The sequence below is a fragment of the Schistocerca americana genome, chromosome 3, assembly GCF_021461395.2.
Source record: "Schistocerca americana isolate TAMUIC-IGC-003095 chromosome 3, iqSchAmer2.1, whole genome shotgun sequence".
Taxonomy (NCBI): Eukaryota; Metazoa; Arthropoda; class Insecta; order Orthoptera; family Acrididae; genus Schistocerca; species Schistocerca americana.
In genome coordinates this window covers 432878015-433166372 of record NC_060121.1, presented here as the reverse complement: position 1 = coordinate 433166372, position 288358 = coordinate 432878015, and the positions used below count along the sequence as shown (strand labels likewise).

The 288358-nt window shown below is 40.6% G+C and overlaps 3 protein-coding genes and 1 non-coding gene across 5 annotated transcripts in view; 2 read left to right on the top strand and 2 right to left on the bottom strand.

The window, feature by feature from the left end:
• Positions 1-24413: 24413 nt before the first annotated feature.
• Positions 24414-48896, top strand: LOC124605479 (enolase-like). 2 transcript variants are annotated; one of them, XM_047137198.1, is made up of 7 exons: positions 24414-24485; positions 33461-33548; positions 35722-35898; positions 36409-36563; positions 44591-44953; positions 47827-48247; positions 48325-48896. In XM_047137198.1, the coding sequence occupies exons 2-7, from the start codon at positions 33486-33488 to the stop codon at positions 48445-48447; spliced, it is 1302 nt and encodes a 433-aa protein (XP_046993154.1). In that variant the 5' UTR covers positions 24414-24485; positions 33461-33485; the 3' UTR covers positions 48448-48896. The 2 variants fall into 2 exon arrangements, with proteins under 2 accessions (XP_046993154.1, XP_046993153.1); XM_047137197.1 differs by lacking the exon at positions 24414-24485 and adding an exon at positions 30566-30627.
• An 8395-nt stretch (positions 48897-57291) lies between these two features.
• Trnat-ugu lies at positions 57292-57366 on the bottom strand. Its single transcript has one exon. It is a non-coding gene; the product is annotated as a tRNA-Thr (tRNA).
• A 70601-nt stretch (positions 57367-127967) lies between these two features.
• LOC124607296 (enolase-like) lies at positions 127968-255744 on the top strand. The gene is made up of 6 exons (XM_047139588.1): positions 127968-128030; positions 128175-128351; positions 175876-176030; positions 182970-183332; positions 199227-199647; positions 255622-255744. Exons 1-6 carry the CDS (start codon positions 127968-127970, stop codon positions 255742-255744), a joined length of 1302 nt encoding a protein of 433 aa, XP_046995544.1.
• A 30242-nt stretch (positions 255745-285986) lies between these two features.
• The window catches only part of LOC124606183 (abasic site processing protein HMCES-like), a 94187-nt gene continuing 91815 nt past the window's right edge, over positions 285987-288358 (bottom strand). The window contains exon 9 of the mRNA XM_047138149.1: positions 285987-286315. Coding sequence (XP_046994105.1) covers positions 286252-286315 — 64 coding nt within the window. The 3' untranslated portion in view covers positions 285987-286251. The remainder of the gene's footprint in view (positions 286316-288358) is intronic.

Here is a 288358-nt window from a genome sequence, read left to right as displayed (position 1 = left end):
TTATTATCCTGAAGAGCCTGGAACTGAACTCAATTTTTGTATATATAGCCACTCCCCCTTTCTTCTTACTGGCCCTACAGTAGTATGGTATTAGTTTATATCCATCCGGCTGAATCTGCTATCCGCTATGCACAAGATAGCTTTGTTTACCAGAATCATGGTAAATAACAACACAATAATCAAAACTGACGAGGATATCATAAAGGCCCACGCACATTTCCTTTAACTTCTTGATGAAATGAGCTGAATTTTTAATATGACTGTCCATCCTACCAACATAAGGTTGCAGCAATGAGGCAAGGTGTCTAGCTAACTCGTGTGTTGGTCCACCTATAGCACTGACAATTGGCCTCGATGGAATCTTAGGTTTATGCACTTTGGGTAAGCCATAAAGTCTCGGCGGGTACGCTTCTGTGTTACAAAGCAGCTTCTTATCGTTGGAAGTGAATGAAGACCCTTTCACCAGTCAATTGGTCATTCTTAAAATCTTCATAGTCGGATCTTTCTGGAGTTCTTTGTAACTGGAGGGAATCAAAATGTCATTGATTTTTCCATGATAGTCCTCACTGTTCAGTATGATGGTGGCATTACCCATATCTGCATTAATAACAATAATTTATATCCCTCAGTGCCTTCCTTTGTGCCTGTGACAAATTACTGTTAGGTGGCTTACATGTACATAAAATCCTATTCGTTTCCATCCTAATTACGTCAGCAGACTGCAGTGGAAGCTGATGGATACCTGCCTCAATATTTGCTACAATATCCTCTGTGGGTACATTTTGGGGCGTCACAGCAAAATTGCCTCCTTTCACTAGTACAGAAATTTCAACGTTTGACAAATCTTTATCAGACAGATTAATAACAGTTCGAGAATTGTCCTCAACTGAACCTCCCAAAATGTTCTGTAAGTTACTGAACTTCTTCTTTTGTCTATTTGCTGATATTTCTGTACTAAATTCCATAGTTTTGAATGTTAGACCATCAATCTTATTCCAATCACCGCACTGCATAGTATTACTAACAACCAAGTGGAGACAAAAAAGCTTACTGCTGGTTTTCGCCAGTGCTCGCCGCATCTGATGAATCCTCTCACGTAGCATTTCAGATTCCATACGGTTGTTATTACGATGAGCCTGAGCTGAGCGAAACATCCTCTTTACCTTCAGAAATTTCAGAACCATCAAAGTGTCCCTGCAGCATAATAGGAAGATGATGGTACACAGTTGTGCTTCCTTCTTGCGCATTCCTTCAAATCGTCGAATCAATGCTGGCATATCCCCCCGAAAAGGCGTTTGATCATACAATGTAGGCTTTCATGGCCGGTATTGTCTTCACTTAAAACTTCCGGGCTGATAGGCCATGGTCAAAGTACAAAACTCTCCCCTGACCTTTCGTCTCCGACTGTAGGAGACATCCTTGGTCTGACTACAGGAGACATCCTTGGAGGTACAACAGCGAACTGTGAAGAGAACTCAAGGAAATGCTGATTATATAGGCAGTACAGAGGATGCCACTGTCGATCACGTGGCGTCAGCTATGAGATTGTCTCTGATAATGCCAACATTCTCGATTGAAAGTAATCAATCATCACGCTTGCAGTGCAATGCTGACATCCAAATTTTATCCAGTTTAACACCTTCATCTTTTCTGTTAAAATTATTACAGTGTTTATCAATCACGATAGCCTCTCTATAAATGCGTGCATAATAATGCAAGGTTTTTTCCAATTTAAACTGGATAGCTGATGTCACATGATCGACAGTGGTGCCGTCTGTACTGCCTATATAATCAGCACTTCCTCGAGTTCTCTTTGCAGTTCGCCGCTGTACCTCCAAGGATGTCTCCTGCAATCGGAGCCAAAAGGTCAGGAGAGAGTTTTATACTTTGACCACAGCCTATCAGCCCGGAAGTTTTAAGTGAAGACAATACCGACCGTGAAAGCCTACATTGTATGATCAAATACCTTTACAGGGAGGATATGTCAGCATTGGTTCAACGATTTGAAGGAATGCACAAGAAGGAAGCACAACAACTGTGTACCACCGCCTTCCTGTTACACTGCAGGGACACATTGACAGTTCTGAAATTTCTGAAGGTGAAGAGAACGTTTTGCTCAGCTCAGGCTCATCGTATTTACAATCATATGGAATCTGAAATGCTACGTGAGAGGATTCATCAGACGTGGCGAGCACGTACATGTAAGCCACCTAACAGTAATTTGTCACAGGCACAAAGGAAGGCACTGAGGGATATAAGTTACTGTTATTAATGCAGGTATGGGTAATGCCACCACCATACTGAACAGTGAGGACTATCATGGAAAAATCAATGATATTTTGGTTCCCTCCAATTACAAAGAACTCCAGAAAGATCCGACTATGAAGATTTTAAGAATGACAAATCGACTGGTGAAAGTGTCCTCATTTGCCTCCGACAATAAGAAGCTGCTTTGTAAATCATAAGCGTACCCACCGAGACTTTATGGCTTACCCAAAGTGCATAAACCTGAGATTCCGTTGAGGCCAATTGTCAGCGTTATAGGCGGACCAACATACGAGTTAGCTAGACACCTTGCCTCATTGCTGCAACCTTATGTTGGTAGGATGGACAGTCATATTAAAAATTCAGCTCATTTCATTGACAAGTTAAAGGAAATGAGTGTGGGCCCAGATGATATCCTCGTCAGTTTTGATATTGTGTTGTTATTTACCATGATTCCAGTAAACGAAGCTATCTTATGCATAGCGGATATTTTTCCTACCTATATTGTGGCATTATTCTGACACTGCCTCACCACAACCTACTTTCAATACACTAATAACTTTTATGAACAGATTGAAGGGGTGGCTATGGGCAGTCCTCTTAGTCCTGCTGTGGCTAACTTATTTATGGAGACTTTTGAACAACAGGCGTTGTAGGTTGTCAGTAAGAGGCCAGCCGGATGGTATCGCTATGTCAATGACACATTCGTAGTAAGGAAACATGGAGCAGAGGAGTTTGATGCTGACCTGACACATTTAAACAGCATTAAACCGAAAATCCAATTTACTATGGAGACGGAAAGAAATGGACAATTGAATTTCCTGGATGTGTCTGTGATTAAACGACAGGATGGAATGTTGGGCCATAAGGTGTATAGAAAGGCCACACATACTGATCATTTTCTGCGTAAAGATTCAAACCACCACCCTAGACAAAAAAGAGGCGTAATGAAAACCTTGGTAGACAGGGCGTACAAAATTTGTGAACCTGTTTATTTAAAAGATGAGATTGAACATCAACGGTCAACTTTCATGAAGAATGGCTATTCTAGCAAGGACATAGATTGAGCAATTCGCTCTAGGCAGAGAATCAGGAGCAATGATGAACAACAGTCACCCAAGGGCAAAGTTTTTCCTCCATTCATTAGTAAGGTCACAGATCGCATTGGGAAAGTTTTAAGCAAGTATGGGGTAGAAACTATTTTCAGACCTACCAGGAATAGAAAAGAATATTTAATATTGCTAAAAGATGTATGACACCCTTTGGCTACACCGGTGGTATATAAAATTCCTTGTAGTTGTGGACAGTTTTATATCGGTACCACAAAGAGAAGATTGAAAACCCATCTTGTTGAACATAAGAGGAATTGCTGCCTGAGTCACACAGATAAATCGGCCATAGCAAAACATGTTTACCAGGAAGGTGATCATGAAATAAAATTCAGCGAGGCGAGCATCATATCAAAAACCTCGCATTATTATGCACGCATGTATAGAGAGGCTATCGAGATCGATAAACAGCTTAATAATTTTAACAGGAAAGACAAAGGTGTTAAACTGGATAAAATTTGGATGTCAGCATTGCACCGCAAGCATAATGATCGATTACTTTCAATTGAGAATGTTGGCATTACCAGAGACAATCTCATAGCCGACGCCACATGATTGACAGTGGCGCCCTCTGTACTGCCTACATAATCAGCGCTTCCTCGAGTTCTCTCCGCAGTCCGCCGCTATACTCCGAGGATGTCTCCTGCAGTCAGAGACGAAATGTTAGGGGAGAGTTTTATACTTTGACCATGGCCTGTCAGCCCAGAAGTTTTAAGTGAAGACAATACCCGCTGTGAAAGCTTACATTGTATGATCTTGCATATTTTTCTTCACAGGTCTTGGAGTTCTTACACTCACTTACCAGTAAATTTACTTGTGAACAATATTTGTTCCTGTCAACAAAAAACAATTTTAACTCACCTCTAATTTACACCACAGAAACATAGTGTAGAGAAATGGCCTTTCTTCTTGTCTAGGGTCACAGCAAGTTTATCTTATTCTATTATTTTCTGTTTTCATGGGTCCACAGTCCTATGGTACTTAAGATATGACATGTTCTGCCCAGATAGTTACTGAGTTCAGTTATCTTACAATAGTGATTTTGGTGTTTCTCTCTCTTCATGTCATTCAAAAATGGCACACATGCCAAAATCACAATTGTGAGTTAAACAGATATAGTATCAATCCAGAAGAAAATGTTTTCCTTCTCTTATTCCAATGTGATTACCTTTATTTTTATTTATTTATTTATTATCGAGTTCCATGGATCCTTGACGCGAACATATCACTAGGCTGTAGAACATGTCTGGTTATTACAGTAATAGCCCCATGTAGATGATCATGAGGCAACCAATTTAGCATATATAAGCAGATACATGAAAAAGGACATTCACATGTCAAATTATTACACACACAGAAATTCAGATAACAACACAGATAATAGTACAGTAATTACAGATGATTGCATAAATAATAGTGCAGTAATGACATAGATGATTATATAAACAAAGTTAAAGTAATTCATCTAAAAAATATTCTGCCAACAAGTGATATGCTAATCTACGTAATCAGTTCTATTAGAAATGCATGAAATTAAACACAAATTCAAGAAGTATTACACGTTATCAAAGAATTCCTGTAAAGAATGGAAATAATTATCCAAAAGATAAAGTTTTAGCTCTGTTTTGAATTTAGTAAGATCCCCAATGACTGATTTGATATGGACAGGAGGTTTATTGAATGCTTTTATACTTGAAGCTGGACTTAGACAGGATTTGAAAGGACCTATAAGTTCAAAAAAATGCTATAAACATACATGACTAGCCTCTATTAAAAATTATTCTGAGAGTGATGAATCCTGTTAACAGTACATCAAGCAGCCAGGATCACATTGCTCATGCATCTAACCTCATGGTTCATAGATAATTGTTGTTCTGAGGCCAAGTAAGTAGGTATTAAGTTAGTAATGGAATATAACAGCAGCCATCTGAGGAAGCAGCAGCTTTTCCCAAAGTAATGGTATTCTTGTCAGTTCTATCATGTCAAATTTAGCTGCTGTAACCCAGACAGGTTACAGCAGTATAGCAATAGTTAAATGTTGGTGCAGATTCTTATAGTTGTTTCCTGTGTTAATGTAAAACTGCCTCAAAAATTCTGCAGAACAGCAAGGACTTTGAGATTAGGTCCACTGTAAAAGGCAGTGCCAAATTCAGAAATGTTATAGAAGATGTCAATAAGTTTAACACTAATCTCTGTAATAAAGCCAATGTTGTTATTATTGCTGGTTTAAATTATATTTAGTGCAATGAATCATGTAATGTGGTTACTCAGGTGAGTGAAATTGAAACTGTTATGAAACTCAAAAGCAGTTGTTGCAAACTTCCCCCTGACTGGTCATGTACAAATGTATGTCAGGTATAAATGTACAAATTGGATAAGCTATTTTGAGGCTCTTCAATCTTTGTAGGAAGTACAGTACAATAATGACTGTGTATTAGATATTAGTGGTTATGACAGAGACTTCGTCATTGTTCAAGGTATGCGTATGAACAGACTGGGTAAACAGAAATTTATCAGTGGTCTCATAAACATATTAATCTCTAAAGCAGTAGGAAACACTGCAGGCACAAAATGCTTCCACAGCCAGATCAGGGAAATGTGCAAAGGGCCCATACAATTTATATATTGTGTCCACCTAATTTACAAAGTACTGGGTCTAGCTTGAGATGTGAAACGAAATACCCCAAAGCTATCAAGATAATTGTGAAAGCAGACATATTGAGCAGCTACTATGTAATGGAAAATATGGATTAGGTTTACCTGAGATAAATATCAAATTCAGTCAGTATGAAATAATATGTCTGAATTGGAACTGTTTTTAGAAGAGTTACGTAATAATGTTCTGTGTCTCAAAGAACGCTAGCTCACATAAATGAAAGTTAGTTGCACACTCCTGTTGTGTAATGACCCATGTAGATGCCCTATCTGCGATGTGGGTGTCCAGTTGCATGGTGCGCCATGGAAGCCAGAAGATGCTAGCACTGACACAGGCTGCCACTCTTGGATGTTTGTGTAGCCTCTCCGCAGTGTGTTCTACTGGCCAGCCAATGGCCTATAGAGTCAGGGCCAGCCAGCCTTGCTCTCAGTCATATGTTGACATTCGGCCTGTTTATTGGACTAGTAGTGCAGCCACCCCATGGCAAGTGTCTTCTTGTAGAAGTATTCTAAATGTCGTAAAGCGTTGTGTCTCTTATTATCTGTGTGTTCTAGTGGTCAGAACATACTGGTGATGAGTAGGGTCTTTTTTGTATATTTTCTTGCATAGTTGCTTTTTGATTCTTGTGGAGAAATGAAGTTTCTGCTTTAAAAATTGGTGCAATAACAGATGGAACTTATTATGGTCATGTGACAGGCTGTGCCAGCATTGCTCTCTTCCTCTTTGTCTTTGGCTATGTTTCCTCCTCCATTCCCACCATCTGACAAAGTGGCAGAAGACTGGGAAGTGCATGAATACCACCTATGTCAACATTTCCACACCATCCACATCACGGATGTGGAGGTAAGTCATGCACTGTTTTTGTCATTGATTTCTCCCACCTTGTATCTGATGTTGCGGCAGTTGGCCCTGTTGCAGGAACCTTCCTCATTGCTGTCTGACAATTTATGCTCATTGTTGTCTCCCTATTGTCACTGTTGCACACACATCATGGCTGTTAGGGTTGAATTCTGCCAATGCAAGAACCAGCCCCATCAGTCTTGTTGTGCATGGGCTGCAGTCTTAATTACAAGTGCTATTTTGTCATGGCCAGGTCAAAGGAGTCATACATGTATGTCAATGTTCACAATGTATCATCTGCTTCACCCCAGATAAGGAAAGACAGCAGTGGCCCTTCATAAGAAAACCTCTCCCTCACTGAGGTTTCATACATTGCCCAATCGTTTGAGATCTCACATGCCACTGGAAGTGTGGTGTAGTGTCACAGCGGTACAGGGTGGCCCCACTGCATCCTGGGAGGATGACGTCATGGTTGTACAAGCCAGTGAATCCAGTGGCTTCTGCACAGCTTCTAAACAGCATTCCAGCTGCTGCTCCCTGTTGCCACTGTGTGCATCTTGTTATTCTCATGTTGACAGATCAGTGCGTCCCCAGTCTTGGGCTGTCTGTTGTCAGTGTAGAAAAGAAGGCCACATTTCGGTAGTCTGCCATAGAAATGCACATAATGCAGCATCAGAGAACATGGATATGGATATCCAGGAAGTGTCATCATTAGGGCTGGTTCTCAATCAGGATTCCAACAAACTTTTTGTTGATGTTTTGGTTCTCTTGCAACAGCTATACCTGCAGGTAGACACTGGCATTGCAGTTTCCCTCTTAATGCTCAAGCATATTCAGACCTTAGATCTCCACCACTGTTGCAAATAAACAGATGCCTGTGGAGATATGGTAAACAGCAAATCCCCTTGCTTGGCCAATTCTCTGCTGATGTTACCTATAGATCAGTGAGTTGGGCTTTTACCTTGTTAGTCATCCATGATGCTAGTTCAGCAAACCTGTTCAGGTTTGAGGCCATTCAGGCATTTGGTTTTTCAGTCACACACTGCATAAAGTTTGTACCTGCCAAAGTCCCCTATCAATCACTGGACTCTCTTTGCTCAGAATTTCAGGATATCTCTGCAGATGGCCTAGGGTGCCCCACAGACTTTCAAGCCCTTATAACCTTTAAGCAATCAGCTAGTCATAGATTTTTTCATGCTAGGCAGATTCCTGTAGCCGTACTCTCCCAAGCCAAGGCGGACCTTGATCAACTTACATCTCTCAGGGTTGTGGTTCCTGTTTCCTCTAATAAATGGGCCATGCCCCTTGACATCGTGGGGAAATCCTCTGATAAATTGTGACTTTAAGGTCACTAGGAATTCACAGTCTGTGGTTGACAGACACCCATTGCCACATCAAGATGAGCTGTTCACACTCTTATCAGGGGCCAATTCTTCTCTAAACTTGATCTTTCTGAAGCATACAACCAGTTACCCTTGGATAAGGAGTCTAAGAGTATAATGGTTCTCAATACACATTTCGGGCTATATCAATACCAATGGTTGATGTTTGGGGTGACAGGTGGCCCTGCAATTTTTCAGCTCTATCTGGAACAGTTCACATCCACAATTTTTCATTGTTTCAACTACCTGGATAACATTGTCATTACTGGATATACTGTGAGTGACCTGCACAGTCTTCAGGCCTTGTCTCAAAATCTCTGGGCCATGCGTCTGCATTGCAATCTGCAGAAGCCCAAATTTTTCCATCCATCTCTTGAATATATGGGCTACACCATATCACAGCAAGACATCCAACCCCTGACGAGTGTTGTTAGGGCCATTATAGACCTGCCATGTCCCTCGTTGTGACAAAAAACTGCAAGCTTTCCTGTGCAAAACTGCCTATTACCACTGGTTTATTCCCAGGTTGTCAATCACTGTTCACCCTCTCTACCTCAAATTTCACATTCTCTTGTATGGAACCAAATTCCAATTCATTAAAGACCACAAGCCATTAGTTTCATAATTTTGTCTGCTGCCCAGGTTCCCAATAAGGCAGCCCACAGGCTGTAGAAGAGGGCCTTGTTCCTCTACAAATACCACTACAAAGTCCTTTTTCAGCCCACTGGGTGCCATTCCAATGCAGACACCTTATCCTGACTCCCATTGGCCCAGACCCAGAGTCTGATCAAGAGATGTTTGTGCGTTTTCGTTTCGATATCACCCCCTGCCAAGTGGTAGACAGATTCCCAATCACTAGTAACTGGTTTGCCAAGGCCACATCATCTGACCGTGTCCTCAACAGATCATCCACCTTATCCAACACATTTGGACACCTTGTTGTCCAAGCCTTGCTTCTGATCCAATTCATAACTACTTTGTCTTGTGCCATTGTCTCTCGGTCTTAGACAGCGTCTTCCTCCTCTCCACAGATGACGCAGCTCCCACAGTGGTTATTCCCAGGAATTTGCAGCATGATGTCTTACAGCTGTTACATGAGGGTCACTGGGGTGTTTTGTGCACCAAGGCCTTTGCTAGCAGACAAGTGTATGCATTGATAAGAAGGTGGAGCATTTGGTTGCTGCATGTCTCCAGTGCAGTAGTCAACAAGCAGCTTCATTCATCCCATGTCCTGCAGCAACCCAGCCCTGGGAACACATCTATGTGGATTTTGTGGGTCCATTTCTGAATGTATTCTGGCTGATTCTCATTGACATGTTTTCACATTTTCCACACATGGTCCAGTGCTCCTTGGCCACTATCGAAGTCACTAGTCAGGCTTTCACAAAAAAAAAATTCTGCTGGAGGTCTCCCAGTTACTCTCATCTCTGACAACCGACCTCAGTACCTGTCCCAGACATTTCTTGATATCTGTGTGTGGTCAGGCATTCGCAATTTTCACTCCCCTCCCTTTCACTCCAAATTTAACAGGTAGGTCAAGCACTTGGTTCGCTCTTTTAAGATCTGTATAAAAAAATATCTGCAAGACTTTCCCACAAAGGAGACATTGCAGTTGTTTATGGTGGCCTACCAGATGACCCATATTGGTTCCCATTACCCTGCTGAGCTTCTCCACAGGCATCAGCCACAGATGCTGCTCTGCCTCCTCCATCTGGTTTCTCACCCATCATTGTGTTCCGCTGTACCAAGTCTCCTGCCAGGGATGGCAGTCTGGATGTGTGGATTTGGTGAGTGCCTCCACTACTTGCCAGCAATCATCATGTGTTAGAATGGCCATCATGTCTACATCTCCAGACTAGAGGCCGGGAGGTCCAGCACCATCAAAGTCAACTCCAGGTCCAGGTGAGCGACCAGCCCCCATCCCAACCACATCACCACCTCCACCATGCCCCAGTTGCTGGGTGCCACCTATCCACCAGTGTTTCAGTCTCCTCTTCTGCCTGTGCCAGCACTTCCACCTGATGAGCCTGTGACTTCACAGCCTCTGGTAGTGGCTCCTGTGGCCCTCCAGTTGGAAAGTTAAACAATAGTGCACTGGCCATATAAATGTGTATATGGGGAGTTTATGAAAAGTGAAAGTAAAAGAGAGTGAAATGCAACTGTGCCCTGTCAGCTACATTATTTACAGTAGTCAGTGTCCAAATTACAAACCCCATTTTTTAGCCAGTGTAGCAATGTGGTATGTCGGCAACGAGGACAGCAAACAAAATAAATAAAGCAGGCAGAACTGCTACAGAGTCCATAATCAAACTTCAGATACAAAATTACTTTGAAAACAATAAACTCTTCCAGAATGCACAGCATAGTTTTCACAAAGGAAAGTCAACAGTTACAGCAATATTGGACTTAATCATGAAGATAAGGGAGGGGTGTGAAGATATAAGAGATTGCCAAGCCTTGTGCCAAGAAAAGCAGTTGTGAGTGCAGATGACACTATTTTCATCACATCCCATATACATAAAAAAGTTGCAGTTCAAATGAATGACATCTTGATGAAAGGGGCAACTCATTAGTTCACTAATAACAGATTAAAGTTAAATGATAATAAAAGAGAACACATACTTTTCTCACACAAGAATCTTGATAATGAGCTGCACAATTTTAAGGAAAAGGCAGTGAAATTGTTAAACATTCATGTGAATGATAAGTTATGTTGGAGTATCCAAACAGAAAAAGTTTGAAATAAATTATTAAGAATGGTGTACCTGATAAGAAAATTACAAAGTTGTGTCAATCAAGACCTTTTCCGTATGGCGTATTGTGCATTTTTCCATACACATTTGAACTATGGACTAATATACTGGGGAAACTCTGCTAGTGGTAAGAATGTCTTCCTCTGACAGAAGAAAGTAATTAGGTGCATTTTAGGTCTACAAAACATGAATTCCTACAAGAAATATTGTATTTCTGTGAATAAACAATACTTACTGTTCCCAGCTTCCACATATTTGAAGTTCTTGTCTACACCAAAGAGAATGCCAATATATATAAAACTAGGGCTAGTGTCCATTCTTACAAAACCTGAAACAGAAATTTGATGAATTTCCCCTGAACTAGACTATCCAAGATCAAAAACAATTTTGCACACATTGGCAAGGTGTTTCTGAAAAGTACTACAAATTGTTAAGGAACTTCCACATAATTAATTTAAATGGTTAAGAAGAATCGCCTTCTACAATGTTGAGGAATTCATACATAATGCTGTAAATGATTTAATAATTCAATTATTATGTGACTAAGTGCTTCACAACATAAGCTGTGTAATATTCAAGTGTAAATTGATATGTATGTAAGTTAAATACCTAACATTATACTCTGTAAAGGCATAACCTGTAGTTGACAATGTCTCATGCAACAGCAGTGTTGTATTCAGGCAAATAACAGGATTGGAATTTGATGTATCTTGACTATTTTACCCCAGGGATCTATCATAGGTCCTCTCCTGTTCCTTATCTATGTCAGTAATATAGGTTGTATCTATAACATTCTCCCTTGGCAGCAGATGTACTCTTTGAAAGCATTAAAGAGTGGTTCATTGAAAATAAAATGAAAATGAATCAAGAAAAAACACAACATATGATATGCAGTTTTGGCAACGTTGGCTGCCAGAATAACATGGAGGCTGTCAAACTACTAGGCTTCATTTTTCAACCAACTTACAGGTATTCAGCCACATAATATTTTCAGCGACCACCAATAGTTTGGTGAGCTTACATCCCACCATTTCCAAGGCAAACTGCAATGGATAGGCAATGTACAGGCAAATTTAAAACTTTGGTTCTTAGACTGATGCAGGAAAGATAACACACACTGAATGCTAGTGCCACCAAAGTCAGAGATACTGATAGTGAGACTTTGAACTAGCAGGTGAGGTAACATTGATTCTATCCCTCTGATTTTTGACAGAGAAAGCAGGATTCCAAACACAGTTTAAACAAAAACCTCCATCCCTGTTTACAAGGTTGCTCGCTAATTTAATCTCAACCGCCTCCTTAATAACACTGTCCCAATAGCTGGATGTGCATACCAATATCTTGGTGTTGTTATATAGCATGGGGTGACCAGTATCCAAGCAATGTTCAGCAATAGCAGATCTACTTGGCTCCTGTAAGCGTGTGTGCCATTTATGCTCAGTACATTGGTCCTCCACTGTCCTGATAGTCTTACCAGTATGTGCCATGTCACAGCTACAAGGAGTGTGATATACACCTGTCTTATGCAAACCAAGATCATCCTTAACAGAATCCAAAAGCACTTTAATTTTAGTTGGACATTGGAGAACACATTTCACATTGTATTTCCATAAAATACAATCAATCTTGTTGGAAGTGCTTCCTACATAACGCAAAAAGGCAGCAGACTTTGGTGTTGACTCATAATTATCATCAGTCACCCTGTGCACAGTTGGTTGATAGCGCAACACAGTTCAGTCTGTCTATCACTATAACCATTTTGATGAAATGTAACGTCAAGATGGGACAGCTCAGCTGGCAAAGTCTCTGCGTCGGAAACGACATATGCCCTGTATATCAAGGTACGAAGCACCTCTTCACACTGATCCAGATGGTGACAATTATTAGCCTGTAAATACAATTTGGTGTATGTTTCCTCTAAACTGCATGTCCCAATGATCCATTATCCTTCCTCCTAACCAAAACGTCAAGAAAGGGAAGTTGTTTGAAAATTGTATACGCCAGGAGAAACTCAGGTCTTACTGGCTTCATGATAGACAGCAAACTGATAGTGAACAAGTACACAGAGTATGTGTGTTCCAAGATCTCTCATGTTATATACCTGCTAAGAAAAATAAAAAGTGTATTAACTGACCAGTACCTATTAACAGTTTATTATGCACTCTTTCATAGCCATATTAACAATAGTCTGCTCTTGTGGGGCACTCTGCAGGTTGTAACAAGGTGCTGATACTCCAAAAAAAGCTTTCAGGACCATCACATCAAGCAAAAAACAGGAGCACTGCACATGCATGCACGCCTGTCTATTGTTGACAAAGGCCTTAATGACTGAAAGTTATAGTTGTGAGAGTCTTTTTGATGTGGCTATCTGCGACTCAACATCTCTGCTATATGGTAAGTAGCGACTTTCCTTCTCATAATATTGTTACATTCCGCCCTGGATTTTCTATTATTTGATTATTTTTGGTGATATTAATATGGATGTGAGTGTGCATAATTCTAAAACTAGTCTCCTGGTACACTTTGAAATTGACAAGACATAAAGCATGTCTACATAATGTTAGCTCAGATGTCTGCAGAAAGAATATTGTCTTGGATGTTATAAAAGCCATGCTGTCTGACCATGATAGCACATTTCTCAAACTAACTGGTTTCAGTAAAGGCCTTGAGCAAACAAAAGAATCTGTGGCACTGAGAGAACTAAATGATGCAAACATAATAAATATTACACACAGAATTATGGCTGTAGACTGGTGTACCACTGTGATGCAAATTGTCTCATTTACTGGGGCATCTGAGTATTTCCCACATACAATTATTAACATCTTTGATGAGTGCTTCCCAATCAAAACAAAATCAAATTTGTTACATACTAAGAAGCAGAAGAAAGGCTCCATTAACTGGTTTGTAATGTACCTCCATAAATTAAAGATCCTACCAAGAGTATATTTTGAAAAATTCTGCAGAGATATTCGCTCTAAACCTGCTCACAGCAAACTAAAACAGATGTACAGAGAAGATCTCTGTGTTGCTAAGAAAAAGGCCAATGGTGATTACTTTCTCAGGTCTGAAATCATATTTAGCTAACAGAAAAAACTGGTGATCACAAATACAAGCAAAAAATCTGATTTTCTAGATGTAGGGCATTGAGCCCTATAAGGTTTTGAGCCATTGCCTCCTCTGTTTGTTATACATGCAAATGACTTGCCAAGCCTTGTGCCAAGTAAAGCAGTTATGTGTGCAGATGACACTATTTTCATCACATTTCACATAGATGAAAAAATTGTGGTTCAAATGGATGACATCTTGATGAAAGGGGCAACTCATTAGTTCACTAATAACAGATTAAAGCTAAATGTTAATAAAAGTGGATACATACTTTTCTCACACATGAATCTTGATAACGAGCTGCACAATTTTATGGAAAAGTCAGTGAAATTGTTAAACATTCATGTGAATGATAAGTTATGTTGGAATACCCAGACAGAAAAAGTTTGCAATAAATTATCAAGAATAGTGTACCTGATAAGAAAATTAGAAAGTTTGGTCAATCAAGACCTTTTCATTATGGCGTACTGTGCATTTTTCCATACACATTTGAACTATGGACTACTGTTGTTGTTGTTGTGGTCTTCAGTCCTGAGACTGGTTTGATGCAGCTCTCCATGCTACTCTATCCTGTGCAAGGTTTTTCATCTCCCAGTACCTACTGCAACCTACATCCTTCTGAATCTGCTTAGTGTATTCATCTCTTGGTCTCCCTCTACGATTTTTACCCTCCACACTGCCCTCCAATACTAAATTGGTGATCCCTTGATGCCTCAGAACATGTCCTACCAACCGATCCCTTCTTCTGGTCAAGTTGTGCCACAAACTTCTCTTCTCCCCAATCCTATTCAATACTTCCTCATTAGTTATGTGATCTACCCATCTAATCTTCAGCATTCTTCTGTAGCACCACATTTCGAAAGCTTCTATTCTCTTCTTGTCCAAACTATTTATCGTCCATGTTTCACTTCCATACATGGCTACACTCCATACAAATACTTTCAGAAATGACTTGCTGACACTTAAATCTATACTCGATGTTAACAAATTTCTCTTCTTCAGAAACGCTTTCCTTGCCATTGCCAGTCTACATTTTATGTCCTCTCTACTTCGACCATCATCTGTTATTTTGCTCCCTAAATAGCAAAACTCCTTTACTACTTTAAGTGTCTCATTTCCTAATCTAATTCCCTCAGCATCACCTGACTTAATTAGATTACATTCCATTATCCTTGTTTTGCTTTTGTTGATGTTCATCTTATATCCCCTTTCAAGACACTGTCCATTCCATTCAACTGCTCTTCCAAGTCCTTTGCTGTCTCTGACAGAATTACAATGTCATCGGCGAACCTCAAAGTTTTTATTTATTCTCCATGAATTTTAATACCTACTCCAAATTTTTCTTTTGTTTCCTTTACTGCTTGCTCAATATACAGATTGAACAACATCGGGGAGACGCTACAACCCTGTCTTACTCCCTTCCCAACCACTGTTTCCCTTTCATGTCCCTCGACTCTTATAACTGCCATCTGGTTTCTGTGCAAATTGTAAATAGCCTTTCGCTCCCTGTATTTTACCCCTGCCACCTTTAGAATTTGAAAGAGAGTATTCCAGTCAACATTGTCAAAAGCTTTCTCTAAGTCTACAAACACTAGAAACGTAGGTTTGCCTTTCCTTAATCTTTCTTCTAAGATTAGTCGTAAGGTGAGTATTGCCTCACGTGTTCCAGTGTTTCTACGGAATCCAAACTGATCTTCCCCGAGGTCGGCTTCTACTAGTTTTTCCATTTGTCTGTAAAGAATTCGTGTTAGGATTTTGCAGCTGTGACTTATTAAACTGATAGTTTGGTAATTTTCACATCTGTCAACACCTGCTTTCTTTGGGATTGGAATTATTATATTCTTCTTGAAGTCTGAGGGTATTTCGCCTGTTTCACGCATCTTGTTAACCAGATGGTAGAGTTTTGTCAGGACTGGCTCTCCCAAGACCGTCAGTAGTTCCAACGGAATGTTGTCTACTCCGGGGGCCTTGTTTCGACTCAGGTCTTTCAGTGCTCTGTCAAACTCTTCACGCGGTATCATATTTCCCATTTCATCTTCATCTACATCCTCTTCCATTTCCATAATATTGTCCTCAAGTACATCGCCCTTCTATAGACCCTCTATATACTCCTTCCACCTTTCTGCTTTCCGTTCTTTGCTTAGAACTGGGTTTCCATCTGAGCTCTTGATATTCATACAAGTCGTTCTCTTATCTCCAAAGGTCTCTCTAATTTTCCTGTAGGCAGTATCTATCTTACCCCTAGTGAGATAGGCCTCTACATCCTTACATTTGTTCTCTAGCCATCCCTGCTTAGCCATTTTGCACTTCCTGTCGATCTCATTTTTGAGACGTTTGTATTCCGTTTTGCCTGCTTCATTTACTGCATTTTTATATTTTCTCCTTTCATCAATTAAATTCATTATTTCTTCTGTTACCCAAGGATTTCTACTAGCCCTCGTCTTTTTACCTACTTGATCCTCTGCTGCCTTCGCTACTTCATCCCTCAAAGCTACCCATTCTTCTTCTACTGTATTTCTTTCCCCCATTCCTGTCAGGTGTTCCCTTATGCTCTCCCTGAAACTCTGTACAACCTCTGGTTCTTTCAGTTTATCCAGGTCCCGTCTCCTTAAATTCCCACCTTTTTGCAGTTTCTTCAGTTTTAATCTACAGGTCATAACCAATAGGTTGTGGTCAGAGTCCACATCTGCCCCTGGAAATGTCTTACAATTTAAAACCTGGTTCCTAAATCTCTGTCTTACCATTATATAATCTATCTGATACCTCCTAGTATTCTACCAGACGGCTTCCTCTTTCATTTCTCTCCCCCCAATCCACATTCACCCACTATGTTTCCTTCTCTCCCTTTTCCTACACTCGAATTCCAGTCACCCATGACTATTAAATTTTCGTCTCCCTTCACTACCTGAATAGTTTCTTTTATCTCATCATACATTTCATCAATTTCTTCATCATCTGCAGAGCTAGTTGGCATATAAACTTGTACTACTGTAGTAGGCATGGGCTTCATGTCTATCTTGGCCACAATAATGCATTCACTATGCTGTTGGTAGTAGCTTACCCGCACTCCTATTTTTTTATTCATTATTAAACCTAGTCCTGCATTACCCCTATTTGATTTTGTATTTATAACCCTGTATTCACCTGACCAAAAGTCTTGTTCCGCCTGCCACCGAACTTCACTAATTCCCACTATATCTAACTTCAACCTATCCATTTCCCTTTTTAAATTTTCTAACCTACCTGCCCTATTAAGGGATCAGACATTCCACGCTCCGATCCGTAGAACGCCAGTTTTCTTTCTCCTGATAACGACGTCCTCCTGAGTAGTCCCCGCCCAGAGATCCGAATGGGGGACTATTTTACCTCCGGAATATTTTACCCAAGAGGACGCCATCATCATTTAACCATACAGTAAAGCTGCATGCCCTTGGGAAAAATTACGGCTGTAGTTTCCCCTTGCTTTCAGCCGTTCGCAGTACCACAACAGCAAGGCTGTTTTGGTTAATGTTACAAGGCCAGATCAGTCAATCATCCAGACTGTTGCCCCTGCAACTACTGAAAAGGCTGCTGCCCCTCTTCAGGAACCACACATTTGTCTAGCCTCTCGACAGATACCCCTCCATTGTGGTTGCACCTACGGTACGGCCATCTGTATCGCTGAGGCATGCAAGCCTCCCCACCAACGGCAAGGTCCATGGTTCATGGGGTAGGAAAACTGATATTATGTAAGTTAAATACCTAACATTATGTTCTGTAAAGGCATAACCTGTAGTTGACAATGTCTCATGCAACAGCAATGTTGTCTTCAGGCAAATAAAAGGATTTGAATTTGATGTATCTTGACTATTTTCATATCCCTGAATTTTTCCCTCATGATGAATTAACCCAGCATTGCTTCTGGTGGGTCTCCCAGACCCTGACTTGTGTGAGTGATTCATTGTTGGTAGGTTCACAACACCCCACATGACCAGCATTCCTTGTAGTTTCCTACCTGACACAGCTGTGCCATTTACTCATCAAGCGATGGTGGAAGTCCACTGTCTAGGAGTGCTTGTAGTCTGTTTGCGTCTGCCAGACCAACCATAGCAACTAGGCAAGTACTTGGTGGGGCTAGAGGACCCAGAGCAGCAATGATGGTATCATTTGTCCCAACACAAATACGTTTGTAGCACACATTCAAATTGCTGAATCAGCCTATTTATTTCAGACAGGAGCTATAATGGATGTACCAGAAGATCCGTGTAACAATCCACTGTGAAATGAAATCGTTAGTGATGAATCAGGTGACGAAGGTGTAGACATAGATGTCAAACTATATAGTGAACATGATACGGAAAGTGACAAAAGTCCAGATGACAGTGATAGATATCAGAACAATAAGAAATATTTTGTTGGTAAGGACAAGCGTATGGATGAAACACATACCTACTCCTCGTATCAGAATGAGGTCACATAATATTGTGTCACATATTCCTAGTGTGAGGGGAATGGCAAAGAATAAAAGGGCACATGTAGAAATATGGCAGCTGTTTGTCATGGATGGAATAATGGATGAAGTAGTGATACATACCAACCAACGTATCAAATCTGCTAAGTCGAGATACTCTTCGTCTCAGATCTTCATTCATGAGACAGATAAAGGTGAAATTGAAGCATTTTTTGGTCTGTTGTATTTGGGTGGAATCTACAAGGTTCGCAGGGTTTGTGGCACCTCTGATGCGAAGTGACATTTCTTTGTTTATGTTCTTTGGTTTAGTCTTTGGTCTTCGCTCGAACCATGTTTGACATCCATTTCTGTATTTGCTCTGTTCGGTGCCGAAATAAATGTTAATTCTTACTCTAAAAGTGTGTTGTTATGGTTCTATGCCACGTAATATCCACAGTGGTGAAACCTATTTCAACGTTGTGCATGCAGGAATTATTTTGTGCTTATTTTCATCATTAATGAACTTTGTGTGCCAGTCCACATTGGAACAATGGATCTACCAGCGCCGTTTTGTGCTAGTGCCACTTAATCGTTGCCAGCCCAACACAGTCACCATCAAATACTACTACGCAGCAAGGCCCGCCGCTCAGACAGTGCACCCCGTTCACCAACATTGTGAATGATAATATCGTATGAAGGACGTTGTGTTTCACTCTCTGGTTAAGCAGTCGTCTTCCGGTAGGTTTGATGTACAGACGCAGTTTGAGAACTGTACTTTGAATGATCACATGCACAGAGTTGCACATTCTTATGTGCCCCCCCCCCCCCCCCCTACCCTGCATGCTGTCTCGGTGACACCAGTCGTCTCTGCCACGCTGCTCTCCGCTACCATTGCTCCGTGGCCACACCACGATTGCCTTCTACCCGCCCCCATAGAGGTACTGGCCATTTCTTCTGTGCCAGCTTCCACATCACTCCCCCCCCCCCCCCCCACCCTTGGCTGCTCCGCAATTGCCTTTCACCTGCTGTTGCAATGGCACCGGCTGTTACACCCGTGCCGTACCCACCTCTGGGCCTGCAATTGGAACCCATTGTGCCGTCAGTTACGCTGGCTCACTCCACATCATGTGCTGCTTGAGGCCAGCCCCCCACACAGACCTCGGGCGATGCACTGTTCACCGCAACTGCACTCCTGGTGTCAGGGCTCCCTCCACTGCTGACACAGATCTTTGCCTATCAGTGCTACATCAACATGTGTTACCCGGCAGATTTCCTAAGCTGCCTGTGTTGCAAAAGGACAACCCCAGGACATGGTTCACACTGGTGAGCCGTCTACTGGATATCCATGGAATTTTGGACGACGACACACGTTTCATCTGCCTAGTGAGCCACCTCCACGCCCTTTCAGAACTCATCAGTGATCTGCTACTCTCGCCACCTGCCTCATCCAAGTGTTTAACCACAAAAACATTACTTATCAAATGCCTTTCTCTCTCTCCAGCAGAGGTTATCCAACATATCATCCATGACGAGCACCTTGACGACCCCACACCTTCACAGCTTTGGCAGCACATTCGTGCGTTAGTTGATGATCAAACACTACCAGCTGTGACGTTTTGGACTTTGTAGTTGGCCAAACTACCATTTGACCTGCAACTTCGCCTGTTATCTCAGGTCACCGATCCTCTCGAGGTTCACTTACAAATGGCCGATTGGTCAAACACAATCATTCATCACCAACATTGACTGTCACAGATGATATCCCAGTCACCATCAGCTGGCTTCCTTGCACCATTGGTTGTGCACTCTGCTGACAGAGACCAGCACGCTCACCTCAGCACCCTATCTGCCTGTCAGGAGCTGCCACCTAGCAGCCTGCAGGAGGTACTGCCTGTGGTCCCGCGACAGCTGCCGACCTCAACCGAGCAGCAACCTGATTGGCTTCCTGCCCCGACGAGTCAGCTGCAATGTGCTAGTTCCACGCTACTTATGGGGATGCCACCCGCAACTGTTGCATGCCTTGAGCCTTTCCCAATGAAGACCGGTGGGCACGCTTAGGCACCACTTCCTGCCATGATTCTTCATGGCACCTACCATCCGATGCTGCACCACTTGCTCCAGTGGCACGACACCTCTACGTCATTGACTTGTCATCGGGCACTCACTTTCTCATCAACACCAGCGCTGATGTCAGTGTTATCCCGGCCAAGCACATGGGCAATATGCTTTCTCCTGCTAACCTCAATTTGATCGCTGCAAATCACTCTCCTATCGTGGTCCTCAGCTCCATCAAGATGCTTGATGTATCATCGAGCGCGATGTTTCCTTGGACCTTCCACATCATCGACGTGGATGAACCTGTGCTTGGGTTACACTTTCTACACCATTATGAACTTTCGCCAGACCTGCAGACCGCTACGCTCCACCAAGCGTCTCGTTCTACCGTTGCATGCTTGAACGAACTAGACACGTCTATACTCTCTGCCTCCTTGGCAATTCTTTCCACATGTGCAACTCTGCTCAAAGGTATTACGGCATGTCTCTCTGATTTACCGGAAATCTGCAAACAGATCAATGGGCTCCGCACACATAAAGTTGAGTTACACTCCCGCATTGCTACCGCCTCCGTTGAATTGGCTCAAGCACAGAGTACCTTATGCAGCCTCTCTGCACAGCTGCTTCTTTTGACGCCACCTCCCTCTCCTACTGTGTCTTCACTCTGCTTCGCTCCTTTGTCGAGCTGCACTTTCACTGATGCCGGTTCCAAGCTGATGCAGTTAGATTGGCAGGCTGTTCCTGTTCTCACTTCACAGGACCCTTTGCATAACGTGGCCACCACACCACACCCTCTGTCGTCGTCTGCTGCCAATGCCCTACCTACTTCACTCAGGCCTGGCACGGATGATTATGTTCTCGCTTCGTGGGATCCCTCACATTTTGTGGCTACCGCGCCGCATCCTCAGTCATCGCCTGGTGCCGACACTCTGTACACGCAATCCCGGCATGCCAAGGACAGTCAACCACCACCCATTTGCGGGTCTTGCCAGTCAGCAATAGCACTGGTCACCGTATCTGCACCACAGGTAGCCTGCCTGTACATCACAAAGCTCAATGTCTTAACGCTTCAACATTGCTACAAGTGAGTATAGTTTCTGTTCAACGAGTAAAGCCTGTGTGGTTCCTCCCAGAGCCACTCCCTGCTGCTGCCTGCCTCTGCTGACCACTGACACCTCGCACGCCGACGCCAACAACGGGCCACCTGTGCAGCTGTCCGATGCACGGGACCCTGACTACGACGAGCTGAGGCGCACACTTCATGTGCCTGATGCCTCCCCCACCTGCCAAGCTGGCATTAGGATTTTGTTGTGGACGCTAGCTCCGCCCCGCCGTGCTCCGCACTGCCAGAGGGGGGGGGGATGTCTGTGGCATCTCTGATGCGAAGCAACATTTCTTTGATTATGTTCTTTGGTTTAGTCTTTGATCTTTATTAACCTGCACCATGTTCGACATCCATTTCTTTATTCACTCTGTTCAGTGCCGAAATAAATGTTAATTCTTACTCTAAAAATGCGTTATTATGGTACTACACCACGTAATACCCACAGGTTAATTTAGAAGAACTCTGGGAGAGAGATGGAATAGGATCGGAATTATTCTACTCTGCAATGACCATACAGAGATTCACGTTTCTGGCACAGTGTCTGAGATTTGACGATAAGTCAGAAAGGTTTGACAGACAAAAAGAGTATAAATTGGCTCCTATATGAAATATATTTGTTTTGTTCACCAAAAACTGCATAGCACACTATTCTCTTGGAGAATATGCCACTGTAGATGAAATGCTTGTCAAATTTCGAGGACGATGTAATTTTTGAATGTAAATTCCTTCCAAACCTGGAAAATACGGAATAAAAGTGTTCAATCTAACCGATGCAAGAATGACGTACACATCAAATTTGTAAGTTTATTTAGGTGAGCAGCCAGATGGGCCGTGTAAGTTGAGTAATTGTGCACCTGATGTCATCAAAAGGTTGTGTAATGATATTTCCAAAACATCAAGGAACATAATGATGGATAACTGGTTTACGAGCTATGAACTGGCCCTGACACTTTTGAAAGACCATAAATTAACACTTTTGGGAACAATAAGGAAGAACAAGACCAAAATTCCCCCAGAATTCGTGAACACAAGAGGTAGAATTGCTTTCACAAGTATCTTTGGCTTTCAGAAAATGTGTACATTAGTGAGTTATGTACCAAAGGAAAACAGGTGCCTACTTCTAATGAGTACTATGCACTGTGACAACAAAATAAATGCAACAACTGGAGAGGAAACGAAGCCGGAAATGATAACTCTGTATAATGCTCCTAAGGGTGAGGTAGATTTAGTAGATCAGATGTGTGCCACCTATGATGTAGCAAGAACAAGTAGAAGTGCATACTGAATGTAGCAGGCATAAATAGTCTCGTCATCTTCAGAGCTAAAAACCAGGGGAGACCAAGAGGAGAGTCTTTCTGAAATCGGTTGGGAAGGCTCTTGTCAGAGGCCAATTACTATACGGGACTGGCAGTAAGCATATCAACTGACCTCTCATAAGATCTGTCAACAGACTGGCAGGGGTCGAACAGCAAGACAATGGGAGTGTGAACCAGAGCACTGTGCCTAAGAGAGGACGGTGCTATGGGTATGAAGATAGTAAAGCACAATATATTTATTACAAATGCTCTAAGGTTGTTTGTCTCAAAAAACAATCAAGTTTAATTTGTAAAGACTGTACGTAGTGGCATGGTATGGTAAAACTATATGTGGAAACAGTACGTTCAAAAGACATTGTGGAGACTCTCCATTTGCTTACAACGTCTTTGTACTTGTTTTCTACTGATCTGTTCATACCTGAGTTTGGTTTTCGTAGCTTTCATTGTTCTATTTTGTGTGTTATGACACACGACAGTCACATCGTTCAACCATTTTTGTCCTGTACGTTATGTAAATGTTAGAATCGCTGTCAAATTTGCTTACGTAGTAATAAAGGACAACAATTTACTCAAACCCAAAGAAAACGCGTTTGTTTACTTCATCTAGACAACGTACATGAATGCGAAGCCCTTTTGTGCTCCCTATTCGTAACAAATCAGACTGATACGCAGGTCGGGTCTGAGAAACCCCTCGTAGCAACGGTGGTACAAACGAACAGAGTAGCGGCTCAGGGTTAATGCATTATTTTAGAAATGAATAAACTGGTACTGATGACTTCATTTTGTGATTTAAATACTATGATAGTTGTATCTACCAACTGGTACAAAGTAATACGGTATGTAAGACAGTGTGCCTGTTGACATTGGCCTTGGGATTTTATGGGAGAAATAAAAGATCAGAGATTTTTCTGCTGAAGTACGATGAATATATGTGCATCTTGTGAATACTTTCTATATTTTTGAAAAACTTGTTAAACACAATTTTCGGCATTTTTCTTGCGGCAAATCAGAGGGATATTGTATTAAATTTTTAAGATTATAATGAATAAATCTCATGGCATCATATAATCTGTCCTATTTCCCTACCCATCAATGCTTCAAAACTGGGTCAGATTTTTGACTAATAGCTCTAGTACTACGTAATAATTGCAATAGCCAGCCGTTAGCTTGCATTATTTTGAATTTCGCGGGTAACGGAAATTCAATTGAGCCGCGTTGGATATTGCGAGTTGATTTTAGAATTTCTGTTTCCGTCTAAAGCTTTCGATACTACGAGAAAATGCTATCAAAAACTCCTATCTGTAATATTATTTCAGTGTTTCACATTTATAATGTATATTGCAGTTTGTAAGTAATGGGCTGCATTTTGACGTTTCAGTCTAGGTGGTATTCCGCCCTTTCCTGAAGGTCAATTCAGTAGGAGATTGGAGTTCGAGTCGGAGAGTCGCTATACTGCTGTGCTGTAAGGTGAGCTTGGTTCGAAAGTGTAGGTGGACAAGTTTCATGCTAAAAGTCGTTTTTTACATGCAGGATATATGTACTACAGAATATTTTTGTGCTTATGTCAATAATTTAGTCCTTTTTTTCTCCAGTTCCTCTCAGTGGCAAATACAGTCACCTTCGATGCCCTTGAGTTTAAGCCGGTCTTCATATAGTATTCGATTTCTATTAGAGGAGTGGCACACAAGTAGTAAATTTGGCCTTCCATCCTAAATTTATTTTCTTATAATCTTAAACCCATTACATATAAATTATATAACTAACAAGTTCAAAATGAACGTCACGCTCCGGAAACAGGTGGGAAAGCCGTACCGGTAACATGACAAGGTTAACTAAAACATAACTTGTTCAGTTTCGTCATTTAAACGCGGTCACGTCAATTTATGTGGCGTGGTTAGTTTTTGTTGCGGAAGTAGTCGGAAAGAGTTAATGTCATAGCTGTCATAACTAAGCATCGACAGAGCATGCATTGACACCATTCGCCCTAATCCAGAGTTAATATAAAAGTCCGGTGATTCGAAAACGTTATTCTTTTTTTTATCCTGTGGCTAATTGTGTTATAAAACTGATTGTAGATTCGTCATTAAACTTTTTCACTGCTGTGGAATGTAATATTCCTGGCTTTACACGTAATAAAATGGTGTCTATGAAAGATGAAACCGTAGGCTTACATCATACGACATACACTTACTGTACAGGGAGCATTGTACGTACAGAATAATTGACGATAACCTCTAATCGTGACCGATTGGCTGGCAACGAGACCAGGTTGCAGAATATAACTCGTGTAAATCGGATCACGAATGCACGAAAACCTTATGTGCTCACTTCAGCAGTGGTTTTCCTATTTAAGATACGAAGTGTAAATGAAGACTACAGACGATAGCCGAAGCTTGAAAACTACCTGTAAACCCTCCCCCCCTTCCACTCTCTCTCTCTCTCTCTCTCTCTCTCTCTCTCTCTCTCTCTCTCTTCTTTCCCACCCTCCCACTACCAGTACTTTTTCCAACGCCCCTTAAATCTTGTTCTCTGAACATTAGATTTTTCTCATGGTCTCACTGCTTTTGGCCTTCAATGCCACATTGCAACTCAGACTGAACTACTTTGATGTTCTATGTGACACTTGAGAAGAACACTCCACTTTCGGTTAAAAATGCCACTGTTATACAAAAGCTAACTTATTTCTTTTCCATTATTAAAACTTGATACAAGATGCAGCTATGCTCATAGTTACCCTTAGCTTTCCATCTTCGTATGTAAAGCAGTCCATTGACATTATTCAAATTTATTCCCTGTCTTATGAATCTTATTTATTTTGTGTTGGCTGCTGTTAATAACGGTCTTTAGTAGTGTTCTTGTCAGGCTCAGTATGCTGTGATTTCATTATGCTTTTCATTTTCTTATTTTGTGTAAACGAAATCTTATGTTGCTTTAATAACCTCCAGTGTTACTGGTCCTCTGTAATATCTTCTGAAATACATCCCCTCACTGCAGTCAGAATGTACTTAATGTGTTCAATTCCCTTGTTCAGTTATCAGTTGTAGTGTGTGGTAATGCAGAGGCTAAAAAGCTTCTCCCTAGGTTAAGTTTTGACTCTTGCTATTCATCATACAAAAACAATGAAGTGAATGAAACAGAGTTGCCAGACAGTAGCTGTTGACGTGACATGGTGGTATCATTGGCCACTGAATTAAATTTTGTTTTGTGACAATTGTTGCATATTTTGCGTGTAGTAACAACGCGCCAAATACAGAGGAGTTATTTACTCCCAGAAGTACTGAGCACACCACTTTTTGTTGTTTGTTTGAAAAACTAACAACCAAGATGTCAGAGAAATCATATTCCAAACAAACAGTTTTGGCCGGATATCCTTGTTTTTAGCAGAATACTAAAGTTTGGTAGAACTGCTCTTGAGCTACTTTTGTAATCTACCTACGGAAAGATCGATTTTCTGACAAACCTATACAGGAGAAACAATATATATAGGTTAAGCAGAGCACTTATAGATCCATTTTAGGGTTAGACATAAAACACTGTTGGCTCACCTTTCTGAGCCAAAATTAAGTGCTTATAACTTTAGTGTTTGCAGAGGGCTTTCCAGTAGTAAAACCACGTTACCTCACAAATTAAGTGTTGGTTGAGTTAAAAAAGAAAAACTGTTCTGTTGGGGTGTTGGTTGACCTTGCCAAGACCTTCAATTGCGTGGACCATCAAATTCTAGTCAGTAAACTAGAATATTATGGCATTAATGGCACCTTTTTTGCATGGATGCAGTCGTAGAAACATCTCCATTCTGTTTTCTTATTTTTCTTTTTGTAATATTTGGGCATATTTATGTTCAGATGAAATAATTCTAGATTAGCACAGACTTTAGATCCCTATGCATGTAACCTTATTATAGTGTATGCAAGTCTGCTAGCTATAGCTTGTAAATTTCCATTTGGGTGCTTCAAATATATTAAAAATTTGAAAATCTCAAACCACTGTGCAAAAATAGCCTTTAATCAGGAATGTAAATGATTAAGTATGTACGACAGAGAAATTATATTGTTGCAACACATTTATTGACTTTGCCAACTAAGTCACCTTGCAATTTACCTAGCCTTGAGCTATGCTACAGTTAAGGCTGTCACCACAACTACAACTTCAAAAGAAAGCATGTGTATAAATGTGACTGGTCAAAGCAAGTAGACAGTATCTCAGTCTTAAATACTCATCATCTCCACTAGACAAACAGCATTTACAGATAAAAAGCACTGAGGATATAGTCCATGCAACAATCACACTTCAGGGTAAACACTGCTGGCTCGTATTCACTAGACCCTTCCGATTGTGTTGACCTTGTCAAGGGCTTTGTATGTTGAACCATATCTATCGAGGAAACTGAAGTATTGTGGTAATAACCACATTCATCTACAGAACCAGAGTATTATATTGACGGACTTCGGTGAATAGATAGGGACTCAGAATGGAAGACTGCAAATTACGGAATCCAACAGGACATTGTACTGTGTCCAATACTGTTCTTGATCTAGTTAAATTAATTTCCAATGACTTTACAGAATCTTTAAAAAATCTGTAATGTTTGCCGATAACAAACTTACTAGTTAAATGGCACAACTCATCTGTAGCCTGCTGAACACTTGATATGATGACCTGTCAAATTGCAACAGGTCTGTATCAAGTACTTTAATTCCTAATCCCATAGATTCACAACTTGCAATTTCAAGCAAGTAACGACATGACGGTGGCAGGAATATAGTCACGTTAAATGAAACACCATGTAAAATACCATTGAGACCATTAATAAAGATCCTTAATTTAGCGTGTGTTGCACTGAAGTCTCTCTCTCGTGCTGCCTTTAACAAAAGCAGCAATTTATGTTGCATACTCCCAGTGTCTTTTCACTTTTGGCTTTATAATATGTGAAAATGAAACTAAATTAAACATACTAGAAAAATGTATTCCAAAGTAATAGCAATTTACAAAGTGAAAACTGTATATCATTTGATTACAGCCCTCTCCAAAATCATATGAAGTTATATGGCACAATGGTAAGACAGTTAGCAGTTCAAATTGTATCCTGGTTTGTTTCCTGTGATTTCACCTAAATTTCTTAAAGTGAATAACGGGATAGTTCCTTTGAAAGGGCAGGAATGACTTCCCTAAGCAATCAGTGTGTGCGCTCTGTCTCCAATTACTTTCTTACTTTTGGTATGTTAAACCCTAATTGTCCTTTGTTCTTAAAGCATCTTGATATTCATACATTCATTTCTCATTGCACCTGTTCATTAGTGATATTTATTGAAAATAATGATAATAATTCAATGATATTTGAGTTATACTGCCACAGCTAAAGGCAAAAATAATTTCCATGTAGACATTTTTGTTGTGTAGGGTGAGAGTTTGTTCTGCAATATCTCCAACTTCAAAGGAGAATTAAAAGTCCAGCTTCTGTAACCACTACTTCTAAAATTTGAGTATCTGTTTGCAGTTTGAAGAGCCCTGTTAGCTGCATGACTAGTTGAAATATTCATTGTAATTAGGTGGGTTCTTTTATTGCAGTGCCTAATTAACTGTTATTTTTATAAATGTCAGTGTAGTAAATATGAACTAGGTAGTAGATAATAATTTAAAAAACTATAACTGAGGAGTTTGTAGGATCCTTTCAAAACAGTGATGTTGCTTGCTAATTTTGTTGTTTTGATTTTAAACTGGGTGTGCAATAAGTAAAACTGTTCACAATACAATGGTTTGACTATTGCAGTGTTTTACTAGACATGATCCTGTTAAAGGCTTTGTCTATCTCTGATGTTTGAACTTGATTACCTAGCCAATTATAGGAGGAACTACAGTTTGTGTGGACCTCAAACAACAGTGCAATTTGGCATTTTTCACGTCAAATCAGCTGAAAGGAGGATAGGTAACAGAAAAAGCCCTATGACCGAGTGCAAATAGAACTCCAGACCTTTGGATTTGTAGTCTGTTGCCCTCTGAGCTACTGAGCTACACCAGTACACCATACTGCTGTAGTGATAGGTTTTGTTAATTTTAACAGCTGAGCTACACCACTACGTCATACTATTGTAGTGATAGTTTGTGCTGACTTTAAACATATGTCAAAATTTCTTTGTAGATTCTTTCCCTACATTTTATCTTTAATATATACAAAGGCCCCAGAGAAACTTCCAAAACTGTTTACAGTTTTCTCGTAAAAGATGTTTACCTATAGTTCACTTTGAAAGTGTCTGCTCCCAACAATTCCTCTGCAACCATTTCTTGACAAATGCCTGTTCAATCTGTTGGAAAACTATGCTTATATAGTCATTGTATGTTAGTCTGTACTATAGCTATAGCTACTGTAAAAGAGCCACAGTTTTCATGATAATGCTCTTAGATTCAGGTGAGAGTTCCTCATACCATAATAAAAAAGTACCTTAACGTTGCTCCCATCAGTTTCCAAATAACTCTTATTACTTAGTTTCTCTCAGGGTGTCTTAGCTGTTTTATATTTCTTACTTGCTTTAACTATTTCCCTCTTGTTCCTTCCCTCACCCATACAACCAATATTAACACAGGCCAAATTTATGGTACAAATGGGCAATGTTAACAATTGTGTCTGTATCCTTGGTTACTGGTTGCATTAATTAATGGATGTGGACCCCCACTTAAATCTTCGGCGACATAACTTCAACAGTGAGCTTTCATTTGACAACACTTGATTGTATATTACCCTTTCTCAGTTAAACCACCTCCTTTATCCCATTTTGTTGACATTGAACATGCTGTCAACAGGACCAAGTTACTAATCCCAGTGTGGACATCCAGAGTAAGGTTTTCAGTGGCCTCTTTAAATGATGCAAGGCAGATGTCAGGAATTTCCTTTCCCAACCCAAATGTGTACTATGTCACTAATGACCTCAATGTTGACATAATTTTACCTCCTGATCTTAATCTTATCTTCCCTTAACAACACTGCAATTGCTTTGCTGTTCCACACACATTCCTTACATCTCTCTCTCTCTCTCTCTCTCTCTCTCTCTCTCTCTCCCTCCCCCCCCCTCCCCCCCTCCCCCCCCTCCCCCCCCCCCCCCCCCCCCCCCCCTCCACCATGTTTGAGTTTATTGATGTGGTATCAGCATTTATTTGAGTTTATGGATATAGTACCAGCATTTAAATAAAATATGTTGGTCAGTAGATGGGGTGATTACTCTTATTAAATGGTATTTCTGTTTCTCTTTTACTGTGTTACAATTTAAAAAAATTCAGTATTGTGTCAAATGACATGCCATTTTGTCTTTTAGATACTGTGTAGCAAGCAGTCTTTCTTACTGTGCTGGCAAATGAACTAAGTACATTCTTGAGTGTACTCAGCTCGTAGCAGTTTTGAATTATGACTACTGATTTATATGTTGTAATGTTATGTGGCAGTTAATAAAGATGGAAAATGTAATTACAGGAAGTTATGGTGAAGGTTGTCACAAACCAAATAATGAATCAGTTCTTTTGGAACAGGATTTAATCTTTAAGAATACAAAAAGATGTTGTGTAGAAGTATTAAAATGAACAAATGTGTTCTGAGAACATTAGTGAAATTCTCAGTAAGGTGGTAAGCACAAATTTCACAAGTAGATTTTGTATATTAACACTATATGATTTTCATTTTGTATTTGGTAATAAAATAATGTATAAACAAACAGAAGTTTACTCACTCTATAAAGAGAGTTGGACTTTTCTTTATAGCAGTTTATAATTTGAACTTCAAATCATATTCCATACAACTGATGTAATTGGTATGCTGCTTATATTTCAAAAATATTTGTACTTTCACAGCATAGGGCATTTGGGCTATAGTGAAATTCATTATAGCTTAACATAACTACCATGAAAAGTAATTCCAAAACAGTATATGTGATCTGGTGTTTTCACAGCAGATTTCTAGCTTGTAGAATTATCGGGTGTCCGTCTGGATAACATCACAATTACTCCACATTATATCAGCACACTGACTTGTTGCCATCTTCAGGTGGTTGCTGATGAAAGGTGCTCCCCTCCTCTCTGCATCCTATATATGCTGACTGTTCCTGTTTGGTGAGGTCGGGCTCAGACTGTGATAGCACGGGCCGCTGGAGACCAGAGTTTGGAGCTGGGTGCCACTACCCTCACAACTGCCACTGTCCACCATAGCAGCAGCATGGATAGCAATAGATTGGAGTGTGGAGGGGATAATAGCCAGCATATATAGGGCACCGACAGGAAGGGAGCAACATTCATCAGGGACCACCAAAGGTGGCTACATGTTCTTTGCTGAAATATCATGGAGTAATTATGATATGACCTACTTGGACACCTGAGAATTCTACAAACCAGAACAGTTTACTTTTAATTTTTTCTGTTTGAACTGTATAAAAATAGTGCAGTCACTTGAAATGAGAAAAAAATTGTGAATTAGTAACTCATCAGTTTACTGGCATTGGTCATTCTTAAGTACAGTATAAATTGTGTGCTAACTCAGTATTTGCAACATTGCTTGCTAAATACAAGGTTAAGTTTTAAACTGCCATGAAATTTTGTGACACCATATTCCTCACTTCAGGATGAAAGATTCATGCTGATACCAGTTAACAGAACACATTGTTTGGGAAAGCAAATAAGTGTCATTAATGAATGTCTTCATTGTCAGCTCCAAGCATTCACCGTGGGATACAAAGATATTGAGCATCTTTGGTCGGAATTTAAAGGTATTGTCCACCATGTGCTAGAGAAATACGTGCCTAGCAAAAAATATAGGGAAGGGAAAGGATCCACTTCGGTTCAACAAGCATATTAGGAAGTTGCTGAGTCGTTTTAAACGTAGTCACTGCGCTGCTGACAAACAGAAATTATGCGAAATGAAAGCAGCTGTCAAAAGGTCAATGAGAGATTCTTTTAACGAATTTGACAGCAATATTTTACCTACAGATTCTAAAAATAGCCCCAAGAAATTTTGGTCATATGTAAAATCTATGAACGCTACAAATAATTTAATACCTTCTCTTGCTAACAGTATGGGTAATGTAACAGATGGTGATAAACAGAAGGCCAAAATTCTAAACCTAGTGTTCAAAAACTCGTTTACAGTAGAGGACTGCAGCACCATTCCCCTTTTCAATTATCGAACAAATGCAAGGATGGCTGGCATAGTGTTTAGTGTATCAGGGATTGTAAAACAGTTAAGATCCTCAGACGCCAGAAAGACATCTGGCCCAGACGGTATCCCTGTAAGATTTTATGTTGACTATGCTACGAATATAGCACCATTCTTATCCATCATCTATCAGATCATTGGTACAGCGCAAAGTTCCACAGGACTGAAAGAAGGCCCAGGTCATAGCAATCTATAAAAAGAGTAGAAAATTAGATGTTCCTCATTATCGGCCAGTTTCACTGACATCAATTTGTTGTAGAATCGTGGAACATATTTTGTGTTTGGACATACTGGCATTTCTAAACTTTGAGAAGTTCATCTGCAGACACCAGCACAGTTTTAAGAAACAGCTGTCATGCGAGACACAGCTGGCCCTCTTTGTGCATGATATACAACAGGCTCTAGATACCGCTCCCAGGTTGATGCCATATTCCTCGACTTTCGAAAGGCATTTGACTTAGTTCCGCACTGTCGCTTGCTCCAAAAAGTGCACGCTTACAGTCTATCTGATGACATATGCAGTTGGATAGAAAGTTTTCTGAGAGACAGAGAGGAGTATGTTGGCCTAAATGAGGAGACTTCAACAGAAACAAGCATAACATCAGGTGTGCCCCAGGGCAGCGTAGTAGGTCCACTTCTTTCTAAGATTTACATAAATGATCTGGTTGATGGTATTGATAGTGGCATTAGACTGTTTGCCGATGATGCTGTAGTTTACAGGAAAGTAGTGTCACGAAAGTTTTGAACAAATGAATGAGGATTTGCAGAAAATAAATGTGTGTTGTAATGAGTGGCAGTTCCCTCTCAATATTAGTAAATGTAATCTACTGCATATAACAAAATGAAAATCCCCAATATGTAAGAGTACAAAATAAATGCCCAGTCTTTGGAAGCAGTAACATCTGTCGAGTATCTGGGTGTGACTATTCGAAATGATCTAATATGGAACTATCAAATTACACAAGTAACAGGTAAGGCAAACTCTAGATTGCAGTTTATTGGTAGACTCCTGAAGCGATGCAGTCCTTCAACACTGCTTGGTGGGTAGTGGATTATATATATAGATGTAGTTAAATCACTCCCATCAGTTTTTTACCAATATATCAATTAATTGGTTCTAAAGCTGATGTTGGGATAGAAAAGCCATTTTACATTTGCTAATGTAACACGTGATATAAGTGTATATGGGTCATACATTAGTATAAAATATCCCTTTGATTGTAATCTAGAATATGATCTTTTGATTTCCTTTCAGTTGTCATCGGAATTTTTCTCTCAAAATGCCACTTAAGAGCTGCCATGCACGCCAGATCTTTGACTCCAGAGGAAACCCTACTGTGGAGGTATTTAAAAAGTTTCTTATTTGGTTTTTAAGTATTTATGTGAATTTTTTTTTCAAGCTTTGAAACAATGGAAATATGCTAATCTCTTTAGATTGTACCAGTATTGTGTTCTACAAATTTAGCACTGAAACAATTTTCTACATTATATTACAAACAGAAAATGTCAGGAGCTTCTAAATGTAGGTGACAAACTTGGAGCAGAATGTAATGAAAATGTGACAAATCAGGCTGGTTTATAATGGTGATAAATTCAGAGACACTGCAGAAATAATAATAGCAAAACAAGCCCAATTATAAAATATATCAGTCTGTGACCATATTTGTAAATTTATGTATGGCTTTTTTATCCTGCACTAATCAGAACATGTCTGGAGACCACAGGTTACTTGTTGATATATAAAGATGCAACTACCGTATTTACTCGAATCTAAGCTGCACTTTTTTCCGGTTTCTGTAATCCAAAAAACCACCTGCAGCTTAGAATAAAGTGCAACGTAGGCGGAAGTTCTGAAAAAATGTTTGTAGGTGCCGCCACAACTAACATCTGCCGTCAAATATATGTAGCGATATACAGGCATGCTTTGCAGGCACAAAGATAAATACTGGCGCCAAAACCTCTGCATCAGTTAATAAATAAATAAATTTAAAAAAGTTGAAGACGAGCATTTTCTCTGCCCTGAGTTTTGACCACTGCATTTTTCATACATTATCCAACAAAGTAAATACAAATTACGTATTGTTCATCTTCGAATGTAGAAGCATTTCAATGTACTACGAAAATCTGACTGGAAAGACTGTTTGGAATGTTTATCAATATGGCCAACTCTACGTTCTGAATGTTTTCCTACCTGTGAGAAGAGATGGTTGCTAATAGGAATTTTATGAATTGTGAATCACATGCAGTATTCTCTTCACCATAAGAATAATACGAATATAAACATTTAGCCATGTATTCTTTTGTGTTTGCTGCTTTCTCATTTAAATCCTGTCTGCCTAATAAACTATGAAACTAGAGTGAGACAACAGCAAGCATGGAAGAATATACATATCATGTCATGTTTATATTCGTATTATTCTTATGCCTAATAGTGATAGTCAGAAATGAAGCACGGCAATTGACTAGATTTTTAAATCTATGATGAGTCTAATTTCTGTGCCGAATGTAATGTACTAAAGAGGCGTCTGCAAAGATTTTCAAACGGAGAAAAATTTTCGCTAAATTCTCGTTCCGAACATCTTTTATCATACGCATTCTATTATTTGGTTCTTGTTGATCATTGTCAAAGAAAGCAGCAGTGTAAGTAACAACAAATAGCAGCCTCTTGCCATTGTTTCACTAATGAGACGATTCCTCTTTTTTTTTAATTGTAAGCCGCAGTAAAGCTCACAACAGCTAGCCATGCCGCGAGCGGCAACAGGCCGTAAACACTCATTAACAGAATGTGACAAACAGTGCATGACACAGTGCAATAATACATTTTCAGCTTAGTGACCTAAACACCTATAACATAGATAACGGCACTTATCAGATCAAAGAAAAATAAGCAATCAATTGAAACCAGACGAAGCATGTTGAAAAAGGAAGGGTATCCATATACCCGTATAGATACGGACGGAGCGCCTGACGCATAGCAGTGGCTACCTGGTAAAGCTTAACTGCTGAGCTTACGACTCGAACCAAACTACTGTAGCTGTATTGTCATTCATTTGACCTGAATTGTGTCTCGTATTACAATGGACCAACTTTGTTTTGATTTGGAGGTGCGGCCTAAAACTTTTCTCTCCCCTTGAATTTAGAGTATCATTTTTCAGGTGCGGCTTAGATTCAAGTGTGGCTTACGGTACTCAGAATCCAGTGTTGTCCATTTTTTGTTAGTTAATACATGGCTTTGAATGCACTTATTTACCTTGATTTGTCTTTGTATAATTAAGAAAAATCGGGCCGAAATATTTCATTAGTTTTGCTAAAATTACATTTGAAGAGAAATTTTCAAAATACAATAGTTCCAACTTACTCTGTGGTTGTGTTGCTCAGTTGTTATTTCAAGTGTTAATTTTGGGCATATACATTCATGTGTGATCACCAGCACGTTCTTTCCCAGTTACTTACCTGCCGTGAGCTCCTGTTCAGGATGTGATGTTGATACTTATTGAATTTGGTTCTTCTTCACAGGTAGACTTGGTAACAGATGAGGGACTTTTCCGTGCTGCTGTCCCGTCAGGAGCTAGCACAGGTGTCCATGAAGCACTGGAACTTAGAGATGGTGAAAAAAATAACTACATGGGCAAGGGAGTGAAAAAAGCTGTTGATAACATCAATAAGATCATATGGCCGGAGCTTTCAAAACAGGTAATGCAAAATAAAATCTGTACTTTGTGTGCTAGAGAGCATCAGTTTGATTAAAATGAACATCTTTAACACACTGTAATGTTTTCCATTGTAACTGTGATAAAATAGTTTCAGAAGAAATAAATTTACTGTGGAAAAGGGCTTGTAACTTACCATTAATTTTTAATTGTATGTAATGCTGCTTTGTAGTGACAGTGTGCTTAAACTATTGGACATAATTCCATTAAAAATCAAATTCTGATTTGAATTACAGTGGAAGCTGTAAATAATTTTTTGTTTAACACAGTAATTCAGTAAATTGGATATATTATTCTTTACTACAAAATTTTTCATCTCTGAAAATCTCCAGCTAAACTGTTAGTTTTCCTGAAGTTGATATTACAAATGTTGGCGGGAAAGGAAATGTTGATTTAGGTGGTTTGTGACGAGATAGATACTTGCTAATGCCAAAAATCATAGTGATACCATCTTTTTTATACATGTATTAATTTGTAAATTGTTTTTTCTCAGAATTTTGAAGCAACCCAGCAGAAAGAAATTGATGAATTTATGCTGAAGTTAGATGGAACAGATAAAAAGGATAAATTGGGAGCTAATGCTATCCTGGGTGTTTCACTTGCAGTATGCAAAGCAGGAGCAGCAAAGAAGGGCGTTCCTCTCTACAGGTACAAATTGTTCACGTTCTCCTAACTTTTTTCCACCAAAAATCTTTCCACAGGTGAATTTTGACACTATTTGATAAAAATTGTCAAACACCTTTACTTATTCATTCTACTCATTGGTGAGAGAATTATATTGCCTTGGTCTTACCATTTCCACTGTTCCTCAGTTCTTTAACATTCTGTTGGTGCTATGTAATATATCGGTCCAGTGTACTTGTAGATATGGCAGTTAGGGTAGGGAACTTCTTTGGGATGCAGCCTACTATTGTACTAAAAAAGCACAGTGAATCAGTGAGTAGTAAAATTTGTATGCAATATCTTTCTTCATTACTTTTTCCACCTTTTTAAACCAGAGAGCAAACCAGTATTTGCTGTAGGGAAAATTGTTTGTAAAGAAAAACAATTATTGTGGTAAGAAGAAACATTTTTGATTTGTACATAAGGTATTAACAGGGGAATCTATCAGTTATTGATAAAATTGTTTAATTGTATAGATAAGAAATCTACGCACCAAGTGACGGCAGAACACACATAATACTGTTGTGATTGGCAAGCTTTCGGAGCAAGTGGCCCCTTCAGGCAGAAGTGTTGAAGGGGAAGGAAGAACGGTGAAGGGAAAGAACTGGAGAGGTCTAGGAAAAGGGATAGATATCGGGAAAGTTGCTCAGAACCGCAATCAGGGGATACTTCCTTCTCATTCCATATGGTAAGTCTCCCCTGACATGCGGTTCTGGGTAACTTTCCCAATATATATGTCTTTTTCCCAGACCTCTCCAGTCCTTTCCCTCCACCCTTCTTCCTTCCCCTTCAACCCTTCTACCTGAAGGAACCACTGGCTGCAAAAGCTTGCCAATCACTACTGTCTTTTATGTGTGTTCAGCTGCCACTTGGTGAGTAGACTTTTTATCTGTCCAATTAAATATTAGGGGAATCTGGTGGTGATAGTGCTCAATTTGTGTTTTTGAGACATTGTCACACATTTTGATATTTCGTTTGGTTTTCAATTCCACTACATAACTACTTGCAATATCACTTGTTGTTACACCCATTGTAAGATGACTGTGGCAATTAGCCACATTAAAAAAAAAGGTGATTAATCTTCTTAGTTGTTTGTCATGGAACAATAGCAGATAGTTGGAATATTGTATGTAGCATGCTGTCCTACTTCCACATTAAAATTTAATATGTTAATCAAATATCAAGCATCCATTTTAAAATTTCACGACTGTTTGAAAATATGCTTGGCATATGAAACCAGTTGTTAATATATTAGGCAGTGAAACAAATTTCCATTAAGAGTCAGATCATGAAGATTATTTTATGAATAAAACCTTCTAGATCACTAAGTAAAATTTATTTATTTATTACAATGTTTTGACTGCTACCATCATCAGATATTTGGAAATACGATGAAATAAACATAAAGAGTGACAGGTGTTTCTTAGACCAGTACACCATTAAGCTCCAAAAAATGAAAAAGGTGAATATTTTTAAAAAGTTCACTGACAAAAAAACTTAAAGCCTGCAAGCCAGTATTAAAGACCATACGTATAGTGCATGCAAAATGTCGTGGCCACTATATATGCAGTCGGCTGGGGAAACATGGGGAGAGCTGCAGTGGTGAAGGGTTGCTCATAGTGCTGTAGGGCAAGTGCAGAGCACTGGAGAACAAGTGGCGTTCTAAACTGAAGCATGCATTCACGTTTTGGTAAATATTAAATGGGGCCCCTCCATGCCCACACTTGCATGGTGGCCATTCAGAAACATCTGTCAGCTTTTCTTTGGTTAGTATCTAAAAAGAATTCCACCAAAAATGAAGTGATTTGTTTTCACCCGTTTTGTTAAATATTTGTAACTTTCAGAGAAGAGTCACAAGTGAGGAATTGCCATATTAAAATTTGCTTCTTTTGCCAAATCATAGTGGAGTTTACACAGCCTCACTTCACTAACATGTTATACAAAGGCAGTTGTGAAATAATTCGGAAAAAGCACATCCTTGGTACAAATAAATGTGTTGGTTGGTTGGTTTGTGGGGGTTGAAGGGACCAGACAGTAAATGTGCAAGGACTTCAATTACGTTTTTCCAATTCTCATTTGACCAGTTATTGATGGCCCTGAAAAATTACATTCTTCAATCGGAAAATCTGTAGCTAGTGGAATAACACAGTGGATAATTAAGTTTTGCATAATAACCATGCGACAAAACTCTCCTCTTTGTGTGCTTTCATTTGCCAGATCTCATTTTGATATCTCAAACCATTTATGAAATATGAGAAAACCATTTATGAAATATGAGAAAAACATTTAATGTTATAGTCATTTCACTCTGGCTTTATCACTGGCACAATGTGATGGCAAATTAGTGTGCTATGTCCAATCAATATTCCTGAGAATGGTGATAGATACAACTAAATTTCATATGCTGGAATGTATTATGTAATATGCACCAAATACAAAATCATAATGACCCCTATTTTTCATTGGGAGCTTTCTCAAATTTCTCGCAGTGTCTTACTTCAATGTAAATATCCCAATAACTATGACCACTAACAGAATGATGGGCACCTCATAATGAACCTGAGATATAAAGCTACAAGTAAAGCAAAAATGAATTTATTTTTACTGAATAGTTTCTGTAAAATCGTTTGAGAAAGATCTCAAGTCATGCACTTTGATTCTGTCATCGCCGAAAGGTGGCAAACGTTTGGCGGCCTTCCTTTCTGAACAAACAAATGAACTCGCCCAGCTATTTGGACGAAAACTGGTCACTGTGCATCAGCCACCGTATCCTGCACGACCTATAATCTGTGAATCAACTAACAACTGGTTCAAAAATTTTACAAAAATATGTTAGAGCTCACAGGTGCCGTTAACATGATGGACATTGCCTTAAAGATTTTATGTCTAACTTTTTCTTTTTTTCTTTTTTTTTTTTTTTTCCCACTTATATTTATGAAACACCTGCATAGCAAATAACTTGCCCTGGGAACCAAGTTGCTGTCTCTTCTACAAGGTGGAGGTGCCTTCCAAAATACTTACATTTAATAATCAAATTATTTTATTGTATTTATTTTTGGTAATATACGAGATGTGATTGGAAAGTTTTAAGAATGGGCTTGTAATTGTACAGTTGTGGCACTTACATGCTACTGCGATGCATCTCCTTCAAAATAGTCCCCTTTTGACTGAACACAACAACTGCAATGGTGTTTTCACTCTTGGTAACATTCCTGGAAATTTTTTTCATGAAGTGTGTTAAGGACACACTCCGTATGTGCCTGGATGTCCTCAATAGTCAAATCGCTTCCCTTTTAAGTGAAAATGTCAGTCTAGGAAACAAGTAGAAGTCTGCAGGGGCCAAATCAGGGGAATATGGCAGTTGTGGAAGCACAGGAATTTTTAATTTCGTCAAAAATTCAATGATGGAGGAGGCATGATGAGCCGCAGCATTGTCATGGTGTAGCGCTCAACTCCTGTCTTCTACATCCATACTCCGCAAGCCACCTCACGGTGTGTAGCAAGGGTACATTGAGTACCTCTATCGGTTCTCCCTTCTATTCCAGTCTCGTATTGTTCATGGAAAGAAAGATTGTCGATATGCCTCTGTGTGGGCTCTAATCTCTCTGATTCTATCCTCATGGTCTCTTCGCGAGATATACATAGGAGGGAGCAATATACTGCTTGACTCCTCGGTGAAGGTATGTTCTCGAAACTCCAACAAAAGCCCGTACCGAGCTACTGAGCGTCTCTCCTGCAAAGTCTTCCACTGGAGTTTATCTATCATCTCTGTAACGCTTTCGCGATTTCTAAATGATCCTGTAACGAAGAACGCTGCTCTCCGTTGGATCTTCTTTCTCTCTCTCTTCTATCAACCCTATCTGGTACGGATCCCACACTGTTGATCAATATTCAAGCAGTGGGCGAACAAGTGTACTGTAACCTACTTCCTTTGTTTTCAGATTGCATTTCCTTAGGATTCTTCCAATGAATCTGTCTGGCATGTGCTTTACCGACGATCAGCTTTATATGGTTATTCCATTTTAAATCACTCCTAACGCGTACTCCCAGATAATTTATGGAATGAAGTGCTTCCAGTTGCTGACCTGCTGTATTGTAGCTAAATGATAAAGGATCTTTCTTTCTATGTATTCGGAGCACATTACACTTGTCTACATTGAGATTCAATTGCCACAGTGCAGGCGTTTTCTTCCGCACCTTTTGCTCAAATGCTCAAGGGTGCATTTGTAGTATTCCTGGTTAATTGTCTGTCCTCCAGGGGTAAATTCATAATGCACAATACCAGCATAAGTGAAAAAAATTACCAAAATTGTCTTCGCCTTCGACCGACTTTGCCGTGCTTTTTTTTCAGTCATGGTGAACCAGTCTTCCATTGCAGATTGTTATTTGGTTTCACGATCATATCTATATACCCACAATTTGTCACCTGTAATTGCCGTATTTAACAAATCTGGGTCATTTTTAGTCCGATTAATCAGTTCTTGGCACACTTCAAGTTGGTATTGTATCTGGTCACTTGACAACACTTTTGGAATGAATTTTGCGGACACTAGACACATGTTCAGGTCTTCAGTTAAAATTGACTAAACTGCACAGAAATGTAAATTAAGTTCATCATCCATCTCCCCAATTGTAAGTCTACGATCAGATCACACTAACTCACGAACTTTCATAACATTTTCATTCGTTTTTGAGGTGGAAGGATGGCCGGACTGTGGTTCATTTTCAAACTTATTGGATAAAAGTATTTACATTTCAGAGCTATATTTGGCAGTAATACTTTTGTGCTATGTTTCTATGTGAAATTATGAAGCTATTTTTGTTTTATTAATTTTTCAGTGGGTTTCACCCATAGTTTTTCTAAAATAAGTTTTACTCTTAAAACATTGCAGTAACTATTTTGATATAATTTGAGGTGAAGTACCCTGTGCAATTAGCCAAATATGAAGTTTCTTATTATATTTACCTTCAACTCGGTCCCATACTTAAACTGGTAATTTAGTCCCTCTCCCCTTTTTTGCAACTCTATGTGCAAATATGTGAAACACTTCTGTGGCGGAAGAGTAAATTGATTTCAGTTTCCTTTTCTTTGTTACTACCAACAACTGACTTGGGACACTGCTAAATTTTGTTATGGCTGTATACTTTCTCCCTTACTGAAATGAGGTAAGGTGAAGCTGTGAATAATGAAGGATATTTTTATTACTAGTATAATTGCTACCATTGCTTTCATATTGAGAATACCGTATTTACTCAAATTTAAGCCGCACTCGAATCTAAGCCGCACCTGAAAAATGACTCGAAATCAAGGCAAAAAAATTTTCCCGAATCTAAGCCGCACCTGAAATCTGAGACTCGAAATTCAAGGGGAGAGAAAAGTTTTAGGCCGCACCTCCAAATCGAAACAAAGTTGGTCCATTGTAATATGAGACACGATTTAGGTCGAATGAATGACTATACAGCTATAGTAGTTTGGTTCGAGTCGTAAGCTTAGCAGTTAAGCTTTACCAGGTAGCCATTGCTATGCGTCAGGCGCTCCGTCCGTATCTATACGGGTACCCTTCCTTTTTCACGTGCTTCGTCTGGTTTGAATTGATTGCTTATTTTTCTTTGATCTGATAAGTGCCGTTCTCTTTGTTATAGGTGTTTACGTCACCCAAAGCTGAAAATGAATTACTGTACTGTGTCATGCATTGTTTGTCGCATTCTGATAATGAGTGTTTATGGCCTGTCGCCACTCGCGGCATAGCTTACTTTTGTGCACGCTACCGCCGCTTAAAATTTAAAAAGAAAGAGAGGAATCATCTCACTTGCAAAACAATGGCAAGAGACTGCTTTGTTGCTACTTACATTGTTGCTTTCTTTGATAATGATCAACAAGAACCAAATAATAGACTGCGTATGATAAAAGATGTTCGGAACGAGAGTTTAGCGAAAAATTTTCTCCGTTTGAAAATCTTTGCAGACGCCTCTTCAGTACATTACATTCTGCACTGAAATTAGTCATCTTAGATTTAAAAATCTAGTCAATTGCCGTGCTTCATTTCTGACTATCACTATTCGGCATAAGAATAATGCGAATATAAACATGACATGATATGTATGTTCTTCCGTGTTTGCTGTTGTCTCACTCTAGTTTCATAGTTTATTAGGCAGACAGGATTTAAATGAGATAGCAGCAAACATGAAATAATACGTGGCAAAATGTTTATATTCGTATTATTATGGTGGAGAGAATACTGAATGTGATTCACAATTCATAAAAGTTCCTATTAGCAACAATCTCTTCTCACAGGTAGGAAAAAATTCAGAACGCAGAGTTGGCCATATTGTCAAACATCCGAAACAGTCTTGCCAGTCGGATTTTCGTAGTGCATTGAAATGCTGCTACATTCGAAGATGAACAATACGGAATTTGAATTTACTTTGTTGGATAATGTATGAAAATGCAGTGGCCAAAACTCGGGGCGGAGGAAAAAAAAGCTCGTCTTCCACCTCTCCTTTTTTTTTTTTTTACTGATGCAGAGGTTTTGGTGCTAGTATTTATCTTTGTGTCTGCAAAACGCTACATATATTCGACGACACAAGTTAGTTGTGGCGGCACCTACCAACATTTTTCACAACTTCTGCTTTGCACTCGATTCTATGCCGCAGGCGGTTTTTTGGGTTACAAAAACCGGAAAAAAAGTGCGGCTTAGATTCGAGTAAATACGGTAGTTAACTTAATAAGAGAGCAAGGGAATTATGAAATTCTTGGTATTATTGTTTACTAGCTTATAGTTGCTTATTAATTGTTCAAGGATGTGTACTACATGTTCTTATTGCATTCAGTTATATGAGGAATATTTTTTTGCAGAATTTAACCAAAATATTGTTCAATGACATCAGTAATCTGTGTCATCCTAAAGTAACTGTTTACATTGGGAATATCAATGTGCCTTTAACTCCATTGCAAAAGGCAAAGAAAAGAGTTTTGTTAATCTAATGATCATGTGCCATTAAGGAATTTCAGCCTGAAAGCACATTAACAGCTTTCTGTATTGCTGAGTACATAACCATACTGCCTTGATAAATTACATTGGTATGCACGGTCACATGACAACCCATGAATACTGTGGTACAGAAACGGACTAGCTGGAATTATTCATGCTTTGGTCGCCACGTGAGCTTTCCAGGTGCCAAGTTCTTGCTGTCTCCCCCAAACCAATAAGCTTATTATAAACTTTGAATGTTGAATTTGTAAAAGATAATTTATCCATTCAAACCTTACCTCAATGGTGCTTAAATAACCTCTTGGTAAGTTTGGTCTAAAACCTCTAGTTTCAAAGTTATGTACAAAACTTGAACAACTTTTAAATTATCTCAGTAGGTTTACTGACTCTATATTAGTTCAGGTAGACCTTGTGCTAATTAATGTGTAGGTAATGGTCTGACTTTTCCACCAACAATAATTTAAAAAAAAAAAAAAACCTCATGAATAAGAAACAGTTGCTGAATTTCAGGGTTAAAGACTGCTTACAGTATGATTTTTACACCAGAAGTTTGTATTTACATACACATTAGGAAACTTTGACTTCTCAACTGCAATATTACATTTTATTGGGTGCTCTGCATTTATTGAGAGTTAAAACATTCCATAGAGTTGTTATCTATTTCCTTCTTAGTTTAAATGATATGCTACTTGTAGAAAACAAAACAAAGTAAATATACCACTTACTGCCTGCTTTGTCTCATAATGAGTCATGCTTGCAGGATCAGTTGACTCTAGAAGTCATATTAATGAGTCACTTTTTAGTTATGTGGCCTATCTGTGTATTTTGCATATGCTCTATGGAACCTGTAACTAAATTCATCTGTTATGTAAATAAAATCTTGGCTTCAAGGGAAGAACAGTAAGTGCATGCTGTGAACTCTCAATTTTTTTTTTAATGAGATGTGATGAAAATTACAGTTTGCTTTTTCTAGAAAAAAATCTGTAAACTGAGATACTAATTTTTGTCTTACTATTTTAGGCACATTGCGGACCTTGCAGGCTACCCTGATGTCTTGCTGCCTGTGCCAGCTTTCAATGTCATTAATGGTGGGAGCCATGCTGGCAACAAGTTAGCTATGCAAGAATTTATGATATTACCAACAGGTGCAAAGAGTTTCACAGAGGCCATGAAAATTGGTACTGAAGTGTATCACAACCTGAAGAGTGTCATCAAGAGCCGTTTCGGTCTCGATGCTACAGCTGTAGGAGATGAAGGTGGTTTTGCACCTAATATTCTGAACAATAAGGATGCCCTTGCTCTTATTTCAGAAGCTATTGAGAAAGCAGGCTATACTGGTCTTGTAGAGATTGGGATGGATGTTGCAGCATCAGAATTTTACAAGTAAGATTTTTTGCTCGAACACTGAGCCCTGATCTGTAACACTGAAACTTACATTGGAAAATCTCTCTTAGAAAGTCTATAATATATTAGTATTTACATTAATAAAAAATTCAGACTTTCTAATTTAAAGTGGTGTGTTATACTTTTGAATCAACATTTACTTCCATAATGTTATTTTTCTGTAATTTTGTTTTTTGAAAAGAAGAGAATTGATAAACTGTACATTAACACAATCTTTTCAGGAACCAACATGCTTCTTTTAAAGCTAATATTTAATAATGGATCATAAAGCTTGTCTTGTGTATTGTAGTCATATTTGAGGACCTGTGAAACTTTTTCCTGCTTTGTATGATAAACTTTCAAGCAGTGTTAGTAACATAGTCGAACTTTCCACTCACTATACTGGTTGCTTGGTATTGACTTTCCCAGTCACCATATTGCTACTCTTAAGAGCACACTAATCATTTCATTGAGAGCAACTCCCTTCCACTTTGATAGTGTAACTTGCTTCTTCAGTGTGCTCTCATCATCCAGCAATCAATTCTTGATCTACAGTACCTACTGAAGAGCCCCATCAGACAGGTAATAAGAATATGCAGACAGCAGAACAGTGATAAAGTGCACTCATTGAATTATGGTGGCCGTCTATCGGGCATGCTAACCATCCTTGTATTTTTGCAGGTGTCGACTGCAAAGTGTTAATAACTAAAAAAATGGGGCTGGCTTCAGCTTCATATGGGTTGCACAAGATATCTACTGTCAGACAACTGGTCTGGCAATAGGATAATAAATTTATATACATAACCTTCCTCATATGTCAGGTTGTCTGTTAGTGAAAAAGTATCAAAATCCCTACAAACAGTTCCAGAGATTAGCCTTTACAAACATGCATACAGAAAAACAAGTCAGGGGAGACTTTAATTTAGTAGTGTGTGTAGATTCTGTCTCCTTTTTCCTTTTCACTTAGTTATTTTCATTAGAACTATTTGAGTTGACATGGACACTAACTTTGCTACTTTCAAAAAGCATGTGGTTTATGATGTTTCTTCTAGTTTTTAACTTCTTTTTCCTCCTCCTCCCCCCCTCCCCCATTTCAATGACTTCATCATGAGAGAAAAGTTATTTTGTTCAAATAATCATGTAAAATTTATTCATTGGAGACTTAGCTTTTATTTAGTATCTTTTTCAAATTGTAAACATTTTAACAATATCCAAATTAGCTGGCTCTTTCTTTTAAATAATATTTACTAGAAAATATATGAGCAATATAATCAATTTTTGAAGATATAATTGGATAGGTAAACTGTCTGCCCACCAGGCAGTAGGAGAGAACATTGAATAGTTATGGAATTGTGCAAGCTTTTGAAACCAGTGGTTCCTTCTGGTGGAAGGGTTGAAGAGGATGTAAAAGGGATGAAGGAAAAAAACTAGTGAGGTTTAAGAAATGGGTAGTGTTGCAGAATAGTCACCCAGAACATAGAGGAGGGAGAGACTTACTGGATGGGATGAGACAGAAAGACTAATGGCTATGGACAGCACTGGAGGGGAGATGAAAACCTGAGAGCTTAAAGGTGGAAAATGGGTAATAACCAAGATGGAGATTACTAGCAAAACATCATGCAAGAGTTAATCAGAATAGAAAACTAAGTACATTACTCATGGTAGATCAGTGAGCTAGGGTGTGGGGAAAAAATCAGATAATGAAAAGATATAGAAAACTAAAAGGGAGTGAAGAAAAGGTATAATTACTGAAAAGAAATGCTGTAGCCAAGGAAATTAATGTAAATTAAGAATAGGTGGGTGGTGGAACCAAGAACATGTTGTAACGCCAGATCCCTTCTGCACACATTTCCTACCCTGTGACTCCTACCCCTGTCTGCCCCACTGTAAGACTTGCCCTATGCATCCTCCTACCACCACCTATACCAACTATGTAGCTGGCAAAGCACATACTATAAAAGGGAGAGCCACCTGGTAAATAAAACATTGTGCCCAATGGGCATAGACAGAGGGTGTATACTAGCAACACACAATATCCTGTTGCAGAGCATCCTCTACAATATGACAGTCATGAACCTTGGTGCCTGTTTCACCACACGTACCATCTGGATTCTCCCTCCTGACAGCAGTTTCTAAGAACTGCAGGTGGGAACTGGTATTACAAAATGTCCATGGTTCTCATCATGTACCTAGCCTAATTTACATTGATTTCATCAGTCTCGCAATTTTTTTTTTTTTTTTTTTTTTTTTTTTTTTCCCCATAACTTTTCATCTTAGTTTCTATATCTTATTTTCTGACTTGTCTTTTTCTCTTCCCTCCCCCTCCTCCCCCACAACTCATCTATATATCATGTATAATGCACGTAGCTTTCCACTTTTATCAACTCCTGCATGTTGTTTTGTCAGTCATCTCTCTCTCTCTCGTTTATTACCTGATCTTCCACCTTTAAGCTATCAGGTTTTCAAATATCATGCAGTACTGGTACTGCCCGCAACAGTCAGTCTTTCCTTCTCATCCCATTTGGTAAGTCTCCCCTGCTCAAGGGTTCTGAGTGACTTTCTGTAACTCTCCATTTCCTAAACATCAACAGTCCTAAATGTTGACTATGTAGAGGAACAGTGCAATCCCTCAGCAACAGAGCTGGTCTCTTGTATTACATTAATTTCCTGTTAAATAAATTAAACACAGAGTACTTAAAAGTGGCAAGAGTGCAAAGTAAATTTATTTTCTCGTAACTTTATAATTTAATATCCTTCGCAAAGTAAAAAGAACGTCCAGGAATGATATTCTGTAATAACAAATACTGCTGTTTCATGCCTGATTTTACAAGGCAGTACCATTTTATGATGTCTGTATGAATTTTGTTTTGCAGGGATGGCTCTTACGACCTGGATTTCAAGAACCCTAACTCTGATAAAAGCCAGTGGCTGAGCATGGAAAAGCTTGCAGCATTGTATACTGAATTTATCAAGGAATACCCAATTGTATCTATTGAGGATCCATTTGATCAGGATCATTTTGAAGCTTGGACCCATTTTACATCACAAGTCAAGATTCAAATTGTTGGAGATGATCTAACAGTTACTAACCCAAAACGTATTGCCCTGGCTGCAGAAAAGAAAGCTTGCAACTGCTTGTTACTGAAAGTAAACCAAATTGGTACTGTGACAGAAAGTATACAAGCACACCTTTTGGCAAAGTCCAATGGTTGGGGCACAATGGTCTCTCATAGATCTGGAGAGACAGAAGATACATTCATAGCTGACCTTGTTGTAGGTCTCTGCACAGGACAGGTATGTGTACAGTCTGAGAGCACATTTGTGATATAATTAAAAATATCAGAGAGCTATACATTTCTGTTTCATTACAGATTAAAACAGGTGCTCCATGTCGTTCGGAGCGGTTGGCCAAATACAATCAGTTGCTGCGCATTGAAGAAGAGCTGGGATCTGCTGCAAAGTATGCCGGCAAGAATTTTCGCAATCCTGTCTAAAGGTTTCCTTATGCCTGTTCGAGCAATTTGATGTGTTGGCTTTCAGGAAATGTACTGCCCTATTTATTGAATCACTAAAACTTGAGGTGTTAGCAATAGTTGTATGGGGAAAACTGTTAACTGAACAGTATGTTTAGAGTGAGAATTATCAGATCTGTAGGGGAATGTAAAACATTTTCTGTTGACATTTCCAAAGTCAGATGTTCGAACATTTTGTTGCAATATGGTGTTCATTCCTGTACAACTAGTTTTCTGTTGTAAAGTGAGCAGATTAATATACTATCTTGAATGTCATCAGTGAGAAGTGTATAACTGAATGTAAGAAGTTGATAAATGTTTATTATTTGTAGTGGCAATATTTATAACACCTCAGTGTTCCTTTGTACACTCCCTTAAGAAACTAAAGTGTATGTGAATGTGAAATTCTGACAATAAAAGATAAAACTATTTATGATTTCTTATTCATAAATAACAGCTATCACAGATATGCAGATCAGTAGTTGAGAAACACTGCATCCATTGAAAGTCATTACTGTGACATTGTGGAATGTTAAAGATAAACCAATAAACTGAGACAGCATGAGGCAGCAGCTGTCGGACACATAAGTGATGTGCTACCTACCTTTCAGAATTGAGTTCCTTCCTCAAGGAGAGGATTGGTTGAGTTCAGAAAGGAAGGGCAGGGCACCTGACCCACCAGTTGGGGAGGGGCACATTACCCACCTATAGTGAGGACAGGGGGGAGCTGTTACGGCCCACATAAAAGGAGCTGTGAACTCGGTAGTCACAATAATAAATGTAGTACTATTCACATTACTCAGAAAATTCAGATGCACCAATATAACTTGTCATGACCTAGTATTTGTCCAGCCACCTGATCTTAAAACTTTTCTGGACTAGGGTCCAAATCTGTATTTTACAGGCTACAGTCTTTATGTTACTCAAAATCCGTCTTGATTGCAAATTTTTTTTATTCATATGACCGGTTTCGGTTCATTCAGAACCATCTTCAGATCTGATATTTCAGTTACAGGAATAACCTGTCCAAATCCAGCAACTTTCACATGCTACGTCACATAAAAAAAATATTTTTGTGACGTAGCATGTGAAAGTTGCTGGATTTGGACGGGTTACTCCTGTAACTGAAATATCAGATCTGAAGATGGTTCTGAATGAACCGAAACCGGTCATATGAATAAAAAAAAATAATTTTGCAATCAAGATGGATTTTAAGTAACATTATAAAATCACTGATTGCTGTTATCCCATAAGACATTGTCTGTTTTTGTACAGTCTTTATCTAAGCAAGCCTCATGGCTATACTCCAACATTAGCCTGCCAATCCCCGGCATGATTCATATTGGAAGAGAGAGATACAATGGATAGATGAGTATAATTACAGATATGTTTGGTCATAATCCAAGATATTTGCTTTCTGCTGCAAAAACTTGTGGTAGGCAATGAAAATATTTCCTGATTTCAATCTACATGTAAATGAACATAACAAAAAAAGTTGTCAAAATATTGTATTGTTCAGAATCGAAGTCAGAGGCTTGTTGGACTGTGGACAACAAAGAATCGATAATGTTCAGGTGGCACCTGAACACAAATAACATTGTCAGATAGTTGTGATTTCTGAAGGGTTCTGATATTAAAGCATTATTTGCACATATAGTGAGACTGTACTTAGTTAGATAATAAATTACAAGCTGCAGGTAGTTTCTGTGATTTTCTAAAGGCAACTGACTGCAAATACCATCCTTTAGCATAAATTAGAAAACTAAGATTTCACTGGCTATGATGCAAAATAGTCAATCATGTCTCAAAAGTAAGAAACAGATGGCGTCGGTGAATTAAGCTGTGTGTCATCAGTTTAGGAGGTAATTACATGTAGTGTCCCACAGTTGTCCATCTTAATGCCATTGCTTTCTCTTGCATGCTTTGGTGATTTCTGATGAGTTGCATCGCCAGATGGAGATTTTGTTTTATTTGCAGATGATAGAAGTATTGCAATAAATAGCCCAAATCTTTCATGTTTTGACACTGTTGTACCAGGTATTTAAATTTAGTGATGTGTACTAGGAATGGGTTTGAGGATATCCCCTGGTAATTTGTTCTACTCTGCCAACATAAGAGCATTTATGTGCTTTGTTGTTCCATGATGGCACATTTATTTTGTACTGATGGTCTTTCCTTGTGTTACATGCCTCACTAGTAAACAATCTTTGTTCTGTATCTTCCCATGCCCCTTCACCCACATATGCTTGTTAAATTCCCACAAGCCTAAGTCTTGATCTTCTTTGTGTGATACCTGCCCATTTCAATTAATACTACTTGTTCTATTGTTATGTATCTGGCTGACCTACATTACACTCCTTTTATCTGATTTTATAGGTATCTTTGCCGGGAATTACATATCCTTGCAGCATACTCCAACTGGGTTCTTAAGAGACATGTTGGCTCTCCTCCTGCTTTGGACTCTAGCTTGCTCCCTTCACAATCCTCATACACTTATACAGAGATTTATGTGCCTCATTTACTGTCTCTCCTTTTGTAGTCACCAACATAATTTCTCAGACTGACAGGTATTGGCATTATTGGCCTACTGAGATGATGTCAGATATTGGCTTGTACTTGTATCTTATACCACTCTTGCTATATCAGAATCTAATGAGAGAATTCATCCCCACATTTGCCAACAACCCATTTCTCTGGGCCCAGGTTCATATGGCTTATAGATCTTTCTCCAGAATCTGTCTTCAAAGTTGTTTACTTTCTTTTAAATTAGTTTGTCACCAAGAGCCGTCTTAGTTCTGAGTTTACCTGTTCTTCAATATCATTGGCATAAACCTGGAGTAAAATGGGAAGAAGACATGGATTTCTGGTCAGGTGAGTATAGGGTAATATCAACAGCAGGAGAAAACTGTGTAGCTGGAGTAGGATTCATTATGAATTGGAAGTTAAGGCAGAGAGTTGGTTACTGTGAACAGTTCGGTGATAAGGTTAGCCTCATCAGAATCGACAACAAACATCGACAATGATAGTTCAGGTATACATGCCTACGTTGCAAGTTGAAGATCGACAGATAAAGTACCATGAGGATACTGAATGAGTAATTCAGTATGTAAAGAAGAAAACCTAATAGTCATGGAGGAATGGAATGCAGTTGTAGGGGAAGGAGTAGAAGATAGGGTTGGTTCAAATGGCTCTGAGCACTATGGGACTTAACATCTTAGGTCATCAGTCCCCTAGAACCTAGAACTACTTAAACCTAACTAACCTAAGGACATCACACACATCCATGCCCGAGGCAGGATTCGAACCTGCGACCGTAGCAGTCTCGTGGTTCCGGACTGCAGCACCTAGAACCGCACGGCCACCGCGGCCGGCTCGTAGAAGATACGGTTATGGCAGACTATGGGCTAGACAAAAGGAATGAGATAGGAGAAAGACTTGAGTTCTACGATACATTTCAGCTAGTAATAGTGAATACACTGTGCAAGAACCATAAGAGGAGGAGATCTACTTGATAAGGCCAGGAAGTACAGGAATGTTCCGGTTTGATTACATAATGGTTACACAGAGATTCGAAAATCAGATATTGGATTGTAACTCGTACCCAGGAGCAGATGTAGAATTGGATCACAATGTAGTAATGATGAAAAGAACACTGAACTCAAAGAGACTAGGCAGGAAGAATCAATGCCCAAAGAAGTGGGATGTGGAAGTACTAAGGAATGGAGAGATATGGCTGAAGTTCTCTGGGGCTTAGATACTGTGATAATGAATAGCCCAGTTGGCAGTTCAGTTGAAGGGTCACATCCAAAATGGGTAGTCACAGAATTTGGAAAGAAAAAGTAGATACAAATAGGGAAGAAACTGGGTAACAGAACAAATACACAGTTGATCAATGAAAGAAGGAAATACAAAAATGTTCATGAACACAGAAATAAGTAAGTCGCTTACAAATGAAATAAATAGGAAGTGCAAGGTAGCTCAGATTAAATGGCTGCATAAAAAATGTGAAGATGTGATTGTCGGAAGAACTGACTCAACATATAGAAAAGTCAAAACAGAGTGCAAAGGGAAATCCTCTCTTAAATGTAGAGGAGAGAGTGAATAGGTGGAAATAGTATATTGAAGGCCTATATGAGGGAGAAGACTTGTTTGATGATGTGATGGAAGAAGAAGAAGAAGAAGAAGAAGAAGCAGGAGTCGGTATAGAAGAGATGGGAGCTCAAGTATTAGAATCAGAATTTAAGAGCTTTGGAATACCATCTGAAAATGGAAAATCCAGGATGGAATAATGACCATATTACGAAAAGGGTATATTGCTACTTATCAGGTAGCAGAGATATTGACATGCAGATAGGCACAATAAAACGACTGTCAAAGAAGTAAGCTTTTGGCCAAAAAGACCTTCATTGGAATGTATATAAGAACCAACCATTTCCTCCACTGATTCTTCACAGTTCCTGTTCCTTTACGACACAATGCCCTGCTCATCTCTATTGACGCCACTTCCTTTTACACTAATATCCCCAGTGCCCATGGCCTTCCCACTATTTAACGGTATCTTTGCCAATATCCGACAGATCCCAAACCTACAACCTCCTTCCTAGTTCCCATGACCAGTTCCATCCTCACCCACAATTATTTCTCTTTTGAAGGCATCACCTACAAACAAATCTGGGGTACAGCAATGGGCATCCGCACGGCACCATCTCATGCCAATCTATTCATGGGCCATTTAGAAGAAACCTTTTAGTCATCCAGTATACCAAACTCCTCACCTGGTTCAGATTCATTGGTGACATCTTCATGATCTGAATTGAGGGTGAGGAAACCCTATCCATGTTCCTCCAGAACCTCAAGGCCTTGACATCCATTCACTTCACCCGGTCCTCCCCAACCTAACAAGCTGTATTCCTCCATGTTGACCTCAGCCCAGAAGATGGCTACGTCGTTATATCTGTCCATATCAAACCTACCAACCTCCACTTTGACAGCTGCCACCCATTCCATATCAAGAAGACCCTTCCATACAGCCACCCATGACCATTGCATCTGTAGTGATGAGCATTCCCTCTTGAAATACACGAAGGGTCTCACTGAGGCCTCTAGAGACCATAATTACCCTCCCGACCTTGTACAGAAAAAGATGTCCTGCACCCTCTCTCTCCAGTCACCACTCACCTCCCAGAGACCTGCCATCTGCCCACAGAAGTGCATCCCCTTGTGACTCAGTACCACCCAGAACTGGAGCAAATGAATTGCATTCTCCGCTAGGGTTCTGCCTGCCTCTCATTGTGCCCAGAAATGTCCAACCCACTATCCTTCCCACCCTGTACACTGTGGTATTCTGTTGCCCACTGAACCTACACAATATATATATACACACACACACTTGTCCATTCCCACACAACCCCTGCTCCCAACCCTGTACCTCATGGCTCATGTCCCTGTAACAGATGTAGATGCAAAGTGCTCAGGCTTGGTAATTTTTGAATTATGTCGTACTGCCATAGTCTGTTAAATATTGTGCTTGACAGTGACGGTGTGTCGGAACAGCAATGACAATAAATAACATTTAACAACCTAAAGTGGTATGACTTCATTCAAAAACTCAGCATGAAGCTCATACTCTCAAAAAATATACGAGAAAATCTGCTACTTGTCATTCCTAGGATTTCAGGTTGGAAGAGGCACTTGAAACTGTGAGGTGGAGTCAAAGACTGAATAACAGTAAGCAATACCTGAATATCACAGCATTTGGCGCAGTGACTTCGGTTTATAGTAATGTACTGGACCAACCTCATATTTTTCAGTATGATGCCGACGTGAACATCAGGCTGCGCTATCGGTCAGTTTGTTACCACAATCAGTTTCTGCTTTCAAATCAGTTGGCTTCGCCAGCTCTTAACAGAATTATCACCTTCCAACATAACCTAGATCTCCAGTGGCACTACAGATCAGTCTGTCATCACCACAACAATGACTTCACGGGGAGGAGGGACGGGAGGTTGTCAAAGATATAAATTTGGTCTTGACTTCGAAGTCCCGCAGCACAGTCAACAGACCAATAAGCAACTTGTATATAAGACAGTGGCATTGATATGGAGTGCGAGGCCAGCATGTTCAATGTCCCACCCTGCCTGAATTCAGACGTGGAGCCTGTGAAATGCACCACATGAGGAGGCTGCCGCACGGCAGAGAGACAAGGTGGGTAGCTCGCTACCCCGACACAGGCGGCCTACACATTGACTTCATACGGTCGTTGAGATTCTGCCTACCAAACACTGCCCGAAACCCAGCTTTAAATATGGGTTCTTGTGTCATCAAAGGTTGTCTTACTTCACACCCACCGACATTTTATTTACAATGACTCTGGCAGTGCTTGTGGATTTTGTCTTTGGACACATTTGCGGAGGGTTGTATATTCAGCTTTGAACTGAGACTTGGCATGATATGGTATGAAATGCACTGTGTAATCATGTCTCTGTACTCAGTAATTAATTCATTTGCTCCTGAGAACTCTGCATGTTATAACAGTGCCATTAGTGATACCCTTACCAACTTTCAAAAAAGCAGCTCACTTCCTGCGGCTGTGACATCGTTGGTCTGTGAGAATGTTTGCACAATAGCACTCCACGTCAACAGCTGGGATTTCGTCTGTTAACAACAGTGTACAACACTACTACTACTAGTCTTCCTTCAACATCGGTAATTATTAATATCCGATTATATCGATACTATTTCTTAAAACGATTGATATATCGATAAACCATCGGCTGTTTTGAGCAGGTGTTTCAAATGAAAAACAGCTTCTCTAGCTTTTCCCCAGGCTTTCTTTTTCAGTAGTCCCTTAAATAAGTCGTATTCCCTGAATTTTTATATTCTTTGTTGCCCAAGGCACATTTCACAAAATGGCTATTATCGTCCATTTTCTTGAAAAAAAAAAAATCCACACCAATGGTTGATTTTTAACAACGTATTTTCAGAACAATAATAAAACCCGGATTTTCAGCTTCTGTCGTCGTCTGCCCATCTAAGCATGTGATAAAATTTCACAGTGTTTTCATTTTACAGTTTTTTTACATTACTGTGCAATGTCTTTGACTCGCCCGATATCTGTCAATGCTGAGTGGATAGTTATATACAGAGAGTGGACAAAAATACGGTAATACCAAAAACACAACACATTACTGTGCCTAATATGGTGAAGGAAAACTGTTGGCATTCAAGCTGGCATTCAGTTGTCTCCGAATCGATAAATATTGTTCCGCTAAAGAAAAAAAATCTGTTCTTCAACCGTACAATACCTATCCTTTCCTGACTAAAATGGTAATTATTAACAAATATGTAAAGCTTTACAATGACATGTCGTTTGACTAATAGTTGGGTGAGCCCCGCCACCAAATCCCTCCAACTGAATGCAGCTTCTAGCTTCACGTTTCTTCACATTATTATTACGCCTCTGCCTGAAGTTTTCGCACGTCCTAATTTAAGCTTTGGCAATCTCGCCACTCTATCCGGCATTAGTGTTCCTTCTCACTGTCATTCTTGGTAATGAACAAGAGTAAAACGGCTCTCTTTCTCTCTGCCTTCAGTGCTGCCAGACGATTATTCTATAAATTCCTTCCTCCTAATGCTGAGTTCAGCAACCACCATCGTAAAAGACGCTGCAATGTGGAGCCACAATCTCGCTCGAACTGCAGGCTGCGGTTAGCAATGGGGGAGGAGGTACTATACTCTGATCATCATAAGGAAAAACCTTATGTAAACAAACACAAACGCAATGATTGGTCAGAAGATGTAGCACACACACACAGTGGTATTGTTATGCTCTTGGAAGTAGGTCCTACTTCCGTATTAGATATACAGTACTGGAAAGTGGAAGAAGAACACCATGAATTCGTCGACTCAGCAGATGGAAATTTTGTTGACACACTCTTGAGGACATATACAACAAACAATCACAACGACAGCCCCATAAACGTCTCAGCGCATTGGACAGGGCGTGTAAAATTTCGGCGCTGGTAGCCTCTAGATCCTCATTTTGCAGCAATGCAAGCTGTAGTTCTCCCATGGACACGATCGTGCACGTGACGAAAGTAGTCTTGCGGAATGGCCTGCATTACAGTTTCCATCTGGTGTCTCAATTAGGCCAGATACCCGGCGATATTGCAGACTGTGCAAGATGACATGACATCCACACTCAAACATGCTCTGTGGGGGACAGATATGGGGATCGTGCTGGCTAGGGTAATTGACCTACACCTCGGAGAGCAAGTTGGGTGGCACAGGTTACATGTGGCTGTGAATTGTCATGTTGGAAAACCACAACACCTTGTTGGTGCATGAACGGTAGCACATCCGTTGAATACTGTTTTGGATGAATCGTACACTGAACAGTGTTTCCTCTACAATTACCACAATAGAATGGCCGTTGTATGATATGGCTCTGCACATTATGTGTTGTCCCTGTATGCCACTCTCATATACACTACAGAGGTTGGAACTCACCTGCATGATGTCACACATGCAAATGATCATCATTGACACCAAGGCAGAAGTGACTCCCATTTGAAGATAAGTCTTTTTTCGCCCTTCCATAAGCGCCTATCGCGACACAACTGGAGACGGGCTGCACGATGTTGGGTTGTGAGTGGAAGACGCCTTAAGGCATGCAGGATCGTAGCCCTACTTCACGGAGATGGTTGTGAATGGTCCTCGGTGATACACCCGGAGCGACGGTGTGTCTAATACGAAATTAGAATTACATTAATACCTTCAGCTGCAAATGGACATTGATATATATCAACGGGGACAGGTGAAAATATGTGCCCTGACCGGGACTCAAACCCGGGATCTCCTGCTTACATGGCAGACGCTCTATCCATCTGAGCCACCGAGGGCACAGAGGATAGAGCGACTGCAGGGACTATCTCGCTCACGCCTCCCGCGAGACCCACATTCTCACCTTGTATGTCCACAAACTACATTCGTAGTGTCTCAATCCAGCACACTCATTACTCGTGGAAGACATTCTTACCAAATCCCGTAAGTGTTCGGGGAATATGTGTGCATCCGCACAGAAGAAGAAGGACATGGTCGGTGTTGCCAGATCTATATACTTATATGGATATGGTGTATGTCCTTTCGGACATGTCCGAAAGAACAGACACCACTGATGACCTGCAGCCGTCTAGAACGACCTCTCGCCGCACGTGTAGTGCAATTCTGTGGTATAACCACCCAGCATCCCTCAGACCGCACCAGTTCCAGCTCCGTCAATTGCACAAATGGTTCACGTCCACGCCGTCGTGGGATGCTAACAGTGTTACAGTCAGAGACAATTGGCTGCTACTGGCTTTAGAGATGAACAACTGCTGCGAAGCTTGATTATTCCACAACTGATAACGCGGCTCTTGGTTTGTAAGCAGCGTTGTGCATTTGATCATCGCGTTAACTGCCCTTTCGTAGTGTCCTGTGCAAGTATGACATTCTTTAGTCACTTGCGTCAAAGTGTTCTTTTTTCATTTTCCACAAGTGTTTTATTACTAAGTTACGTTAAATACAACTTTAAGATATTCAAATGTATTAACAGCAACCAACATTTTTCTTAATCACACTTTAGCTACATAGTTTTTATTTCAAAAATTATTTTCATTCATGGCCTCTGCACTTTTGTGATCTGATTGTCGCGCTGTTAACAGGCAGTATGAAAATGGCTGAGGCACCTTCCTGTACCGTAGTAAAACACGGTTAAAACGTGCCGATAAATAGTTTGTTCATAACATTTTTCACAAATTTCCGGAGATAATCAGTTTTGAAGTTTTCCGAGGGACTGTATAGCTACACTTGAGACATAAATACACATTGGATGTATAGCGCAATTGGTAGCGTAGTAGATTGACAACTTACTGCAGTTCAGGGTTCGTTGGTTCAAACCCAACCAATACAGAGATCGTAAGGCAAGGATGCCGCCCTCTCGATGAGTTTGTCCACCATCGCACTGGGCCTTGTGCTAAGAAAAATGGACGACACCACAGCAGGAATCACGTCGCACTATGCTAAAATGGAATGTTTACACTGACGACGACGGTTTCCTTATGGGAGACAAAGATGACCTCAACAAAACAAACTACTTCCTTCAGCCATTCGGACAATCAGCAGGAGCCAAAATAAAGAAGAACAAAAATTTGATTAACTCTTCTCCGATGATTAGCCGAGTGGTGGCGTTGCCATGTCGCAACATTTCGGTGAGTTTTGTAACCATCATTCTCGTTTGAGAATGATGGGTGCGAAACTCACCGAAACGTTGCGACAAGACGACACCACCACTCGGCTGATCACCTGAGAAGAGTCCGTCAATGGACCACGCCGAGAAAGCCAGCAATAGCATTTAAAAACGAGACTGCCCTATTACCGATTGGCAGCGAAAAGCTACACGAGAGAAGTACCTGGTACAAAGTTGTCGAAATGCATAAGGGCCTAGGACTGAAACTACACTCGTGCCTGACGAAAATGATGGCACAAAATTGGAGGGAAGTGTTGCAAACAATTAGAGGTCTCGCCAGAACGAATGACCACAGAGAGCTGGACCTATTCCAGAAGGCGATTCTCATTAACGAGCAACTTCTGTCTAAAGTATGGGTCCTCTCGCAGGTGCCCCACCCCTCAAAGGAAATAGCAAGATCCACTGAAGTAGCAATACATTACCTCCTCTGGCGTCGGAAAATATTCAAAGTGCAGCGCTCCACGTGCACGGTACGCAACCACGACGTCGAGAGAAAATACGCTGCACTGCTGATACACCGCTTGAACACCATAGCAGGGAACAACCAAAACAGCCTGACAGCCGCTCTGATAAATACGTACCGGCCAGCCTCAGAGAAAGCACCAGTGAACATAACCATACCCTACAAACTAAAACAACTGAGAGAATACTTTGTACAAAAAGGTTGAGTATTAGACACAGCAGAAGATCCAAGAACGAGAACGACCAAGAAGCTGTTTGCAGAATTGAGAGGAGAGGAGCAACGGGACAAGATAGAATTAAAGAAACCCGAGCACTATTGGAGACAAGTATAGCTCAATCTACACTAAGGTGCACTCAGTACGAATGCCAGATCAACAACACTGTACCTACAAATGAAAGTTTAACAGCAATTCACCTCATACTATCACGAAAATGTCACATTTGTAATCCAAACGACACCTGGGAACATGGTTTCCAATGTGGAAAAAGTAAACAAATATTAGAGGTGTGCAAAACTATGTTGGCACAGAAAAACAGAAGTACACCAGAACCGATAAACATCGAATTATTAACCGTCTCAGACATAAAATCATTCCCCAGATCAAAGAAACAAACCACCACATGGATTTGGGCCAAACAGTGTATGCAGTAATAGAACAGAACCAAAAAGACGTTATCGGATACCTCTCGCACTTATGGGAGGCAAACAATAAAGCCATGAGATCCAAAAAGCACAAAACAGAATTTTCGTAATCGCCCTATGCAGCGTTTCAGAGAGCCCTGACGTCACCGCCTGCCCGACCACCGTGGACGGAGCCCAGCTTGAGGGAGGACGGCGGCCCAAGGCAACGCCCCCCCCCCCCCCCCCCACCGCTGCAGCCTCCCCCCCACCTCTGCAGCCCCCCCTCCCCCCCGCCCACCAGCCGTCCCAGCAAAACCGACAAAGTGCATCAGTGAAGTTTTCCTTCAGTGTTGAGTGCCGTGTTGTTTGTGTTCAGTGTTTTATCAATGCCCTCGCCACTGGATTAGTTAATAACAAGTGAAATCAAAGAGCAAGCATTTCCCCCATTCCGCCGAAAAATACGAGCTCATTCACCAGATGCACACAAACAACACAAATACTACCCTTTTTTAACTTGAAAAAAAAAAGTCAATTACAAGTCCATAATCAAATCTGCGTTTTCTAATACACACACATCAAAAAAAGTTTTGCATCACCTCTGTTCCGAGAGTTCCGGAATCTGTACAGAAAATTAGAATAGAGATCAACAAACATCATTTTCGACCTTTTTATCGGTCATGACAACCACACATTGCGTGTTGTACCACCATACAGCGAGACATTCAGAGGTGGTGGTCGAGATTACTGTACACACCGGTACCTCTAATACGCAGCAGGACGTCCTCTTGCACTGATGCATGGCTGTATTCGTCATAGCATACTATTCACAAGTTCATCAAGGCACAGTTGGTCCAGATTGTCCCACTCCTCAACAGCGATTCGGCGTAGATCACTCAGAGTGTTTGGTGGGCCACATCGTCCATAAACAGCCCTTTTCAATCTATTCAAGGCACGATCGATAGGGTTCGTGTCTGGAGAACATGCTGGCCACTCTAGTCGAGCGATGTCATTATCCTGAAGGAAGTCATTCACAAGATGTGCACTATGGGGGCGCGAATTGTCGTCCATGAAGACACATGCCTCGGCAATAAGCTGCCCATATGGTTGCACTATCGGTCGGAGGGTGGCATTCACGTACAGTCATTATGGCGCCTTCCATGACCATCAGTGGCGTACATCGGCCCCACATAATGCCACCCCAACACAACAGGGAACCTCCACCTTGCTGCACTCGCTGGAAAGTGTGTCTGAGCCGTTCAGCCTGACCGAGTTGCCTCCAAAGACGTCTCCAACGATTGTCTGGTTGAAGGCATATGCTGCACTCAGTGGTGAAGAGAATGTGATGCCAATTCTGAACGGTCCAATCAGCATGTTGTTGGGCCCATCTACACCTACATGGTGTCGTGGTTGCAAAGACAGACCTCACCATGGACGTCGGGAATGAAGTAGCGCATCATGCAGTCTATTAGGCACAGTTTTAGTTGTAACACGACGTCCTGCGGCTGCACGAAAAGCATTATTCAACATGGTGGCATTGCTGTCAGGGCTCCACCAAGCCATAATCCGTAGGTAGCGGTCATCCACTGCAGTAGTAACCCTTGGGCGGCCTGAGCGAGGAATGTCATCGACAGTTCCTGTCTCTTTGTATCTCCTCCATGCCCGAATAACATCGCTTTGGTTCACTCCGAGACGCCTGGGCACTTCCCGTGTTGAGAGCCCTTCCTGGCACAAAATAACAAGGCGGACGCGATCGAACCGCGGTATTGACAGTCTAGGTATGGTTGAACTACAGACAACACGAGCCGTGTACCTCTTTCCTGGTGGAATGACTGGAACTCATCGGCTGTCGGACTCCCTCCGTCTAATTGGGGCTGCTCATGCATGGTTGTTTACATCTTTGGGCGGGTTTAGCGACATCTCTGAACAGTCAAAGGGACTACGTCTGTGATACAATATCCACAGTCAACAATCTTCAGAAGTTCTGGGAACTGAGATGACGCAAGCTTTTTTTGATGTGTGTAGTAGAAAATTTGTTCACATTTATCATTGCCCAGAAAAAGCTCATTTAAAAGTAAAAATGGTCAAGTCAACCATCATGGCAAATGCATAAAAACAAAGACTACTTCTATTAAAAGTTAAATGAAAAGAGGACAATGTCCTAGAAATGAAAAAAACTAACTCTATACACAATGATGACTTTGAAACAAAAACTGTGTAAAAGGGAAATTGAAAACGAAATGTAATGGAATTCAAAAACGTACCTTATACTTATTTTATAAATAATGAAATAAAAAAGTTTACGTATTGTTATAAAAAAGTGTTGCCTGAGTCATTTTTTTTCTCATTCAATCTGAAATATCTACATCTTGTATTTGTAAAATTCATCATTATTTCTCACAAATAATGCAAGTCTTCTTTTTTTCTTATTATATATAGCACGCAAAATTCATGTTTTCATTTCAAATATAAATCCTTACTTATCGATATTTTATAAAAGACTGTTAATAAAGATTGCTTAAATTAATAAAACAACAATTTAATTTCTGAAGGAAATACAAATGTAGATAGGTGTCGTAGAAATATGAAAAACAATCATTTTGACAGCCTCGAATACAGCATACGCTGCATTTTTACGTTTGCCACTGTACCATTATGATATGAACCAAACGAAACTGATCTGGAGCCAAGATGAGGGATTTGGCTCGAGAAATAACAAGACTGTTTGTTTCACTGCCAGAGGTACGGGAACGAACGCACACAGCTTTTTCACACGTCACTGCCGAACGCTGGAGGGATATAGATAGGTACGTCATAAAAGAAGAGAAGAAAATGCGGCGCCTGGTTGGCTTCGTGGACTCCGTTGTTGACAGACTCGTTATCAACGTACCAGATGACAATTCCACAACTGAAATGTAGGGCCTATTCCTCGGATTCGGATAAGAAGGAGCTAAGAGATTATCAAACATTTAACTGTAATCAATACCTTCAGTATTAAACAGTACAGAGATTTCAATCCCTGCAGTATGCTTTTTCATTGCACGTAGTTCACTCTGAAAAATTACTCTGTGTTTAACTGAGGAATTTTCATGACTCTTGTTTGTAATTAGAATACTACGTCAGGTGAGAACGAGAGCGTTTTATGCTTTCAATCTGGTCATTTAAGAAGCGCGCGGTAGTCTGGAGTTTTGCTGAATATTATTTCATTCTCTTTAAGAATTAAATGACATTCGAAGCTGTATTGTTTCTTTGCTCGTCTCGTTTTACGTCGGAACTGCAACTGCTCACATCATTGCATGTTAGTTGGATCGCCGGCTGGCCAGTACCGTCCAAGTTTAATGCTCCGGTAAAGTTGTTGTCCCGCATTATCACGCAATGTGCGTGCAATACAGCATATAACGTATCCTTATGATCGTACTTAACTGTACTGATCACAGCTTGGCTTCCGCTCCACGTGAGACGAAATCCAATGAGATTCAAGCAAACGCAGAAGGATGCTTGATGTAATGTTTACTTCATGTTTATTCTTATGATCAGAGTATAATGTCCACAACAGACGACCTCGACGCGCAAGTCGCCGGAGTAGCGTCAAATCGAAAGACATGCACCTAGTCACACGACATTTACATTTACATTTAACAGACGACCATGACCAATATTCTGTACTCTCGATTACATCACAAAGCTCGTCCTATGGTGTCAACAACGTGACTCTATACATAACGATCCACCCACGGATTGGGACTTTGAAGTGTTGGTGTTATGCAAGATGCGTATGCTCTGTGCAAGAACTGAGTTCCACCTTGCCCCCTTCTTTTGTTTACATGATTATCAAAAACAACACAAACACAACACTACACTGCACAGACATTCATCCCCTAAAACACATATACGGGCATGATACATTACTCTGAGGAAAAGAGTGATATTACAAGACTGTCACAAACACTCATGAAAATGGGTCATCCAACATACGGGGCTGGAACTGACTGCACAGGTAGACCGAACAGCCCGAGAACATCTTCCTCAGTGTCGTGGTCACCCCACTTTCGTGATATGGTGATGTAACTTTGAGGAAGCCCTCGAAATGTGGGTGCTTCTACAGATCCAATTTCTTATAGCGGCAAAAAATTTCGTAGAAAACTTGGAGAAAGATACGCGTAAATTTCCTGGTCAAGCTACGGTAATAAGAGAGATTTCAGCTTACCAGCTGCAGTCTGGGAGATTCAAGTGATCTGGGAGAGTGGTATGGAAAGGGATTCATGAGATGAATTGGTCTAAATGCCTTATCCGAAAATTACCTTAAACAGTCACAAAATGTTCTCGATAGGGTAACGTCTTAAATCTCCCGGTCACAAACAGGATCGCGCTTTTCCATTCAGTTTACGCAGAACTTCGAATCACTGAGCATCCGACCATTAGAGCACCACTGACTAAGGCTGCCAGTAGGCACGTAAAAAAAAGATGGGAGGCTATTTCTGCTTAGTGAACACAACAAGAAATAGATCTCAGATTAAATGAGCAGTCAACATCAAACATTCATAGAGACCGAAGATTTGGAAAGTAAACGAACACCACGCCCGGGTTCCCGGGTTCGATTCCCGGCGGGGTCAGGGATTTTCTCTGCCTCGTGATGGCTGGGTGTTGTGTGCTGTCCTTAGGTTAGTTAGGTTTAAGTAGTTCTAGGGGACTGATGACCATAGATGTTAAGTCCCATAGTGCTCAGAGCCATTTTTAAACGAACAAAATTCAGGAGTATCACACAAACTTGTTTACAAGGTACATCCTTAACAAAGTTGTGCTGGATGGAAAAGACGCCTCGTGGTTCCGCTGTCACGTTATAGAGTACTCCGGAAGCATAGGGTAAAAACTTTAAACGTAGTCAAAGCCTAGTAGACAAACAAAACAAAACGAAGCCACAAAGAGCCGAGGGATATACACTACTGGCCATTAAAATTGCTACACCACGAAAATGACGTGCTACAGACGCGAAATTTAACCTACAGGAAGAAGACGCTATGATACGCAAATGATTAGCTTTCCAAAGTTTTCACACAAGGTTGGCGCCGGAGGCGACACCTACAACGTGCTGACACGAGGAAAGTTTCCAACCGGTTTCTCATACACAAACAGGAGTTGGCCGGCGTTGACTGGTGAAACGTTGTTGTGATGCTTCGTGTAAGGAGAAGAAATGCGTACCATCACGTTTCCGACTTTGATAAAGGTCGGATTGTAGCCTATCGCGATTGCGGTTTATCGTATCGCGACATTGCTGCTCGCGTTGGTCGAGATCCAATGACTGTTAGCAGAATATGGATTCGGTGGGTTCAGGAGGGTAATACGGAACGCCGTGCTGGATCCCAATGGCCTCGTATCACTAGCAGTCGAGATGACAGGCATCTTATCCGTATGACTGTAACGGATAGTGCAGCCACATCTCGATCCCTGAGTCAACAGATGGGGACGTTTGGAAGACAACAACCATCTGCACGAATAGTTCGACGACGTTTGCAGCAGCATGGACTATCAGCTCGGAGACCATGGCTGCGGTTACCCCTGACGCTGCATCACAAACAGGAGCGCCTGCGATGGTGTACTCAACGACGAACCTGGGTACACGAATGGCAAAACGTCATTTTTTCGGATGAATCCAGGTTCTGTTTACAGCATCATGATGGTCGCATCCGTGTTTGGCGACATCGCGGTGAACACACATTGGAAGCGTGTATTCGTCATTGCCATACTGGTGTATCACCCGGCGTGATGGTTGGTTACACGTCCTGGTCACCTCTTGTTCGCATTGACGGCACTTTGAAAAGTGGACGTTACATTTCAGATGTGTTACGACCCGTGGCTCTACCCTTCATTCGATCCCTGTGAAACCCTACATTTCAGCAGGATAATGCACGACCGCATGTTGCAGGTCCTGTACGGTCCTTTCTGGATACAGAAAATGTTCGACTGCTGCCCTGGCCAGCACATTCTCCAGATCTCTCACCAATTGAAAACGTCTGGTCAGTGGTGGCCCAGCAACTGGCTCCTCACAATACGCCAGTCACTACTCTTGATGAACTGTGGTATCGTGTTGAAGCTGCATGGGCAGCTGTACCTGTACACGCTATCCAAGCTCTGTTTGACTCAATGGTCAGGCGTATCAAGGCCGTTATTACGACCAGAGGTGGTTGTTCTGGGTTCTGATTTCTCAAAATCTGTGCACCCAAACTGCGTGAAAATGTAATCACATGTCAGTTCTAGTATAATATATTTGTCCAATGAATACCCGTTTACCATCTGCATTTATTCTTGGTGTAGCAATTTTAATGGCCAGTAGTGTACATGTGTGAAGCGTTCAACGAATTCTGAAGTAAAATTATGTCCGTTCATCTGACTGAAAATCTAAGAAATTTGGTCCTACATGACGTCAGTAAACGGTTCAAATACACTCCTGGAAATTGAAATAAGAACACCGTGAATTCATTGTCCCAGGAAGGGGAAACTTTATTGACACATTCATGGGGTCAGATACATCACATGATCACACTGACAGAACCACAGGCACATAGACACAAGCAACAGAGCATGCACAATGTCGGCACTAGTACAGTGTATATCCACCTTTCGCAGCAATGCAGGCTGCTATTCTCCCATGGAGACGATCGTAGAGATGCTGGATGTAGTCCTGTGGAACGGCTTGCCATGCCATTTCCACCTGGCGCCTCAGTTGGACCAGCGTTCGTGCTGGACGTGCAGACCGCGTGAGACGACGCTTCATCCAGTCCCAAACATGCTCAATGGGGGACAGATCCGGAGATCTTGCTGGCCAGGGTAGTTTACTTACACCTTCTAGAGCACGTTGGGTGGCACGGGATACATGCGGACGTGCATTGTCCTGTTGGAACAGCAAGTTCCCTTGCCGGTCTAGGAATGGTAGAACGATGGGTTCGATGACGGTTTGGATGTACCGTGCACTATTCAGTGTCCCCTCGACGATCACCAGTGGTGTACGGCCAGTGTAGGAGATCGCTCCCCACACCATGATGCCGGGTGTTGGCCCTGTGTGCCTCGGTCGTATGCAGTCCTGATTGTGGCGCTCACCTGCACGGCGCCAAACACGCATACGACCATCATTGGCACCAAGGCAGAAGCGACTCTCATCGCTGAAGACGACACGTCTCCATTCGTCCCTCCATTCACGCCTGTCGCGACACCACTGGAGGCGGGCTGCACGATGTTGGGGCGTGAGCGGAAGACGGCCTAACGGTGTGCGGGACCGTAGCCCAGCTTCATGGAGACGGTTGCGAATGGTCCTCGCCGATACCCCAGGAGCAACAGTGTCCCTAATTTGCTGGGAAGTGGCGGTGCGGTCCCCTACGGCACTGCGTAGGATCCTACGGTCTTGGCGTGCATCCGTGCGTCGCTGCGGTCTGGTCCCAGGTCGACGGGCACGTGCACCTTCCGCCGACCACTGGCGACAACATCGATGTACTGTGGAGACCTCACGCCCCACGTGTTGAGCCATTCGGCGGTACGTCCACCCTGCCTCCCGCATGCCCACTATACGCCCTCGCTCAAAGTCCGTCAACTGCACATACGGTTCACGTCCACGCTGTCGCGGCATGCTACCAGTGTTAAAGACTGCGATGGAGCTCCGTATGCCACGGCAAACTGGCTGACACTGACGGCGGCGGTGCACAAATGCTGCGCAGCTAGCACCATTCGACGGCCAACACCGCGGTTCCTGGTGTGTCCGCTGTGCCGTGCGTGTGATCATTGCTTGTACAGCCCTCTCGCAGTGTCCGGAGCAAGTATGGTGGGTCTGACACACCGGTGTCAATGTGTTCTTTTTTCCATTTCCAGGAGTGTATGTACAGTCACTCAGTGACCATATGACACCGGAAACTAGGTTGACAGAGAGGAGCCCGAAATACTAATTTGCGTTTTCAGAAATTGTGTCACTGGGGAAAATCTAGCTTGCACGAATACTGAAATATCTTATATCGAGGTAAGACAAAAAAGGTGAGACAAAAAATCGACTACAATCGTTCAACAAAGGAGAGGCGACTGGACTTGGTTTGATAGCTTTACTACTCTATACTACTCTATTGTAAATAACATATCAGAAATAATTTACTCCTCTTCAAGCAGCACTCTATCGGAGATCGTCGGAGCAATGATGCATTCCAAGTGATTGGAAAAATGCACAGGTCATTCCTGTTTTCCAGAAGACTCGTTGATCAGATGCACACAGCTATAGACCTATATCGCTGACGTAAGTATGTTGCACCTTTTTTGCTGGCATATTATGATCTTTCTGGTGACAAAAAGAATCTCCTTGAAGAAATCAATATGAAGTCCATCGACAAAGTTGCTGTGAAACTCAGCTCGCTATATTCGTCCATAAACATAGAAGGCAGCGGATATCGGCTCCCAGGTTGATGTAATGTTCCTTGAATTTCGGAAGGCATTTGATATAGTTCCACACCGGCGCCTAACGAACAAAATACCATCTTAGGGACTATCAGATCAGCTCTGTGACTGAATTGTAGAGTTATCAAGTAGAACACAGCATGTCGCTCTAAAAGGAGAGAAATCTTCAGACGTAAAAGTAGCTTCTGTAATGCCCGAAAAAGTATTACAGACCATTGTACAGGATGGTGAGGAACAGCCTGAGAAGCTTGTAAGGGTGGTGCAGGTTCTGCTGAGAAATAACTGTTAAGAAAAAAAAAAATCGATACGTTGCGTTGTTTCCAAGTTAATAACATTGAAGTTAGCAAATTAGCCCGTTGCCTGTGCAAAGACAAGCGGCCTGCCACAGACGATGTCCCTGAACGTATTCTTCGTTTGGTTTCCTAAAACCGAACAAGGGAGCGATACAAGAATTGGAAATGGGTCGGTAGTGAGGATCGAACCCGGGCCACAGGCTGAGCAGTCCCGTGCGCCACAGGCTACCACTCGGTTATAGATAACACACAAACGGGGCAACTCACTTCACAAATGCTTTTAATGTGTAACGTGCAGCAAATGTTGGAAGTGCCCGTCGCAAGGTATGTCAGAAATGCGAGATGCTCTGTTCACAGCTAATTTTAAGTAACAAGTGAATAAACTGCGGCGGGAGACGCGTTTTGTAGCCCTGAATTCAAATACATGTCCTAAACTAACGATAACTTCGTGATGTGTAATGTACCTGAGAAAGCCGTGATCAACAATCTGCATCAGAACTAAAATCACAATCATTTTGTTCACAGTTATTAAAGTTAATCTCTATGAGCAAACTCAAGACAGAACAAGTTAAATTCAGCGTTAAAAGCAAACCGTAATTTCTTGCTATCGTTGGTTACCTGAAACCATCCTCTCACCGGCTACATGAGCTGCCGCGTTACTAGCTGATGAGCAGTCCTCGTTGGCACTTGGATGCAGATGATAAACGACACAGGCAGATTCCAGACGAAAAAAGAATAAAAAAGTCAATACGATGGTGAAAATAACTTCGCAAAAGAATTGGAAATAAAAAATTGCATTTAAACCACTTAATTGAATAAAAATGATAATCAAACTCATTCGAAACTTATTCGAACCTACAACCTTCAACATGGGACGTTAACTACGTTAACCATTGCGCTAAGGTACTACAACCAGTCAAGTTGTTAGATTTTTCCCTACGATCATCCAGTCAAAAAGACGGTTTCACGCAATGTCGTACGAATTTTTATCTAATGTAAGCCGATATGTGTGATTATGATACCCGCATATGTGACTCTGAATCGCATCTTGTGTGGAAGTGTCGAGTAGTGTTTAGTTAGTGCTGTTATGAAACGTGTGCGTTTCATTAACATCCTTATGTGTGTAAGTTGTTTTTGATGCGGTTATTATGTGTGATGATATACGAAATGAAAGTGCCAGAGCCATGATTCGGGATTCAGACACATCAAGAAAAAATGCCGGGCAAGGAATTTGAAATAAAATGACCAATTTTTGTAGCAGTTTGGCAACAATGAACGGTTCGGGCATGACGTTTAGCTCTCTGATTGGAAGAAACCAGCCCCAATGCTTGAAGTGTCAACCACCAAGTAATTCTGATCAGACTATAAAAGACAGTGTAATATAGTTGATTGCCTTTTTTAAAAGTTGCAGTCAGTCTGAAATAATACTGCCACCAGAAACCTTATTATTTCGTTTTTCAAATCTGCTGGGCAAGTGTTTAATCAGCATTGAGGTTACCAGTACTAGAATCTGGTTATCTGATTATACTGCCAGTATTTTTTTTAGAATACTGTGAACTGCTGTGAAACCACAGAACGCCTTTCAATAATTTAACAATACTTGCTTACACACACACAAATATTATTCATACGTCAAATAATAGAAGGTCATATACTGTCGCCACATAAATCAATCATTTGTGATATGTCAAAACCTTAATACACCAAAATCATACATATTATCATGGTATCATTATAAGCCATATTCAAAACAATGCACTTAGGAGAGATCTTTAATCCAGTGCATCACGAAACTACATATTTTCGTAAAATACAAGCATAAATATGAAAACGATCAAATATGGCATGTTAGCTTTGTGGCTGTAAATTGCATTCTTGAAAAGCAGGCTTGCGCAAGCGTGATCGCCCATGCATGCTTGAGACTGCGTAGAATAAATGTGTGCAAGCGGCAGGACTGTACAAGCAGCTGGGTGCTTGATCGAATTTCGATTATGCTTGCTTGTGCAAGCGTTCAAGCGTGCGTATGCTTGAGCGAGTGTACCAAGAATAGGGAGGCTTGTGCAAGCATTTGTCAGTGATTTGACTTGAATTTATTTTCATTTGGTTCTGTCAAATTTTTCCCGAGGGCATGCAGCTTTACTGTATGGCTAAATGATGATGGCGTCCTCTTGGGTAAAATATTCCGGATCTCCGGGCGGGGACTAAGGAGGACGTCGTTATCAGCAGAAAGAAAACTGGCGTTCTACGGATCGGAGCGTGGAATGTCAGATCCCTTAATCGGGCAGGTAGGTTAGAAAATTTAAAAAGGGAAATGGATAGGTTAAAGTTAGATATAGCAGGAATTAGTGAAGTTCGGTGGCAGGAGAAACAAGACTTTTGGGCCGGCGAATACAGGGTTATAAATACAAAATCAAATAGGGGCAATGCAGGAGTCGGTTTAACAATGAATAAAAAAATAGTAGTGCGGGTAGGCTACTACAAACAGCATAGTGAACGCCTTATTGTGACCAAGATAGACACAAAGCCCACGCCTACTACAGTAGCACAAGTTTATATACCAACTAGCTCTGCAGATGACGAAGAAACTGAAGAAATGTATGAGGAAATAAAAGAAATTATTCAGATAGTGAAGGGAGACGAAAATTTAATAATCATGGGTGACTGGAATTCGGTAGTAGGAAAAGGGAGAGAAGGAAACATAGTAGGTGATTATGGATTGGGGCTAAGAAATGAAAGAGGAAGCCGCCTGGTAGAATTTTGCACATAGCACAACTTAATCATAGCTAACACTTGGTTCAAGAATCATAAAAGAAGGATGTATACATGGAAGAAGCCTGGAGATACCGACAGGTTTCAGATAGATTATATAATGGTAAGACAGAGATTTAGGAACCAGGCTTAAAATTGTAAGACGTTTCCAGGGGCAGATGTGGACTCTGACCACAATCTATTGGTTATGAACTGTAGATTAAAACTGAAGAAACTCTAAAAAGGTGGGAATTTAAGGAGATGGGACCTGGATAAACTGAAAGAACCAGAGGTTGTACAGAGTTTCAGGGAGAGCATAAAGGAACAATAGACAGGAATGGGGGAAAGAAATACAGTAGAAGATGAATGGGTAGCTTTGAGAGATATTGAATTTAATTGATGAAAGGAGAAAATATAAAAATGCAGTAAATGAAGCAGGCAAAACGCAATACAAACGTCTCAAAAATGAGATCGACAGGACGTGCAAAATGGTTAAGCAGGGATGGCTAGAGGACAAATGTAAGGATGTAGAGGCTTATCTCACTAGGGGTAAGATAGATACTGCCTACAGGAAAATTAAAGAGACCTTTGGAGAAAAGAGAACCACGTGTATGAATATCAAGAGCTCAGATGGAAACCCAGTTCTAAGCAAAGAACGGAAAGCAGAAAGATAGAAGGAGTAAATAGAGGGTCTATACAAGGGCGATGTACTTGAGGACAATGTTATGGAAATGGAAAAGGATGTAGATGAAGATGAAATGGGAGATACGATACTGCGTGAAGAGTTTGACAGAGCACTGAAAGACCTGAGTCGAAACAAGGCCCCGGGAGTAGACAACATTCCATTAGAACTACTGACGGCCTTGGGAGAGCCAGTCCCGACAAAACTCTACCATCTGGTGAGCAAGATGTATGAGACAGGCGAAATACCCTCAGACGTCAAGAAGAATATAATAATTTCAATCCCAAAGAAAGCAGGTGTTGACAGATGTGAAAATTACCGAACTATCAGTTTAATAAGTCACAGCTGCAAAATACTAACGCGAATTCTTTACAGACGAATGGAAAAACTGGTAGAAGCCAACCTCGGGGAAGATCAGTTTGGATTCCGTAGAAATATTGGAACATGTGAGGCAATACTGATCCTACGACTTATCTTAGAAGCTAGATTAAGGAAAGGCAAACCTACGTTACTAGCATTTGTAGACTTAGAGAACGCTTTTGACAATGTTGACTGGAATACTCTCTTTCAAATTCTGAAGGTGGCAGGGGTAAAATACAGGGAGCAAAAGGCTATTTACAATTTGTACAGAAACCAGATGGCAGTTATGAGAGTCGAGGGGCCTGAAAGGGAAGCAGTGGTTGGGAAGGGAGTGAAACAGGGTTGTAGCCTCTCCCCAATGTTATTCGATCTGTATATTGAGCAAGCAGTGAAGGAAACAAAGGAAAAATTCGGAGTAGGTATTAAAATCCATGGGGAAGAAATAAAAACTTTGAGGTTCGCCGATGACATTGTAATTCTGTCAGAGACAGCAAAGGACTTGCAAGAGCAGTTGAACGGAACGGATAGTGTCTTGAAAGGAGGATATAAGATGAACATCAACAAAAGCAAAACGAGGATAATGGAATGTAGTCGAATTAAGTCAGGTGATGCTGAGGGAATTAGATTAGAAAATGAGACACTTAAAGTAGTAAAGGAGTTTTGCTATTTGGGGAGCAAAATAACTGATGATGGTCGAAGTAGAGAGGATATAAAATGTAGACTGGCAATGGCAAGGAAAGCGTTTCTGAAGAAGGGAAATTTGTTAACATCGAGTACAGATTTAAGTGTCAAGAAGTCGTTTCTGAAAGTACACTCCTGGAAATGGTAAAAAGAACACATTGTCACCGGTGTGTCAGACCCACCATACTTGCTCCGTACACTGCGAGAGGGCTGTACAAGCAATGATCACACGCACGGCACAGCGGACACACCAGGAGCCGCGGTGTTGGCCGTCGAATGGCGCTAGCTGCGCAGCATTTCTGCACCGCCGCCGTCAGTGTCAGCCAGTTTGCCGTGGCATACGGAGCTCCATCGCAGTCTTTAACACTGGTAGCATGCCGCGACAGCGTGGACGTGAACCGTATGTGCAGTTGACGGACTTTGAGCGAGGGTGTATAGTGGGCATGCGGGAGGCCAGGTGGACGTACCGCCGAATTGCTCAACACGTGAGGCGTGAGGTCTCCACAGTACATCGATGTTGTCGCCAGTGGTCGGCGGAAGGTGCACGTGCCCGTCGACCTGGGACCGGACCGCAGCGACGCACGGATGCACGCCAAGACCGTAGGATCCTACGCAGTGCCGTAGGGGACCGCACCGCCACTTCCCAGCAAATTAGGGACACTGTTGCTCCTGGGGTATCGGCGAGGACCATTCGCAACCGTCTCCATGAAGCTGGGCTACGGTCCCGCACACCGTTAGGCCGTCTTCCGCTCACGCCCCAACATCGTGCAGCCCGCCTCCAGTGGTGTCGCGACAGGCGTGAATGGAGGGACGAATGGAGACGTGTCGTCTTCAGCGATGAGTGTCGCTTCTGCCTTGGTGCCAATGATGGTCGTATGCGTGTTTGGCGCCGTGCAGGTGAGCGCCACAATCAGGACTGCATACGACCGAGGCACACAGGGCCAACACCCGGCATCATGGTGTGGGGAGCGATCTACACTGGCCGTACACCACTGGTGATCGTCGAGGGGACACTGAATAGTGCACGGTACATCCAAACCGTCATCGAACCCATCGTTCTACCATTCCTAGACCGGCAAGGGAACTTGCTGTTCCAACAGGACAATGCACGTCCGCATGTATCCCGTGCCACCCAACGTGTTCTAGAAGGTGTAAGTCAACTACCTTGGCCAGCAAGATCTCCGGATCTGTCCCCCATTGAGCATGTTTGGGACTGGATGAAGCGTCGTCTCACGCGGTCTGCACGTCCAGCACAAACGCTGGTCCAACTGAGGCGCCAGGTGGAAATCGCATGGCAAGCCGTTCCACAGGACTACATCCAGCATCTCTACGATCGTCTCCATGGGAGAATAGCAGCCTGCATTGCTGCGAAAGGTGGATATACACTGTACTAGTGCCGACATTGTGCATGCTCTGTTGCCTGTGTCTATGTGCCTGTGGTTCTGTCAGTGTGATCATGTGATGTATCTGACCCCAGGAATGTGTCAATAAAGTTTCCCCTTCCTGGGACAATGAATTCACGGTGTTCTTAATTCAATTTCCAGGAGTGTATTTGTATGGAGTGTAGCCTTGTATGGAAGTGAAACATGGACGATAACTAGTTTGGACAAGAAGAGAATAGAAGCTATCGAAATGTGGTGCTACAGAAGAATGCAGAAGATTAGATGGGTAGATCATATAACTAATGAGGAGGTATTGAATAGGATTGGGGACAAGAGAATTTTGTGGCACAACTTGACTAGAAGAAGGAATCGGTTGGTAGGACATGTTCTGAGGCATCAAGTGATCACCAATTTAGTATTGGAGGGCAGCGTGGAGGGTAAAAACCGTAGAGGGAGACCAAGAGATGAATACACTAAACAGATACAGAAGGATGTAGGTTGCAGTAGGTACTGGGAGATGAAGAAGCTTGCACAGGATAGAGTAGGACGGAGAGCTGCATCAAACCAGTCTCAGGACTGAAGACCACAACAACAACAACCGTCAAATTACATTCTGTAGAAACAATGTACTGTACTGTAGGTCAAGTCAAAGAACACAACACATATTCCACGTAGGTACAGAGAAGAAAATCAATAGTACTGTGAGACAGTTTCCATAGCGTGTCTACCACGTATCGTTAATATGGGAATAATGTTTTCGTTCGTTTAACAATCTTTTCTCGACATATCACAATCTATCTTTTTTTTTAACACAACCATAAAGGTTACCAATACCAGCGCACCGTCGTCTGAACACGACATTTTCTGATAAACAAACTAATGTTTGTACAAGAGTGTACGTGAACCATGTAAAGGGCCAGGAATTTGTGGAAGCTTACTCAAGTAAGTTTGCGCAAGCGTGCTTGTCAAGCATACAGTTACTTGTATGGCCGCCGTAAGGGACACAGTGAAATGTCAGATCTGTAAAAATTGTAGGTGCATATTGGAGTAAATAGTACATTTCATTTTTCCATGGGAGTAAATAGTCTTTTGCGTATAGTTTTCACTGAACTATTATTAAGAAAGATATATTATGTGTGCATTCTTGGCAGTTTCCACTGTTCAGTGAGAAATAAATAACTAATTTTACTAGAAGCCACAACTGGTGACCCCAGTGTGATAGTACACAAGAATCACTGCAACCATTATTTCAATTTTTACTGCAGCAATTTAATGCGTTTTTTATGGTAAACTCATCATTGAACGGTACTGGTATGTAAATACCGCATGGGCAGCGAAAATACCACCTTTCTGGCGGAAAAATCTAAAGATATGGTTTTTGCTTGTGGAGCGCTTATTTATTACTGCAAATACTAGCAACGAGATGACAAAGTATCATTGATTATTGGGATCGCCTGATAGTGAAGTTGCTGAGCTGATTTCAGATTTCATGTCCAAACCATTACAACAGATTGAACTAGGAGACAAAAAGCCACCTTCTTTACTCCGAGAGATGCAACCTCTTGCCGGAACGCAAGAAACCACTGTTTTTAAGAACTGTATTTGTTCAAAGACTACCGACCATTGCACGTTCTGAACTAGGAGCAAGTCAAGATTTAAATGTCGTAGCAAAGGGTTATACGGCCGACAAAATCGTAGGGATTATGACGCCCAGTCACTCTGTATATAGTACAGAAACTATTCCAGCTTCATCTCAAGATGACAGACGTTTCGATCTGAAAGCCAGCTTTCGGAACTAACGCCACATATTCAGAAACTACGAACTGGGAGAAGATCGATAAGCAGATAGGGAAGCAGATTGAGATCACTGCGGTGTGCGTAGGAACATTTCGTATGCTGGTATCACAATGAATCAAAACATAATAGAGCTGAAATGCACAGCGTTTTCTCATTAATTTCTCAACAGTCCGCGAACACTCAGACCAAAAACTACTGCGCTACTCACTTGACACGGCACAGAGTGAGGAGGCTGAGTTCAAATGGATCAAATGGCTCTGAGCACTATGGGACTTAACATGTGAAGTCATCAGTGCCACCGGCCGGAGTGGCCGAGCGGTTCTAGGCGCTACAGTCTGGAACCGCGTGACCGCTACGGTCGCAGGTTCGAATCCTGCCTCGGGCATGGCTGTGTGTGATGTCCTTAGGTTAGTTAGGTTTAAGTAGTTCTAAGTTCTAGGGGACTGATGACCACAGCAGTTAAGTCCCATAGTGCTCAGAGCCATTTGAATTTTCATCAGTCCCTTAGACTTAGAACTACTTAAACCTAACTAACCTAAGGACATCACACACATCCATGCCCGAGGCAGGATTCGAACCTGCGACCGAAGCAGCAGCGCGGTTCCTGACTGAAGCGCCTAGAACCGCTCGGTCGCAACCGACGGCAGGAGGCTGAGTCATCTTGCTGCCTGTTCGTAACGGATCGCAACTGACATATTCGATTTTTAGTCGATTCCGGAGCAGATGTTTCCACATTGCCAGCAACAGAACTAGATCGCAAAAATTTTCGGAAACGGCATCTCAGCGCTGCAAACAATTCCAGCAGTATGCGGACGGGGGGTCAATTCTAGTGTCCGATACCACCCGTCGGCTTTGACAATGACGTAATGTGTGACGTTATTTTGCTTGTGCCGCAGATTGCTGTCGATGAACGTTAAATGATTTCTCTGGATTTCCTCGTTACGCGCGTATATTAAAAATTCGATGTAGGTTGTTTTGTTTTCATCTCGTAATTTGTTTTCGGTATCTTTTGTTAATGAAAGTAGTCGTGATTTATAAGTAGTCGTGATTTATAAGGTCTTGATTTCTCACGCTGTTTGTTATGGATGAGTCAGTTGTTTTTACTGCGAAGATTTTGCTTCAGAAAATGAGTGACAGTAAATCAACTACAAAATTTTTGCAATCATTGGGCGTCATTGCTGAATTTTGCAAGTGCAGTGTCTGTGGAAAGAAATTATATGGTTTTGACGAAGGTTACGTTATCACGAACTTCTGACGAATACATGTGGAGGTGCAGAAAAAATAACATATTGAGATCCATACGCAGGGGGACGTGGTTCCAAAGATCGGGGTTGAATTTAGAAGTAATTGTCATGCTAACCTACTATTTTTGCTATGATTATTCTTGCAAATCTGTCATGCATGAAGCTGGAGTTTCGTGTGGCACTGTAGTCGACTGGATATCGTTTTTTAGAGGTGTCTGCGGGGAATTTATAAGTATAGTGGGTCATTGGGGGAGGGAAGGGGGCAGGGGTTATAGTTGAAGTAGATGAGTCACATAGAGAAAGTACGAAAGGGGGCACGTGGTTGTTGGACTTTGGTGGAGTAGTAGTTTCTGGAGGAGATTGTGCTGATGTTGTATTTAGGGTTGTACCAAATCGGACAAAGGAAGTCTTGACATCTTTAATAGAAGATTATTTGGAAGAAGGTTCTGTAGTCATGTCGGATGGGTTTGCTTCGTACAAGGGGTTGGGTGAAAGGGGTTATCATCATATGGTCGTGATTCACAATATTCAGTTTAAAGATTATAAGATGGGGGCATGAACTAATACTATGGAGGGGTATTGGGGGGGGGGGGGGGATGCAAAATCTGTCGGGCGGGGAAAGAGAAGGATTTCAGTGTTTTAATGCCATTTAGATGAATACTGTTGGAGAAAGAGTATTCCTAAAGGTTATTGTTTATTTCTTGCATTTATGAAAGTAGTCAGCAAAATGTACAAGCCTCGTTTTGTTAGCTAGGTGTTGGTGGGTCTGAAACTTTTTTCTTGTTTTACGTTGCGTTTTTTTTATGTTACTGTATTGTGCGAGTGCACAAGTGGTTTCTCTGGAGATAGGTTTCTCTGTCATTTTAATATTTTCTGGTTACAATGGTGGGCCAAGGGGTATTGCTGTGTTTTTGCTGGAGGGTTTATGTGATTGAGTCATGGTTTCATTTTTTTTATTATTTTAAAATTTTGCTTCCGATTGAGGGCGGGTGGTAGGGAAGAACTGATTTGAATGGTACCTCATTCGTACCTGGCAGTTTGTGATTCTTATTATTTTTTTCAATAGTTATTCTGGATTTTGCCTCTTTCGTTACAGTTTGACGTTCAAGCATTATTATTTCTTGGTATGCCCTTATTTCGCTCTTGTCAGTCTCGATCTTTGACTCCTTTGGAAGTTCATATGCGGTAAGTTTCTTCTTATCTAGCCACTTTTATGTTTTCGTTTTCGATGTTTCTGCTACACTTGTCTTATTTTTACTGTCACTCCTGGTATATCGATTTTAGTGAGTGTTATTTCCAGCTACTGTAGATAGTGTGACTTTCGGGTAGTATAATTATCGGTTGCAAGGTTTGCTCTTTTTTGCGTTTTATTTCTTTGCGTGTACACTAATGCGTGTAAAGGTTTTCATTTTTTGAAAGTCTAGTCGTATTCTGTAGTTCACTAACAAGATCATTTTTTAAGCACGTTTCTGATATGTTATAAGATTTTTGCGGAAGAAACAGTAACATTGGAATCGATAACTAGAAATGACCTCCTACATAGGTCGCTTCTAGTTACCGATTCCAACTATTCGACGGTTCATTACTTACATCGGTTTTGCAGTACGTGTGGAAAACGTAATATAATATATGCACTCGTAATTGCTCTCGTGTTCTGATTTATTTCAGTCATCTGCAACTCGATTAAATGAAATTCGCGCGTAAATAATAGTCGCGTTAAACGTATTATTTTATGGCATGCTACATTCGTTTGTTTACAAGTATAATCGGTTTCGTTCATAAATTGTCCATTGCAGCATCTTTGCCTTACGTATGACATCATTGGTCAAAGCCGACGGATGGTATGGGACACTATAATTTATCCCGGACGGGCATTGTAATGCAACAACACAACTCCTGACAGCAATCCTCGGCGTTTGCTTCGAATTGCAGGCCTTACCCTGGCAGTAAGCATCTCACTGTAACGTACACTGTTTATTGTTGTGCCCCTTTCCCCACAATCTTCCAGTACTGGACCTTGTGCATCCCAAAAAAAACCGCAAGCATCAGTTTTCCTGCGGACGGCTGGGTCTTGTACTTTTTCTTGCTCGGCGAATTTGGATGTTTCCATTCCATACTCTGCCGTTTACCCTCCGGCTCGTAATGATTGATCCATGTTTCGTCACCATTAATGATCCTCTCTAAGAAGTTGTCCCCTTCGTTACCATAGCGATCGAAATGTTTTCTGCAGATGTCCAAGCGCGTTTGTTTATGCAACTGTGTGAGTTGTTTTGGGACCCATCTTGCACAAACTTTATGAAACCCAAGTCTGTTGTGGATGATTTCGAAGGCAGAACCGTGACTAATTTGCAGACGATGTGCCACTTCGTCAACAGTTAATCGTCTGTCTAAGAGAATCATTTCACGTGAACGCTCAATGGTTTCATCATTTGTGGCGGTAAACGGTCGTCCGGCTCCTCCATCGCATATAGCACTTGTGCGACCATTTCGGAATTTTTCAATCCATTCATAGACACTCCGTTGTGGCAAAACACTGTTCATGCAGTGTATGGGAAGTCTTCGATGAATTTCGGCCCCTGATACGCCTTCCGACCACAAAAAACGTATCACTGAATGTTGCTCTTCTTTGGTGCAAATAGACAGCGGAGCAGCCTTGATTACCAGCACGACAGCGATAACGAAACTAACCAGGCAGCTTGAAAATTGCAATGATGCAACAACAAATAAACAAAGCTTGCGTCAACAACGTAAAACGACAGTACTACCAATATAAACAAAAATAGAACTAAATTGCTGATAATAATTGACTTACCCTCATAGATGACGATTTCTTGAGCCATTGTGGTCTATTACTCGTAAGGTAAGTCGAAAAAGTTACCCGATCGAGAAATAAAATAATCGCTAGTATTGAGTCTGTAGACGTACGTACTGACATTGTTTTTGATCAGCCCACAGCATAAATGTAGAGACTTGCTAAATAAGTGTCCTAGAAACTTAATAACGATCTTCCTGAAATTAAAGTGCAAAACACAACCACAAAAATAGGACCTCTACTGCATGCACGAACCAGACACTTGCACCAGGAAAATTAGCGCAAGCAAAACGTGAGTTTCAGCAGATGAACACAATCAAAACAAATTTTCATAATATGTAATTATTTTTGGCGCGCCGAAGACATATTAAAATTTTTATATGATACAAACTATCGACACATGGACAGATTTTTGCACTGAGATTGCTATGTAATCGTGACTTATTTAGTTTCATAATCGAAGGAAGGTCTTTCAAGCACATATGTCGATCGAAATATTGTAGCACTTTTGCAATCTCTTTTTGGAAACGAGGAAACCGTCTCTCTCTCTCTCTCTCTCTCTCTCTCTCTCTCTCTCTCTCTCTCTCTCTCTTCCAAGCATTTATCCCGACTGGCGGGGTCTGCTGTTACGGTTAACCGGAATTCGCGTGTTAATTTTAAGGGGTTGCTGGATGCCCTTCCTGTCGCCTGTTCAAGAAGTTGAAATAAGAATTGGCTAATGCAAATCAGCTTGCTCATACCTCAATAGGTCTTGCCATAATTTTGATGGTTGATGCTTCAGACTACGCTACGGGTGATTCTTTACACCAATTGTGTTAAGATACACCTGAACCACTTGCATTTTTGTGAAAGTCTCTCATCAACACACAATGTCATTCTAGTGCGTACGATTGCGGATTATTGGCAGCATATTTGGCAGTCAAGTATTTTCGTTATCTTTTGGAAAGCAGAATATTTACAATACCGACAGACCACAAGACATTTAAGATTTGCCTTAAAAAAATAGATAAAAGCAACACCCAGCCAACTGCCCCATCTGGCATTTCTCAGTCAATTCACTATAATTATTCTAAACCTTCCTGGAGGAGAGAACATACCTGCTGATCCATGTTCCAGAGTTGCCGTTATCATGTTACCACCCAGCATTTCATAAGAAGCATTTCAAATGCACACAGCAATGACCCAGAATTGGCAAAAGTGAAGAGTTCCTATTCCTTAGTATTTGTAACAATGTTGTTACTTGATGAAGAACAGCTACTTTTTGATAATTCTACAAGTAAACTCTGACCTTATGTTCCTCCATCCTTCTGACAAGTCTTCCACGCATTATATGACTTGGTTCACTCTGGTATCTAAGACGTAGTAGACTTGCCTCATTTGGCATTCACTGAAACAGGATGCAAAGCTATGGACAAAAACATGTGTTCGCTCTCAATGAGTAAAAATTTCAGAACATACAACCAGTGCTTTTGGAGCTTCCAGTGAAGTTAACAGTCGCTTCTCACATAAACGTGTTGATCTACTGGGACCATTATCTTATTCTCAAGGCTTCACCTATCTCTTAGCATTGATCGATAGTTTTACGTGTTGGCCAGAGGCAGTTCCACTAAAGGAATTCTCTGCAGAAAGTGTTCGCAGCATTCTCTTAGTACCACTGACAGAGGACGGCAATTTGAGTCTCAGTTGTTCAGTCGTTCAGCACCTCACAAAGACCCTGGATATACATCACATCAAAACCAATGTTTATCAACCAGAGTAGAATGGCAAAGCTGAGCATTGGTGTCACAACATCAAGACAGCATTAAGATCATGGCTTTCAAATGCCTGTGTGATTCCAGAATATAACACCCCTGGCGCAGAAATGACTTACTTCATGACAACTAGACTTCTAGCCCATTACTTTGTTCCTATACCAGGTGTACATGACGTTCCAACTTCCATTTTGAGCTTGAGACAGCGCATGGCATCACTTAAGGCAATTAATGCTCGACATCATGCTACAATACCTGGCTTCATCCATCCTGTACGCATAGCCTCTTCATGTCTATTCATCAGGTACGACGCACAGGGAAAACCTCTGCAACCTATCTATGATGACCCATATCTGGTACATTCACACTCCGAAATACACTCCGTTATTGAAACACATCATGGTCAGAAGACCATCTCCATTAACTACTCAAGCCAGCCTTCCTGCTGAAGAATACGGGTTCCAGAAGCCTACGTCAGAGCCATGTAAACAACCAGCTCCAGTCACCAAAATTCCAGTGTGTCATCAGCAAACTCAATGAGCTTCATGTTCTGGACATACAATGCACTTCCCAAAGAAATACCTCGGCATTGTCACTGGCGCGGGAGAAAGATGTTGCTGTAAGGGACACGGTGAAATGTAAACTCTGTAAAAATTATAGATACATATTGAAGTAATTAGTCTTTTGTTTATCTGTTTATCGTTTCCATTGCAACTGTTATTAAAACGATGTATTCTGTGCACATTCTCGGTAGTTTCCTTTGTGTGATCCGAAATAAATGTTTTTACTAGAACCTGCAGCTTCAAACATGGCCCTTTCTAATGCTAATCGGTGGTGATAGAAGGAAAGTAGCGTCACAAAGTTACAGCGTTTTTACCTTTTGAGGCATGGCTGAACGTTACATCATTCGAGTGATGCCAATGGAATTCGGGTTTTTCCACAGGTAACTTCGGCAATGCCATTCGAGTGGCGGCCAAGTGGAGTCATACATGTCGCATGTGGAGACAGGGCTTCCATTGCCATTTTCAGAAACTTTGGTCAGAGTATCCTTATTCACAACTAACAGTTCTCAAACTCCATTATATATTTACGTGAGAAGGATTATTTTTGAGAAGTTTTGGACGCTTGCAATGATTTTACGTAAATCGCCAGTGTTTTGTATGACCTATTTCGTAATAAATCGGTGGTTGAATATACAGTTACTGTAAATAAGTAACATATCGTATTATATTAGTTCTCACTTTTCACAGGACTGTATATTGTCTGTACATTCCATAAATTAACACTACTCCGAATTTTCTTAGGGACCACAATGTTAAAAACGCTTTAGAGAATCAGTACAGTAAAACTTGTACCAAGTTTCTTGATGCCGTAGTAAATATCTCGCATTTGGCTATAAATTGCTTTAGTGTCGAAAAGCTACTGGAAATACTTGTAGCAATCAGACTCATATATGTCTGCCATATATGTCTTTAAAACATTGCACCAGGCATAAGTTATTTGTTTACTGTTCATTATAATATTGCACCGAGCATAATGCAGCCCCACTGTGTTTACTGTTCGCAGGTAGAGGACGTGTTGGTTGCCATTCGTAATAAGCTGAAAATCGCCCTGACTACTGTCAAGCGATTAGAGGCTGCTGCAAAATGTATGTTGGAATGGCGACCAAGAGTTCTCTTGTGGATACTGTCTCTCCTGCAGGAAATACAGGACCCGCCTTACTTATGTGCTTGACTGATAATGATAGGTCTTGGTCCTATACAGGGGAGATGGAGATCAGGAAGAACTCACGATGTTGCATCCATCCAACTAACCAACAACTTCGATATGCTATATTCCACTGAAACAGAAACTGGGCCAATGAGAACAACTTCACATTTTGGGAAACCTTCTGTGACCTGTGACAGGCGGCAGCGAACGCAAAGGGGCAGGGATATATTAATTGCCGGCAGTTTAAACGTGTGGCGAAAAATGATACCTCTAAGGGAAATGATAGCACGGGATCGGAAGCAACACCAGGTACACTTAATGTGTAACCATGAGGGCCTCATTCAGAATGTTGAATGGCTATTCTAGCAGCCCTTGGGGAACAGGATTTAACCAACTGCAGATTGTAGTGCACGTTGGAATAACTTATGCCTGTCATCTGGACTCTGAGGTCTTACTTAGATCATTCCAGCGACTAGTAGAGGAGAATGAGAATACCATTCTTACTCACAGAGTTTCAACAAAGCTCATGGTCTGTAGCATTATCCTGAGAATGGATCATGGCTCCATGATGCTAAGCCGAACAGAAGGCTTGAACGAGGGGCTGCAAAGGTTCTATGACAAGCTAGGCTGTGATTTCCTAGACTTGCGCGTAGGATTGATTGTTGTGGGGTCCCACTAAATTGATCAGCTGTGCACTACACATCAGAGGCAGCTAACTAGGTAGCTGTCTGTGTGTGGAGTGCACATAAGGATTTTTTAGATTAGGCAAGCTCTCCATCCAATCCAGATAACGAAACCTGTAAGAAACCAATAAATATCAATGTGAGATCCAAAGAAAAGCCCCTCATAGGTGAGAGTATTGAAATCCTATTGGTTAACTGCTGAAGCATTGGTAAAAAACTGCCCGTTTTTTGATTACCCCCAAAAAGCACTGAAGCTCACATAATGCTACGCACAGAAAGCTGGTTAAAACTTGAAGCTGACAGTAGTGAGGTCTTTGGGGAAAATTTAAGTTTTTAGGGAAATGGGATACAGAGATGATGTATTTGACATGGTAGACAATAAATTCAAATCCACCAAGATATAAACTGAAGTTGCATGTGATATTGTTTGGGCAAGACTCAGTATGAAGGATGGGCTTAAAATTATAACAGGATCCTTCTATCAAGCACCAGGCTCACTGCCTGATGGAACCGAAAATTTTAGAGAAAACCTTATTGAGAGGTGTGACAAGACATCCTGTGAAAAATTATTAAATGCATTCTCTGAAAACTACCTAGAACAGATAGTTCAGAACCTCACCCATGTTGGAAATACATGGGGTATGAAAAAGAATCATCCGATTTGGCACGTCTATATTTATGAAACTAATAAACACATGCAATGAATTTCCTTTTTGTTGAACTGGAAACTCAAAAAGGTTTTTTCATACATTTTCATATGTGTTCAATATGCCTCACCCATGTTGGAAATACATGGGGTATCAAAAACAATCATCCGATTTGGCACGTCTGTATTTCTGAAACTAATAAACACATACAATGAATTTCCTTTTTGTTGAACTGGAAATTCAAAAAGGTTTTTTCATACATTTTCATATGTGTTCAATATGCCCCCACTGAGATGTATGGTGTCTGTCAAAGTGGTATTCAAATTATTCCCACACTGCAGCGAGCATGTCTTGAGTTACAGCTTCCACAGCTGCCGTTATGCGATGTCTCAGTTCATTCATTGTTGTTGGTAATGGAGGCACATAAACAGAGTCTTTTGTAAACCTATACAAGAAATAATAACATACAGTCAGGTCCTGTGACCTTGGAGGCCAGCAATGTAAGGCTGAATCATTTGGCCAATTTTGACCGAGCCATCGTTCAGTAATCCTTTGATTTAAAAATTCCCGCACTTCCAGATGCCAGTGTGGCGGTGCCCCATCCGGTTGGTAAATGAAGGCGTTCGTATCAGTCTCCAACCGTTATCAAGCATATCGAGATATGTGGTCCTGTAACAGTGTTGTTGGCAAAGAAAAATGGACCATACACCTTTTCCTGTGAAACTACACAAAATACATTAAATTTTGGAGTGTCCCTCTCATGTTGTATAACTTCATGTGGTTATTCTGTACCCCATGGTCTCACATTATGAAGGTTCACCTTTCCATGGAATGTTTCCTCGTCACTAAACGCTAAGCGTGAAAGAAAACTGTCATCCTCCATGTTACCAAGAACGAAATTACGGAGATCCACACGTTGTTGGTTGTCACCTTCACGAAGAATTTTAGAACATGTTTTTTGCTCGAGTATCATGTCGTTTTTGGAAACCCAGAATCTACTATGTAGGAATCAACATGGATTCCGGAAACAGCGATCGTGTGAGACCCAACTCGCTTTATTTGTTCATGAGACCCAGAAAATATTAGATACAGGCTCCCAGGTAGATGCTATTTTTCTTGACTTCCGGAAGGCGTTCGATACAGTTCCGCACTGTCGCCTGATAAACAAAGTAAGAGCCTACGGAATATCAGACCAGCTGTGTGGCTGGATTGAAGAGTTTTTAGCAAACAGAACACAGCATGTTGTTCTCAATGGAGAGACGTCTACAGACGTTAAAGTAACCTCTGGCGTGCCACAGGGGAGTGTTATGGGACCATTGATTTTCACAATATATATAAATGACCTGGTAGATAGTGTCGGAAGTTCCATGCGGCTTTTCGCGGATGATGCTGTAGTATACAGAGAAGTTGCAGCATTAGAAAATTGTAGCGAAATGCAGGAAGATCTGCAGCGGATAGGCACTTGGTGCAGGGAGTGGCAACTGACCCTTAACATAGACAAATGTAATGTATTGCGAATACATAGAAAGAAGGATCCTTTATTGTATGGTTATATGATAGCGGAACAAACACTGGTAGCAGTTACTTCTGTAAAATATCTGGGAGTATGCGTGCGGAACGATTTGAAGTGGAATGATCACATAAAATTAATTGTTGGTAAGGCGGGTACCAGGTTGAGATTCATTGGGAGAGTGCTTAGAAAATGTAGTCCATCAACAAAGGAGGTGGCTTACAAAACACTCGTTCGACCTATACTTGAGTATTGCTCATCAGTGTGGGATCCGTACCAGATCGGTTTGACGGAGGAGATAGAGAAGATCCAAAGAAGAGAGGCGCGTTTCGTCACAGGGTTATTTGGTAACCGTGATAGCGTTACGGAGATGTTTAATAAACTGAAGTGGCAGACTCTGCAAGAGAGGCGCTCTGCATCGCGGTGTAGCTTGCTCGCCAGGTTTCGAGAGGGTGCGTTTCTGGATGAGGTATCGAATATATTGCTTCCCCCTACTTATACCTCCCGAGGAGATCACGAATGTAAAATTAGAGAGATCAGAGCGCGCACGGAGGCTTTCAGACAGTCGTTCTTCCCGCGAACCATACGCGACTGGAACAGGAAAGGGAGGTAATGACAGTGGCACGTAAAGTGCCCTCCGCCACACACCGTTGGGTGGCTTGCGGAGTATAAATGTAGATGTAGATGTAGAAGAGCTTGCAGTAGCTGAATTTTGTATAGTTTCATGTGTAAACGTCGACGCAGTACACACCAGACGGACATCGGGCGCATATTGAGCTGTCGAGCTGCACGGCGAACGGATTTCTGCGGACATCTTGTGAAACTGGCAGATGATTTCGGTGACTGTGTCAGATACTCGGGGACGGCCCGGCGATTTGCCTTTACACAGACAACCTGTTTCTTGAAATTGTTCATGCTATCGTCTAATGCTCTAAGCTGTAGGAGGATCCACACCATGCCTAGTACGAAAGTCGCACTAACAGTTATTACTGGCCCGCACTGCGCAAAACGTAGAACACAACGCCTTCTTTTGTCCCGACACCATTTTTACTAGAACTGAAGCGGGCGCACATTCTTGATACATAGCGGGAACCATGTAGAACTCGAGAGTTTGTTCTTTCCAACAGTACGTTGCGCAAGCACTTATCTCAAATAACATAATAGTTATGATTTTTTAAAACTCGGATGATTCTTTTTGATACATATTGTGTATTACATATAACGGTAACAGACAGACCTGAACTCTTTGAGGATGCCCCCATCGAAACTGGTATCAGTGAGCATGAGACAGTTACAGCAACAATGAATACCAAAGTACAAAGATCAACGAAAACAGGTAGAAAGATTTATATGAATGTGTTCAGTAAACTAGACAAAGAAGCAGTAGTGTTGTATCTCAATTAGCAATTCAAATCTTGTAGCAGAGGACAGGAACATGTGGTCGAATTATGACTCAACTTTAAAAAAATGGTTCAAATGGCTCTGAGCACTATGGGACTTAACATCGGAGGTCATCAGTCCCCTAGAACTTAAAACTACTTAAACCTAACTAACCTAAGGACATCACACACATCCATGCCCGAGGCAGGATTCGAACCTGCGACCGTAGCGGTCGCGCGGTTTCAGACTGAAGCGCCTAGAACCGCTCGGCCACCGCGGCCGGCCAAGTTTAAAAGAACAGGTGACCATGTACTGGATAGATATGTACACAGTAGAACAGTTCATGATTGGAGAGAGCCCCCATGGCATACAGACACTGCAAAGAAACTTCTAACGGGAAAGAGGCTACTCCATAATAGATATAAAACAGTGCACAAGGCTATAAATAGACAGACGCTGAATGAACCACGTTTGGCAGTCACTACAGCAATGTGTGAAGCCTTCAGTGACTTATGTAGGAGAATGTTGTCGAAAGATCTTTCACAAAACACAGAGAAATTCTGGTCGTATGTAAAGGCTTTTCAAATGTTCCATTACAAAGGAAAACTCAGGAATATTGCTTCAATTTAATCTTCGTGCCACTGAAAAGAGGAGTGAAGTATATATTAGTGCCAATGGCATTGAGAAACAGCTGAAATCGTTAAAATTAAACAAAGCCTCAGAGCTCGATGGAATTCCTATCAGGTTCTATACCCAATTATATGCGCCTGAGGTAGCCTCTCTGCTAACTATAATTTAATGTAGATTCCTCAGACCAAAAATTGTGCCCAGTAAATGGAAAAAGCACAGGTCACAAAGCACAGGTCACATCTGTCCACTGGAGGGTAGCAGTAGTGAGCCAAAAAACTATTGTCCAGTATCCTTGACAACCATTTGTTGTACAGTCTTAGAACATACTCCAAGTTCAATCATAATGAGGTATCTCAAATAGAACGACTTCCTCCCCAACACCCGTAATGGATTTCGAAAACATAGATCACGTGGAACCCAACTCCCACCTTGATAAGCTGAAAACCATAGAAGAAGCCAGTATTCAGCATTTCTCGATTTCTGAAATGCATTTGACTCAGTACTGCACCTATTCTAATTAAGAAGAGAACGATCATGTTGGGTATCACGCACAGTTTGTGACTTGACTGAGAGTATCTTGTTAGGGATAGCGCAGCATGTTATATTGGATGGAGAGTCATCGACAGATGTAAAAGTAACTTCGAGTGTACCCCAGGGAAGTGTACTGGGTGTTGGGTCTCTTGCTGCTCATGTTGTATGTAATGTGAATGAAACTTCCAAATATCCAGTCAGACCTTATGAGATTTCAAAGTGGTGCAAAGATTGTCAATTTGCTTTAAATGTCCAAAAACGTAAAACTGTGCACTTCACAAAATGAAAAAAAAGCATACTATCCTAGGAATTTATTATCAGTGAGCCACAGTGCGAATCAGCACCACAACTCACAGAAATACGGTACCTGGGTGTTACGCTTAATAGGGACATGAACTAAAACGATCACATTGGCCCATTTGTGGGTAAAACAGATAGCAAACATCGGTTATTTAGAGAACTAGCTGCGCCCTGCGTTGTTACCTGCGTTAAACAGTTACGTATAAATAACTTCCTGGCAAATTAAAACTGTGTGCCCGACCGAGACTCGAACTCGGGACCTTTGCCTTTCGCGGGCAAGTGCTCTACCATCTGAGCTACCGAAGCACGACTCAGGGCCGCTCCTCACAGCTTTACTTCTCCCAGTATCTCGTCTCCTACCTTCCAAACTTTACAGAAGCTCTCCTGCGAACCTTGCAGAACTAGCACTTCTGAAAGAAAGGATACTGCGGAGATATGGCTTAGCCACAGCCTGGGGGATGTTTCCAGAATGAGATTTTCACTCTGCAGCGGAGCGTGCGCTGATATGAAACTTCCTGGCAGATTAAAACTGTGTGCCCGACGAGATACTGGCAGAGGTAAAGCTGTGAGGACCGGCCGTGAGTCGTGCTTCGGTAGCTCAGATGGCAGGCTGCCTTCGGCAGGGCAACAGAGCGGACACGTACGTGTTGACTTCGTGCGCCGCGCGAGCTCACCTTGTTTACTTTCTGACGGCCGTTGCTTAAGTGCCGGCTTACCTTGTACGATCCATGGCGAACCGTTACCGTAAATCAACACTCCGATTTACTTTCTGCAACGATTATGACCGACCCAAAGCACTCGAGGTGGAGCGTTTTCTGCGAGAGGAAGTGAAAATCCCGGCGACCGATATTATCGGCATACATTTGTCCATCGTGAGCAGCACGGTCTATGTGAAAATCATTAACGACACGGCGTGCGAACGCATACTACGTGAGACCAAACAGGGGCTCCGCTTCTGTCACGCTGATGGCAATGTGGGGGAGGTAACCGTCGACCACGCAGGCTTAGGTATGCGAACGATACGCATTTTCGAATTGCCATTCGAACTTCCAGCTGAGGAAGTCGTCGCGGCACTACGCCCATACGGCACAGTCCACGGCCACACTGCGGAGAAGTGGACACAGTTTCGGACGTATCCTGTCCTAAACGGGGTCCGACAGGTCACCACAGATCTCCGAAGCCACGTCCCGTCCTACTTACAGATCGGCGGATGCCGTGCCATAATTATATACGATGGCCAGCCTCGGACCTGTTCCGGGTGCGGCAAAGACGGTCACCTTAGATCCGAATGCCTACAACGGCGTATTACGCAACTTCCAGCTGCCGAAGAACCACCCACGTCGCAACCTGCAGTGCTACCGGTGACCTATGCCGCTGCTCTGGCTTCTCCTACCACTTTGCAACGTCACCCGGTCACCACAAACGACGCCACCAACGAGCCCGACCAGACACCGACGGAGAGCGCCTCGGACGACCCGCCGCCTCGGCCGGCCATTGGCGCCGCTCCGAAGATGCCGGCGCAACCAGACGCTGACCCGGATCTCGGAAACACGATGGAGATCGACTAGCTCATCGTTCCTACAGCGACCTTTCTGCCAGAACGACGCGACTCCCTTCCGTCGTCGGACACGGAGGGTCGCACAAGGAAACAACGTTCCCCGAAACGTCGCAAGCGAAGACGTCGCACCGTTTCCGGCCAAGAGGAGACGTTACAAGTCGAGGAGGACGTGACCGTCGACCAGCACGAGGCCTCAGAACCCGCTACTGCTGACGAAGACGTAATGAGCGCGGAGACATCTATCGGTGTGCCTGCGCCCCGTGCTGACGCTGAACTAAATCATGAACGTATCACAGGCGACACTACACCACGCACAATTACAACATCTGCAGACAAAATGGACGATACACCAGTTTCTGCTTCCACGGCGTGGCACGAGGAGGAGGTCACGGAGCAGGAGCCGTTACGGGACCCTGCGCCGTCACGGCCGCACCACTAATCCTACTCTCCCCAGACTACCCTGCGGGCCAGCGGGATAACGTTCCGCTGCGACGCCCACACCCTTGCGCGGACGGCGGAGTGGACCAGCCTGCAGCAATCCGACACCAGGCCTACCGGATAGCAACCATCAACACCAACAACATCCGTTCCAGGGTGAAAATCCACCTTATGCAGGAGATGTTCTGGGCTTCGGATATTGATTTCGCCCTTCTGCAGGAAGTTCACTTGGCTAGTCTCCCGGATATCAATGGCTATACCGCCCACGCCTCCGCGAGTGATCCTATGGGCCCTGGGGTGGCCATCTACGTCCGCCACGGGATTTCTGTGACCGATGTCGCCTTCCTTCCATCAGCTCGGGGCATGGCACTCACTGCCGTGGGGACACGCATCATTAATGTCTACGCTCCCTCAGGCACCGACCGGCGGCATGAAAGAGCCCAGTTTTATTCCGAGGAAATCGCTCCCCCGTTTTTAGGGCGTTATGACCATTGCCTGCTAGGAGGTGATTTTAACTGCGTTCTGCATCCTAAAGATCAGATTCCCCACTATACTACATGCCAGGAGCTACGTATAGTAGTGCGAGACCTCCTGCTTCACGATACCTGGGAAGTACAACATGGCGACCTTTCTGGCCATACCTTTCTTACAAGTCATTCCGCAAGCCGACTAGATAGGATATATGTCCCACCAACTTTTAGATCTGCGATACGGGGCGCCGAACGCTGGCCGCTGGCCTTTTCCGACCATTGCGCTTACATCTGTACGGTCCTCCTTCCGCCGCAATCAGTATGGCGCAGCCGTGCGCCATGGAAACTCAATACTTCACACTTGCATGACCTGGCGTGTCGCCAACAAGTCACTGAAACGTGGACAGCCTGCGAACGACGCCTTCCCCGCTACCACTCGATATTGACATGGTGGTTGGACTGCGCCAAGCCGGCGATCCGGAGGACACTGATGAGATGCGGGAAGGACATGGCCGACTGGCATCGCACCACTGTTGACTTCTATTACGCGATTCTCCGAGATCTGGATGCTCAACCGCCAACCCCGGACAATCAGTTGGAACGGCAAAGAACTAAGGCGAAGATAATTGCGCTGGCACGCCGGAAACTGCAAGGGGTCGTGATACGGACGCGGCGCCACGATCACGCGGATTTAGAAATTCCATCCATGCATGATATAGTGTCCGACAAACGAAGGCGTCGTCGGCAGATCATCAGCACTCTGACCACGCCTCATGGAACGCAGGTGACCACTCAGAATGACGTCGTCCGCGCATTCGTCGAGCACTACCGTCGTACTTATAGTGATGACGACGCTGAAACTGCAGCAGACGACTCCATTTTGCATTACGTCACGCGCACCCTCCCCCAAACGGAGGCGGATGCTTTGACAGTGGCGGTCACGCTAGACGAAGTCAACAACGCAATCGCCAAGGGTGCAGTCAACAGATCGCCCGGCATTGACGGCTTACCGATTGAGTTTTACCGTACCTTTCAGGACCTCAGGGCCCCACGGTGGACGACTATGTATCAAGAACTGATAACATCTGACCAAGCAATCCCACCCGCCTATGCTGAGGGCATCATTATACCAGTCCACAAACCAGCCCGTGGTTCGATGGTCACGAGTTACAGACCGCTCACCCTCCTCGATGCCGATTACAAGATTTTCGCGCGCTTACTGGCAATGCGGCTCCGGACTACACTACCTCATATCCTCTCGCCAGAGCAAACGACGCCTGGCGGACAGATTAACATCCAGACTGCCACAGGGGAATGCCGCGACTTAATTGCGATAGCGGCGGCCTGCAGGCTCCGGGCAGCGGTCGTCGCTATAGACTTCGACAGCGCCTTCGATAAAGTGCGTCGTCGTTTCCTGTTTTCGGTGGCTGCCCGAATGGGCATACCCCCTCCGTTTCTCGACGTCATCCGGCGTCTTTACGACAGTGCCAGTTCGCGTGTCCAAGTCAATGAACGTATAGCAGGGCCGGTACCTATTTGCCGTTCGATACGGCAGGGGTGCCCCCTCTCTGCCCTCCTGTATGCCATTGCCCTTGCGCCCCTTTTTGGGGGCTTGACGACCAAGCTCTCTGGCCTCACCCTATGCCAACACACTTTTCGCTGTCGGGCATATGCTGATGACCTCCTCCTCCTCATTCGCTCCGGCTCTGAGATTCGGGATGTCCTCGAATTGATTCCCCGTTATGGGGCTGCCGCTGGCAGTGCCATGAATGTCGCCAAATCTTCTGCAATGCACATTGGACGAGGCCTCCAGGAGGGTGAAGTGGCACCCCTGCCGCTTGTGCGGACTTTCCGGTACCTGGGCATTACCTTTACCCCCACGGTCACACGCACGGCGGCAACGAATTTCCGTCGCCTGTTACACGTCATCCGCAACGACGTCCGCCAGAACCTCTTGCGCCACCAGGACACACTTCAACGGGTTGCGTTTATTAATCTTTATGTGGCATCAAAATTGGTTCACATCGCGCAAGTTCTCCCTCTGCCAACTGCAATTGGGCGCAACCTTCAGGCGGCTTTTGGCTATTATCTCACGGCTGGTTCAATGTTTAAAGTCCGTTATGAGACACTTACCCTGCCCTCACGGTATGGTGGCGTCGGGCTCGTCAATGTCCGTATGCGAGCTGCAGCCTTGTACATGAGTACCATGAGAAAACAGTGGATGGGCCAGGGTACATCTCTAACACGCAGCTTGCTTGAGGTCCTCCTACCTGCTTCCACCTCACCACCGGTGTCTGTCGGCCATATCGTGCCTCATTTGTCCCATATTTCGACCTTTTTCGTCGACTACAGTTACATACATACCAGTCTCCCAGATACACGCCCACCTAGGACTAAGGATTTTTACAGCCTGTTGCTGCGCTGTGTTCCCCGGAATGTGATAGAGACCAAACACCCCTCCATCCAGTGGCCCATAGTGTGGACTACCGTCCACCAGCCCTTCCTCCCTACGAACGTCCGGGCACTGTGGTATCACATAGTCAACAGGAAATTTGCCACGAAGCAGCGCTTGCACAACATTGGCTTGTCAGAATCCCCTCTTTGTCTCCTTTGCCAGCAACTGGACACTGATGAACACCGTCTGACATGCGCCTCATCGCAAGATGTATGGCGCTTCGTGCAGCAAATCATTGCCTGCTATCTCCGGGTGCCACCAGACACAGTCGAGCCTCGAATGTTTCTATACCCGGAGGACCGACATTTTCCCGCCGCCAAATGTCATGCTATTACGTGGGTCAAAGGGTGGGCGGTCGCTTACCTCTTTCATGAGGGACCTAAATCCCGCCTCGACTTCTGGACCTATTTACGAACAGCCCATGCAGCTCTCAAAAACACGCCACGTTACCGAACATTATTTGCTAACTATCTTCGAGCGGTCTTCGTTAGACCTCCACTGAGTTGGGGGGTGCCTGGCACAGAGGGCACCCACCCCTCCTCCCCCGGCGGTGTCTGAGTTTCAACCGCCTACGATCTATTTATTCTACTTCTGACCTCCGCGGATGGGAGAGCGCGTCGCAGATTGCGCGGATTTTATTTCTTTTTGCTTTTCCTTTTTCCTTTCTTTTTCTTTACCCAGAATTTATATTTCTTTTCTCTTTCGCATATGTGTTCCCATAATTTCATGCTATTAGTGAATATTACAAAAACACATGCAAATAAATAAATAACAACGCCTTCCCCTACTGTTGATTCCTGTTTCTCCCACTTCCCGGCGGATTAACGACGAGGCCCGATGTGCCGGCCAGCCTGGATGTGATTTTTAGGCGGTTTTCCACATCCCGCTAGATGAATACCGGGCTGGTCCCTATGTTCCGCCTCAGTTACACGGCTCTGAACACATTCACACTATTCCATGGATTACACTCGACGCAGACAGTTGGGGCACACTAATTCCGTCCCGGGGGGTTCGGGGTGGCGGCCACCCCTTAAACATTAACATGCCAAATCCTATTACCGATGGCTGACCCTGCGTAACTGTGGGACAAGGCTCAAGCGATTGATAGATAGATAGATAGTGGATTGATTACTTCTTAAATTTCTGTCTAAGTACTGTAATTCCTCATAAGGAAAAGACGTTTCAAGACTCACGGAGGTGACAAAAGTCATCGGATAGGGCTATGCTTATATACAGACGGCGGTAGTATCGTGTATAAAAGGATAGCGCATTCGCGGAGCTGTCTTTGTACTTACGTGATTCATGTGGACAGGTTTCCGACGTGATTACGGCCGCACGACGGGAGTTAAGAGACGTTGAACGCGGAATAGCAGTTGCAGTTAAACGCATGGGACATCTCAAAGAAAAAAAAAAAATGGTAGAGCACTTGCCCGCAAAAGGCAAAGGTCCCGAGTTCGAGTCTCGGTCGGGCACACAGTTTTAATCTGCCAGGAAGTTTCATATCAGCGCACACTCCGCAGCAGAGTGAAAATCTCATTCTGGAATAAATGTTATTGCTGGAACTCAGTTTCCATGCGAATGCGCCGTCACTAAAGTCGGCTCTTTAGAGGTACTGAGGCGTGGGCCACTTGCGGTCCAGCAAAACGGGCGATATCGGTAGAAAAAGCGCAAAACTTTGAGACGACTTGCGCCATAGAGTGGTGGGGTTTCGGGTTCCGCTGCATAGGTCAGGAGTCAACTGCACGCAGCAGGCGGCTACACGGGTAGCAGGGGTTGTGTGGCGTAGACTGGGAGGTTTTTTAGGTTAGATGGCCTCGGGCAAGTACAGAAAGGGCAACAGCCTCAAAGGGTGCGGGGCAAAGTCAGGACATGCGGGGACCAAGCAGCAATCGGTATTGCAATTGGGAACTGTCGAAGCTGCGTTGGTAAAGTACCGGAACTTCAAGCGCTGATAGAAAGCACCGAAGCTGAAATCGTTATAGGTACGGAAAGCTGGCTGAAGCCAGAGATAAATTCTGCCGAAATTTTTACAAAGGCACAGACAGTGTTTAGAAAGGATAGATTGCAGGCAACCGGTGGTGGCGTGTTTGTCGGTGTTAGTAGTAGTTTATCCTGTAGTGAAGTAGAAGTGGATAGTTCCTGTGAATTGCTATGGGTGGAAGTTACACTCAACAACCGAGCTAGGTTAATAATTGGCTCCTTTTACCGACCTCCCGACTCAGCAGCATTAGTGGCAGAACAACTGAGAGAAAATCTGGAATACATTTCACATACATTTTCTCTGCATGTTATTGTCTTAGGTGGAGATTTCAATTTACCAGATATAGACTGGGACACTCAGATGTTTAGGACGGGTGCTAGGGACAGAGCATCGAGTGACATTATACTGAGTGCACTATCCGAAAATTACCTCGAGAAATTAAACAGAGAACCGACTCGTGGAGATAACATCTTGGACCTACTGATAACAAACACACCCGAACTTTTCGACTCTGTAAGCGCAGAACAGGGAATCAGTGATCATAAGGCCGTTGCAGCGTCCCTGAATATGGAAGTAAATAGGAATATTAAAAAAAAGGTAGGAAGGTGTAACTGTTTAGCAATTGTAATAGAAGGCGTATTTCAGACTACCTAACAGATCAAAACGAAAATTTCTGTTCCGACACTGACAATGTTGAGTGTTTATGGAAAAAGTTCAAGGCAATCGTAAAATGCGTTTTAGACAGGTACGTGCCGAGTAAAACTGCGAGGGACTGGAAAAACCCAGCGTAGGTCAACAACAAAGTTAGGAAACTAACGCGAAAGCAAAGTGTAAACGCAGCCAAAACCTCTCAGACAAAGAGAAGCTAAACGATGTCAAAGTTAGCGTAAGGAGGGCTATGCGTGAAGCGTTCAATGAATTCGGAAGCAAAATTCTATGTACCGACTTGACAGAAAATCCTAGGAAGTTCTGGTCTTACGTGGCTCGAAACAGCATATCCAGACACTCCGGGATGATGATGGCATTGAAACAGAGGATGACACGCGTAAAGCTGAAATACTAAACACCTTTTTCCAAAGCTGTTTCACAGAGGAAGACCGCACTGCAGTTCCTTCTCTATATCCTCTCACAAACGAAAACATGGCTGACATCGAAATAAGTGTCCAAGGAATAGAAAAGCAACTGGAATCACTCAACAGAGGAAGTTCACTGGACCTGACGGGATACCGATTCGATTCTACACAGAGTACGCGAAAGAACTTGCCCCCTTCTAACAGCCGTGTACCCGAAGTCTCTAGAGGAAGGGAAGGTTCCAAATGATTGGAAAAGAGCACTGGTAGTCCCAGTCTTCAAGAAGGGTCGTCGAGCAGATGTGCAGAACTATAGGCCTATATCTCTGACGTCGATCTGTTGTAGAATTTTAGAACATGGTTTTTGCTCGTGTATCATGTCGTTTCTGGAAACCCAGAATCCACTCTGTAGGAATCAACATGGATTCCGGAAACAGCGATCGTGTGAGACCCAACTCGCTTTATTTGTTCATGAGACCCACAAAACATTAGATACAGGCTCCCAGGTAGATGCTATTTTCCTTGACTTCCCGAAGGCGTTCGATACAGTTTCGCACTGTCGCCCGATAAACAAAGTAAGAGCCTGCGGAATATCAGACCAGCTGTGTGGCTGGATTGAAGAGTTTTTAGCAAACAGAACACAGCATGTTGTTCTCAATGGAGAGACGTCTACAGACGTTAAAGTAACCTCTGGCGTGCCACAGGGGAGTGTTATGGGACCATTGCTTTTCACAATATATATAAATGACCTGGTAGATAGTGTCGGAAGTTCCATGCGGCTTTTCGCGGATGATGCTGTAGTATACAGAGAAGTTGTATCATTAGAAAATTTCAGCGAAATGCAGGAAGATCTGCAGCGGATAGGCACATGGTGTAGGGAGTGGCAACTGACCCTTAACATTGACAAATGTAATGTATTGCGAATACATAGAAAGAAGGATCCTTTATTGTATGGTTATATGATAGCGGAACAAACACTGGTAACAGTTACTTCTGTAAAATATCTGGGAGTATACGTGCGGAACGATTCGAAGTGGCATGATCATATAAAATTAATTGTTGGTAAGGGGGGTACCAGGTTGAGATTCATTGGGAGAGTCCTTAGAAAATGTAGTCCATCAATAAAGGAGGTGGCTTACAAAACACTCGTTCGACCTATACTTGAGTATTGCTCATCAGTGTGGGATCCGTACCAGATCGGGTTGACGGAGGAGATAGAGAAGATCCAAAGAAGAACGGCGCCTTTCGTCACAGGGTTATTTGGTAAGCGTGGAGGCTTTGCGGCAGTCGTTCTTCCCGCGAACCATACGCGACTGGAACAGGAAAGGGAGGTAATGACAGTGGCACGTAAAGTGCCCTCCACCACACACCGTTGGGTGGCTTGCGGAGTATAAATGTAGATGTAGATGTAGATGTAGATCTGACAGAAAAAATGTCTGTCGAAATTCACTTGTTTACTTAGGAAAAAATTTTTACGCGACCGAGTAGCGAATTGCAAAATGTGCCAGGAAAGGGAATAAATAATATCACGACCTGTTTGCGACATGCCTAGCACGGAAAAAATGATAATTGTCTTGGTGTTTATGGAGAGCCAGAAATCTACTGTTTAACTCGTCTCTATAAACAAGGTTCCGAGATTAAATCACTGTTGTTCTCTGTGTATATAAAGAGAGCTCTAGCTCTCGATACACGCGAGTAGACAACGTAGATCTGTCGGTGTGATAATCACCTTGTGCCCAAATGAATAACTGCCACTTTCAAGGTTTGTTCATGACTCTTTGTTTATAGTGATCGAGAAGGCCCAGAGTTACCAAATTAGTAGAATTTCCGCTAAATTTGACGGATTTTACACACTGTCAGCGAGTGAAATTTTGCATTTAGCGGTCAACGGATTTTTTAACGGATTTGTGGATTGATGTCTGCAACAATATTTTTCCGTTTAATTCAATCTTTCCATTTTACAATTTGAAATCATATTTAGCGTGAAAATTCCTAAACTGGCAACAATATGGCTCCAGCTAACTCTTAATAATTAGATTTCGATGTAGTGTTTCTCCTAAATGAAATGAGCGTATGGCATCGTTGGCCAGGAGGCCCCAACCGGGGACGTTCGGCCGCCGAGTGGAAGTCGCGCTTCCTTTGTCTCAACACAACAGAACAATCTTTTCCAGTCTTAATTCTTTGCTTGTAGCATTGCAGTTACAAATTATCGTGGATCTAAGTCGGTATAGTGCATAGTGTTGAATTGTTAATGTTTATGGTGCAGATAATTGCAATGTAATCAGTGATTTTCTTCAATTTTTTATTAGTTGTCTCATCAAAATGACAAAAAATACACCCATAAATTTAGAAAAGAGTGGCTTAGCAACAAACAATTGAAAGACTGGCTTCTTGAGATCCCCGCCGATCCTTCTAGTGTGCGATATCAATTTTGCCAGTGCAATTTAAATTCGCTTCTGTCGAACTTATTGAATCATTCAAAAAGCAAAAAGCATGTAAAAGCTGCGGCACCCTTCGCAGGGGCAGTTGAAACTAGATGCACATGTAGTTAGACAGTCGAATGAAGTTTCTGTTACAGAAGCTGCATTATGTTTATTTGTGGCTAACCATTACGCAATAAGATCAGTGGACCACTCTGCAGCCTTTCAAAAAGGTGTTTTATAGTTGCCGACAATGTCTCCCAGATGCGTTTGCACAGAAGCAAGTGTAGTGGTGTGATTAAAAACATTCTTTACCCACATTTCAAGGCCAGTCTGAACAAAGACATAGAAGACGGCTATTTCAGTGTACTTTTGGATGAATGTACAGACATTAGTGCCAGTAAATTGTTAGCTGCGTGTTTGATATACTTTTCTGAGGCCCAAGGTCGCATGTTTCCACATTCTTGGGAATGGTAGAGTTAGAGGAAGGCGACGCAGTCTTTGCTTAATGAGTACGGCTTGAACATTCATTTAATGCGCGGTTTGGGTACTGACAATGCAGCAGTTATCGTAGGTAGAGAAGTTCCTCATCTTATCTTAATTCCTTGTGTCGACCATTCCGTGCAGTTGGCGGTATTTTCTGCCGCAGCTGAAACTTTGCACAGAAATTTGGAATTTTTGTTGTCAGAAACGCATTCTTGGTTTTCCAAGTCTCCATCTTGTCAAATTGCTTATAGAAAGCTATTCAGTGCAATAAATGACGGAGCTAATCCATTGAAAATAGTTCCAGAAGTGCTATACACGTTGAATGTCTATTTCAGAGGCTGTTTCTCGTGCTTTGTCTCAGTGGCTTGAACTAAAAACCCAATAGCAGCGCTTCGTGAGAAGTGCTATATTGCCCAAGTACTCCATAATATGTACAGTGATGACGTAAACATAATTTATTTTACTTTTCTGAAACCTTATTTGGAAGAATGTCAGCTAGTAAATAAGGAATTTCAGTCAAATTCTGCAGACAAATCACGGTTCCTAAACTATGTTGTTTTACTAATCAGTGGGCACGTAAGTAGAATTGTTGTACCAGGGTATAGAGACGATCTTTTTAACAGCAGATGTTCGCAAATATAAGTCGCCAAGAATATACTTGGGTTCACTGAAAAGGGATGTATTCTAGTGTCCGATTCCGCTCGTCGGCTTTGAGCAATGACGTGTTACGTAAGGCAAAGACGCTATGTATAGTCAGTCTATGAACGCAACGGATCATACTCGTAAACAAACGAATGTAGCATACGATAAAATTACGATCACATTTACGCAGTTATTTACTTAGTCATGAATTATATCTAAAGGAAGATAATTAATAATAATAATAATAAATAATTAAGAACGAGAATTAAAAAGAAACTCTCATGTATGATAAGAAGTATTCTCGTAATTTACACGAGTAGAAAAGCACAGAGAGCCTATAAATTGCATTACTGTAAAGCGCATATTGTCATATTGTTATAAAAATAGCATTAATTTTAATTGAACCTAACGGACGAAGTGCAGGAAAGTTGGGATTTTGGGCGGGGAAAAACTAAAATGTACAAGAAAAACGAGAAAATGAAATGAATGACAACAAATACGAAACAGTAGCATGAAATGTGGAGAAAATGACACACTAAATTCTAGAAGAAAAGCCATTAAATGGCTAAGGAATATCTATAAAAATAAAGGATATTGGAATAGATAACTAGAATTAACCTATGTAGGTTACAGATTCCAACTGCTTCATTAAATTATTTTTGCAGTTGTATGCATTGAAATTTAATACCATTTCTACATTTGTAATTGCTTCTAAAGCTACTGCGGTGAATAGCAAAAACTGGAAACGGTAATTAGAACTGACCTTCTAGATAGGTCACTTCTAGTACCGATTCCAAAATTAGTAACTTTTTTGCAGTAGTTCAGAGAAAAATTACAAGTGCAGAAATCATATTAGCCTACATTTTAATGTAAAAAAAACGATATAATTATTGAGTCATCGAATGCCTGGAATCGGTTAGTAGATTTGACCTATATAGGATGTCAATTCCAATTATTAGAATTGATCTATATAGGAGGTCAATTCCAATTACTGATTCCAACTATTCGATGATTCATAATTTTGGACATATTTGCAGTATATCTGTGGACAAATAAAAGACTATGTTTTTGTGCGTTTTCTAGATTTCTTATTGCTCTCAGAACTACTACGAAAAACAAGTAAATATTGTAGGTACAGCTTCCAAATTTTTCTGTTTTTCGTACCAGTGAAGAGAGTAATACCATACGTACAAATGCTGTAACACGTTACTGCACACACTTGTTATTAAAACGGTCTAAATAATGAACCGTGAAATGGTTAGAATCGGTAACTAAAATTAACCTATATACGTCACTTCCGGTTACCGATACCAGTGTTTGTTACACACTACTTTTTGTCAATTTTCGTTACCTGTGTACTAGTCCCATTAGATTTAAAACTAGTATTAAAAGTTAACGCTATTTCACAATATTATGACTTCATCATGCGCTATACTGCACTGGATTTAAAGGTTCTCCGTGCTTTTCTTACTCGCATAAATTACGATAATAATTTATTTCAGACGTTTATACTTCTCTTCTTCTGTTCTTATTTATTTTCGGTACCTTTAATTCTTCTCGGTATAATTTGTGGCTAAGAAATTAATCATGTGAGCTGTGTTTGTAATTTTATCGTATGATACATTTGTTTGTTTACGAATATGATCAGTTCAAATGGTTCAAATGGCTCTGAGCACTATGGGACTCAACTGCTGAGGTCATAAGTCCCCTAGAACTTAGAACTACTTAAACCTAACTAACCTAAGGACAACACACAATCCATGCCCGAGGCAGGATTCGAACCTGCGACCGTAAATATGATCAGTTGCTTTCAAAGATTGTCTCTACGTAGTGTCTCTGCCTTAGGTATGACGTCAAGCTCAAAGCCGACGAGTGGAATCGGACACTAGAGTTGATCCCTGAAAAGTAATGCCTCCACTTTCGTACCTCTTCAATAGCAGGCAGCATTGGTATGCGGCAGGTACTGGCTTGTTCCGTTCCTCTTCTCTATAGCTCCAGTTGACGGGAAGCCTAAGCATTGAACGGTTGTGTTGTTACAGTGTAAAGTATGAAACCCTGCGCAGACGGTCAGTCAATGCGATTTAAGCAACATGCGGTCATTGAATTATTGACAGCAGAAGGTGTCACCCCATAGGAGATTCATCAGAGAATGAAAGAAGTTTATGGTGATTGTGTTGATATGAGTACTGTGCCTCATTGGGCGAGTATGTTTAAAGATGTTGAGGCGGGAACATCTGGCCAGCGTGACAAAAAAAGACTTGAACGTCCTGTGACAGAAACCAACGAGTTTCACAACCAAAATGTTGACAGTCTGATTCAGGACGATCGTCGTATGACTCAGAGAGAAACTGCAAGCACAATCGGCATTTCACAAGAACGTGTGGGTCAGATTATTGCTTTGCTTGGCTATCGGAAGAACTGTGCACGATGGGTAGCCCGGATGCGGACTCCTGAAATGAAAACGCACAGACTTGAAATTTACTAGGACTCCTCTCTTGTTACGAGAATGAAGGTGACGCCTTTCTCCATTCAGTTGTGACAGGAGACGAAACATGGGTACACCATTACGACCCGGAGACGAAACGTCAGCCCATGGAATATCGACACAAGGACGCGCCCCAGAAAAAGAAATTCAAGACGCAGCCCTCAGCTGGAAAAATTATGGCCACAGTATTGTGGGACGCAGATGGTGTTATCCATTTTGATTCCCTTGATCGTGGAACAACAATAATTTCAGAGCGTTACATCATAACACTGCGAACTCTGGAACGACGGCAAACAAGGGTCCGAAAAGAACAGAGAAATGTTTTCCTACAGCATGACAATGCCAAACCACACACTTCACGTGCCACTACAGCAGAACTTCAGAGACTGAATCTCACCACTGTACGGCATCCTCCATACAGTCCAGATTTAGCACTGTCTGACTTCCATCTATTCCCGATAGTGAAAGACGATCTGTGGGAACATCATTATGTTTCTGATGAAGACGCTGAGAGAACTGTGAGACTGTGGTTGCGGAAACAGAGTGCCAACTTTTTCTGTGATGGCTTCAGAAAACTTGTTTGTCGTTTGAAGAAATGTATCCAATGGGCTGATGATAATGTGGAAAAGTGAATATTGGTAATTAAAGATCACATTCTAAGGATTATTTATGCGTTTGATTTATTAAAATATTCCCATCCAAACCCAATTACCGAAGGTGGAGGCATTACTTTTCATCCAACCCTCGTACTTGCGACATGAAGTCGAAGTCTTACTGCAGAATATGAATACTTCCAATAAAATTTCATCAGAGGTCGAGAAGGCCATAAGGAAAAGATGTGAACATTTTCTTGTTTCCCTTGCTTCTGAGCTGCAACGCCGCTTGCCCCAAAATGTAAAAGTGTTGCAAAAAGTATCCTTAATTGCTCCAAGAGAATGCTTGAGAGTGATAGAAGAACCAATGGTATCGCTGGCTAAGGAAATCGGCTTGTCAGACAGTACAGTAACAAAAATTGATTTTCAGTGGTACAGGCTCACTACTGTCCAATGGAAACAAATCAACAATACTGCGGTGTTTTGGAATGAAATTACGTGATACAGAGATGCCAGCGGCTTCAATCCTTTCCGAGAACTCTCAGATCTGGCTATTATGCTTTTGGTTTTACAATGGTCCGATGCAGACGTTTGGGCCTTTGGCCAACTAAATTTGATAAAAACATCTCTCCGGAACAGACTATTATTGTGGTAAACGCCATAATTACAATAAGAGTTTGTCTTAATCATATTTGTAAGTGCTGTCACGATTACGAGGTGCCGGTGAATGTTGTCCCAGAAATCAGCCCCAGCAATACCTTCACTCGGTCCCAGTACTTCAGCACACAACCTACCAGGATGAGGAGGAAAATGAAATATTGTGGCTTGAACTACATTAATGTGGTGAGTGAAATCTGAACTTAGTGAACTTCCTTTTAGTAGTAGTAATAACATGCCAAGATGATAACAAAAAAATTCTTTATAATTTATCAGTGCATTGAAATTTCGTTTTTAGGAGGGTACCGTAAATAACAATGATAAGCATTTAGCGGATTTTAGCGGAATTTAGCGGAATAAATTTTTCTGTGTTGGCAGCGCCGACAAGGCCACTTACAAAGGGATCTGCAAGCATCCGAACTGGAAAGGCGAGTTTGTTGGGATGACAGGAATTCGTCCCACAGGAACAGCAGTCACTTTGTCCATCACGTGCGATGTGACTTTTCCGAAATAAAATTAGCCTTTGTGTTAATTAATAACCTAGCCTTCGTGTATTAGGCTGTCTCCGTTCCACAGTTCATCCAAATCCGTGCAGCGGGTTCAGCGTGAAGTAGTAACAAACACACTAACTCTACAAAGAAAGAAATTAACAAATTTTTATTTCGGTCCAGCGCAAATTTCATATTTGAACATGCAACAATGCCTACCTGTGTACCTGGTACTAGCGGGTATGCTCGCATATCGTAAATCAAATCCAACCTCACTAAAACCCTACCACAAGGATTACATAGATAAAACAGAGTAGGGGTTTGATAAAAAAAAATGTTATACAAATAAATACTAATTATAATGATTATAAAACATCCCACATTCCACGTAACACCTTCACTTTATATTTTTTCCTTCCTTTTTCCTTTTTAGAAATACTTACCCAATGCGTAGCACAATACTAAACCCTCTTACTCTTTCTGAGCTCAACATTTCACTCATTATGGAGTGATGCTGACTCGGTATTTCAGGACAGCAAATGGGAAGTTGCGGTACAGAAAATGGCCCAGAGATCACCTGTATGTGTGTGTGTGTGTGTGTGTGTGTGTGTGTTATGAAACAATGTGTGTATAGTGTGTGCAGTGACTGATAGTGCGATATGAGTGAAGTGTGGCATTACATTATTTAATAAGTACGTTAATTTGTAAAAAAAACTATTGTATACCAGTAGTAAATCTAATGATTGTCCTTAACTAGAAGTCTGTAAATATATGTGTATACGAATTAGCTTATTTTAAATTGATCTAAACTTGTAAATACTTTGACATGTCCTATATCCTTCTAAAATAGATCTACAGATGAATAAAGCTACTACTACTACTACTACTATTACTTGTAACTGCTATAATGGAATTTACCCTCTGCCATGCATTTCACAGTAGTTCGCAGGGTATAGATGTAATAAATGCCAGTCTATTAGAAATGGAGCATTAGCTTACTTTTAGGAATAATGTGTGAACAAATCGTGCGTGTCAGTATTGAATAAATGGATAAAGAACAGGCCTAGCACAAATTCCTCGTGATCCAAAGAAACTATCTCGATACCGCTCACTATTTATTATTGGATTCAGACATGGATTCTAAACACTTGTTTCTCGTTTCACAATCACTCAAATTATTGAAATTCGAAGCTCATCAATTTGTGGCTGCTTAACAGTCCAGGTGGGCCTCTTGTGCACGTTTTTGGTCACTGAGCATCGCCTATTTTCAATTGTTATTTATGCGTTATTAAGACCTGAGTTTGCGATGTGCTTGGATTTTCACTGCATCTCTGTTTTCCTGGTTGTTAGCTACCTAAGCTGATCATTCACGTGTAAGTGTTAAACAACTGCTAAAGTTCGAGACTCGCCTGTAAACAAAGTACAATGAAGCCGTCCCCAGTTTCATATTAAGCACTGTTTGTTAATGTCTGTACTGCTCGTTTTCTGGCAAAGAGTAAATTATTTCGTGCCGCTGATGGTGACATTGTTACGTTACTTCACGGATTTGGTATCGACGGAGTCTCTGAACCCTTCTTCTGTTTCCAAGTTTGTTTAGAGAGTGATTAGTAGTAAACAAGAAAAATATTGGCAAATGAAGTAACCTGCTTGAGTACTGAGATATAAACATAGTGTTGCAGTTTTGTGTTAGTTTGTTACTGGTAAGTACTTTTACTTAGAGCTAATGTTTTGCACACAGTTAACGGTGCTTAATTCCAAGAGTCACAAAGCTAGAAGACTGTTGGCAATGCAATGTGTTCGATGAAGCGGCTTGGCAGTTAATAATAAAACGTAATGGCAATAGAAGACGCAAACTTTTGTCCATTGTATTGACTCGCCAGTAATTGCGCGAGTAGCCTAAATACGTATAATTTCATTGTTGACAAAGAAACTCGTTGCCACAGAAGCAATGGATTTTACTCGTATAGTGATCTGCTTCCATGTTCGATCGTAATTTAATACAGTTTCTGGATTAAATCGTCTTTTTGATTCAGTCCCCGCGAAAATTATGTGGAAATCTGTGTTCATATGTTGAAGATCCAATCGCAGTTGCTTTACACGTTTGACTGAGATTAACTATGTGGTTTATACTGCATAGATCATTATTGGGTATTAATAATTACTGCCATATCGACCAGGCCTACATCTACACTCTGCAAACCACAGTGGGGTGCATGGCAGAGGGTACGACCCATTATACCAGACTACCAGTTATTAGGGTTTCTTCTCGTTCCATTCACGTATGGAGCGCGGGAAGAATGATTGTTTGGATGTCTGTGTGCATGCAGTAATTATTCTAATCTTATCCTCAGGACCCCTATGTGAGCGATGCATAGGGGGTTGTAGTATATAACTAGAGTAATCATGTAAAGCCGGTTCTTGAAACTTTGTTAATAGACTTTCTCTGGGTAGAGCACGTCTAGCTTCGAGAGTCTTCCAGTTCAGTTCCTTCAGTATCTCTGTGACACTCTCTGACTGACTTAAACAAACCTGTCACCATTTGTGCTGCCCCTCCCTGTACACCCATTAGTCCTATTTGGTATAATGAGCCCCACACAATTGAGCAATATTCTAGAAGCCTTTGCTCGAGTGATTTGTAAACAATCTTCTTTGTAGACTGATTGCAATTCCCCAGCATTCTAATAGTAAACCGAATTCTACCACCTGCTTTATCCACGACTGAAGGTACAGTAGTTCCATTTCATAACCCTACAAAGTGTTAACCCAGGTATTTGTATGAGTTCCAACAGTGATTCATTGATGTTTTAGTCACAGGATACTACTTTTTTAATTTTGTGAATTGCAAGATTTTACATTTCTGACCATTTAGAGCATGTTGCCAATCTCAGCACCACATTCAAATCTTATCAAGATCTGACTGAATATTTATGCAACTTCTTTTGGATCATTATAGATAATTGCATCATCTGCAAAAAGCCTGGTTTTACTATTGATATTGTCTGTGAGGTCATTAATATGCAATATGAACACCCACAATCCCAATTTATTTCCTTGGGGCATACCCAAAGTTACTTCTACAAGCTACATCTTCATCTGATGATTACTCTCCATCCAAGATAACATGCTGTGTCTTCCCTACCAAAAAGTCCTTCACTTGATCCCCCATATGATTGTACTTTGGACAACAAGTGTAGGCACAGTACTGAGTCAAATGCTTTTCGGAAATCAAGAAATACTGCTTCTATCTGGTTGCCTTGATCCAAAGCTTTCAGTATGTTATATGAGAAAAGTGCAAGTTGTGTTTCACATGATATGTTTTGGAAATCCATGCTGTATAACTCTGAGGAGGACATGTCAAGATACTTCATTATGTTTGAGCTCGGAATATGTTATAAGATTCTACAACAAATCAGTGTCAAGGATATTGGACGGTAGTGTTGTGGATCCCTTCTACTACTTGTCTTGTAGATGGATGTGATCAGCGCCTTTTTCCAAGAACTGGGTATGGTTTTTTGTTCAAGAGATTTACATTGGATTCTAGTTAGAAGGGGGTCTAACTCAGCTGCAAATTCAGTATAAAATCTGACACCAGTTCCATTAGGGCCGGGAACTTTGTTCAGTTTTAACGATTTCAGCTGTTTCTCAACATTGCTGACACTAATAGTTATTTCATTCATCTTTTCAGTGGTATGGGGATTAAATTGTAGCAATTCTCCTGGGTTTTTCTTCATAAAGGAACATTTGAAAACGGACTTACGCACTTCAGCTTTTGCTTTACTACCCTCAATTTCAGTTCCTGTCTCATTTGCTAGGGGGTGGACACTAACTTTGGTGCCACTAACAGCTTGTACATACGACCATAATTTCTTTGGGTTCTGTGAAAGATCATTTAACAATATTCTGCTATGGTAGTCATTAAAGGTATCACCCATTGCTTTCTTGACAGCCATATGCGTTTCATTCAGCATATCTCAAGCCATAGCCCTATGCATTGTTTTACACCTATTATGCAGCAATCTCTGCTTCCTTGGAAGTTTCTTTGCAGTGACTGTATACCATGGAGTTTCCCTACCACTATAATTGTTCTCCAAGTTACATACCTATCCAGTGCATGCTCAACTATTCTTTTAAACTTGAGCCAGAGTTCCTCTGATATGACATTACTGATTTTTTATCTAGTTTACTGAACATATATAACTTTCTATGTGTTTTAGTAGTCATTAGTACTTTGTTAATCATTGTTTCCACAACCGTGTCATGGTCACTGATACCATATTGATGTCAACATCATCAAAGAGGAAAGGTCTATTTGTTGCCATTAGATCCAGTATATTTCGATCATGAGTGGGGCTCCTAACTAGCTGTTCTATGTAGTTTTCAGAGGAGATGTTTTGTAAAGTTTCACAGGATGTCTTATTGTGCCCACCACTAACAAAAGTGTAGATTTTCCACTTAATCGTTGGATAATTAAAGTCTCCACTGATAATTACAGTAAGACTGGGGAATTTATGTACAAGGGGGTGAGGTTTTCTGTAAAGTTTTTGGTTACATCAGGAGATGAGTCTGGAGGGCTATAGAAGGATCCAATAATCATTTTATGGCCACCCCTGATACTTACTCTTGTCCAAACAATCTCACATGCAGCTTCAATTTCTACCTTGGTGTATTTGAGTTTCTTGTCTACTGCGACAAATACACTACCTCCATTTCCCATTTGTCTATCCTTTTGATATACTCTTAAATTTTCCCCAAAAATCTCACTGCTCTCAATTTCAGGTTTCAACAGCTTTCTGAACTAGGTCTAGTATTATGTGAGCTTCACTGCTTTTGATGAGCACTTCAAGCTCTTGTACCTTGTCATTCTTCTAGGTGTTAAAACATCAGGTTAATTATTGTTACATCAAACAATTAAAATTTCTTACAGATTTACAGATGCAAATTTTTATTTCTGACAGACACAAGAGTAATACATTTACATCTAATATAAACATAATCTGTAATCTTCTTTGTCCCTGCTCGCTGCTAAGAAAACCAGAATAGTAATGGATTTTGACTAACAGCAAAAGTAGGAAGAGCCATTTTATAATAGAATCTCAAAACTATTTTGTTATTCAAAGTGTAGTTAATGCGAATTCCCCCACATATCACAACCACAACGAGCTCAATCCATAGATATATTGTTTGTGCAGTACTAGATTCCTAGATTCTTCAAAGGTCTTGAAACTTCGTAAAAAGTGTTTTGCATGGTAGTTGTTGACTTCTCTTCAAGCACTGAAAAATACTGGTTTTTTTCAGTGTCCAGTGTCCAATGCACTCTCTCAGGATACAAATAAACCTGTGGCCATTTGTACTGCTCCCCCCTTTTTTAAAAATAATCAATATTTTCTCTAAGACCTATATTACGTGGGTACAACACACAAGCAATTTTCTAGGATGGCTCAGAACCATGTTTTGTGAGCAGTATCCTCTGTATACTGGTTGGATTTTTCCAGCATTCTGCTAATGAACCAAATTCTGCCACCTACTTTATTCACAAGCATGAGTTGACTGATTTCATTTTTGACTAAAAGTTTAAAGATATTTCCATGTGTCTGCTTTTTGCATCCAATTTTACAACTATGATTATGGTATTTAAAGCAAGTAACAGGTCTTTTCTAGGATGGCTCAGAACCATGTTTTGTGAGCAGTATCCTCTGTATACTGGTTGGATTTTTCCAGCATTCTGCTAATGAACCAAATTCTGCCACCTACTTTATTCACAAGCATGAGTTGACTGATTTCATTTTTGACTAAAAGTTTAAAGATATTTCCATGTGTCTGCTTTTTGCATCCAATTTTACAACTATGATTATGGTATTTAAAGCAAGTAACAGGTCTTTGCACCACCTTGTAATCTTCTCAGTGTCTGCCTGGATATTTATGCTATTTTTGGTTCAAGTAGTGCTTCATTATAGGTAACTGCATCATCTGTAGGAAGTCTGCAGTTATTGATACTGTTAATATTCTCTATGAGATCATTAACATACAACATCAACTGCAAGAGTTTCATTTTCTTGGGGTATGCCTGGAGTTATTTTTGTCAATAATTCTCCAGTAAATCTTCAATCCAGTCCCAGATTTCATTTGATACACCTTATGATGATACTGTCTTTAATAAATGTTGGTGTGGTACTGTATTGTATTGTACTGTATGGAACTGGGGACTTAGAAACAATGGAGAGGCTTCATCCCCGCCATAGCCCTCAGTGGTATACAACCCCACAACAGGCTGCAGCAGTCCACTCACTTCACTGCTCCACACCGAAGCCGGCCACGGTGGTGTAGTGGTTCTAGGCACTCAGTCCGGAACCGCGCGGCTGCTACGGTCGCAGGTTCGAATCCTGCCTCGGGCATGGATGTGTGTGATGTCCTTAGGTTAGTTAGGTTTAAGTAGTTCTAAGTTCTAGGCGACTGATGACCACAGATGTTAAGTCCCATAGTGCTCAGAGTCATTTGAACCATTTGAACCCACACTGAACCCAGGGTTATTGTGTGGTTTGCCCCCCTGTGGACCACCCCGCCCCCCCCCCCTCACCCCCTGGGGATTGTCTCACACCAGACGAATGTAACCCCAATGTGTGCACAGTAGAGTAATTACGGTGTACACATATATGGAGAAAGTGTATGCACAGATGCACAGCAATTGCCAACATTGTGTAACTGAGGCAGAATAAGGGGGACCAGCCCACATTCGCCGAGGCAGATGGAAAACTGCCTTAAAAACCATCCACAGACTGACCGGTACACCGGACCTCGACACTAGTCCAAGGGTGGATTCATGCCTGTTACCGGCACGCCTTCCCGCCCAAAAAGCAGTGTGTTAGACCGCACGGCTAACCGTACAGGCTGCTGTGGTACCAAGTAAAATGCTTTTGGAAGGTCAATAAATACTGCACCCACCTGTCTGTCTTGATCCAATGTCCACTGGCTTTCAGGATGTCATCTTGTGTGATAAAGGAGTGAGTTGAGTTTTGCGCACGGTAACAATGTTTTTGTAATCCAACCTGGTTGGCTTGGAAGAGGTCATTCTGTTCAAGCACATCTTTATCTTTCAGCTCACATTATGCTCAAGCATTCCACTACAGGTGAATGAAATTGAATTGTAGTCTGTGAATCATTCTGCTACTAGTACCCATTGTTTTTTAAAGGTTTGACCTATGCTTTCTTCCAGCCATTGGGTACAATTTGTTGTTCGAAGGATCTGCTGAATAGTGTGGCTACAGTGGGGACTAACTCAGCTGCAAATTCTGTGCAAAATCTAACAGGGATTCCACATTAGTGATTTCAGCTGTTTCTTAATACCACTGATGGTAATATCTATACTAATTTTTGCAGTGCTGCGAGAGTTAAAACTGAGGTAGTATTTCTTGTTCTCCTTTGCAGAGGACTGTTTGAAAATGAAGTTCAGGATTCCTACTTTTGCTTTAATAGCTCCAATTTTGGTTCCTATGCCATCCATGAGCATATCGAAATTAACTTTGATACCACTGAGAGCCTTTACATATGACCAGGAATTTATTTGGGTTGTGGAAGATATTTTGGAAAGTTTGTAATACCGTAGACCTTGAAGACTGCACACATTGCCATTTTTACAGCTGAACATGTTTCATTCAGCATTTTTCTATCTATAGCTCTACATTTAAATTATCATCTGCAATGCAGTAGTTACTGTTTGACATTTCTTTAGAGAGACTGTATACCATGGATGATGCCTCCCATCATGGTTATCCTACTACCATTTTGTGTGTATTATCTATCCAAGATTCACCAGCTGTTCTTCTAAACTTGAGGCATAGTTCCTCTATATGACCTACCTGTATAGCTACATTTCTTCAAGTTTCTTCTTGTCATATGACACTACTTCTTAGTCTTGTTTACCTTTGTACTTCCTTTAGTTTCCTTTTTATTTTATCTACAATTTTAATACATTGCCTCATGGTCACTGATACCAGCTTAGGGTGAACATCCTCGAAGAGGAATGGTTTGTAGGTCACCATTAGATCTAACATATTTCCATCAGAACTATCTGTTCTAGGCAGTTTTCAGAGAAAGCATTTAGTATTGTTTCGCAGAAAGCGTTATCGCTCTCACGACTTAAAAATCTATAATTACCCTCAAATAAGGTGAAGCTGACAGCAGATGTGAAATTGACTGAAAAGTTCAAAAAAGATTTTATGTTAAGTAACTAGGTATATGAGGGTGAGTCAGATGAAAACCTTAAATTTGTAATAACAAATCGAAATTTCACACCGTTATCCTGTAAGTTGGTAAGGTTGCTACAAACAGCATGCAGAATGGTCTGCAGGTGGCAGCATAGTGCAGATGTACACATACCATTGCAGTATCAGTATAAAGATGGCCACCCCACTTGCGACTTGCACCAGGGAAGAACAGTGTTCTTTGTCACAGCAGCAAGTCTATGAATGGAGTAGGAAGTTCGCAAATGGTGTGACTTCAGTGGAAGGTGCTCCTCGTCCAGGTCAGGTACAAAGAGTTGTGACTCCACAGAACATTGCAGCAGTTGAAGCCATAGTGAAGGAAAACCACCGAGTGACACTGAATGACATTGCAGCATGTTTACGGATTAGTCATGTGTCAGCATACCACATTGTGCATAATGTGCTCCAGTTTCACAAAGTGTCTGCAAGATGGGTGCCACGGCAACTGGCTCCTGAAATGAGAGAACGATGTCTTGATGCATATGAAGAACTTCAGTACTTTGAATGAGTAGGTGATGGCTTCCTTGCAAGAATCATTACTGGGGATGAAACCTGGGTTCACTTCCACCAACCGGAAACGAAGAGAGTGAGCAAGGAATGGCGCCATTCCTCATCACCAAAACCAAAGAAGTTTCGAACAGAACCATCAGCAGGGAAGGTTATGCTTCCTCTCTTTTGAGATAAAGAAGATGTCATTTTGGAGCATTACATGCCTAGAGGGACCACTGTCACCAGTGCATCATACACAGATCTCCTAAAAAATCATCTGCGGCCTGAAATCAAATCAAAGCATCATGGATTGCTGTCAGCAGGTGTCCTTTTGCAACATGACAATGCAAGGCCCCACACTGCCCGTACAACAGTTGCAACAATCACAAACCTGCATTTTGAGTGTCTTCCTCATCCACAATACTCACCAGACCTTGCCCCAAGTGATTTCCATATGTTTGGACCCTGATGAAGAGGTACGCCACACGGTGCATGCATGAGTGGTTGCGCAGACTACCAAAAGAATTTTTTTCTAAAGGAATTTAGGCACTTTGTAAGCGCTAGAGGACTTGCATTGAGTGTGGGGGAGATTATGTTGAAAAGCGATACAGCTTTGTACCACTTCTGCGCAATAAATAATATTTTTTAAAAAAAGTTAAGGTTTTCTTTTATTTTAGTTAGTATACTTACTGTTCGAAAGTATTTAATTCGTGGTAGTGGCTGAATATTAGTATTCTGAACTTCCATTTGAATATCAATAATTTTCAGACGGACTGATTTTTAACTTTTTTAATGAGCTAAAATTTTTATTCGAGTGACTGGCATAAAACAACTCATGTCTGTTATGTGTGTTGTGCACTGACCCTTCGCAATGACAACTAGAGCAATAACGAAAGTTACTCTATTATACTTACCTATTTGTGTTGTTGTTGTTGTTGTTGGGGTTTTCATTCCGAAGGCTGGTTTGATCCTGATCTCCATGTTACTCTATCCTGTGCGAGTCTCTTTGTCTCCGAATAACTAATGTAGCCTACATCTTTCTGAATTTGTATACTGTATTTGTTCTTGGTCTTCCTCTATGATTTTTACCCCCCACACTCCACTCCAATATTAAATTGGTGATCGCTTCATGTCTCAGAATGCATCCTACCAGCCAATCCTTTCTTTTGGTCATGTTGTACCACAAATTTCTTGTGTCCCCAACTGTATTCAGTACCTCCTCGTTAGTCATGTGATAGACCCTTCTGATCTTCAGCATTCTTCTGTAGCACCACATTTTTAAAGCTTCTCTTCTTTTTTTATCTAAACTCTTTATCATCCATGTTTCACTTCCATACAAGGCTATATTTCTTTTCTTCAAAACACTTTTCTCACCGTTGCCATTCCACATTTGATACCTCTCTACTTTGACCATCGTCGGTTATTTTGCTGCCCAAAAAGGAACACTCATCTATTACTTTAAGTCTCTTGTTTCCTAATCTAATTCCCTTAGCATCACCTGATTTAATTTGACTACATCCCATCATCTTTGTTTTGCTTTTGCTGATGCTCATATTATATCCTCGTTTCAAGATACTGTCCATTCCATTCAGTGGCTCTCTCCAAGTCCTTCGCTGTCTTTGACAGAATTGCAGTGTCATCGGCAAACCTCGAAGTTTATATTTCTTGTCCCTGAACCAAACCTTAATTCCAACCATATATTTTCCTTTGGTTTCCTTCACTAGTTGTTCAAAGTACATATTGAATATCATCAGGAATAGGCTACAGTCTTGTCCCACTCCCGTTTCAACCACTGCCCACCTTGCATGACCCTCGACTCCTTTCACTGCCATCTGGTTTCTGAACAAGTTATAAATAGCCTTTTGCACCCTGTTTTTTTTACCCCTGTTACTTTCGGAATTTCAAAGAGAGTATTCCAGTCAACATTGTCAAAAGTTTTCTGAAAGTGAACAAATGCTATAAATGTACTTTCTCTTTCCTAAACCTATCTTCTAAGATAAGTATCGCCTTGCGTATTCCTACATTTCTCTGGAATCCAAACTGATCTTCCTTATAGTCTGCTTCTACCAGTTTTTCCATTCTTCTATAAAGAATTTGTGTTAGTATTTTGCATACATGACTTATTAAACTGACAGTTCAGTAATTGTCACACCTATCTGCAAATGCTCTTTTTGGAGTGGGAATTACTACATTCTTCTTGAGGTCTAGGTGTATTTTGCTTGTCCCATATGTCATGAACACCTGATGGAAAGAGTCTTGTCATGTCTGGCTCTCCCAAGGCTATCAGTAGTTCTGATGAAATATCATCTACTCCCAGGGCCTTGTTTTGATCTAGATCTTCCAGAGCTTTGTCACATTCTTCTTGCAGTAACATATTTTCCATCTCATCTTCATGTTCGTCTATTTCTCTTTCTATAATATTGCTTTCAAGTTCATCTCCCTTCCACCTTTCAGCTCTCCCTTCTTTGCTTAGGACCCATTTACCTCTGAGCTCTTGATATTCATACAGCTGCTTCTCATTTTCCCAAAGGCCTCTTTAACTTTTCTGTAGGCAGTATCTATCTTTCCCCTAATGTAATAAATTTCTGAATGCATATATTTGTCCTCTAGCTAATCCTGCTTAGCAGTTTTGCACTTCTTGCCAATCTAATTTTTAAAACATTTGTATTCTATTTTGCCTCCTTCACCTGCTGCATTTTTAAATTTTGTTCTTTTAACAGTTAAATTCAATATCTATTTGTTTTATCCATGGATTTCTGCTATGCATTGTCTTCTTACCCATTTGGTCCTCTACCATCTTCACTATTTCATCTCGTAAAGCTACACATTCATCTTCTGCTGTATTCCTTTCCCCTGTTCTAGTCAATCATTGCCTAATGCTCCCTCTGAAGCTCCCACAGTGACTGATTCTTTCAACTTATCCAGGTCAAATTTCCTTAATTTTAGCCGCATGGGCTAGCCATGCGGTCTGAGGCGTCTTGTCACGGTCCACGTGGCTCCTCCCGTTGGACATTTGAGGCCTCCCTCGGGCATGGGTGTGTGTTTGCTGTCCTTAGCGTAAGTTTGTTTAGGTTAAATTAAGTAGTGCGTAAGCTTAGGGACCGATGACCTCAGCAGTTTGACCCCGTAAGACCTTACCACAAATTTCCAAATTTTTCCTTAATTTCCTACCTTTTTTCAATTTGTGGCCAGAGTCCACATCTGCCCCTGGAAATGTCTTACAATTTAAAATCTGGTTCCTAAATCTCTGTCTAACCATTACATTATAATAATCTGAAACTTTCTGGTGTCCTCCGGTCACTTCCATGCATACCACCATCTTTTATGATTATTAAACCACATTCTGGCGACCATTAAATTATGCTCTGTTCAAAAATCTTCCAGGTGGCTTTCTCTTTCATTCCTTCCCCCCAGTCCATATTCACCTAATATTTTTACATCTCTTCCTCTGTCTACTATCAAATTACATTAAATTTTCGTCTCTGATAACTATCTGAATAGTTTCTTTTATCTCATCATAGATTTCTTCAGTTTCTTCATCATCTGCAGAGCTCGTTGGTATGTAGATGTGACTACTGTGGTAGTCATGGGCTTCATGTCTGTCATTGCTACAATAATGTGTTAACTATGCTGCTCATAGTAGCTTATCCGCATTCCCATTTTCTTATTCATTATTAAACCCACTCCTGCATTACTTCTATTTGATTTTGTATTTATAACCATGTATTCACCTGGCCAGAAGTCCTGTTTCTCCAGTCAGCAAACTTCACCAGTTCCCACTGTAACAAACTTCAACCTATCAATTTCCCTTTTTAAATTTTCTAATCTACCTGCCCAATTAAGGGATCTAACATACCATGCCCCAATCCATAAAACATCATCATTTAACCATACAGTAGAGCTTCAGGTCCTCAAGAAAAATTACAGCAGCAGTTTCTCCTTGCTTTCAGCCGTTCGCAGTACCGACACAGTAAGGCCATTCTGGTTGATATTACAAGGCCAGATCAGTCAATCATCCATCCCCTGCAACTACTGAAAAGGTTGCTGCCCCTCTTCAGGAACCACATGTTTGTCTGACCTCTCAACAGCTACCCCTCTGTTGTGGTTGTGTTTATGGCAGAGCTAGGCATGCAAGCCACCCCACCGACTGCAACGTCCATGGTTCATGGGGGACTTATCTATTTATAGACACAGAAATAAAACTCTTCTACTTCTTGGTGGAAGTGGGCTAAGGCTGACTACCTGACTCTAGATGTTCTTTTGTGAACAAATGTTTGTGTATGTGATCTAATGAATGCAGCAACAATGTGACACTCTGGATGAAGCAACAATTGTCTATGCACATATTTTTCAAAGCTTGATACCTGTGTTTTCTGTTCTGTTTTATATTACTGTTCTGAGTTTTTTCTTGACACCCGTCTCATTATATTACTGAGCGGGCGCTGAAGACCTTGCTGTCATGCGCCCATAAAACCCTCTACTACTACTACTACTACTACTATAAATATCTGACGAGGAGTGGGAAAGTCATAGTTGCAAATGGTTGTTTGTTAACTTCTGAATTCATCCTGTAGGTCGCAGTTCTATTTATTGCATCATAAAGGTGAGATCGAAGAGTTGTGCATACAGACATAAATTGAGTTCTTCGAAGAAACAGAGCCTGGATGTTTTAGAACTATCTTATAGAACTTTTAAATGGAAAGATAAGCATTAACAAGGCTAACAGAGCGTATACAATTCCTAAAGGGACCCTGATAAACAGGATGGTTGTCAAGGCAAAACACAAGGTGGTCAGGCAGTTTTTAGTCCTAAAGAAGAAGAGGTTCTATTGATAGGACTTGCTCAGTTGTGGAAACTGGGGATTTCTGCTTTCTGCCATGGATCTTCGATGTGTAACAACAGCATTCCTTTGCATTCCTGCTCCAAAAAAAACCTGGAATAGAAGGCCTATGTGAGGGATGGTCTTATGAAATGCCAAGGATAACAAGATGTTACATTCTTATGTGGAAATGTGTCTCATTTTATGTGACCTGTAATTGATAATACAGATATGATCAAGGTTTTAGATGGTACAAAAGAAAAAGAAATTGCCATACCCATTAGTTGGGAGAAAAGGGGAAGGCGGGGGGAGATTTTTCTTTTGAAGTTAACATCTTGGGGTTGACTATACATTGTACATGTTTTTTGTGTATGTTTCTCTGGAATTTCATAGATCAAATTTTTTTGTCTGTAAAGTTTCTTTGTTACTCTGAAATTATTATTAAAATTTAGTTACCAGTACTGGTACTATGCCAGATTTATTTTTCAATTGTTGATAAAGTTTCAGAACAATTAAAGTCACCCAAGAGTCATAAACAATCCACAATTATTACATAACAGGTAATTAATCAATTCACGCCCAGGTGGGGTAAAGTCCATAACGCAGCTTTTCTTTCCGGTGTCTTAGAGCAAATGTAGTGGGGTCATTCCATGTCAGTCCAACCACCATGGTCTGAGTTTTTGATATAACTCAGCATATTTCTTCCATTTATGGATTTAAGTAGTAATTCAACATATTATTTCTCCCAAATGGTTTGGGTTTTACACCCAGTTAAAGTTTCTGGAATTTCACAGCTTTTGGTTGTCAGGCAGAGGAAATACAATGTGTTCAAATATACAGAATAATTGATATCTTCCTTATTTATATACGAATATTTTTTGTGTAAGCCTATGCATCAGTAAGCAAAGAGTTCCAAGAAATGTTGATTAAAACATGATGAAAGTTCACACAGCAAGGAGACAATCCTTAATTGCAGATTTCAATTTTTTTTAAAATCCAAGTGCAGAGAACAACACTAACAATGTCATTGAAAGGAAGAGAATACTCAAATAATGTTTTTTTATTCTTCTTCCAAAAGATGCACTCTACCAAATAACAAAATATGAGGTTTTTTACTTCTTATCGTTTATTACTTCATAGATGAAAATAATCGAGAAAATTTATATGCTTTCTTACGGTGTGTTGTGTTTACTTTTTTTTTTTTTTTTTTTTGCTTAACCGTATCCATTTTGCTTTAAAAACTTGAAAAGTAAACAATATTGAGTAATTAAAACAAGATTAAATACATTGTTTGAAGGAACATGATTTTAAACAAAAAACTGACATGGCAAATACATATCAATGTAGGATTATATTTCATATATGGTTACAAAAATCGCTATTAAAATGCATTTAAATTCTAGATCATTGTTCTTTAAGTGTCTTCAGTATTTTTCTTTAAAAACTTGAAAAGTAAACAGTATAGAGTATTTAAAACAAGATTAAATACATTGCCTGAGGGGACATGTCTTTAAAGAAAAAAACTGACATGGCAAACACATATCAATATATGATTATATTTCACATATTGTTACAAAAATCAATATTAAAATTCATTTAAATTCTAGGTCATTGTTCTTTAAATGTCTTCAGTATTTTTGGAAATTTGAATATTAACATAAGACTTGCTTTCTTGAGTGAGTCTGTAAGTCCTCCTAGTCATTGCATTTGCAGGATCCACAATTGTAATGACATGATGGATGGGTTTCACACATGAACCTTCTTTCTCGAGCTAGAAAAATAACTCTGATGGCCCATGGGGAAAATTTTATAGACACATCTTCTCTCTTTGGCATTTACATCACTAACCATACCAAAATACTGTAACTTATCTTAAATTCAAACCATAAAACATCCATAATATAAATGACCTAGTTTCACAAATAAAGTTTGCTCATGAGAGCTGCTTTTGCATCACCACTAAGTCTTCTGGCCTCATTTATTCCCAAGTCATAGATTGGTTAGAAGTTGTGAAAAATTCTTGTTTCTGGAAGAGTTTCAATGTTTTTCATGTGATTTTGCAAAGTCTGGCGAATTCAATTAACCACTTCTTTGGAGATAAGTTTAAATTAATATTTGTAATATTAACTTTTCAACATTTTAATAGTTCATTTGTTGTTGTCATTTATCTGCCAAAATGTTGCTGTAGACTTTCCTTCCTAGCTAAGCATTTTTCAATATCCCCACACCTTCATATTCTATTTTACCATGATTGGTTGCAAAAAATAATCACTGGGGTTTGAGTTAAGTTTTTCTGATGCAAAAACAGATCATTAAATTGTTTTTATACTGGCAAGCACAACCACTACTGAAGTAGTGAATGTTTGTCACATATGAGCAGTTTCCTTTTGGAAATGTTGTTACTGTGATTTGGATGTCATATACCATAGACACATCATGTTGAAGGTCATCAGAAATAATACATAGAGGTAAAACAAGTTTTTCATAGCTTGCATCCCTGCAGTAAATCATGACAGGATGAATAGTGCATGAATCTGAAGTGCAGTGTAAAATGTAATCTTACCCTCCCACCACACATCACCATTAAAGTCACATTCCTTGCACAAATCTTGAAAATTATGAGGGGAGTAAGGTTACAAAAGAAGAACTTTTCTACTTATCTTCATTATCTCATTGTTGTTGTCGATGGCTCAAAGTCTTGTCTCGGAGTATTTTCTTGAAGCTGAAAATTTTGGTTTCTTAGGTTTGTGATGACAAAATAACCATTGAAAAGTTGTCTGTTAGTATGAATATCTTTTTATTTTATCACATTCTTCTAAATAACACTGACTTTACAATTTCCACGTTCAAAAAACCTAATAATTACATTGTTGTTGACAAGTTTAGCAAAATACATTTGTTTCCATCAGAGGCAATGCCCACCAGTACCTACATTCTGCGGTATTCACATTATTCCAAAGAGTTTACAAAGCAAGATGAATCATCGCTAAAATATTTCATTATTTTATAAATTAATCCAGGAATGAATTTAATAATTAGTGTTATATTGTGCGCCGGCCAGAGTGGCCGAGCGGTTCTAGGCGCTACAGTCTGGAACCGCACGACCGCTACGGTCACAGGTTCGAATCCTGCCTAGGGCATGGATGTGTGTGATGTCCTTAGGTTAGTTAGGTTTAAGTAGTTCTAAGTTCTAGGGGACTGGCCTCATAAGTTAAGTCCCATAGTGCTCAGAGCCATTTGAACCATTTTTGTTATATTGTGCAATTAATAATATGGATTTTTAGTTTCAAATTTTGTAGTTTTAAATATTTTCAAAAGAAGAGTAATTTTAACTGTTATTACATATTGATTATAACACATTAATTTCTTTTTTATACATTTTAGCCTGAAATATTATACATCACATACAAAATCTTGTGATTTCTTTTAGTGAAACAGCTGAGATAATTTTAACCTATGCAAGCATATATAGCTTACAAGATATCTCTATAAAAGGAAAAGGTAATGTTGGAGGAGGATGATTCAGTACATAACCTTGAACCTGTTGTTGTTTTATGAAAGCATAGTTTTCATTGACATCTATTGAAATGACTGCTGTGTGTGATGAAGCCATTCCCCCTTTCCTTTTTTTTTAATTTTTTTTAAACATCTTTGTCTTGGCTATGTACTTATGTGGTATTAAGTTGTTCAGATGCCCCAGCAAACTCCCCAAGTGAGCTCGAGCACTGTATCATTTGAGTTCAGTCAGTTGAAACCCACTGACTGTACTCGACTGAATCTTGTTCATCATTATCCTCAAATTTTGATTGTAAAAGGGCTCAAATTTGTCCCATGTCTGTGATCAAGTTCTACTGTAAAACCCTTCTCTTTGAATAATTTTTGAGTTATATGAACAGAATAATCAGATACATTGAATGTCTAGAATATTTTTCTCCTAGACCACTGTAACACAGCAGGAATTGTCAGCATCTGAATCTGTTTTTTTCATGATGTAGTGAGTAAATTCATTTTTAATTAAATCAATAGGCTTGTCCATAAATTCAGATTTTTTCCCCAAACTTATTTCCAAGTCAGTTTTTCCTCAGATAATTAATCAACTTCAAGAACAATTTGAATTTTACATTTTCATGTAGGTACTCTTTGTAATTTTCATGGGAAGTGTGGAGCACATGGCTTACCACTAAATGTACTTTTCTGTAATTGAAATACTTTGTCAGGTGGTAATCTGACATCTGCTACCTCATCTTTGGCATTTAAAATAGCTCCAGTGCTACACTCATCAATTTTAATTTTTTTACTTTATTTGAAGTAGCTGTTTCCTGCAAGATGTTCACAATTTTTGACGTGGTTTTAATTTATAGCCCTTTGGAAAAAAGAAATCTGCTCTGTTCTATGGCTACAATACAAAGCTTTTTACTTTTTTTTTTTTTAATTGATGGTTTATATTTCTTCAAAGGGCTGCAACCAATCTTTTGTAAAAATTCATACTTTTGCAGAAGCCTACATTGATGGTGAACACAAATAGTTTTTAAATTGACACCAGCTTCCATTTGCACTTTTAAGATACTTAAATTAGTTTCAAATAGTTCTTCAATAGAGTGTATGGCTTTTTGTTTGATATACTTTAATAAATGACAATTACTGTCAGTAACTCCCTGACACTGCATTTCTCCATTACACAGCAAATTTTAAAAATGTTAAAAAACACTATAGCTAGTTACACTTATCACAATAATTATTGTCCACTGTATTATTTAGAAGCTGAGATAAATTGTTGGGTGAAGTGTGTCATTCACAGCTATTTTCACACTGTTGTAATATCTGGAAAAGAAACAATATTTGACCAACATCTTTTCCTTCTATCAGAAACTGAAGAATTACTTATTAAAATAGTTGAGCTATACTCACCTGTACACACTACAAGGGAATGTTATTCAACAGTTTACAGAAATAAGGTAACAACAGTATGATGCCATTATTGATTCCATAACTCATGCAGAAAGAAGCAGTAGAGTGTTCAATGCATTACATAAACAGAGTTAATGCCTTCACATTAAGCAAAGGGTTTAATTTTATTTTTGTTACACATTACTTTTACTTTCGAAGGGTAGCAAGATGGACATTGTTAAACAAAAGAAGAGTAAACTCAGCAACTCTACACTCTGTGGGTAAACATGTGAGTTTTGTTAATAGTTTTTGTCTGTGAAGTAATAAACAACAAATGAGTGAAAAACTCATTAATTTTAGTTTCTTATTTGATAGAGTACATCTTTTAGAAGAGGAATATAAAAAAGAGTTACTTGATTAACCTTTTCCCTTTCAGTGATATTGCTCTTAGCATGGGTTCTGTATTTGGTTTCAAAAAAAAAAGTGAAAACTGCAATTAAAGATTTTTTCCAGCCATGAAAATTTCATGATGTTTTAATTAACATTTCTCTGAACTCTATATATTGATGCACACACAAATAAAATTGTATCAGCATTTGTTGGTAAATAAGGAAGAAATAAATTATTTTGTATATTTGGACACACTGTATTTTCTTCACTTGACAACCAAAATCTGTTAAATTCCAAAAACTTCAAAACACTACAAAATCTAAATGGTTTGAGGCAGCATAGAAATATTTTGGTTCCTTAATTAGATTAAAAAAAGGGAACGAATATGCCAAGTTACATCAAAACATGAGACAATATCTGTCAGTTGTTATTTTCTCATTGATTTGTCATGGAATGACGCAGTAAAGCCCAAGAATTTTCTTGCTACAGTGCAGTACCCATGCTCTGAAACAAAAACCAATACATAAATTTTATTGGTTTCAGAAATATTTGAGTTTAAAGTCCAAAATCAGCCAACTTCATCTCATTTTATGGTATCCCAATTACTAGTTGAAGGATTTATGTCTCCTCCAATGATGAGAATATGACTGGTGAATATATGTAGCCTATTAAAAAGACAAAGTTTCACTAAAGCTTTTGGTTACATTTGGGGGTGTTATGTTTGACAATAGAAGAATCCAATTTTAAGTGTATGTCCACCCTTGCTGCTGAGACTTTGCTTAACAGTCTTATATGGTAGCTTCGGTTTCTATGTTGGTGGACTTGAATTTCTTGTCTAGTGAAATGAATACACACCTACAGTTTCCCTCAGTGTATCCTTTTGATATTCACATAGATTTATGCTAAAAACATTGTTGTTGTTGTTGTTGTGGTCTTCAGTCCTGAGACTGGTTTGATGCAGCTCTCCATGCTACTCTATCCTGTGCAAGCTTCTTCATCTCCCAGTACCTACTGCAACCTACATCCTTCTGAATCTGCTTAGTGTATTGATCTCTTGGTCTCCCTCTACGATTTTTACCCTCCACGCTGCCCTCCAATGCTAAATTTGTGATCCCTTGATGCCTCAAAACATGTCCTACCAACCGATCCCTTCTTCTAGTCAAGTTGTGCCACAAACTTCTCTTCTCCCCAATCCTATTCAATACCTCCTCATTAGTTACGTGATCTACCCACCTTATCTTCAGCATTCTTCTGTAGCACCACATTTCGAAAGCTTCTATTCTCTTCTTGTCCAAACTGGTTATCGTCCATGTTTCACTTCCATACATGGCTACACTCCATACAAATACTTTCAGAAACGACTTCCTGACACTTAAATCTATACTCGATGTTAACAAATTTCTCTTCTTCAGAAACGATTTCCTTGCCATTGCCAGTCTACATTTTATATCCTCTCTACATTATTGCTATCAATTTAAGGTATAAACAGTTCTGTGTATCTGGCATTACGTGAGCTGCACTACTGTTTAGTGGTGTTTCTGACTCTGGAATTTTAATTGTCTCATATGTGGATAGCATTTCTTTGGATCTTACACCAATAATATAGTGTCTCCTACAGCTGTCATTACACGGACTGGATGAAGAGTCACCTAACCTAAAAAGCTTCTGTTCAGAACCAGAGGGCTACAATCAGTTCTGGGGATAATGTAGCAGCTTCAGTGAAATTCTGTTGAGATGAGCTGATCTATTGCCATCCTCTCTTGTAGTTGGTAGAGCCCAGACAGCGAGCATTGATCATTCCAGTGTGTGCCACAACCTGCACTTTATTACATCTTGATCCCTTAGTGGCTGCCAGAGCAGCTGAATGTGGCCTCCTGAAATACACACAGAATGTAGAAGATGATCCTTCCAATCCTTTGCTGCCATTCGCCTAAGTGAAACTACTATTTTACATTTTAATGGTGTTGCCATCATTTGACTGTAACAATTTTTATTTTATTGTTATACAATCCAAGTTTTGACATTAGGCCATTTTTCAAGTACAAAAACTTATTTATATGTAAAGATAAAGATATTTCATAGTAAATCAACAGTTGTGAGCTATTGTTGTGTATTCTGCAAATCTGGACTTTTTGGAAAATCATTTCCCATATTGGAGTGTAGGTACTAATTTGATAGTGCAATATTTTCACCTTTTCTGGCTGTCAGCCTTTCAGTGCTGCTACATAAGTCTGCTAGCAAACATAACTCATAAAAGTCAAGACAGAAAGTAAGCTTCGAAGAATCAATAAATTTATCCCAGACTTTTCTCTCATTGTAACATACACCACTTTCTTCGGTGCTGTTGCTACAGCTCTGAAACGTAATTTGCAATCCTCTTTAATGTAATGTATCATAAAATTATTTATATGTCAAAATTATTTATATGTCAAAATACAAATAAGATTTGGTACTTGATATATCAATAATATTTTGTATTTGAAAATGACCTAAGGCTGAAATCTGGATTGTTTAACAATAAAATAAAATAAAAATTATTACAGTCAAATGGTGACAGCATCATTAAGAAAATTCACCATGACTGTCACTTCAGCCAAAATAAAAATTATATACCATTTAACAAATGTTTGAATTCTCAATGACTGACAGAACCTGTACTTTTCTGTTTGCTTCCCTCTGCCATGGGACACAGCAGACTTCTCTGCAGGTTAAGTGTGACCCAATTGCTGCGTCACTTTCAGTGGGAAATAGCGCCTCAGATATGTTGGTAAGTGGAGCGAATGTAGTACTCTGAATTTTTCCTGGTTGCTGCTTACCTGTTTCTTCTTAATCTCAAAACAAAATTTCTATGAGCTCAGCCCCTCCAGATGAAGGTCCTGGATTTGGCTCTTTGTACTGAACCCCCTAACCCTACCACTGACTCGATCCTCACAGTCTAATTGTCAAGTAATGCCAGATCTTTTTTAGTCAGGAGGTAGTATCCAAAGAGAGGATAGTACCTGTGATAATTTTGGTATTTCTGGTAAACAACTCTTGGTAGTTGCCCAACACACCCTCTTACTGCAGCTTCCATTCACTTGTCAACAGTCAGGGTGACTTTTAGCTACTTGCAAACAGCAACTAATTCATTTGGTTGGTGCAATTTTGATCTGGGTAGTAAACAAATACTGGCAACTTTAAATTAACTTTGCTTATTCCCTTTTAATTTCATGACACATTACATTAATGAGGATTGCAAATTCCCTTTCAATAGCTGAAGCAGCAGTGCTCAAGAAAGTGGTGAATGTTATAATGAGAGAAAAACATGGGATAACTGATTCTTCAAAGCTTACTTTTTGTCTTGACTTTTAGGAGGTTGTGTTTGTTAGCAGGCTTATGTAACAGTGCTGAAAGGCTGACAGCCAGAAAAGGTGAAACTATTGCACTATTGCATGAGTAGCTACACTCCAATAAGGGAAATGATTTTCCAAAAAGTCAAAGTTTGCAGAATACACAACTGCAGCACACAACTGTTGATTTACTATGAAATACCTTATGCATAATCCTTGTAAGCTTCCAGTAACTCTCAGAAATGAACCTTTACTCACAAAGATATACACTGAAATTAGAGGAAATGGTTATCTAAACAAGGATGCTGTTGCCGAAATTTCTAGGAAACACAGATGTATTTTACGACTGACAATACAGTAGCAGTTTTGCATGTCACTCAAAAATGTCCCAGATTCCCTTATATATGGCAGTAGACAAATATCTTAACATATTCAGTGAAATGTGAAGGACAAATGACACGAATGGTAAAGTGTAAGAAGCTAGAGTTTTGAATTGCACCTGTCTTTACACAAGGAGCCTACACATTTGTGAATATTTCATTTGACATTACAGCAGCTGTCTGTACATTTTTGAATATTATTTGTGTGATCTGATTGCAGAATGATGTTGTTTCAGCTGTTTACTGACATAAGCAAATAAATTTTTCATCAGTATGCCTCTTCAGAATTGCTATGCAAGACAGATTTTTGACTCAAGAGGAAATCCTACAGTTGAGGTACATGAAATGAGGTAGTTTTGCAATAATTTCTGTTTGTGGATTAATCTTGTAGGCTAGTTATTGCCTTTATGTTGAATGTGAAGAAATTATGCATTTTTGTATTACTGAATACATTTTTCTTTTCAATTTATTTTTTAATAGGTGGACTTGTTGACAGATCAAGGCCTGTTCCGTGCCGCTGTTCCATCAGGGGCAAGTACAGGTGTTCATGAAGCCTTGGAACTTAGAGATGAGGAGAAAAACAATTACATGGGCAAAGGAGTTAGGACTGCTGTTGACAACATCAACAAAATCATTTGGCCTGCACTTTCTAAATCGGTACTGTTGTAGCCCTTATTCTAATACAATGTGACATATTACCAGCTTTCAGTCAATTCATGGTTTTCTGAGAAAGAAAAAACCTTGGCCAGACAAGTTGTGGAAGGTGTTTCTAATTGCTGTTTAGTATCACTAGAAATGAGGACTTGTATTCCAAACATAGGGGTGAAAAAGGAGGTATAAACAATCTGAAGGTTGTCATGGACACCACAGGTATGATCTTATTGGAAATTGTATGTTCTGTTGCCTCCTATCACCTTTGAACTGATCTGTCAGGATATTTAGGGGAGAACCTACAGTTTGATGTGAGCTACAAATCACATTACAACTTGGTATTTTTCATATTAATAGATCATTGTCAGAGGTGAAGGAAGCAAAAAATTACAGAAAAATCCTAGGACTAATTGAGGATTGAACCATAGACCTTCCCCATTGTGTTATGTTTAATTTTTCAAAGTGTCATCAGTCAATAAATATCCACAAAGCAGAAAAATTTAATATTTGAACACAAACACAACTGTTAAGAAGTGTTAGTCTGACTCTTGAAATTAAAAGATCAACTCATCAAGGTTGCCCATAATACTGAGGAACTGTCAACAGACCCTCCTCATTTTCTCTACAAATGTTTTGAGTGTGGGAAATACTTTCCTCACAAACCTTGCACACGTAGCCCAGTGGTACATTAGTATGTGTGGGCATTAGCGGGAAAAAAAGGCAAATATGACATGGAAAGTACTTCTGATTTTTCAGTTCCTTTATTGGAACAGGACACAATTACATAAAAATTAACATGGGACATTACCAAAGCAAAATCACAAAGCAATAAAAATGGACCCAGTTGATATGATTCCAGTAGCACACAGTAACCTCACAGAATTGAAGTTTCAGCAAGTGACAAGTAAAAGTGTCAACAGTTATGCACGACTATTCCCTAACTTGCAAATACAAGGAAGGAAAACTTACGGGCATGGGAATGGTGGACTGGCAATCAGGTGACATACGGCACACTATCCACTGTGATGCACTCATTCCTGAGAATTCTGTGATACAAAAGTAGCCTACTGATCCTGTGAAACTGTTGGGGGTGGCATGAAAAACATCAATCTAAAATTGGTCCATATGAACAAATTTCTAATGCTCTACCACTAGTGCTCAGCAAGGCTTTTGCAGGTGCCTGCAATCATTGTTCAGGTGAAGCTTGTTATTCAGACTCAGCAGTGTCGTCTTCTCTGTAGCCGTACATGTCCAGAATGCAGTCACTGTGCCTTGTGGCAAGTCAAATCTTCAAGTTCAAACAGCATAAAGGACACTCACTGTAAAACACTATCTCACTTAAATGAGCACGTCAATCATTCAGCATTGGCATGGAAAGTGCTAGTCAGGGAGTTGTTTCCATTGCATGCTTCTCTCCAGGAAAAACCCCAGAGCTGCCACAAGGCAGTGCATGGTGGAGAGAGATTTCACTATGTCGGTCCGCTTTGCTCAAAGCCGATCCAAGTCACCTGCTGTTGTTATCTGCTGAAGTTAAAAGGTGGCGAGCATGCATGCACTGCAGCATGTCGCCACATGTATATGATTTGAATTAACCAAATAAATGGTTAATATGTTCTTCTCTGATGTGTTAGGTGAAGGTGTGCTATGCAGTTAATAGATAGAGATGTTGTAAACCCCACTGAACATTTATTTCAACACTTAATTTGACATAACCAATGGAAAGGACAGGTTGGAATATTAACAATTATGAAAAGAATGGATTTCTACACACTTTAAAGATGACACATCAAGTCACAGACAAGTACAATGAAAAGACTGTTGCACACTGAGCTTTAGGCCAAATCCTTCTTCAGAAAAGAAAGAAAAACACACACATTCACACAAGCAGACACACTTCATGCACATATGACCACTATCTCTGGCCACCGTAGCCAGCGTTTTATCGGTGGATATGATATGCTGCTCCAAACTTTGCTGCCAGTAGCAAAGCATCCCTGCCAGTAGCTTGCAGCTTCCCTGCCAGGCATCACACCAATTGCCCAGATTGATGATATATTTCCCCCTCTCCTGGCCAATACGGGGAAGGATGCTTGGTGTGAGAGGTCAAAGTGCTTTTGCCACTGTACGGCACAGGTAGGCTGCTGATAGTGAGTGGTTGACCATCTTCTGCTCCATGTCATCCCTTGAAGGGAGAAGGCAGTGGAGACGCTGGCAAAGTAGGGCATTTCCGTTGGTGTGGGCATTGTCTCAGAGTGGGATGTTTGGACAGCTGGTCAGAAACCCTCGGAAGGGCATGGTGCTGACCATGGTTGTTCTTGGAATGTGGTGGCAAGAGCTGGTGGCATCTGGTGCAGACAGTTCCAATATAGCTGATTCCACTGTTTTTGTAGTTGACACCAGTTGTTGTAACCATCACCATTTGATGGACTGATGAAACATTATGGGTTTTCAGATCCAGCCTGTTGTGCCACCAAACATGCTGCCCTAATTGGAGTGCTAACTTTGTCCTCACCTAGCTCCAGTGGAGGAACAGCAGAGTGAGGTGCATCCATTGAGAGCTGGGAGGGGCCATGAAGCAGCTTGGCTGGATTGCAGCTGTTGATGAGTGTTGCTATTTTTGTTGCTAGAAAACAATTGAAATACCCTTCAGAAGTAGCCACACATAATTGTTTAAGCTTTTGAGTTTTAAAAATATGCAGACATCTTTCCATAGTGCCATTGAATGCAAACTAAAATATAGGCTTTTTTACATGATTGATGCCACTGTGGATACTGATGTGCTTAAAGATATTTACCATGAACTGTGACCCACTATCAGTAATAAGAGTACAGTGGATATCATCTTCAGTAAAGTGTTGGATCTCATGATAGTATGCATAGCTGGGCTGATTCCACATGCAGAGGTGTCAGTTGCTATAACTGAGATCACACCTTGTTGATATGTTGCTAGACATGGTGCTTATCTAAGGTTTTTAGTTGCTTAAATGCCAGTTGACAGGCCTGGGATCAATCGGATTTGGTGCCTTTTCTCTAATAAATTAAAGGACGTGAGATCTTGGTGCTCAAAAGGATTACTCAAGGATAATAACTGATTTTACCCACAGACACTCACAAGTCTTTGTTTAGTTGGAGACTTTTCTTGCTTTCTGTGTGAGTGACTGTCAGTTGGAAGTAAATAATGAACATTTGGAAAGACTATATTTAAGGTCACACTGTGAAAGTCTGTGAAACAGAAGTTGCAAATTTCACAGATGTTCAATGTTTGTTTTACATGTGATGATAATATTATCTAGGCAATTTACACATTGTGGAATACCTTGTTAGATTGTTCGGTGTGTCTTTGTCATTGCCCATTTCGGTTTAGGCAGGCCAAGACATAGTCTCAGATGTTACTGAACTAAAAATGTGTTAACATTCAGGACAAAGCAATAGATCCTTATTTTTTTGTTCTGCATCATAAAATTCCTGGCCTAAGGTGCAGGCCACTAAGGGGGTGCCTTGGGCAACATTCGTTACATACGTAAAATATTAGATATTTCGTTGCTCTTTTATTTTAAAGATAATAATTATCTGATTATAAGAAAGATTTAATTGTGAGAGTCTTTTTGTTGTGCCTGTCTGTGACTCAGCTTCTCCACTGTATGGTTAGTAGCAACTTTCCTGCTCATAACATGTGGTCTAGCGGCTAGCATTGCTGTCTCTGGCCGGGTTGGGGATTTTTATCTGCCTGGGGATTGCGTGTTTGTGTTGTCCTCATCATTTCATCATCATCATTATTTGTGACAGTTGCTAGATTGGACTGTGTAAAAAAATTGAACTGTGTAAAAATTGGGACTTTATACGGGTGCTGATGACCATGCAGTTGAGTGCCCCCCAGACCAAACCTCATCATCATCACCCTTCTCATAATACTGTTACATTCCATCCTGGATTTTCCATTGCTTGATTTAATTTTCTGATTAAAATGATAACCTCAGTGAGAATTGAAAACTATCAAATTACCTTCCTTTGAGAATGTGGAATGCACTCAACAACTGTGAGATGACATTCATAATGATGGAGAGCAGCAATCAGTTGTTTCCTTTCTGGCTTTGTTAAAGCAGATAAAGATTTTGGCTAGTAACTATCCATTATCAGTGTGTATTTCAGATTTTTGGTATATGCCATGGTGTATTCAAAATCCGAATTAATGCACTGATCAGTTGTTTCGTTTCTGGCTTTATTAAAGCAGATCGAGATTTTTGGGCTAGTAACTAGCCATTATCAATGCAGTATTTCAGATTTTCGATACATGCCATAGTGTGTTCAAAACCTGAATTACTGCACTGATAATGATGAGTTACTAACTGAAATCTGGATTTGCTTTAATAAAGCCAGAAAGGAAACAACCAATTGCTGCTCTCCATAATTTTGAATGAAAAATATTATTTTATTTTCAGAAATGCTAATCCTAAAAGATATTTTTTTCTCTTTCCTGTTGTTCAATACCATACATCCCTAGATTGCTTGAAAATGAGAACTTCTACTTTTGAATTTAACAGGTTTTATAAAAACTCGAAAATTTTTCTATAAATTGAAGTAGTTTTGATTATATTTTTAGATATTAGTCTCATGACAAGAAAAATCTTGTATTATTTGACATAATATTCAAATTCTTCTTAAGGATTTGTAATAGACACAGTTTTCAAAAATACCAAAAGCTACCAAAACATGTGTGTAAATTTCAAAATAAATAAGTTCCAAACAATAGCAATTTTGTGTACTCTACTCAGAACTGAAATTGTTAACTAAGTTAACCAAATATAAGTACAAATGGGTCAGTATCTTTCAATGATATTGAGTGATGCCTTCCAGTTGAAGCAACAGGAAATGGGCCTACTCCTTCAAAATATTGTGAGTTGTGACTGACTGCTGATGGTGGTGTTGCTTTCTTGCCACTGGAGATCTATATCCAGCAAATGATCCATGCGGTAGTATGAAGTTGATGATGATTTTGTTTAACTCACAACTGATATGTATAATTAAATTGTAAAACAAATGTAATGAAGAAATGAGACATGAAAATTAAAGCACATATGTTGTTCATAAAATCTATAAACTAAAATCTGGGAGTTCTCCTTTTCAGACAATGTCAGTTCAGTCCAGTATATTCTCATTGGTTCTCTGATCTATCCATCTAATCTTCAGCATTTTTCTGTAGCCCCACATTTCTATACTGCATACCATCCACATTTCACTTCTATATGAGACTACATTCCAGACATAATTTCTGAAAAGATTAGCTAGCATGTAAATTTATATTAGATGTTACAATATTTCCCTCTTTCAGAAGCACTTGACACAAAAATAAGCAAACCATGATTACCTAAATGGCGCGACAAAAGTGTGTGGCCAAACTTTCAGGAATCATTCTTGATGTGTAAAGGAAGAAAATGTTGCATGGAGATGAGTCAAGAAATGCTTTATTTCCATGTTATAGCTCAGTTTCCACATTTTGACACAGAGGAAAAGAACATTTCAGCACATTATGTAACCCTTTCCTAAATGAAATGTTCAGAATGTCCTCTATTTTTAAGGATTCCTGTAGCAATCAGCTGCTGATCTACATCTGCCTCTTCATCATTGATCCCTGATGTGATGGTATATCCCTAAAGAACTGCATATTGCTTCACAATCTTCCACAGTATGACATGAAGACTTTGTATGTCTTATACTGGGTTTCTGTATATAACAGCTTTCAAATGCCCCCACAACTAACAGCCTAGTGAGTTATGATCCAGTGAGCATATACGCCACTGAATTGGTCTGCCTCTTCCTATCCCTCTGTCATGGAATCTGTTATCTAGAAGCCTACGAAAATTAATACTGAAATGAGGAGCAGCTCCATTGTGTATGAAGTACATCACTCATGAAGCCACGTGCCCTAACAGAAAAGATAAGAGTATTCTCTAAGAAAGCAGGGTACCTTTCTCTGCTGAGCATGCGTGGAAGAGCACAAGGTCCTAACAAAAAGTCTCCAACAATGCTTGCCCAATTGTTGACAGGAATTCTTTGTTGATGATGCAGTTGCACAATTTCATGAGAATTTTCCACAGCCCATCCATGGTGATTGTGAAATTTCATAGTCTTATCACATTGAAATGAAACCTCATCCATGAACATCACATTTGCACTAAAGTGAGGGTTAACACATTGTGGAATGAACCATTCACAGAAGTGTACCCACACGGGACTATCAGCTGCTGATCTACATCTACACCTACGTCTACGTGATTACTCTGCTATTCACAATAAAGTGCCTGGCAGAGGATTCAATGAACCACCTTCAAGTTGTCTTTCTACCATTCCACTCTCGAACGGCATGTGGGAAAACGAGTTCTCAAATTTTTCCATACAAGACCTGATTCCTCTTATTTTATCGTGTTGATCATTTCTCCCTATGTAGGTGGGTGCCAACAGAATGTTTTCGCAATTGGAGGAGACGACTGGTGATTGAAATTTCATGAGAAGATCCCATTGCAATGAAAAATGCCTTTGTTTTAATGATTGCCACTCCAATTCACGTATCATGTCTGTGGCACAATCTCCCCTACTTCGTGATAATACAAAACGAGCTGTCCTTCTTTGAATTTTTTTGATGTCATCCATCAGTCCCATCTGATGCGGATCCCACACCGCACAGCAATACTCCAGAATAGGGTGGACAAGTGTGGTGTAAGCAGTCTTTTTAGTAGACCTGTTGCACCTTATAAGTGTTCTGCCAATGAATCGTAGTCTTTAGTTTGCCCTACCCACAACAATATCTATGTGATCATTCCAATTTAGGTTATTTGTAATTGTAATCCCTAAGTATTTAGTTGAATTTACAGCCTTAAGATTTGTGTGACTTATCGCATAATCGAAATTTAGTGGATTTCTTTTAGTACTCATGTGATTAACTTCACACTCATCTTTATTGCCACTTTTCACATCATACTGATATCTTATCTACATCATTTTGCAATTCGTTTTGGTCGTCTGATGACTTTACAAGACGGTAAATGACTGCATCATCTGCAAACAATCTAATAGGCTACTCAGATTGTCTCCTATGTCATTAATATAGATCAGGAACAGTAGAGGGCCTTTAACACTTCCTTGGGGAACGCCAGATATTACTTCTGTTTTATTCGATGACTTTCGATCTATTACTATGAACTGTCATCTTTCTGGCAGGAAATCATGAATCCAGTCGCACAACTGAGACGATATTCAATAGGCAGGCAGTTTGATCAGAAAGTGCTTGTGAGGAACAGTGTCAAAAGCTACTTGAAAACTAAAAAAATGGAAACAACTTGATATCCCCTGTCGATAGCACTCATTACTTTATGGGTATAAAGAGCTAGTTGTGTTTCACAAGAACGATGTTTTCTGAATCTGTGCTGACTATGTGTCAATAAATAATTTTCTTCAAGGTAATTCATAATGTTTGAACACAGTACGTGTTCCAAAACCCTACTGCAAATTGACATTAGTGATATGGGCCTGTTATTCAGCGGATTACTCCCATTTCCCTTGTTGGCTATTGGTGTGGCTTGAGCGATTTTCCAGTCTTTAGGTACAAAACTTTCTGTGTGCTAGCAGTTGTATATAATTGCTAAATATGGAGCTATTGTAGCAGCATACTCTCAAAGGAGTCTGACTGGTATGCAATCTGGACCAGAGGCCTTGCCTTTATTAAGTGATTTAAGCTGCTTTGCTACATCAAGGATATCTACTTCTGTGTTTCTCATCTTCACAGTTGTTCTTGATTGGAATTCGGCAATATTTACTTCATCTTCTTTGGTGACGGAGTTTTGGAAAACTGTGTTTAATAACTCTGCTTTGGTGGCACTGTCATCAGTGAATTCACCGTTGTTATTGTGCAGTGAAGGTATTGATTGCGTCTTAGCACTGATGTGCTTTATATATGACCAGATTATCTTTGGGTTTTCTGCCAGATTCTGAGACAGAGTTTCATTGTGGAAATTATTAAAAGCATCTTGCATTGAATCATGCGCTATATTCCAAACTTCTGCAAAACTTTGCCAGTTTTAGGGATTTCGCATTCTTTTAAATTTGGCATGCTTTTTTCATGGCTTCTGCAACAGCATTCTGACACGTTTTGTGTACCGTGGGGGATCAGTACCACCACTTATTAATCTATGTGGTATATATCTCTCAATTATTGTTGATACTATCTCTGAAATCATTCCACATCTTTTCTATGCTTATGTGATCACATCAGAAGGAGAGGAGACTGTCTCTTAAAAAGGCCTTAAGAGCATTTATATCAGCTTTTTTAAATAGATGTACTTTCCGTTTCTTTTTGATGGTTGTAGGTGTTACAGTATTCAGCCTAGCAGCAACTGCCTTGTGGTTGCTAATCCCTGTGTTCGTCATGATACTCCCTATTCGTCCAGGATCATTTGTTGCTAAGAGGTCAAGTATGCTTTCAGAACAAATTACACTTCGAGTGGGCTCATGAACTAATTGTTCAAAATAATTTTCTTAGAAAGAATTCAGTACAATTTCGGATGACATTTTATGCCTGTCACCGCCTTTAAATGTATAGTTTTTCCAGCATATTGAGCGTAGATTGATGTCGTCACCGACTGTTAAGTTATTTTAAAAAATTTTGGCCGAACTTATTTCTGGCTTTAGCCAGCTTTCTGTACCTATAACTATTTGAGCTTCAGTGCTTTCTATCAGAGCTTGGAGCTCTGGTTCTTTTCCAACACAGCCATGACAATTTACAACTACAATACCGATTGTTTCTACAACTACCTTACTGTGCTTTACTTGTCCCCTTTTAGAAGTACGCCCTTTCTGTGGTTTCCCGGGACCCTCTAACCTAAAAAACCACTCAGTCCCTTCCACACAGCCCCCTCTACCCATGTAGCAGCTTCCTGTGTGTAACGAACTCCTGACCTATTAAGTGGAACCAGGAAACCCACTATCCGGTGGTGCAAGTAAAGGAATCTGCAACCTACATGGTCACAGGACTGCCTGAGCCTCTGAGTCAGACCCTCCACTTGGCTCTGCACCAAAGGACCACTGTAAGTACTGTCAATGATGCTGCAGATGGTGAGCTCTGCCTTAATCTTGCAAGCAAGACTGGCAGTCTTTACCATTTCTGCTAACTGCCCAAAACCAGAGAGAATCTCCTCCGATCCAAAGTGACACATGTCATTGGTACCAAGATGGGCCACCACCAACAGTTGGCTGCACCCTGTACTCTTCATGGCATCCGGAAGCACCCTTTCCACATTTGGAATGACTCCCCTCAGTATGCACATGGAGTACACATTGGCTTCCTTCCCCTACTTGGCAGCCATGTTTCTAAGGGGCCCCATCACGTGTGTAACATTGGAGCTCCCAACTACCAGCAAACACACCTTCTGTGAATGCCCAGATCTTGTAGGCTGAGAAGCTTCCTCTGGAACAGGGAGGATGACTGCATCCGGCTCAGAGACTTCATCAGCCACATATAATGCCCGAAACCTCTTCGTCAAACAATTCGGGGAGGCCCTACAATCGGCCCCTCAGAAAGTCTTTCATTGCCTGCCAGACTTTGGAATGATCTCCCAGTCGACCACAGTTGAGGGATCAACCTCAGTGCATGCAATACCCTGAGTGGCCACAGCAGTGTACTGATCGGGGGACATGTGGGATGTGCTTGATGTTCCTTGCATACCTGCCTCCGACCCCCCACAGCGATGCCCCTTGGCAGTAGCCTCAAGGTGTGTGACAGAAGCCAACACAGCCTGGATCTTTGAGCAAAGGATCAACAACTCAGGTCACATCTGTACACAGCAATCACAGTTCCTATCCATTACTGAAGCTGTTCCTGTTCGAAGCTCATAAAAATATGTAATAAATGAATGGTGTACTCGAATTATCACCAGTAGAAACTCATGGTGCTCTCTCACTGATGGTCTAACCAACAGTGAAGTATTCTAACCAAACAAAACAAAAGCCTGTACAATACGAGGTTCAATACAAGAGTCGATGACAACAGCAGTGCTCTATGTTACAATGTTATTAAAATAAGATGTTGTGCCTAGGAAGCAGTCAAACATGCAAGAATTTACAAAAATAAACTAGTAATTACACATAGTGCCTGCATGTGCTGTAAATGGTAGGGATACAGCAGGTTCTCCTATAGCACTCTCCAGACTGTCATGTGGTCAGCATTATTTTCAGTTAATTATCTTACACTGACACTAGGGCTATTATCAACTGCATGAAGAAGTTCTTTCTCCAGTTAGGTATACTCATCCATTTAGGCCTCTCGCAGATGTGAGCTGTAGGCTTAAACTTGTCATTCTCCTTAAGATTGCTTCAAATGTCCTGCTCTTAGGGTACCATTGTTCTGGAAATCACTCCCAATACAAACATTGAGCACCACAGCCACTGCCATCTGCTAACTCAAACAGCAAATGAGCATCTGCCAACTCCACGGTTGAGTATACTTCCATTGAAGTGTACAGGAAACTAAGTCAATGATGGACACTAAACAGCTGATGCAAGTAGATCAGTGAGGTTAGTCACATATAAACAGAAGCAGAGAAGTGAGTAATGTGTGAACATTACCTTTCTTGCATAGGAACAACAAACAATGGTGGTGAATCTAAGAATAACAATTCACTGTACATTCTAACAAGACATAACCAAGAGGATATTCTCAACATTTCCTGTAAGAAAATGTTTTATTTATTGCTGGTACATACAGATTTGTGTGTTCTCCATAAGTATATCTATTACTTCTACATAAAGACAAGTCACTATAACTAATAATGTTGAAAAATACTTTTTACTTCCAATTCTTACACAATACTCTAATAAACAGTCAGACATATGTAAGCTATATATGTTCTTCATATACAGGGTGAGTCAAAAAGTGCTTTACAGCTTTGGAATGATATAGAAATTTATTGAGATAAATTACAGAATGGGTAGATGTGTCATTATGTAGCAAACAACAAGTTTGTTTCACGAAGTGCATCAGTATGACATTCAGCCACCAGAAGTGCCATTGTAGTGCACAATTAAAATGGCTACTTTCACTGCTGTGGAGCATGCTTGCCATGCGTTTTAGTTTTCATGAAGTGAACTCTGCAATAACTGTTCAGCATAATTTTGCACCAGATATGTTAAAGAACCTCCAAGTGGGCCTACAATGTACTGTTGCACAAGAAATTTGTTGAGGTGGGTTGTTCACTACGATATGATAAATCAACAGGTCACCCGCATGTTGATTATATTGAACAGGTTAGGGAGAGCATTGCCTGCATTCCTCAACAATCAACATGACATTTGTCTCGCGAGGCTAGCATTCCACAGAAGAGTGTTCGGTGCGTACTATGTAGTTGTTTAGACTTGAAACCATACAGATTCACAAAGGCACAGCACATTAGTAATGCAGGTAAGGTTACTTGTGGGAAATTCCATGCCAAAATGTTGCATTGGATAGACATTCCTGGATGCAGAACTCTTCAGTGATGAGTCAACATTTCATATAAGTGGCATGGTGAAAGCACACCCCAAAGTTAATGTGTTTTGTGCCATTAGCATACTGAAAGTGTATGGCCCTTTCTTCTTCTTGGAGAAAACTGTCACTGGTAGTGTGTATTTGGGTATGTTTGAATTTTTTTTTAATTCTGCAGACAAATGAAGATGACTGAGATGGGATAGCTTATTACCAGCAAGATGGTGCACCACCACGTTTTCTCATGGAAGTTTGACGTTTCCTTGGTAGTTGGTTCCCAGCTCAGTGGACTGGCCATCAAGGGCCAATTACATGGCCACCTTGCTCCCCAGACTTGTCACCACTGGATTTCTTTCTCTGGGATTTCATTAAAGACCATGTGTATGTTTCTCCCCTACCAAACCAATTTAGCGGACCTAAAAAATCGAATCTACGTTGCTGTCGCACAAGTTACACCTGATTTTCTGCAATCTATGTGGTAAGAAATTGATTACCAGTGGGATGTTTGCTGCATCACAAATGGTAGTTACATCAAAGCAAAATGACACTTGAAACTTTTATGTGAAACTTGAGATTGTTTGGTACAAAATGACACACCTGCCAGTTCTGTTAGTAATCTCAGTAAATTTCTATATCATTCCGAAGTTGTAAAGTGCTTTTTGACTCACGTGGAACATTGTTACCAAAAATCTCGAAAAAATCTTGACCAGCTTACTTCAGATTTTTACACAGTTTTCTAATGAATATACAGACGGACATACGCTATGGTTTTCTAATATATGTAATGTATAAACATATGTGTAATATGTAATGGGGAAACATTACCAGAAATCTGGAAAAGTTCTTTACTAATTTACTTAAAAATTTTACACAATACTACAATTAACATTTGGATAGATAGAGGCTTATTTTGTCTTAATACATATAAAATGTAGTTGTATGTGTAGTATGTAAAGTGGAACATTGTTACCAAAAATCTTGAAAAGTTCTTGACCAGTTTACTTCAGATTTTTACATGATACTCTAATGAACATTTGAATTAACATAGGATGTATATCTTTGTAGCGTATACAGGGTGATTATAATTAAAGTTAAACTTTCAAACTGCTGTAGAAATAATACCACTTTTCAGAATGACGTCAAACTGCAACGGAATACTATCGGAGAAGGGGGAAAACGTATGGCAGAAGAAAGCCGTAGATGTAGGTAACTTGCAGCAGTCCTCAGCAATTAGGAGGCCTAGGTTAGTTGCAAAGTCTAGCAGAAAGAAGGTTGTGCTGCTAGGTAGTTCCCACGGTAGAGGTGTGGGCCAGCAGTTGCAGGAAGTGTTGGGGAGGGAGTACCAGGTCATCAGCATTGTGAAGCCTAGTGCAGGGTTGGCTCAGGTGACTGAAAGCATAGGGGAGTTATGTAAGAATTTTACGAAAGAGGATCAGGTAGTGATAGTGGGTGGAGCAGGGAACAGTCTCGATAGGGACGGGGAATATGATGTCAGTGGTGACTTGGTTAAGATAGCTACTCAAACTGGTGGTACTAATGTGCATTTTGTGCAACTGTTTCAGCGTCATGATCGGCCTCACCTTAATGCGGCTGTTAGGCGCGTCAATGTGGGGCTGGGGAGGGCACTGATGGCGGAGGGCATGGATCACATCTCAGTGGTGCCAGTTGGGTCTATCAGTAGATGGGGTTTCACTAGGCATGGCCTGCACCTCAATAGGTATGGGAAGGGGAGGCTGGCTACGCTTATAGGTGACAGTGTAGTGGGTGGTGGTGGTAGTGGCATCACTCATGGAAAAATTCCTGTAGTAGTTGGTGTTAGAGCTGCACCTTTTTTAGACTGAAGTCAGCTGATAGGTATACCTGCTTAAAGGAAGTGCCTCTAACTAAGGGCTCACCTCCAGAGGATGTAATGTTTCCAAGTAGAGAAGGAATTAGCATATTTCATCAAAATATAAGAGGTATTAGAGATAAAGTTAGTGAACTGCTAATAGATGCTAACTCTGAAATTATTGGTATATCTGAGCACCACTTAAATAATTTGATAATTCAGAGGCTTCCTTTACCAGCCTACAGATTAGCTCGCTGTTTCTCAAGGAGTTCCTTGCGGGGTGGGGGAGTGGCTCTGTACGTAAAAAACAGTGTTTCATTGGAGACCATAGACATATCACGACACTGCACTGAACAGATATTTGAAAGTTGTGCAGCATTAGTTGAATTTAGTAAAACTAAACTTCTAATTGCTGTTGTTTATAGGTCCCCTAACTCCGACTTCAGAGCATTTTTGCTTAAGCTAGAGAAGGTTCTTGATTCACTTTGTAGGAAGTACCAGAAAGTAGTTCTATGTGGTGACTTCAATATTAAATTTGTACATGATTGTGCAAGAAAAAGAATGTTGGTAGATCTCCTAAATTCATATGATCTGATGCAAACTGTGTTTTTCCCAACTAGGGTGCAGGGGAACAGTAGCACAGTCATAGACAATATTTTTATTCATTCTTCATTACTAGATGGGCATTCTGTTAGTAAAAGGGTGAGTGGTCTTTCAGACCATGATGCACAAATTTTAACACTAAAAGGTTTTTGTACTCTAACCAATGTCGTATTTAATTACAAACTATGTAGGAAAGTTAATCCAACAGCAATAGAGAGTTTTTCAAAACTTGTCAAGGAACAAGAGTGGCAAGATGTTTATAGTGCCGATAATATAGATGATAAATACAATGCTTTCCATAACACATTTCTCATGCTCTTTGAGAGTTGCTTTCCATTAGAATATTCTAAACGGAGTACTAGCAGTAATGGACAGCCCGGTTGGCTGACTAGTGGGATAAGGATATCATGTAGAACAAAGCGGGAATTATATCAAAATGTTAGAAGTAGTCACATTCAAGCTACGGTAGCCCATTACAAACAGTATTGTAAGGTGCTTAAAATGTCATTAGCAAGGCAAAAAGTATGTGGTATGCAAATAGAATAGCTAATTTACAGGATAAAATTAAAGCCATATGGTCAGTTGTGAAGGAAGTGTCTGGTCAGCAGCACAAGGTTGACGATATAAAGTCAGTTTGCAGTAATAATATTTCTGTTACTGATAAATCAGATATATCTACAGTATTTAACAACCATTTTCTGAGCATTGCTGGTGAATTAAATAAAAATTTAGTATCTACAGGAAATCATATAAATTTCTTAGCAAATGCCTTTCCGAGATTGACGTCTGAAATACTGCTCTGTGATACAGACAAGAAGGAGATTGAGACAATAATCAAATCACTGAAGACTAAGGACTCTCATGGTTATGATGGAGTGTCTAGTAGAATATTAAAGTACTGTGCGGCACATGTTAGCCCTGTATTTAGCCATATTTATAATTTTTCCTTTAGGAATAGTCAGTTTCCTGAACGATTTAAGTACTCAGTAGTAAAGCCGCTTTATAAAAAGGGAGAAAGGGATAATGTAGATAATTTTAGACCTATTTATATGCCATCAGTGTTTGCAAAAGTTATTGAAAAGGCTGTATATGTAAGGTTAATTGATCATTTTATATCACACGATTTGCTATCAAATGTACAGTTCGGCTTTAGAAGTCGTTTGACAACTGAAAATGCTATATTCTCTTTTCTCTGTGAGGTACTGGATGGGCTTGGCGTATTTTTTGATTTAACAAAGGCATTTGACTGTGTTGATCACACAATATTGCTCCAGAAGTTGGACCATTGCGGAATAAGGGGAGTAGCTCACAATTGGATCACCTCTTACTTTAGCAACAGGCAGCAAAAGGTCATTATTCACAATGTTGATAACGGCTGTGATGTGGGATCTGAGTGGGGTACTGTCAATTGGGGGGTGCCCCAGGGATCAGTGTTGGGGCCGCTCCTGTTCCTTATTTATATAAATGATATGCCCTCTAGTATTATGGGTAACTCTAAAATATTTCTGTTTGCTGATGACACTAGCTTGGTAGTAAAGGATGTTGTGTGCAACATTGACTCGGTTTCAAGTAGAGCAGTACATGACCTCAGTTCATGGCTTGTAGAAAATAAACTAACGTTAAATCACAGTAAGACTCAGTTTTTACAGTTCCTAACACACAATTCAGCAAAACCTGACGTTTTAATCTCACAGAACGGGCATATGATTAGTGAAACTGAACAGTTCAAATTCCTAGGTGTTCAGATAGATAGTAAGCTGTCGTGGAAAGCCCACGTTCAGGTTCTTGTTCAAAGACTTAAGTGAGTGATATTTCGACATGTAAATTAGTCTACTTTGCTTATTTTCATTCACTTATGTCATATGGTATTATGTTTTTGGGTAACTCTTCCCATTCTAGAAGGATATTTTTGGCTCAGAAACGGGCGGTTCAGGCAATAAGTGGTGTGAGTTCACGAACCTCTTGTCGACCTCTTTTCATGAGTCTGGGTATTTTGACATTGGCCTCTCAATATGTATATTCCTTATTGTCATTTCTTGTTACCAATATTAGTTTATTTCCAAGAATAAGCAGCTTTCACTTGGTTAATACTCGGCAGAAATCAAACCTCCATTTGGATCGGACTTCCTTAACTCTTGTGCAAAAAGGTGTGCAGTATACTGCTGCATCCATTTTCAATAAGCTGCCACTTGAATTCAAAAATCTTAGCAGTAATCCATGCGCTTTCAAATTGAAACTGAAGAGTTTCCTCATGGGTCACTCCTTCTATTCTGTCAAGGAGTTCCTTGAAAAATTAAGATGATTCTCATTGTACTGCTGATAGCGTTTGCTTAAACTTATGGACTGATTTTCTTTCAGGTTCATGAACATTTATTTTTATCTCTTATTACTTTTTATGTTGTAAGTTCATGTACTGACACGTTCCATGACCTTGGAGATTTGCTCCTCAGTTTGGTCCTACGGAACTTGACATTTAAATAAATAAATAAATAAATAAATAAAAATAGTTACAAAATACAGCAATAGATGGCACTGTAAGCTTTATAATTTAACAGTGGTCAACTACAAATGACAAATGAGTCACACAGCAATGCCTAAGGTGTACATTTGACGTTAAACAAACTGCACTACTCAGTGTGCATGAGTGTATAGGTGTGATACTGTTAGTTACGTAATCCCATCCACCACGGCAAGGTCATATGACATCGCATGGGAAAAGTCAGTTTTTAATTATCCTGATGCCAAAAACCGCATAAAAAGTGTGAATCAAAATCAACTCAGATATTTATTTATGTGTGACTGGCGCAAAACATGTTCAGTATGTTGTCCATCGTTTTCTGCAGCAAGTTGAAATCAACAAACAGCATGTTCCACAATTGATAGAAGTGTTTCCAGGATCACATTCAGAATGTGTTGCACAATGCATGCCTTCAATGCACCTAAGTTTGCATTTGGAACACTGAATGCAACATCTTTCAGATAGTCCCACAGCCAGAAGTCACACGGATTAGGATCAGGTGATCGGGACGGCCAGGCCGACAATTCTAGCATTTCTGAAATGCAGCTGCTTAACTGGATTTGCAATGTGTGGAGGTGTGCCATCTTGCATAAAAATGATCTCATCCATACATCCACGCTGTTGGAGAGCTAGAATGATGAGGTTGGGCAAAAGACACCCATAGCGCTTACCATTGATGATGCAGGTAACAGGACCAGAAGCACCTGTCTCGTAGAAAAAATATGGCCCTATGATAAATGATGCCATAAACCCGCACCCCACAGTGACCTTTTCAGGATGAAGTAGTACTGGTTGATTAGCGTGTAGATTTTCCGTTGCCCATATTCAACAATTCTGTGTATTGACATATCCTGTCAGATGAACGTGGGCTTCGTTTGTCCACAAAATCTTCCATGGCTTATTATTGTCCATTTCCATGTGAGGAAGAAATTCTAAAGGAAAGGTCTCTCTTTCTGGCTGGTCAACAGGAAGCAGCTCATGCACATGGATAATTTTGAATTGATATCAAAGAAGGATGTTTCATAGGATCTTATGCACCATGCTTACGGTTATGTCCAATGTTCGGGCAATTCTCCATGCACTGCATGTTTACACACCACCACTCGTCTCCTCCTGCATTGCTGTGGCCACTGCTTCCACAGACGTCGAATCAATTTGTTTCCTCCCTCTACCAGGTTGGACACCAAAAGAACCCGTCTTGTCAAATTTCTGAATCATTTTCTCCAGACCTACAGCAGTCATCGAACCAATGCCTTTCCTCAAACCCTTCTGTGTCTGGAACTTCTGCAGAGTGATGTGTGCACACTCATCATTCTTGTAATACAACTTTACAAGCAGAGCGCGATCCTGCATTGAGACAGTAATGGCAAAAGTCACTGAAGCGAAAGGAGGAAAAGCCATGTACCTGCCGTGTTTATACCAACGTCAATGGGCCGTGCGCATGACAGGTGTCTTCATTTATGTATTCTGACATTTGCAGCACCATCTATTGATCAATGTTCCCACTATTTTTTTTTTACTGCCATAAGTTTTCTCCCTTCTCCGATAACACTCCGTTGCAATTTGACGTCATTCTATCCAGTGGTGTTATTTCTACAGCATTTTGAAAGTTTAACTATAATTTTAATCACCCTGCGCACTTTATAAATATATATTTAACATATAAACGGGAACATTGTATCCAAAAATCACGAAAAGTTCTTATCTGATTTATCTCAGTTTTTTACATGAGGTTCTAATGAATATTCAGGTGGACATATGCTATACAGGGTGATTCAGCTGCCCCTACTGATGTCGTTTTGTGCAATCTGCACTACATCTGTATCAGGAACAGTATCCATACAGGCAACAGCCACATAATTGGTGTAATTTACCTCTCAAAGCTTTGGATGAGTGTTAGCAAATGGAATCATAATGGGCAACTTGTCAATTTTAAGACTAATAAACTAATGTAAGGTAACAATAGATATATGTACCTTAACATGGATATCATTTATTAAAATCTATGGATATAGTATATATGGTGTTACTCTTTAGAGAGATACTATATCACATGGTCATCATTCAAGAAATCTTCTACACTATAACAGCATTTACTTTTAAAATATTTTTCCAGGTTTCCTTCAATACTTTTTAGAACTGAGTCACTTTTTCCTGCTTGGATTTTATTTATAAATTTCATGCCCATGTGGTGTGGGGTTTTTTCATATAGACTGATGAGCTAAAGAAACTGGTTTACCTGCCTAATATCATGTAGGGCGGGCCGGGAGCATGCAAAAGTGCCACAACATGACATGGCATGGACTCAACTTATGTCGGAAGTAGTGCTGGTGAATCCTGCAGTGGTGTCCTTAAATCTGTAAGAGCACAAAGGGGTAGAGGTCTCTTCTGAATAGCACGTTGCAAGGCATCCCAGATATGCTCAATAATTTTCATGTTTGGGGAGTTTGGTGGCCAGCAGAAGTGTTCAAACTCAGAAGAGTGTTCCTTGAGCCTCTCTGTAGCAATTCTGGATGTGTGGGGTGTCACATTGTCATGCTGGAATTGCTCCCCAAGTCTGTCAGCATGCACAATGGACATGAGTGGAAGCAGATGATCAGACAGGACACTTATGTACGTGTCACCTGTTAGAGTCATTTCTAGATGTACCAGGGGTCCCATATCACTCGAACTGCACATGCCCCACACCATTACAGAGCCTCCATCAGCTTGAACAGTCCCCTTCTGATATGCAGGGTCCATGGATTCATGAGGTTGTCTCCATACCCGTACACATCCATCCGCTTGATACAATTTGAAACGAGACTTGTCTGACCAGGAAATATGTTTCCAATCATCAACAGTTCAGTTTCATTGTTTGGGGAGGGGACGGGGGGAGGGGGGGGGGGAGGGGGAGGGGGCAGGGCAGTCATCAATGGTACACGAGTGGGCCTTCAGCTCTGGAAGCCCATATCAATGATGTTTTGGTGAATGGTTAGCATGCTGACACTTGCTGGTGGCACAGCATTGAAATCTGCAGCAATTTGCGGAACAGTTGCACTTCTGTCATGTTGAATGATTCTCTCCAGTCATTGGTGGTCCCATTCTTGCAGGATCTTTCTCCGGCCGCAGAGATGCCGGAGATGTGATGTTTTACTCGATTTATGACATTCATGGTACACTCCTGAAATGGTCATACGGGAAAATACCCACTTCATCATTGCCTTGGAGATGCTGTGTAGCGTCGTTCTTGCACTGAGTATAACATCACATTGTCCTACGTCTAATCTCATACTGATGCAGGAAGTAGTTGTCCTCAAAAAGTTGTGGGGTTTGAATGTCTCTGTTTACAGTGCTTAATCTTTTGCTGGCGGTTCAGAAATGTTGTCTTATACAGTATGTAACACAATCAGAAACAACAGGAGATATCAAAAGGAAGCATGGAAGTGACAACATTCCAGTATATAACCCAGTGAAAAGAATAACATATGCCTCACTGCATTAATGTGCTAAAGCAGTATCATAAATAAACATTGTGCCATAGGTATAACACATTGTATACTTTATCCGTTACTCTCTGTCATTTTGACAGTGTGCTTCACATCTGCTGAGCAAACTGGCCAACAACATTGTTCTGTCATGTGGGATTGCATAAAATGACATCAGTAGGTGCAGCTGAATCACCCCGTATATTTTTTAATATTTATAAGGGGCAATAAAAAGTTACCATTTAAAGACTGTACAGTCTAGAATTGGTAAGCATAACAGGTAAAACTGCTGAGGGCAGTGAGGCAATCATCCTTCTGGTGAACCAGGTTGATGATACTCATTTAGTAACACACCAGGTCCTGTTTTGTGAAGAAGTCTGTAAATGCCTGCTCCACATCCTCATCTGACATGAGTTGTGAAATCTTCAATGCCTTTGTTAAGGAACTGATGGTGTGATAATTGCATTACAATTAATATGGACTGTGAGATGGGTGCTTGAGTGTCCCCCACTTAAGTTGGTATAATTTATGGTTTATGACATTTGCGATATGGGTATGTGCATTATGGTGTGCAAAGCACCCAGCATGGACTTGATGTACCACTCCACAACAGTGGTTTTTGACAGACATACTGCTCCATACATATTATTCATTCTCTGATGGATGCCTACAAGTGTTTGTCCTTCAGCAGCCAGGAAAAGAATAACAGTCTTTTGGTCCTGTTTGGACACGTGTGATAGTAACATTGCCATAGATCACATTTCCACATTTACTGTGTGCATGTCATAAAGACATGAATGCAACACTAATCTTTTGCCTGCACGTCAGTGTTTATATATCCGCATTGGAGTCAGGCTATGTTGCATATACACTGCAGCAATGCTTTCAAGTGGAAACTTTTTGATCGAAGTAAATTTGCTGTATTAGGTACAAATGTTCTACCTGTTGGTGACATGTGAAAGTTTTTTGGGGTCCAGGATTCGAACTGAGATTTCCTGCTTATCGCGAGCAGTTGCCTAAATTTCCATATGTCACACTGTCTACATCCCTATGTTGTAATCTCTTACTTTCATCACTGAATGATCGCAGCTTAATTCTGTATTCCTGCATTAGTGAGAACAAGACTATGGGGAATCAAGACCTGTGAATTATCATCTAGTGCCCTTATCGGCACATAATATTTATATTAATGTCTACATCCTTATACCATATTATCTTTGCATTAGTGAGAATAAGACTATGGGGAATTGAGACCTATGAATTATCATCCAGTTCCCACCTGATCATGTAATAATTACGTTGCTTGCCTGGTTAGCCGTGCGGTCTAACGCACAGCTTTCCGGATTGGGAAGGAGCACCTGGTCCCCGGCATGAATCCGCCCAGTGTACTTGTGTTGTGGTCCAGTGAGCCAGCCAATCTGTGGATGGATTTTAGACAGTTTTCCACCTCCCTTGATGAATGCGAGCTGGTTCCCCTTATTCTGCCTCAGCTACACTATGTCGGCGATTGCTGCGCAAACAAGTTCTCCATGTACGCGTACACCACCATTACTCTGCCACGCAAACATAGGGGTTACACTCGTCTGCTGTGTGATGTTCCCTGGGGGGGAGTCCACCGGGGACCAAACCACACAATAACCCTGAAAGAATTGTTCAGTGTTGGGCAGCAGAGGAGTGAAGTGGACTGTGGTAGTCGTCTTGGGGTTGTGGACCACTGTGGCTGCATTGGGGACGGAGTCTCTCTGTCATTTCTAGGCCCCCGGTTAACATACAATATTTATGTTGATAATTATTGACAGATGTTCAAAATAAATTTGCTGGATGTGAATTACATGGCATCAGCTGTAGTAGGTGCAGATTTTCTACCTGTTGGTGACATTTGAAAATTTGTACCAGTCTGTGACTCTAACATGTTACAGAGTGACCTGTGGAAGTCTGGATCGGTTGGGGAGTTGTGCACGAGTAGTCTAATGGCACTCATGATAAGCGGGATATCTAGATTAGAGTCCCACTCTGGCACAAATTTCCATGTCACCATTAGCTAGAACATCTGTACCTAGTGCAACTGACACCAACTTACTCTCAGTCAGTGAACTTACTTCAGCCTCATTTCAAATGGCTGTCAGTTATCGTCAGTGTAAATATTATGTTCCAAGGCTGGCACTAGATGATAAGTCATATGTCTTGATTCCCCACAGTCTTATTCTCATTAATGCGAGAATACAGAGTTAGGCTGTAAGCATTTAGTGATAAATGTAAGATACTATCGTATAGGGAGTAAGAAGTATGACACGTGGAAGTAAGGGGAACTCCCAGAGGCATACACTGATAGCCTAATGATAAGGGGACCACTTACAGTAAGGGGGAAATCTGGGTTCGAGTCCTGATCTGACACAAATTTTCATACATCACCAACAGGTACAATGTTTGTACCGAATACAGATGACTTAGTTATTAGCATTCAGTGAATTTATTTTGATCTAATTTCGAACGGTTGTCAGTCATCATCAGTGTTCATCATGCATGCAAATTCAAGTTCCAACTATCCAAATGAAGATGGGCAGCACCACCTTTGGCAGACTGCTTGAATATGCACGCACTTCAACCCGACTGGCTAATTTCAGTGTTAAATAAATTGGAAATGGTGCAACATATCAAATCCAGAATGAGATTTTCACTCTGCAGCAGAGTGTGCACTGATATCAAACTTCCTGGCAGATTAAAATTGTGTGACGGACCGTGACTCGAACTCGGAACCTTTGCCTTTTGCGTGCAAGTACTCCACCAACTGATCTACCCAAGCACGACTCATGCCTCAGCCTCACAGCTTTACTTCCGCCAGTACCTCGTTTCCTACCTTCCAAACTTTACAGAAGCTCTCCTGCAAACTGTGCAGGACTAACGCTCCTGAAAGGAAGGATATTGCAGAAACATGGCTTAGCCACAGCCTAGGTGATGTTTCCAGAATTAAGTTTTCAGTCTGCAGCGGAGTTTGCTCTGATATGAAACTTCCTGGCAGATTAAAACTGTGTGCCGGACCGAGACTCGAACTCGGGACCTTTGCCTTTCACAGGCAAGTGCTCTACCAACTGAGTTACCTAAGCACGACTCACGCCAAGTCCTCACAGCTTTACTTCCACCAGTACCTCGTCTCCTACGTTCCAAACTTTACAGAAGCTCTCCTGCAAACCATGCAAGACTAACACTCCTGAAAGGAAGGATATTGCGGAAACATGGCTTAGCCACAGCCTAGGTGATGTTTCCAGCATTAAGTTTTCACTCTGCATGGGAGTTTGCTCTGATATGAAACTTCCTGGCAGATTAAAACTGTGTGCCGGACCGAGACTCGAACTCGGGACCTTTGCCTTTCGCAGGCAAGTGCTCTACCAACTGAGCTACCCAAGCATGACTCACGCCCTGTCCTCACAGCTTCACTTCCGCCAGTACCTGGTCTCCAACCTTCCAAACTTTACAGAAGCTCTCCTGCAAACCATGCGGGACTAACACTCCTGAAAGAAAGAATATTGTGGAGACATGGCTTAGCCACAGCCTAGGGGATGTTTACAGAATGAAATTTTCACTCAGCAGCGGTGTGTGCGCTGATACAATACATCCTGGCAGATTAAAACTGTGTGCTGGACTGAGACTCGAACTCGGGACCTTTGCCTTTTGTTGGCAAGTGCTCTACCAACTGAGCTACCCAAGCACGACTCAGGGCCGCTCTTCACAGCTTTACTTCCACCAGTACCTCGTCTCCTACCTTCAAACTTTACAGAAGCTCTCCTGCAAACCATGCAGGACTAGCAATCCTGAAAGAAAGGATATTGTGGAGACATGACTTAGCCACAGCCTAGGGCATGTTTCCAGAATGAGATTTTTACTCTGCAGCGGAGTGTGCGCTGATATGAAACTTCCTGGCAGATTAAAACTGTGTGCCGGACCGAGACTTGAATTCAGGACCTTTGCCTTTCGCGGGCAAGTGCTCTAGCAACTGAGCTTCCCAAGCACGACTCACGCCCCGTCCTCACAGCTTTACTTCCGCCAGTGGTGCATGGTTTGCAGAAGAGCTTCTGTAAAGTTTGGAAGGTAGGAGACGTGGTACTCACGGAAGTAAAGCTGTGAGGACTGGGCGTGAGTCTTGCTTGGGTAGGTCAGTTGGTAGAGCACTTGCCTGCGAAAAGCAAAGGTCCCGAGTTCGAGTGTCGTTCCGGCACACAGTTTTAATCTGCCAGGAAGTTTCATATTAGCGCACACTCTGCTACAGATTGAAAATCTCATCCTGGAAACAGCCCCTTGGCTGTGACTAAGCCATGTCTCCGCAATATCCTTTCTTTCAGGAGTGCTAGTCCTGCATGGTTTGCAGGAGAGCTTCTGTAAAGTTCGGAAGGTAGGTGACGAGGTACTCGCGGAAGTAAAGCTGTGAGGACGGGGCATGAGTTGTGCTTGGGTAGCTCAGTTGGTAGAGCACTTGCCTATGAATGGCAAAGGGCCCGAGTTCGAGTGTCAGTCCCGCACACAGTTTTAATCTGCCAGGAAGTTTAACATATCAAATTTTTATCTTAGTAATTGTTTCTCAGCAAACATCTCTTGCAACACATCTGCAAACTTTTCACCTCGGTTCTGGCCATCCTGCATATATAATATATAAAGTGGAGAAGTTGTTACCAAAAATCACAAAATGGTCTTGATCAATGTTACACAGTACTCTAACAAACACATGGAACGATATAAGCTATATATTTTCTTAATATACATATTATATAAATATATACTTAGCATGTAATTTGGAATTTTTGTTACCAAACATTTCGAAAATTAGCAGCCGTCATTGATTTCCATACCATCCGACGGACCTTCGGACACACTCATCTGGGATGATGGACTTTATGTATTACTTATATATTTATATTTTATATATATTACAAAAATATGCAGCCTACATCTTTTTGAATGCTCATTAGAGTACTGGGTAAAAATTTTAAGTAAATCTGATTGCTTTGGGCTTGGCCTAGTCTATGTCTTGTCTGCCATCAGTCAGTTTTGTTTAGTTCGACTACTTCTTGGTATTGTGTTCTCTTCTGCAGGCAGCCATTCTGTCTTGTGGCTTCACCCATTTTCTCCTAGGTTATGATCTACATCTACATCTACATCCATACTCCGCAAGCCACCTGACGGTGTGTGGCGGAGGGTATTGTTCGTGGAAAGAAGGATTGTCGGTATGCCTCTGTGTGGGCTCTAATCTCTCTGATTTTATCCTCATGGTCTCTTCGTGAGATATACGTAGGAGGGAGCAATATACTGCTTGACTCTTCGGTGAAGGTATGTTCTCGAAACTTTGACAAAAGCCCGTACCGAGCTACTGAGCGTCTCTCCTGCAGAGTCTTCCACTGGAGTTTATCTATCATCTCCGTAACGCTTTCGCAATTACTAAATGATCCTGTAACGAAGTGCGCTGCTCTCCGTTGGATCCTCTCTATATCTTCTATCAACCCTATCTGGTACGGATCCCACACTGCTGAGCAGTATTCAAGCAGTGGGCGAACAAGCGTACTGTAACCTACTTCCTTTGTTTTCGGATTGCATTTCCTTAGGATTCTTCCAATGAATCTCAGTCTGGCATCAGCTTTACCGACGATCAACATTATATGATCATTCCATTTTAAATCACTCCTAATGCGTACTCCCAGATAATTTATGGTATTAACTGCTTCCAGTTGCTGACCTGCTATTTTGTAGCTAAATGATAAAGGATCTATCTTTCTGTGTATTCGCAGCACATTACACTTGTCTACATTGAGATTCAATTGCCATTCCCTGCACCATGCGTCAATTCGCTGCAGATCCTCCTGCATTTCAGTACAATTTTCCATTGTTACAACCTCTCGATACACCACAGCATCATCCACAAAAAGCCTCAGTGAACTTCTGATGTCATCCACAAGGTCATTTATGTATATTGTGAATAGCAACGGTCCTATGACACTCCCCTGCGGCACACCTGAAATCACTCTTACTTCAGAAGACTTCTCTCCATTGAGAATGACATGCTGCGTCCTGTTATCTAGGAACTCCTCAATCCAATCACACAATTGGTCTGATAGTCCATATGCTCTTACTTTGTTCATTAAACGACTGTGGGGAACTGTATCGAACGCCTTGCGGAAGTCAAGAAACACGGCATCTACCTGTGAACCCGTATCTATGGCCCTCTGAGTCTTGTGGACGAACAGCGCGAGCTGGGTTTCACATGACCGTCTTTTTCGAAACCCATGCTGATTCCTACAGAGTAGATTTCTTGTCTCCAGAAAAGTCATTATACTCGAACACAATACATGTTCCAAAATTCTACAACTGATCGACGTTAGAGATATAGGTCTATAGTTCTGCACATCTGCTCGACGTTCCTTCTTGAAAACGGGTATGACCTGTGCCCTTTTCCAATCCTTTGGAACGCTACGCTCTTCTAGAGACCTACGGTACACCGCTGCAAGAAGGGGGGCAAGTTCCTTCGCGTACTCTGTGTAAAACTGAACTGGTATCCCATCAGGTCCAGAGGACTTTCCTCTTTTGAGCGATTTTAATTGTTTCTCTATCCCTCTGTCGTCTATTTCGATATCTACCATTTTGTCATCTGAAATTAATTTGAAAATCTTTGAATCATATGTCACTAATGCTTTGATGCATACCTTAGAACACAATGTTAGTGTGGAGAAACGAAGACATTCACACAGAATGGCTTCAGTATTTCCAAGAAGAACAGCAATGGTGGGAGTTCTGTTGTGTGTGCTGATATCTGGCTAATCACAGATATAGCAATTATGAGAGTTGTCTGTATTTGCATTTGGCACAAAGTGATTTTCAACTCCAGCATTCATCATAATAGTTCAATTTCCCTTAGAAACCAGTGCACGAAGTCCTTGTCTTACCACCACTCAAAAAATTACAGTTAGCATGTAACAAGTGCACATAAATATTAGCATATACAACAGAACTCCCACCATTGCTGTTCTTCTCAGTGACTTGGAAATACTGAAGCCATTCTGTGTGAATGTCTTCGTTTCTCCACACTCACATTGTGTTTTAAGGTATGCATCAAAGCATCAGTGACATATGATTCAAAGATTTTCAAATTAATTTCATGATTTACATCAGCTTTGTGCTTCAGTGCCTTATGTGTACAATTCACTAAATGTTTTCCAAATGGAGTCATACAAGCGATATGGACACTGAGGTGTAAGCCAACTTTTTCCCTCACCTCATAAAACCACCATGTGACCATAGCATGTGCTGATGCCATGAATCGTACTAACATTTCACCAACTATACAGATGCAGATTTGCTGACAGCAAAAATCCATTGTTGCTGAGGGTCAGTAATTTGACTTGCCTGAAAATTTGGTGTCAGTCATCTATGGCACATGTCTGATTTCTCATTGGGTTTGTAAAATAATGGGAACACCGAGATGCCTGGAAATGATGCCACTGCTGAAATTTCCGTGATGGGCTCTAGGAAGTGCAATATTTATACTGTCTGCTACTACTGCAGTCCCAGTAACTTTGAATGACTTCCTCATTTCTTAGACAGAAGTTCATCTGATGTGATTTGTCCAGCCTCTCATTCAGTTTTCATAGACAGCACTCAATATTTTTTCCACAGTAAACTTGACACAAGCGTGTTATAAATGGGGCATCATAAACTGGACAGTGAATACGTTCAGCAGAAGCTTAAGCAGACAAGCCACAAGAAGAAAACATATCACAGTCCAAGTCTTATGCAATGGATACAGGCAAAGTCAGAGCAGCAAGCCAAATTAATCCAAAGAATTACACAGTTGTTTGTAAAAGACCACTGAGACCACTGTGGAAAGGTAGCATAGGTGAATACCGAAGTGGCTTACAGCCTGCTGTGACTACCCTTTTGTAACCCCAGCAGCTGGATCACATAGTGTATTGACACAGACGTCATGTCACATGGATCACAGGATGCCTGTGAGATGCTGGCAACAGTTACACAAATTTACGATGTATTTTCTTTACCCGTATCAGGTGAGATACCAAAGAAATAGAAGAGAAAAAGAAGACACCATGAAAGATAATACTTTAACACTTTCACATGCAGTCTTGATTATTGAATTTGAAACAAAACATACTGCAATAACTATATTATTAAATGTTGGAGAAGTGTGTTGTCTCACGACAAAATATCAAAGACCGGATTGCTTCATGTAATTTCAGTATATTTCTAATTTCACTTTGCTTTATCTTTTACTATAGTTTGCAGTCATTTTATTATATACATATACTTGTACCCAGGTGAACTTTTAGGGGTGAACTGAAGATGAGCTAGCTGAAAGTGAAGCATTGGGGTGCTGATAGGCCTCCACAGATACCTAGAGCCACGCTGTGTGTAGTGATTCTCACAATTGTTGAAGACTGGTTTGTAGAGGATTTACAGAGCAAACAAGATGATAGAAATTATCATACAAAATTTCAGCTGGGGAATCAAGCACCAAGCGAAGTACAATGAAATTCTGATCATGGTTATCCAGGCTTTTCTGAAATCCTCTACCCATGTGGCAAAATGTATTATGTTGCTGAAGGAGTTATTCCTTTAGGTAAGAAAATAATCATACATGGGTCAGTGTGATATCCAAGGCTGGATATGTAAATAAATCGGTCAAGAGTGGGTTAACAGGCCTAAAACATGCTTTTTAATCATTTCTCAAACCATACTGGCCACACACTTTATCTTGGCTCCTCTGTGGTCAGGAGAGATCTGCTCACTTTGTGTGACTCTGGAATGTTTATGCTCTTTGGCTATCTTGGCTTTGTAACAGTATTGTGCACCAATCCATTATGAATCCATTGTTGATTTGTCTGCAGTGTTGTTTGTTATGATTTACAATATCATTTACAAAAATGAGTGAACAGACTGTACATGGTCCTTCTGTAGGCTCTCCATGAACTCTATGTATTCCAACTACTCCTGTGTGAAAACTTTCGTTCAGAGGCAAAATAAAAGTTTGCAATCAACAATAGTGCCTCCATCAAATTTATCTTCCAAACATATTTGAAAAGTGTTTGTTTTTCAACATTTACCACCAGATACAATGATTTTAATTTGTCCCATAAAGTAGAAAATGTGACTCATCAAGGAAGGCAGTATATCATCCGTAAAGAGCAGTTCCATTTCATTGATGCTCATGAAATTCGGGTCTTCGCACTAGTGGGCCATTCCTGTTGGTTAAGACATACTAAACCATTCCCAGTCAATGATGAGTTCAGTTGGACCAAAGGAGCCAGTGCTTTCCATGACAACTTTGGTCCATGGCTTCTTGGGGTCTGTGCCACACTCAAACCCTAACATTAGCTCTTACCAACTGAAATGACTCATCTAACCAGGACACAGTTTTCAGTCATCTAGGGCCCAACTGATATGGTCACAAGCCCAGGAGAGGCACTGTAGGTGATGTTGTGGTGTTGGCAAAACCCCCTGCAGGTTCAGTGGTTAGAATAGGCTTGAGGTATTCCTGCCTGTCATAAGAGGTGACTAAAAGCTGTCTCCCACTTTTCAGCCTAATCAGTTCTGCTCCCCTTTAAAGGTTCGACCTACACATCTTTCATTATCCAAAGTGCGGGCCATTTGGGGGAGGATGCCTTGCTTGTTGCACTACTTATCCATAGTGCCATTAGATTAGATCTCCTGCACTTCTTATTGTCGTGGCTTTGCATCTCCACCTGCAATTCAACAATCTGGGTGAGGACATGTTCCAGAGTATGTCATTTTCTTCTGTTGTCTACTGTCCTCTTTTGCCCTCATGACTCTATTGGATTTCTCCGCACCCAATATCTAGCACAGTAGTCCGTCAGTTGTCGTGGGGCCATCATTTACCCATTCGATGGAGGTCCATTGACAACACAGGAATCGCACTACCGATTCCTGAGCTGCAAACTTTTCACGTATGCCAAGGAGTAAATGCCGATCTTCTTGGGGCATCAGGACTCCTGGCAACGGCCATCGTGCCAGGTGGCCTTTGCTGTGGCTGGGCGGTGCCTGTGGGGAGAGCCCCTAATTGGAGTGGGTGGCATCTGGGCGGCTGACACACAATGAAGTGGACCAAGTCATCTTTTGCTGGGGACCGAATGGCCCCAGCAGTCTCTAAGAAAGGGAAGGTTGATTACAATGCTGATAGGTATGACCCTAAATCATTCTCCTCCCTAGCAACACCATGGGAGGAATGTAGCGTTACAGAATGAAAGTGCCATATTCACCTCATTATTTAGGCCTGGCGTGCAGCAGAACTGACGGCAACTCCTTTTTGGATATGAAGCCTCTGTTTTTTGTTGAGCACCTCGAGGAAAAGTTTGGGGAAATGACAGTGCTGTCCAAAATGTGTAATGGGTTGGTTTTGGATTCAGGTGGCATCCCCAAACCAGTCCTGGGTGTTACTCACCTGTGACTAGCTGGGTGATATTCCTGTTTTGGTCACTCCCCATAAAAGCTTCAACACGGTTCAGGGAATTATTTTTCATCATGACCCCCTGTTGCAATCCGACAATGAGCTATGCACTAATTTGGGATGATGGGATGTTTTCTTTGTTCGGCGCCTCTGTAGGAGGCCTAAAGACAATAGGGTTGCCACTGGTGCCTTCATCTTGGCCTTTGAGGGTGATTCGTTACCTGAAAAGGTAAAGGTGATAGTATACCGATGTGACGTCAAACCTTACATCCCTCCCCCTATGTGGTGCTTCAAATCCTGGAAATTCGGGCACATGTCCTCCCAGTGCAATTTCAGTGCCACGTGTAGAGACTGTGGACGTTCACTGCATCCAAATACTCCATGTGCACCTCCTCCCACCAGTGTTAACTGTGGAGCGCACCACTCCCCCTGCTTGCCAGACTGTGCGGTACTCCGAAAGGAGTGGAAAATTATGGAGTACAAGACCCTGGACAGGCTGTCTTACCACAAGGCTAAACTAAAATATGAAAGGTTGAATGCTGTTCAAATGCTCTTGTCTTATGCTGCCTCTACGATGGCATCACCCGCCATGACATTGTTACACTCCTCATCTAAGCTTACTCCAGTGGGCACTCAGGGCTGCCCATCTTCATCCTCTCTCCTGCTGACTGGGGGCATGTCTTCTTCTGTTGCTCCCAAATCTTCTACTTCGGGAGCATTGCCCCACCAAATGCCGGAGACATCAGTCCCCTCCTCCCAGTTGGAGAAGCAACAGCCTTCCCTGGCTCCTCTCACATGGAAGGCATCCCTTTGGACTCTACCTTCCATAGTCTCCCCTGTGGTCAAGTGGACACCAGCCGGTGGCTGAAAGAGCCCCTAGCTGCTAGCCGAAGGGCTTCACAGTCTTCCTCTGCCCCTGAAGCTACTTTTGAGAAGCAACAAGCGCCTAAGGAGTTGTGAGAGAGCAAACAAACATAGAAGAAGTCTGTTAGGAAACAGGAGACTTTGGTGGCCCCCACACCACCACTCCCTAACAGTTCTGCATCCAAGAACGAGATACAGATTCTGGCATTCCCTGAGAACCTAGATCTTGCTGACACCTTGGATGCAACGGTACTGGTTGCAAATACTCAGCCAGTGGTGGCAGGTGACCCTGAGGCGTAATATTCCTCCTTGGTCACTTCATGCCTTCCCAGAGGGAAGCGGCATTCTCCAATGGAATTGCAGTGGTTTCTTCTCCCACCTGTCTGAGTTATGACAACTCAAGCATTACATCTGTTTTTTGCAATACCGTTCAGGAAACCTGGTTTCCTGTGATGTGGACTCCTGCACTTAGTGGCCATCAGAGGAACTACAAAAACCATACTGACTGTGACAGACTGTCAGGCGGCATTTGTATCTATGTCATTACCTCTGTCTATAGCGAACCTGTGCCCCATCAAACACGTTTAGAAGCTGTGGCTCTCAGAGTGAGGACAACGCAGCCAGATTGGCTGAATAATTTTCCAGTTCCCCCCACCGTTTCTATTTCTGGTTGATTTTAATGCCCATAACACTTTATGAGGTGGTACCAAAATTACCGGCTATGGTAAAGATGTTGAGGGCCTACTAACTCAACTCGACCTTTGCCTCCTCAATACAGGTGCCTCCAAACATTTCAGTGTGACACATGGCACATACTCGGCCATTGATCTCTTGATCTGCAGTCCCGGCCTTCTCCTGTTTGTCCACTGGAGAGCTCATGATGACTTGTGTGGCAGTGACCGCTTTCCACTCTTCCTGTTCCTCTCCCAGCGTCACTCATCTGAACACTTGCACATATGGGCTCTTACAAAGGCTGATTGGACCACTTTCACTGCTGCCATGACTGTTGAATTTCTGTTGCATGGCAACATAGACAAAGTGATCCACAGTGTCACTACTACCATTGTTGCTGCAGCTGAATTGGCAATTCCTCATTCCTCATGTTACCTGCTGCAGAAGTCAGTGCCTTGGTGGTTATCGTAAATCACTGCGGCCATTCGAGACCATAGGCAGGTCCTCCAATGTCACAAGGGCCACCTGTCCATGGAGAACCTCATTGCCTTCAATCAGCTCTGTGGCCCAGTCCACCTACTCATCAAACGATGGAAACAGGAGTGTTGGGAACGATACGTCTCCATCATTGGAATACGAACAACTTCTTCCTGGGTTTAGACCAAGCTCCGATGACCTTACAGCTATCAGATCCCTGCAGGTGTACCTGTAATTTCCACACTTGGAGCTGTGTCTGCTGATCTAGATGTAATCGCAGAGCATCTTGCCAAGCATTATGATTGCACCTCTGCGTCTGAGAATAACCTCACCGCCTTTTGAATCCTCAAACAGCGGGTAAAACGACAACACCTATCTTCTGTCCATGCCACCCTGAGCCATATAATACTCCCTTCAGTGAGTGGGAATTTCTCAGTGGACTTGCTGTCTGTCCTGACACATTCCCTGGTCCAGACCGTATCCATTCCCAAATGAGTAAGCATCTGTCAGCAGATTACCAGTCCCACCTCCTTGCCCTCTTCAACCGCATTTGTATCAAGGCGAATTCCTGTTGCTATGGTGGGAAAGTATCACCACTCCAGTGCTAAAGCCTGGTAAGAACTTGGTAGATGTGGATAGCTATCGTCTTATCAGCCTCACCAACATTCTGTGCAAGCTGCTTGAACATTTGGTGTACCATTGATTGTGTTGGCTGCTGCAGTCTTGGGGCCTTGTGGCTCTGTCCCAGGGTGGTTTTTGTCAAGGGTGCTCCACCACTGAAAACCTGATTCTCCTGGAGTCTGCCATTCAATTGGCCTTTTCCTGGTGACAGCACCTTATTGTCGTCCTTTTTGATGTGAGGAAGGTCTACGAGACCACTTTTCAACACCACATCCTCGCTACTCTTCATGACTGGGGTCTCTGGGGCCTGTCCCTGATTTTTATACTGATTTTTCAAGTTTGTGTCGGTGCTTCCTACAGTTCGCCCCATATACAAGAGAATGGGGTCCCACAGGGCTCTGTCCTGAGTGTCCCATTCTTTTTAATTGCTGTTAATGGTCTCACACTAGCATTAGGGTCCTCAGTATCTCTCCTCCTATATGCTGACAGTTTTCATATTTCTTTCTGCTCCTCACCTATTGGTGTGGCTAAATGCTGGTTGCAGGTAGCCATACAAAAGGCAGAGTCATGGACCCTCACTCATGACTTTCGCCAAGACTTGCGTCATGCACTTCTGTCGTCATCGTACTGGCCACCCACAACAAGAACTTTACGTCGATGAGCAACTACTTGATGTAGTGGAGACTTACCGCTTTTTGGAACTGGTCTTCGATACCACTTAACTTGGCTCCTGCATCTTTGTCAGCTTAAGGAAAAGTGCTGGTGGCATCTTAATAATATTCAATGTCTGAGCCACACTGCCTGCGTTACTGATTGCCCTACACTGCTGCAGCTGTACAGAGCCTTTGTGCAGTCCGTATTGACTATGGGAGCCTGGTGTATGGTTCAACATCATCCTCTCTGCTGCAGGTGCTAGACCATATCCACCACTGTGGAGTTGGGCTTGCGATGGGAACTATCTGAATGAGCCCAGTGAACAGCCTCCTCATGGAAGCTGGCGTTCCTCCATTGCAACTCTGATGGAACCTACTGTTTGCAGATCATAATGCCCATATTCATAGTTCACTTCACCATCCCAATTACCGTCTCCTTTTTCCTAATATCGCGATCTATCTCCCACAATGGCGGCCCAGAACAGGGCACCCCCTTGCAGTCTGTGTCTGGTCGCTTCTTACTGAACTCGACACTTTCTCACTACCACCTTACATGTGGGTCCACTTACATACCCCTCCATGGTCCATACCTCAACCACAGCTTCGTCTGGTCCTGTTGCAACACCCAAAAGGCTCACTTCCACCTAAGGCTCTCCATCGGCAATTTTTCTTGATTCTCGGCATGTTTAAGGGCTCAGAAATTGTCTACACTGATCACTCAATGTTCGAAGATGTTGTTGGTTTCACCAACACTCATATTGGATACATTGAACAGCACTCCTTGCCAGCTGGCTGCAGTGTTTTCGCTGCATATTTGATAGCCATCTACCACGCTCTTGAGCATATCCACTGCTGCACTGGGGTGTCCTTTGTCATTGGCAGTGACTCTGTAAGCAGCCTACAATCTCTCGACCAGCACCTCCCTCTTCATCCTTTGGTAATGACTATCCAGGAGTCTCTTCATGCCCTCAGCAACAGTGGACGTTCAGTGACCTTCATTTGTGGACCCCAGGACATGTTGGGATCCTGGACAGTGAACTTGCTGACTGCCTGGCCAAACCGGCTACCAATAAACCAACTCCGGAGATTGCCCTGCCGGCGACTGATCTTTGATTGGTCTTCAGCTGCAAAGGTTTTGCATCTCGGATACTGAATGGTGCACCCTCAGTACACCAAATAAACTATGTGTTATCAAGGAGACAACTAATATGTGGCAATCATCCATGCAAGCCACTCGCAGAGACTCCATTGCCCTTTGCCAGCTCCGCATTGGCCATACTTGGCTAACACATAGTCACCCCCTTCATCATGAGGACCCTCCTTTGTGTCGCTGTGGCTCCCATATGACTGTCATTGACATCTTGTTGGACTGCCCAATTTTAGCCACTCTGTGACCGACTTTTAACCTTCCCATCACCCTGCCTCAGGTTTTGGGCGACAACGCCTCAATGGCTGAAGTTGTTTTACGTTTTATTCGTAAGGGGGTTTTTTATAACACAATCTAAGGTTGGGAGTCTTTTGGGAACTATTTTAACTTGAGCCTTGTTTACATGAGGAAAAGGGGATTGATGGTTCTGTAGTTTGGTCTCTTTATACCCCAAACCAAGCAACCAACCAGCTGTTGGCAAACACACTCATGTCGTCGTCTGCTGCCGTAACCCATTAACACCAAATTTTGCTATACTGTCCTAACGGATACATTTGTCGTATGTCTCACATTGACTTCAGTGGTTATTTCATGCAGTGTTGCTTGTCTGTTAGCACTGAAAACTCAATGCAAACTCTGCAGTTCTGTTGTTAAGTGAAGGCAGGGGGCTGCTGCATTCTCCATTGTGATAGGTAATGATTGAAATTTTGTATTTTCGACAAACTCTTGACGGTGTTGATGTCAGAATATTAAAATACCTAATGATTTTTGAAATGGAATGCCCCACCCATGTTGCTCCGACTAGCTTTTCATGTTCAGAGTCTGTTAATTCCTGTCATCCAGCCATTATCATGCCAGACACCTTTTCACATGAATCACTGAGTACAAATGACAGCTCTGTCAATGCAGTGCCCTTTTATACCTTCTATACAAAATAATAACTGCATCTGTGTATCTGCATACCACTATCCCATCATTTGCTACACCGTCTTGATAAATTTATACTTTGTAATATAACTGTCCAAAAAGATTTTTCCCCAGACCAATCTGCATAGTTTGTGAAGTTTTTTTTTTTTATCAGAAACCTTATTTCCAATATGAGGGGTAGTCATAAAGTTTTAATTATCGCCTTGAAAACATCAAGTTGTAACCATGAAATTAGGTGATGATCTAGGTGATGATGTTAGTCTTTCTCTATATATTCATCCTTCAATGCAACACATTTTCCCCAGTGATAGAGGACTTGGCTGTAGAAGACTGCATTTAAGTTGTTCAGAAAACATTCCACCTCAAAAATCACCTTGTTGTCATTCTGAAAATGCCTGCCACAAAATGATCTTTTTATTTGAGGAAACTGATTATGTGAACAAGATTGTTACTACAAGAAATCTGGATGTTGCAACCAAGAAATGTGTTCCAGATCACTTTAATAAGAGTTTTCATTATGTTTCTCTATAAACTTTGTTAAAGATATATGAATGACATATGCTTGTCAGAGGACCTTTTAAATTATCACCATTTACACAGCAAAATGATTGGATTTTAATCTGAGAAAGGAAGAATTAGCCTTTACAAATATATACCACAGTGGGCCATTTATAATATATGAATGGATTATAAATAGAGCACCAAGTTTGAAATACCATTTTCTCTGGAATTCATAGATTTTAAGAAAGCTTTTGAATCAACAAACTCTGTACTTCCAGCTCTTGTGAAACAAGACAAGGACTCAGATTATTTGTATACTGAAGAACATATTCATCAGCAGCTTCCAAAGACTTCATTAGGTTAGGCAGGATTTCAGAATTGAGAGGGGTTAGGAGATTCTGTGTCACCAAAACTATTGTTAACCGTCCTAGAGGGAATTTTCTGATCCCTAAACTAGAAAAAAAGATGAAGGAACATGACTGTCTGCTTTCAATTTGTTGATGGCATTGTACTGTTTGCTTTTAGTGTAAATAAACTTCAACAACTAATGGAAGCACTTAATAGGGCAAGTTTGAAGCCTGTCCTGAAAACGAATTACAGTGAAACTAAATAATGTACAGCTAACCCATAAAAGATGTAACTCTACAGATTATCTGTGCCATGATACAATCAGTTGATGAATTTCTGTTGATTGAAGACAACAACTGATTGGGCACTAAGAGAACCAAAGTGAAGAATTCTCCTGGGGTGCTTTTGGCAAACTAAACTAAGTTTTCTAAAATAAGCTTCTTATGAGTATGGAACTGAAAGTTTGCAGGCAGTGTTTATTGCCTCTTTTGACTTATGACAGTGAGACATTAACTTTTAATTTGAAACTGATTCAAAACTAAGTGTTGTTAGGTTGTTAGTAAGCTATGTTGGGAATTATTAGGTGAGACATGAAAACAAACTAGTGGATCAGGGCCAGGGCACACACAAGATGAAGACATAATTAGACTGGGTGTAAAGAAATAAACAGATGATAGGAAGTAGTGAAGCAACCAAGTGAATGGATGATAGGTGAGCCGTAGTAGTTCTTTGCTGGATTCCAAGTGGTGAGAAAAGACTAGGAAGATGAGGTAATGAAAGATGTGTAGATGACATAAGAAAACATACACAAACAACTTGGATGGGAAAGTGTAGAGGTGATTTTTAACCAGGTCAGTAGACACATGACTTATGATGAGGGTTGCAATTGCTTTTTTCCTTGTAATATGTGCTTAAACCTCTGGTTTCACAACAAACAAGAAAAAACCTACTTTTTGGGTTTTGAAAAATGTGTTTTTTCAGGCTTATGGTTAGGTGGGTTTTTCCAAACCAACTTTTTTTGTTGTTGTAATGACTTGAGTGTTTAATATCTTTTAGAGATGCACAACCTGTTTACAGGTGTTACAAAACAATACTGACATACTTCAATGAGATGTTGTAGAGTGTGTCTGCAGAACAAATTGAGAATAGAGAATTCTCTCTTAAAATCTCACCCAACAATACTACAAAGCATCAAAATTTCAGAGGCCAGTGCCACTGATAGGCCACCCATTGGTTACATGCTCTACACAGTGTTGTTATAATGGGCAGGCCACATTAAATGTCACCAAATGTCCTGAATGCTGTCAGGCCCATTGTGAGGAGTTTCGCTTGTTGTCCATCAATGAACATACATATTTTGCCGAAGGTATGAGCTAGCATTAGATGTTGAACCCTTTTAACTTCAGTGACCTGTAAGTGGTACTTCCAGAGGGGGTTTCCTATCCTCAATTTGTTCTTGAATGCACCCCATAAAATCCTTTGATAACTTTAAGAACCATTTTGTTTCACCCTGTACATTTATTCTCAAGTATCTGACCACCAGTACTGAGATTTTAGTCGCCCAAGCTGCAGTTTTAACCAACTGAGACATGCTAAAATTGTGAAAGATTATGCAGAGTGATTTGCTGAAGGTGGTGGAAAAGGGGGGGGGGGGGGGGGGGGAGACAATGTGCAGAAAATGGTCCCTGAGAGAAAAAGGATAAAAAAGGTCATATGGTTGGAAAGCCATTTCCAGTTGAAGGATGAGAGTAAAGTATCTTTGACAGTGACCCCAGTATCAACAACAGGTAGCTGGCCTGCCAGCATAGTGTAAACCAGGCAGCTGTGTAGTACATTCTCCAAGAGAACTGCCACTTTCTGCATCACTTGTAACATGTACAGGCCTTGCTCTGTGGAAACAGTTATGTCACACAGGCCCCCATCGTGCTGGGATTTCTGTCATCCATCCTATCCACAGAGGGGTGGTATCATCAACCTTCACAACACCAACCTGTAGTCTACGGAAAATCCCCATGATATGGTGGCAGCAGACCGTCAGTACCAGTTTGGCCTCTACGTGTGGACAGGAGTTATTGGATACTGCCTTGTTGCATCAGTCATCCTTCCACAATGTCTCACAGATGAGACATATCTGCACTTCCTGCAGATGACTGAAATGACAGGGAGCATTTGCAGGGGGGGGGGGGGGGGGTTAGTGGTGGAAGGCAGAAGGCGGAAGGCACTAGTAGTTTTACTGGACAAATCCCTATTCGTAATTTATTAATAGCAACCGAATCTGAACTACACATTTTAAGAGCGATTCACCCTGGTGCATCACAACAGTTTTATCTCAAAACATATTTGATCACATTTGGCTGTAATACAACAAATATTTGACCTTAAAACTGATTAGAATAATGTATGACTGTAATATATCATCCCCATTATTTTAATAATAATTATGACAAACATACATGCATTATTAAGGCACAATGATTCAAAAAAGGTGATAAACTTAGCACTAATGACTTGATATTGAAATCCAAATTGCAATGACAAATATTTAAATTTATGACAGCATTCCCTTTGGAATGAGTGGTGCCTTTTCCATGTGAATTATGGAAGACATGTACAAGCAATCAGCAAGAACACAATTTGACAGACTGGCTGCTACCCAAAGCACTCCTTCTTGTTTTCCCTTCCTCATTTGTAGGCTGACTTGTGACTGTGATACCACACCAGCCAGTACTGCTTCCTGTCCACCTCAACCAGAGACAAAAAGCAGCACAATGCTCTCATGGCAGACCTCTCCAATATCGATTCCCAAAGATATGCTGGCGTGACTCAGTGACCCTGCTTGTGCTGATGGAAGATGTGCCTTTGGTGGTATGAAGGGTAATGTGGCTACTACATGATGGTGCTCCAGCTCACTGTCCTCTTTGAATGTGGAGCTACAATACTATTACACACAAGTGTGTCCTCAACTGTGCTTTCAATCATCTGTATTACTAAGCCACTGTCACAGAACCCGGGACCTTCTACCAGTTGCAAGTTTCTTATCTTATAGCTTCCAGGAGCAACAAAAATTTTATTTTCATTATTTTGCATAATTATTGATCAAATTTAAAAAGCTACCATAATTTACTCATTAAGAAGTATATTCTTGTATTAAAATTTTAACACAATAAGACATGTTGTTACTGTTAAAACTGTGGGTTTTTGTCTTGAGGCAGCATAACTGACGGTTTGCAGATACATGGACTTAATTCATCCAGTATTTGAGAATGAGAGCACTTAGCAACTACCACCAAACTTCACACTTGATTTCTAACCTTAGCAAAACTTTCTCGCTGGCAGCCCTGCAGCCAGGCAACTAGTGTGAGTTTTGGTGTTCTCTTAAAGATAAGTCATTTTAGATTATAAAAACATATAGTTTAGTACTGATTATGTGGTAAATAGTTGTATTAGTCTGCCTTTTAAGTGTACCATTAATGGTTTCATTTTTCTTTACGTAATATAGCAGAAAACTCAAAAAGATCGTACAGTCGTATTTTCTGTTTACGTTTCCCACAGCAAATCATAGAATTTCGTTTAGTTGTTATTTGCTCTCTCCAGCAATTTAACTGTAGCGTACCTCTTCATTATTTAACTCACATTTCCGTAAAGTAGCATAAAGTTTAAGTTGTTGTTTCAGAAACTTTGCACTGTTGTTTTTGTTTGCACACAGTTGCGTATAGGCCAAATTTGTGGAACATATTTTCGTGTTTATCTGTGAATTTAACTGACTTATTCTTAATAAACTATTACATTTATCATGAATGAAAAGTGCTTGATTTGCCGTAGAATTGTTAGGTCGGGGCTTTGGTGTGACGAATGCTGTAGTTTTTTCCATGTGGGTGACTATAGTGGCATGGGAATAGGGGAAGTAAATGAGACTCATCAGTGGTTTTGTAGGATACGTAGTAGAGATAGGAAGATATTAGAACAGGAGGGGAAAATTGCTTCCCTTCAGGGTGAATTAGACAAGGCCAAAGGAGATCTTGACAGGTTAAGGAGAGAGAAGGGTAAAGAGGGGTGGGAAGTGGCAACAGGCAACAGGAGGAACAGGCCTAGAACTTTGTCTGACAGCTTCGTGGTGAATGTGGAAAATAGATTTGACCAGTTGCTTCAGTTAGAAGCTGGTGAGCCTCAAGCAGTTGCAGGTGTAGACAGGGCACAACAAACTTTCAGCAGCAAATTGAAAAGTAAGAATGTAGGGAAATCAGTAAAGAGAAAGAACGTGTTGTTGTTAGGCAGTTCCCATGGAAGAGGTGTTCGCCAACTTTTGCAGGATGAACTAGGATCAGAATACCAGGTCAGCAATTTTTTTAAACCTAGTGCTGGTCTGGAGCAGGTTACAGGGGATTTAGGATCACTTTGCAAAGATTTCACTAAGGAAGACACTGTGGTTATAGTGGGTGGGCCAGGTAATAGTATTGACAGATCTGGGGTACAAAGATTGTGTCAGTATTGAAGCATACTAGTGATGAGTTTGTATCTGTTCTTGGGCCCCATGACCGACCTCATTTGAACTCTTCTGTCAAGAGAGTTAATTTGAAGTTGGAATGGCTGCTTATGTTGGGTGCAGGGTCACACATTGGTGTGGTTCCTGTTGATTCTCTCAGTAGGTGGGATTATACTAGGCATAGCCTTCACCTCAACAGGAAAGGGAAGGGTAAACTGGCTGGGAAAATAGCAGGAAAGTTAAAGGGGTGAGCCACTGTCATGAGTGATAAAATACCAGTGGTTATAGGGTTCAGAAAAGACCCTTTTTTAGGCTAGGGAGGACAGAAAGAAACCAAATTTTAAGAGAGGTTAGGACTGAGACAAACCTTCAGTTTGAGAAAGAAACAAAAAAAAAAAAAAAACTCTAGCTTATTACACCAGCATAAACAGCTATTGGTTAAGAATTTTCAACAATCAGCAGGTATTTCAGCTCTGTGCAATTTTATCATATGATGACATGATTAAGACCGTGGCTGTTGTTTGAAGACAAATGTTGATGGTGTTGGGACAGCAACCAGCCACAAATTTACTTTCAGTTCCTTTATTCAAAGGGTACCGTTACCAGTTTCGAATAATTGTGATTCATCCTCAGACGGTTTAATCTGTAAAAAACACACCACATGTCATAAAGAAAGCGTGTAAACCATCTGAGGATGAATCACAACAATTCGAAACTGGTAATGGTACCCTTTGAATAAATATTAAGCTATCAGGCATCATCCAACTGGGAACTAATTACATGTGGGGTCCCACAAGGTTCCATTTTAGGGCCCTTGCTTTTTCTTGTGTATATCAGTGACCTTTCATCAGTCACATTATCAGATGCCAAGTTCATTTTGTTTGCCAATGATACAAACATTGCAATAATTAATAGCAAATCAAGTGTAGTCTTAGAAAGATCGGCTAATAAAATATTTGTGGACGTTAATCACTGGTTCCTAGCCAATTCTTTGTCACTAAACTTTGAAAAAACACACTACACGCAGTTCAGAACTTGTAAGGGGTGTCCCACGAGTATATGCCTAACATACAATGACAAGCAGATAGAAGAATTGGACAGTGTTAAACGCTTAATCTCTATTTGCAATGCAAATTGTGTCAGACATAGGGGATATAAAAATGAAAAAGCTGGCGTACTATGCTTACTTTCCTTCCATAATGTCATATGGGATTATTTTTTGGGGTAATTCATCAAGCCAAGCTAAAGTTTTCCGGGCACAAAAACGTGCAGTAAAAGTTATATATGGTGTGAACTCAAGAACATCCTGCAGAAACCTGTTTAGGGAACTAGGGATACTAACTACTGCTTCCCAATATATTTACTCCTTAATGAAATTTGTCATTAAAAATATATCACTTTTTCAAACCAACAGCTCAATTCATGGGATCAATACTAGAAATAAGAATAATCTTCATAAGGATTTAAAGTCACTTACTCTTGTACATTATGTGCATTATTCAGGAACACACATTTTCAATAACTTTCCAGCAGCCATAAAAAGCTTAACAACCAATGAAATTCAGTTTAAGAGAAGCCTAAAGGATTTATTGGTGGCCAACTCCTTCTACTCCGTTGATGAATTTCTCAATAGGACCAACTGATTTGCGTATGTGTGAGTGTGTGTGTATACAGTGTGTTACAAAAAGTTACGGCCAAACTTTCAGGAAACATTCCTCACACACAAATAAAGAAAAGATGTTATGTGGAGATGTGTCCAGAAACGCTTAATTTCCATGTTAGAGCTCATTTTAGTTTCGTCAGTAAGTATTGTACTTCCTCGATTCACTGCCAGTTGGCCCAATTGAAGGATGGTAATGTTGACTTCGGTGCTTGTGTTGACATGCAACTCATTGCTCTACAGTACTAGCAACAAGCACATCAGTATGTAGCATCAACAGGTTAGTGTTCATCACAAACGTGGTTTTGCAGTCAGTGCAATGTTTACAAATGCGGAGTTGGCAGATGCCCATTTGATGTATGGATTAGCACGGGGCAATAGCTGTGGCACGGTACATTTGTATCAAGACAGATTTCCCGACAGGAAGATGTTCGAAGCAATTGATCGGCGTCTTAGGGAGCACGGAACATTCCAGCCTATGACTCACAACTGGGGAAGACCTAGAATGAGGAGGACACCTGCAATGGACGAGGCAATTCTTCGTGCAGTTGATGATAACCCTAATGTCAGCGTCAGAGAAGTTGCTGCTGTACAAGGTAAATTTGACCACGTCACTGTATGGAGAGTGCTATGGGGGAACCAGTTGTTTCCGTACCATGTACAGCGTGTGCAGGCCCTATCAGCAGCTGATTGGCCTCCATGGGTACACTTCTGCGAATGGTTCATCCAACAATGTGTCAATCCTCATTTCAGTGCAAATGTTCTCTGTACGGATGAGGCTTCATTCCAACATGATCAAATTGTAAATTTTCACAATCAACATGTGTGGGCTGACGAGAATCCACACACAATTGTGCAATCACGTCATCAACACAGATTTTCTGTGGACGTTTGGGCAGGCATTGTTGGTGATGTCTTGATTGGGCCCCATTTGCTTCCACCTATGCTCAATGGAACACGTTATCATGATTTCATACGGGATACTCTACCTGTGCTGCTAGAACATGTGCCTTTACAAGTACGACACAACATGTGGTTCATGCATGATGGAGCTCCTGCACATTTCAGTCGAAGTGTCCGTACGCTTCTCAACAACAGATTCGGTGACCGATGGATTGGTAGAGGTAGACCAATTCCATGGACTCCACGCTCTCCTGACCTCAACCCTCTTGACTTTCATTTATGGGGGCATTTGAAAGCTCTTGTCTATGCAACCCCGGTACCAAATGTAGAGACTCTTCGTGCTCGTATTGTGGATGGCTGTGATACAATACGCCATTCTCCAGGGCTGCATCAGCGCATCAGGGGTTCCATGCGATGGAGGCCGGATGCATATATCCTCGCTAACGGAGGACATTTTGAACATTTCCTGTAACAAAGTGTTTGAAGTCACGCTGGTACGTTCTGTTGCTGTGTGTTTCCATTCCATGATTAATGTGATTTGAAGAGAAGTAATAAAATGAGCTCTAACATGGAAAGTAAGCGTTTCCGGACACATGTCCACATAACATATTTTCTTTCTTTGTGTGTGAGAAATGTTTCCTGAAAGTTTGGCCATACTTTTGGAATGAGTGATGCCTTTTCCTTGTGAATTATGGAAGACATTTACAAGCAATCAGCAAGAACACAATTTGACAGGCTGGCTGCTACCCAAAGCACTCCTTCTTGTTTTCCCTTCCTCATTTGTAGGCTGACTTGTGACTGTGATACCACACCAGCCAGTACTGCTTCCTGTCCACCTCAACCAGAGACAAAAAGCAGCACAATGCTCTCATGGCAGACCTCTCCAATATCGATTCCCAAAGATATGCTGGCGTGACTCAGTGACCCTGCTTGTGCTGATGGAAGATGTGCCTTTGGTGGTATGAAGGGTAATGTGGCTACTACATGATGGTGCTCCAGCTCACTGTCCTCTTTGAATGTGGAGCTACAATACTATTACACACAAGTGTGTCCTCAACTGTGCTTTCAATCATCTGTATTACTAAGCCACTGTCCCAGAACCCAGGACCTTGTACCAGTTGTAAGTTTCTTATCTTATAGCTTTCAGGAGCAACAAAATTTTTATTTTCATTATTTTGCATAATTATTGATCAAATTTAAAAAGTTGCCATAATTTACTCATTAAGAAGTATATTCTTGTATTAAAATTTTAACACAATAAGACATGTTGTTACTGTTAAAACTGTGAGTTTTTGTCTTGAGGCAGCATAACTGACGGTTTGCAGATACATGGACTTAATTCATCCAGTATTTGAGAATGAGAGCACTTAGCAACTACCACCAAACTTCACACTTGATTTCTAACCTTAGCAAAACTTTCTCGCTGGCAGCCCTGCAGCCAGGCAACTAGTGTGAGTTTTGGTGTTCTCTTAAAGATAAGTCATTTTAGATTATAAAAACATATAGTTTAGTACTGATTATGTGGTAAATAGTTGTATTAGTCTGCCTTTTAAGCGTACCATTAATGGTTTCACTTTACTTTACGTAATATAGCAGAAAACTCAAAAAGATCGTACAGTCGTATTATCTGTTTACGTTTTTCCACAGCAAATCATAGAATTTCGTTTAGTTGTTATTTACTCTCTCCAGCAATTTAACTGTAGCGTACCTCTTCATTATTTAACTCACATTTCCGTAAAGTAGCATAAAGTTTAAGTTGTTGTTTCAGAAACTTTGCACTGTTGTTTTTGTTTGCACACAGTTGCGTATAGGCCAAATTTGTGGAACATATTTTCGTGTTTATCTGTTAATTTAACTGACTTATTCTTAATAAACTATTACATTTATCATGAATGAAAAGTGCTTGATTTGTCGTAGAATTGTTAGGTTGGGGCTTTGGTGTGACGAATGCTGTAGTTTTTTCCATGTGGGTGACTATAGTGGCATGGGAATAGGGGAAGTAAATGAGACACATCAGTGGTTTTGTAGGATACGTAGTAGAGATAGGAAGATACTAGAACAGGAGGGGAAAATTTCTGCCCTTCAGGGTGAATTAGACAAGGCCAAAGGAGATCTTGACAGGTTAAAGAGAGAGAAGGGTAAAGAGGGGTGGGAAGTGGCAACAGGCAACAGGAGGAACAAGCCTAGAACTACCATGTATACAATATAACTTTTGCACCATTTCAGTGCAGTAATGTGTTCACTGTAAATGTATGTGTGTGTGTGTGTGTGTGTGTGTGTGTGTGTGTGTGTGTGTGTGTGTGTAAGTACAATCTAACTTCTGCACCATTTCAGTGCAGTAATGCGTTCATTGTAAATAAGTATTTTAGTAGTTCTATTACATGTTTCTCACCTCATAAATAAAAAAATAACCATATATTTATTTTAAATTCAGTGCATTAGTGTTTGTAAAATGATTCTTTCTTATAGTTTTCATTAAAAAAATGACGATCATTCCACTTGGGACCTGTGGAAGGTACATTAGCTTATTTGTTTTAGTTGTAAATATTTGTCATGAATTATTGTTTTTTTGACATGTTCCACACCCTGGAGGACCTCCTCACTATGGATCAGTTGGAATGAAAGTAAATCTAATCTAATGTAAATGCCACACAAAATGATAGGAAGCAAAAAGTTTATCACTTAGCAGATTTTTGGTGTTCATGCATTAAAATTTCAGAGTCAGCCATGATATTTTAATTTATTATGCTTTACTGCTGACTCTATTTGCAACACAATTAGCAGACAGTATCCACATATACCATTGGGTATACTTGCAAAATTATATGACTGTGCAACACATAATTCTGTAGATAACGTCATCACAGTCATTTAGTTGAGTGAAAAACTAGCTTCTGCTTTAACTGGTATACAGTAAAACTTCAGTATCATGCATTAGATGTTAATTTATTACTTATTTACTACTAACTCCATTTGTAACTCACATTGCTAACAGTATCTACGTAAATCATTGACTATAGCTGCAAATTTGTGTCATTATATGAGTCTTCGTGTCATTATATGACTCATATTCAGAGATATGACGTCATTAACATTGAGATTTGTGAGAAACTAGCTTTTGCTTAAAATGGAGTGCAAATTATCGAGATTATATTCATCCAGTCTTTTGTAATGAGAACTTTTGGCAACTTTCAACAAAAGTTAAATACACTGCCAAATCTCTTCCAAATTTTTTCTTGCTTATGTGCTCAAAATCAAATTTTTAACACATTAACTCATTTGTAAAGTAATCAGACGTTTGAAGCTGTTTTATACATTGGAGTTAGACTCTTCAAAGAATTGGGTGTTTACTGGTGGAAACTGTCAAAGACCTTTTATCTCTAACTTCAACTGGGTTTACTGCCCTTGGAACATATTTCTGACCATCTTCAGAAATTTTACCCATAAAATGAGGGATTGAAGATTATCTTAATACTACTGTACTACAGAATATACAGCTATGATTGGATCCCCCCTGTCCGTATGTTGAATTGTAGAACCCATCTTGGTCTCAAGATGTTGGACACAAAACACAAGACAGCACTTTGAGAGTTCAACTGCAATTCATTTGTAAATATTCTGGAAATGGCACATTTGTGGAACAGATGACAAATTGTAGGAATTCAGAAGTGTACACCTCTGCTGTTTTAAATGAGTGAAGAGACTAATCCTGGTCCATGCCTCTCACCACACCACAAGGGATCAGTTATTACTATGACCATTATGTCAGTTCAGCTTTTGCAATGTTGATTTATTAAGAATTGTTAATGTTAACAACTTGTTATAAAACAATGCACAAACTAAATATTTTTGACTGGTCCAATCACAGTTTCTGAATATTTTTTCCCCAGGACCTTGAAGCAACTCAGCAAGAAGACATTGATGAATTTATGATTAAATTGGATGGAACAGAAAATAAGGAAAAGCTAGGAGCCAATGCTATCCTGGGGGTTTCACTTGCTGTGTGCAAAGCAGGAGCAGCCAAGAAGGGTGTACCTCTCTACAGGTAAAATGCACTTTCACTATGGTACTGAAAGCAACTGGTGGTGGAATTAATAGAGAATGCTTACCTTTACTTAAATGATGTGACTTATGTAATTTACAGGGGTATTTATGATATAAAATTTGTCAATTTTTTTGTTTAGAGGATTATTTTTAACTTTTCTTTTTAACTTAGTTTCTCCTGTACAAAGCACTCTCATATATGTTGAACAAATAAAAACAATAAGTGTTCAGCTAAAAATGTTCCTTATTCAGATCATGATGTTATGTTTGGTATACAAACAGAAAATTTTTGTAATTTGACATTTATCACAAAACCAAAGCTGTAATGGCTGACATTGAGTATGATGGGTTTGGAAAAGTATGTACTGGACCTGAACAGAACTGAGAAGGGGAGCCTGGATTAATTGATTTTTAAAACTTATGGAGTGGGTTGTTGGGCATGTGTAATCAAATATCTTTTGTCATTGGTAGGAAAAATAGCCTTTTAAAGATAAATCACGTGAATAGGTGCCTACTTAGGAACATCTCCACCAGTTAAGGAACATCTCTGGCAACATCAGAATACGAAAACTTATCCACATTAGGTATCAGATATCACAAAGACAAGTAGCATTGCAATTTACAATGTCTAACAGTGATCCCTCGACAGATGCAGGTAATTAATAACATAGCTTACTAGTTTGAAGAAGAACGGTTGCCTTTAAACTACAGAATATGTATCACAGAACACATGCACACAGCAGACTTCCAGCAGCTAGTATTATCCTCATATGAAGAGACACATTGTCATTCATCCATTGTGTTCTGCTGATATAGTAAAGGATAAGAACTGTCAGTATTGTAGAATAAGTCAACTTATTCATTTAAAAAAGACAGTGAAATCATAGAAACTTAATCTATATACTGTATTAACAGCAAACTAACACTATACTGCTAAGTGCTATTAATGGTTAAAACATCCTTATTTAAAGAAGGAATTTAGGAAGAAAACTGCTACTTTGAAAAAAGCTGCAGTCTCCTCAGTTATACTGTACAGCTGCCGTTTGTCTGCTATTGGCAGCTTAGTATATACTTGATTGCAATGGTATTTTTCAAAGCAAAGTTTACCTGCATCAGTATTTATTGAGTCCTATTTACAGTACATTAGTTGTCATGAAGCTTTACAACACTGATATTTGACATGCAGATAACAGAACTTTTCAATCCTTGAATCTAAGTATTCAGATAATTTATATAAATAGTTGCTTATGGTGAACATTTTTAATTTTCTTTTGAACGAGTTGGAATTCCCAATTTTTTACTTTACATTACTTAGAAATTTTTTGAGTATTTTCTCACAGGAATACATACAACCATTCTGTACCTTACACATGAAAATTATTGTTGTGTCTTGTATTGTGACTTTGTAAATCACAGTTAGGTTTTGTTTGGAGCTAAATCTCTGCTTTACATAATGCTCTCTCATCCTGGCAAGAGGTTCTTTGATACCAGATGTTAGCAACCCTTTTTCTCAGCTTCTTTGGTTTTGTACGTAAACAACTACAGAGGAACAATGGGCTCTTAATGTTGAAAGAACATTTTTAAGAAAGAATTCATCTCCTGCTGTGACCTCTAGGAAAATTTCTACCCATTGTTCACCCATCTGTGAATGCTGTGACTGAGTTGCCATTTATGATTCTGTGAGTGTGTACTTCTCACTTTTTTAGCTAAACCAGATCATTTGGGACATTTTATTTCTGCAGACAAACAATTCATTACGAGGCTCTCATCTTCTTCATGAAAGATAAATGGATTTAGAAATAAATTATCAGTTGCAGTTCCACTTTGTCATAATATTCTTGCTGGAAATGAAATCTATTTTGTAATCACCACTTAAAATGACACCCCATTTTTGTCTAATAAGCTTTATTAGTATTTTACACTCCTGGAAATTGAAATAAGAACACCGTGAATTCATTGTCCCAGGAAGGGGAAACTTTATTGACACATTCCTGGGGTCAGATACATCACATGATCACACTGACAGAACCACAGGCACATAGACACAGGCAACAGAGCATGCACAATGTCGGCACTAGTACAGTGTATATCCACCTTTCGCAGCAATGCAGACTGCTATTCTCCCATGGAGACGATCGTAGAGATGCTGGATGTAGTCCTGTGGAACGGCTTGCCATGCCATTTCCACCTGGCGCCTCGGTTGGACCAGCGTTTGTGCTGGACGTGCAGACCGCGTGAGACGACGCTTCATCCAGTCCCAAACATGCTCAATTGGGGACAGATCCGGAGATCTTGCTGGCCAGGGTAGTTGACTTACACCTTCTAGAGCACGTTGGGTGGCACGGGATACATGCGGACGTGCATTGTCCTGTTGGAACAGCAAGTTCCCTTGCCGGTCTAGGAATGGTAGAACGATGGGTTCGATGACGGTTTGGATGTACCGTGCACTATTCAGTGTCCCCTCGACGATCACCAGTGGTGTACGGCCAGTGTAGGAGATCGCTCTCCACACCATGATGCCGGGTCTTGGCCCTGTGTGCCTCGGTCGTATGCAGTCCTGATTGTGGCGCTCACCTACACGGCGCCAAACACGCATACAACCATCATTGGCACCAAGGCAGAAGCGACTCTCATCGCTGAAGACGACACGTCTCCATTCGTCCCTCCATTCACGCCTGTCGCGACACCACTGGAGGCGGGCTGCACGATGTTGGGGCGTGAGCGGAAGACGGCCTAACGGTGTGCGGGACCGTAGCCCAGCTTCATGGAGACGGTTGCGAATGGTCCTCGCCGATACCCCAGGAGCAACAGTGTCCCTAATTTGCTGGGAAGTGGCGGTGCGGTCCCCTACGGCACTGCGTAGGATCCTACGGTCTTGGCGTGCATCCGTGCGTCGCTGCGGTCCGGTCCCAGGTCGACGGGCACGTGCACCTTCCGCCGACCACTGGCGACAACATCGATGTACTGTGGAGGCCTCACGCCCCACGTGTTGAGCAATTCGGCAGTACGTCCACCCGGCCTCCCGCATGCCCACTATACGCCCTCGCTCAAAGTCCATCAACTGCACATACGGTTCACGTCCACGCTGTCGCGGCATGCTACCAGTGTTAAAGACTGCGATGGAGCTCCGTATGCCACGGCAAACTGGCTGACACTGATGGCGGCGGTGCACAAATGCTGCGCAGCTAGCGCCATTCAACGGCCAAAACAGCGGTTCCTGGTGTGTCCGCTGTGCCGTGCGTGTGATCATTGCTTGTACAGCCCTCTCGCAGTGTCCGGAGCAAGTATGGTGGGTCTGACACACCGGTGTCAATGTGTTCTTTTTTCCATTTCCAGGAGTGTATATCTTTGTCTGATGAAGTCAAAAAGTTTTGCTGTTGATGGTCTGCAAATTGTCATCTGTATCATTTTGACTATTCGGGACATTGCATAAATTGTTAATGATTTTGAACAGTTATTTTGCCACATTATTAAAAGTACACATAATCTTTTCATTACACAGATCACAATTTCAAAGACTGTTATTTCTTGTATATCCCTTGCTCCTTGTGCACGTCAGTGATATTGGAGTATCCTATGTCCCTTAAGCTTGTATAGACCAGATGACTTTAATAGTTATTTAATAGACATTGTGGAAAACGCTGTAAATCCAATCCCAGACCATAGTGTAGGTTCTGCAGCTGTGGTAATAAATGACAAATGATACACCGTGATAAACTGGAGAGAATTACAAAAAATGATATAATAAAGATTGTAAAATCTTATAGACCTTCTGATAATTAGGATATACACGGGATGTCCACTAATGTCCTCAAGGAAATGATGTATGAAATTGCTGAGCCATAAACTGTGGTAATTAACAAATGTTTTACTGCTGGTGTCTTTCCAGACTCTCTGAAACTTGCATGGACAGTACTGGTTTATAAAAAGGAATACCCAGCCATGGCAGCAAGCTTCAGACCAATCTCAATTATTTTGGTCCTTGCTAAAGTCATTGAGACTGCAGTGAAAGTCCAAATATCAAATTACTCTTCACACATGCACAGCATGGACTCTGGAAAGGCAAATCTGCAACAGCAGCAGCAGTAGGTCTGGTTACTAGAAGAAAGCATAGTTTTGAGAATGAAGAATCTGTAGCACTGACACTTAGTGACCTTACTACGGCATTTCACTGCATTCCTCATAAGGTACTCCTAAACAAGCTCAGTAAATATGGAATTGGGTGGTACCGTTCTGGCAACCTTCAAATCTTATTTGGAAAACAGAAGACAGATTGCATCAGTTCAAGAAGCACTATCACATGAACTGAAGTCGGAATACAGTGTGCCACAGGCATCAGTAATGGGTCCCTTCCTGTTCCTAATACACTCCTGGAAATGGAAAAAAGAACACATTGACACCGGTGTGTCAGACCCACCATACTTGCTCCGGACACTGCGAGAGGGCTGTACAAGCAATGATCACACGCACGGCACAGCGGACACACCAGGAACCGCGGTGTTGGCCGTCGAATGGCGCTAGCTGCGCAGCATTTGTGCACCGCCGCCGTCAGTGTCAGCCAGTTTGCCGTGGCATACGGAGCTCCATCGCAGTCTTTAACACCGGTAGCATGCCGCGACAGCGTGGACGTGAACCGTATGTGCAGTTGACGGACTTTGAGCGAGGGCGTATAGTGGGCATGCGGGAGGCCGGGTGGACGTACCGCCGAATTTCTCAACACGTGGGGCGTGAGGCCTCCACAGTACATCGATGTTGTCTACAGTGGTCGGCGGAAGGTGCACGTGCCCGTCGACCTGGGACCGGACCGCAGCGACGCACGGATGCACGCCAAGACCGTAGGATCCTACGCAGTGCCGTAGGGGACTGCACCGCCACTTCCCAGCAAATTAGGGACACTGTTGCTCCTGGGGTATCGGCGAGGACCATTCGCAACCACCTCCATGAAGCTGGGCTACGGTCCCGCACACCGTTAGGCCGTCTTCCGCTCACGCCCCAACATCGTGCAGCCCGCCTCCAGTGGTGTCGCGACAGGTGTGAATGGAGGGACGAATGGAGACGTGTCGTCTTCAGCGATGAGAGTCGCTTCTGCCTTGGTGCCAATGATGGTCGTATGCGTGTTTGGCGCCGTGCAGGTGAGCGCCACAATCAGGACTGCATACGACCGAGGCACACAGGGCCAAAACCCGGCATCATGGTGTGGGGAGCGATCTCCTACACTGGCCGTACACCACTGGTGATCGTCGAGGGGACACTGAATAGTGCACGGTACATCCAAACCGTCATCGAAGCCATCGTTCTACCATTCCTAGACCGGCAAGGGAACTTGCTGTTCCAACAGGACAATGCACGTCCGCATGTATCCCGTGCCATCCAACGTGCTCTAGAAGGTGTAAGTCAACTACCCTGGCCAGCAAGATCTCCGGATCTGTCCCCCATTGAGCATGTTTGGGACTGGATGAAGCGTCGTCTCACGCGGTCTGCACGTCCAGCACAAACGCTGGTCCAACTGAGGCGCCAGGTGGAAATGGCATGGCAAGCCGTTCCACAGGACTACATCCAGCATCTCTACAATCGTCTCCATGGGAGAATAGCAGCCTGCATTGCTGTGAAAGGTGGATATACACTGTACTAGTGCCGACATTGTGCATGCTCTGTTGCCTGTGTCTATGTGCCTGTGGTTCTGTCAGTGTGATCATGTGATGTATCTGACCCCAGGAATGTGTCAATAAAGTTTCCCCTTCCTGGGACAATGAATTCACGGTGTTCTTATTTCAATTTCCAGGAGTGTATTTATAAATGATTTAAGCTCTCATGGGCAGGACTTGCAATTCGCAGAAGACACAGTTCTGTGCTCGAAAGGCATTGGTGTCAGTAAGGCTCAAGAACAAGTAGATGCTTTGCATGATGCATGACACAGGACAGTTGTCCAGCAGTAGCTGTTAACATTAAGTCTCAAACCATCTATATACTAAAATTCAGTCATTGGAGGTGGTCAAATTTCAAGGACAGATGTCACAAAATTTACTCCAAAAACACTGTACAGTTTAAAAGAGTTCTTTGACAGTCAAACAGCAAATTGAACTCCCTAAACAATTCACTGCTATATGAAATGAAGTGAACATATACTTTTTTAAAATTTCTCACTGTGTATGCCATTATGTGTTATGCTGTACTTACACAAATTTGTTCTTTATTATTATGCATACTTGTGCTAATTCATTTTCATATTATAATGCTTGTGCAATTTTAATCTTTTAAGACTTACACAGTCTATCCATTTGTGACTGGTGAACGATGTAGATATGGTGATAAATGGTGATAAACATGCTTTGTGCTTAATTATTTTAAATTAGCTGAATTATTATTTAAACAGTGCAAAGACCACAACTGAATAAAAACAATATGAAAAAGATAGACTACCACTCACCACAATGATGCAGATACGCACAATGAGAAAGAACATAGAAATATTTTCAGCTTTCATGCAAAGCACTTATTGCCTAGAGACAGTGGACAGTGGTCATGTGTGTGTGAGTTTTTGTAGTACAAAGGTGTTACAGTTCTACTTCTGAAGAAGGACTTAGTCTGAAAGCAGAAAATATTTCTACTGTTCTTTTCCATTGTGCCTGTCTGTGGCTCAGTGCCCCCCCCCCCCCCCCCCCCCTCCCATGTGCCATGTGGTGACTAGTAATCTTTACTTTCCACATTGTTGAAGTAATCTTTAATAGTGCATTTATTGTTAGCTTTAACAAGTTCAGTGACATACTGTATTTCATAAATTCTTTTGTGATAGAAACAGTGTGTGTGTGTGTGTGTGTGTGTGTGTGTGTGTGTGTATGCGCATTCACTACTTCCAGTAGGAAATCAAATGTGAGTTAAATAACTTTTTATTCTTGAATGGAAGAATATAATTAGAATATATCTGTTTCTGATATTACAGGCACATTGCAGATCTGGCAGGGAATTCTAACATCATACTGCCTGTGCCAGCTTTTAATGTGATTAATGGAGGAAGTCATGCTGGTAACAAGTTAGCAATGCAGGAATTTATGATATTACCAACTGGAGCAAAAAACTTCACAGAAGCCATGAAAATTGGTAGTGAAGTTTATCATAACTTAAAAAGTGTGATAAAGAGTCGCTTTGGCCTTGATGCTACTGCTGTAGGGGATGAAGGAGGATTTGCACCAAATATACAGAACAATAAGGAGGCTCTGTCTCTTATATCAGAGGCTATTACAAAAGCTGGATATACTGGACTTGTGGAAATTGGAATGGATGTTGCTGCATCAGAGTTTTATAAGTAAGCTTTGGTGTATTATCATAGATAAAATCTTTTTAAGGTATCTGTACATAATTTAGAGATATTGACCATATTGATGTAAGATGCACAATAACTGTTTACTAGTCTCTGAAAAAAGGGCTGATGGATAAACCAGTAAAAACATGCTTCAATGCATACACACTGTACAAAAAATATTGTAATGAAAAAAGCAGATTAGAATTCATGATTAGTCTTGGAGAATAGTTGCCCATATCCTCTCCACAATGAAGGTCATCATTTGGATGTCTACCTTGAATACTGAAAGTGTTTTGTATTACTGCCAGATATTTTCCAGAATTTTTGCCAGCCACACAAGAAAGGCCTTTGAAAAGAGACATTTTATTAGTGTGCAGAATATGAGCTGCTTCTCTGTGCAGCATCATGTTTTAAAAGAGGAAAATGACCTGTAATTGTGAAACTAAAATTTCATTCTCTTAATTCAATTAATACATTATAGTCAGTCTTAATCCATTCTAGATTTGGTTCATAAACCAAAGTTAACAAAGAAATGTTTTAATGAGCTGTGAAACAGCAAGAAGTGACTATCCAGTTCGTTCTTATAACACTCCCTCATTTCATCTCAGGTTGCTAACAATACATACACAGTACATACACGTTACAATAATTACAATGATAATCTTATAGTCCCCCCCATGAACCACAGACCTTGCCATTGGTGGGGAGGCTTGCGTGCCTCAGCGATACAGATAGCCATGCCTAGCTGCAACCACAACAGAGAGGTATTCTGTTGAGAGGCCAGACAAACTTGTGGTTCCTGAAGAGGAGCAGCAGCCTTTTCCGTAGTTGCAGGGGCAACAGTTGGATGATTGACTGATCTGGCCTTGTAACATTAACCAAAACGGCCTTGCTGTGCTGGTACTGCGAACGGCTGAAAGCAAGAGGAAACTACAGCTATAATTTTTCCCGAGGGCATGCAGCTTTACTATATGGTTAAATGATGATGGCGTCCTCTTTGGTAAAATATTCCAGAGGTAAAATAGTCCCCCATTCGGATCTCTGGGTGGGGACTACTCAGGAGGGCATTGTTATCAGGAGAAAGAAAACTGGCATTGTATGTATTGGAGCATGGAATGTCAGATCCCTTAATCAAGCAGGTAGGTTAGAAAATTTAAAAAGGGAAATGGGTAAGTTAAAGTTAGATATAGTGGGAATTAGTGAAGTTTGGTGGCAGGAGGAAGACGACTTCTGGTCAGGTGAATGCAGGGTTATAAATACAAAATCAAATAGGGGTACTGCAGGAGTAGGTTTAATAATGAATAAAAAAATAGGAGAACAGGTAAGCCACTACGAACAGCATAGTGAATGCATTATTGTAGCCAAGATAGACACGGAGCCTATGCCTATCACAGTAGTACAAGTTTATATGCCAACTAGCTCCGCAGATGATGAAGAGATTGATGAAATGTAGGATGACATAAAAGAAATTATTCAGATATTGAAGGAAGATAAAAATTTAATAGTGATGGGTGACTGGAATTTGATAGTAGGAAAAGGAAGATAAGGAAAAGTAGTAGGTGAATATGGAATGGGGATAAGGAATGAAAGAGGAAGCCGTCTGGTAGAATTTTGCACAGAGCATTATTTAATCATAGCTAACACTTGGTTCAAGAATCATGAAAGGAGGTTGTATACATGGAATAGTCTGGAGACACTGGAAGGTTTCAGATAGATTATATAATAGCAAGACAGAGATTTAGGAATCAGGTTTTAAATTGTAAGACATTTCCAGGGGCAGATGTGGACTCTGACAACAACCTATTTGCTACGACCTGTAGATTAAAACTGAAGAAACTACAAAAAGGTGGGAATTTAACACTTTGGGTCCTGAGCCATTGCGCGTGGGTGTCTACCATAAAGACTGGCTGATTTTAACGTATTTTAAACTACTACAACTCATGAAAGGTTTCAATTATAGCAATAAAATTACTCTTATTGAAAAACCTAGACTTTCTTGTTTAAAACCATATATAATACCTTTCTCTTGAATTAATACATACTTTTGACAAGTGTTATTATTATAACATTGTTTTTGAAAAAAGGAAAAATTGGTCAAAGGTATATTCCTGTATTTTCTAGAAGGATTTTTTTTTATTTTACACAAAAATTGTAATTATGATGGATACAGTATGTCTTATCTACAGTAACCTCCTGTAACTATTTTAGGATGCAATTTTGCTCTTTGTGTGGTAAAATTTGAAGCGCGGCATTTTGCACAGTGCTACTTTACATTCACTACACTGGTAGCTTGTGTCTTTTCGCCACACTTTGCCAGAAACTTCCTTATTTCCATAAGTGTAACTCCTTTCCACTTTGATAATGAGCAGGTGGGTGAAAGGGAATTTGTGCTTCATAATTTCCTGATGCATTGTTGAGCATACAGGTTAGTTTGTTCCTTTATATGTTTCATCATACTGTCTGTCAGGAAATGTGAAAAAAATTCTAGAGTTGCACTGTTCTGGTCTAAACTGACAACATTGCATATTCCAAATTGTCCTGAGAATAGATCGATATCTGGTGCATGATCAGTAGTCGTCCAACCTTCCTCAGAATCGGTGCAGCGCGCACGTGTCGGCTTCCCCCTCGCAGTTAGTCTCACTCATTCTTCAGGCACAATATTGACGGGATTACTTGCTGCTGAAGTGCTTGGACATCTGCTCTCCTCTTCTGAGTCTATCAGAAGAGTACTATTTGCAAATAAAATCATAATTACATACTGTGAGTTTTTTCAGTGAAAATCTGAACAAAAATTATAGATGATTTGTTGTCAGAATTCTTTACCTGAACTGTCAGAAACTTCTTCTTGAACATAGTCCACATCATCATCAGAGTCATCTACAATATCTTCCTCTGACAAATCAACGTCAATTTCTTCTAAATCACGATATAACTTGCGAGCAATTTCTTCGTCCATCAAGCCACCATGTCGACACTACTGAGACCGCGTGGGAAAAAATCACTGCTCACAAAACCCGACAAATAAAAAGGGAAGCACACCCTTCCACATATGAAAAAAATTCTAGAGGTGCACTGTTCTGGTCCAAACTGACAACATTGCATATTCTAAATTGTCCTGAGAATAGATCGATATCTGGTGCACGATCAGTAGTCGTCCAACCTTCCTCAGAATCGGTGCAGCGCGCACGTGTCGGCTTCCCCCTCGCAGTTAGTCTCACTCGTTCTTCAGACACAATATTGACGGGATTACTTGCTGCTGAAGCGCTTGGACATCTGCTCTCCTCTTCTGAGTCTATCAGAAGAGTACTATTTGCAATAGTGACCAATAGTGACCAATACTCGAACTACAGTCCACACAGTGCCTCCCAGACAAGCGGGAGCCGTAAGAACACACAAAGGAAAGAAGGGGAAGAACGAGAACACGCGCCCGTAAAATTACGGGCGCCGGACTTTCGGGCAGGTCGCGCATGCCCGTATTTTTACGGGCGTCAGCACCTAAGTGTTAAGGAGATGGGACCTGGATAAACTGAAAGAAACAGAGGTTATAGAGAGTTTCAGAAGAGCATTAGGGAACAATTGACAAGAATGGGGGAAAAAAATACAGTAGAACAATGGGTAGCTTTGAGAGATAAAATAGTGAAGGCAGCAGAGGTTCAAGTAGGTAAAAAGATGAGGGCTCATAGAAATCCTGGGGCAACAGAAGATATATTGAATTTAATTGATGAAAGGAGAAAATATAAAAATGCAGTAAATGAAGCAGCCAAAAGGGAATACAAACGTCTCAAAAATGAGCTCGACATGAAGTGCAAAATGGCTAAGCAGGGATGGATAGAAGACAAATGTAAGTATGTAGAGGCATATATCACTAGGGGTAAGATAGATGTTGCCTACAGGAAAATTAAAGTGACCTTTGGAGAAAGAGAACCACTTGTATGAATATCAAGAGCTCAGATGGAAAATCAGTCATAAGCAAAGAAGGGAACAGAAAGGTGGGAGTATATAGAGGATCTATACAAGGGCGATGTACTTGAGGACAATATTATGGAAATGGAAGAGGATGTAGATGAAGATGAAATGGGAGATATGATACTGCGTGAAGAGTTTGATATAGCACTGAAAGACAACATTCCATTAGAACTACTGATGGTCTTGGGAGAGCCAGCCCTGACAAAACAACCATCTGATGAGCAAGATGTATGAGACAGGCAAAATACCCTCAGACTTCAAGAAGACTATAATAATTCCAATCCCAAAGAAAGCAGATGCTCACAGACGTGAAAATTACCGAACTATCAGTTTATTAAGTCATGGCTGCAAAATACCATCACGAATTCTTTACAGACGAATGGAAAAACTGGTAGAAGCTGACCTCGGGGAAGATCAGTTTGGAACAAGTGAGGCAATACTGACCCTACTACTTATCTTAGAAGATAGATTAAGGAAGTGAAAACCTATGATTCTAGCATTTGTAGACTTAGAGAAAGCTTTTGACAATGTTGACTGGAATACTCTCTTTCAAATTCTGAAGGTGATAGAGGTAAAATACAGAGAGCGTAAGGTTATATACAATTTGTACAGGAACCAGATGGCAGTTATAAGAGTCAAGGGGCATGTACGGGAAACAGTGGTTGGGAAGGGAATGAGACAGGGTTGTAGCCTATCCGTATTGTTATTCAATCTGTATATTGAATAAGGAATAAAGGAAACAAAAGGAAAATTCAAAGTAGGAATTACAATCCATGGAAAAGAAATAAAAACTTTTAAGTTTATTGATGACATTGTAATTCTGTCAGAGACAGCAAAGGACCTGGAAGAGCAGTCGAATGGAATGGACAGTGTCTTGAAAGGAAGATATAAGATGAACATCAACAAAAGCAAAACGAGGATAATGGAATGTAGTCGAATTAAATTGGGTGATGCTGAGGGAATTAGATTAGGAAATGAGACACTTAAAGTAGTAGATGAGTTTTGCTATTTGTGGAGCAAAAAACTGATGATGATTGAAGTAGAGAGGATATAAAATGTAGACTGGCAATGACAAGGAAAGCGTTTCTGAAGAAGAGAAATTTGTTAACATCGAGTCGTTTCTGAAAGTATTTGTATGGAATGTGGCCATGTGTGGAAGTGAAACATGGACGATACATAGTTTACACAAGAAGAGAATAGAATCTTTCGAAATGTGGTGCGACAGAAGAATGCTGAAGATTAGTTTGGTAGATCACATAACTAAAGAGGAGGTACTGAATAGAATTAGGGGTAAAAGAAATTTATAGCACAACTTGACTAGAAGAAGGTATCGGTTGGTAGGACAAGTTCTGAGGCATTGAGGAATCACCAATTTAGTATTGGAGGGCAGCATGGAGGGTAAAAATCATAGCGGGAGATCAAGAGATGAATACACTAAAGAGATTCAGAAGGATGTAGGTTTCAGTAGGTACTGGGAGTTGATGAAGCTTGCACAGGATAGAGTAGCATGGAGAGCTGCATTAAACCAGTCTCTGGACTGAAGACCACAACAACAACAACAACAACATCAACAACAATCTTATACTTAGTTTATCTAAAAATATTTGATTTAATGAAATGTTATTGATTTACTATTGAGGAAACCACATGAAGGAGAAATTTTCACCGAGCAAGCAGGCGTTTGGTTCTTAATTGGTATAGCTCATTTGAAAGCCCTCATTCCCCTCTTTTAACAAGCATTTTACTTTTTCCAAAAACGTTGTATTTAAAAGGTTATTTGTATTCAGAAATTTTGTTTTCTAGAATGTTTGAATGTTAAAATGTAGTTCTATCTAAAATGCATTACCACAGTTTGACAGCTCCGATTTTTCAGTTTCCAAAAATGTAATTTTTTCTCAAAAATGACATGTTAGCTTTGAGAATTTCATGTAAAATTTGGGAATCCCCTTTTACAGTTAACTGCTCTCCTATAACATAGTATCTTAGCAATAATTTTGCCATTTTCTAATTATTCTGTTTTTAGCTGCATATTGTGCCTTTGTTCCGTTTAATTTTCGTGATTTTTATATTCATACCTGCAGTGGGATTTCGATTTTACGTTTTTCATGATTGTACACCATAAATTTATAACCACTGTGAAAAACCCATGAGATAATTGCTGAAAATTCCTCAATTTTATTTTTCTTCCTAGTAAGGATTGCCTCGATTTTACATTCTTACTCAACATCTTGCTTGACTTCATCCTGTTTTCTTCCTATTAATATGTGTTGAGACTGGACAAGTCATAAGTGGCATGAAAGACAGATGGTTCACACTGCGAGTGGTGGCAGAGTTGAGGGAATATTGTAGGCTGTTTTGGAGAGGAGAGACATGAGAGAGGAAATGCTGATAAAATCCACGTTCAGTGTTGCCAACACAATTTGCAACAATTCACTTAACTAGGCAGTACTGATACAGCTACTGCTAGGTTGCGGCAACTATAGGAAAATAGGACATGCAAACAGCAAGTGTTCAAAATGTTCTGGACAGATCCAATATGTGATGAAGAGGCCTAGCTGCCACCTATTCTTGTGCCACATATAACTCAATCCATTTTTTGCATGTATTTGCAATGTACTGTATTCAGCAACAAGATTGATCATCAACCTTTTAAATTCAAACACTGAGGCTCGAAGAATATGCTCGGCCAGACTCAAGGAACAGTCATTTACAGCTAGTGAGCTTTTATTGACTGGGGACTTGTTACATCACCCAACAGCCAGTACAGCCACCACACCACACTAACACACATAATAAGTTTACATACCCTATGAAACATTCAGAATTCCTAAAGTACTGGATTATAAAGTGTAAACAGGCACAGATGCTATAAATCAAAGTTGCTGTGAGAATTTCATTCTTCTCCTAGGTAGCAATTTTACCAAAACTCGTAATGTCAACTGACATAACCAAATCACAAATCCATAACCAAACAAGAAAGAAATTTCAAAATTTTACATCATGTAATAGACCCACTAGGGAAAAAGCGGGTTTTGCCACTAGTGATACTGTAGAATATGAAACTGGAAAGACTAACACTTTTGTTTATGATGTATGAGGTAATTGAGCCATTTACCAACACACTACTGCCACAAATTATACCTTACAACATTCAGTTTTGAGGATTCTTTCATTTTATATTCCCCTTAGAAACAGCAAAAATTTATAGGCTGCATGGTGAAACAAACTGAAAACTGTGAAATATAGTGAAAACTGCCAGATTACAACATCCTGGATGTTTAGCAACCAGTAAGGCACAGTGACATCACTCTAGTGCAGTGGCTTTTAGCATATAAGGTAAAAAACAGCAAGCTTACTTGGCAGCTTGTTGCAAAGTACAGCTGATGTGATCAGTGTATAGCAAATGAAGTGTCCACGGGTTCTACTTAGGTTCAATTCAGTAGTTATACCTCATATACCCTTCACTATCATAACTAATTTTACTTTCAGTCTTTCTGGTCAGAGCCTGTCAACAGAATCTGGAATGTATCATGCCTCTACCAATTGCAGCCATCGTAGGCTACTCCATATGCTACATTCAGCAGCTCAGTTAACAGGACATGTTCAGTGAACAGTTCTGCGATGGCTTGTGTGTCTTTATTGCAGTCTTCAGTGGTGTTTAATGCATTGTGATGGCAGACAGAATGTTATAAAGTAACAGGTTGCTGTGACAGAGAAACAGTGAAATCACAGCAGGTGTAACTTTATTTCATATTCATTGGAAAATCCAGGGTGGAATGAAACAATATAATGAACGGGACAGTTGTTGCTCATCATATAGCGGAGATGCTGAGCCGCAGAAAGACATAACAAAAAGACAGTGGGAAAGTTAACTTTTGGCCAACAAAGCCTTTGTCAAAGATAGCAGCATACACACTCAGACACACACTCATGCAAACGCAACTCACACACACATGATCACAGTCTTTGGCAGCTAGACTGGCTCCAGCTGCCAGCCTGTCATGTGTGTGTAAGTTATGTTTGTTTGTATATAGGTGTGTATGCTGTCTATTTTTGATAAAAGCCTTGTTGGGTGAAAGCTAACTTTCCAATAGTCTTTTTGTTGTGCCTTTCTGTGACTCAGCATCTCTGCTACATGGTGAGTAGCATCTGTCCTTTTTGTTATATTGTTTCATATTCACTGATATAAAAAAGTACCATGTGTGCAAATGGCACACATTGACAACACTGCAAATTGCTCCACTTCGACTACTCAGCACAGTGAACAAGGAAAGTGTACATGCAATACACTAGAGGTTACTACACTCACATTGCCAGAGTATACTGCACTGCCATTGGCTACAGAAGGAACATACACACCCCCTTGTTAGATTCCGACAGTTTTCACCATACTTTACAGCTTTCAGTTTAATTCACCATGTTCATCATTTTTTGCTTTTTTCTGGATGATCACAAAGGAAAGAGCTCTCAAAAGTGTGTGTTTTGACATATAATTTGTAGTTGTAGCACGTCAGAAAATAGCTCAATTATCTTGTACCCAGATACCAACTACAGTTTTTTGCCAAGTTTTACTTGCTGTTAAACATTTGTGATTTTTAAGAACTCATGAAATTCATTACCTAAAATTATTGTTTAAACATTGTGTTATACATTTAATTTCCTTCACTTTTACAGATTTTGTACAATGTAATGGTGAGGATTACAGTTTTCAATCATATGTGTCAATTACATATGCTTTTGCCCGTATTTTTGGGGTTATAACATTTTCCTTGATTCTGAATTTTCCATGTTTTTGCATTTTTTAAGTCTGGATCATACAAAAACATGAAATAGTTGTCTCACTGTAACAATCTTGTATTACAGTAAATTGTAATTTTCATAAATTGTAATTTTCCAAATTATGCTCATCTAAAAGTAAGTATAGCATGCAAAGTCTCACATAGTCTATGCTCAAGGGAAAAAATGTAATTTTCAGTTCATGTTAGCTGTCACTATGTACGAGGGTTGGAACTTTAATAGTGGCAAATATTTATTTACAACTTACACAAAGAAGACACATGTTTCAAAGTTTCACAGCATTGTGTATAACTCCTTACCAGCAATGTGGAAGTCGTAGGACACATTTAGCAGTGCCAGATGTGTTGATACATCAAGTGGAGCAGTCTACTTCCTGACGAATCTCTGTAACAGTTCTGAAATGAATTCCATAAAGTGGTTCCTTCATTTCAGGAATCAAGCCCCACCGATCGACCAAATCAGTTGCAAGTTAGTACCACACGAGACCTGGCATTGTCCTACAAAATGATGGGCGGATCCTACAGAAAGTGTCACTGCTTCTTTCTCTAAGCTGTTCATTTTTGGAACACAGCATGCAATACACCACAGTCTCAGGACTTAAGCTCTTGTGCTTACAACTTGATTCCTAAGATGAAGGAAGCACTTCTTTGCATTCGTTTCAGTACTACCACAGAGATTCGGGAAGTAAACCTCTCCTCTCGAACTATCAACACAACTGGCACTGCTAAAGCTATCCTACGAGTTCCACATCACTGACATCTGGTTATACACAATTCTGGTGAATACTCTGAAGGACAGTAAAAGTTTGAAACATTTATCTATTTTGTATAAGTTGTTAAAAAATACACTCCTGGAAATTGAAATAAGAACACCGTGAATTCATTGTCCCAGGAAGGGGAAACTTTATTGACACATTCCTGGGGTCAGATACATCACATGATCACACTGACAGAACCACAGGTACATAGACACAGGCAACAGAGCATGCACAATGTCGCCACTAGTACAGTGTATATCCACCTTTCGCAGCAATGCAGGCTGCTATTCTCCCATGGAGACGATCGTAGACATGCTGGATGTAATCCTGTGGAACGACTTGCCATGCCATTTCCACCTGGCGCCTCAGTTGGACCAGCGTTCGTGCTGGACGTGCAGACCGCGTGAGACGACGCTTCATCCAGTCCCAAACATGCTCAATGGGGGACAGATCCGGAGATCTTGCTGGCCAGGGTAGTTGACTAACACCTTCTAGAGCACGTTGGGTGGCACGGGATACATGCGGACGTGCATTGTCCTGTTGGAACAGCAAGTTCCCTTGCCGGTCTAGGAATGGTAGAACGATGGGTTCGATGACGGTTTGGATGTACCGTGCACTATTCAGTGTCCCCTCGACGATCACCAGTGGTGTACGGCCAGTGTAGGGGATCGCTCCCCACACCATGATGCCGGGTGTTGGCCCTGTGTGCCTCGGTCGTATGCAGTCCTGATTGTGGCGCTCACCTGCACGGCGCCAAACACGCATACGACCATCATTGGCACCAAGGCAGAAGCGACTCTCATCGCTGAAGACGACACGTCTCCATTCGTCCCTCCATTCACGCCTGTCGCGACACCACTGGAGGCGGGCTGCACGATGTTGGGGCGTGAGCGGAAGACGGCCTAACGGTGTGCGGGACCGTAGCCCAGCTTCATGGAGACGGTTGTGAATGGTCCTCGCCGATACCCCAGGAGCAACAGTGCCCCTAATTTGCTGGGAAGTGGCGGTGCGGTCCCCTACGGCACTGCGTAGGATCCTACGGTCTTGGCGTGCATCCGTGCGTCGCTGCGGTCCGGTCCCAGGTCGACGGGCACGTGCACCTTCCGCCGACCACTGTAGACAACATCGATGTACTGTGGAGACCTCACGCCCCACGTGTTGAGCAATTCGGCGGTACGTCCACCCGGCCTCCCGCATGCCCACTATACGCCCTCGCTCAAAGTCCGTCAACTGCACATACGGTTCACGTCCACGCTGTCGCGGCATGCTACCAGTGTTAAAGACTGCGATGGAGCTCCGTATGCCATGGCAAACTGGCTGACACTGACGGCGGCGGTGCACAAATGCTGCGCAGCTAGCGCCATTCGACGGGCAACACCGCGGTTCCTGGTGTGTCCGCTGTGCCGTGCGTGTGATCATTGCTTGTACAGCCCTCTCGCAGTGTCCGGAGCAAGTATGGTGGGTCTGACACACCGGTGTCAATGTGTTCTTTTTTCCATTTCCAGGAGTGTATTTGCCACTATTAAAGTTCCAACATTCGTAAATATCATGTAAGTGGTCTGTGTTCTGTGACCAAGATGTAACCATCTATGGGACAATATGAAGGATAACATTCATAAGTATCATGTAGTTTTCATTTAGCTAGTGCCAAACTGTTAAAATGTGAAAGCATTATGTCCGTCAACATTGTGTAAAGGAATATATTAGTCTGCCACCTGTGAAGTTTGTAGATTTTTGTTAATCAGTGTAAGTGACTGATTATGTCAAATATTGAGACTCCTGAAAGTTTCAAAGCTGTTCACCAACAAGGGAACATTTGGTGGCAATAAATATTAAGAGACTGAAAATCAGTTGCTGTAGTGTTGCGTAGTTTCTTTTACAAACATCCGTCAATCCTATATAGCAGGAGAATGGCTCAACATAACAGTTTGTGGCTTGTGTTGCCCTTGGAGTCTTTTGTGATGGCATGCTTCAAGAAAATCATTTTGGTTTACAAGCCCTCTTCACTTTGAGAAAAATACTAAAGCTTTTGACAGCTGACTCCGCCACCATCATCAGGAGTCAAAATCACTGACTGTTGGTGCTGGGTCAGTGTTATGCTTACATAGATGCAATAGCAGTGTTTAGAACCTTCCAGAGAGGACTAAAGTTACATATGCACAGAAGGCAAGTAGGGTAGCTCATAGCAGCTGCATCCTGCCATGGAACCGAGTGATGTCATGTGGCGTGAGGGGCTGGTGAAACTTTTGAAACTGCTGCTCCCATTCCCTACAAGTACCAGGCCACCATCTGTGCTTTGATTGATGTCCAAAGCCTGACAAATGCCTTACTAAGTGTGTACTACTGACCTCTGTTAAAATTATTGCTGTTTACTCTAATTTCAGACCTTCCTTTTATATCAGAATCCCAATTTGATGATGTTAGAGCCAAAACTGTCATCTTTTCAAATTGTTTTTTATGTTCGTTTTGTAGGCATTTGTTGAGCCACATCTGAATTCTCAAGTTCCCTTTGCCTAATATGTCATGGGTGCTCTGCACAGAAATCAGCAAGTGGAAAATTTTGTGCTAAATGCTACCACATTTGCAGAGGGCACCAGACACTATACATGCCAGGAACTCAAAGACTTATGTTGTCTTTAACGGAGCAGAACATATCTCATGGGCTTGGAGGCAGGCTGGTACACTGGTCCCAGTCCACATCATTTCTGCATGCATACTATTTTGCTAATCACTGCTCCACAGCATGGAAGGAATGCAACAGCTTAGCATCCTTCACTGATTCACAAGGTGTCTTTCATCGGTGGCACTTGAAGCTTTTGCAGTTTTTCCTTGCCGAATCCGAAGCTAACAAACTGGGAAGATCTTATTCAGTGTTATGGAACCATCGAAGACAGAGTTCTAGGTATGCAAGCTTACATGTGGTGGCCATTGTCTGAAGAACTGTTATTTATGTGCACTCCATAATCTCAGTAAAACAGACAAATGACCAGAAGATTATTCAAGTAGCAGACATTATGCAAAGTGAGTGTTTACAGTGAAGTTGAAAGTTAATGAACAGTTGCTAAAAATAGTTGAAGGAATTGAAATTCAAGACCTACCAGAGAAGAATTTCAGCAGATAAGCTTGAGAGGTACCGGCCAATGGAAAGCTAAGGATATCATCACCGTACTTGAATGACAAACCAGTGAACTGATAAAGCAGTTTGCAACTGTTGGTGAGTACATGGACTTGTTGGTAACAAAATTACAGGTACATAAAACACACTCATTTATATCCAAGTGTGAATCAAAATCACTGAAAAAATTGAAAATCTAACCCTGGAAAAAGCAATTCTGTTAATGGACTTTGCTGAAAACTACAGTTTTATAATTCAGAATGAAATTCAGATTTACCACTGGACAAAAAGCAGCTGTACAATCCATCCTGTGTGTGCTTATGTGGTAAATGAAGAAAGTAACTCATTAATAGTGAACCATTGCTTTATAAGTGCTGATATGCAACATGATGTAGGATTTGTAAATGCTGTGCAGAAAGAAATGGTTAAGTGGCTGGCAGCGCATTACACACAAGTGAAAAAAGTGCATTATTTGACTGATGGATGTGCTGCTCAATATAAGAATAGAAAAAGCTTGAAAAATATGTGTCAGCACAAATATGATTATTTTATTGATGCTGAACATTCCTTTTTTGCTACTAGCTACGGTAAATCTGTGTGTGATGGTTTGGGAGGAACTATAAAACGTGTTGAGAAGAGCTAGTCTTTAACTAGCAAATGATGCACAAATAACGACTGCATCTGACCCCATACCCCTCCATGATGAATGACTGAGGATGACATGACAGTTAGTTGACTATCACATGGGCTTCATGGCCTGATTGTGTGGTTCCCTTTTTTCTGTTTTTGTACTGTCATTTTTATTATTATTAATGAATTCACTTGTGGGTAACTTAGGTACAACCCCCCCCCCCCCCCCCCCCCCCCGCAATATTCTTTCCGGTATTCACGTATATTAAAACAGTGTGCATAGTCTACCTGCTGTAAGAATACCCACTATCACAAAGTATTTTATAAGGGCTGAGTTTGTGGGTTGATGTCATCCTTCATAGGACTTGGAATATGTCAAATTTTTGATAAAGATTTGGAGGTGATCTTTATTGCTTTGACTTTGATGGTTTATCTTTACCATCACTTAAGCACTCAAGAGGAGGGATGTGCTTCTTGGTGATATTTTTATCTTGTATATCCTTTCTTAGATAGTATGGGAAATGTAAATTAACAAAGATGGAACTAATGGTCTTCCTATTACAAAACCATCACAGAACACTTAAATAAGATGACAGCGCATGAAATGTATGCTGTTTAAGTAATATAAATCAAAATTACATCTATTATCTTCATTAAATAGGATGGGCTGCAGTTGAGTATTGCGTGTGACTCAGCAATTGTGAAGTCAAAAAGGGCAGAACAATTATATAGTGAATACATTGCCTTATATGAAAATTTAATAGGCACCACTAATAGCATGACCAGTATAACTGCATAAGATCAGTACTGTGAACCCTGTAGCAGTTAGTAGCTAGCAGCTAACAAGAACCACTGCATAAAAAAGGGGATACGTCTGATGTCAACAACTACTACCAAATCTCTCTTCTGACTGCCTTATCCAAAATTCTTGAAAAAGTAATGTATTGCAGAGTAGCTTCACACCTTTGTAAAAATAAAAGTTTTAACAAAATGTCAGTTTGGTTTCCAGAAGGGTTTTTCAACGGAAAATGCTATATATACTTTCACTAATGAAATATTAAATGCTCTGAGTAACTGGAAGTCACCCATTGGGATTTTTTGTGATCTATCAAAGGCTTTTGATTGTGTAAATCGTGGAATACTTCTAGATAAGTTCAAGTACTGTGGTATGAATGGGACAGTGCTCAAATGGTTTAAATTGTACCGAACTGGAAGAGTGCAGAAACTTGAAATAAGCAGTTCACATAATATGCAAAAAACTGGTGACTTCTCAAACTGGGGAACAATCAAGAATGGGGTGCCGCAAGGTTCGGTCTTGGGTCCTCTGCTGTTCTTAATATATGTTAATGACTTGCCATTTTATATTCATGAAAATGCAAAGCTGGTACTTTTTGCCAATGATACAAGTATAGCTATCACACCCAACAGACAAGAATTAACTGGTGAAATTGTAAATGATGTTTTTCAGAAAATCATTAAGTGGCTCTCTGCAAATGGGCTCTCACTAAACTTTGACAAAACACAGTATATACTGTTCCACACAGTAAATGGAATGATACCATTAATAAATATAGACTTCGATTAGAAATCGGTAGCTAAGCTAGAATATTCAAAATTTCTAAGTGTATGCATTGATGAGGGGTTGAACTGGAAAAAACACACTGAGGATATGCTGAAACGTTTGAGTTCAGCTACTTATGCTATTAGGGTCATTGCAAATTTTGGTGATATACATCTCAGTAAATTAGCTTACCATGCCTATTTTCATTCTCTGCTTTCGTATGGCATCATATTCTGGGGTAACTCATCACTGAGTAAAAGAGTGTTCATTGCACAAAAGAGTGTAATCAGAATAATTGCTGGAGCTCATCCACGATCATCCTGCAGACACTTATTTAAAGAGCTAGAGATCTTCACTGTTGCCGCACAATATATATATATATATATATATATTCCCTTATGAAATTTGTTATTAACAATCTGAACGAATTCAAAAGTAACAGCAGTGTACATGGCTACAACACTAGGAGAAAGGATGATCTTCACTACTCAAGGTTAAATCTAACTTTGGCTCAGAAGGGGTTAAATTATGCTTCCACAAAAGCCTTTGGTCACTTACCTAATTGCATCAAAAGTCTGACATATAGCCATATAGCATTTAAAAGAATTTCTTAATGGCAACTCCTTCTACTTATTAGATGAATTTTTGGATATATTAAGTGGGTAATTTCCCCCCCCCCCCCCCCCCGCCGCCCCCCTCCACAAAAAAAAAAAAAAAAAAAAAAAAAAAAAAATTAAAAATATTAAGTGTCATGTAATATTTTATGTAATGTAATATCTTGTATAGACACCTTTTATTAACCTGACACATTCCACATCATTACGAAGTGTCGTATTCATGATCTATGGAACAAGTACTAATCTAATCTAAGTGCCTGGGGAGTACTTCTCCAAAAATCACAGACTTTGAACCACTTGATGTGGCTTGAAGCACAAAAAGACTCTATTCCATAATATATCCTCAAGCTTATGTATTTTTACATTACTGTTTGCTGTTGATGGATTACTGATGTGTGTATTCGTATAGACTCCTCGCAATAACATTCTGATGTATATTTTTTTAATCTTCTAGGGAGGGCATGTATGATCTTGATTTTAAAAATCCAAACTCAGACAGGGGCCAGTGGGCCAGTATGGATAAACTAGCAGATATATATTCTGATTTCATTAGAGAGTACCCATTAGTGTCTATTGAAGATCCATTTGATCAAGATCACTTTGATGCTTGGACCACCTTTACATCACAAGTAAATATTCAGATTGTTGGAGATGATCTCACTGTTACCAATCCAAAACGTATTGCACTAGCAGCAGAGAAGAAAGCCTGCAACTGTTTGTTGTTAAAAGTGAATCAGATTGGTACTGTGACAGAGAGCATCCGAGCCCATCTCTTGGCAAAATCGAATGGCTGGGGTACAATGGTGTCTCATCGATCTGGAGAAACAGAAGACTTTTTCATAGCTGATCTTGTTGTAGGACTTGGAACTGGACAGGTATGATAAATTCTCACAATTTCTATTTTTTTAAATCAGTTAAATAGAGGAGGTAAATAAACAGAGTATTGGAGATATAAAGTATGAATCACAAGAAACACTGTGACCCAGATTGAAATTCACAGCTGTTGAATGCTGAGAATATTGTTATGCTCTGCGAAATTTTACAATAGTTGTTGACATATCAAGCGTGCGTAACAACAAACTCACATCTTAGTCATGTAATTGATTTTTCAAGACTGAAAAGATGAATCTTCTCTCATTAAGAGTTACACACAGACACACTAGGCTATGTATACAGAGTTCAGAATTTAACAATCTGACTGTGATGAATTCTATGCTGTTAAAAACTGTCCCATTGTGATATGGAGGTTTAAAATATGGCTTGAAGGTGCCTACAACTTTCCTCTGCAGTGATACGAAAGTGTGGCACCACATGACACTCCTCAGCTGAGTGGCACTATGCCACTGCACTATCGCCTGCTGGTTGCATTCAAAGTGTGAGGGGTGCCAAAAAAATTGCCTATCCTGCCGGTGCCTAGGAATTGGTGAATGAGAGTCCTTGTTCATGCACATTTTAAGGTGCACATCTGAGGGTGTCACTAAAATGTGGGGTCTTAGAGGGACTGTTTGCTGTTTCATTGATGGGTGTGTAAGTGTGGCAGCCCCCCATACTGCCATGCACACATTATAGGTGAGTGTGAAAAAGGAGGGATGAAAAAACATGAGCACCATTTTCTGAACTAGATCACATTCAGATTTGTTTGAGTGGTTTTGAATGGTCCAGAGTGGGTCCATCCTGTATATCAGAGCTAAAATTCCAGTCATTCTATACCCCAAAGGTGTAAGATCATGTTCAGGGGGTTGCAGCCCCGTGGTATCATTAGAGAAGGATTGAATATCCAACATGTCAGCAGTATCAAAGGTTCTCAAGAACACTGTTCTGTTGCACTTTATGCTCCAGCCTGTCATATTTGACAGCGATATGTTTGAAAATGAACATCCCAGAGGAGATGGTGTCACTCCTGCCCTTTATGACAACTCCCGAGGCCTTTTGGTGTTAATTTTATGTAGCAATGTGTATGATTCCTCAGCAAGACATAAGAAAACAGTGTGATTTCAATACATGCTGGACGTTGCGGTTTTGACCATCTCAGAGGTATCACGAAAAGGGGTGAAAAGTGGACAAGGGGAGATATGATGACCTTCCCATGGTGGAAACATTCACAGTGGTGTTGGGGAGAATTGTGGTAAAATGTGATTCCAATGCAACATCATAACCCACCTTAAAATTCAAATGGGCTTCTGAGCTCTAACAGCTTGCTGTTTGAAGCATCGCTGAGTCTGAGGTGACATTGGAAGACACCTCACTTCTGCATATTACAGAGGAAAGTTGTAGGCACCTTCAAGCCAAATTTCAGGCTTTAAGGTGCAATGAGAGAAAATGATAGGGTTTTAAAAAAGTGACCCTTTAATTTTGTTGTGCAGCTTATTTGTAAAATGCTTAGTTCTGTCAGTTGGCAGTTATAGTGATTAACTGCCACATAAACAACTAGGTTCAATTTCTTGCACTGTTAAGCAATTTTACTTTGTTACTGGGACTGCTATGGGCTCCATTCGGATTAATGAGGACTACTGTGGACTCATTTGAAGGAAAAGTAACTTCTAATTTCAAATGACAGAATTAATGCTTGAGGGAAACTCAAAGCAACCCGCTTTCAGAAATGCAATTTTATGAATGTTCTCCATTTTCTTCCCTTTTTGTTTTTCCACCCCTTATGAAAGTCATGTAAGAACATTAGTTCCAACATTATTCTGTTGTTTTGCATATTATATCTTAAGTCATAATCTTGTATATGAGTTATTCCATGTCAAATCAATGTAGATGCCAACCTGACCCTCTTTGATTTTCATAAAATGCATGTGTTCATTGCACTTGACAAGAGACTGAAAACTATCAGATTACAGATTTTTAGTGCAAGTAAGACAAGAGTAATGTCCACTCAAAGTTCAAAAAATGTGCAGAAAATTTGACAAACACTGCTGACAAAAATGGCTGCGACTTCTATTCTAATAAGGATAGAAGAGTGAGCCATGTAATTGTGGAAAGATCTTGAAACAAGATTTTCAGTGATATAAAACTTTGTCATAGTCGCAGATTGTACACAATTAAGGTCAGTGACCTTGTCCTTTCACCTTGAATATATCAAAACATGTCACCTTTGAAACCGACAGTAAAAATATATTTGCTTCTTGATGTTACATTGTACAACATAAAAAAATATCAAGTTGGGATATCAATGGGATTAGGAGATATAAATTAATTATTTCAGCAAAGTGTTGCATTAATGCAAAATAAATTGTATTCAGGCACCCACAGTATGACATGTAGCACTGAAGAACATGTTCATTGTTAAAAAAGTGGTGTTATAACATAGCACAGTAAATTATCCTTTAGTTGGTAACAGTGATCTCATAAGCAGATATAAAATTTTTCAACGCATTGTTGGCACACACGCATTATTAATTTGATCTGATGTTTTGACTATGCTTCAGTTATGAGTTGAACTTATTATTGTGTGGGCGTAATTGTTTCATTTCCACAATTCTGTTGTTTTACTTACTCACACATTCATATCATCTACGGGCAGATATTACTGTAAAGGGAATAGTTTGCCTCCATCTGATTGACAGATATTACTTTAAGTGAAAAACTTTCCAAATATCTCTTTATAGGTGGCTACTAGTGGAGGGATACCTGATGTATCACAAAAGAAACAAAAGAATGATGCTGGTGGCTTTAGAGCAGTTCAAGGAGAGCAATGAGATTATCATTCAGATTCAGAGTCAGGTGGTCAGGTGTGAATGAGTTCTCAACTCATCTGAGAATGAACAAGACAGTGTTAACTCTGTCAGAACAGCGGAAATGGTGACACCAAAACTGACATAGCTTGTCATGGCAAATTGAAGCATTGTTTGTTCTGATGGTTCTATGTTCCATTTTCAAGTCTCAGTATGAAAAATTGGCATCACTTTTTGGAAATAATTGTACTGAACATCCCATTTTTCATGCAACCATGTCTCTCAAATGATGTGAAGTTTTACTGGTGGCTCTCAGATTTGATGATGCATCTACTCGTGAACAAAGGAAAATAGATGATCCTGCAGCAGCTATGTCCAACATTTTCAACACTTTTATTTCTAACTGTAAGAAGGTACAATTCATTGAAGTTTATGATTGTATTTATGAGAGTCTAAACCCATTTAGAGTCAGATACCAATTCAAAATATATATGCCCAAGACACCTGCTAAATATGGCATTAAGGTCTTGTGTCTCCCAGATGCATACTCATCATATTTATATAATGCTTATATTTATGTGGGGAAAGATAGTGATGGAGCAACAATAACAGAAGAAGAGAAAAAGTTCCAAAAGCCAACTCAGTCCGTGATTTGTCTTTCCAAATGTATGAGGCATGTTTTTTAAGTAAGGTCTGTTTGAACATAAGTACACAACAAAAGGTTATTTCAAAAAAGTAAATTTATTTTCAGAAAGTACATATTTCACTCTATTTTTTGACATAGTTGCCAAGTTTGTTCAAACATGTATCATATCTCTCAACCAATTTTAAAATACCCTCTTCATAAAAACCTGCCACCTGCTCCGATAACCAATAGTTCACTGCCATTTTCACATCGGCCTTATCATTGTAACGGTTGCCACTGAGGTGGTGTTTGACGTGGAGGAACAAATGGTAATTGCTCAGCACAAGATCAGGACTGTAGGGTGGGTAGTCTGAAACTTCCAAGCCAAAACTTTCCCATAAACCGTGGGTCTGACCTGCAGTATGAGGTCTTGCATTGCCATGGAGAAGGACAATTCCCTTTGTCAGCATGCCGCGTCTTTTGTTTTGAATCGGTGTGCATAGCTTTCTCAGGGTTTGGCAGTATGCTTCTGCATTCATAGTGGTTCATTGTTACATAAGTTGACCAACAAAACACCGTGCCTATCCCAAAACACTGACGTCATGATTTTGCACTGGGACAGAGTGTTTGGCTTTCACCTTTGCAGGCGAGTGTGTGTGTCTCCATTCCATGCCCTGTTGCTTCGATTCAGGTGTGATACGCAAAACCCATGTTTCGTCTCCAGTTACAATCTGACTCAAGAAGCTGTCACCTTCTTTGTGATAACAAGTAAAGAACTTCATCGCACACTTAAATCTTTGGTTTTTGTGGTCCTCTGTTAGGAGTTTCGGCACCTAACGGGAGCACAGTTTCCTAAACTTTAGGTGTTCAGAAACAATGTTGTAAGGCACTGATCTCGACACGTCAGGAAATTCATTTGAGAGACCTGTTATTGTGAAGCACCTGTTCTCACGAATCCTCACTCCAACTGAAGCCACCAAATCATCTGTAATCAAACAAGGGTGACCAGAGCAGTCCTCATCATGGATGTTGTCATGGCCATCTTTGAATTCTCGTACCCACTTACGCACTTTGCTTTCACTCAGAACAGTGTCACCGTACACTTTACAAATCTGTCGATGAATTTCTGCAGCAGACAGGTTCCTTACTGACAAAAACTGTATCACTGAGCGAACCTCACACGCAGCGGGCAAGTTGATAGTCTTAAAAATTTTGAAAGCACAGAACGGAACTGTACAGGTTAGCTACAGAGCTGAAACTGAGCACAGTTGTTCCCAAGGCATGCCAGTACACAACGCATGCGCTCGTTGCAGTATGCACATGAACTACTAGTGTTACAACAAAACAGACCTTACTTAAAAAACACACCTCGTATATATGGAACAAACAGGAATATCACAGCAGACAATTGGTTCCCCTCCATTTAATTGTGTGTTGATGTATGTTGTAACTCGAAAATCCAACAAAAGAGAAATCCCAATAGAGTTTCTTTCTATCCCAAAGAAAGAACTGGGCTCCAGTGTTTATGGTTTCAGTAAGGATCTTACACTATTATCTTTTCTTCCAAAAAAACCTAGGACAGTTATAATGCTTTCTTCAATGCAACACTCTGCATATGCCAATCAAAAAAGTGAGCAAACCAGAAATTATTAATTTCTATAATGCCACAAAATCTGGTTAGATGTTCTGGACATGAAGTGCAGCTACTAATCTGCTAATCGGCAAATGAGGAGGTGACCAATGGCAATATTTTACTTTCTAATATCATTGAAGTGCAAAAATGACTATGTTATGTATTAACACAAGGGTACAATGTGAAGATTTGAGTTAATGAAGAGCATAGGAATAAATTTAATCAGAAGACATGTACAAAGAAGGCTCCAGATTCCAAAGTTACCAGATGAAATTAGGAAAACTATTTCAGATATTTTGAGTGAAGAGCAGTGAGATGGTGATTCAGTAAAAAGAGAAAGAAGCGAGAAGTTAGGAAAGAGAAACACCTGTCATTACTATCCATACAAACTGAACAGAACAATGGAATACAAGTGTGTGAAATGTGATGAACCCAGTTCTTTACAGTGTTCCATGAGCATATGTGAAATATGTGCAGAGAGTTTGTAATTTTTTCTTTGCCTCCATGAGTGCATGAAATGTGATAAACCCTACTGCTTGCAGTATTCCATGAAAATTTGTAAAATATGTGCAGAAAGTTAGTAAGTTTCAAAATCCAGGATGGAATGTAACAATACTATGAAAAGGAAAGTTGCTACTCACCATACAGCGGAGATGCTGAGTCGCAGCAGATAGGCACAACAAAAAGACAGTCACAATTAAAGCTTTTGGCCATTAAGTCCTGCATGAGCAATACACACACACACACACACACTCACTCACTGTGGTTTCACTTGCCTAAGACTGCAGTCATGTGTGTGTGTGTGTGTGTGTGTGTGTGTTGTTGACGAAGGCCTTAATGGTCGAAAGCTTTAATTGTGAGAGTCCTTTCGTTGTGCCTATCTGCGACTCAGCATCTCCGCTATAAGGTAAGTTTGTAATTTTTTTCTTTACTTCAATATTTGTCAATATATCTGAAAAAAATATGTCAACTTTCCAAACCATTTCATTGGAAATGTTAGTTTGTAATTTTTTGAATTTTGCAAAAGAATAATGAAGTTTATAAACACTTTCATGAGCAAAGGATATGCAATTTTTCACGCTGTCAGGCAAATTATGAGTTAAACACAATAAAAATGTTAGTATTAATATTTCATCACACTTTTCAACTGTTATTAATTTTTGATGTTCATTAAAATTTGGTAGTCTTAGACTCCCAGATAGATGTTACCATTAGCACACATTTTTTACATGTTAAGCATTTATAATATGCAAGGTCACCTTCAGTGATGCAAAACATGATATAGCCATCCCAGCCAAACACACGCTTGGAAGGCCAGCCAAATACATGCTTGGAAGGCATGGTAAACAGATTCAGATTAACAGAAACAAATATGGCAAATGTATCATCTAGACTTACTTTGCCTCAATGCTGGGAAGCAACATACAACACTGTTTGTGCATCTTTTGGTGAAAGGAAGTACATTCATCCTGTTGCTGTTCTCACATCAACCTTTGTCCTTCTTGTTCATAGTTGTCAGGTTTCTCAGGGTGTACACATGAAGGTGAAGGCCCATAAGGATAGAGGAAGCTAACTGAAACCTCATTGGTGTCTTCATTAACATTCTAAACACATCCAAGCCATCACTAACCTTCATACATGCATGCAACAAATGCTGTGATATCACTGAGGTACGAGTCTTGCTGGGCCGTAGTAAGAGATTCATTCCTGACATCTGGCAAACTGGAGAAAACTTCTGTTTTGATATTGTAATGGCCAGCATGAATAACACAATGTAAATTGTGGGTACCTATAATTGCATGAATTTGTGCAAATCACTCTTGAAGGAGATATTCTTCTTCATCATACTCACAGTTAGTTGTAAAATGAAAGTGCAATGTTCTTGGAGCATCATTCTAACAACTGTCTATCTGTCATTATATGACAGTAGTAGATGCACTGCATCACATGATTCTTTGCCATGTGATGTGGCACAGAAATGCCACTCTCATAGAAACTGAAATCAGCCTGATGTAAAGTTATGAAGGCACAATTCTTGTGATTCTTTTACTGGGCTGCAGCACCACCTGGGAAGTAGTATACATACTTGGGTGTTCTGTGAAAATGGCATGTCATGAAGCTAATCAAATGACACTGTAAAAGATGAACACTCACTGTGTCATGTTGAAGGCATTCTGATATTATAACAAAGGAAATTTGATCAGTTGTATAGTTTTCTGGATGTTGTTCCAATGAATGTGCCTCATCCTGTAGGACAAGTGCATAATTTTCTGCAAAATCACATACTGAAATGTATTCTTTGGCACGAAGTGTCTCTTTCAGATGCTGGAGAAATTCAGACTGTTGGGTGGCTATGAAGGAACGCAACAGAAACCTCTTTAATTTGCCTGCAAGGTTTTCCAAGGAGTCTTCCACTGATCATACACAAGTCTATAGAGTAGTTATATCTGTGCATGTCCATAGTTAATATGTTATTTCAGTAATTCCATTTTCAGCAAACAACATTCATTTTCAGCAAACAACACTTGCATGTGTGTCATGATAAAATGTGTACCTTGGCAATTTTTGAATGTGGACATACAGCATTTTGGCTGTACAGGATTACAAATTATCTGAGCAAGACAGTGTTTCTAGGTGCTAAGTTGACATTCTACATCATGTGTCAACTCTTTTGATCTGGAACCTTCCAACACAAGCTTCGCATTTTGGTGAACACTGCAAACACACACACTATAGGTATGGGTTGCACCAGTCAAAAATAGTTCTTGGGTCACAACTGGCAGAATTTTTGATAATCCTGTTTTCAGTCCTGGGTCTTCATCTTTGAATGTCTGATAGAGTTCATGCAGGTTTCTGAACACTAGTTATTTTGTTTATGAATCCTGGAACCAGTTTCCTTGACAGAAACAAAATCCTTCTTCGCATGCAAACAGCAGCTTTTATCATCTCTGTTGTAGAATTCTGTGAGACCGTTCACAATTATTTCACTTAAGACTGGTTTAGGTCTTGGGTTTGGAGATTCTAAATGCCACACTCTTTGACTAATTGTTTTGCTTTTCTCACTAAATAGTTAGAGGCTCCAAATTCATTATCAATCCTTCAAATGCTCAAACTTTTCGGAAGAAGTATCAAAATTTGAATCTTCTCATGGCTTGTGGAGCTGTTACTGAATTTCTCTTTCAATTGCTTTGTCATTTCAGATTCAACATTTGTTTCATAATCTGCATTTTTCCACACTAGGTATGTATTTACTTTGGAATACCTCAGACACGTGCTCAAACCTTTTCTGCGCATATGTTTTCTCTACCAGTCTCTTCTTTTTCACTGGACACTTGCCAAGAGATACCAAATTATCAAATTCTCTGCAGCAAACATGAGAATTTTCCCAGGTATGGAATCCATTAGGCACTTTATTACTGTATTACTATATCTTCGTCGTTTACAAGCCATGGCTGGACACACTGCGTCACAAATGCAATGTTTATCAACTAACATTTATACAACACCATATACAAAATTTATATTACACATAAAAGAAAATATTTATGCAGTGCACAAAAACACACAGAACATAGAGAAAATGAAATATAACGAAACAGGAAAGTAAAACTTTGTAGCAGCAAATGAAAATACCATAAAGCAAAATGTTAACAAAACCACATAGATCACACACATAAACTTTCATTTTGGCAAAATATGTACTTTAAGTAAAACACAAAATTAAATGTGCAGTTAACTGATAACATAAAAAGAAGATTAAATTTAGGCAAAATTTTGTATAAAACATAACAATATTTATTATTTTGTCCATTCACTAGAACCACTGTTGGAAAACTCTTCCAAGGAATATAGTGGAAGTTGTTTCAGGTCCTGAGCAATTTTTTTCCAAAATAATTCAGGTGGCAGGGATTTCACTTCTGGAGGCAGTTGATTGTACATTTTTAGGGCGACAGTTGGAAAGCTGTCTTGTGTACTTGATAGGCAACACCTTGCCTCTTCAATGTTCCTTTTACAGCGAGTGTCATGATTATGTATTTCTTGTCTTATGCTAAAATTCCTTTGATTTTCTTTTACATAATTGAGGCAGAAAAACACATACTGGTTAAAATAGTCATTATGCCTAGCCTGGTGAAAATAGGCTTACAGTGGTCCAGTCTTTTGCTAGAGGATATGATCATGTGGTTTTTTTTTTTTTTTTTTTTTTTTTTTTTTTTTTTTGTAATAGCAACACATCTTTGCAGCATGAGGAGTGTCCCCACAACAACAGTCCATAGCTAAAGTGGCTGTGAAAGAGTGCATGGTTGAGTATCGTGAGAAACTGGTCAGTTATTACCCTCTTCAGCTTCTTCAGGAGGTATATCACATGAGAAAGTTTGGTGCATACATATGCAGTGTGATCATTCATGGAGAGTTTGCTGTCAATCTTGAAGCCCAGTAGTCTGACAGTCTCCATGTTTTCTTGGTCTTCAATGCTGGTTAGAGTGCATATCAAATGTTGGGTTTTTTCTTCATTGATCTTCATTTTGTTTATGATGAACCATTCTTATATTTCTTCAAACATCAAATTTGATGCACCAAGAGCTTCTACAGCTGTATGTCCTTTGGCAATAATGGTAGTGTCATCTGCAAACTGCAACATTTGACTATTACAGCTCATATCATAGACATATATGAGGAATAGGAGAGGTCCTAAGACTGATTCTTGGGGCACTCCATGTTCCAGTTTTTGTTCAAGAGAAGTTGCTCTGTGCGCTGATACTACCTGCTTTCGGTTTTCCAAATACGATTGGAGTGTTGATAGGACAACACCTCCAACACCATAGCATCTTAACTTGGCAATTAGTGTTGTGTGTGAGATGCAGTCAAAGGCTTTGCTTGGAATGTCTTCTTGCAGAGTTGCTTCATTGGAGCCGATACATGTTGCTGTATCTATGGTGAATTTATGGATAATTAATCAGGTTCATGAAAGGCTGGGGAAGTCAGCCTAATTCTTGTGTTGTCCACAATGTGTGTGAAGCGTGCAAAAATTTGCACTTTCAAATATTGCATTCTTGCTAATTATTCCAGATTTGCCATATTTTCTTCCTTAGTGACTCCTGTGATGTGAGAAGACAATGGTTGGCCAGCAAGATAGTAGTAGCAGATTTGAGATGATGGTCAACAGTGAATGTTCAGGAGTGAACATACAGATGATACTCACACACTCGCTGCTCTGCCACTTTTTTCAAGACAAAATGATTTCTACAGCCTCCACTGGTTGTACAGCTTTCTCTTCTGTCAGATGATATGCCCTCTAAAGATCAGCTCAGAAAATATCTTCTGGTGACACAGGAAGTGAGGAAATACTCAAACACATAACTGCTAACAAAATATTGGAATATAGCCCTCAATCTCTGCATCTCTAATTTCAATAATATGTCCCTTACATCTTGGTCCTGTTGATAATGGATTAAGCCATTATAAAATGCTCTGGGTTTTGTGTTACTGAGCCCAACTAACCAAAGTGATCCAAGGCAATTCCACCTTCTTTCCCTTCTCCTTTTGTCATTTAGAATCATCTGTTTGTATTGTGTTCTTTGTATTCTCTTCATTGTGATTAATCTTTACAGTTCCTATCATCTCCTTCGTGTAGTTGCTTTTAAAACTCCAGCTTCCATTTCCAAACTTTGATCCCTGATTCTTATTCATGCTTTGCCTGCAGTCTTCCCCTTTTGCTATTTCTGCCTTTCTTCTTTCAACTTCTTGAATGGTTCAAGAAATCTCTTTTTTGTTCAAGAAAGCCAACTTACAACACTTCAATGAATCTGAATAAATTTTTCCATTACTCCAGTGGTAAACAACTTATTAATATACCTACATGGTAGGTTTTACTGGCTGAGTCATCTAAATACATGACTTGGTTTTAAGTACCACCTGAAGAAGTTTATGTATCTAACACAAATCTAAAAGTGCCAGGCTTAAGCAAGTCTAAACCCAGATTCGACTGAGCACTTTCAGACCAAGATTTCTTTTTAAACCTTTCTCAAATACTACCTTGTTTTGTAAATCTTCAACATGGAGGACACCCCATTGTGCATCACCTGTTTCTAATAATAGCTCTGAATTGTCGATGGAGACAAAGGCTTGACTACAGTAAGCAGTTTCAAATGGATGTTGTAGGTCATATGGGTTATGCATAGATGAAGAGGCATGTACAGGACAACTGGTGTAGAGAGCTTCATCAGATCAGTTTTAGACCAATCTAACTCTTAAGTTTATCATCCTGGGACTTCGGTAAATTCCTATCAAATACACTATGTGATCAAAAGTATTTGGACACCCCCAAAAACATATGTTTTCATATTAGGTGCATTGTGCTGCCACCTACTCCCAGGCATTCCATATCAGCAACCTCAGTAGTCATTAAACATCGTGAGAGAGCAGAATGGGGCGCTCCGGGGAACTCACGGACTTTGAACCTGGTTAAGTGATTGGGTGTCACTTGTGTCACACGTCTGTACACAAGATTTCCACACTCTTAGACATCCCTAGTTCCACTGTTTCCAATGTGATAGTGAAGTGGAAATGTGAAGGGACATGTACAGAAAAAAAGCATACAGGCCAACCTCATCTGTTGACTGACAGAGACTGCCAACAGTTGAAAAAGGTCGTAATGTGTAATAGGAAGACATCTATCCAGACCATCACACAGGAATTCCAAACTGCATCAGGATCCACTGCAAGTACTACGACAGTTAGGCGGGAGGTGAGAAAACTTGAATTTAATGGTCGAGCGGCTGCTCATAAGCCACACATCATGCCGGTAAATGCCAATGGACACCTCGCTTGGTGTAAGGAGTGTAAACATTGGAAAATTGATCAGTGGAAAAACGTTGTGTGGAGTGACGAATCACAATACACAATGTGGCGATCCGATGGCAGGATGTGGGTGTGGCGAATGCCTGGTGAACGTCATCTGCCAGTGAGTGTAGTGCCAACAGTAAAATTCAGAGGCAGTGGTGTTATTGTGTGGTCATGTTTTTCATGGAGGAGGCATGCACCCCTTCTTGTTTTGCATGGTACTATCGCAGCACAGGCCTAAATTGATGTTTTAAGCACCTTATTGCTTCCTACTGTTGAAGAGCAATTTGGGGATAGTGATTGCATCTTTCAACACAATCGAGCACCTGTTCATAATGCATGGCCTGTGGCAGAGTGCTTGCACGACAAAAACATCCATGTAGTGGACTGGCCTGCACAGAGTCCTGACCTGAATCCTATAGAACACCTGTGGGATGTTTTGGAACGCCAGGCCTCACCAACTGACATCAGTACCTCTCCTCAGTGCAGCCCTCCATGAAGAATGGACTGACATTCCCCAACAAACCTTCCAGCACCTGATTGAACATGTGCTTGAGAGAGTGGAAGCTGTCGTCAAGGCTAAGGATGGGCCAACACCATATTGTGTTCCAGCATTTCCAATGGAGGGTACCACAAACTTGTAAGTAATTTTCAGCCAGGTGTCAGGATACTTTTGATCACATAGTGTACGTTCATGAAAATGATTGTGATCCTCAGGTGGTTGCTACGGGAGTGTTGAGGTACATTACAAATACTTAAAAACTGGTTCTGTTACCAGTATCATTTGACTTGCACTTACCTTCTGAATTTTAAGAATCAGTTTTATTTGGTTAAAGTTTTCTCTAACTCTTCACATAATCTGTTTTCACCTGATGCGTTTCAGTATGTGACTAAAGGCCATTTTAAACTGATATCCATGTTTAGAACTTCCTGATGTATCTCTCCTACTTTGTCCATTAAAATAAAAAATCTAGATTTTAGAGTTGCAGTTGGGTATCAAAAAGCCTTTTATACAAGACTCACTTTATACTTGCAGCCTTACTTGGATTCCCAGGGTGCACCTTCACTTCTTAGCTCTCATCCAGCCTTCTTGCTAACTATTTTCAAAATATTAACCTCACTTTTCAATAGTACTTCTGTTGGTACAGTTTCCAAAAGTTTACCACCTAGATCTTATAAATTCTTTCTCAGCTCATCATCATCAGTTATCTGCTATATTAGCAGGTCCTTTACCTCTCCATTTTCTGTGATCCATTGCTTCCTTCTTACGGCTGCTGTATGTTGTATCATCCATCATGTCAACCAGTATCTGGAATCTCTTCCTTCCTCGCTTCCTTTTCCCTTCTACATAATCTTCTAAAACTGTTTTTATCAGTCCGTCATTCTTTCTTAATATATGCCCAATCCAATTTCTTTTTCTTCTCTTTATTACATCTAGTAACTGTCTTTTCTTTCCCACTCTTCTCAGTACCTCTTCATTTTTTACTCTGTCCATCCAACTTATTCTTTCCATCTTCCACCATGTCCATATCTCAAAAGCCTCCAGCCTTTCTCTGTCTTTTTTCCTCACAGTCCATGTTTCAGCACCATATAGAAGAACACTCCATACAAGACATTTTATGAGTCTCTTTCTGAGTTCTCTGTCCAGACCGCTGCAGAAGATTCTCCTTTTCTTATAAAACGCCTCTTTTGCCATTGCTATCCTTGTTTTAATTTCTGTGGTGCACCTCCAGTCGGTGTCTATCCTGCTTCCAAGATACTTAAAATTTTGCACCTGTTCTAGTGTTTCTCCATTCAGCACAATTTTTATTTCCTTATTTCCTCCTATTGCCAATACTTTTGTTTTATTTGTGTTAATTTTCATTCCATATTTTTTTCCGTTAGTTGCAATGGTGTCCACCAAATCCTGTAATTCTTTTTCCCCTGTGGCTAGAAGGACCATGTCATCAGCAAATCTCAAGCACCCTACTCTTCTTCCTCCAATTTCTACTCCTTTGTCATTTAATGAGCATTGGTCAATCATATTTTCCAAATACAGGTTGAAAAGAGTAGGTGATAAACAGCATCCTTGTCTTACTCCTTTCCCTATTCTGATCCAGTTTGTACTTTCTCCTCTCACTTTAACTGAAACTTTTTGATTAAGGTATAATGAGTTTATAAGTCTTCTGGTTTTCCAGTCCACTCTCTTTTCCCTCATAATAGTCGCCAGCTTGTCCCAAACCACATTGTCAAATGCCTTTTCTAAATCGATGAAGCACATATATAGGTCTCTTCCCTTTTCAATAAACCTTTCTCCCAAGATTCGTAGGAGCCCTATTGCATCTCTGGTGCCCGTATTCCATCTAAAGCCAAACTGCTCCTCGCCGAGATTCTCCTCTATTACTTTTTCAAGTCTTTTATTAATTATTCTTAACATCACTTTGGCTGCATGTGAAATGAGGCTGATTGTCCTGTGCTTGCTGCATTTCTTGGTTCCTTGTTTTTTCGGTAATGGAATCATTACTGTTGTCAAAAAGTCCTCAGGCCATTCACCACAGTCATATATTTTATTACATAACGTCAATATTTCTCTTATTCCAATGTGGTTCAAGCATTTTAGTATTTCTCCCGGTATTGTATCTGTACTTACTGCTTTGCCATTTTTCATTGCAGCAATGGCAGACTTTACTTCTTCCATTATGATGGTCGGTCCTTTCTCTTCATCACTTACACTGTTGTGTGATTCAAGTTCCAGAGTTTCTGGTTTGCTATTTGTGTCATATAGCTCTTTTATATATTCTTCCCATCTCTGGAGGACATCGTCATGATCTTTGTACACTACCTCTTCATCTTTACTCAAAATTTCCGTAGTAGCACTTCCTGCTCTGTTTTGTTCCCATGTCATAGTCTTTACTCTGTTGTATAGTAAGTCGTATCTTCCCTTCCTGACCAGTTCTTCAATTTCATCACATTCCTCTTTTAGCCATTTTTTCCTAGCCTGCTCTGTTTCTCTTCACAGTTTGTTATTTAACCTTCGGTATATCTTTCTTGCATCTTCAGTGTTCTTGTTTTTCAATTTTCTTCTGTCCTCCATCTTGGAAATCATTTCTTGTGTAACCCATGGTTTTTTTGGCCTTTTCCCTTTTACATATCCTATATTTTGCTGTCCTGCTTTAATGATTCCTTCTTTCAGCATATTCCAGTACTTGTTGGCATTATCAAGTGCTTCCTTGTCTCGTAAGGTGTTTAGAAAGTCCCGAGACAGCATTTCTGTAATTTGTTCTTTGTTGGACCTTATCTTCTCTAGATCCCACTTCTTCACCATTGTCGCCTTTTTCAGTTTTTTCATTCTTATTTCTATTTCTCAGCTAAATCCATTTTATTTACTAATTTCACTTTTCCCACAATGTTCATTTAAGTCAATCTTCAGAATCTGTACCCTTTGTCCACTATGCTCAGAATCCACAGCTGTTTGTGATTATACTTTCTAATCTAATCACTCTGTCATACAGGTTCTGCTTTTATTTCTCTTAGCTTGAACTTAAGAGTAGATAGAATGTTCTTCTCTATTTTTCAAGTCACCAACTAGAACTTTTTCTCAGAAAAGTTATTTCAGTTTTCTTTCCCACCTGTGACAATAACAGTTTGTCTTACTATAAATTAAAGTTATCATATGGACCTCTTATAAGCAGTAAACAATCATATAAATAAAAATGTAACTATTTATTTGTTCAGAATTTTAAATCTCTGAAATTTCTTCACCAATTGCTTTAAAATTTTAACACAATGTTGCATTTGAATATATGTGTGTTTTTATACCTACTGAAGTGCCATCTGTTGAACATTATATAACAAAGAAACAGTGTTAGCAGAAATCTTAAAACACTCGTATTTGACTTACTTCACATATTTACCCAACACTCTAATAAACAATCAGACAGATAGATGCTGTATATTTTTTAAGCAACAATCTACAGGTTTTCTGTTAAAACCAACAACAAGAAAGAAAATGCTGTGCCAAGAATATGTGGGATTTTCTTTTCTTTCTTGCAGTTAGTTTTAACTATGATAGCAGAGCATTTAAACCATCTGACAAATTATTTCTTTCATGTACATGGTGATTATAATGAAAGTTTCAGTTTTGAAACACTGTAGAAAAGAACCTCAAATCAGAATGTCATCTAATCTGAACAGAATATTTACACACATCAAAAAAAGTTTTGCATCATCCCAGTTCCCAGAACTCCTGAAGATAGATGTTGACTGTGGATATTGTATCACAGACACAGTCCATTTAACTGTCCAGAGATGTCATTAAACCCACCAAAAAATGTAAACAACCATGCATGAACAGTGCCATTTAGACAGAGGGAGTCTGACAGCTGATTAGTTCCAGTCATTCCACCAGGAAGGAGGTACACGGCTTGTGTTGTCTGTAGTTCAACTATGCCTAGACAGTCAATACCATGGTTCGATCACATCCACATTGTTACTTGCCAGGAAGGGCTCTTAACAAGGGAAGTGTCCAGGTGTCTCGAAGTGAACCAAAGTGATGTTGTTTGGACATGGAGGAGATACAGAGAAACAGGAACTGTCGATGACGTGCCTCGCTCAGGCCGCCCAAGGGCTACTACAGCAGTGGATGACTGCTACCTATGGATTATGGCTCAGGGGAACCCTGACAACAATGCCACCATGTTGAGTAATGCTTTCTGCGCAGACACAGGGCATCATGTTGTGACTCAAACTATGTGCAATAGGCTGCATGATGCGCAACTTCACTCCTGACATCCATGGCAAGGTGCATCTTTGCAACCATAACACCATGCAGCACGGTACAGATGGGCCCAACAACATGCTGAATGGACCGCTCAGGATTGGCATCACATTCTCTTCACCGATGAGTGTCGCATATGCCTTCAACCAGACAATCGTTGGAGACGTGTTTGGAGGCAACCCTGTCAGACTGAACACCTTAGATACACTGTCCAGTGAGTGCAGCAAGGAGGAGGTTCCCTGCTGTTTTGGGGTGGCATTATGTGAGGCCGATGTATGCCGTTGGTTGTCACGGAAGGTGCCGCAACAGCTGTACGATATGTGAATGCCATCCTCCGACCAATAGTGGCACCATATCGGAAGCATATTGGCGAGGCATTTGTCTTCATGGATGTAAATTCACGCCACCATCTTGCACATTTTGTGAATGATTTCCTTTAGGATAATGACATCACTCAACTAGAGTGGCCAGTATGTTCTCCAGAGATGAACCTTATTGAAAATGCCTGGGATAGACTGAAAAGGGCTGTTTATGGATGATGTGACCCACCAACCACGCTGAGGGATCTACACTGAATCGCCATTGAGGAGTGGGGCAATCTGGACTAACAGTGCTTTGATGAACTTTTGGATAGTATTCCACAATGAATACAGGCATGCATCAATGCAAGAGAACGTGCTACTGGGTATTAGAGGTACCGGTGTGTACAGCAATCTGGACCACCACCTCTGAAGGTCTCACTGTACGGTGGTACAACATGCAATGTGTGGTTTTCATGAGCAATAAAAAGAGCGGGAATGATGTTTATGTTAATCTCTATTGTAATTTTCTGTACAGGGTCCGGAATTCTTGGAACTGGTGGGACGCAAAACTTTTTTTATGTGTGTATCAAAGAAGGGGGAAATGTTAAGGAACAAAAAAAAATTAATGAAAAATTTCCTACTACATGGTGCTGTAAGTGTCTTAACGTAAATGGATTCAGCTACAAATGACATATGGATGGCTATGGTGTGAGTTGCACATTAAACCAACCTTTCTGTGCAATGTGTATGACTACAAGTTTGGCATTTAGTAGTTGTTAACTAACTGTTAGTTAGGTAAGCCCATCCACTGTGGCAAGGTCATATCACTTAGGATGGTTTTTAATTGTTCTGAGGCCAAAAACTGCATAAAAAGCAACAATGACATCCGAATTACTTGTCCTGAGGCTGAAAACCACATAAAAACAATAATGATATTGGTTTTTAATTGACCAGAGGCCAAAATCTGCATAAAAACCAATATCAAAATTGGCTTTTAACTGTCCCAAGACCAAAAACTGCATAAAAAGCAACAATGAAATCAATTTTTAATTATCATGAGACTGGCACAAGACATGTTCAGTATGCTGTAGCTGTTTCCTGTCGCAACTTGAAATAAAAAAAATAACATTCCACAACAGGTCAGAGTGTCTCAAGGGTAACATTCAGAATGTGTTGTGGAGGTGTGCCTTCCGCTCAGCTACATTTGTAATTGGAGTACTGAATGCAGAATCATTCACATAATCCCACAGCCAAAAGTCACAGAAATTAAGATCAGGTGATCTGGAAGGCCAGGCTGTGGGAAATGACAGCTGATAAGTCCAGTATTTTCAAACTGCCTCTGCAGCAACCACTAAACTGATGGTGCAGTGTGCAGAGGAACATCATCTTTCGAAAAAATATGATCCTACTCACATATCCATGCTGTTTGAAGGCTGGAATGATGGTGTGCACCAGTGCATTTACAGCATTTACCAGTGATGGTACAGGTAACATGACTTTCAGGATCCAACTCCTCAAAAAAATAAGGCCCCACGATAAACGATGCCATCAACTTGCACTACAGTTATATTTGCAGAATGAAGTGATGCCACTTGATGAGCATGTGGATTTCCATTGCTCTTATTCTGCAATTCTGTGTATTGACATGTCCTTGGATATGGAAGTGGGCTTCGTCTATCCACAGAACGTTTCATGGCCATTCAAGGTCCACTTCCATGTGAGCAAGAAATTCTAGAGCAAACATTTGTCTTACTCGCAGGTCAGCGTGAAGCAACTGCTGAACATGGGTAATTTTGTTAAATAGCAATGTAGGATGTTTTGCAGAATTTTATGCACCCTGCTCACAGGTATGTCTCAAGTTCTGGCAATTTCTCATGCACTGCATGTTTGCCTACCACTGCTCGACCCATCATGCAATGCTGTGGGCACACCTTCTACTGACATTGTATCAATTGCCACATTGAATTTTGAAAGAACCTGACTTTTCAGATTTTGTACTCATTTTCTCCAGATCCTTAGCAGTCATTGGACCAGTGCCTTTATTTTCATACTCTTGATTGTACAGAACTTCTGCGGAGCTACTGGTGCACAGACACTGTTCTTGTAAAAGAGCTTTATGAGCAGAATATGTTCCTGCATTGAGAGAGTCATGCCAAGCTTCTCAAATGCCAACAGAAACAACCACGTGCTCAACGTCTTTTATTTTGCATATTCTGCTGCTTAAAGCATCAATTTTTTTCATAACATTTCCCCCTTCTTTGATAATGTTCTATTCAAATTTGATGTCATTCTGAACAATGTTTCTTTATTTTAGAGCCTTTTGAAACAGAAATTTTAATTATAATCACCCTGCATATTTGTTTTCATTACATATAATTTTAAGCAAGATACATTAAAAAACATACTGTTTTGTTTTCTTCATCACAATCACTTTTAACAGGATACAGGGAAGTTGCATTTATGGTTTATCACCATCTGAATAGAATACCACTATGGAATCGGAACTGTCTGATGTAATCGTATGTGTTCACAGATGAAAACTATGCAAAATACTGTCATTCAAGCCTTTGTCCTCACAGATGCAGCAGCTGTGGAGGTCTCTCTCACAATGTGAAACCACTGATACCAACTGATCTGCCCATACATTCTAAGTGACTTCAATTCTCAGTCATTGTTGTTTGCAATAACAACAAACAAGGGTCAGAGTCAAAGACAGGGAGCAAGAGGAGACAGACAGATTGGTCGCAGGTGTGGGGGTGGGGATGTGTTGTTTACCTTTCCATTGAAACCCTCAGCTCCACAGAATTTTTAGTCCTGTCCAAAGCCTCACCTTTAGTCCTACACTCCTTTTCATGATTCCTGCAATGGAAACACTATTTTGCCACCAGTTGTTCAACCAAAAGCCAACCTAATTCCAACATAGAACTCTGCCTTTCCCAGTTCGTACTGCCATCCCATCGTTATCCCCCCCCCCCCCCCCCCCCCTCCTCCCTCCTAACCAACTGGTGGTCACCTTTCAGGATTTCCTTACCTCCAACTTGGCCTCACCGTCCTTCCCCAGGACCCTTCCTCAGAACACCAAAGCCACTCACGACATCAAAACAAATCCTTACCTAATCATACTACATGCAGGAACAGCTTCCACCACTGTTGTTATAAATCACAATGACCACCTGGTCGAAGGCCTCCACCTATAAACTCTGCCAGAAAGATCTCACCCCAAAAGTCCAACACAACCTCCAGTCCCTGCTTGAAGCCTTAGGTTCATTCCAAACTCTCCCCTGAGCCAATTTCCCTCATCATTCCTATTACACTCTGCACACCCACCTTCTACATGCTCACCAAAATCCACAAACCCAACAATCCTTGATACCTCATTGTGGATGGTTTTGCGTCCATACTGAAAGAATTTCGGCCCTCATTGATCAACACCTCAAACCAGTTGCCCATAATCTAGCTTCCCATCTCAAAGATACCAGCTACTTCTAATTCCTTCACCGACTCTCCACCACGTGCACCTTTACCTCCTGGATCCCTGCTTGTCATTGTCGACACTGCACCCTTGTACACCAGCACTAACTCTCTTAATGTCCATCTACCTCATTCCTCATACATCTTACTAATTTTATTGTAACTCACAACTACTTCTCGTTTGAAGGGAAGGTACACAAACAAATCCATGACAGAGCCATGGGCACCAGCGTAACACCTTCGATGCCATCCTGTTTACGGGCCATCTAAGGAGGCCTCCCAAAGTGACAAACACCTAGTCTGGTTAAGATTCAGTGATGATATCTTCCTTATCTGGACTCTGGGGCAAGACACCCTATCTTTATTCTTTCACAACCTAAACACCTTCTCTCCCATCTACTACACCTGGTCCTCCTCAACCCAGTGTGGCACCTTACTTGACATTGACCTCCTCCTCTCTGATGGTTCTATACACACCTCTATCCACATTAAACCCACCAACCACCAACAGTGCCTGCATTTTGACAGCTGTCAGCCCTTTCATACCAAAAAGTCCCTCCCATACAGCCTGCAGTGATAAGAACTCCTTTGCCCAGTATTCTGAGTATCTCACCAAGGGCTTCACAGACAGGCACTCTCCCCCACTAGAGCTAGGGTGCAAACAGATCTTCTGTGCCATTTCCCTTCACACCCCCAATCCGACCACCATCCCCAAGAATCAGCCACAAAGGAGTCCGTCCTTCATCACCTAGTACCACTCCGGAGTGGAACAACTGAACCACATCATTCGCGTGAACTTGGATTACCTATCACCATGTTGGACATCCTACCCAATATCTTTCCCACCCTCCTAAATTGGTGTTCTGTTGCCCACCCAATCTCCACAACATCCTTGTCCATCCGTATGCCACTCACAATCCCAGCCTCCTACTACGAGGATCGTATCCCTGTGGAAGACCCAGGTGCAAGACCTACTCATTCCACCCAACCAGCACTTCCTATTCCAGTCCTGTTACAGGCTTATTGTACCCCATCAGAAGCTGGGCCACCTGTGAAAGCAGTCATATCAAATACTAGCTGTACTACTGTCATTATACAGCTTTTTATATTGGTGTGACTACCAAGCAGCTCTCCACCAGGATGAATGGCCACCACCAAACTGTGGCCAAGAGCAGAGTAGACCACTCTGTGTGACAACATGCATCTTAACATAACATGCTTTACTTTGATGGCTGCTTCACTAGACAAACCATCTGGTTCCCTCCCCTTCACCACTAGCTTTTCTGAACTGAGCAGAAGGTAGTTATCCTTACGACTCATTCTCCATTCCCAATATTACTGAGTCTCAACCTATGGTAACATAATGTCTCCACACCCTCCACCCAACAGTTTCCACCCTCTCTCTTCTATCACCTCCTCCCACCCCCTTTGTGTGACAATCTCTGCTTATGCCCCCACCCATCTTCCCCACTCCTCTGTTGCACCCACCCATCTTCCCCACTCCTAACCTCTATTCACTCCATTTCCACCCTCCCCACCTCCCTGCCCTACAGCCTCTTGACACTCCATCTTCTGGCAGTCTAGTCCCCACACGCTCTGCCAGACCATGCTCCTCTCCCTTCCCATTCTCCACCCTCTCCAGATTGCTGCTTCCATTCCACATGACAGTTGCATACTAGTCCGAGCTGCTGGAGATGGTGGTCATGTGTGCGGGAAGTGTGCTTACTTGTGTGAATGAATGTCTATGGGTATGTGTTTCTTTCTTTTTGTGATAAAGACTGTGGCTGAAAGTTAATGTAAGTTTCTTGTAGTTGTACATATCTGTAACATCATGTGTCATCTTTGCAGTATCAATGTCTTTTTCATTATATTGTTTATAATCCAACCATTGTTCGAATTTTCAAGTTTACTTTTTGTTGTCCAGTGTAGAATCTCTCCAAGCAGAAAGTTGGAGTTAATCATTTTCCTGACATCCATTAAAACAAACACTCAGCATATACACACTTGGTCTGAAAAGTCGTGAAACTGATCATTTCTTGAAATCTCCAGGCAGTAAAATGTGTGCCAGACTGGGACTCAAACCTGGGGCCTTTGCTTTTTCTGAGCTATCAATGCACAACTCAAAAACTGCTCTGACAGCTTGGATAGCTCAGTCAGAAGAGCATTAGCCATTGAAAGGCAAAGCCCCAGGTTTGAACCTCAGTCCAGCTCACAGTTTTCACCTGCCAGGATGATCCAAATTAACATACACTTCACTGCAGAGTGAAATTTAATTCAAGTCACATAGGATAGGATTAGAAACCAGTTGTAATTTTTTTTATTGTTTAACAGATCGAAGGAGAGATATTGCTCAAAACTTGTAATTTTCAAATGAATATCAGTGATCAACAGACAGAAAAACAAGCCTACTTTTTTTTAAGCATGCTAATGTAAAAGAACGTTTCTAGACATGATTTGACTTCACTCATACAGGATGCGGTCTCTTGGCCACTGCGCTGTCTCACTCAATGTTACACTGTTCAGATTCTAATACCTATAGTACCCTTTGCTCCCCCACCCCACCCCCCAAGAATCATCGACCCTGCTGTTAGTGGGGAGGCATGCACGCCTCAGCAATACAAATAGCTGCACCCTAGATGTAACCACAACAGAGGGGTATTAGCTGAGAGGCCAGACAAATGTGGGGTTCCTGAAGAGTGACAGCAGCCTTTTCAGTAGTTCCAGGGCCAACAGTCTGGATGATTGACTGATCTGGCCTTGTAATATAAACCACAACGGTCTTGCTGTGTCTGAAAGCAAGGGGAGCTACAACCATAATTTTTCCTGAGGGCATGCAGATCTCTGGGTGGGGACTACTCAGGAGGACATCATTATCAGGAGAAACAAAACTGGTGTTCTACAGATCGGTGGATGGAATGTCAGATCCCTTAATCTGGTAAGTAGATAAGAAAATTTAAAAAGGGCAATGGATAGCTCAAAGTTAGATACAGTGGGAATTAGTGAAGTTTGGTGGCAGGAGGAACAGGACTTCTGGTCAGGTGAGTACAGGGTTATAAATACGAAATAAAATAAGGGTAATGCAGGAGTAGGTTTAATACTGAGTAAAAAAATAGGAATGCACATAAGCTGCTATGAACAGCATAGTGAACACATTATTGTAGCCAGCATATACATGAAGCCCACACGCATCTCAGTAGTACAAGTATATATGCCAACTAGATCTGTAGATGAGGAGGAGATTGAGGAAATGTAAGATGAGATAAAAGAAATTATTCAGATAATTAAGGGAACCAAAAATTTAATAGTCGTGGGGGAGTGGAATTTGATACTAGAAAAAGGAAGAGAAGGAAAAGTAGTAGGTGAATATGGACTGGGGGAAAGGAATGAAAAAGGAAGCCATCTGGTAGGTACAGAGCGTAATTAATCATAGGTAATACTTGTTTTAAGAATCATGAGAGAAGGTTGTGTATGTGGAAGAGATCTGGAGACTCTGCAAGGTTTCAGATTGATTACATAATGGTTAGGCAGAGATTTAGGAACCAGATTTTAAATTGTAATACTTTTCCAGGGACAGATGTGGATTTTGATCAGAATTTATTGGTTATGAACTGCAGACTAAAACTGAAGAAACTCCAAAAATGCAGGAACTTAAGGAGATGGTACCTGGATAAACTGAAAGAACCAGGGGTTGTAGAGGCTTTCAGAGGTAGCATTAGGGAACGATTGACAAGAACAGGGGAAAGGAATACAGTAGAAGAAGAGTGGGTAGCTTTGAGAGATAAAATGGGTGAAGGCAGCAGAGGATCAAGTAGGTAATAAGATGAGGGCTAATAGAAATCCTTGGGTAACACAAGAGATATTCAATTTAATTGATGAAAGGAGAAAATATAAAAATGCAATAAATTAAGCAAGCAAAAGGGAATACAAATGTCTAAAAAACAATATTGACAGGATGTGCAAATGGCTAAGCAGGAATTGCTAGAGTACAAATGTAAGGATGTAGAAGCATATATCACTAGTGGTAAGATAGATACTGCCTACAAGAAAATCAAAGAGACCTTTGGAGAAAAGAGAACCACCTGTATGAATAACAAGAGCTCAGATGGGAAACCTGTCATAAGCAAAGAAGGGAAAGCAGAAAGGTGGGAGTATATAGAGGGTCTATACAAGGGCAATGTACTTGAGGACAATATTATGGAAATGGAAGAGGATGTAGATGAAGATGAAATGGGAGATACGATACTGCGTGAAGAGTTTGACAGAACACTGAAAGACCTGAGTCGAAACAAGGCCCCGGGAGTAGACAACATTCCATTATAACTACTGACAGCCTTGGGAGAGCCAGCCCTGACAAAACTAGCGTCTGGTGAGCAAGATGTATGAGACAGGCGAAATTCCCTCAGACATCAAGAAGAATATAATAATTCCAATCACAAAGAAAACAGGCATTCACAGATGTGAAAATTACTATCAGTTTATTAAGTCATGGCTGCAAAATACTATCGCGAATTCTCTACGGACAAATGGAAAAACTGATAGAAGCCAACCTCAGGGAAGATCAGTTTGGAGTCCACAGAAATGTTGGAACACATGAGGCAATACTGACCCTATGACTTATCTTAGAAGCTAGATTAAGGAAAGGCAAACCTCCATTTCCAGCATTTGTAGACTTAGAGAAAGCTTTTTACAACATTGACTGGAATACTCTCTTTCAAGTTCTAAAGGTGACAGGGGCAAAATACAGGGACTGCAAGGCTATTTACAATTTGTACAGAAACCAGATGGCACTTTTAAGAGTTGAGGGGCATGGAAGGGAAGCAGTGGTTAAGAAGGGAGTGAGACAGGGTTGTAGTCTATCCCCACTGTTATTCAAACTGTATATTGAGCAAGCAGTAAAGGAAACTAAAGAAAAATTTGGGGTAGGTATTAAAATCCATGGTGAAGAAATAAGAACTTTGAGGTTTTGCTGATGACATTGTAATTGCGTCAGACAGTGAAGGATTTGAAAGAGCAGTTGAATGGAATGGAGAGTATCTTGAAAGGAGGTTATAAGATGAACATCAACAAAAGCAAAATGAGGATAATGGAATTAAATCAGATGAATGCTGAGGGAATTATGTTAGGAAATGGGACACTCAGAGTAATAGATGAGTTTTGTTATTTGGAAAGCAAAATAGCTGACAGTGACGGAAGTAGAGAGGACATAAAATGTAGTCTGGCAATGGCAAGAAATAAGTTACTCAAGAATAGAAATTTGTTGATATTGAATATAGATTTAACTGTTAGCAAGTCCTTTATGAAAGTACTTGTATGGAGTGTAACCATGTAGTGGTACACGCACAATAAACAGTTTAGACAAGAAGAGAAGAGACAGTTTTGAAATGTGGTGCTACAGAAGACTGCTGAAGATAAGAAGAGGAAATCACATAATTAACTAGGAGATACTGAATAAAATTGGGGAGAAGAGAAATTTGTGGTTCAACCTGACTAAAAGAAGGGATCGGTTGGTAGGACACATTCTGAGACATCAAGGAATCACTAATTTAGTACTGGAGGGAAGCATGGGGGATAAAAATCATACAGGGTGGCCAAAAGATGAATACAGTAAGCAGATTCAGAAGGATGTAGGTTACGGTAGTTACTCGGAGATGAAGAGGCTTTTACAGGATAGAGTAGCATGGAAATCTGCATCAAATCCGTCTTTGGACTGAAGACCACAACAACAATAACAGTTCCCTTTGATGAAATCTTCTTGGGTTATCAATGGAGAGTCGTGGAATTGTTTTGTTGCAATGTTTTGTTGAGTTTCCTGTTCATCATCTTTAGGAGAAGTGTCGGGTACCTGTTCTGTTCATTCCTTTATAGTCGCTGGACTTCAAACTTCTGTGCCATGGCCTAATGGATGGGTAAGTCGCGCATCTCTGGATGTCATGGGTGATCATGAGGTAGCCCACTCCCTGGTGTGGTGAAGGTAGGGCCTAGAGTCAAATGCCGGTGTTGCCTGTCTGTTCTGTTCAATGCCTCTGCCACTTTCATATCAGAGCACTCCTGACTTATTTTTGCTAATGGCACATCCCATGCAGAGCTCAGTTGGAAACTGAAAGTTATATCCTTTATTGATGCTGTGCTCTGTCACTGCTGTCTTATTGGTTAGGCCAACCCAAATGCTCCTATCATTTTCTGAATAGTGCTGCGAGATGTGTCACTGGAACCTACCAATGTACCACATGCTACACTCACAACTCGCATTGTAGATGCCAGGTTAGTTGATCTTTAACTGATCCAAGCATGTTCTTGATTTTAACTGCTGAGTGGAAATTGGTTTATATGTTGGGCTTCTCCATTATCTGACAGCCTCAACTGTGGGGTCCAGCACTGGGAAGAGTGCCAGGCATTTGGTTTCTTCCTCTGGATTGTTTTCTCTCCCCTTTTTGCCCATCTGGGCCCCTGAGTATTTTTCTTAAGGAAGGCTTCTCATAGACCCTGTAACTTGGGAGGCAAACTTTCCTTGTCTCATATTTCTCATACTCTGCTTACTGGGATGATGAGCACGGATTTGCATTCTGCTGGATGGTGGCAACAATTCATGATTAGATACAGGTCTTTGTGTATGTCTTCTTGCTGCAGGCTGAATGTTCCAGCATGCCATGAGCATTCTTCTTTATCAGAATGTCTTGGAATGGTAGTCATCCATTTTCCGCCACCTCCATAGTGAAGCTGACAGTGTTGTGTATGCGGAGAAGATGAAGATGACACAGGAATTGTTCACGACATGGCCAAACCATGAATATGTCATCCACATCATCTACATATTCGCAGACTGGCTCTGGTTTCAGTAGTGCAGATTTGAGAGCTGTTACCTTGAAGTGTTAGTAAACTGAATAGGAGCTCACCATTGTCTAGACATATTTCCTGAAGCACTTTCAAAAACTGTGTTGACTTCTTGATGTGGTGTGGACAGTGATCCATGAGAGGTTTTAGTAGCTGTGCCAGGTGTTTGGCTATGCCATACATTAGTGAATATATAGTGCTCCCTATCAGAAATAGTGAACTTTATCTGTGTTTTTGGGAGGCCCAAAGTTGTTGTAGTACTGGTGTTCTGAAGGATAGCATTCTGACCATATCCCCGTCCAGCCCTGAGTTGTTGAGGAGTGAGATGGTCTTTGTTATCACAGCTTATGTAGGCTCCTTTGGCAGTTGCTTCTGTGCTGGATCCTGTAGTAGCATCTCAATCTTTGCTAATAGTCATCTGATCATAATAGCATCATTACCTTGCCTTTGCCAGCTGCTGGGAAAATTGTGTCATAGTCCCCTCACAGAGCATGTATAGCCCTGCGTTCTGCCACCGAGACATTATTCTTTGACATTTAGGCTGTTTCAAGGGCCCCTCAGGTCACCCTGCTACCCCAAACATCTACATCTATGTGCACATTATTAGCCTGCAATTCACAACTAAGTGCATGCAGAGGGTTCATCAAACCACCTTCAAGCTATTTCTCTACCATCCCTCTTTCGAATGGCACACAGAAGAAACCAGCTCTTGAATCATTCCATGTGAGCTCTCATTTCTCTTAGTTTATCATGGCTGTCAAGAAAGCAAAGCATGGGTGTAACAGAATATTTTCGCAGTTGGAGGAGAAAGTTGGCGATTGAAATTTCATGAGAAGGTTCTGCTGCAATGAAAAATGCCTTTGTTTTAATGATTGCCATCCCAGTTCACGTATCATGTCCATGGAACTTTCTCTCCTGTTTCGCAATAATACAAAATGAGCTGCCCTTTTCTGAACTGATACCGCACTGCCCACAGCACACAACAGTACTCCATAGGAGGGCAGACAATTATGGTGTAAGCAGTCTGTTGCATTTTGTAAGTCTTCTGCAAATAAATCACAGTCATTGCTTTGCATCCCCCACTACATTATCTATGTGATCATTCCAGTTTAAGTTATTCATAATTGTAACATGTAAGTATTTAGTTGAATTTGCAGCCTTTATATTTGTGTGATTTATCGTGTAACCACTTTTCATTATTTAGAGTCACTTTCCACTTTTTGCACCATAGATGTATCTTGTCTAAATCATTTTCAATTGGTTTTGAGCATTTGATGACATTTGCAAGATGTTAAATTACAGGATCAGTATATAATGCCCTTGAATATCTGAAACTAGCCTTTACAAATAGCTTCAGGTACATGACTATGTCACTCACTTCATCAAAATAAATAACTTCCATAATAAAATCTTTAAAAACAAAACATTCTAGTGGTTATGATGAAATATCAACAAAGTTAATTAATGCATCTTCTTGTGAGCTTAGTACAATTCTAAGTTACTTGTGTAACCAGTCAATTATAACTGGGACATTTCCTAACTGGCTAAAATATGCAGATGTTAAGCCTCTATTCAAGAAAGGGGATAAAGAGATACCATCAATCTACAGACCGATTTCACTCTTGCCGGCATTCTCAAAAATTTTAGAAAAAGTAATGTACAGGCAGCTTCTCAACCATCTGACCACAAATAACATACTATCAAGAACACAGAATGAGATTTTCACTCTGCAGCGGAGTGTGCACTGATATGAAACTTCCTGGCAGATTAAAACTGTGAGTACCGGGTGTGAGTCGTGCTTCGGTAGCTCAGTTGGTAGAGCACTTGCCCGCGAAAGGCAAAGGTCCCGAGTTCGAGTCTCGGTCGGGCACACAGTTTTAATCTGCCAGGAAGTTTCATATCAGCGCACACTCCGCTGCAGAGTGAAAATCTCATTCTGGAAACATCCCCCAGGCTGTGGCTAAGCCATGTCTCCGCAATATCCTTTCTTTCAGGAGTGCTAGTTCTGCAAGGTTCGCAGGAGAGCTTCTGTAAAGTTTGGAAGGTAGGAGACGAGGTACTGGCAGATGTAAAGCTGTGAGTACCGGGCGTGAGTCATGCTTCGGTAGCTCAGTTGGTAGAGCACTTGCCCGCGAAAGGCAAAGGTCCCGAGTTCGAGTCTCGGTCGGGCACACAGTTTTAATCTGCCAGGAAGTTTCAAATCAAGAACACAGTTTGGATTTCTGAAGGGTTCTGATATCGAGAAGGCTATTTACACCTACAGTAAAAATGTACTTAATTCGTTAAATAACAAGTTACAAGCAGCAGGTATTTTCTGTGATTTGTCAAAGGCATTTGATTGTGTGAACCACAACATCCTTTTCAATAAATTAGAATTTTATGGTATCACGGGCAGTGCTGCAAAATGGTTGAAGTCATACCTCGCTAACAGGAAACAAAGGGTGTCAGTGCAAGGGACTAGTGAATTAAGTCATCAGTTATCATCAGAATGGGAAGAAATTACATGTGGTTTCCCACAAGGATCCGTCTTAGGGCCATTGCTTTCTCTTGTGTGCATTAATGATCTATCATCAGTTACACTGCCAGAAGCAGAGTTCGTTTTGTTTGCAAATGACACAAGTATTGCAATAAATAGTGCCAGAACCTGTAAGAGGTTTCCACCCAGCATATGGATAAAGTATGAAGAAGAGCAGATAGAAAATGGTTGACAGTCTTAAATTCCTGGGATTACAACTTGATAATAAATTCAGTTGGGAGGAGCACACCACAGAACTGCAGAAACGCCTTAACAAATCTGTATTTGCAATTCGAATGTTAGCAGACATAGACGACATAAAAATGAAAAAGCTTGCATACTTTGCCTGCTTTCATTCCATAATGTCATATGGTATAAAATTTTGGGGTAACTCTTGAAGTCGAACAAAAGTTTTCAGAGTCCAAAGCATGTAATACGTGTTATTTGTGGAGTGAATTCACAAACATTCGGTAGAAACCTCTTCAAAGAACTGGGTATACTACTGCCTCTCAGTATATTTACTCCTTAATGAAATTTGTCCTAATTAATATATCTCTTTTTCCAACAAACAGCTCAGTTCATACATAGAATACCAGGAACAAAAATGATCTGTACAAGGACTTAAAAGCACTTACTTTAGTTCATAAAGGAGTCCACTACTCAGGAACACTCATCTTCAATAATTTGCAACAAACTGTTGCCTCATCAGGAAAGAGGGAAGGAGAGGGAAAGACATAACGATGTGGGTTTTAAGGGAGAGGGTAAGTAGTCATTCCAGTCCCGGGAGCAGAAAGACTTACCTTAGGGGGAAAGAAGGGGTATACACTCGCATACACACACATATCCATCCGCACATACACAGACACAAGCAGACATTTGATGTGTGTGTATGTGCGGATGGATATGTGTGTGTATGCGAGTGTATACCCCTTCTTTCCCCCTAAGGTAAGTCTTTCCGCTCCCGGGATTGGAATGACTCCTTACCCTCTCCCTTAAAACCCACATCCTTTCGTCTTTCCCTCTCCTTCCCTCTTTCCTGATGAGGCAACAGTTTGTTGCGAAAGCTTGAATTTCATGTGTTTGTTTGTGTGTCTATCGACTAGCCAGCACTTTCGTTCGGTAAGTCACATCATCTGTGTTTTTAGATATATTTTTCCCACGTGGAATGTTTCCCACTAGGGAAACATTCCACGCGGGAAAAATATATTTACCGTTATCCACCAGGCCTCAATCTCCGCTAATTTCAAGGTGCCGCCACTCATACCTCACCTGTCATTCAACAACATCTTTGCCTCTGCACTTCCGCCTCGACTGACATCTCTGCCCAAACTCTTTGCCTTTTAATATGTCTGCTTGTGTCTGTATATGTGTGGATGGATATGTGTGTGTGTGCGAGTGTATACCCGTCCTTTTTTCCCCCTAAGGTAAGTCTTTCCGCTCCCGGGATTGGAATGACTCCTTACCCTCTCCTTTAAAACCCACATCCTTTCGTCTTTCCCTCTCCTTCCCTCTTTCCTGACGAAGCAACCGTTGGTTGCGAAAGCTAGAATTTTGTGTGTATGTATGTGTCTGTTTGTGTAACTATCGACCTGCCAGCGCTTTTGTATGGTAAGTCACATCAAAAATATATATATATATATATATATATATATATATATATATATATATATATATATATATATATATATATATATATATATATGGTTATAATAGAGGGAACATTCCACGTAGGAAATATATATCTAAAAACAAAGATGATGTGACTTACCAAATGAAAGTGCTGGCAGGTCGACAGACACACAAACAAACACAAACATACACACAAAATTGAAGCTTTCACAACAAACTGTTGCCTCATCAGGAAAGAGGGAAGGAGAGGGAAAGACAAAAGGATGTGGGTTTTAAGGGAGAGCGTAAGGAGTCATTCCAATACCGGGAGTGGAAATACTTACCTTAGGGGGAAAAAGTACGGGTATACACTCGCACACACACACATATCCATCCACACATATACAGACACAAGCAGACTCTTTGTCTTTAAATATGTCTGCTTGTGTCTGTATATGTGTGGATGGATATGTGTGTGTGTGCGAGTTCATACCAAATGTACAAAAGAACCTTCTCCACAAATAGTTGCAGTCACTTCATAAATACACTGACTAACCAATCATGGGGAGAAGTACTGTTACAAACTAGCACAAACACTGCATATAATGTTTTTTCTTCCCTGTTTATGTTGAATTTTGAAATGTGTTTTCCTAAGAAACTTGTCAAAACAAACACATTTGGGCATACACATGCTAACTCCTGGATCACAACAGGTATTATAAATTCCTCCAGGACCATGAAAATGCTTAACTATAGACTGAAAAGTTGGACTGACCCCAAGTTTAAAGAATATGTAACAAATTACAAAAAAATATATAGAAAAGTAATTACAAAATCAAAATTACTAAGCAATGATAAATTAATAAGAAAATCAGACAATAAATCAAAAACTATTTGGGAAATTGTGAAAAGGGAAACAGGTAAGGGCCTCAAGGACCAGGAAATAGTACTAAAAAATAGTGAAAATATTGAATTAAAAGATGAAACTCTGGCAAATTACATTAATAATTACTTTTTAAGTGTACCAGTGTCATCAAGTAAAAACTTTACCAAACATGAGACTTTAACAGCCCCAAAAGTAGACAGTAGTATGTTGTTAACTCCCACAAATGATAATGAAATATTAAAGGTGATAAAGAGTCTAAAATCAAAAATGTCTGCAGGTGTGGATGAAGTGCCTGTGTCAATAATAAAAAAAGTTGCCAAACAAATTATAAAGCCCCTGGTACATATTGCCAATTTGTCTTTCAGTGAAGGTGTTTTTCCTGAGAGGTTGAAAATCTCTAAGGTTAGACCTCTGTTTAAAAAAGGAGATCCATACAAGGTAGAAAATTATAGACCAATATCCCTCCTCCAATCATTTTCAAAAATTCTAGAGAAATTAATGAAAACCAGACTCATAAATTACTTAGATGCTCACAAACTTCTAAACTGCAATCAACATGGCTTTCGCTCGGGCCACAGCACAGAATCAGCTATCCATGCCTATACCAAAGAGATTGTCAGGAGTCTCGACACTAAAAAATGTGTAGTGGGAATTAACTTAGATTTATCTAAAGCTTTTGATACAGTAAATCACAAAATTCTGTTAAACAAGATGGAGGCAATAGGTGTAAGGGGAGTTGTGAAGCAGTGGTTTGAATCTTACCTTCAAGATAGAACTCAGGTAGTAGAAATCATCGCAGAACATAAAAATCAGAAAATCAAGTGGGTCTCAGATGCAAAGAAAATGGAAATAGGTGTCCCACAGGGCAGTGTTCTTGGTCCCTTATTATTCTTGCTTTATATAAATGACATAAAAAATCCTAATATTTCTACCAAAATAATGTTGTTCGCAGATGACACTAGCATAATTATAAGTGATGATAAAAAATCATTAACTACCACAACTGATATAGTCCTGAAATATATTCAACATTGGTTTAATGCTAATGAGTTAACACTTAATCTAAGTAAAACAAATTATATACAGTATGGCAAAGCAACTCAAGATATGGACCTCCAGTTAAAACTAATGGATAAGAAGATAGAGAGTGTACAATCCACAAAGTTTTTGGGAATGCACATTGATCAAAACTTAAGCTGGAAAGACCATCTCAAGTACTTATCCCAAAGGCTCAATTCGGCATGTTTTGCATTGAGGATATTATCTAGAGTATGCAGCACAGACTGTACTAGACTAGTGTATTTTGCTTACTTTCAGTCCATCGTGTCTTACGGCATAGTGTTCTGGGGTAAAACTAAATCAAGCTTAACAGATATCTTCAAATTTCAGAAAAGAGCAATACGAATCATAACACATAACTCTCCAAGAACTCATTGTAGGCCCCTTTTCAAAGAACTGCAAATACTCACAATACCATCACTGTATATTTTTAAAAGTATTCTGTGTACAAGAGCACATATGAAAAATCTACGTACAAATGAGGACTGCCATAATTATAATACTAGAACTTGTAAGAATTTGTATGTAGAAAGGGTAAGGACAACACAAACCCAAAAGCATGTAAGTTATTTTGGAATAAAAGTCTACAATGCTCTGCCAGTGTACATGAAGGCAATAATAGATGAAGTAAAATTTAAGACTGAGCTTAAAAATTACCTTTTAAGCAAAACTTTCTATGATGTAGATGAGTACTTGATTGTGTGTAAATTTATTGCCAAAAAATTTAATTTATATGTCTAAATTTGTACTTTTAAAAAAATGCCTTGAAAGTGATATTCCATTATTATGTCTGTAGTACTTGTACTAGTATGATAACTTTGTTGTGACAATTCCTACATCATGTAAATGATATACAGGAAGATAATAAAATGAAATGAAAATGAAATGAAATGAGTGTATACCCGTCCTTTTTCCCCCTAAGGTAAGTCTTTCCGCTCCCGGGATTGGAATGACTCCTTACGCTCTCCCTTAAAACCCACATCCTTTTGTCTTTCCCTCTCCTTCCCTCTTTCCTGATGAGGCAACAGTTTGTTGCGAAAGCTTGAATTTTGTGTGTATGTTTGTGTTTGTTTGTGTGTCTGTCGACCTGCCAGCACTTTCATTTGGTAAGTCACATCATCTTTGTTTATATACAAATGTCTGCTTGTGTCTGTGTATGTGCAGATGGATATGGGTGTGTGTGCGAGCCCCCTAAGGTAAGTCTTTCCGCTCCCGGGATTGAAATGACTCCTTACCCTCTCCCTTAAAACCCACATCCTTTTGTCTTTCCCTCTCCTTCCCTCTTTCCTGATGAAGCAACCATTGGTTGCAAAAGCTTGAATTTTGTGTGTATGTTTGTGTTTGTTTGTGTGTCTATCGACCTGCCAGCACTTTCGTTTGGTAAGTCACATCATCTTTGTTTTTAGATATATTTTTCCCACGTGGAATGATTCCCTCTATTATATATATAATTTTCAAGCTTTCGCAACCAAAGGTTGCTTCATCAGGAAAGAGGGAAGGAGAGGGAAAGACGAAAGTATGTGGGTTTTAAGGGAGACGGTAAGGAGTCATTCCAATCCCGGGAGCGGAAAGACTTACCTTAGGGGGAAAAAAGGACAGGTATACACTCAGACACACACACATATCCATCCTATCTACCAGCACTTTCCCGTTTGGTAAGTCATGGAATCTTTGTTTTTAATATATTTTTCCCATGTGGAATGTTTCTTTCTATTTTATTCATGGACATGTTCCACATCCACGAGGATCTTTAGTTCAAAAAGGAGTCCACTACTCGGGAATACTCATCATATATAATGGACATTTTCCACATCCACGAGGATCTCCTCAGCATGGATCTATGGAACGAAAAACTAATTTAATCTAAGCTAATCTAATCAAAGCATTATCTTCAAACAATCTAAGCAGGCTTCAGCAGTATCAGAGGGACCTCATGAATGGCTTCTTTGGTGCTGCTGTTGACCTCTCATTTAGGTAATTTTCTTGGGAATGGTGCCTAATTCAGACAATTTGTCACCACTGATATTGTCATCTCATCCAGTTCCTTTCCAGTCAGATTGATGAAAATCCTTGAATTACTAGTGTTGATATACTGCAGGCAAGTCCCTGGAGTCTGGTTAAACTTTTTGCATTTTTTTTTTCTTGCCGTAGGTTTCTGCTTTCAGAGTTCACTTGTTGTGAAGGGATTCACATCCACCCAATCCCATCACACTCCTTAACAACTAAGGACTGGACAAATGTAAGATCAGTATGCTGTACCCCACTGCACCAGCACCATCACTGCTTTATTGCTTCCTGAAAATAAACAAAGAAGGAGTTCCACTGTGTTGCATAGTGAACACTATAAATTTGCCAATATATAGCATAGCTAAAAAATTGAGAAAGCTGCTAAAACCTCTTGTTAGCCACTGTCCACAGAATGTCAGGGACTTGATGGAATTTGTGAAAGTGCTTCAAAGAGATATGTCTGGACAAAGATGCTCTAGTCAGTTTAAACATCAATCTCTCTTTCATGTTGTTACTAGAGTGTCTCTTTGACAGCAACACAGTGAACTGTCTAAACATGTGCTCACTGCTGCCTACTTCCATTGAAGTGCGAAGTTTTATGAACATATAAGAGTCCCCATGGGACCAGACATTGTTAACCTATATATGGTACACTTCAAGGAATCCTCTCAAATCTGCATGCATGAAACCAGAGCCACTCTACACATATGTGGATATCACATTTGTGGTTTGGTTACTTACAAAGAAAACGTGCAAGAACTGCTGTGCCACCTTAACAGCATACACAAGAAAATTAGGTTCACCATGGAGGTGGAGATAAACAGATGCCTACCATTCCTAGACATTCTGATAAAGAAGAACCTTGATGCTATGCTGGGATGTTCCATGTACAGAAGATCTGTACCTTAAGTCCAACAGCTGCTACCATCAAGCACAATCTATGCTGATGATTTGGAACATAGAGCATGAGCTATAAGCGACAATGGGAGTCTGCCTACCAGCTTACAACATCACAGCTCAATTTTCAAGTGCTGCGTGCAGTACTTTGGCCAGACTAAGTGAAGAATCTTGCAATACTTTTCAGAACATGAAAGGAGCCTTCACTTTGGCCAAACCAACAAGGGTGCGGCAGAAGAGCACAGCATCCTCAAAAGACATACACTACTGGCCATTAAAATTGCTACACCACGAACATGACGTGCTACAAACGCAAAATTTAACCAACAGGAAGAAGATGCTATGATATGCAAATGATTAGCTTTTCAGAGCATTCACACAAAGTTGGCGCCGGTGGCAACACCTACAATGTGCTGACATGAGGAAAGTTTCCAACCGATTTCTCATACACAAACAGCAATTGACCAGCGTTGCCTGTGAAACGTTGTTGTGATGCATCGTGTAAGGAGGAGAAATGCGTACCATCACGTTTCCGACTTTGATAAAGGTCGGGTTGTAGCCTTTCACGATTGCGGTTTATCTTATCGCGAGATTGCTGCTCGCGTTGGTCGAGATCCAATGACTGTCAGCAGAATATGGAATTGGTGGGTTCAGGAGGGTAATACGGAAAGCCGTGCTGGATCCCAAAGACCTTGTATCACTAGCAGTCGAGATGACAGGTATCTTATGCGCATGGCTGTAACGGATCGTGCAGCCACGTCTTGATCCCTGAGTCAACAGATGGGGACGTTTGCAAGACAACAACCATCTGCACGAACAGTTTGACGACATTTGCAGCAGCATGGACTATCAGCTCGGAGACCATGGCTGTGGTTACCCTTGATGCTGCATCACAGACAGGAGTGCCTGCGATGGTGTACTCAATGACGAACCTGGATGCACGAATGGCAAAACGTCATTTTTTCGGATGAATCCAGGTTCTGACTACAGCATCATGATGGTTGCATCAGTGTTTGGCGACGTCGTGGTGAACGCACATTGGAAGCGTGTATTCATCATCGCCATACTGGCGTATCACCCGGCGTGATAGTATGGGGTGCCATTGGTTACACGTCTCGGTCACCTCTTGTTCGCATTGACGGCACTTTGAACAGTGGACATTACATTTCAGATGTGTTACGACCCATGGCTCTACACTTCATTCGATCCCTGCGAAACGCTACATTTCAGCAGGATAATACACAACGGCCTGTTGCAGGTCCTGTATGGGCCTTTCTAGATACAGAAAATGTTAGACTGCTGCCCTGGCCAGCACATTCTCCAGATCTCTCACCAATTGAAAACGTCTGGTCAATGGAGGTCAAGCAACTGGCTCGTCACAATACGCCAGTCACCACCCTTGATGAACTGTGGTATCATGTTGAAGCTGCATGGGCAGCTGTACCTGTACACACCATCCAAGCTCTGTTGGACTAAATGCCCAGGTGTATCAAGGCCGTTATTACAGCCAGAGATGGTTGTTCTGGGTACTGATTTCTCAGGATCTATGCACCCAAATTGCTTGAAAATGTAATCACATGTCAGTTCTAGTATAATATATTTGTCCAATGAATACCCGTTTATCATCTGCACTTCTTCTTAGTGTAGCAATTTTAATGGCCAGTACTGTATGTTTGTTTTGAACAGACAAGAGTATTCTGCTGTGACAGCAGGTTCTGAAATTCAGTTATCAAAGAGGCATTGGAAAAAAGAGTACTTTATGGTCTTTGCAATCAGGACAGCAATTTCCATCCAACGTCTGCATAGGACGTGGGTTTAGCAAAACTGTGTCAGGAGTGCTCTGATGTGAAAGTGGTATGGGCAGCAAGAGAAACAGATGGGCAGCACAAGGCGTCAATGCCCAGACCCTTCTCTACCCCTCCAGGGGGCTCCTCCACCACCATCCACGATTTGATCTAATGGCAACAAGTAGACCTAACCTCTTTCAGGGTGCCCACATTGAAACTGATAACAGTGACAATGATGTGGTTTTGGCAATAGTGATCACCAAAGTACAAAGGACAATTAAAACAAGTAGCAACATATATATGTTCAGTAATGTAGCATAAAAAGCAGTAGTTTTCAGCACAGGACAGGAGCTTGTAGAGGATCTATGGCTCAAGTTTAAAAGAATAGTTGACCACGGCCTCAGTAGGCAGGAACTGAATTGAGGGTAGCAAAGCATAAGCTGAGATCCTTATCTCCATTTTCAAATTTTACTCTACAATGGAAAATCCAGGAGAACCCTCCTGATTTAATCATTGTATCATGGACAAGATGGGTCAAATAAGTGTTAGTGTCAGTGGAGCTGAGTAGTAGCTGAAATAATTAAAACTGAACAAAGCTCGATGGCCAGATGGAATCCCTATCAGATTCTGTACTGAATTTGTGGTGGAGTTAGCCCCTCCCTTAACTACAATCTATTGTACATCCCACAAACAAAAAACCATGCCGAGTAATTGGGAGAAGGCACTGGTCACATCCGTTTATAAGAAGCATAGCAGAAGTGATCCAAAAAACTACTGTCCATTATCTTTGACGTCGGTTTGCTGTAGAATCTTAGAACATATTCTGAGCTCAAACGTAATGCTATATCTTGAAAAGAATGACACCTTCCAAGCCAACCAGCAAGGATTCAGAAAACATCAGTCATGTAAAACCCAACTTGCTTTTCTCACGTGACACACTGGAAACTTTCGATCAAGGCAGTCAAGTAGGTGCAGTATTTCTTAAATTCCAAAAAGCATTTGATTCAGTACCACACGTACACTTATTGCCAAAAGTGCTATTGTATAGAGTATAAAGTGAAATTTGTGACTGAATTGAGGACTTTTTGGTAGGGAGAATGCAATCTGTTATCTCAGATGGAGAGTCATCAGCAGATGTAGAAGTAACTTTAGTGGTGCTCCGGGGAAATGTGTTGGAACTCTTGCTGTTTATGTTGTGTATTAATGATCTTGCTGGCAATATTAACCTCAGACTATTTGCAGGTGATGCTTATGTATAATGAAGTACTGTCTGAAAGGAAGTGCATAGATGTTCAGCGAGACCTTGATAAGATTTCAAAGTGGTGCAAAGATTGGCGACTCACTTTAAACATTCAGAAATGTAAAACTGTGCACTTCACAAAACAGAGAAAAACTATAGTATCCTATGACTATAATATCAGTGAGTCACTCTTGGAATCAGCCAACTCATACAAATACCTGGGTGTAACACTTTGTAGGTATTTGAAATGGAATGATCACATAGGCTCAGTCATGGGTTAAACAACTGGTAGACTTCAGTTTATTGGCAGAATATTAAGAAAATGCAATCCATCTACAAAGGACATTTCTTATAAATCATTTGTGTGACCCATCCTAGAATACTGCTCAAATGTGTGGGACTTGTACCAGATAGGACTAACAGGGGATATTGAATGTACACAGAGAGGAGCAGCACGAATGGTCATAAGTTTGTTTCATCTGTGGGAGAAAAATCACATCTCTGTGACACATAGATGGTTAAGAAATTGAACTGGCAGACTCTTGAAGATAGATGTAAACTATCCTGAGAAAACATACTTACAACGTTTCAAGAACCAGCTTTAAATGATGATTTTAAGAATATACACTGTTGGAAAAAATCACAACCCCCCAAAAAATAATTAACTTAGAGTAATGAAATTTCTGAAATACATATTTCTAGGTAATATATTTAAGTGATCAACATAGTAAGATCACAGGCCAATGTAAGTGCAAGGTAAGTCATTGCAAATGTGAAATGCTGGTATGTTAATAACTGGTGTAACTTCCATAATGTTGAATGTGAGCATGCAAACATGCATGCACAGTGTTGTACAGGTACCAGATGTCAGTCTGTGGGATGCAATTCCATGGCTGTTGCACTTGATTGGTCAATACAGGGACAGTTGATGCTGTTTGAAATGATTCATCTGATGTCCCATATATGTTCAATAGGAGACAGATCTGGTGATCAATCAGACCAAGGCAACATGTCAACACTCTGTAGAGGATGTTGGCTTAGCAAAAACTGTATGTGGGTGAGCCTTATCTTGTTGGAAAACACCCTCTGGAATGATTTTCATGAATTGCAGCACAGCAGGTCAAATAACCAAATAGGCATTCAAATTTGCATTCAAGGTGTGTGGGATAACATCAAGAGCACTCCTTCAGTCATAAGAAATATCACCCCAGACCATAACTCCAGGTGTACAGTACATATAGTGTGTCTAGGCCATAGACAGGTTGTTGCAAGTGCTCAACTGGCTTCATTCCCACCAAGATATAGCCGTTAGTGGCTCTTAGGCAGAACCAGCTCTCATCAGAAAACACAGCAGACCTCCACCCTGACCTCCAATGAGCTCTTGCTCGACACCAGTGGAGTCAGAAATGTCGGTGGTTTGGGGTCAGTGGAATGCATGCTACAGGGCATCTGGGTTGGAGCTGTCTCTGCAGTAATCAATTTTTAACAATTTATTGTGAAACTGTGGTGCCAACTGATGCTCAAATTGCTGCTGCAGATGAGTTTTATGAGTCAAAGCCATACGCCAAACACGATGGTCTTCCCTTTTGGTATTTCCATGTGTCTGTCTAGAGCCCAATCTTCTTGTGTCCGGACTTTCTCATGGCTACTGCTGCCAGCAAACATGGACAGTACCTACATTCCTGCTGAGTCTTTGTGCAGTATCGCAGAAGGACTATCCAGCTTCTTATAGCCCTGTTACAGGACCTCAGTCAAACTCAGCGAGGTAGTGATAATGGCATCTTTGTTGCCTTAAAGACATTCTTGGCTAACATCTACTCACCACATCCAATTTCAAAAGTAGCTAACTCTTATGACCTTTAGAGTGTGTATCTAAAGCAAACCTGATTTGCATCCTCATAGTTGTGCTATTAGTGCCACTCTTATCTGACTGGTGAATAGACATCATCTTTCAGATGTAGAAATATGGATACCAACTTTTTTCCATCAGTTTACTACAACCCCCCTACTTACTGTTCACGTAGGGATCATGAGGACAAGATTAATTACAGCACACACAGAGACATTTAAACAGTTGTTCTTCCTGTGCTCAGTATGTGAACGGAATGAGAAGAAACCATAACAACTGATACAATAGGACATATCCTTTGCGATGCACTTCACGGTGCTTTGCATAGTACAGATGTAGATTTAGATCTTTTCCAGAGAATTGTGATTGGCCAGCTGTTGGGCCCTCGACAGAGGAATCTGCAGTCCAGAGGCAGTAAAACAATGATTGCACATGAACTCAACACTTTACCAGAAGGTGATGAGTAGTGACCTCATTGAAATGTTGCGACAACATGATGTCATGACACATGAACTCAACACTTTGCCAGAAGGTGAGGAGTAATGACCTCATCGGAATGTTGTGACAACATGATGTCATGACTCATCTGCTAACCCAACATGATTTCATTGATGAAATTCATCAAGAAAGCCTGGATTTCCATGTAGTTCTCTTTCTAACAGTAAGTATCTATTTCTTACTATTCATTCTACTTCTGAAGGGTTCTTTCCCTTTATTTTATGCAGCATAATTGTCATAATCTCAAAGCTTTTGGAAATGTATGCTATTTTGCTAATTGATTACATTGTAAGATATAAATTTATGAGTGCGAGACCCCATATTCTGTAGCACTCCATTAAGCCATGATGATAATGGAAATGTGTCATTGCAAGGACTTCATGAGACAGCCCATGCATCAGGAGCCATTCTAATACAAAACTATTAAACTTCCACTTTCTAAACACACAGGTTAGTGAGAGCTGTATCCAAGACACACACATCTTGCTTAATGTCATCACAGATATGCTCAACAGACTGGAGGTCATGTGATCTGAGGTGCCATGTAAACACTCTAATACGCATAGAATGTTCCTAGGAATATTCTTTCACAACTCTGGATTGATGCAGTAGTGCGGTGTCTTTCTGTAAGTACAAGTAACTTGAGGAGTGCTGTAGACAGACACACACACACACACCTTTTAGGATGATAAATCCCGTATAATTTGCCAGTGAGAATTGGTAGTAACATGACTGGGGCCACATTTCATATCAAGTAGATGTTCACAAATGATAATTCTTGTGCACCAGTTCCTGTAGCGTTTATCACTGAGAGTCGTGGAATATGTTCTAATTATTCAGTTTCATACCAAGTAAACATCTCCAAATGTGATTACCTCCTTCATCAGTGTGAATGGTAATCTAGTGGTAGTTGGAATGAATTACTCTATGTGGTGTTGGGTTTATTCATAACCTGGTATGAGATTGGTAATACTTCATTTATTTATTTATTTCTTATTTTTTATTGGTCTTCTGAATGGTGTGGTGTGGCCCACCATGAATTCCTCTCCTGTGCCAACCTCTTCATTTCAGAGTAGCACTTGCATCCTAGGTCCTCAATTATTTGTTGGACATATTGTAATCTCTGTCTTCCTCTACAGTTTTGACCACCACAGCTCACTCCAGTACCATGTAAGTTATTCTCTGATGTCTTAACACATGACCAATCATTCTGTTGCTTCTTCTTGTTGGAATTTTTCAGTCTTCTGTACCACCACATGTCAAACATTTCTGGTTTTCCCACAGTCCATGATTCACTAATGTACAATGCTGTTCTCCAAGCATCCATTCTCAGAAATTTCTTCCTCAAATTAATGCCTATGTTCGATAATAGTAAACTTATTTTGGCCAGAAATGCCTGCTTTGTCTGTACTAGTCTACTATTTATGTTGGCTTTACTTCGCCCCTCACTGATTGGGTAGCAGAATTCCTAATTTTGTCCGCTTTTTGATCCCCAATTCTAATGTTTCTCGCTGTTCTCATTTCTGCTACTCCTCATTACTTTTGTTGTTCTTCAGTTTATCAATACATATTCTGTACTCATCAGTGTATTCATTGCATTCAACAAATATTGTAATCCTTGTTCACATTCACCGAGGATAGCAATGTCAATAGCAAATCTTGTTATTGGTATACTTCCACTCTGAATTTTAATCTTGATCTTGAACCTTTCTTTTATTTCTGCCATTGGCTCTTTGATGTACAGATTGAACAGTAGGGGTGAAAGACTGCATCCCTGTCTCACACCCTTTTTAATCCAAGCACTTCGTTCTTGGTCTTCCAGTCTTGTAGTTCCCTCTTGGTTCTCAGACATATTGTATATTACCCATCTTTCCCTGTAACTTACCCTGTTTTTCTCAGAATTTCAAACATTTTGCACCATTTTATGTTGTTGAATTTTTTTCTAGGTGAACAGATCCTATGAACTCATCTTGGTTTTCTTCAGTCTTACTTCCATTATCAAGCACAATGTCAGAACTGCTTCTGGTGCATTCACCTTTCCTAAAGGCAAAATGATCCTCATGTAATGAATGTTATTTTCTGTTTTTCTGTATATTATTTTTTTCACCATCTTGGATGTATGAGCTATTAAACTGATTGTACAATAGTTCTTGCACTTATCTGCTCTTGCTATCTTCAGAATTGAGTGGATGATATTTTTCCAGAAATCTGATGGAAAGTTGCCAGTTTCGTAGATTTTACATACTAACTTGAATAGTCATTTGACTGCAAACTCCTGTCCTCTGTCCCCCAGTGATTTTAGAAATTTTGATTGAATGTTATTTGTCCCCTCTGCCTTATTTAATTTCAAGTCTTCCACAGCTCTTTTAAATTCTGACTCTAATACTGAAAATCCAAATCTCTTACATGTTGTTGTTGTGGTCTTCAGTCCTGAGACTGGTTTGATGCAGCTCTCCATGCTACTCTATCCTGTGCAAGCTTCTTCATCTCCCAGTACCTACTGCAATCTACATCCTTCTGAATCTGCTTAGTGTATTCATCTCTTGGTCTCCCTCTACGATTTTTACCCTCCACACTGCCCTTCAATACTAAATTGGTGATCCCTTGATGCCTCAGAACATGTCCTACCAACCGATCCCGTCTTCTGGTCAAGTTGTGCCACAAACTTCTCTTCTCCCCAATCCTGTTCAATACATCCTCATTAGTTATGTGATCTACCCATCTAATCTTCAGCATTCTTCTGTAGCACCACATTTCGAAAGCTTCTATTCTCTTCTTGTCCAAACTAGTTATCATCCATGTTTCACTTCCATACATGGCTACACTCCATACAAATACTTTCAGAAATGACTTCCTGACACTTAAATCTATACTCGATGTTAACAAATTTCTCTTCTTCAGAAAAGCTTTCCTCGCCATTGCCAGTCTACATTTTATATCCTCTCTACTTCGACTATCATCAGTTATTTTGCTCCCCAAATAGCAAAACTCCTTTACTACTTTAAGTGTCTCATTTCCTAATCTAATTCTCTCAGCATCACCCGACTTAATTCGACTACATTCCATTATCCTCATTTGGCTTTTGTTGATGTTCATCTTATATCCTCCTTTCGAGACACTTTGCCTACCGTTCAACAGCTCTTCCAGGTCCTTTGCTGTCTCTAACAGAATTACAGTGTCATTGGCAAACCTCAAAGCTTTTATTTATTCTCCATGGATTTTAATACCTACTCCGAATTTTTCTTTTGTTTCCTTTACTGCTTGCTCAATATACAGATTGAACAACATCGGGGAGAGGCTACAACCCTGTCTCACTCCCTTCCCAACCACTGTTTCCCTTTCATGTCCCTCGACTCTTATAACTGCCATCTGGTTTCTGTACAAATTGTAAATAGCCTTTCACTCCCTGTATTTTACCCCTGCCAACTTTAGAATTTGAAAGAGAATATTACAGTCAACATTGTCAAAAGCTTTCTTTAAGTCTACAAATGCTAGAAACATAGGTTTGCCTTTCCTTAATCTTTCTTCTAAGATAAGTCATAAGGTCAGTATTGCCTCACGTGTTCCAGTGTTTCTACGGAATCCAAACTGATCTTCCCCGAGGTTGGCTTCTACTAGTTTTTCTATTCATCTGTAAAGAATTCGTGTTAGAATTTTGCAGCTGTGACTTATTAAACTGATAGTTCGGTAATTTTCACATCTGTCAACACCTGCTTTTATTGGGATTGGAATTATTATATTCTTGTTGAAGTCTGAGGGTATTTCGCCTGTTTCATACATCTTGCTCACCAGATGGTAGAGTTTTGTCAGGACTGGCTCTCCCAAGGCCGTCAGTATTTCCAATGGAATGTTGTCGACTCAAGTCTTTCAGTGCTCTGTCAAACTCTACACGCAGTATCGTATCTCCCATTTCATCTTCATCTACATCCTCTTCCATTTCCATAATATTGTCCTCAAGCACATCGCCCTTGTATAGACCCTCTACATACTCCTTCCACCTTTCTGCTTTCCCTTCTTTGCTTAGAACTGGTTTTCCATCTGAGCTCTTGATATTCATACAAGTGGTTCTCTTTTTTCCAAAGGTCCCCTTAATTTTCCTGTAGGCAGTATATATCTTACCCCTAGTGAGATAAGCCTCTACATCTTTACATTTGTCCTCTAGCCATCCCTGCTTAGCCATTTTGCACTTCCTGTCGATCTCATTTTTGAGGCGTTTGTATTCCTTTTTGCCTGCTTCATTTACTGCATTTTTATATTTTCTCCTTTCATCAATTAAATTCAGTATTTCTTCTGTTACCCAAGGATTTCTACCAGCCCTCGTCTTTTTACCTACTTGATCCTCTGCTGCCTTCACTACTTCATCCCTCAAAGCTACCCATTCTTCTTCTACCGTATTTCTTTCCCCCATTCCTGTCAATTGCTCCCTTATGCTCTCCCTGAAACTCTGTACAATCTCTGGTTCTTTCAGTTTATCCAGCTCCCAACTCCTTAAATTCCCACCTTTTTGCAGTTTCTTCAGTTTTAATCTACAGGTCATAACCAATACATTGTGGTCAGAATCCACATCTGCCCCAGGAAATGTCTTACAATTTAAAACCTGGTTCCTAAATCTTTGTCTTACCATTATATAATCTGATACCTTTTAGTATCTCCAGGGTTCTTCCATGTATACGACCTTCTTTCATGATTCTTAAACCAAGTGTTAGCTATGATTATGTTGTGCTCTGTGCAAAATTCTACCAGGCGGCTTCCTCTTTCATTTCTTAGCCCCAATCCATATTCACCAACTATGTTTCCTTCTCTCCCTTTTCCTACACTCGAATTCCGGTCACCCATGACTATTAAATTTTCGTCTCCCTTCACTACCTGAATAATTTCTTTTATCTCATCATACATTTCATCAATTTCTTCATCATCTGCAGAGCTAGTTGGCATATAAACTTGTACTACTGTAGTAGGTGTGGGGTTCGTATCTATCTTGGCCACAATAATGCGTTCACTATGCTGTTTGTAGTAGCTTACCCGCATTCCTATTTTCCTATTCATTATTAAACTTACTCCTGCATTACCCCTATTTGATTTTGTGTTTATAACCCTGTAGTCACCTGACCAGAAGTCTTGTTCCTCCTGCCACCGAACTTCACTAATTCCCACTATATCTAACTTCAACCTATCCATTTCCCTTTTTAAATTTTCTAACCTACCTGCCCGATTAAGGGATCTGACATTCCACGCTCCGATCCGTAGAACGCCAGTTTTCTTTCTCCTGATAACGACATCCTCCTGAGTAGTCCCCGCCCGGAGATCCGAATGGGGGACTATTTTACCTCCGGAATATTTTACCCAAGAGGACGCCATCATCATTTAATCATACAGTAAAGCTGCATGCCCTCGGGAAAAGTTACGGCTGTAGTATCCCCTTGCTTTCAGCCGTTCGCAGTACCAGCACAGCAAGGCCGTTTTGACTATTGTTACAAGGCCAGATCAGTCAATCATCCAGACTGTTGCCCTTGCAACTACTGAAAAGGCTGCTGCCCCTCTTCAGGAACCACACGTTTGTCTGGCCTCTCAACAGATACCCCTCCGTTGTGGTTGCACCTACGGTACGGCTATCTGTATCGCTGAGGCACGCAAGCCTCCCCACCAACGGCAAGGTCCATGGTTCATGGGGGGGATCTCTTACATATCAACTTGAATTTCTTCTATCATGTCATCAGACATTTTCTTCCCTCATTTAGCTCTTCAGTGTACTTGTTACATCTATTTGCTCTCTCCTCTGCATTTAACAATGGAATTCCCATTGCACTCTTAATGATTCCACCATTGCTTTTAATTTCACCATAGGTTGTTTTGACTGACCTACATGCTTATTCAGTTCTTCCAACAATAATTGTTTTTTTGATTTTTTCACATATTTCCTGCAGCCATTTTGCTTTGGCTTCCGTGCAATTCCTGTTAATTTCATTCTTCAGTGATTTATATTGCTGTATTACTGTTTTTCCCTGAACATTTTTGTACTTCCTTCTCTTGTTGATCAGCTGAAGTATTTCATCTGTTGCCCAAGATTTCTTCACAGTTACCTTCCAAGTACCTATGCTTGTCTTTCCGTCATCTGTGATTGCTCTGTTTAGAGATTTCTTTTCCTCATCAATTGAACTGCCTACTGTGGACTCCTTATAGCAGTATCCATGTTGTTGTTGTAGTCTTCAGTCCAGAGACTGGTTTGATGCAGCTCTCCATGCTATTCTATCCTGTGCAAACTTTTTCATCTCCCAGTACTTACTACAACCTACATCCTTCTGAATCTGCTTAGTGTATTCATCTCTTGGTCTCCCTCTACAATTTTTACCCTCCATGCTGCCCTCCAATGCTAAATCCCTTGGTGCCTCAGAACATGTCCTACCAACAGGTCCCTTCTTCTTGTCAAGTTGTGCCACAAACTCCTCTTCTCCCCAGTTCTATTCAATACCTCCTCATTAGTTATGTGATCTACCCGTATAATCTTCAGCATTCTTCTGTAGCACCACATTTCGAAAGCTTCTATTCTCTTCTTGTCCAAACTAGTTATCATCCATGTTTCACTTCCATACATGGCTACACTCCATACAAATACTTTCAGAAACGACTTCCTGACACTTAAATCTGTACTCGATGTTAACAAATTTCTCTTCTTCAGAAAAGCTTTCCTCGCCATTGCCAGTCTACATTTTATATCCTCTCTACTTCGACCATCATCAGTTATTTTGCTCCTCAAATAGCAAAACTCCTTTACTACTTTAAGTGTCTCATTTCCTAATCTAATTCTCTCAGCATCACCCGACTTAATTCGACTACATTCCATTATCCTCATTTGGCTTTTGTTAATGTTCATCTTATATCCTCCTTTCGAGACACTTTGCCTACCGTTCAACAGCTCTTCCAGGTCCTTTGCTGTGTCTAACAGAATTACAATGTCATTGGCGAACCTCAAAGTTTTTATTTCTTCACCATGGATTTCAATACCTACCCCGAATTTTTCTTTAGATTCCTTTCCTGCTTGCTCAATATACAGATTGAATAACATTGGGGAGAGGCTGCAACCCTGTCTCACTCCCTTCCCAACCACTGTTTCCCTTTCATGTCCCTTGACTCTTATAACTGCCATCTAGTTTCTGTACAAATTGTAAATAGCCTTTCGCTCCCTGTATTTTAACCCTGCCACCTTTAGAACTTGAAAGAGAGTATTACAGCCAACATTGTCAAAAACTTTTTCTTAAGTCTATAAATGCTAGAAACATAGGTTTGCCTTTCCTTAATCTTTCTTCTAAGATAAGTCGTAAGGTCAGTGTTGCCTCATGTGTTCCAACATTTCTACGGAATCCAAACTGATCTTCCACGAGGTCGGCTTCTACCAGTTTTTCCATTCGTCTGTAAAGAATTCGCATTAGTATTTTTTAGCTGTGACTTATTAAGCTGATAGTTCAGTAATTTTCGCATCTCTCAACACCTGCTTTCTTTGTGATTGGAATTATTATATTCTTCTTGAAGTCTGAGGGTATTTCGCCTGTTTCATACATCTTGCCCACCAGATGGTAGAGTTTTGTCAGGACTGGCTCTCCCTAGGCCGCCAGTAGTTCCAATGGAATGTTGTCTACTCCGGGGGCCTTGTTTCGACTCAGGTCTTTCAGTGCTCTGTCAAACTCTACACGCAGTATCGTATCTCCCATTTCATCTTCATCTACATCCTCTTCCAATTCCGTAATATTGTCCTCAAGTACATAGCCCTTGTACAGACCCTCAATATACTCCTTCCACCTTTCTGCTTTCCCTTCTTGGCTTAGAACTGGTTTTCCATCTGAGCTCTTGATATTCATACAAGTGGTTCTCTTTTCTCCAAAAGTCTCTTTAATTTTCCTGTAGGCAGTATCTATCTTATCCCTAGTGAGATAAGCCTCTACATCCTTACATATGTCCTCTAGCCATCTCTGCTTAGCCATTTTGCACTTCCCATCGATCTCATTTTTGAGATGTTTGTATTCCTTTTGGTATGCTCCATTTACTGCATTTTTATGTTTTCTCCTTTCATCAATTAAATTCAATATTTCTTCTGTTACCCAAGAATTTCTACTAGCCCTCGTCTTTTTACCTACTTGATCATCTGCTGCCTTCACCATTTCATCCCTCAGAGCTACCCATTCTTCTTCTACTGTATTTCTTTCCACCAGTCCTGTCAATTGTTCCCTTATGCTCTCCCTGAAACTCTCTACAACCTCTGGTTTAGTCAGTTTATCCAGGCCCCATCTCCGTAAATTCCCACCTTTTTGCAGTTTCTTCAGTTTTAATCTACAGTTCATAAGCAATAGATTGTGGTCAGAGTCCACATCTGCCCCTGGAAATGTCTTACAATTTAAAACCTGGTCCCTGAATCTCTGTCTTACCATTATGTAATCTATCTGATACCTTCTAGTATTTCCAGGATTCTTCCATGTATACAACCTTCTTTTATGATTCGTGAACCAAGTGTTAGCTATTATTAAGTTATGCTCTGTGCAAAATTCTAGCAGATGGCTTCCTCTTTCGTTTCTTACCCCCAATCCATATTCACTTACTATGTTTTTTTCCCTCCCTTTTCCTACGCTCGAATTCCAGTCACCCACGGCTATTAAATTTTCGTCTCCCTTCACTACCTGAAAATTTCTTTTATCTCATCATACATTTCTTAAATTTCTTCATCTGCAGAGCTTGTTGGCATATAAACTTCTACTACTATAGTAGGCATGGGCTTCGTGTCTATCTTGGCTGCAGTAATGCATTCACTATGCTGTTTGTAGTAGCTTACCTGCCCTCCTATTTTTTATTCATTATTAAACCTACTCCTGCATTACCCCTATTTGATTTTGTAATTATAGCCCTGTATTCACCTGACCAAAAGTCTTGTTCCTCCTGCCACCGAACTTCGCTAATTCCCACCATATAACTTTAACCTATCCATTTCCCTTTTTAAATTTTCTAACCTACTTGCCTGATTAAGGGATCTGACATTCCACGCTCCAATCCGTAGAACGCCAGTTTTCTTTCTCCTGATAATGACGTCCTCTTGAGTAGTCCTGGCCCAGAGATCCGAATGGGGGACTATTTTACCTCCGGAATATTTTACCCAAGAGGATGCCATCATCATTTAACCATACAGTAAAGCCGTATGCCCTCGGGAAAAATCCATATTTTTAATGAACTTCAAACACGTCTCATCATTCCTCAGTACTGTAATATCCCACTTCCTGTCATACTTAATTCTTCTGTATGATTGTCTTAAACTTCAGTCTATTCTTCATTATTATGAAATTGTGATATGAGTCTCCATCTGTTCCTGGGGACTCTCTGCATTCCTGTATCTGTATTTGAAATCGCTGTCTGACCCTGAGGTAATCTAACAGAATCTTCCTGTACCTACAGGCCTTTCCAAATCTATCTATTCCTCTTGTGATTTTTGAACAGTGTATTTGCTATTTATAACTGAATTTTATTGCAGGACTCAGTCTTTCTCCTCTCTTATACTTAGACCAAGCCCATATTCTCCCGTAACCATTTTTTTTCTATTCCTTCCCCTACAACTGTACACCAATCCCCCATGATTAATAAATTCTCATCTTCTCTTTACGACTGAATTACCTGTTCAGGGGGTTACATAAGATGGAATGATGGCCGTATGGGCTAATATAACAATGAAAATATTCATTTATTGATAATATAATGTAAATGGATAGTCTTTCCTTCTCAGCCTGTCCGGTAAGTCTCCCCTGACCTGGGGTTCTGGGTGACTTTTCTGAATTGTATACCCTTTCCCTAAACCTCTCTAGTCCTTGTCCTTCACCCCTCTTCCGTCCCCTTCAACTCTTCTGCCAGAAGGAGGAGCCACTGGCTCAAAAAGATTGTAAAAGTTAAACCCTTTTGTGTGTGTGTTCCCCTGCTGCCACTTGGTGAGTAGATTTTTTTATTTATCTTTTTCCATTGAATTACCTGTTCAGTATCCCCATGTCCTCTCTCTGTCTCTTCACCTCCTGTTTGTGATATCAGCTTGTATACCTGAACTATAGTTGGTGTTGATTTGCTGTTGAATATGATGACTGAAATGTTCACAGTAAGTCATTGTCTGTCCTACCTTTCCATTCATAATGAGTCCTACTTCCATTATACCATTTTCTGCTGGTTTTGATTTTACCCTCTACTCATCCGATGAGAAATTCTTATCTTCTTTCCATTTTCCTTCATCCATCTTCCACTATATCTAGACTAAGCCTTTGCATTTCCCTTTTCAGATTTTCTAGCTTCTCTATCATATTCAAATTTTTGACTTTCCATGCTCTGATTCACAGAGCATTACCTTTTCATTGGTTATGCCATCTTTTTGTCATGGTCACCTCCACCTTGGCAGCCCTTTACCAAGATCCAAATGGGGTCTGATCCAGAATCATTTGCCTATGGACGGATCATCATGACTCTCTTTCACTTGTTCACTTGAAGGCCATATGTGACATGGATAATTTTGTGTGTCTTTAAGCCTGTGGTTCCTATTGTCTTCTTTATACACGTGCCATTGATCATTGCTGGTTCTTTTGCCTTTTAGGGGCAGTTTCTTACCCAAAGGGCAATTGAATGCCCTAAACTCTGTCCACTTCTTCACCCTCTTTGACGACGCCATTGACAGAGCAAGGGTGACTTCTTATGCCAGAAATCTTTGGCCACCATTGCTGATGATTATTATTCAAAATTTAAGTAGTAACAACATTCGAAAGAAGGATCTAGAAAGTTTTGATCAATAGCCAAAGATGCTACCTCTAGACCAAGGGTGTCACATCAGATTATATCTTGAGGTATTAATTCTCCATACTTCAGTCAATGATTTTGTACACTAAGATGAGGAAATGATTCTTGCTAGCATAATTAACTACAGGGATTGGACAAAAACCTGGAAACATCACGAGAAATGCAAATGTTAGCCAAGCCTGCAGGTTGCACTGCCGTATTTGGTCACAAACGACACCCATGCAGTTTCCTCAATATAGTCCAAGTGTCAATCATGGTCAGATCAGTGTTCTGTGCAGTTTTGAATGCATTATATCAGAGCAAAATGAATTCAAATGTGAGAAAATTATTGATGCTCATATGGTAGTGCTTCGGTAACCAAGGTAGTCAAAGTGTTTGGTGTTTCAAGAGGCACCATATTGAATGTCTGTAGTGCATGCAGGGAAAATGGACAAAATTCATCTACTAAGTCACAACATGGACAGACGTGTGTCCTAAGTGATTGTGACAGATGGTCATTGGAGAAAGCTGTGACAAAAAATAACAGGACGACAGTAGCAAAGTCACAGCAGAACTGAATGTTTCACTTGTGGACACTGTTAGAACCAAAACAATACGATGGGAACTACATAAGCTGGGAATTGCAGGGTGAGCGGAAAATCCAAAACCACACATGCAACACAAGTGTTCATAACAGGAAAACATGGTGCTGAAGCCACAAACCTGGACTGTGGAGCAATGGAGTGAAGTCATTTGGTTGGATGAGTCCTATATCACACTTCTTCCAACTTCTGGCTGAGTTTACATCCCAAGAGTGAAACATGGTTGGGGTTCAGTGAGGATTAGGGCAGCCATATTGAGGTATTCCAGGGGCCCCATGATTACCCTGCAAGGGCACTGTGCAAGGATTATGTGACTATTTTGACTAATCAGGTCCATCCCATGGTACAATTTTGTTCCCCAATGGTGATGCTGGGTTCAAAGATGACAGGGCCCCTGTTCACACATCTCGTATCGTCCAGGACTGATTCTGTGAGCATGAGGACGAATTGCCACATCTCTCCTGGCTTTCGCAGTCACCAGATCTCAGTATTTATTTAGCCTTTGTATTCTACTTTGGAGAGAAGGGTTTGTGATTGCTGTTCACCTCTGTCATTGTTAACTGAGCTTGACCACCATTTTGCAGGAAGCATAGTATAATATTTGTCCCAAAACTATGCAGGACCTATATTTATCCATTCTAAGATTACTGGAAGCTGTTGAATGAAACAGTTTTCCTACATTATATTAGCCATGGTAATCTGTTATGTTTTTGGTGTTTCCATATTTTTGTCTCCCTCCCCACTATAAAGATTGTTTCTGCCCCATCATTACTGATGGTACTGAAATGCATGGCAAAATTCTTCTAGCAAGTTTCACAAGTTGTGTGCAGCAATTTTACAATGAATCACAGTTTTACAGCAAGCAGTATTTTATCAAATGCTGTATTAACCATATTGGTTGTTTTGTGTTTCCTAAATTTTGATAACAAGTTATAGAATAAATTTTGATATATTAATGAATATAAGGAAAAATAAATAATTTTCTTTCCAAATATAGAATACAATCAGATATAAGTGAATGTCATTATGTGAAGAATATTAATGTCCGTGGAGTAGTAGGAACACGAAGAACAAGAATTAAAGTGGACATGGCAAATAAATAAATAATTATTTAAAGAAGGAAACCTTGCTGAACAAACAGAGTGGGGGACATTGAACATTATAATTAAAAAATCAATGAAAAAATTCTTTTCATTGGATGAACAAAGTCCCCTAGTTTGGAAATATCTTGCATTAAAAATTGTGAATACTAGTAACAAAGTACAGCATTTTGCAATAAAAAGACTTCGGCAAGAGAGTGCACAGTTCTTATTTTAATTTAGCCCTGTGAAAGTGAAGATATCAAAATACTTTGACCATAAGATGTTTCAATGCTTTTTCCTATTCATTGCAGGACAATCACTAATGATGTGATGATTGTAAGTTATGCCACTAGAGTGATGTATCTCAGTTGTGTGAAATAAATGAGCCGGACTAACACTAGTTCAAATTTTCAGAAAGTTTTTTTTTATGGTTCTTGGAAGGTGTAGATTTACAAAAGCTGAAGATCATGTTTTTGATAAGTACACTTATGCAAAGATATCAGATTATCTACAGAAGTATACAAAATTGTGTAGAAGGAAGCTAATCTTTACTGTTACACAGCACGCTCTGAAAGGAAACAAATACATGTAAAACACAAACCATTACTTCTCAGAAATTATGTTGCACTTTTACTACAAGAGAGACAATATGCCATGAAACAGCAGAAAAGGAGTAATAAAACAAATGATTAACAAAATATTGTATCTTCAGAATGATGTGAAATTCAAAATAACTTGGAAATAGCAGTATGGCAACAATTCCACAATGGCACAATTAAACAAAAATATAATCATCTTCATCAGTGCACGCAAGAACATGGAGATTTTGTTGATGATAGTAGTGCTCTAAAAGGTATTAATTACTTCTGTAATAAATTACAATTACTAAGTGTGAAGGAAAATAGACACTAATACTTTGTTTAAAAAATGCAGAGTATGTGGCATGGTTAGCCGGCCGAAGTGGCCGTGCGGTTAAAGGCGCTGCAGTCTGGAACCGCAAGACCGCTACGGTCGCAGGTTCGAATCCTGCCTCGGGCATGGATGTTTGTGATGTCCTTAGGTTAGTTAGGTTTAACTAGTTCTAAGTTCTAGGGGACTAATGACCTCAGCAGTTGAGTCCCATAGTGCTCAGAGCCATTTGAACCATTTTGTGGCATGGTTAACAGGGATCCATGATAATGAATAAAATGAACAAATCATGGAATTAACTTGTGACTTTTTTGGTAGCTGCAGAGAAAATGGAAGTTGTGTGAGATGGTAATTACATAAGGAGGAAATGCAGGATGAAGGAAGGTAAAGAAGAAAGAACAAATATATAATTAGCAGGAAAGTGACAGTGGCAAAGACAAACTGAAGTAGAGGATTCAAAAAACTCATGACAGTGAACTGCGTTAATTGGATTTCATAACAAAATTCAGTTACTGCAGTTCAATATCACTGAGTTTTTTGCTGAAATTTTCCTGAAAAAACCCATGAAATAGATGAAACATAGTAGTCAGTATAATATTCGTCTTGGGAGATACATTGTCAGAATAACAGTTTGTTCAATGATCTGAAATTTAAAACAGCTGAACTGTTTTGAAAAATGAGGATATATAGATGAAACATGAGAACCAGTTCATGGTTCACTCATGGGAATGCAATGAATGATCTGAGTAATACAAGACATCTGGTAAGTGTGTTGCCCCAGGTTTGTATTGATGTTGCCATAGTACTTATTTTTTATTCAGGTTGCCTGGACATACATAAATATACCTAAAAGTCTCTGTCTAAAATTAACAGAGAATTGATTGAAGAATTCTGTAATTTAAGTTGTTTGGTAATTTTGATATGATTTTACTGTCTTGAACAACACTAATTTTAATTAATGTAATGCAAATTTGTTAAAATTATTTGTTGCAGATAAAAACTGGTGCACCATGTCGTTCAGAAAGATTAGCTAAATATAATCAGTTATTACGCATTGAGGAGGAACTGGGGCACACTGCTAGGTTTGCTGGAAAGGATTTCCGCCGCCCAGTCTAAACCACTTTTTACATTTCTGTGGAGTGTGATGTTGTTTTATAGTGGTAATATTGTCAGTGTCTTCAGTATAGTGTCTGAGCTCTTAGACATAATTATTGTTCTTGTGTCATACTAACTAGTTTTTTACTATAATGCACTTACATAAATGTTTCATATTTAAAGAAGAGAGAATACAGATTACAAACAAAAACATTAGACCAAAATCTTAAAATCTGATATTCAACTAAAATCTTAAAATCTAACACTCAGTATATCTCAACACATTCACAGAAAAATGTTATTTACAGGTGAGAAATGAAGCCATTGTATAAACAGCCATAATGTGAAAAAATACAGAACTGATGGAGAAATAAAATTTATTTTTATTTTTCATTGTTGTCACTTCCAAAGCTAGTCTCTCAAATGAGCATTTCCATGTGGATAATGTACAGAGAAATCTGATTAATTGTTTACAATTTTACATGCAGTTAGATCTTTGTGTTAAGTGGTAGAATGGTGATACTCAATCACTAAAAATGTTATGCAAGATTTCACTGAATTTTTTAACACTATATTACAAACTCAGATGAAGCAGTCCATATAGGAGCTGGCACAAATGTTTGAGAAAGTACAACATATAAATGACTCCAGATCGCAAGTGAGAACAGGCATCAGGTGTGACAGTTGCATAGATGACTAATATTGTCAGCAATAATTGGATTCAGTTAGGCAGTACTGAAGGAGTCACGGACAAAATAACAAACTGCAATAATCAGTTACATGCAAATTATTTCATTCTAATCTCTGTATACTAAGCTTTATTACTAATACTGCTGGGAAATTAAATCTACATTGTTTCCCAATGAATCACCAAGTAAATTTAGTAGTTGCATACTTTGCTTGGCTCCTTCGTTGAGACCATTAGAGATTCAGCTTATTGGCAGGATTTGTAGGTGACAAAACTGTGACTCATTGTTTTCTTGATAATGAAATGAAATGTGTGGCTGGTCCTAAGTTTCACAGCCTTTGCTACACCTCACACAAAGTACTGTCTTGGACTGAATGGCATCAGATAATTGCTGGCATATCTCATCACTGACAGATTCTGTACGAGGAGCTTCTCGATCAACCTCTCATACAAACTGATGTGACTATATGCTGTCAGATTCATTTATAGAACAGTCATCTTGCATCATACAAACAGAAGTCTTCATTTGTTCATAATTTAGCTGACTGATGAGCCTCCTTGACTCGTCACTGGTGAGACTCTTTGAGTCCTGAGAATCTCTATTGTGTGTACTAGACAGGGACACAGTATCCATCACTCTCTCTTTTTCATCTACATAAAATTAAAAAATGCCTGTGGACTACTTACGTTGCCAAGGTGCGGTGGCTTGCATGCTGTAACAATACGGGTAATGGTACCATAGGTGCAACCACTTCGAAGGGAAAGGTCTAATTAACATATAATTCCTCAAGAGACAAAGAACGGTTTTAAGTAGTTCCTGGGGCTAAAGTTGATGGTTGTCTGATGTGGCCTTGTAACTACTTGACTGCAGCAAAGTGTTTCACAGACTGCTCAGAAAAATGTGACGGCTAAGATTTTTAGACAGTACACTGTATTTGTTTGAAAACTACTTGAAAAAAACAGAAGACAGCAGTGTGACATGGGAATGAAAAGTCATCCTGGAAATATGTTTTTTCACGCGTATCATCGTTTCTGTCCACCTGTAAATAATTTCAATACCGACTACCTCCAGCTGCCATCACCCACATGAATGATGACCTGTCTTCAGTGATCATATGGCCATAAAACTTAGGACTTAAACTAAATAAGACGTCACAAATAATTTTAGTAGCTCATCAAAACTTAAATTATTCTGAATTCTGTGAAAAGTGCCTCCTATTGTTCTTGGCAGTACCCCAGTACCACATCACAAAATGGAAAATAATGTGGGTGTGACTTCGGATGAATACCTTAACTGGGCATATCATACTGTTGCTATGTGCAGGAAGACTTCTGCTTACCTCTATGCCCTCAACGAGTTTTGGATGTATTTCCAGTGTGTGACCATTTAATCTGGTGAACTTCCTCTACTGTGACATTATTCAACATGGCATGAATAATGAAAACTCTAGAGCAGTGGTTGTCAAACTGTGGTCCTGGCCGCATTTGGCCTGAAGTATTCATGGGCCCATGGTTCTCAGCTGTATTTTGGCACTAAGTATCTGCTGCCAGAAGAATTGTCTGCCAATAGCGGTACTTTTGTTTGCAGGGCACTGCATACTAAAGACTAAAGTTATGATAAAAATTGGGGAAGAACTTACGGTAAGTGAATATAATCACTTTCATATACATTAAATATTTAAGCAGAAAAAGCCACCTTCTGGCAAACTGCAGTGTCTAATGGCATCAACATACTGCCCATATGCTATCTGCTAACAATGCGAGCCACATATCAAAAGTGCTGCACCTTGGTGGCTGCTCACTTGTTGGCGGGCAGTCCTTCAACGTACCTTTGTGTAGTTCCATTTTTAAAAATGAACTATATGAAAAATAAATTTCGAAATCAGTTGTTGAGCCATTTTGAAGACCCTGTGGAGATTGCGTGTAGTCCAAACGGTGCAAATATAGACGATATAGCTGAAGAAAGTACATCATAAGCTACATTAATTGACAACTACAATGAGCAAAAATCTAGATTCAGGAATGAAACTGTAGCTTTCTTTTTATAATCCTTGGCATGTAAAAAGTATCAGAAATGAAGGGGCTCTTTGGCTTTTTGTCATTTTGAAAGCTTGAGATTATTGGCATTAGAATAAAGTTTATGTGGCCATTTGAATATTGTAACATAATTTTTTAAGGATACGACATGCTGATCTTGCATAGATGTACTTTGAAATCAATTTCAAGAACATAATATCAAACATTGAAAAATCCAGGATGGAACGTATCAATATTATGAGATGGAAACTTGCTACTCACCATATAGTGGAGACGCTGAGTAGCAGATAGTCACAACAAAAAGACTCTTACAATTATAGCTTTTGGCCATTAAGGCCTTTGTCAACAATAGACACACGTATGCACGCACACACACACTCACGCAAACACAACTCTCACACATGGCTGCAGTGTCAGGCAACTGAAACCACACTGTGAGCAGCAGCACCAGTGCATGATGGGAGAGGGGACTGGATAGGGTAAGGAGGGGGCTGGGGCACGGAGGGGGAGGGATAGTACGGTGGCTGTGGCGGACAGTGAAGTGCTGCAAGTTAGATTGGGGGGGGGGGGGGGGCAAGGGAGGTGTGGGGAGGGGGGAGAAGTGGCAGAGAAGGAGAGGAATAAAAAGAGTGGGTTTGGTGGTGGAATGATGGCTGTGTAGTGCTCGAATGGGAACAGGGAAGGGGCTGGATGATTGAGGACAGTGACTATGAAAGATGTATTGCAGGGAAAGTTCCCACCAGTGCAATTCAGAAAATCTGGTGTTAGTGGGAAGGATCCATATGGCACAGGCAGTGAAGCAGTCACTGAAATGAAAGATATCATGTTTGGCAGCATGTTCAGCAATGGGTGGACCACTTGTTTCTTGGCCACAACTTGTCGGTGGCCATTCATGCAGACAGACAGCTAGTTGGTTGTCATGCCTACACAGAATGCAGCACAGTGGTTGCAGCTTAGCTTGTAGAGCACATGACTGGTTTCACAGGTAGCCCTGCGTTTGATGGGATAAGTGATGCTAGTGACTGGACTGGAGAGGGTGGTGGTGGGAGGATGTATGTGACTGGTTTTGTATCTAGGTCTATTACAGGGGTATGAGCCGCGAGGTAAGGCATTGGGAGCAGGAGTTGTGTAAGGATGGATGAGTATATTGTGTAGGTTCAGTGGACAGCAGAATATCACTGTAGGAGGGGTGGGAAAGATAGTGGGCACGACACTTCTCATTTCAGGGCATGATGAGAGGTAATCCTGGCAGAGAATGTAATTCAGTTGGTCCAGTTCTGGTTGGTACTGTGTTATGAGGGGAATGCTCCTCTGTGGCCGGACGGTGTGGCTTTGGAAGCTGCAGGAGACTGGAAAGATAAAGCATGTGAAATTTGTTTTTGTACAAGGTTGGGAGGATAATTACGATATATTTTGAGAGGGACTGCTCATCACTGCAGATGCGACGACCATAGATGGTTAGGCAGTATGGAAGGGACTTCTTGGTATGGAATGGGTAGCAGCTGGTGGTTAGTAGGTTTGAAATGGATGGAGGTACTGATGAAGCCATCTTTGAGGTGGCTTGTTGGGTTGAGTACGACACGTCCCAGATTTTCCCCGCTATATCCCAGTTTGCATCCACTAATTCCACCATCCAGTCACATCTTCAGTCCCCATTCTTCACACTTATCCACCCTCAGAACTGCTACCCACAGTAATATATATATTTTTTATTAGTTATTCTTTGCTTTGATCCTTGTGACTTCTGACTAATTTTAGTGAGTTTTCGCCTTTCGCTTTCGTCAACTCCCTCAGATTTCATCTTGTTTCCCCCTTTTTCATCCATTTCACCCTTTCCGTGAATTTTCACACATACCTGGGTGTATTTATGTGAATTTTTTTTAGACGTAATTCTACATTATTTATGTAATTTTTCGCATTTTTCCGCTGCAGTGGATCCTTGCTTCTTCCATCTGCATCAATACAGAAAAGTCTCATTATCCCTAGTCAGATCTCACTCCCACATACTGTTCCTGCATTGTTGCTTGGCTTGTGGAATCCCCCCTGATGGCCTTACCATCAAATTACCCATCTCTGGCTGCCACCCATCTTTCCACAATGACCTCCATCTTTTCAGAATCCGCCAGTCCTTAGCCCTCACCAACATAGTCCTGCAAAACCATATCAACCAAGCTCAAACCTCCTTGCAGTACGTTCTATCCATCCGCAAAGTTCTTGTGCTATGGAAACTTAAATTCCTGGAACCCGTAACACACATTGAAACTCTTGGCCTGCAGGAGCTTGAGTGACATGCACAATGCCACTTCAGAAAGCTCTCCATCCTGCTCGCTTCCTACTCACCCCTTGGATTACCACTGTCCACTAGCTCAAAACCTCCCCTCCGTCCCCTCATAGCTGACAAACCCTGTCTCACAGACCCACTACACTTACCACACTCTCCAAATCTCCCTCCCACCACCACACAGAATCCAGAACCTAAACAGAGATGCAATACTGTCATGAACCTTTCCTTCAGAAGCCTTAGCCCCACGAAAGTATCAGTCCTTTTCAATGGCCTCATCTTTTGCCCCATTCCCATATTTAATCATGCAGGACTTGTTAAAGAGCTTCTCTCCTTCTCCCAGTCCCTATAGTGGAAACACTTTTTCACCATCAACCCTACTGTTCGGACTCAACCAGAGCCAAATATTAAACCTTACCTGACTCAGTTCACTCCTCCATCCAACTGTGATCTCCCCCCATTAACTTTCCAGAATTAACCTTGCCTCATCGTCATTCCCCAAATCCCTCAACAGGCAAACTAACCTTACATCCACAAAAAGAACTGCAGTCCACCATCTAAAAACTGATCCCGACCTTATAATCCTACCTGTGGACAAAGGCCCCACTACTGTTATTTTGAACTGCAAGAATTACCTGGTGGAAGGACTCTGCCAGCTGTCAGATACTTCCACCTACAAATCTTGCCACAGTGACCCTATTCCAGTAATCCAGCAGGATCTCCATTCAATACACAAATTCTTGTGCCCATCCCAGAACCTCTCCTCAGAGTCAATCTCTACACTAACCCCTGCTACTCTCCACACTTCCTACCTTCTACATGCTTCCTAAAGTTCACAAACTTAACCACCCATGACGCCCCATTGTGGCCGGTTAACAGTGCCCCCACTGAGAGAATCTCAGCTCTTGTAGACCAACACATTCAACCTATTACCTGGAACCTACCCTCCTATATACAAGATTCCAACCATTTCATCCAGCAACTCTCCACAGTTCCTGTCCCTTTACCACGCAGTGACCTACTCGTCACTAATTACGCACCTCCCTGTACACTAACAATCCTAATACCCATGGCCTTACTGCTATTGAACACTACCTTCACCAACACCTGACGGATTCCAAACCAGCAACCTCCATCCTAGTCACCATGACCAACTATATCCTCACCCACAATTACTTCTCCTTTGAAGGCATTACCTACAAACAAAGCCAGGGTACGGCTATGGGCACCCGCATGGTACCATCCTACGCCAACCTATTCATGGGCGATCTAAAGGAATCCTTCCTAAAAACCCAGAATCCTTAACCCCTCATTTGGTTCAATTCATTGGTGACATCTTTCCTATCTGAGGGTCTGGATTCTCCAGAACCTCAACAACTTCTCCCCCATTTGCTTCACCTGGTCCTACTCAACCCAACAAGCCACCTTAATAGATGTTGACCTCCATCTGAAAGATGGTTACATCAGTACATCAATCTGCATTAAACCTACTAACCACCATCAGTACCTCCACTTCGACAGCTGCCACCCGTTCCATACCAAAAAGTCCTTTCCATACAGCCGAGCCACCCATGGTCATCGCATCTGCAGTGATGAGTAGTCCCTCTCGAAATGTACCAAGGGTCTCACTGGAACCTTCACTGACCGTAATTATCCTCCCAGCCTTGTACAGAAACAAATCTCCCGTGGCTTATCTTTCCAGTCTCCCGCCACCTCCCAAAGCCCCACTATCTGGCCACAGAGGAGAATTCCCCAAATAACTCAGTACCACCCAGAACTGGACCAACTGAATTACATACTCTGCCAGGATTACCTCTCATCATGCCCTGACATGAAAAATGTCGTGCCCACTATCTTTCCTACCCCTCCCACAGTGATATTCTGCTGTCCACTGAACCTACACAATATACTCATCCATCCTTACACAACTCCTGCTCCCAATGCCTTACCTCGCGGCTCATACCCCTGTAATAGACCTAGATACGAAACCAGTCCCATACATCCTCCCACCACCACCCTCTCCAGTCCAGTCACTAGCATCACTTATCCCATCAAACGCAGGGCTACCTGTGAAACCAGCCATGTGGTCTACAAGCTAAGCTGCAACCACTGTGCTGCATTCTGTGTAGGCATGACAACCAACTAGCTCTCTGTCTGCATGAATGGCCACCGACAAGTTGTGGCCAAGAAACAAGTGGTCCGCCCATTGCTGAACATGCTGCCAAACATGATATCCTGCATTTCAATGACTGCTTCATCTTCTATAAAAGCCATCCAAAATCCATTGCTGAATTGAAAACTGCAATATCCACTTTCACTGCTTCTGTTACAGAAGAAATGTTACAGCTCATGTTTGGAAACATGAATAGATGAGTTACAGAAGAAATGTTACAGCTCGTGTGTGGAAACTTGATTAGATGAATTGAAATGTGTATTCAACAACAGGGGGGACACATTCAACATTTAATGTGAAAATTTGTAAGTAAAAATTAATATTCAATAAATTAATAACTTGTAATTCACTGAGTTTCATTTCGGTGTATTCACTGCGGCATACGGCACGCGTGGCTAACAATCAGATGGCACTGTGGAGAGACTTTTTGAACATCACCTGTAATAAATACTACACTATGTTACAAGATTATGTGAAGTCATAGAAAAATTATGATGCTTCCAGCCAAAGAAATTGTATTTGTAGCACACCTCTAAAGTGAGGCATCCAGTATCACATGAAAACCATTGAAAGTCATGTCGCGTGCTGGAGGGTAGACAACACCCCTCCGCGCCCCCCATAGTTGTACTTGTTACAATAATATCAGCTGACATTGAATATTAAGATTCTACCATGATTCTGCGTACTAACCTTACATCCACAGAAAGAACCGCAGTCCACCATCTAAAAACTGATCCCGATCTTATATTCCTACCTGCAGACAAAGGCTCCACCACCATAGTTTTGAACCACAAGGATTATATGGCCGAAGGACTCCGTCAGCTGTCAGATACTTCCACCTACAAACCATGCCACAATGATCCCATTCCAGCAATCCAGCAGGATCTCAAGTCGCTACTCAAATCCTTGGACCCATCCCAGAACCTCTCCCCAGAGTCCATCTCTCTACTTACCCCTACCACTCCCTGCACTCTCACCATCTACAGGCTTCCTAAAGTCCATGAACCCAACCACCCAGGACACCCCATTGTGACCAGTTACTGTGCCCCCACTGAGAGAATCTCTGCTCTTGTAGACCAACACCTTCAACCTATTACCCGGAACCTATCCTCCTATATGAAAGATACCAATCATTTCCTCGACTGACTCTCCACAGTTCCTTTCCCTTTGCCGCTCTTCACTATTGATGCCACCTCCCTGTACATTAACATTCCTAATGCCCATGGCCTTACTGCTATCGAACACTACCTTTCCAGATGCCCTATGGATTCCAAACCAACAACCTCTTTCCTAGTCTCCATGACTAACTATATCCTCATCCACAATTTTTGAAGGCATTACTTACAAACAAATCTGCGGTACAGTTATGGGCACCCGCATGGTACCATTCTATGCTAACCTATTTATGGGCCATCTAGAGGAATCCTTCCTAAAAACCCAGAATCCTAAACCCCTCACCTGGTTCACATTCATTGATGACATCTTCGCTATCTGGATTGAAGGTGAGGACACCTTATTCACATTCCTCCAGACCTCAGCTCCTCCCTCATTTGCTTCACCTGATCCTACTCAACCCAACAACCCACCTTCCTAGATGTTGACCTCCACCTCAGAGATGACTACATCAGTACCTCCATCCATATCAAACCTACTAACAACCAGCAATACCTCCACTTAGACAGCTACCACCGATTCCATACCAAGAAGCCCCTTCCGTACAGCCCAGCCACCCATGATCGTCACATCTGCAGTGACAAGCAGTCCCTCTCTAAATATACCAAGGGTCTCACTGAAGCCTTCACTGACCTTAATTATCCTCCGATCCGTGTACAAAAACAAATCTCTCGTGCCTTATCTTTCCAGTCTCCTACCACCTCCCAAAGTCCCACAGTCCGGCCACAGAGGAGCATTCCCCTTGTAACTCAGTACCATCCGAGGCTGGAGCAACTGAATTACATTCTCTGCCGGGGTTTCGATTACCTCTCTTCGTGCCCTGAAATGAGAAATATCCTACCCACTATCCTTCCCACCCCTCCTACTGTGGTATTCCGCCATCCACCGAACCTACACAATATACTCGTCCATCCTTACACAACCCTTGCTCTCAATGCCTTGCCTCACGGCTCATACCCCTGTAATAGACCTACATTCAAGACTTGTCCCAAACATCCTCCTACCACCACCTCCTCCAGTCCAGTCACTAACATCACCTATCCCATCAAAGGCAGGGCTACCTATGAAACCAGTCATGTGATTTACAAGCTAAGCTGCAGTCAGTGTGCTGCATTCTATGTAGGCATAACAACCAACAAGCTGTCTGTCCACATGAATGGCCACCGACAAACTGTGGCCAAAAAACAAGTGGACCACCCTGTAGCTGAACACACTGCCAAACATGATACCCCTCATCTCAATGACTGCTTCACAGCCTGTGCCATATGTGGATCCTTCCCACCAACACCAGCTTTTCTGAATCGCGCAGGTGGGAACTCTGCCTGCAATACATCCTATGTTCCTGTAACCCTCCTGGCCTCAACCTTCGTTAGTCACTGTCCTCACCCATCCAGCCCCCTCCCTGTTCCCATTCCCGCACTACACAGCCGTCATTTCACTGCCATACCCAGTCTTTTAATTTATTTTTATTTCTCTCCTTCCCGCTACTTACCCCCCCCCCCCCCCCCCCCCTCCACACCTTCTCTCTTACCTTCCGTCTAAACTGCAACACTTCACTGTCCGCCACTCCCACCATACTATCCCTCCCCCTCCCCGCCCCAGCCTCCTGTTTACTCCCACCCAGTCGCCACTCCCATCATGCACTGATGGTGCTGCTCACAGTGTAGTTTCAGCTCTCTGAGACTGCAGACGTGTGTGTGTGTGTGTCTACTGCTGACAAAGGCCTTAGTGGCCGAAAGCTATGATTGTGTGAATCTTTTTATTGTGCCTATCGCGACTCAGCATCTCCGCTGTATGGTGAGTAGCAACTTTCCTTCTCTTGTAATGTTACATTCCATCCTGGATTTTCCATTGTTTGATTTCTGTATAAGATTTACGTTGCCTTTGTTCAAACCAGTGTATAGAATCTCCATGTAGGTGATAATTAAAATTGTATGCAGAAATAACATAATTAAGACGCTTTCCTTGGTCTTGAGTCTCAGGACAGTTTACGGCAATTTCCGGGTATTCCTACCACCTCCAGTAGACAAACTGCAGCTGTTCTGGAAGTTTTATGTTAGCTGGCTTTACATGGATGAGAGTTCAGCGGAGCTCATTGTAAATGCTGTTCGTTAGTCTTACACTGTGTTGACCACATGAACCATTCCACAGTTGTATATTGCAGAATCCAGTCTAGTAACACAATAGTTTTGACCAAGAAGTATGTAAAAGCTCCTCATAGTTACATGTCTGGACACTTTATAGAATCTATAAGGTGGTTATCAGTAAATTTGTTCATGTCTGGGCTTGTGATCAGACAAGTAAATTTATGATACATCTGTGCTCTACAGTAGAAGGTCATTCACTTTGAACTATTTCAACTACCTCATTGTTGTCCACAATCAGACTGCTGTTTCTGTGGCAATCTCCTGCCCTGTAGAAGTCATGGTCTGATGTTCTTTTATCACTATTTGTGGCATCACCTCTATCCCAATATCTACTCGTCACAGCTCCTTTCCAACTATATTCCAGACATATCGGCTATCAGACGATACCTTGTATCATATGTGGGTGGACCCATATAAATTATTATCCATGATTTTTTTGTGTAGATGGATCCACCCAACCATTATCCAGGCTATCTGAGTATGAATACACTGCTGGTTCCAGCTGAGATAATGATCTTGTTGCATCCAGTTTCATATTACACACCCGATGTTGGGTTACACACTTGGGCTCCTTGCTCCCCCCCACTCCCTATCCCCAGGGGAACCATTGGGACTTGATCAAGGTCACCCAGGGGAATCACCCAGGCAATATATTCATGTGAGATAAAAATGGCAGGAGCCCTCCCAGCCCCCCTTCACCCTGGACCAATGAGGATCATTGCCATCCCTCCATACCTTCATCTTTTATAATTGAACACTTGTGTGGGAGGGGTTACTCAGAAACTGAGCAGCACAGGGAGAAGGTATGTCTATTTGCTTATAACAAATTATGTCATTGAGTTTTATTTGTTAATAACAATATTACATGGCGCCAGCAAAGACCTCACCTAAGCAGGTATGTAAGCATTCTCAGTTTGATGTATTTTTCGTATTTTCCTAAATTTTATGTAATTTTTCATTTTTTTCACAATTGCCCAATGATACAAGACTGTTCCCGATGTCATGTTGATGTCATTATGCCCTTAGGCAATCAGAATACAAATTAGATATCACTGATACTGAGGCACACATCCACAATTTCATGTTTTATGACTTGAGGTACTCTCACCCATAGGATGAGATTGTGTCTGTTTGTCCATAACAAATCATATCTTTCAGTTCTGGTCTTATTTTATATGTCATTCCTAAGCCATCACTCAATCACTAGTGTGTGACTGTATAGGAACATGTTGGTAGAAATATTGATGTTATAGGGAAGACAAAGATATTGTATAATAAATACTGCACTACTTTACTAGATTATATGCCATCATAGTAAAATTATCATGCTTCCCACCAGAGATACTGTATTTGTAGCACACCTAGAGAGAGTTGTCTAGTATCTGTGACAACCCCAGCCAGAATCATGGCGCCTGCTGGAGGGTGGATCACCCTTCTCAGACTAGTTGTGGTTGGCGCCTAACATTGCTGTTATGTCAGTTCTGGCCAGGAGACCTCACGCTGTTGATAATAATGGCAAACAGATCCCAAGTCACATATGGAAATATCAAAGAATGGTACATACCTATATTACAAGAAACTCCTCACCTGCACTTGCCGAGTGAAGCCAATACGCCATGGAACTCCATGCACATTTGTGGCCACCAGGTTGTGAATGGGAGAGACCCATAAGTTTGTCTAACACTATTCCAGAACATTTCTCCAGGTGTGGTAGAGAAATTTGCAAAATGTATGTGTAGTCACCTCCAACCTAGCAGCTGTCAAGAATGGTGCTCAATCATCCATAGAGAAAGTGTCCCGACACAGCAAAAATCTGTCATAACTTTTTGATGCTTTTGCAGATAAACTCTGCTAACAGTTCAAGTGCCAAACACTTCCCATCCCAACTCCTTCATAATATCTCTATAGAACACCTAGACAATCAGTCTTAACTTGTAAACATGTACACGCTCACCAGAGGAAATCTGTTGACTCCTATGCGGATAACCACTGTTAAAAGTGCCAAGCATATCTCTCCCAACAATCCTCTCTTTCTGGACTAATCATAAACATACTCCCCTCCTCCTCCTCCTCCCTCCAATCACACTTTTAAAACTAGCGTGAGTGACTCCATTTTCTGATAGGTGGCCTTCCAGGTGGACTGAAGACTCACAACAAAATAAACCTTGCAAGTGTATGCAACATTACTATAAGCCTCATGGGAAAATCTCTGTATGGTATCTAATTTCAACTGATACATAGAATTCGTAAGACACACACTTCACAGTCAGCACACTGGTGTTTTTGCTATGAAAACTTATTGTACATTACTAATGAGTATTTCCCAAATGAGAGCAGGTCTGGGGCAACCAACACATCCCACTCACTACATATGATCCATATCTGATACAACAGGGAAAAATATTTAGCAACCAAATACAATCCTAGGAACCCTTTGATGGCAGGCAGGTTTGCAATATTACCTCTCTATAAGATATGTAAATAGATGCAGAAATAATCATATACTAGTTCTGTAAAAGTGTGGGCATGTGCCCGCATAAATTTCACTTCTCCTTCTCATATTTGGCTGTATACCATCCAGCCATCTTCAATGTGAGCTGTGAGATCCAGTTGACTGTGAAGATGGTTGGGCGGTATACAGTCCAAATATCAGAAGAAGTGAAACTTATGTTGCTGCACACCCAAACCTTTACAAAACAATCATTGGGCCACGAAATATGAAGATGAAGATGCAAAGCATATACTACATCGCTACCAGCAAATAAGACAGAGAAATGGTTACAGTGTGGCAGAAAAATAGATTCTCCCTACATACAGAGTCATAGACAGACTCACAGAGGTTACAACACTAAAAAATGTGACCTTAGAGATCAAGCACAGTATATCAATAAACAGGTCCTCCAAGTCCAATTATCAACATGATTAAAAAGAAAGCGAACAACACACACACAATGACCACTGGAAAATACAGATTGCATGTACCTGATAACAGTGCAATCAACAATGTACCCAGGACCGTGATTACTGCAGAATCCATTGGGAGCCTGCAGACAGACCTGTGAATGTTGACCAAACCTCGGCCATGCAACACACCTTCGTATATGTCCCCGCCAGTTGTGGGGAAGTGCCATCTCATTTGTTCCAAATAACTGTGAGAAAAATCATATGCAAACTGAGGGATGGGGGGAATCACCAAGGAGTAACACTCCAGAATTTTTTTCCAGTGGTTTTTGTGTGACAACTAATGCCGCCTTGGTTGCAGTGTGGCAGTTGAAACAATAACTGAGGATAGCCCATGTGCCATCATTCTCATAGGAAGCATGGTAATTGATAAAGCCAACAGTACGTCACCTGCCAAACGCGAAGCAGACAGCAGGGACTGTCAGAATAAAAACGTTCTAAAATTAATTTATAGTACACACCTGTGAGCTGTTGCATACAGTTTATTAACAAAAAAAAGCATTATTTAGTAGCAAAAACACTCTGTAATTGTACTCATTACAATAATATCAGCAGATGTTGGACATTAAGATTCTACCATGAATCCGCCTCTCATATGAGGGTACTCCCAAAAGTAAGGTCTCCTATTTTTTTATAATTACATAGACCTGTTTATTTCTACAATGGTTTACATCAGTGTACAGCTTGAACATTTAGCTATTTTTTGACATAAAACTATTTCTGTTGATGCATTTTTGTAGACGCTGTGGCAGTTTTTGTATGCCCATGTCATACCAGCTCACCGCCATGCTGTTGAGAAAGTAAAGAATCTCATCTTTCACCTCATCAGCGGAGCTGAATCACTTTCCGGCCAAATGTTCTTTTAACCTATGGAACAGGTGATAGTCACTGGGTGCCAAGTCAGGACTAGAGGGTGGGTGATTATGTTCCACTGAAACTGTTGCAGGAGAGCAACAGTTTGCCGAGCGATGTGTGGGTGAGTGTTGTCATGGAGAATGTGTACGCCCTTGCTCAACATTCCTCTTCTCCGGTTCTGAAATGCCCGTTTGGGTTTTTTCAGAGTCTCACAGTACCTGTCAGCATTAATTGTGATCCCAGTGATTCAGCTCCGACGTCGAGGTGAAAGAAGAGGTTCTTAACTTTCTAAAGAGCATGGCGGAAAGCTGGTATGACATGGGCGTACAAAAACTGCCACGGTGTCCACAAAAATGCATTGACAGAAATGGTGATTATGTCGAAAAATCGCTAAATGTTCAAGCTGTAAACTGATGTAAACCATTGTAGAAATAAACAGGTCTATGTACTTATAAAAAAATATACCTTACTTTTGGGATTACCCTCATATATTGCTGGAGCTGCAACAGCACAATGTCACAGATGATGACGATGAATCAGGAGACTAATACCTCTGAGAGTAACTGTTGCAGAGTCTATCTGCACAGCTATATTTTACAAAGTTGATAGTACAATGAGAAAAACGTTCTGAGACAAATATACACCAACTTTTATCACGTTTGCCCTCATGATGGGACTCATTAAAAATATTACATTACAATTGATGTCATAAGTCAGACCCACACAGTTTGCTACAAAGAAGAAAAAAAGAGCTATAGTATCAAGGTATTGCATCATACCACCACTGAATAATCCATTAAAACTATAGTCTTCCACAATACATACACAGCCAGGTAAAAATATAACATGTATTTAGATTTTAGGAGTTATAATCAGAAAAAAAAATTCATGGTCCATTCCATTGGAGGTTGTACTGCTCACCTCCAGTAGAGAAATTGCAGAACAATTTTAGGCATATATGTTCAGTACTTTTAATAGGTCTGCTTGACAAACGATGGCTCCAGTACGTATCAGGAAGGCACAATTCATTCTGCTTGCATTCTCAGATTTACTCTCACTAGAAGTTTACATACTGATTCATTTATGAGTAGTAGACAGTCATCTTGATACACATCATCAGTGCTGTCAGTATACCAATTGGTATTTTGTGTAATCCTGTGTCAGTCCACTTTGCTGAGTGTGCTTCCACCAAGTCATATCTACATTAATTCTCCAGATGGCGGTGAGTTGATTCTACGTCAGTCTATCTTAGTAATTTTATATATCTATCACTTCATTTTTATTGTGTAGGATAGCCCCTGGAATGTACGAGGGTTATTCGGAAAGTAAAGAACGATCGGTCGCGGAATGGAAACCACAGTGAAAATCCGATGAAGTTTTGCACAGATGTGTTGGGCAGTGTCTCTAGTATGCCTGTTGACCGTGTTACGTCGTTCTTTTTAGTTCTGATCACACAGGGAGCACATAAACATACCTCCTACCAAGTACGAGGGCCTGGTGAGAAATTTCGCTCGAAGCTACGCAGCCAACATTACATAACTGTCATATGTTTTCTTCTTCAAGACAATTCTCAGCCCCATTCTGCAGGTGCAATGAAGATGCAGGAGCATGGTTTTCAATTGGAAATGTTTGATTATCCTTAATAAAGCCTGTAATTGTCTCCCTCTGAGTTTCATCTCTGCTCACAAGAACCACTGGCTATGAAGACAACATTTTGGCTCAGACAACGAGCTGTAGGCCAGCGTAGAGAATTGGCGCAAAGCACTGGCAGCTGCCTTCTGCTTTTTACACGTCATTCATACCTACCTTAACTTCCCGGACAGTTGTGTTCTAGATCTCACGTTGACTTGTCTTAGTATTTACCACTTCTCACTCTCATTTTTCATCTGCATATGGTAAACATAGGATGATGATTATTTGTACTGATGACAGAAAACAACATTCTGGGTAAAGATTTAAGCACTTTCTGTCATATAGAGTCATTACATTTCAACCACTTAACCCTAGGACTCACTCTGCTAAAATTTCCTTAGTACTCCATCTGGTGTCATACATGACCCCAATCAATATATAATTGACTGTGTGTGCTAATCATTCAGAGAACAACGTACTGTTGTTTAATACTGTTTGTTTACATTTTATTTATTATTTAGACACATTTCACAGCTTTTTTAACAGGTATGTACATAGTAGAATTAAATTACATATGGCAGAGTAATTACATATCAGAAGTTACAATATTACTCTAAGTCATAATTTGTTTCACTCATAAATGTTTCACAATGGCTTCAAATTTACAGAAAATGTGATGAACAACTCAACAGGAAACATAATTCTAACCGGAATCCGTACCATAGTCATCTGCACATATTTTGCAAGTAGTAACTATTTCAGAATGTTCCTTGCAAACAAATTTGTTACACTTTTTGCATGTTGAACTGTATTTTGTGTCCTTTGATTGGGGGCAAATGGAGCATCTGCCTCGCTTTCTCTTCTGATTGTCGGGTATTACGTCTGGATGTCCATTGTCTAACAGATCATCAAATCCACACCGTTTGATACTGCTAATAATATCCTTGTTCCTTGCTTGTGGTAAACTCAAAACGACGTTCCACTTGGGGCTTTGCCATTTCTTTGGCCAACTTCATTAGAAAAAGACATCTCTCTGTTTTTTCAACAGCAACACAGAAGAGTCTGTAGGCATTGAGTGCAGCTAGATCAACAAGATCATTAAATACTGCTAATGGCCAACATTTTGTACCCTTTTTCACAGAATAGTAAGAGCTCATTTGATCTAGCGTATCAACACCTGATTTTGTTGAGTTGTAATACAACACTACTTCTGGTTTTCGTTTCAAGTTGTTTTCTTTGGGCACTTCAAATGATTGATGTTGTGTTGACAGGAGTAGCACAGCCTTATTTCTTTTTGGAACATACGAAACTAATAGGGTTTTACCACTGTATGCAAATCTGGTAGTGCATTCTTCCCTAGTTTTCGAAGGCAAAACCTCTTTTTGGGACTTCTTTTCTTGTAGAACGTAGAGTACCTACAAGTGTCAACTTCATTTTCAACAATTCTTGGCCAAGGTCATAGCTCGTGAAAAAATTGTCAGTGGTAATATTCCTACCACTGCCAGCCAGATGACGCACTAAATCTAAGACCACTCTCTTGCTTTGATTCACTTCTCTCACATCACCACTCCTTCCAGTGTACATTTGAAGATTTGTCAGATAACCATGTTCACAGTCTACTGCGCACCATATCTTGATGCCATACTTTCCTGGCTTTGAAGGAATGTAGACCTTAAAACTGCACCGACCTCTGTATACGCAAAGATGTTCATCAACAGTAATGTTGCTGGAAGGTATAAATGATGTTTGACATTGCATGGCAAACAAATAAAATATTTCCTGTACAGCTTCAGCCTTATTTCCAGTCCTCTCTTTCCTTTCAAGTCTTGTGATGGGGTCGTCAAAACGAAGTGAACGCAGAATGTCCTGATATCGCCTCCTCGACATAGTAGCATGGAATAGTTCAGTGTTACCAACTCAAAATACCTAAGAAAGAGATTGATAGTTTATAATCTATCCATTCTATGAATGTTACATATAATCTATCTGGGGTCATAATTGACCCCAACAGTAGTTTTTGTTAGTTATTGATTTAAATGTTGCGTCAAGAGCTCTAAAAAATTTTGTGAGAGAACTACAATACTGTGTAGTAAAAGTCATAAAATTCTGGATTTTTACAAGAAATAGAAATATTATTTTATCCATAGTAAAGATGATTGGGGTCACCCATGACTCCAGAGTGAGTCCTAGGGTTAATATATGAATGCTCGATACATACATTCTTTACACGTCTAACAACCACCAGTTAGACCACACTTTTGCATTATCAGAATTACTCCGACTAGATTTTTCCTGCAATATTCTTAACCACCAGTAAATATCTCTAGGAAAGGGGACGCATTTGATGGTTTTAGAAACTGAAAATAACAAACATGTCTCCCAGTCTTGACTCAGTAGCATGACCAGACTACCAGCTGTAACAAGTCTGAAAAATGAATGATCATTCCATCTCTTCCACAAAATATTATAACATATCAATTTATTTATGAGGAATATCCAGCAGTGCTTGGGAAAAACAAGTTGGGTTTTATAAGCAGAAATTTTTCAAATATTTTTGTAAGCAATGGACTACGACAGGAGCAGCTCTGACGGTGCTGGATAGATCTGTCATTTACCCTGGATGTTTTAGCAGTGATGGGCATGACCTACCACACCCAGTAGAGATATGATATGGACTGGTAAGTGGAGCAGTATTATGGCAACAACGATGATTCAATTACGGCAGCAGTCATGAATTAACACACAGATCTGCTGTTGTCAGTATTGTTTGTGATTACCAGTCCAAATTCGGCAATATCCTAATCTGATGTTATTGTGGAGAACAAAGTCCTGGATTGAGAGAGATGTTTCTCATGTTGTAAACAGCATTTCCGTATAAGATTTACATCATATTTGTTCAAACCAGTGTTCAGAATCTCCATGTAGGTGATAATTAAAACTGTATGCAATAATAACATAATTAATATGCTTTCCTCAGTCTTGAGTCTCAGGACAGTTTACAGCAATTTCTGGGTATTCTTACTACCTCCAGTAGACAAACTGCTGCAGTTCCTCAAGTTATCTGTTAGCTGACACCACATGGATGTAATTGGCATAGAGTACAATCCAGCACATTGTAAATAATGTTTGTTATGGTTCTCAAACACCTATTAGTCTTGCACTGGGCCAGACACATGATCCATCCAGTAGTTATATATTGTAGTCTCCATCCTGGTAATACAATGGTCTTAAGCAAAGGAGTACATAAAAGCTCCTCATAGTCACATGTCTGCTACTTTATAAATTCTATAAGGCTGTTAACAATAACTTTGTTCATATCTGTCACTGTCTTATCAACTTCACAGTCACGATAAACTTAGTAAACTATATTTTACATGATTCCTTGACTGCCATTCAGTAATTGAGTAACTTCAATTGTAAACAGTTAACAATAAATCTATATTTCTCATCACTGTAACTCAACTGTGTGAAGCAAGGCACACACATAGGAGAAAGGTATTTGCTGAAGTGGAGCTGTGAAAGCGGGTCACTTGTTGTGCCTGTGTAGCTTAGTCGGTTACGGCATTGCTCATGAAATGCAAGGTTCTGGTTTTGAGTCCCAATCTGACACAAAGCTGTAATCTGCCAGGAACTTTCATAACCTCACACACTTCACCGCAAAGTGAAAGATTAAGTTTGGAAACATACCTTAATGCACACTGCAGAATTTAAAGAAATAATCTGTCATATTTCACAACAAAAGTGAGGCAATCATCAATTCAGATCTCGATTTAAATATTACAATGCCTTACTAAGTGTGCTGTTGGAAGTAGTATGTGCTTGGCTTCATTTAACATTAGAGTTCCTGCTCATGACAGAGCCCTACAGCTTCACAAAATACATGAACCATAGTATAAAAAACAATGAAGTATTGTAAAACACGAAAGTCTTGGTAAATAAAAAAATATCCTTAACAGCAAATCAAATTCTGTACCTCTGGGTTACTGGTTGACAACTGATTACATCTGACAAAAGTGCTGTGTAAGACCATGGTGACGGGCCATTAGTGTTGCGGTACGCAGCCTGAAGACTGGTTTGATGCAGCTCCCTGTGCTACTCTATACTGTGCCTCTTCACTTCCAAATAAATATTGCAACCAACATCCAGTGATCTCTTAGTTTCCTTCTGAATTTTTTTCCCCTCCCCCTCGCCCCATTACCAAACTGATAACTCCTTCATGACTCAGGATGTCCCCCTTCTTTTAGTCAAGTTGCGTCATAAACTTCTGTCATCCTCACTTCGGTTCAGCACTAGTTAGGCTTAACTTCACACAAATAATTTTCAAAAGATTTCCTAACAATTACATTTATACACACATCAAAAAAAGTTTTGCATCACCTCAGTTCCGAGAGTTCCGGAACCTGTACAGAAAATTAGAATAGAGATCAACATAAACATCATTTCCCCCCTTTTTATTGCTCATGAAAACCACACATTGCATGTTGTACCACCATACAGCGAGACCTTCAGAGGTGGTGGTCCAGATTGCTCTACCCACCGGTACCTCTAATTCCCAGTAGCACGTCCTCCTGCATTCACGCATGCCTGTATTCGTCATGGCATACTATCCACAAGTTCATCAAGGCACTGTTGGGTTCATGTCTGGAGAACATGCTGGCCAATCTAGTCAAGCGATGTCATTATCCTGAAGGAAGTCATTCACAAGATGTGCACCATGTGGGTGCGAATTGTCGTCCATGTAGACGAATGCCTCGCCAATATGCTGCCAGTAACGTTGCACTATCAGTCGGAGGATAACATTCATGTATTGTACTACCGTTACGGCACCTTCCATGACCAAGAGTGGCATACGTCGGCCCCACATAATGCCATCCCAAAACAGCAGGGAATCTCCACCTTGCTGCACTCACTGGACAGTGTGCCTAAGGCATTCAGCGTGACTGGGTTACCTCCAAACACATCTCCGACAATTGTCTGGTTCAATGCATATGCGACACTCATCAGTGAAGAGAATGTGATGCCAATTCTGGATAGTCCATTCGGCCTGTTGTTAGGCCCATGTGTACCGCGCTGCTTGGTGTCATGGTTGCAAAGATGGACCTCACCATGGACATTGGGAGTGAAGTCATGCATCTTGCAGCCTATTGCGCATGGTTTGAGTCATAACACGACGTCCTGTGGTTGCACGAAAAGCATTACTCAACATGGTAGTGTTTCTTTCAGGGTTCCTCTGAGCATAATCATCCACTGCTGTAGTAGCCCTTGGGCGGCCTGAGTGAGGCATGTCATTGACAGTTCCTGTCTCTCTGTATCTCCTCCATGTCCGAACAACATCGCTTTGGTTCACTCACAGATGCCTGGACACAAATGGTTCAAATGGCTCTGAGCACTATGGGACTCAACTGCTGAGGTCATTAGTCCCCTAGAACTTAGAACTAGTTAAACCTAACTAACCTAAGGACATCACAAACATCAATGCCCGAGGCAGGATTCGAACCTGCGACCGTAGTGGTCTTGCGGTTCCAGACTGCAGCGCCTTTAACCGCACGGCCACTTCGGCCGGCGCCTGGACACATCCCTTGTTGACAGCCCTTCTTGGCACAAAGTAACGACGCAGATGCGATTGAACCGCGGTACTGACCGTCTAGGCATGGTTGAACTACAGACAACACGAGCCGTTTACCTCCTTCCTGACGGAATGACCGGAACTGATTGGCTGACGGACCCTCTCCGTCTAATAGGGGCTCCTCACGCATGGTTGTTTACATCTTTGGGTGGGTTTAGTGACATCTCTGAACAGTCAAAGGGACTGTGTCTGAGATACAATATCTAGTCAACGTCTATCTTCAGGAGCTCTGGGATCTGGGGTGATGCAAAACTTTTTTTTGATGTGTGTATTTTAGCCTGTGTCACGTAGGATGACGCTTCTCCGCATAGAGTAGCATTAGAGGAGCATGCAGAGGATGATGTCTGAGCATGGCGCAGAGAGCAGGCAAAGACTGTGTTGCTGTGGAAACAATCAGGTTAATTTGCTTTTGGTACATCATATTATACGTTCAAATCTGTGAGGGGAGTAATACAGTTTAAAACCAATTTCGTTCAATTGTGTACATCAGGGTAATCTTACTTCACGTCTTGGCGTCCACTTCAACTATCTGTGTGACGCTGGACGACGTGAAGAGCTGACCCACCTTTGTGAAGATGTCAAGTACAATTTTTCTCAAAATGACGATTTTCTAGCAACAAGATAATGGAAAACAGTTGCAATAACTGTCATTTATTGTGGTTTGGGCCATATTTTTATTAAAAATGTAATACAACAAAATTAACTTCGAACTCAAACTGAAATCACTGCATTTGCTTGGCAACCACTTCTACTCCACATCAATTTTTAAAAACTGTGTATAATGAGTGTATATGGGTGTGTTTGTAGTTCAATGTAGAATAAATCACTATGCGTAAAACAGAATTACTGGTAGCAAAGCCCAGTATATCGCAAAAATTGTCAGTATGTTATTACATTTGTCGGTGTCAACAGGCATTGTGTGTGTGTGTGTGTGTGTGTGTGTGTAAATTAACATGTCAGACATTAAAGTGAGGACTGCATTTATGATCCACTGAATAAGGAAACAATTATCCATCTTCTGTGGATAACTCGACAGAATGGCTAGCAATAGCGACAAAAAGCATTTATTTCTCGACAGGTAACCCTCCCTTTCATTTTCAGGCATTTTCCAGTTCGTGCCTTGAGAATGAAAGAGGTTTACTTGTCGAAATATTAGAGTTTCCACTGGGAAAACCTTAACTTCTCCTTGGGCAATGTGTTGAACGTTATAGTCTGAATACATCATAGTCTACAAATTCCTAATGAGTAAAGGCTACGAAGTTCTCATGCACTGTTATGCAGCTGATATGTTGACAAGCATATTTCTTAAACCACGAATACATACTATGACTTTACTTTGTTCCAAAGTCTACATTGTAATATATCATCACGGCTAACCGAGTCCACGTCTGATCCATTAGATTGTAAATTTAGGATGATAGATTCAAGACTTGTATCCATCTTCACCTCCCTATCAAAGTCTTCTTTCTGAAACTTTTCAGTGTGGCCACACTAAAGGGAGATGTCTACTGCTTCACGCACAAGTGTTTCAGTGGCTGTTGTCTTGACTGTCCTCCTTTTAACACACAACTTTTACCTTATGCCCAAACTAATTCTATCAGCTTATAGATGAAAAACTTTGTATTATTGATCCCACAAAAAATATGTTTAGTTGAAATACTTAGCGAATTTAAATAAAGAAATACTCACCCTTTAAACAAAGAATGTTTAATCACAATCAGTGCAAAAGTAAACGATGATACTCACGAAAATAACAACAAGAACCAGTATCGGCAGTATGTGGTTAACCGCAAAACTGCGTGTCCACATTCATGTCAAGTTAAATTTGAATGATCAGTCGCATGACTTGTATAAATTAACGAGCCGCAGGAGTTCGGCAAGAGTCTATCTTTTGCCATCTGGAATATTTTTATTTTTCAGGGCCAATATCTGCTTTCCTGGTGCTTGTACTTGGTGTTTTCTCAGTAACAGCTGAATGCTTATTGGCACGTTAATTACAATGACTGACTTCGAAGCAATGTATGGCAAGAATTGTCCAGTGGAACACTTCTTTAAAGTGATAGAGTTCATTTCTGAATGGCAGTCACTGTTATTTTCCTTACACCTAAATACAAGTTTACTCTCAGGAACAAAACCAGAAGAATAGCCAGCATGCAAAATAATTACCCAAGAGCCTTCTTCCATGGAAACTATAAAACTGCCATTACCATCACTCATTTCCCAGAAGGTTTTCGTGTGATTCATCCATGTTTCAGCAAGGTAATATACTCTAAAATACCTCCTCCTCTTGTAACATGGATCTTCATAAAGGGATATGGTTCGCACTGCACCTATGCCACTCGTTTCAATTAAAAACTCTCTTCTTAACATATTGGAAACCACTGTCTTCTAAAATTCACTGACAAAGTGCTACCTTTGAAGCCAATTTGCTCTTGCGTAATTGTAACAAGTTTTTGTGATATCTGGTATTCCATACTTTGGGACTGCACAACTCAAAAGCAGTCCGGGGCCAAACCACAACTAGACTCTAAACTGTGGGCAACAGAAGACTTCTTGGTCAATTGTGTTGAATATAATCTTTAAAATTAATTATTATTTCAATTATTAATTATTACGTCATTATATAATTTCATTGAACTGTGACAAAGAAATAGCCGATGTACTGTTAGATACAGACTACGTAGTGTAAGCAGCAAAGTATTGATTAAACTTTGTGAAACTACACAAAATTAATTTTTGAAATCTTGAATAAATACATTAGTTACAAAATATTTTTATTAAGAGACATTTAATGGCAGTGGGGAATGACTGTTTTAGTAGCATACTAGCAAGCCAAAATATAGCTTATGAAAATAGTATAAAAAGATAATAAACTGAAACAAAGTTTGAATGTGAGATATTTCATCTCGTGTCAGCTACAAGTTTTTCAAAGTCTGAAGTCATATTTGATGTCACAAATTTTAGTATGTGTTCTAAATGTTCGTCAGTTAAAAGCGACATTTGCTTTTATTTAGGTTCAAAACAGAACATGTTTGTTCACATAAATAATACTGTCAAACATGATGAATGCTTTTGTTGCTGTCTCTCTTAGGTTATTATATTAATTTTTGTCCAAGCTTTTATAGGTTGGAGAACACTGAATTTCTGTTATCTCCAGTTGTAACTCTACAGGTGTATATATTCTGGAATTACAGAAAAAGGATCTTCAACCATCTTGATTATGATTTCCTTCTCTTTTGACAACACAAAACTCTTGTCAAATTAAAACTTAACAATGTCACGAGAAAATTTCCTTCCTTGCACAGCATGTTCATCTGAAGAAGTTTTCCGCAAGTAGGAAAATGAGTGATTTCTCCTTTCAACAATTGGTTTTTGAAAGCACGTTCCCTTGCCAACAGACAGAAAGTAAACAGTGACTTTCCCTATAGTTTTAAGGTCATCTCGTTTAAGTGGGGTTTCTGGTCTAAGGTCTGATTTTTACCTGATTTTCAACTTGTTTTTGAGGTTAAATCAAAAGATAAATCAAACACTGCTCATATTCTTTTGTTCATGTGTCTTTTACCTGCATTTAAAAAAAGTTTTATGTCCAAAAATATAACACTTGTATGTGTTCAACTAATAAATCAGTCTTTGGTTTGGTTTCCCCACACATTATCTACGTGATCGTTCCAATGTAAGTTATGCACGATTGTAATCCCTCAGTATTTAGTTGAATTTACGGCCTTGAGATTTGTGTTTTTATCCTGCAACCAAAATTTTGCATATTCTCTTTAGTACTTGTGTGCACTTAGTACTTCACACTTTCCATTATTTTGAGTCAACTGCCATTTTCACATCATCCAGATCTGTTGTCTAAAACGTTTTGCAATTTGTTTTGATCATCAGATGATGATAAATCACAGCATCATCTCCAAACAATCTAAGAGGACTACTCAGATTGTTTTCTAACTTGTTCATGTAGATCAGGAACAGGATAAGGCCTATAACACTTCTGTTATGATTTTACCAAGTACTGTGACCTTTCTGAAAGAAAATCATGAAACCAGTCGCACAACTGAGATGATACTCCATAGGCAAGCAATTTGATTAGAAGATGCTTGTGAGGAACTTCACGTTTACAGCTGTTACCTGACATATGTATTCGGAAATAGCAGTAAAACGTTTATAGATACACATTCACAGCTCTACTGCTACAAGAAAAAAACATCAACATCTGAATGAATAATTCATTCGCCTTGTGAATGAAATTGCGTTGTTGCAAGGTACGGCAACTGCGCAGCATGTGTGTGAGAGAGATTCTTGCAGTCTAGTTAATTAGAGGCTAGCCGCTCAGACAGAGACTTAATCTTGTTGACTGCTAGCAGTTAATGGAGGGTGTTGTGCAGAACGGCTGGAAACTGAGCCACCTTCTTATAGAATGTGGACTGTAGATGTAATTTCCTATTTATCAAAAATGCTTTTCACACTACAGATAGTTGCATTTTATATTCACTCTGGCTTATTGACAATTGTGCTGTCCACATAGCAAAACTCATCTACTACTTTTAGTGTCTCATTTCCTAATTTAATTCGTTCAGCATCACTTGATTTAACAATCCATTAATCTTGTTTTACTTTTGTTAATGTTCATCTTATACCATCCTTTCAAGATACTGTCTACTCCATTCAACTACTATTCTAAGTCCTTTGCTGTCTCTGACAGAGTAACATCACTAGAAACCTTAATTTTTTAAATTTCTTCTCAAAATTTCACCTTGGTTTCTTGTAATGTCTGTTACCTGCATTTATAGTCCACCTATATATGCCTTCCACCTTTCCATTCTGTGCTTAGTACTAGCTTGCAACTTGTGCCATGGCTCCGATTCTCCATAAGAACAATAATGAATTTACAACAATCCTACCGTATGATTAAGAAAATGGTGAAATTAAAAAGGTAGCCGACAGAGTTATTTCAACTTTAGTCCTGACACTCTGATATGATACAGAAAGAAGAACTAATTAAAGAAAATTGCATGATGGAAATAGAAAACAAAACAATTCACCCAAAACTGATTAGTGTGTTGTGCACAGATACATAAGACAGCAGAGAGACATCATTACCTACCAAGCTGCAGCTCTTTGTCTATTTTAAATACACATACACTGTCAGTCTCAATAATGTAACCATCTGTCAAAAGCCTGAATAACCACCTATTGGAGCACTGACCATAGTGGCACATGCAGGAAGAGTGTGGCAACTGTACAATATTGGGCATGGGCTACAACCCTCTCTCAACACTGCTTCGTTTTCATGAACTTCATTCAATTGCAGTCTGGTGTCTATAAAAAGTTCTAACAACATTTTGTTCCTGTATTTTATCCCTATCTTCATAAGTTCAAAAAGCATATTCCAGTCAATATTATCAAGAGCGTTCTCTAAATAGACAAATGATATAAACATAGATTTTCCCTTTTTAACTGATCTAACATTACCTGTGTTTATATTCCTCTGTAACTCTGACCTTAACTGATTTTCCCCAAGGTCTGCTTTCACCAGTTTTGCCATTCTTCTGTCAATAATTTTTATCAGCATCTTGCAACTATGACTTATTATTCTGATAGTTCAGTAGTATTCATACCAATCAGCATGTGTCTTCTTTTGAACTGGACTCATAGTATTTCACTGTCTTATATATTGTATGCTTTAATCAAAACCTCTTTATGTCAGAAAAGTAATGCATGGTTTTTCCACTTAATAAGGTTGCCTAAAAATATTCATCGCTCTTTTTTTCTCAACAAAGCACGGCACATAGGTCATTACCTCTCACTGGATTACTAATAGTTGAAATACAAGCTTTTCTACGAAATAACACAATAAAAATATTTTTGTTTTACTTCTGAGATATTATGATGTCTTCCACATCACATGGAATAGTTTTGACATGGCTGGCTCTCCCAAGGATCTCAGTAACTCTGAGGGAAAATCATCTACTACCAGGTCCTCATTTTCACTCTTGTCTTTCAGTGTTCTATCAAATTATTCTCACAGTATCATATCTCGTAACTTGTCTTCACATACTTCCTCTTCTCTTTCTATGATATTGCCTTTAGGCTCATTTCACTTTTATAGTCCACCTATATATGCCTTCCACCTTTCCATTCTGTGCTTAGTACTAGCTTGCAACTTGTGCCATGGCTCCGATTCCCCATAAGAACAATAATGAATTTACAACAATCCTACCGTATGATTAAGAAAATGGTGAAATTAAAAAGGTAGCCGACAGAGTTATTTCATCTTTAGTCCTGACACTCTGATATGATACAGAAAGAAGAACTAATTAAAGAAAATTGCAAGATGGAAATAGAAAACAAAACAATTCACCCAAAACTGATTAGTGTGTTGTGCACAGATACATAAGACAGCAGAGAGACATCATTACCTACCAAGCTGCAGCTCTTTGTCTATTTTAAATACACATACACTGTCAGTCTCAATAATGTAACCATCTGTCAAAAGCCTGAATAACCACCTATTGGAGCACTGACCATAGTGGCACATGCAGGAAGAGTGTCACTGTTTGGATGACATTCCTAGCTCTGCCAAGGCGATGTAGAGCACAGTGGGATCACTACGGTTGTACCAGAGTTCACACGACGGCTGATTATGCAGTAAACCTGCATTTCTCGCCCACACAACGGCCTCCCAGTAGCTTGGATTACAGGAGTGCACCATTACTCCCAGCCAGGAAGAGTGTCAATGAAGTTCTAGAAGGTACTGACAGGGATGTAGAGCTGTGCTGACTCCAGTGCCATGGCCAGCAGCGCTGTTTCCTGTTTGAAGATCCAGGTGCAAACAATCTAAATGATGTGGTCCCATTGATTCTTGAAGGGATTTAAATCTATGGAGTTCAGTAAACTCATCCTTCTGCTCTTCGAACCACACACGTGCGCTGCAAGCTGTGTGATACATTGCATTCCCCTACTGGTATTACCTTACTGGTAGATGGCATCTTGCTGTGGAAAAACAAAGTGTATGTAGGGAGGGATGTGGTCCCCAAGGATACATGCATACTTGTGTTGATCCATTGTGCCTTCCAGAATAATATCATTCTCCGAAACATATCACTCCCTCCTCCAGCCTGGACCCTTTCAATGATTTTTATAGTGTGTTTGCTTTGAGACATTTCATGCCATACTTATCTGTCCGATGGAGCATAAAACACGATTCATCTGAAAAGGTCACCTGTTGCCACTCAGTAGCGATATGGGCTTGCAGATTCCAGCCTTCTTTGCTGATGAACAGCGGCCTGCATTAGTGTGTGAACAAGATGCCTACTGTGGAGGCCCATGCACAATAATGCTCGGTGAATGGTCATGTAGACACTGCTGGTAGACTCTTCATTCGTCTGGGTGGTCGGTTGCTCAACAGTTACACATCTATTTGCCCACACACACCTCCATAGTTGTCATTCACCCTTTGTTTAGGACTCGTGGAGCACCACAATTGCTTTGGTGCCAGTTTTGGATAGTGCCATTTTACCATATGAGGTACGTTTTAACCATTGAACAGTTTAAAAACTTGGCTGTTTCGGAAATGCTTCCATCCTTAGCCCAAAAACCAATGATAATGCCCTTTTGGACATTGCATAAATCACTCCGTTTCCACATTATGACAATGACTGCACTATTTTATGCATCCCTGATATTTATATATCATCCACTCCTAGTGCTCCCACCTGCTGTCTGTAAGCGGTTATTGTACACTGACGTTGAACAAAGCTTGTACGTCGATGTCAAACACAGACGGTGGTCACATTTATGTGACTGGACTGTGCACTTGCAGGCACTCAAAAATAACTTTAGGAGAGGAGGGAGAAACATGTTGTGTGGGAACTGGGATGGTTTGGGGAAGTAATCAGAGGAATCGTTGGGGGGAGGGGGGGGGGGGGGCAGTAGAAGGAGCCTATAAAACACTAATAAAGCGATGAGTGGAAAGGCAACAATTGTAAAACAGACACATAAGGGAAGAGGGCAGGACAGAGTAAGTGTATCAGGTCTGAACAAGGAAGGAGCGGTGTGGAAAATGACTGGAGAGGAAAGAGAAGGTAAGAGCAAAAGAAGTGAGAAGGGAACTACAGTGGAGGTTGAGGCCTTTGGGATTACAAAAACAGAAGTTATGCTGAAGGGGCAGTTCTCACCCACAAAAAAATTTCACAGGAGCTGGTGTCAGGGGGGAGGGGGGGGGGGGGGAGTGTATTGAAGCAGGTACTATAATCAGTGTTCTTTGGTCCTCCACTTTAAGCAATTGGATGGTAAAGTTACTGGTAATCAACAGATTGGCAGTAGCCATTCCTGTGGGAAACACCTTGTCAGTTGCCATTTCTGTGTACGACACTACAGCAACTGAAGCAAACTAATGGCTACACATAAAAAGTAATCAGAGGGTGAAGAGAGGAATGGAATATTACAACAAAAACAAAGAAATGAATTACAAGAGTAAACAGAAGATGACTTCCAGACACTTGATGGCCTCACATTTCAAATTTCTTTTACTAATACAAATGCTCTCTTCTCAGGACAGTTGTTGGTGCAGATGATTGTTTTACTAGCAGCATACTATACAGACACACCAACTTTTTTCTTAGTACATTTTAATTAATGGAAACACAAATTACATATGAAAGACAATGAAACACAAGTTACATATGAAAGACAATGAAACACAAATTTTTATTACATTATACGTCAGGAACTTTGCTGAATCACTGTATACACTTTGCCACATATTATTCAGTTTAAAATGGTGGAATGATTATCTACACAGTGTTCATTATACATTTGTAAAATAGAAATAAATAATAGTAAAAAACACAATTTAACTGAATAGTAAAAAGTTATGATCTACAAGTACATTAACACACATGGAACAACAGTAAACATATTTACATGAAATGCAAAAGGGGTGGCGCACAATCCTTACTGTGTGTCCAGCACATCCGATTCATCAGTGCACATGTCACTTGGGGATGGCAAGTCTTCCCTGGAAAAAATCATTTACATAATAATGGAAACAAAGATACACATTAATTATTCAGAAATAAATGTGTCTACACTTACCAATATTAACAATTGATTGTCCAGGCAAAACAAGGCTTCAAGATGTATGTTTGGACTAAGATAGCGCAAAGAATAAATTGGAGAGGGCAAGTTAATGAATTTAAAGTATATCTACACTATGGCTGTTAACTCAATGCCCAGGAGGATAAGGAAAATGTTGGCCATGTTCTCTTTATCAGTAGGGTCACAACCAGTACTAGAGCAGACACCAGTGAATGGAAATTATAGCTAAACAGAGAGACGAAGCAAAAGATGGAGAGTGGACTTGGTGAAGACCTGACACACAACAACATTCAAAATCATTCATCCCATGTTTTCACTGCAAAAACATCTACCATTGTGTGATGTAGACAAGTATGTTAATTGTTTAAAGAATTATAATTTACATTTGAGAATGGCTAGTAAGACAAAACTACATAGTAGTGAACAATATGAAATAAAAGAATGGTTTCCTCAAAACACTAACTGCACAACAGTGATCTTATACAATCTGGACAGAGAACTCTGGGCAAAGGACTTATGCACACTTGGAGATTCTTGCTGCCTGCACTGTCTGTCTTACTGTCAGTAAGGAAACAGTTTCAATCCATCTGTATGTGATTAAGGAATATTTACTTATTTCTTGCAGTAAAAGTGTAAGAAAACAGAAATTACCAGATTAGTATAAGATTAAATTACTTCATTAGAATTCGTTCACATAGCCAGAATAATTCCTTCCATAAGATAAGCCATTATTTTTACACACACTCTCTCGTGGTATCATTCCTGAAAATGGTAGAAAAAAAATTAGTGCTCCAGAAATATTTCAAGTTCTTTGTGTTTTCACTCTGTGTATCCCACAGAAACTGATAAGCATTTGCACAAGAAACACTGAAATCTATTATTGGTCATGTTGTACATGTATCTCTGTTGTCAAATCACGCTATTTATTGTGCTGTTGAGAGAAGATATTGCTGCGTTTGCAGTAACACAAATGTAATGGCAAACTTGACAGGTCTATGCGACATGTAGTGGTAACATTAATACTGAGCACTTGTTTAGTACATTCATAATTTTTATAAGCAGAGGCAAACCTGAGCAAACAATGTCAATTAAACGTCTATTTTATTTTCAACACTTGAATTTCAAATAACACATTCTTCAAATGTTTGGCCAATAATATAAGACACAAGTGCCATGTGTAGACAAGCATTGTCCTGTTGAGAAATGGCACATGACAATGACAATTATTCTGGATGCGGAGCACTCGACATCGAGGTTATCAGCGCCCTGATAAAAAGTTAACACACCATTCCCATAAGGGGAGGGGTTGGAGGGGGAGACGAAGGCTGCCTCATGTGTGGAGTGGTTTACAATAGTTTAAAGTCCATCTCCCCTCCCCAGCACTTGAGTGATGAAGTCTAAATGACAATTCACAAAATTTCATAGCCCGTGTGGGCAGATTTGCAATCAAGCCGACGGTTCCCTTCATGTTAGTAAAGACACAAGTAGTGACAATATTCTGAACTGAAACTGGCACCCCTCAAACCTCACAGAGTGGTGGATCCTCCTGCCAGAGGACGAAAACCTGTTTTAAAGGACTATGTCCTATGCACAGTCTGGTTAGCAGCACTTCCTTCCATAGGTGAAGTTGGCATGAAGTCTGCCAAGCCTGTCTGGTTGTCTGAGTGACTGCAGTTTATTTTCTGCCACCTCCAACCATTGTTTCTCACTTGTGCACAATTTGTCTATTGGATAATGAGACAATGACTTACAATACCATCCAAATATACTTTTGCTTTATTGCTAGGTTGTTTCCATGTCCCCCAACATGTCCAGATACCAGAAAAAGGTGTTCATCTATTCGTAAAGCACCTGTAAGGATTAATGGATGAGCTGAACCAACTGGTCTACTGGATAGATTTGGTGCACTGAGCGAGTCAGAACACATCACATGCCTTGTTCTTGAGGTGAGATATGTTCTATC

Bases quoted from the DNA above. Each gene is read 5' to 3' on its own strand.
- LOC124607296 (XM_047139588.1), top strand. From the start codon at position 127,968: ATGCCTCTTCAGAATTGCTATGCAAGACAGATTTTTGACTCAAGAGGA. The intron at 128,031-128,174 runs GTACATGAAATG...ATTTTTTAATAG, and splicing joins GAGGAAATCCTACAGTTGAG to GTGGACTTGTTGACAGATCA. The intron at 199,648-255,621 runs GTATGATAAATT...TATTTGTTGCAG, and splicing joins TAGGACTTGGAACTGGACAG to ATAAAAACTGGTGCACCATG.
- LOC124605479 (XM_047137197.1), top strand. From the start codon at position 30,581: ATGAACAAATGTGTTCTGAGAACATTAGTGAAATTCTCAGTAAGGTG. The intron at 30,628-33,460 runs GTAAGCACAAAT...ATTTCCTTTCAG, and splicing joins GTGAAATTCTCAGTAAGGTG to TTGTCATCGGAATTTTTCTC. The intron at 33,549-35,721 runs GTATTTAAAAAG...TCTTCTTCACAG, and splicing joins GAGGAAACCCTACTGTGGAG to GTAGACTTGGTAACAGATGA.